We start from the raw sequence: 288,358 nt of genomic DNA on the forward strand, positions 1-288,358 counted from the left end.
CACAGAAGTTCCAACAGTACAGGCACAAGAGCAAAACTTTTGTTATGCAGGCTCAGCCTGGATTTCCCAGCTGGCAAGTTTGACTTACTATCTTGTAACCAAGAAGGAAATGTCTTAGAAACAAGAGGGGAAAAAAGGAAACAAGAATTTGTTTTCCTCTTCTACCCTGCCCTTCTAACTCCTAAATCATACAGTTCTGGAGTGCTTAAAATGAAATGCACGAGTTCATAATTTGAACTGCAGAGCATAGCTGTAACAGAATCTGCCTTCACGCTCTCCTTATTAGAGTTCTCTACTTCTAAATGAATACACTAGCAAATCCAAAATAAGTGTCTCCCATTTGCCTTCAGGGAGCTTAGGCTGTGTTTTAATTTGTATTAAGCTAGCTAGCTGCACAGACCCTTTCATGCTCCCCCTGTGTATGCACACAAAAAAACCCACAAGCAACAGGTAAACAAACCAGCAGCAAGAGGTCTTGACTCTCTTCTCTCTCCCTCTCAAAGACATCTAAAATCATTGAAACATTTCTCAGTTTCAAGTTCATTATATAGAGCAAGCAAAGAAAGCAAAACAGAGTTTTGGGTGATTTTGACCAGACAGCTCTTAAAACAAAAACAACAAACAAAACAAACAAACCACACCCCCTCCCACAAAACAACAAAAAGCTCCACACAAATCAAACAAACACACCCTTAAGTTTTTAAGATGCTGTTTTCCTCAACATGCCACCTTCTCCTTCTCCTCCAAATGCAGGCATGCAACCACCAATGCTCTCCTGAGTCACTCATGTGGATCAAGAGGACTCCAGGACAACGTAGAACATCCTCAGTTCTAGGGGTTAACATTCTAAAGTGCCTCTTCATACCCTAACGCATTTTTCAAGTTAATGATTGCATAGGTCATAAAATACAGAACCTACTCAACTCAGAGGTCAATAGATGCTTTTGTAGCCACATTTTTGCCAAATCACATGGTACATATCTGTTTTGCTCAGCCTGCCATGAAATGACAGCCACCCCTCTGAATCTGTCATGACAAGAAAATGTGAAGATTGAAACGAACCATGCTGCTGTAAAATGACCTTCCATTTGCTATTACAGGCAGAGAATGAGTGTGCACAGGCAGATGTGTTGTTCGGAGAGAAGAAAGGTTGTTTTATCCCGTGTCAAATTTATATTAAGCAATCCTGCATTAACTGGATGACCAAAAAACCTAACATTTTCAGACACGGTATCATGAAATCATGCTGTTTTATTGATGAACCTCCACTAGGTTAAATACCTGACTTCTTAAAAATCGCCTTCTTTACCTGAATGCCAGTTGCTCTCTTACCCAAACTGACAAGGATTCTAAAGAACGCTTTACCCTCCCTTCGAGAGGAATTTTACTGGCAGCATCCATTTAACTCTTAAAAAAATAAGCCATTTGCTGCATGTCTCCGTCTTTGCTTTATGAGAGATTTTTACCCAGCTGCACATGCTCAGGAGGAAGGGCTTGATTTTCCACAAATTACCACTATTAAAAGGTTACTAGTGACACAGAACAGGTTGGTACACATAAAAAAGATTTTTGTATCAGATTATTAGCTCACTGCTGAGACCGTGTGAGGCCACTTATCTAGGAAGCTTGTCCCTTTGCTTGCATTTTCTCTTTGAAGTAGCACAAAGAGGCAGCCCTGTGAGCAACATCCAGGCTAGTGCCTGTAGTAATTTTCCAGCGCCTGTCAGACTAAAGACAAAGCTCATGGAAGTGTTTTCTTTTACGGAGCACCAGAGGAAATTCAGTGGGATTAGGAGAGAGACAGCAAACCTGTGGAAAGGTTAATTGCCATTGTATTTCTTGAACAAGGCTGCCATCTTCTGGCAAGCTACAGTTTGAGCTCTTTGATGTTGCTGATTAGGTTTTGGGCTAAAACAAAGCTACTCCTGAGCAGTGTGCTGGTGTTTCAGCAGAGACACTGATTTCTACAGATGCTTACCAATGACCCAAAAGCAACAGCTGCTGGAACAGTAGGATCAATGAATTTACAACAGTCGCAAATTAACGTGATCAACAGTATTAAGTAAAGTCAATCCCCTTCTGAACATCTGGTTGTCTCTTTCCAATAGTCACTTAGGTTTATAAGACCCCTTGAAATATGGGGTCTACAAAAGTATTTCCTAAAGCAAGACTGGGAACCAGCTGACTGGCAAGAAGACTGGCACAAAAAACCAGCTTTATCCCTACACAGTCTTCCCAAATATTCAAGTTTTACCTTACAAATTCATACTGCAGGACTGGGATCTCTGAGAAATGCATTCATTTGCTTATTAAACTATGAACAAGACACCCACAGAGAAGGATGAGCAGACAATTTCTGTACTTGGCAGGCACAGAATCACAGAACCATTGAGGTGGGAGGGAAGCTCTGGAGACTGTCTAGAGCAAAACCCTGCTCAGACTTGAACACTAAAATATAGACAACAGTTACATGCTTGAGATTTGCCCACTTCCCTATAAACTCATGTAAAATCCTAATCCCACCAAGATTAGTGAATATTTACTACTTGGTATTTGCAAATCTTTTTTTCCAGATAATTACATCTTTCTATGCAATTTAGACCTTGGAAGTTTCAACTGATCTACCTCAAGTTACACATGTATTAAAGTATTTTTAACCCTCTTCACAAAGGTTACTGTCAGTGTTTAATTCAAATAGTTCATTAGATATTTGCAGTTTTCTTGAAAAATACCTTTTTGCCAGAAAAATCTAAGAAAAGTCCTCCAAAATATTTTTTTTAAGAAGCTCTAGCATGTATATATGTAGACCACAATAAAACTACAATTTTAATTCTATTTGCACTGAAATATTCTTACAGTTATCTCAAATTTGCCCTGGAAAACAGAGAACATCAGCTATAAGAAGGAAAAGATTAGGGTAATAGGACATTCCTGTGTTTTGCCGAAGTTGGATAGAGTAGCATTTTCTTCAGAGCAAGCTTTCCAATACTGAGGACAAGTGTTAAATTACATTTATGTAATTATTCTGATTGTGGTAGCAGTTGAATTTTATTAAACTGCATTAAGTAACAACAATTTAAAGGCATATACTAATGAAATTCAAAGGCGGGAGGAAGGTTCACAACTTGGGGAGAAAGCATTCTTGAATGTGCTTAGTTCGCTTAGAAAGATTTCCATTTCTGTTGGTAATGACAAAATGCTGGTCTTGAGTAAACTACGGCACAGAAAAGCAAATCCTGCTTTACATGATTAATTATGCCATTTGCGTCTGGAAAAATTTTCTCCAAAAAGAAGTAGTGCTAGTTCATTGATGTAAATAATAAAATGCTGGCAAAATGCAGGGCAAACAATGCGAGTGAAATCTTTCTGATCTGTATTTACTATTTCAGACTTTCATCTTTTCAGAGTTCAGCTGCCAAAAGTGTCGATGCAAAAAGGTGCAAAAGTTTCATTCTTGTTTCTGACATAGAGCAATGAAGTGATTTGACAAAAAAGTCATTTACAATGAACAAAGGTCTCAGAATGAAATGTTACAGAACAGTAATCTTACTCAAAAGGCTGTTCATGCACCTTACACAGTTGTGTTTGAAAAGCCAATCTGAACGAAGAGTTGCACATGCAATAGCAGTTCTTCCATGGAGTCACATATGTAAAACGACTGCTGCCACTATGGTTTAAAACATGTGGAAACATACACAGGACAGTCATATGTAGTGTCTGGTTTTACACAGCTTTGTCACTGCAATACATATAATTCCTTCTCAATAACAACCTGGCCTAAAGACCAGGTAAAATAGGGGAAAAATCTTCCCACTGGATCAAGGAATAAGCTGCCTATGTGAAGTAACACAGCAGTATTCCCTCAATATTTGCTTTTGTGATAGGATATTCTATCTTCTTTTTTATAAGAATATCAAGATGGACAGTAAAGTATCTCAGAAAATGAAGAAGAAAATTTAAAGTTCCTCCCTTCAAAAGTCACCTTTCTGACAGAGGTATCATCATGGCTTTTAAGGTAGCTAAGTATTATGAAAAACTATTCCAAATTGTTAGGTTAGTGTCTAATTAGACACTAGAACTTTCTGAAAACTATACTGTTTAAACTACAGCTTTAATCAATGGTAGTTGTCAACGCACTATCTTTCTCCATGGTAAAACTCAATTTCCATTCAAGCAATAAAATCTTACGTGTTTTCAAGACACTGTTGTCCCATTTCAGAGCTAGAAATATGGCAGAATGAATATCTTTTATCAGCTACAAGGCTTGTAATTTAGTCAAATAAAACACTTAGCACTTATAAATAATGTGTTCTTTCAAGAACATAGCAATGTGATAAGGGCCATGTGGCAGTTGCACTTTCCTCCCCCCCATGCCCTGAGAACTGGTGTGGCAGTTGCACATGCCCCTCGCAGAGCTGGGGTCTTCAATGGGGCAGCTGACGGCTCTTTGTGGACACCCAGAGTCGCTGGGCAGGGTCGTCAGCAGAGGAGAGGCCAAGAGCACCCACAGCCCAGAGAAGCCGAGAAGCTTCTCGAATGCCCACAGTCAGGGGAGGGGCGTAGAGAAGGAGAGAAGCTTCTCGAATGCCCACAGCCAGATCTGATCAGACTATAAATGGGGTTCCCGCCAGAGACCCCCTTTGTGTGGTCTCCTCGGAGCTGCGGGTCTGCCATGCTGCCAGAGTCCCTCCCCTGAGACGGAGAAGCCGTCTAAGGTAACCTCCCGGGACTGGGAGCGCCTCACCTCCGCATGTGGGTGAGTGATAAATTACTGAATATATGCTTTAATAAGTCCTCACCTGGCAGGCGAGTATAACTTCCTCGTCTGGGACAGACGAGTGTAACTTCCTTGCCTGGGACAGGCAAGTGTTTATCTCTTATGGGCAAAACAGGGCAGAGAAGGCTCTGGTTCGTTTTCTTGTGAGTGCATACATGCACACTGTGGATCCTCATTATCCTTATTTCGCTGCACCCCAAATAATCTCCTAACCTAACATCCGAACCTGTATCTTATGTTATCGGAGTGCTAACTAATTGTATAAACCCCGTTTCTAATTGGTTTATTGGCGGTACTTTACCAGCCAGAATAAAGTTTGTTTTGGACCTTGTTGTCCGCCTAAACTTATTTTAGGGTGCCTCCGTGACAGGCCAGGTAAAAGCCCTTGCTTTTTACTTTGATTTTTAACCAATAGTCTTGCCAGGAGCATATTTAAACCAGCAATATTAGGGGAAAAGACTCTAACAGAGGCTAAGCATTAGGCACAAGTAGACATCTTTGGAAAACAGAAAAAACTCTCCAAAATCCAGGAAGGGAATTTATTACACCCTCTAGTTTGGTTTCTGCTAGTGCAGACTGATCACTTGCTCCCAGTTCCCCACTGGAAAGTAATAGGGTTTTCACGAGGTATTCCCACTCACTGCTGTTTCAAAAGTGAATTGCCACTCTCCTGAAGAACTTGCTTTACTTTGAATACCTTCTGGATTAGCTCCTATAACCAGGAACACGAGGGAGTGTTTCCTCATGACCACTCTAAGCCATTCCTTTCCTTAATTTCTGAATTTTGCTTTAACATCTCTTTGCATTCTAAATTATCACTGTCCAATCCCTTAGAGATCTCTAGCTACAGAACAATGAAGTGAAGATTAACTTTTGATTCATAAAACAAACAAACAAAACACAAACAAACAAAAAATAAGACACACCACTATATAGGCGTTGTCTTTGGTTTAGAGTGGGGTTTTTCCCTCCACTAAGGAACCCTTAAAGCATTTATTATTGCATACCAATCAACTTGTAACTTCCCACCCAGAGTTCATGTAGGAGAGGTCTCAAGAGATGCAGTCAGTTGTTTTAGAGACATAAAAAATTCAAAGCGATTGCTAATTAGGCAAAAGCCATCTCTTCCTGGTCTCAAAATAGGACTACAAGAATCATGCTACAGAGAATAAAAATTAAGCTTTTTATAATGGCACTTTTTGCAAGCAGCATCAGCATTTAATAGCAGCATTACCACAACTACAGTTATTCAAAACTACATGGAAAAGACTTTCCAGGAGAACAGTAATTGAATATAGAGCATTCCACCTCAGTATTAACCTTTAGTTGTTACTAGTAGAAAGTTGAAAACAAGCTGATGATTTCATTGTAGTGTTTAGCAAGAAGGTATCAATTCCACAAGACCACAGACATGTTTACAATTAATTGTCACTCTTGTTGTGAGTCACCACAAGGAGTTCATGGATCATGCTTCAGTCTACTCAAAGACATTGCCAAGACAATCACAAGCTAATCACAAGCACAGTTAGTTATGTGAAGCACTCCTACTCTCAGCAATAAAGAAATTTAAAATGTGAGCTCAGTAAGACTTAAAGAAATCAAGATCTTGTCATAGCACACTGCTTCTCACATTTTTAATTAATCACAGTCTCACTGTTTTCTCAAGGAGGCTAAGCTTGGGGAACCTGGAAGTATTTGTTCTAAGCAGCATGTTGTTGGCCAACTGATCAATAGTTTTCTGCTCCAGCGCAAGGTAGAACACACACTGATCCCGTTACCTTTACAAGTCACTGGAAACCAGTAGCTTGCAGTTGATTCCTCTGAGAGATATTTCTCCTTGGCTCCCAGCTCTCCTGACTCTTCAAGATATTACCAAATCCAATCTCATGCACCCTGTGATCCACATACACGACCAAATGGACCAAATGGCATTGCTCAAAACCTGCTGCATTTGCTTCACTACAATAGGATTTCTCCAAGGAACCTCCCTTCATGTCAGCTCTGCTCTCCTTCATTCCTGCTGTTCCACCACAGGTTTCTCTTCAAGGTTTACCAGTATAAACAGGAAAAGATTAAGCACCCTTTCTTGACACAAGTATTCTCACATGATGCCAGGAGCCTCCTGAAAACTGTTGGATACCATCAAGTTCCACAAAATACATTGCTGATAGATCTTACAGATCAGATAAGACAGAATTTTACACCAATCTCAGTCTTCCATCTTCTTCTATATTGTCTTTGTTATGACAGGTAATTACACAGAACAGGACAGAGAGATGAATTTCAGATCGCTTAATTAAAAATAATCAGAACAACTCAACATTTTCTGAACTTCCACTCAACAGAGAAGACTAAGTTTCCCTCACAAAAACAGTAGCCTGAGGGTATTTAGAGGATTTCTTGGACTTGGACAACAGGGCTGGGCGAGATTGCTTGTTTGTTTTTAAGTTTTGTGGAGCTCATCATCTGGATCAGCATCCACTGACAGAAGTGGAAGTTGTCTCATCTGAACAGCTCTCATCTTTTACATTTATGGAAAAACATCTGTTATCAGTGTGAGGAGCCATGGTCTCAACAAACAGATGATGAAAATCTCAACATTACTGAAAACAGTGAACTGGAAAGCAAGCTGTCACATTATCCTTTTCTGCTCACAGGATACACACTATAATACCAATATCTTCCTTGTTTGCATACTTGGAGTAGCAGAGACAGGACTAGAAACACATCTGCTGGGGCTAATAAGGTGTCCTGTACAGCTTTATGACAGACATGTCACTATGTTTTAGTCTTGTTCTGAATTCCTCACACCCCTGGGGCTCAGCAAGCGCTGGGCAGCCTTACAGACTTCCCCAGGGTCATTCCCAGTGGGTGAGGTGGGACCAGCAGATCCCACACACTGGGTCAGGCTGCAAGCAAAGGCGTGTGCAGTGGAGCTGCAGATGTCCTGCTGATGGGACACGTCTGCCACAAACATTCTTTTCACACAGGACACCTTCCAGCTGTGGTTCACCCACAGTCCTGCAATGCAGAATATCACTGGTGGGCAATACCCAACATTACAAATATGCTGCGATGGCTCACAGAGCGGCAGCTGCAGGAAGCTTCGCTGTGTTTCCACCATTTCTACACATTTTCTCTTCATCCAAGTATTATTTGTGGGTACAAAGACTCATCTCATTGGACCTATTCTTTTTATTGCAGCGAAGAGGAAAATGGGAGAAGAATAGGTTGAAACTATACTAATTCCGAACTCTTATTAACTATCAGGCATGAACTGACAGCAAGAGAGATTAGATTAGATTTTTAAAAGTATCCAGATGCAGATTTCTGTCCTCAAACCAAGTATTTTATGAGATTAAGTTTAATACACCCCTACCATGCACCGGAAGCGTTGCCAAGTGAGAAGTACTAATATTTTCAAACAAATCGGATGACATTATAGAACATGATTATTTTTGTTAGTTATGAAAAGAATATGCTCTTGGTGCAACTGATTTCCCACATAAAAGGCAATGGTTCGAAAAAACAATGCTGCTATTTTTGGCCAGTCAGTAGAAATGGATTTCTAAAGCTGATAGTAGCTCTGACAATTAGTTACAAGCTAAAGATCAAACATGTCAAATCCTTGTGAAATCCCCAGACATGAATCAGAATGAGTCCCGAGTGCCTCAGTACAGCTCAGAAGAACTATTCCCTCTTTTTTTTGGCTATTCTTTCAGTGCCTTTGAGCTGCAAAGATTATAAGCATGAATATTTTATGAACTAAGATAAAGGCAAACAGAACCAGATTTACCTTCTCCTGAGTTTATGTACAGACTTACCACTGGTAAGTAACTGTTTAGTCAGGTATTCAATATGTATTACAGACAGGTGAATAGTTGGGAAAGATACTCACAAACAAGACTGTAAAATATATTGCAATGCAAAATGCAAATATATCCACCCACATCTGTGATCTTCATTTTCCACAACTGTGCTAGGTATTTAACAAAGGCATCTTATGCGTTCGTGTAACAGCAGTATTGGTAGACAAATATATTAGTGATAGAAAAATCAGAACTACTATGCCATACCTGACTTCAGGCTGAAAAAAGGGTAAGAGCTGAAATAGGTTTTTCTACGAGCCAAGAGCCACAAAGACATAAGCCAGACATGACTGTCCCAAAGGAAGATGACTACATTAAATGTACAGCCTCCACAGGCCAAGCTCATCAACACATCTGACCATCTGCTGCAGAATTTGCATAAGGACCCCACTGAAATTGTTTGGTGTGATGGACTCATTTTGCCAAAGTATTAACTGGAATAGGTTGGCACAGTAATCACTTGAAGTTTTCCACAATACCATGAAGTACTGATTCTTCTGGAAAAACAAAGTGCATTCTGATACAGCATTAGGGCTTTCTGGAAACAGACTGTGGAATCAACACTTGGTCATTTTGAATTGGCCATCTCCAGGCTTCCTTAGACTGGAGGGAAGGCTTGAAGAAGTATGTTTGGATTCTGACTAAATTCAGAGACCAGTGCAATGAAAGAGACACTAGAAGAGCTTTCAAAGTAGACAAACTATGACAGTATTTACTTAGTTTCTTCCCTCCCTCCAAGTACACCTGCTATTTTTGTTCCTACAGTTTTTTTCGTGGATGTCACTATTTATGATAAATTTTGTCTGACCCAGGGAGATAATTTAAGGGTAAGGAGGGGTGTAGGTGCTTAAAGGTAGCAATAATTGCAGATACACAGATCCATTTTGTTCTATTGAAAGTGTTTTGAGGCAGAACTATTCTGACTTGAGTCTGTCTAACTGTAAGGATGGAATATAGCACAGATCACAACAGATGCTCATAGTTGTGAATCTTTATTCCAAAAAAAAAAAAAAGTCAACCTACTATAAACCAGAATTTGCAGACAATTTTTCATATAATCAGAGGCTAGTGGGACTACTGTTAGTCCACACCTTGGTATAATGACAAAGCTCATTGTGAAAGGGAGGACTTAGTATAAATAGTGAGAAGCTCTGTTCCAGAGAGCCTACGAAAGGAATTCTCTACACTTCCTCATGCAACTGTTCAGCTTTATATTAGTACTCGGATAAAAATAGCAATGTTTGTACTGTATAAAGAAGAGAAACTTGTAGAGTCAGGCTTGACAATTCACTTCTCTTGGATGGTTTTTGACTGGCAGTGTGAGCTTTCAGAATGTTGGGCAAATGGAGCAGCATGGAGCAGCGCTGGTGGTGGTGGTGGTGGATACTGATGCTCAGAGACAAAGTTCTCCACAAGACGCTGCCGAGTTGCAGCAACTTCTTCTTCAAAAGCATTTATTATGCTTCTGCCAGTTTTGCACTGAAAGCAAAGCAAAAGATCCAGACTTTCAATTGCACAATTTAACTGTCTAGTTCAGCTACATTCAAAGCTTTGATATCCTCAAAAAAACACTGATGTGCCGTTGATTCTAGCTGAGAAGTCTACTTGTGGCTCTGGTCAGCCATACTGCCAGCTGAACACTGCAGGGCAGTTTGGCAGATATTTCACATGTCTGCCCCCATTTGATTCCCAAACTCCTCCAGCAGCCTTGCCCGTATGGCTCAGTTCAGTGACCACTCTGGGTGTCTGGTATACTTTTCTGTTAAAGGAAATTGTGAATCTACTGTTTAACTGTAGTTTAAATCACATCAGGGAGGGAGACCACAGTTTGATTTTCTTCTGTGTGAAGAGACATGATCTTGCTGCTTAGGATGCATTAGTTCATTGGTGCTCCAAGATGGTAGCATGCTCTGGATCAGCCCTAGCACATAGCCCTCCAAGCTATTGGTGACAGTATTCTTGGGGGCAAAACATCCCTGCTTGCAGCTGCTGCTTCAAGTTTTCTGTATGCTGTACTTAGAAATAAAGTGATATTTTGGCCGAGACCCCTTTTGTGCCTTGGAACACTGCTCTAAAGCATTTGCTGGTCAGGTGAGGTAACATCTTCTCACTCTTAGTCCACCTTTTAAGATATCAGACCGCTCCCACTGCAGCATGTGATCCTATTTTCTATGGATTTGAGACTACTGTACAGGGAGCTTAAATACTTAACCTTGACAGTCACAGAACATTATCAGCAAAGCAAAGATCTCATTTGTGCAAACCCCCAGGAAGTAAGATGCAGAACCTTTCCTGTGCCTCATCAGGGAACTTGGTTCCCTTGATTCTCACTGTCTAAAAGAGTCACAGATAAAAGACGAGCCAGTCTTGATCAACTAGTTGAAGCAGCTGGGTTTTATGTGCTTCTGTATGTGTTTACACTATGGTATGCATGAAATTCCAGAACTGAGGAGGGGTAAAACTGAGTAACTGTAAAAGATTTGAAACGGGCTTTAAGGTTTGAAAGCTTAATTAGACTGATTGACATGTAAAACTGGGCATGTGGTGTTCATCCCTCCTGAGAAAGACAGAGCTGTTCATTGTAGAGCTTCCTGGACTGATTGATTAACTTTTGCCCCCAAGATATTTTTTCTGCTGTAATGAGTTGTTGGAAAAAAGATTTCTAAAGGAAACAGGTATTCTTTCAAAAGCCAGACAATAGACAACACTGAGAAGCATTTAGGTGCAGATTTCTTAGACGATAACGCACATAAATCGTTACTTCAGGATAAGTCATGTTCTAGCTTGACACAACCACTCCTTCCTGATGGTGGAAATCTCAGATATGGAAGCTCTTGTTTACATTCTAGCTTTGAATCTTAATATAAGATTATTGGATTAAGACTTACAAGGAAGGTTCTCAGCCGTGTCATCTCCAGCATGTAGTACTCCTCCATTGTCAGGTCATCCAAGTGCTTAGTAAGGGACAAAAAGCCACAGCTATGACGTTTGGCGTGTTCCTCCCTGCAATATAAACCCAGAATAAGAACAGATATTAAACCTGTGACAGTGACATTTCAAGAGGTGAAGAAGTTTGAACAGACAGGTCTCTTCAGTACTTGTACTGTCTCTCAGTAGAAAAAGTACTATATAGAAAACAGATGAACTCAATCTCAGTGTATCTCAGATAAAAGCTCGTTGTGAGCCAAGAAGGTACAAAGGAAGGTTTGGATGGAGTTTACGAAGTGGAGAGAAACTATCTTCTACTTTGTGGAATCAAAAGTATGCTCATTAGAGGCAAAAGAAAAGAACCATGAAGAATTGTGAGGAGCATAATTAACAAATTACGAATTATTTCAAGGTTACTGGGTAAGAAAATTTGAGTAGGCTTCAGTTTTGTGAAATGTTAGAAGAGAAATTAGTAATTTTGTAATGAGTAAGGGAATGTTGTCCAAGGAGTCTGGAGAAATACTTCAAGAACATAGCTACCTCTGTGCTTACCATGGGTCATCGTTTGGTTCCCAGCTCTCCAGTTCTATCAAGCAAAAGAAACATTTTGCCACATCTGGTCTGTTTGCATTTGGACAGTGGACAAAACCCGCCTTTGCCATCTGCAGGTGACAGGGCAGAAGTTTAGAGCCTCATCCAACACGCAGCTCATGTTCCCATCAGCCCGCTGCTGCTGAGAGCTTGCAAATAATGCCTTCCCCCACAATGGCTGTCAGCATACAGCAGGCTGGAAAATAAATTTTGAGTGTGAGGACTGCAAGCAAGTAGATAAGCAACTGGTAAAGGCAGAAGGAACAGGCTGCAAGTAGTAAAGGGATTTCTGCATTGCTGTGGTGACTGGAGCAGCTTTGTTCTCCCAGGTCACATCTAGCAGCTGCCATGTAACACAGGCATTGCAGTAGCTGTGAGATCTGCCAGAGTCAGGGCTGTAGAGAATATTTTCAGAAAAACAACACATAGCATCAGGCCGTGGACATAGAGAACCTTTAAACATAAATCATGTGAGTAAAATGCTAGGTCTTCAATCCTGTTTTTCTGTCACTTTAGTGTCACATCTGGTCAGAACACTAAAAGTTAAGTCAGTTTGTTTCAGTTGTCAAACATGACCCTATCTCAGATAACTCCTGCTGCGCAACTCATCTGAGATCCAACCTGGAAGTTTCCTATATGTGTGCCACATTAGGCACAAGTTCACCAAGTCAGGTGAATTGTTTTAGTGCTCATGTCAAAGCCTGCAGGGACATAAACATTAAGTTTTCTAAAGTTTAACTAATTTCAGCTTCTGAATTTTAAGGAGTGATCATTCTGCTTTTTCATCCTTCCTGTTGGATATGTACTTGTTTCTTCTAAATTAGCCTTCTTTGTTACAAATGAAAATTTGCTAACAGAAAGGCTACATAATACAAGAAATTAAGTTCTAACTGGCAAGAGGAAAAAAAAAAAGAAAATAAGAAAAATAACTCTCTTCAGTTCTGTAGCTAGACTAGTGAACTGAACATGCAGAAGCCAGTCATCCTACTGCAGTGTTTTTGAGCAAGGAACAGAGAAAAGTTGGAGCATTCAACTTTTCATCTTCTTCAGGCTTAGTAGAAGCTCACAGCTCTTCTTGAACATGAACATACTTCACAATTACTTCACATTGTGAAGCAGTATCTGAAAAATAAGGCATGGTCAAAATATCAGTTTTCAGACTTACATTCTCTGGAGTGCATTTGCAGTTCTCTGTAAAAGGCCAGTTTGTGAAGGTTTTTAAACGGTTCTCATATTCATACATATCCTGAAAATCACTCAAGATCTTAGAAGCCAACCCAAGCTCTTTCAAGAACATCTCCATCTCTAAAGCCTGCAATTAGTAGAGCCTGGAACCTCCCTCCTGCTCTCCATTTTAAGGCATTATACTAATTGGTAACACATTGCACCTGTACAGCAGGTTAAGTTTGAAAGTAAGTAAAAACACAGGCGAGTTGATGAGCAGGACAATCAAGAGAAATTAAGTATTGGAACTTTTTTCACCTGTGCCACATTCTTTTGTTGGAAGCTTCCTCCTCTGGAATTAACCTGAGATGACTCCCATGTATCTCATGTAGTCTTTTGACCTCTGCTTTAGGGACCTCAGACTCCCAGTAGCAGCCTCAGACTCCTCCAAGGAAGCTGCCTGGGATGATTTTTCTTTTTTTGTAGAAGCTTTCACCTCCGAGACCCAGCCAAGGCTTTTCCCGTGTGTCTCCCAGAGCTATTTTGACCTCTGCTTTAGGGATCTGAGTTGCTTGGGTAGAAGCCCCAGACTCCCCCAACGAAGCTGCCTGAGATGGTTTTTTTGTTATTTGTAGGAATATCTTTCCTCCAGGATCCACCCAAGACTCCACCTAGGCATCTCCCAGATTCTCATGTCCTCTGACGGTGACCCAAGATCCTGGGTAGCAGCCCCAGACTCCTCCACAGAAGCTACCCAAGAAGACTTTTCTTTTTGCAGGAAGCTTTGATCTCTAGATTGCATCCAAGATTCTTCCCAGACATCTGCTGCAGTCTTTTGACCTCTGCTTTTGCTACCCAAGATTCTGGGTAGCTGCCCCAGACTCCTCCAAGGAAGCTACCCTGAGATGATTCTTCTCTTTTGCTAGAAGCTCCCTCCTCTGGGAAGAACCCAAAACTCCTTCCAGGCATCTCCTGGAGTATTTTGACTTCTTCTTTAGGGACAGAAGATCCTGGGTAGCAGCCCGAGACTCCTCCAATGAATCTACCTGAGATGATTTTTCTTTCAGAGTGGAAACTCTGTCCTGGAGGATCCACCCAAGACTCCTCCTAGGGATCTCCTGGAGTCTTTTCGCCTCTGCTTTAGCGGTACAAGATCCTGGGTAGCTACCTCAGACTCTGCCAAGGAAGATAGATGAGATTCTCTTTTAGAAGATCCACCCAGGCCTCCTCCCAGGTACTTGCAGAGTTATCTGACTTCATACAGGAACCTGAGACTCTGGGCAGAAACCCCAGACTACTCCGATGAAGCTACCTGACATGATTTTTCTGTTCTGGAGAAAACTGCCTCATCTGGCATCTACCAGCGACGACTCCTGGTCTGGTCCTGTCTGGTCCCTGCCCCATGGCATGTCCCCAGCACATGTCCCTGAGCCACAGCTCCCAGCGAGGCGCTGTGCCCTGCAGTGAGGTCAAAAAGTCTGGGTTCTATCTCCTCCTGCTGTGGCTGGTGCAGCCTCCGTTTCTCATGGTGTTTGCAGGAGGAGGACCTGGAGAGAGCAGAGTGTCAATCCTGGAGATCCTGCATCCATGAGAAGGATGAGAGCGCTCAGAGGTGAGGGGCTGGTGGGAGGCTGAGGCAGTGTCTTTGTCCCAGCAGGGTGGTGGGGGCTGCGTCCCTGTCACCTCACATCCTGCTGACAGGCACTTTGCAGAGGGCTCTGGCTCCGTACTGTTCCTGCCCTCCATGGAGCAGTCTGGGACCTCTGAGACAGTCTGGCCCAGATGGCTCCTGTGGTCACTGACCAGCCCCAGCCCTCCTGGCCCCTCCTGGCAGAGCCCCGTGTCCATTCCCTGCCCAGATCAGGCCCCTGCGCTGGGTTCCCTCCAGCACGTCGCTGCCATCCTGGTACTGGGGAGCCCCGAATGGGCCCAGTTCCCAGTGCTGCAGGGAGGGGCAGACTCCCTCCTCTCATCCCACCAGCTGCCCTCTTGCCAGTACAGCCCAGCACGGGCTGGTGGTGCTGGGGGAGGCTGGGGAGATCCTCACCCGTCTCTGCTGTGAAGCTCTGCAGCCAGCAATACCGGTTCTTTCTCTTCTTCCAGCTTTCCGTCCATGTGTGTGTTCCCCACCCAGACCTGCCAGTCCTGAGGATGGAGGCTGGGTGATGGGGACTGTCCCTGAGGCTATCGACACCTTTGCAGCCATCGGGACTTCTCTGCTAAAGCAGCTGCAAGACCACAAGGTGAGGCAGGGGGATGAGGGCTCCCCTCCATGCTCCTGGCTTTCCCAGGGGCCATGGCAGACGGGGATCTTTTCTGACGGCACTTCTGCCCTCCTGCAAGCTTCATCCCCAAGCGCTGATCCTGCCGCTCAGGCTGGACTAACGCCATTGCTCCCTCCCTCTTGTCCCCAGAAGGTCTCAACTCTCTCCTGGGCAGGGCAAAGCCTCTGCCATCAACCCCAGCATCTCCCCAGGAGCATTCCTCAAGTGCCCAAGGCCCCTCCTGAGCTTTGGTTTGGCAATTGTCCCAGCACCTTGGGGCTCCTGCCTGTGTGAGGAGTGACACTGGGTGCAGGATGCTCATGGCTTCTCCTCCTCAGGGCATGGGCTGATCCCCACACCTTCCACTTGCCCACCTGGCACTTTCCCTCTGACCTCCACCTTCCTCGTCCTCAGGAGGAACCACCTCCCATGGCCTTCTCCCCTGCTGGGGTCCATCTCCCTGTCTGGCTCTCTGCTCGTCTCAGAGCTGCTGCAGAAGAACTTGCCATTTCCCGTGGCTGTCCCGACCTGATGCCTGCAGCTTGTACCTCATGCCCATGTCACACAGATGGTTTGGAGGACAGCAGGTCTCTCTGGTGGCTCCCTGGGAACAAGGGCAAAGCGAGTCCCATCACTCCCCTTTTGTGGTCTGTCCCCAGAGTAACCGGGTGGAGATGTACCAGGAGCTGGAGCATGTCTTGCAGGGAGAGGATGGCTGCTTGCCCAGCGGTGTCATGAACCGCCTGATAGCAGAGGCCTCTGGTGACATGCAAGCAGCCCAGGTGAGCTTGTTCTCTGTCAAGGTCACCAAAGCAGCCTGCCTCCACCCCTGGTTTTTGGGGAAATACAGAGATGTTCCTCGGTTATCCAAACCCAGTGGAGGTCCTCAGGGAGAAGATCGGGGACTCCTCATGACAAAGAATTTGAAGAGGGGACACCGAGAGCTGTGCAGAGAAGGGGACTCAGGGTTGTTTGTAACTGAGCAAGAGCTGGGGTTAGGCTCAAGGTTATTTCTTGAATACTGTGTTATACCTAGAATTCTGGGATCAGTTTTGGGCCCCTCACTACAGAAAAGACCTTGAGGTGCTGGAGCAAGTTCAGAGAAGGTCAGTGAAGCTGCTGAAGGGGCTGGTGCACAAGTCTGATGGGGAGTGACTGAGGGACCTGGGAGAGTTCGGCCTGGAGAAAAGGAGGCTGAGGGGAGACCTTCTCACTCTCTGCAACTGCCTGAAAGGAGATTTAGCATAGAGGGTGTTGGTCTCTTCTCTCAAGTAACAGGTAATGAGAAAAAATGGCCTCAAGTTGTGCCAGGGGAGGTTTAGATTTGATATGAGGAAAAATTTCTTCCCGGAAAGGGTTATCAGGCATTGGAACAGGCTGCCCAGAGCAGTGGTGGAGTCACCATTCCTGGAGGGGTTTAACAGATGTGTAGATGAGATTCTTAGGGACATGGTTTAGTGCTAGTGTTAGGTTAACGGTTGGACTCAATGATCTTGAGGGTCTCTTCCAAACAAAATGATTCCATGATTCTATGAATTTGAGTTGTCAGCAGTGGGCTCTGTGCAGAGGGAAGAGACCCTCCAGTGCTGCTCTGAGTGGGGGCAAACAAGGAGGGGATGTCCCTGGGACCTGGCATCAGGGACTCCCCTTATCCCAGCTGTGCTGCAGTTCTCCTTTCCCCAGGGGCTTGTGGTAGCTTTAGCCTCCTCTTCCTCCCGCACTCTTTTGTGGAACTTTGTTTACGTCCTGCAGATGCTGGGGGGAGCTCAGACCCCAACCCCCCAGGGCATGGCTCTCACCACCAGCACTGCTGGGCACTGCCAGGTAAGGAGACCCTGCAGGGTGGGGCAGGGAAGGGCAGGGTGTCCCTCCGCTGGGACCTTCCTGCAGGCCAGAAATATGCCAGGTTTGTGAGCCAGGTGCCATGCAGGTGCCTTAAGGCTGCAGGAGGAGCAATGCCAGGACCTGAGGGAATGGCGGGAAGATGTGCCAGGGGAGGCTGAGGTTGGACATTAGGAAAAGGTTCTTCACCCAGAGGGTGCTGGAGCACTGGAACAGGCTCCCCAGAGAGGTGTCATGGCCCCAGGCCTGACAGTGTTCAAGAAGCATTTGGACAATGCCCTCAGATGCACGTTGTGAAATTTGAAGTTGAACTCAAGTTGAACACAAGATCCTTGTGGGTCCCTTCCAACTCAGGGCATTCTGTGATCCTATGTTTGGAAGGGGCTCAAGAGGCAGCCCAGTTCCCACAGCAATTTCCCTCTTGGCCAAGCTGCAGGAGGAGCCAGGGAGAGGAGGGAGGCAGAGAGCACCATTTCTTTTCAGTCCCTCTCATTCAACACTGATGAAAACTTCTCTCAAACAGCCCTTGTTCCCACAGCTCCCTGATGTGACCGAGGAGCGTGGCCTGGCCCATAAGGCAAAGCTGTCCTGCCGTGTGACACCGCAGGGTAAGGAAAGGGGACGGGGCGATGTCCCACCATGCCGTGGCAGCTCTGTCCCTGTCCTTGGCGGTCAGGGGCAGCCGCCTGCTAATTCAGAATGCAATTTCTTCCCTGCAGCACAAACCTGCCCCAAGGAGGTTCTGCGCTCCCAGCTAAGGCACAGGAGCAAGGCCTGGCGTGTGGCAACCCTGGACCTTCTGAGAGAGCTGGTCCGCTCTGAGGGTCAGTGTCATTGCATTCAAACATTATCTTTAAAGCAGTACTCAAATCTGAGACTTTTACTTTTGGTACACACAGAAGTTACTACATTTCTTGTACTTTCAAACATTATTTGTTTGCTCTCATCAAAACCTAAAAAGCATGGCAATGGGTACTTTGGTTAAAGGACCACTTTTTTTACATTAAAACCAAAACATCTGGTTGGTAAAACACTGTACATAGTATTTTGGCTTAAGTTTTGTTAATTCCATAGAGTAAACCACATGTTTAATACTTCTGCCTCTGTTTGAAGGGAGGAAGGAATGTACCAGTATTTTATTGGGATTGGGCAAAGCATCAGATTCATAATGCAGGAACACACCTGTTGACTATCAATGAACCTGAAAGAGATTTTTATTTATATTTTCTTCTATTTGTATTTTCTTGTATTCTTAAATGTACTGTCTTTTGGGGGAGGGGGAGAGAGGTGGCAGGTTGTTTAAATATCATGTCTGTTGTGCACAAGATGGGCTGTTGTATGACGCAGCACCTGAAAAGTCTTCGGTTGCTCTTGTGGTTCAGACCCCCCAGTGCAGCCCCTAGAGATCATTCCTGGAGAGCGGTTCGGCAGCACAGCTGAGCTTTGCTGCAGGGTGAGCTGGAGCACACGGGGCTTTGCCTGAGACAAGCAGCGGCATTCACTGATCGGTAACTCTGGCTTCATTCAAAGGTGAGGAGGAACGCCTGCCTACACGGCAATGCATGGTGTGCGCTACTCCAAGCAACTTTAACTCTCCTTATTTTCCTGAAATCGGCGGGTCTCGAGAGGGAATGGAGCGTTTTCTCCGGGCTGACAATCTCGGGGAAATATTCGCGCTGCCGTTCAGCCGCCGCAGTTGCAGAGCCCCCGTAGCAGCTGATGGACACCCTGGCCGGTGTCCTGTGCTCTCTGCGGTTTGCCAGCCGGTGCGTGGCTTGTGTGCAGCCAGCAGCCCCGGGGTCCGTGCCGCGCTGCAGCGGTGCCTTTGGCAGCCCCGAACCGGCGGTGTCACCGCGGAGCCCAGCAGCGACCGCGGCGCGCGGCCCCTCCCGCGCCCGGCCGTTGGGACTCGCTGTGCGCGCGGGCGGGGCGGCAGCTCGGCAACGGCGTCGTCCCCACACGGGCGCAGCCATGGGCAGCCAGCAGGTACCGGGGCCTGAGGGGGTGCGGCGGGAGCCGGGCAGCCCCGGGGCCGAGCGATTCCCGCCCGCGCCGCCGCCTTCAGCGCGGCTCTGGCAGGCGGGGGCTGGGAGCCTAGGTGCGGCCCCGCCTTGGTGGGGGGCTGTGGGGCAGGCGTGGGGGCCGGGTAGCGGCGGGCTGGCTGAGGAGAAAGGCCCGGGCCCCTGGCTGCTTATCGGAAGGGCTGCTGGGCTGGGGAGCCTTGTGTTTCCTTTAGACAGCAAGCTGGAATTAAGCTTCCAAAATGAGGTTTGTTATCCCTGGTGCTTAATGAAGTGCTTGACCTCTGTGAGTGAAGATCTGGCGGGGCAGCTGTGTTTGCAGAAAAGGCTGCAGGCCACTGGCCCAGGAGTCGCAGGCTGGTTGTGACTGATCCCCTCCGGGAAATTTAAACCGTGATGTCTGTCCGGTGAACACCTCGAGTCAGGTTTTGAGAAGCAACATAGTCCTTGTAGCTGCCCAGGTGTCCTTTAGTTACTTAAGCAGTGCAAATTGAAACTGACCTGTTTTGTTTGGGCTGCTGTTCCTGCAGTGTTTCCATGGAGAGTAACTCTCTACTCAAGGCATCCCATTACAATGCACAGAAATTAATTTTAGTCTTTAGCCTGGTACAAAATACTATGTTGTAAGTCCTCTCCCTATTTCATTTTTATTTTTTTAAACAGGAAGCATGAAGAGATTTTAGTTAATACAGTTTATTTCTGGAATTGCAGGAAGCTTAAATGCTGAAGACAAATGCCAGTAGAAGCTTGTAGCTATGAATGTGGCTTTAAGTTACTGGGCACTTTTCACTGGCTGCCAAAATGCTAGATTAAAACTATCACAATTGGCCTGCTTGGTGTTCAAAGTACTTGAATTCACCAGGCATTTTGGTCTCTATTCAAGGGGAAGCCAGGTGTGTTCAATGTTGTTTGGGGAGAGGAAGGGGAAGGATGGATCTTTTGTTCATTAAAAGAGTAGTGCTGTTGATTTTTGGTTTTTGTGCGAGTCCCTCTTGCAGCTAGTGGTATTCAAGGAGTTTCTCCCCATCACCTTCAGGGGAAGAACTCCCTAGACCAGGGGTGTCAAACTCATTTTCACTGGGGGCCATATCAGCCGCACGGTTGCCTTCAAAGGGCTGAATGTAATTCTAGGATTTGCCCTGCTGGTCTTGTGTTTGCCACTCGGTTATGTGCATTGTACTCCTTTATCACCAACACTGCCTCACAACACAAAAGACATACTGGTTTTTTTCCTTGAAACACAAACATGTACGTGTTTTCCTATCTATCATTAAATTGCCTTCCTTCAGCATCATTCTTTCTCTTAGTGGACATTTTGGAATTCGAGTTATTCCACCAAAGGTGGCATGGTGTGCCACCTAAGTAAAGGACCAAGATGTCCTTTTGGACCAGGTTAAATAATACCTAGGCCCTTTCACACAGACTCGCTGTTCCTTCAAACGCCCTTCCCCATATGGCAGAGCTGGCGGTATCCATGGAAAACAATGTAGAATTCATGAGTGGGACCCTGCCTGCTGGTTACAAAATATCTTTTTACAGGTATGGTGTAATTGCTAAAGTTCATATATCTGGCTAATTTATTAAAAAATTAAATGAAATGTTTGCCCAGTTGAGAGTACCCCTTTAAGTGCCCCCAGCCCCCACATAATTCTTGTCTGTCTTGTATTTTAGTGCCCCAAGGCAGTTATTAGTGTCCCCCATCAGTCTCACCTATTGCTCTTCTTACACAGGCTCACCACTCTCTTGTGGCTATGGCCGCAGCTCCTGCCATTCTGCTCCTGCAGCGCAGTGTGTGTCACGCGCACTGCAGGTGTGACCAGCATGCTGGCAGGAGCCTGGGGACAAGGAGCTTGGCACTGCTGCAGGGTGGAAATAAAGTGCTTGGCTGGATCCATCCTGCAGGCCAGGTGTTTGACACCTGTGCCCTAGGGCTTCTCTCTTGCAAGCTGAACCACATATTAGTTTATGAAGAGGTTGCTAACAACTGATAATATGTGCCTGTACATATTTTATCACTGTCAAATTCTTGTGTTTTGGAGGAGGTTTTCTTTGGAGCCCGATTTGATTTTTGGCTCACTTGGGAATTACCAGAGTTTAGACTTGACCATGAAATTCATGTAAATAGTTGAACGCCTAAAACTTGTGTGAGTTCTACAGCACAGCAACCGTATTGTAAATGATCGCTGAGCCGACTGGTTTAAGGGTGGTTTGGGGATGTCCACACAAACTTTCTGTGCTTTGTGTCTTTCCTCCGTTCCACCCTTTGGATAAGACAGCAGAAAGAGGACGGCTGTAGCACAGCCATGCAGTATTAATGCAAGTGCAGCTGACTGGAAAGAGGCAGTGCCAGAGGAATTGGTGGTGGTGTGAAACAGAGGAGAAATAGAAGAAGAGCCAAAGGCAGTTGTGTGACAGCCAATTGTAAAGAATTTTCCAACTAGATTGTCTTGTTTGTTTGTAGGAAGGTGCAGTCCTTGCTGAAATGTGCCAGCCAGATTCCTGGGCGTGGTCAGAGGCTGCTATTGGACAGACAGCTTTGATGTCTGATGCTGAGGGATCAGCCTTGTGGAAAAAGCAAGAATACTGGACACTCTTAAATGAAAGTTTATGTATGAGGAAAAAAAGTACCATTTGTTTTTTAAAAACTGTTAAGAACAGGAATTAAGGATGTTTGTTTGTATTATTCCATGGTATCTTGTGATGCTGTAATACCTATCTTGGCAAAAAGGTAACATAAATGCTTCCCAGCCTAAAATGAATTTTTCAGAGCTGTGATTTTTCAAAGGCATTTGAGAAAGTAGAATTCTACATGGAAACACTCTAGGAAGAACAGGGGAAGTGATGTGAAATAGTATGTGCAAGAATTATTTTTATGAGAAAAAAGGAATTATAGCTAGATTACAAGATGAAATATTCCCAAAAGACTAATATGAGTAGTAATTTAAATGTCTACTTGTGATTTTCCTTTTCTTTTTTTTTTTTGTCTCAAGCCCAGTCTGCGTGGCAAAGGGAAGTTGGCAAAGAGAACAGAGAACTTACTACCACAGTTGTCTCAGGTAGTTTTATTGGGTATTTTGCTAAGCTTTCATTTTCAAATATGTGTCGCAGCATGACTATGTGAAGACCATGGTTCTTTTTCAGTTAGATGCTGAGGTGTATATTCTCTCTCTCTGCACTATGTATGTATATCATGTATGCATGTATGTGGAGCATTGTTTATATTTCAATATTTGGAAAACATTGAGAGTGGAGTATTTGAACAAGCTTGAAAGTATTCAAGTAGGGTATAAAACTAGGGAGTTTACAAATATTAGATGTAAGTTTAACATGCTTCTCTCTAATGGTCTGTGTGTTTAGAATTTGAGGGCAACATGTAAGTAGTAGTTTATTGTATTATTTTTATGCTGCCTTATTCCTGCTGTATATTATAGGCTACAGTTTCTTTGATTTACTGTATTTAAGAAGTCTTGAAGTGTGTGTTAGTAGCACCACCAACAAGTGTAAAACTAAGATATGCAATATTTATTCCAGGCAAGGTCTAAACCACTGTGGCAGCAGACTTGTCCTTCTTTTCATCTGAGCAAAAAAGACCAGCAAGATGACAAGTCAGAGGAGCTGACTGTAAAAACTGAGTATTCACCTGGTAAGGTTGACATTTTTAGTACTACTAAAGAAAACCTCTCAGAAACGAAAACGTACGTGCAATACATTTGAACTTTTTTGAAAACTTGATTTCAAAATGTATCTTTTGCAAATAGGCTATTTGATGGGGAGATCCAAGAGACACAAGATGCAGGATTCTAGACGCAATGAAGCAGGTGCTGGGCCATCAACTTCTACAATGCAGAGCAGCAGTCACTTGAAAAAAAGACATGAACGTTTCAGAAGAGCTCTCGTTGACACTATATTGTGAGTTTCCTTATCTTTGAATGATGTGTTTTTCCATTTTGATAGATAAAGCACATTTTAAAAATTATTTTTAAAAATTGGTGATTGCAAATTGAAAGCGTGTCTATGAGCATGAACTATATCACCAATTTTAAAAGCTGAACCTTAGCAGGTAAAATACAAACTTGGTCACATGCTTCAGTGTTCTTTTGGAATCGGAGTGTCTTGTCCTCATTGTAAAGTTTTGACAGTTCCCTTTTATTTGCTTTGTTCACAACTGGCATGTAGGATGACTGTGTATTACTTATGCCAGTAAAATGTATCTGATGAATGTGATGCATACTTTTTGTTTTTTTTTTTGTTTTTTTTGGTCTCAGGGAGGAAGACCTTACTGAAGACCAGCCTCCCAGCGCAGATTCTTCCAGACCAATACAGAAAGATATTTTGGTAGCTAAAGACTGTTTTCTAGAGTAGTAAATGAAACACAGTGCCAATTATTTATTGTAAACAGTGACCAGATGATTGACACAATGAGAGATGACTGATAGTGACATATTGTTCCACTGTTAGTTTCACACAATATAGGATTTATAGTGTTAGAGCTGAGAATGGAGCATTAGGAATGTATGGCTGATTCAAAGAATTGCAGAATGGAATAGTAACTGGAGAATAACCAATATCAGGAAGTAATAAATGCATCTTTTATATGCTTGCTGAAGGTGAGACTAACTTACAAGAGAGGGTGCACTGCTTTGTCTGAGCAGGTAGAATCTGTAAGACAATTCTCTTTGGGTTACCCTCATCCCAGGGATAGGATGTTCATTCTGGTTTAAGAGACCTTGTATGACACAACTCTATAAACAATTTTGTGATTGAAGTATATTTGAAATAGTTGAGGTACATTTGGGGATAAATTGATTGGAATAGATTCATGCGTTACTTCCTGACATGGGTCAGTTGATATTCCATTCCATTTGATATTCCATTCTGCATTTCTTTGAATTTGGGCAGATATGTTTCTTCGTCTGTGTTTCCTTTAATGCTCTGAGATTTCGTTAATGGGATTTCACATGCCTGTTTAAATGCTGGCATACAAGCAGATGTACATATTTGTGGTTATACATTCGTATTCTGAGCAACCCATTAGTCGTACTTCGCATATCCACGCAAAACTCTGCAGAATGCATGGCTTTCTTTTTGAATACATGGCCCAGTCCCAGAGCTAGTGGATAATGATAGCGGCACTGAAGGGGTGAGATACATAAATATATATTGAAAATGTATTTAAGGAAAAAGTTGGTATGGAGATAGTACAAAGGTGAGGCATCTCACCAGAATTGTAGAATTGTAAAAGCAAAACCAAAACAAAAGCCAGATTTTTAGGAATTTGCCCATTCTTCAATGAAAATTTTGTTTTATAGCTCTTATCAGAGAAATGAAATGAGGTTTATGCCACTGTACTCTGTTTTTCTGTTTCAACAGCTTTTTATTGTTACTCTAGCGACTGGTGTTTGTCAGGCTGATGAAGTTATTTACATCAGATTCAGCGATGTATACGTAATTTACAACATAAATAAGTACTTAGTACCAACTACATTTATATTTACTAAAGAAACCCATATATCTAGCTAAACCTGTAGTAACAATAACTAGTACTGGCCTTAACCAATGCATCTTATTCTTTTTTTTCCTGCAGAAATATCACTATTACATTCACCATGGAATTGACACAGCAAATGTGGCCCCAATAGATGAATCATGGCTGGGCCACATCTTAGCTTTAGTTCCACAACATCTCAAAGTGCTTGATGAAAGTATACAGTCCCTGACTGATGAAATAAAAGATGATTATCTTCTGAGTGTGAAAAAGGCTACAGGTAGATGTCTTGGACTTTACTTGCATTTTCTCCTCAGTTGCTAATATTCAGAAGCGTTCCTTGTTGAGTGTCGTTCCCTGCTGAGAGCTGCCAGTATGGAAGAGTTCTATAAAAGTGCTCTCTTGGATGTTAGAGGCTCATTTTAATGGAAAGAACACTCAGGTTTTCTTATCCTTGTAATGACGAAGGATAATATTATTCGTTGTTTTTGATCTTTCAGCACTTTTAAAAAACATTACTTATTTTTAAAATCCCTGTTTAGCAATATAGCTTTCTCCTAAATCCCTTTTCATGTATATCTAGATATCGCAATGAGTTGTGGATTTGGACATTTTGGTTGAGACCTTGAGGTGCTGGGGGGTGTCCAAAGAAGAGTAATGAAGCTGGTGAAGAGTCTGGAGTACAAATCTGATGGGGAGCAGCTGAGGGATCTGAGGGGTGGGTTAGCCTGGAAAAAAGGAGGCTGAGGGGAGACCTTTTTGCTCTCTACAACTACCTGAAAGAAGATTGTAGAATGGAGGTGGTTGGTCTCTTCTCCCAAGTAATGACAGGACGAGAAGAAATGCCCTCAAGTTGTGCCAGGGGAGGTTTAGATTGGATATGCAGAAAAGTTTCTTCCCAGAAAGGGTTGTCAGGCATTGGAACAGGCTGCCCAGAGCAGTGGTGGAGTCACCATCCCTGGAGGGGCTTAACAGTTTCACCGTTTACTGCAGGGCAACAATAAACCATGGCAGATGCTCTCTGTTAACCCCCACCCTCCCCACTAAGAAAAGGTAATAGGAGGAAAAGGGAGAGAGACTTGCAAGTTGGAAAAGTTAAAAATGCTTTACTAATGCTACTAATAAGTAGAGAAAATAATACAAAATATACAAAACCAATCTTGAATTTCCCAGGGCAGCGCGGGGTTGCGCACTGCGGAGCTGGCATTGCTCCCGTGGCTGCAGGGCAGGCACTTGGAAGTCCTGGGCTGGACTCCACAGTAAACTGGAACTAGATTCAGGGATGCAGGGTCTGGAACCAGACCTTGGATTGCAGGGACAACGGGCAGGGTCCTCTTCAGATGCCGGCCGTGGTTGAAGAGAGTGAGACCCTCGTGATCTCCCACTTTGATAGGGTGTATGACATGTATGGGATGAAATACTCTGTCAACTTTAGTCACCTGTTCTGTCTGCCCCTCCTTGCAAATATGCCCCTCTCACTTATGGGATGTGCAAAATTCATCAGTAACCTTGGCTGCCATAGCAATAAGTCTAAACCTGGGTCTCTCTCTTCTGCATATTATTGCTACCGTTATCAGCTCCAGAGCAAACAGTGTCTGAAAAACATGCAGCTAAATTCAGAAAAGTGCAGTTACTTAGAAGAACTTAGCTGAAAGAAAAATTCACTAAAAGAGAATTGGTCTTGTTTTAAACAAAACCAGGACAAACAGATGTGTAGATGAGGTTCTTAGGGACATGATTTAGTGGTGGAGTTGGTAGTGTGAGGTTTATGGTTGGACTTGATGATCTTGAGAGTCTTTTCCAACCAAAATAATTCTGTGATTCTGTGATTCTATTCCTTCACTAAGTTTATTTTGTTTTTTTTTTTAATACCTTTTTCAGTTGACTTTGTTTTAAGAGACCCCAGGGAAAAAGGTGAAGACAAGAAGAAAGATTTTCTTCTACCTCATCGTGCAGAGTAAGAAAATATGCTTCTTCAAAAACGGCAACTAGAGAGGAGTAGGGTACAATAGCATGTATAAAGAACAGCCTTAATAGTGGCAGTCAGTGTCAGCTGTGAATAAGAGTTGGTTATTAGTTAGGTAAATTCAAATAGTGATTATACAGCATATTTGGGAAAACGCTGGAAAATATGTGTCTGCCTTGAAAGGTTGTTTGGAATTAGTTTTGTTTAGCAGTGCTTAGCTGGTAAGAAGTCTCATAAATCTGTCCTCTGTGAGTCAGCTGACCTAGTATCAGCCTTCCTAGAATATACTTTAATTATTCCTGAGATGGGAACGTGGAGAGAAACTTCATTCATAGATATAGTTCAAAACTGGTAAAATCAATTTGCCTTGCAGTGGAGTGAAATCTTACAAATGCTGCAGAAACAGAACTTTTCTACTGACATCAACCAGGCTTTAGATTTGGGATAGCATTACTGAGTGATTTTAAGAACGCAGAAGGTTTTGTTATATGGAATTTCTGGCCTCTGGTTTGAGATTGATGCATTTAAATATCAAATGGTCAGCATTAGAATCTAATAGAAGGGATGGCTGTGGCAGATGTTACTGAAGCAATTTGCATCTGAAAAAGAGAAGCAATATCTGAATTTATTGTTGTTATTTTATCCCCTGAATAAAAAGCCATCTTACGTCTGATTTTTTTTTTTGGTAGATCTTCCATATCTCCCAGGAACTATGTAGGACATCACAGTAGTTTGTATATAAGCTTATGTCACACGCTTACGTACAAATCCAAAAGTACAGAATTCTCTTTGTTTTACCAATGATTATTCTACTGCTTTATTCCATTACCAGTATTTGAAAAAATACAAGATAGATGTGGAAAAACTTGAAGTTTTTAAAATTTAACCTCCTATAGCTAGTTTTTCTGTCTTCTATAGAATACTGATTCACTGAGAAATGGATACAAGTTTTATATCAGAATATTTTTTTAATAGGAATTCATTAGGAAAATGAGAACAAAAGTATTACGGGTATGACGCATTGATCAGGAGTGGTTTTGTTTTTCTCTTGCAACCTAAAGGTTGCCGTGCTTAAGATTTGAATAGTAAAATCAGACTGCCTGTAGGAAAACACAACAATTTTTAAAGGCAAAAAGCTATGAGTGTATAAAAAGCTCCCACCAAAATAGCTTAAAGCTTTTAGAAATTTGAAAGCAGACCAACTGAGCTTATGAAAAGGCTCTAAATTTATGAGCTTTTACAGATTTAATGTGATGAGTATAAACATAGATACTACTTATTGTAGAAAATTGTGTATTAATTGACTAAAGACGTTATATACGTAAAATGATTTTACTATGTGCTAAATATAAGGGACCATGACTAGGCTGCAGATCTTTTAGGATTTGGCCAATATGTGTCTTATATTATTTCTTTTTTTGATACAGTGGCCAATATTTGAAAACTTTTTTTGATAATCTGAATAATGAACAGAAAGCTACATTTATCTCCTGAATTCTGTGCTTTCTGGGCTGCAAAACAATGAGCTTAAAGGAAATGTTTAAATATTTTGGTTCTTAGCTCAGCTACATTCATCCTCTTGTTTCTTGTTGGGTTTGTGGTGGGTTTTTTTAGACTAGAAGTAGTGCCGAAACCTTGGAACAAGTCTTTCTTATCAGCGTGCCGTTACATGAAAGAAAATTTGCATACACTAAATCCTACAATACGTGCTGTTGGGAACTTATGGGAGACCTCATTTAAGTAAGTATTATCTATCTATCTTAGGTTTCAGCTGCTCAGTGATTTCAGAGTCTATGCAGGGAAATAATGGATGGTGACATCTCCAGATTTTCAAGTTGCCCTTTTGAATTTGGGACTGCACCAATATGTACATCTGTATACAGATAATGGAAACGATGGCTTTGTTCAAAAGCCATGATTCTAAAGATATTTGTCTGTGTTCCCTCTAACTTTGCTTTGAAGAGTTCTTCTGTAGAGGTCAAGGTTCCTTATCTGTACTTCCCCAGAAATCATATAGAACGCTTTGGCATCTTAATTTCTTTTGGTATCTTGGCATTTTCAAGAAAGAAGCTACACGTGGAAGTTGACTAGTTTAGCTGTTTTGTACCTGATTTTCTAGAACTTGGGTGAAATGCCATCTGGACTGGGCAATTTGTGACTTTGGTTTTTGGTCTGTTTTGGTACAGAAAGGCTCCAGAATGGAGCTGCTGTGATCTTACTTTCTCTAAGCTCTTTCCCTCTTTTTTTTTTTTTTTAATTTATTTTTTCTTTGTTATCTTACAGACTGTGGCAAGCTCCCTGTTTCTGGCAGTTTTGGAAATGACTTCAATTTTTTTAAATAGTCTGTTTTGTTTTAGTATAGTCCCTTAGTTTCTGTTTAAATTTGACTGTATTTTTTCAGTCTTTCTCAGGTCAGGAATATTCAAAACCATCTATCTCACAAGAAGAGAAGCATTGCTGTCTTGCCTAGTAGGGCACTTATGGGTTTTTTTCTCCTCTTTTTTGGTTAACAAAGGATTCGATGGGCTATTATTTTCTGCTTGCCAGAGTAGAACAAACTGCTTGCTTATTTCTTGATTGGGTGATACAAAAGAGAATGAACTGACCTGTCTAAGCCAGATGCTGTAACAAGTTTCAGGGAGTGGTTGTCTTTTTAAAAAATAAAATTGTTGTATCTGCTAAGTATAGGAGAAAAAATTCAGCCAACATCTTTTAAAAATATGAAAACTGAAAATTGTTTTGAAGCTAGGTTTAGATGGTTATTATTTATTTTTACATTGTTTTATAATATTTGTAAAAATCCACCCAGTCCTAGAAAGGAATGCTATTTAACAAATTCAGAATTTTAAATGTTTGCTCCTATACCTAATGAGAAGCATGTACGCAAACTCTGATTCTGAAAACAATTATTAATATGCTCAAATGTAGTAATTGCTACTTCAATTTAAGACCATGCTTGCAGACAGCACTGCAGTGCTTGTATTCAGTTGTCCCGAAACAACAGAAGCTAATTTCTCAAAATAACATTATTTAAGTATTTAAAATATGTTTTTAAACCCTTCATTTGAAATGTGAAATATGAAAAGTTTTATGGAAACGAAAATAAAAACCAAGATACAGTTAATATGCTCCTAAACTATTCATGTTCTATTCTGTTTCAGAAATTTACGCCTTCTTGATACAAAAATATTTCACAAGAAACGAGATGCTGAGGACCTCTCATTTTTCCAGTATAAAGTCATGAAGGAAATTACAAAATCCAAAAGGATTCTATCTGAGAAGTATGATCCAGTTTATCCATATTTTTTAAGTTACAGGAAATGTTTAACCTTTTCTTCAGCGGTTTTTGAAACTCTAAACTTTCTGGAGAGAGATAGAATGGCCCATAATAATAATACATATTAAAGAAACAGTGTTGTGAAATTCTTTGAGGCCTGTGAACAAAAACTGCTGTGTAAATATTGAGCATGTTATCGTGATTTGTGCAGTTTTCTTATTCTGAATTTTGGTGTGACATTAACAATAAGTGTGTTTTAGTCTGTTATGACAAAAGCTTTTATTTTGTGGACTCATTTGTGCTGGATAAATGAGAAAATAGAACATTGCTACTATCGAAAATTTGATATTTTAGAGTATAAACTGTGATATAACTTCCTATGTAATAAGACTTGCTGCATCCCTGCTTCACGCAGAGGAAGTGTCTCATTGATCGGAAGATTAACTTGTTATTCCTTCAGTGACAGTATCTCTAAAACATCTATTGATGATTTTGGAATTTCAGTTTCTGTGTTCTCGGTTTTGTAGCCGCTTCTGAGAGCAGAGTCATCTGGAAAAGATTGTATTAATTAAATCAGTTGACTTTAGAGATTATGATTGAGAGTTTTTAAAAAGTGTTTGGATATCATGTTTGTATATTCAGTCTGAGATATATTAAAAGAAGAAAGGCAGTTTTCTTGGTAGTGTACTCGGTATGCTGCAGCTAAGTTTTCAACTGAAGTATCAACATTGCTAGATCTTTTTTAGATATTTGTGGCTGAACTGTGTTGTTTGTACGCATCAGATCTCTCTTTAAACAATAATGCTTGATTGCTGCAGTTATGTATGACTGCGTTTTTACTATTTCAGGTTTTAATTAACCGAAACAACTGTCAAAACCACTATATTCTCAAATATTCTTATAGTTTGTTTGTTTTTCCATGCTGTTAGCCTTGAAGGTTTTTGTTTCTGTCCTTGTCTATGATTCTGTTCTGTATTGCCTTTCCCATTTTCAGAGGCGTTTCTTCCTGACCTTGAAGATACCTTTCTGCTCTCCACTGAAGGCTGCACACTTCTGTGCTGCTTTTTTCCTATTTCCCAGCAGTGCCAGAGCCAATGTTCTTTTGGTGCAGGACAGCTGGGCAGAATTCCTTTGGGGTTGCTTTCACGTCTTCACACCTCCTGAGGTTACAAGGGTGCATAAGGAATGGCACAACCCCTGGAACTTCAGTGTGCTGCCTATGAAGCCTTTGTGGCCCAAGACATAGGAAACCAAAGCAAGATTGCAAATTGTCTGTCATAACAGCTTACACCTTAAATGTAATAAGATGTAATTCATAATCATAGAGAACATTTTCAGAGACACAATTGCTTAGAATTTAGAAGCACTACCATCTACCTACCGAACTAGAGTTTCACAGGTGTACTGCAGCATTTTTGTATGTCATAGAAACGTATATAGCAATTAACTTAAAACCACAGGTTTATTAATGCTAATTGCTTGAAAAACTTTAAAATATTGTATTCTTTTAAGGTGGTTTCCAGAAGTGCAGAAAATCTTTTACCACGGCAATAAACGAAAACAAATACCCAGCAATGCCAGTATGGCTAAATTAGAGTCTTTCTTCGGTTGTGCTGCCACTTTAATGACTCATCAACTGCAACATTTACTTTTGCGTTCAGTTGAAGACTTTACAGACTTAGTTGTTCAACCTGCAGTAAGTAGTTTTTCATATGTGTACTAGCAACGTTGTTTATCCATGTACATACAATTAGTTTCCTGTTCATTTTTCTGCTTTTGAAAAAATGAATAGAAAAGAAACTATGAACTCTGGTGGCAGGTGCCTTCTGGAAAAAAAAATGAATAATATTTCAGGAATGCATTTTTTATTAAGTGGAGGGGGTTTTTTGTCATACAAGAAGGGCAGTATCAACATATTTTAAATCTGATATCCTCAAGAACACCCTGCAGTCAATTAGACATACAGTAGAAATTCATTGACAGAAATGCCATTTGCATCTTGCACTAGTGCTCTTTCTCTGTAGCACCCCTTCTATCTGCTATTAGTAGGTGTCTACTACATGCTTTGGCAGAATAGTTCTTGGGGCACAAAAAAGGTAGTAGAAAGGATTTCTCTTTTGCACTCACATGTCTGTTGTAGAGGTAAATAGTTCTTGTTGAATTTGATGTGCAACTGGATTTTTATTCAGCTTTTTGTTAATACAGCCTTGCCATCAAATATCCACAGAACTCTGACTCCAGATAATATTGATGAAAAAGCACACAGGGAATGTAAAGAAGTAAGGAATCATGTTATGGAAGCAGAGTGTCTATTTTTCATTCCTAATCTTCTGTAATTGTTTTGTATTCTTCTGAGTGAAGTGAGCTTTGTGTGCCGTGCTGTTTTCTGTTATGATTAGTAATAGCTATGCGTTTTCTAATCTTATCCTTCCTGTTGGTGATCCTATGCTACCCAGTAGCGATAAGTTGCTTCCTCATGTTTCCTAATGAAATGTTTATGTAGTTGGAATACGTTAGTAGATGTGGGAAAGTTAAGAGATGTCTGATCCAGATAAGAGATATGATGAAAGACTGAATTATGCCACCAAGGACGGAAGCATATACAAATTTTCCTACTGGAATATATGGGAATCCATTCTACAAATATAGCCCTCATAGTAGCTGATTTTTGTGGATCAGATTCTTGGATGTAGGGGTTTTTTTAGGTTAGTAGATTCATAGTGACTGCTCCAGATGTTGAATACATGTACTGCTGTACACAGAATAGCTTATATGTTACTACATTTGTTAGGGCTACTACTGTAAAGTCAATCTGCCTCAGTCTATGCACACAACTTTATAAAAGCTGTTGGCTGGTGTATAGAGGATGCCTCTTGTGCCTACTAAAAATAACATATATCATCTTAATGAACATCAGTTTATGTGATTTTTATCAGAAACATACTTCCTACTTGCACAAGTATTTTTGTTAGGATTATGGCCTGTCATTGCAATTACAGTGTTGTCAATGTAAAATGCATATACAGGAGTAATTCATAATGATCCTTTGACTTCTCCTGCATGAGTTAGGTTAATTAATATTTTACTTTCCTTTTTTTGTGTGTAAGAAATCAGTGGAAGCCTACGAACACCCAGGTTTAATCTTGAGGCTCATCCTTGACAATGACCGTATTAAATTCGCACCTGATTTCAGTGACTACGAGGATATATTACTGAATGTTTATACTGTTATGATTCATGCTGTCAATGATATACCAAGAGTTGAGACCAAATTATTTTCAAAGTGGGTAAGAAATTACGATACTTCTGGGTTTTGTATTATCATTCTATTGTTGCTACATTTAGTTCCTAGGTATTTTAACAAATAGCCCTATTGTCAGAACTTGAATAGTAATACTATAATATTCTTTCAGGACATTAGGAACACTTTGAAGTCATCTTAATTTTATTAATAAGGCCCAAGCAAATAAGAAGCCAATATTTGACTAGTTTCCTCTCTGAATTGCTTTCTGCAGCACCTACTACAAATCCACTACAAAAAAATTGATGCATTTAAATTTTAAGCACATTTCTGCAGTGTTCTGGAAAATACCTTCTATTTTGATACTGGAAAGGCTACTGTCTTATAAAATATAGAATCTTTTGAGTAGACTATCCTTTTAAAAAAAAAAAACAAACCCTGAATTTTTAAGCAGTTTATATTTTAGTTGTTTTTTGCATTCAACCAGATTAAAATGTTGAGTCAAACAGGAAACAATCCAGGTTAAATTAAAAGCATTTTGTGAAGTAATTTTTAAAAAAGTACCTACATGGTTTAGCATTGTGTGTTACTTTTAGTATAGCAGTGTTAGTTTTTAATATGGAGATAGTGCAAGTAATGCCCTGTGGCCCCTCTTGATCATTTCCCAGTGAGCTGTGGGAAGTGAACATTTGGGTTTTTTCTGATGGAATGTCATGTGGACATTCTGTTGCCCTTTCTGTTTAGCACCAACTGAATTTTTAATGAAGATACAAAACCTCCACATTTTGGTTAATATGCGTGAACATGTGGTCAAGCAGAAACTTGAGTAGTATGCTATGCTTTATAAAAGCACTAATCAATAACCTGTGAAAAGACAAATTAAAAGAAGCATCTCAAGCATGTCTAAATGCACAGGAGAAAGTCTTCTGGAGGACTGCAGGAATGTGTTTTCCATATTATTAATGTTACAGATTCATCGGTTGATAGCAAAATTGAAGTTGTGCCTGTGGTTCAGGAAAAATCATGTAGATTAAAGTTGTTGATATAATTGCTTCGGCTGGATAAGTATGTGGACTTGTGAGTTTCTGAATGAAGTGGCTCTGATTTCTTACTTGTTGGAGACAAGCATCCATAAGTTAGGATTCAAAACCAATTGAGAGTAGAATGTAAACAGCTGTCTGATTACAAACCTCATTTTGTAGAGCTTTTAATTAGAATGATATTAAAGTAACATTTAGTTGATTTTTCTATCCTTGTATCTTCTATGACATAACTGAGCAAGAGACGTAACTGTCATTTGAAAATACGTTTTGGTTTTTTTTGTGTGTGTGTGTGTGGTTTTTTTCCAAGCCAAGAGGTGAGTTCTCATCAACTGTCTTGAAGCCTGTTATCCTCGATGAGATCTTAGATGAACATAAGAAAAGAATCAGAGAAGAAATTATCAAAGAAAGTGCTGGCCCTGTGGAACATCTCAAGCTGTATGATAAGTACAGCTCTCTGATAAACAAACAAGCTGAACAAGATATTGATCGATTCCTGACAGAGGAACATACCTTTGAAGAAAATAAAAGGGGATTTATAAAGTACCAGCAACTTGCTAAGGAAATAAAATATACTTCTAGGAAGGTAAATTATACTAAATTCATAAAGTGAGAGGGATATCAGTTTACTTTTGATTTTTGTACTAAGAATGTTGTCAGTCAAAGGTGATGATAATTAGCTGTAAGATAATTAAAATTAAATCAATTTTTTCAGAAAAAGGTAAGGTTTTCAAGAGTTGGTGTTTCTGGGGTGTACTTGTTATACTTAAGTGAGACTTAGTTATTTTGCTGGAAGTTGTTTTGGAACTTCTGAAGGCATTCAGAGTATGCTCCTTGTAGATGTGAAGGAGTAAGAGAAAGTGTGGGTCCAGCCACCTCCATATTCTTTCCAAGCGTCTAAAGCAGGATGAGGATCCTTAACATGAACCACTTTTGTTGTCCCTGTAAGGATATTATGTGGTAAGAATCCTTTGTCCATTCTGTAAAGAAGTAGGAAGGCTAAAGTGGTTTTCCTGAAGTTTCTCTCTGAGCACTCAGTGCAAACCTCGGTTCTGGAGAACTGGAACTGACAGACCTGTCATGAGCCTTCTGGGTGTGGAAGCCAAGCTCACTTGCCTGCTAGTCAAAGCAAGCATTGGATTTGGAGACTCGCTGGGAGGCAGAGTCCCTTGTATATCCTAAAGCATGTCATGTGTCAAGCAAGATTACTGTATTTTAGATGTCTCTCAAACTCTGTAATTTCACCAGACAACGTCCACTTCTACAGACAGTTGATGCCCTTCTATTTTTGAAGAAGAAGATTATATGTCAAGGTAAAAAGCGATAGACATAAGATTTAGGTGAAGTTCGATGTGCAGATCAGAAGAACAGTTATTTGCTACTGTAGCTTTTTCTTTCTCTTCTGCACTTGGAAGTTTGAAAAGCATTTTATGGTTTGACTAGATTCCTTGGTGAGATCCCTGACATTCTGCTTAAGACAGTGACAGAAAATGAGTAAAAGCTCTTCAGTGTTCTGACAACTGCTATAATTGTCTTGCAGTGTCTCCGTCTAGGAATGTTTGAATTGCGTTGTGATGAATTAATAAGTGCTTTGGCAAAGCGAGCTGATAATATTTCTGAAAAAATTATTTTTAAAATGCTCAAAGATCATCAAGACATGAGTCTGAGGTAACTCTCAAACTGAAAATGTGTATGGAAATGTACTTAGTTTTGTTTCCACTGTTGATTTTTTTCAGTCCTTAAAGGATATGTTGGTTGCATTTTTGCTGTTGTAAATGTATGTGATTTGTCCAAGGATGATTAACACAAAGCACACCCCCAAACTGATTATTTCATGTATTTTTCAGACTATGTGATGAGTTTGAGAGAATATCAGAAAAAGCTCTTTCTACTCCATCTAATACACAGGAACTAATGGAACTTAAGGTACTCTCTTCTTTGTTCTGAGTCCAAGCAAGAAGTAGCTATCAATGCTATTGCTCTGGCCTTAAGCAGTAGCATATGCAAGTTCTTCACTTTACAGGTCTGATTCTGGCCTTGTTCATGTCCCTGGTGCTGATTCCGTATTACAACATAGAAAAGGATGAGTGTTTGGCTGTGAGGCTCAGTGTCGCACCCTGGCTCTTACACATCCAGCTAAACTCTTTTTCCCCACCAAAAGGTCATGGCTGCAAGCAGACTGCCTGTTTAGAACGGTCCTTTGTTTCTGCTGTCGCTTGCCCTGTACAGGACCAAAACCCTGTAGGGCACCTGTCTCCAAACTGGGGGATGTGCAGCCCAGGGGATGCCCAAGATGATCTGTTGGAGTATGTGAAGGAAACAGTATTTATTTTTTATCTAAACAAAAGTGAGGAAGGAATTAAGCTTTGCCAGTATTTACTATAGAGATGGGCACCGGTGCCTTCACTCTGTATGTCAGAGGGCCCCATGTCACGTATGTATGGCAGATGTCATGAGGAAAGAGTGGGCGTTCCACAATGCAGAGATTCACAGTGGCATGCTGACTTGTTCACTTTCTTTCAGCATATTACTATGTATTGCAGTTTGTGTGCCCAGACAAGATTTACAGATTATGTTACCTAGTTTTTCGTAAACTAACCCTCACAGAATGGGCAAGTGGCTTAAAAAGATTGCCCCATAAAATTACTGATTGAAGAGAATACTAAGAATGTGGGCACAAGTGATCAACAAGAAAATGGCAGAGCTGACATTTCTAGTGTGAGCTCTTAATCATCCACATTACGAGGTAAAAATAATGATGGTCTAACCAGATTTGACAAGTTGGCCAAAAAAATTCAGAATTATCAGGGAGACTATTGGAAATACAGATTTACATCACTATAGTTAACAATGAACCTTGCCTGAAATGTCTATTTTGCCTTGAGCTATTAGTTAATGAGAGTATGAAACCATCACACTTGGCAAGACAAGTGAAAACTAAGCATCCAGCTCATGAAGAGAAACCTCAACAGTTTTTTCAGTGAAGTTTCAAGTTACATGATACTCAGGCCAGTGCTCTACAAAATGTGATGATCCATGCTTAGAAGACTCAGAAGGCTGCTCTTATTAGTGGAAGAGAAAAACCCATGTGCCACTTGAGAAACTCTTCTTCCTGCTGTGGTAAAAATGGCTGAAATAATACGTGAAAAAAAAACATGGTGACAAACTAAAATGCATTTCTTTGTCAGCAAGTACTTTTGGAAGGTGCATGGAAAACATTGCTGAAGATGTGTAGAAACAAGTATTAGAACAAATGATGCAGTGTGGGAAATGTGCTATATAGCTGGATGAAAATGCATATGTTTAACGTATCTCAGTTTATGGTATTAGCTTGATTCTGTTTCAATAATGAAATCCATGAAGAACTACTTTTTTCTGAGCCACTAGAGGAAAGATGCGTTGAAGAAAATATATTCTCAAAGTCAATTACTTTTTTAATAAAAACAATACCTTACAGAAAAACTGTTCAAGTGTAACCACAGATGGAGTGGCTTCTTTGGCCAGAATAAAAAAAGTATTCTGGGGCAAGGTTCCAGAGAGAGCACCATGCATGAATTCATTCACCGCATCATTCATAAATGTGCTATGGCAGCGAGGTCATTGGAGCCACAGGTGCATAAAGTTCTACAGGATGTTATCCACGTAGAATCTTCATAATGGCTTGTGTTGAGACTGGGTGTGAGCATGAAAATCTTTTGCGGGTTTTGTGGTTATGTTGTGGCAAATTCCTTGTTGTCAAACTTAAAGTTGAGTTATGCATTTTTCTTTTACAAAAAGGCAAGTGTACCTGATTTTTGCGGACCTTTTATGTGCTAAGTGGCTGTCAGTGGTATGCTACCTAGCAGGTATTTTTGGCAAAATAATGGCACTTAATCTGTTCTTCAAGGTAAAGGTGACATCATTAAGAATGAGTGAGAAATTAACTGCTCTTCAGAAGAAAATCATGTGATGGAGAGAGCATTTTGAAAATGGGCGTTTGGAAATGTTTCCATTGTTCTGTGATTTTGTTGCTGAAAACTATGTGTCCCCTCCTATAGAAACTCTTATCAGTACACTTTAAAATCTTGGAAACAATTTTCTAACCTATGTGAAAGTCTCATAAAATGTTTTAGTGGGTTTTGAACGCACTTGCTAAAAATGCAAAAATGCAAGACCTTCCAATCTGTTTGCAAGAACAACTGGGTGATGTTAGGGATGATGGAAATTTTCTGGATGAATTTCAATAAAATCCTTTGCATCATTGGTGGATGGGATCATGATTTATTAAGTGCAGCCATGATGCAATTCTTCTGTTTGGAGCTATGTATCTTTCAGGTTTTTTGTTATAAACTAGGACAGCCATTAAAATGAGGTTCTGAAATAAACTGAACTTGGAACTAGACCTTTGAATCTCAGATTATTAAGCTAAGATTAATGAAGCATATTCAATCACATTGCTCTTACTAAAAATATTATTAATAATAATATTAGTGAAAGCAAAAATGTTTCTTTAAAATTAATACATAAAACCTATTTTAAATGTTTTGTTACTCTTCATTTAATCCTTTTTCATTTCAATTTTTGTGCATGTTTTATTGTGTATATAATAGGTTCAGTAGTATGCTGGTGTAATTGAGAAATATCCATATATTGGGGGTGTGTGCTCAAAAATTTGTTACTGATAAGAGCGTGTAATCAAGAAAGCTTGGAGACCACTGCTGTCGGGGTCTGTGGCGTATGGCTGACTGGAACGCTGATTGAACCTGTTAGTCATCTAGGTCTTTAGTTAGCAGTATAGGTATTACCTGGAGGTCTTGTCACTGATCTTTATGAAGCAAAGCATTCCTGTATAGTGGCTTGGGATAAGCACATGATTTTCTTCTTCCATTAGGCCAAACCTTTGTGCATGCAGCTTCACATATTCTTTTGAGTTTCATTCAATCAAATAGCTAGTAAGGCAGTTGTATTAACAAATTCTGTGCTATAAAAATGGCCAATACCATGCCATTCCAAAGAAACACCTTTTCAGATCATATGTTTCTAGTTTTATTTTATTTTCCTTATAAAAAGAAGCTTTAGAAGTTATATGTCCTCAAGTCATTATTTTAGCATTAAATTATATTTAAAATATCTTCCCTGTTGATTTCTATTCCCCAGGCCTGTATGCAGAAAATGGAAACATGTGACGTTCTTGAACTGAATCAGAAAGTAGTGGATGCTTTAAGTTGTGTTGCTTTCCTGGTAGAATGTGTTGACCTTTCACCAGCAGACATTCGACTGAACAGTAATATTTTTCACTGGTATGCACGGATGCCAGATATCTTTGAAGAGCACAGAAAGATAATTGAAGAAAAAACAGTTCAATTTCAAGATCATCTTAAGGTTCGTAATGACAATACTTCAAAAATCCTTGAGCTATTAATTTTGTATGGCATATAGAACATGAAATAATGGATAGAATAACCTTTTTTCCTTATACAATTTACAAAGAAGTTTGAAGTAGATGTTTTTATATTATTCTTGATGTTAAATAATTTCTTCCTGCTTTCCACTCGTTCGGTTTTCACAAATCTACAAGTACTGCAAGACAAGCCCTATCTCACATTTTGTAGTCTGAAAACTCTTTGCTTCCAGAACTTTCAGTGCTATTGATGATAGTTGTCTGTATGTGAAACAGTAACATTCAGATAGATCCTTTAAAGACGTGTATGTGGCCTGATGTATGCACATGCGCGGTCCATTTGGAGTCAATAGTGATGTATGACATTTCTGTGATAGCTGAAAAAAAAAATCTGCGTTAATTTGTGTGATTTTGCTGCTAGGATAATGTCAAATAAGGTGGTTGTTTAACATGAGTGTGTCTTGATTCAGGTATGTTTTATTTGTTTTTAATTTTTAATCTTTTATACCTTACATGTATTTTATCTCTGTTAGAATTTTTCATTCTATTGACTAGGCTTTTCCAGTAGAGTTTGTTCTGTTTTCTAAGTGCTAGGGTGACTCCACAAGGGTTGCTAATAATAAGGTTGCTGACCTGTGACAGTTACTGCCTGTGTAGCTGTCTGCTTTGGTTTTCTTGTGCTCCTTGGTCTCATCACCATGTGGTCTTAGATCATACATATCTTGAGACAGCGAGCTTCTGTGTTTATGCAGTACGTTTAAAGAAGTAGCTGGTAAGTGTTACTGTGGTAGAAATGAATGTGCAGCATAGACTCTGTTATCTCAAATCATGTTATTGCTTTGTATAGGTTGATACTTCGTTTCAGACATCTACCACTACTCATACTGAGTATGAAATATGTGGTATTGAGTTGTATGTGAGGAAAGAGCTATCCTTTACCTGCGTGGCTTTAAGACCACGTCTTGTGTGTCTTGTGAAACTGTTTAGCTTTGTCTATCATTTGATTAATCTTATTCTGCTATATATGTTAATTTGAGATATACTAGGCATTTGAATTTAGCGCTCTGTTATTAGTCTGCTGGCCATGTCCTTCACAGAAAGCTGCAATTGCGATGTCCAATTCTATCATATGACATATAACCCAAACTTGCATCTCTCAGGCCAAAAAGTCACTGCAAGTAACAATAAGATTCAGGGCAAATTCTGTAATTTTGGATGGAACATGTTGGATGTTGGATGTCTTGAGTTTTCTGCAAGGATAAAGTGTCCTACTATAGCAAATTAGCACAGGTATTCCTTTTTTTCTGAAATTGATATTGATTTTTTTAAAGTGATTATATGCTTGCTTGATGACTAATTAGGTACGCTGTGAACAATTTATTGAGGAACTGAAAAGCTACTCTAAGCAGGTCGAAGAATTTAGCACATTTGGAGATATTCAGAAAGTCAACGGGTATTTGAAGAAAGCTCAAGCATTAAATACAAAATTGGAACTTGCTTCTGAGAAGGTACAGATTATAGTCTAAACTAGTCTGGCAGGATAAATTGTAGATCTTAATATTTGTATTATCAGAATCCAGAGTGTGGTTAGTAACGCAGTTACTGATGTGCCAGAATAATTCTTAATTCGGCTATGAAATATTTTTACATGATTTGCAATTTAAACCGCAAATTTACTGAGCACAGTAATTGGTTACTATGTGGTCTTGGGTTAAGGCAGCAGCACTTTGCATAGTGGACAAGTGGATTAAGTTTCTGTAGGTTTGCATAGAAATTATACCTTTATGTTCTTGAGAGTGCCATTCCTGATGCTCCTGCCTATTAAAGCCTTTGTGTTACTGTAAGTGATAGATGAATGCCTAGATACTATTTTACACCTCTAACTATATTCCTCTATCAACTGGCATGAGTGGTGAGCTGTTACTGTTAAAGATTACTTGAACTGCAGTCAATGGCAGCAATGACATAATAGACTGGTTTAGTAACTCAAAACTGAATTTAGAGCTTGTTGAAGACACTGGAAAACCTTAGGGATGCCTGTGGTGAGGACTTGGTATCACAGACAGCTTTGTATTTCAGACCTCGCTTCTGTCTCCACAGATTGATCAGCTGAATGCAGAGGAAGAGTCCTTTGGATGGCCACAGTCTCAGTACCCTCAGCACAGAACCATCTGGAATACTCTTTCTCCATATCTGCGTCTCTATGAAATGGCTGTTGAATTCAACAGGAAACATGAAGACTGGACAGAGGGCTCACTTACAGAAGTGAATCCAGACCAAGTAGAGGTAGATGTAGGGAGCTACTGGCAAGGACTGTATAAACTAGAGAAATCCCTCAACAATTCTCCAAATGCATTAGCAATCTCAAGACAGGTTAAATCAAAAGTCGAGGAATTCAGATACCACATTCCTCTCATCCAGGTGATATGCAATCCTGGTTTGCAAGAAAGGCACTGGGAAGAGATGTCAAATATTGCTGGTTTACCGCTGACTCCTTCTGAAAACACCACTGTCTTGTCATATATTAACTTGAATCTTGAATCCTTCTTAGAAAAGTTTGAGACCATCAGTGAAGCAGCCAGCAAAGAATACTCACTTGAGAAAGCTTTGACGAAAATGATTTCTGAGTGGGATCAAATGGAGTTCACTCTTCTTCCCTATAGAGATACAGGAACCCATATTTTGTCATCTGTAGATGATATTCAGACATTATTGGATGATCACATTGTCAAAACTCAGACTATGAGAGGATCTCCGTTCATTAAGCATTACGAAACGAGAGTAAGGTAATTTTTTCCTAGTAGAAAGTCACCAAGTACTGTTACTTTATCTAAAACATAGGGACTTCAAATGTTTTTGTTTATCCTCCTCAAGCAGTGAATTAATCTTTTTTTTTTCTAATGCAGAAAATTAAATTCCAAAATTTAGTATTGCATGTTAAAAAAAAAAATCTATACTTCCATCTTCAAGCATAGATTTTAATCTGATTTTGTCTCTTTCCTCAATAAATACTTTACTTGTTTCTTAAATCCCTCAAATATAGCCATATTGTGGAAAACCAAAAGTCTTTCTTCGAAAGTTTGACTCTAACTATCTAGCTGTATTAGCTGTATCTAGCCATTAACCTGCAAAAATGCTCTTTCAGACTTCAGCACATGATCAATAATATGAATATGTAAGTACATATACATACAGGTCTGTTCCAATAAGTATTCATTCTCTAATTACTGCTGTGCTCTAGTCTAAGAGTACCTTCCTTGTTAATGTAAAATGGTGGGTTTTGCCTGTTGAAAAAGAGGAAGCACACCATGGTAATTTCATCAGAGTGCTTTGGTGACTGACAGCATTTGTAATAATACAAGGTATTACCATGACTTCTGTCTGTGAGATTACACAATGGTTGCTTTCTCAATAATCCAGCCAAGCATGTAGGATTCTGGACTGCTGCCGGAGATTATTCCAAATTCCTCATCTTAAGTTTTCTGTAGTTTTGGTGTAAGCAAATTAACTGACCCGCCTAACAGGAAGTTTAAGTTGCATTTTCCTCTACCTCTCGGTGGAAGCAAAATCACTAGAGATGAAGTAACAATACCTAGAAGATGAGAAAGGGACTGTGGGTAGAGGAGAAGGAACATGCCAGCAAAGCTGTCTGTTGTTTAGAAGCTGTGGTGGGTAGATGAAGGAAGGAGGAAGTGAAGGATGTTTTCACGTTTGATTTTACAGAACTCAGTGCAGCCCATGTGTGAGTGTTTCTCCTGTGGAGAAAATGATTGCCATGGTTCATTTATACAGTAGATATTTTAACAGCATGCACTTTTAATAATAATTCTATCCGGACTGTCCAGTGGTTTGAGAGTTGTAAAAAATGATACTTACTGTTCTTATACAGGCAAGAAGACTATATGTACTTGTTATAGGATTATAAATAGCATTTTATTTTCTATATTTTTTGCAAATTGCTTACATCAACAAATGAGGAATATCGATGACATTAGAGATGAGAATCCCATCTGTCTGATATGGGAGAGATAGTAAGAAGTATCAAATGTGGTGGTGTGTGTAATTTTAAAATCATGCAGAAAAATTGAGGAGACTTAGAAAAAATTATAGACTGAAGGTTCTTGAATGTTTGGCTATCAAAAGGAAAGACCGGATAGCTCTTGAATTGTGATATTGTGTGCCCATAGTGGTGTGCAGTAGTGTTGAAAAACACTTTGTCAGACCATTGTGTTCAACATCCATATTTGGAATTAGAAGTCAGAAATAAAACATGACTTAGCCACTGGACTATTTACTGCTTGAAATCTTTTAATTAAGACAACACGTCTTTTTAGGAGAATATCAACATATTTTGGGGTTAGTAGTTTAGGTTGTTTTCATGCCTTTCTTTTGCCATCTCAGCCTGTCTATCATAGCACACAGTTAGAAATAATAGTCTGGGCTTTGGTGTATGCTGGAAACCAGATGACATACTCAATTGAAGTGAATTTGTCCACAGGTGCTATTACATGATAAAGTAGCTGCTGTTGCATGCTAAAATATGTTCTATGTTTATCCACTGATACTGTTAGTCTATTGGATAAGCATAGTTAATAAATCCTACAGGGGAGCCTTCCAGATGATCCAGTTGCAGAAATTAATGTAGACTTTGTCATGCAGGAAATTGGGCCAGGTGGATACGATATTCTGCTGAAATCTGAAAACTTTTACCTGTTGCACTTGCTGTTGAAGATGCAAGTTACTAAAAAGACCTTACCAGTCTGCTGGAAACGTTTGACTGGAAGCATCAATGAATGCATTTATCCTAATGCTGTTTTACAGGGAATGGGAAAGAAAGCTGCTGTTGGTACAGGACATCCTGGATGAATGGCTGAAGGTTCAGGCAACTTGGCTTTATTTGGAGCCCATTTTCAGTTCTCCTGACATCATGGCTCAGATGCCTGAGGAAGGGAGACGCTTCAGTACTGTGGTTAAGATATGGAAAGACTTAATGAAATCAGTTTTTCAGGTAAGTACTGCTGTCTTAAGAATATAGAGTGAATTTGTAGTATGTAGAGAGAAAAAACTGCTTCTGGTAACAGAGGAATCTGTTTTCTGTTTCGTCCCAGCGCCTTTTCTTAGATACTTTTAAAAATTACTTTGCAGAATTGTTTCCAATAGAATCCTAGAAGCATTGACTGGGAGGGCCACTGGAGTTCACTTAATCGAACTTCTTTCTAAAAGCAGCACTTTCCCAACACTGCAGCAGGTCAGGCACAGCTTTGTTTAGCCCAATTTCAAAAATCTCCAAAGAAGGAAGTTTCTTGCAGATACCTCCAGAGACTTCAGTGCCATGGTACCTTCCTAATGAATACTTTTTTTCCTAATGTCCAAGCTGAACCTTCCAAGCAAAGATTTGTACTTGTTGCCCAGTTGCCCTTCATGTTGTTCCTGACTACAGTTAAGTTTGTTCTTAATTTCCATTTCACCAAGCTGAACAAGTCCAGCTCGGCCATTCTCTTCTCATAGGCCATGTGCTATTCTGGGGAGTAAAATTAAACATCATCCAACACAAAGTAACATAGCACCGATGATCCTGGCACTGTAGGTCAATTGACATGAATCAGTGGAATTTGACAGGGGTTGTTCCCTTTGAAAAATGATGTTTATTTACCTATTGAAGGGTAGAGGCACCTCTCTAACTTTGAAGTGTTTAGATATTTGTTTCAAAAGTACTATTTTAATCTGCTGTCAATCAGTACATGTGGCAGTTGTCAGCAGCACTGCACATGTCTGGCAGTTCTAAATGTTCCTGTCTTGCCAGTCTGCTGCTTGTGTGACCCTTTCCAGAAGTGAGCACTGTCCTTAGGATCAGTTGATGAAATGATCTGAATGTTCTTGGCTTCAGAAGTGCAAGTGTGATGATTCTTATAATGTTTAAAGAACCAAGGACACTTCTAGTAGGACGTTTCATTTTTAATCCTTTTTTTAACTGGACTTACTAAACTGTTCAACAGACTGGAGGAGATTTCTGAGGTCCACTGTTTTCCAGGGGAGGGACAGAAGGTTGTCATTTGAAGGAAAAAATTAGAAACTTGTTTTTTCATCCATCTCCTGCCTTTGCAGAACTTTCAGAGATCCATTGTGTCATGAGGACAGATGCTAAAATCTTCACTCAGTCTAAAAGCTTTTGGTCTGAGCTTTTTTCAGTTTGTAGATATAGTCTTGATGTAGGAATACACAAAATATGTAGTATACAAAAACATTTGCTTAATTTTCTGGCAATTCAGCTGTATCACTTAAGAATAAAGTTATTTATTATTTTGTATTATATTTTGATTTTCTCATTTCCTTTCTTTCCCCTCCTCCTTTTTTCTCCTTCTGTCTTACACTCCCCCTGCCCACCCTTCTTTCTTTGTTTTTCTTTCTTCTGATGTAGAAGAAAATCAGGAATTTATCCCATAGAGCTGTGAAATCAATAGTATTAATTTTGGGGAAGAAGTTGAATAAAAATAAAAAGAGCAAGGATTTAAGAATTTGGTTGAGTATTTTACTTCTGAACATTGAGTGCTGAATGATCTGTTTTGATAAAATCTTCTAATTCAGATATTCAGTGCTAATCAAATACAAAGTATTTTTTGAATGCGATCTGTGTTATCACTGGCAGAAAAAAGAATCACCTTTGTTTGTACAGAAGAGTGTAAATGCCAGAATCAATGTTTAACAGTCTGAAGTTGACGTTGGCTAAACAAGCAGGCATTATTTTCCAGAAGATGGCACTCTGTTTCCACAAATGCAATGTTTGAGTTTCGTGGCTTAAAGGAATGCATTTCCCCAGTGTATATGAGTGGTCTTTCTTAAAGCGTAAAGCTAACTTGTGTCTGTTTGTGCTTTTTTGCATTTATATGCCATTGTATTAAGAAACTCCTTTAGTTGCTTAGCTTTTCGTGACAAATTTGAATAATCATGTATTATTCCTTCATTGTAAATATCAAATTTAAGCAATGCACATTAATGAGGATTAAATTCCTTAAAAAAAAGCCAAGAAAAGAAAAGGGAAAAAAAATCACAGGCTGCAACCTCTGATATGTTCAAAATTATATTTAGAAACTAGAGTTAGTGATGGTCTTTTAGCAAAGTATTTGAACTATTTTTATACACTTGATTTATACTATTTTCTTGATACAATTTTTTTCCTTTAATCGACAGCCTTGCTGACAAAAGAAGTTACACTGGTATTTTGACTGAGAAATGATGGCATTCACTTTTTTCTTCGTGCCTAAGAAAAACTGTAAATAAAAAATCTCTTAAGCGTATTTTCTTTTTCTTCCCTGACTTTTTCCCATATGGATGTAAAAGCAAGCAGGGAGAATCCCATTTATAAAACTGGCAACACAGCTTTGAATTGCTTTACTAGTTGCATTTATTCTATTTGATGATAAAAATGCTAAGAAAGGGAATAAAAGCTCTTTCTGTTGATAATGTATAGTTATATGGTTATTCGTGCATTAAAAACTGTTTTATAAAACCAATTATGAACTATGTTTGTATGCTGACAGCTTGATTGTCTATGTATAGATTAAAAATATATGTAGTTATTGAGTTTGTTCTGGTTTCGTATGATGCAAGAGGCAGAACAGAACAGAAGATGAATGTATTTTATGTCCAGAGGAGCACTATGATTATTGTGTTAGGCGGGTGCATCCCCATGAAGATCAATTAGATAAACATGCAATTCTGGATTGTTTTCAGTAGATTGGACGTATATGTGTAACATGAGCAGGGAATGGAATGAAAGCTGAATGCACATTGCCGGTACTTTAAAATGTTGTGAACTGTTGCACTGAACCCGAACTTGGAATTTATTATTAAATTCTGCCAAGTGAAGCAGAACAGCAGTCAGGTTCCTGGCTCCGATCTGTATTGCCATCCCTTGAGGGGTTTGTTTCCTACAGATGCCTTTTGCACCTTCTGGGCTTTGCACAGCAGCCTGGCCTGGCTGTCATCTGTCCCTTGCAACATGCATCACCCAGCCTTCTGCTCTGAGACACTGTTCTGAAAACCCTGTCAGAGATTTTTACTGAGTGGGACGTTGTCATGGTCTAACTCAAGCTAGCAATCCAACCATGATAGCTGCTCACTTGCCCTCCTTGCCACCCCCCCCCAAATAGGGGAGAGAATCAAAAGGGAAGGGAGAAACTTGGGTTGAGATAAACACAGTTTAATAAAATAACAAAATACTAATATACTACCAGTAAATATATATATAAAATAGAAATAGAATATAAAATAAAAGATGCAATACCTCTCAAACTCCATCCACGCCAGTCCCAGGAAGCAGCACCCGATCCCAAGTAGCTGATCCTGAAGAGAGGGAAAAAAGGCAGAAAGGCCCAGAGGCTTCTGCAAAACAGCAAAATGCTGAACTATATGTCCTGAACCAAACTCCCCCAGCTCCAACAAAAAGAGCGAAGGAAGCAAAGAAGCGAGAGAGACTGGAAGATCCCAACTCTCTTTAAATATGAAGTATGACATTAATGGGATGGAATACTCTTATTGATCAGTCTGGATGTCAGTCAAGCTCTGCCCAATCTATGTCCTCCTTCCGCAATGCCTCACACTTGCGGGCAGAGCGCTCGCAATGTCCTTGGCTCTCAGACCAGAGCAATTAAAAACATTAACTCTGTCGCAGGGTGTTATCTCTTGTTCTCAAACTAAGTCTAAATAATGACTGTGTTAGCTATGAAAAAGAAAGATTTCTAACTGCATGAAGAAAATTAACTCATTTTCAGTCAAACCAGCACAGATGTTCTGTATTTGTAATGGGCTTTGACAAAGCTCTTCCTAGTGGAAATAGCCTGGAGACATCTTTGGTTTCTGCTGTCCATTGTTGGGGTCTTTGCTGTTACTGTCAGCAGTTCTCACAAGCCCTCAGGAGATTGACTTGTCTGAAGTTCTCCCCATGGGTCTCTTGGGTGTTCCTTATGGTTGGTGATACCTGTGTCTCTTTTTCCTGTAATCCTGGCTCTGTTTTCTATGCTGTGTGCTTCCAGGTGCAGGCTCACTGGGCAGAGCAGAGGGGACCTAAGGGCTGATTAACATTTCTGGTTAGCTCTGTTTCCATCTCCCCTCTGGTCATTCTGGCCCTATTCCATTTCTTGGGAAATGCTGTCTGATGTAGGTGGTAATGGAGAAGCTGTAGCAGAAGCTGTTTTCTGACTTCGGGGAGTGGAGCAGGGGTTGGGATTTATTGCTCTCCATTTCCTTGCAGCAGGAGTGGGTTTGAATCAGTTCACAGTTAACAAGTCATTTAATGTACTGGCACAGGCCTGAACTAGAGCTGAACTAGAATAAATTCAGTCACAGGGGAACCTAAGCCCATACTGGAACCGAGGAGAGGCATTTGCTTGGTTTGACTTCCTCAGTCGTAAATCTGCATAATTTCCTCCTTTTCAATGTGTCTCGTTTTGCTCCCCAAACCCCATACTTGGTGAGCAAGATGAACCAATGTCATGATGATTAGGCTATAGGATGGTCATAAGGCATATTAAATTCTAGAACCTGATGTTCAGACGCCTGTATTTCTTTAATGCTGCTTAGCTGGGCAACCATTAGGTCTTTTGCAAAATCTTTTTTGTATTATATTTGTATTAACTGGGGTAACTTTAATTTTATGTAGCAGTTTTTCTAAGCATTTAATTAAATTGAGAGGTTAGTTTGGAAAGCACTGGAAAGAATTTGGAAACCACTATATGTCTTAATATATCTATTTTGTCATCTACACAGTACATAAATATAAGAAACCCAGTGTTTATCCAGTAGTGTATCTAGACAGGTGGTATTTGGGTGGTATTGTAAAAAGAAATAATAATCTATTTTTTTACATTCTTAAAGCAAGTATGACTTTCCACATTTGACCTAGCAAAAAACATGTGTTTGGCTAGTAAATGTACATGGATCAGAGAATACCATTTGTTAGATCATGTGAGTAGTTACTGTTAGTACTGAGCTGTCGGTGTTGCCTGTATAAAGCTTTGTCATCTCAATACTTGTAATCTCATCTACATATTTATAAATTTTAGATGGAAGGAAAGATCATTTTTTTGCATTGAACTCTGATAGATGGCTACCACTTTAAATGTGTGACTGCATTGTTGACGTAGAAGTACACTTTTAGAAATCCATCAAAATGCTGTAATTGTTCTTGTTGCTTGATTACGTAATCCAATGAAACAGCCAGTGTAAACTGATGTGACTTCAACAGAATATGATGGGAGTTGTGCTGTTTGAATTGATCCTGTTTTGAAAATAATTTTCAAAAATAATAGTTCATGTTTTGAAAACTTAAGTACTAACTGCCTAACTGTTTTTCCAGTGAACCCTGGCAATGAAGAAGGTTATTAAATTGTAAACCTGACAATGGTTTGAGTAAAGTAGGTTTTGGGATAAAGATTCATTTTGCCGAAGACTTCTGCTGCTCTGTGTGGTGATTTACTTGAGAAGGTGTTAAGATTTTTGTCTGGAATAATTTCTTTTCCAGGACAAACAAGTACTGGGAGTAGTAACAATAGACAAGATGTTGGAGAAACTGAGGAAGTGCAATGGATTTCTGGAGCTGATTCTCAAGGGACTTAATGAATACCTGGAGAAGAAGCGCCTATTTTTCCCCAGATTCTTTTTTTTATCTAATGATGAACTCCTTGAGATTCTTTCAGAGACCAAAGATCCCACTCGGTATGGTCATATTGAACAGATGTATTTGTGAGTCACAGTGCATGCAGACAGTCTTGTCATGTGGTTTCTCTGAGCCCAGAACTCTCTTTTTTACCTCGCTGACAGTTATGGTATTAAGTATCTACTTGGTTAGGTTTTATTATAGGTGAACAGAGTCATTTTTAATGTGGGCAATTAAATTCAGTTCTGTTTTCTTAACTAGCAACCCTTCCATACACTGATTTTCAGAATAATCACAAGTCCGTGAAGTAATTGGTGGTGGAATGAACATACCGGATTTTTCCCAGTAGAAAATAGAATATCAAATGAAACCTGTATACCAGGGATGTCAAACTTGTTTTCACTGGAGGCCACATCAGCCTCGCAATTGCCTTCAAAGGGCCAAATGTAATTTTAGGACTGTATAAATGTAGGAGTAGTTATATTTACACAGTCCTAAAATTACATTCGGCCCTTTGAAGGCAGCCACGAGGCTGATGTGGCCCCCAGTGAAAATGTGTTTGACACCTCTGCTGTATACTACTGACTTGAGTTTTACCTCTTTGGGGCAGTCCTAATTAAAGTATTTCAAAAGATTTTTGCTGTGTTTTAACTCTCTCTGGGATTTCTATTTCCCAACCACATTCAGGATTAAACTGCAAAAACCATAACTTAGTATGAGACCTTCTTAAACTGTTAACTCTATGAAGATTCCTGCAGAAGTGATCTTCTTGACCAATTTAACCTTCACTCTAAGCAGAGAAACTGGGGTTTGATTCTCAGTATGCAGACTTGACAGCATGCAGTGAATACAGTGCAAGGTCATGCAAAAATGAGAACAAAAATGAAAAATAAAATGTCAGCTCAGTCCTGGAGAAATGTGCAATGAACAGGGAAAGAGATCTTGTGAGGAAAAAAGATCTTAAAGATTTTTAAAAATTATTTATTACAAGCTGTTGTTTAAGGTTGTACTTGGTTGCTTTACTCAAATTCCTTACCGTTCAATGTATTTTGCTGGGAAGGTATAAATAATGGAATTTTATGTAGTGTAGGTGGATTAGCACTTGTTTATCCTTACTCGTTTATATGTTACAGAAGCTATAAGTAATATTTTACACCTTTAAACTGGTCTTCTAAAAATATAGTGGTGAGCATCTTGCAGGGTGTAGTATAAAAGAGAAAATGTGGGGTTTTTTAACAAACCTAAGAGGAACTTTTAAGTAAATTGTTCAGAAAAATATTTTTTTTAAAATTAGATCTTCTTTGGTACTATTGGCAAGACAAAATTGTTAGAAGCTGTTTAATACTAGTTTTGTTTTCTAGGGTACAACCTCACTTGAAAAAGTGTTTCGAAGGAATTGCACGAGTGGAATTTACAGAGGTATTAGATATTACACACATGAAAAGTAGTGAAGGCGAGACTGTGGAACTCATAGAGACAATCTCAACATCAGCAGCTAAAGGTCAAGTTGAAAAGTGGCTGGTTGAACTGGAGGCAGCTATGCTGAAGTCTGTCCACAAGGTAACAAGTCCTAACCTCTTATTTTCTAGGCTCATGTCATTCAGCATTGATTTCTTCAGTAAACATGTACACCTACTGGAATCACTTGTAATTCTTTGCACCTAGCATGAACATTAAAACAAGGAATTCAGTCCTTAAAGGTTGTATTTTTTTATAATTCAGTTCTGGTATCAGTTTCTGGTTGTAAAAATCTCTAAAATTCTTTTAAAATTAAGTAGTAGAGTAAAAAGTGTTTGCTCCAAGGATTTCTTTGCCAGACATGGTTCTACACTTGATGTGGTATTAAGGGACAAGATTAAATGGAAAGATTACCCATGGTTTTTTTCTAATGTTGCTCTTAATTATGACTACCTTAAAACTACTAACTCTTCATTTCAAATGGTATCGTTCTGGTCTTTACATTGTCTCCTCGTTGTGTTTTATATTTAACCATCTCTGTCATAATCTTTTTTTGGTCCTTTTCAATGTCAAGTGGGGTAATTAAATGTGCAAACACTTTCCCTGATGCTGTCTTACAGTACAACAGTGTAATTACAGTAGTGGCATAACAGTACAGAAAAAAAGTGAATAACTTGATCTATTTGAGACATATCAGATGTGGACAAACTGAGCTGCGTGAATAAGAAATGCTTAAGTACTGTTTGTCTGCATTTAGCGTGGACCACAGAACTTTTATAATGATCTAAAGAGATAACATTTATATAGTTTTTATGTCAACAGAGACACATTTTTCCCTCATAGCTGTATCTTTTCATTGATGCTATTGCATGTCTACATTGGTAAAAGCAAAAAGGCTTGGAACTGCAGAACAAATGGCAGATTTTAACTCTGGTAGATTACACTGCTTGTCTGAGGAGCCCTCTAAATGTATTGAGGAGTTTGTTGATACCAAGACTTGATTCTTGCTTGCGTTTTGTTAATGTCGGGAAAGTAGCCTGTCAATATACACTGGAAGATTTTTCCAGTGCAACTTTAGATTTCATTGGCATTGTCCATGGCTGGTGCTAGAACCAGGTTAATCATTCTGTTATTAGAAAATAGACTAGAAGTTAGGCATAAGTTTAACTAATATGATGTGCAAAATCAAAGCTCTGGCTTTTTATTTGAATGAATAGATGAAAAATCTTCTTGTTTGGGGATATTACTTCTAAATTGTGTTTGTACTTGTTTCCTAGTTTCATTGCAGATGGAGCTAGAAAACATTAAGTATCTGATGGCAAGAATAATTTAGGAATGTGTTGTGAAATCAGTTCTTAAAAATTTTGTGTGATCGCTTTGTTCATGTTACGACATTTTGGGGTTTTTTTGAGCTTTGAGAGATTTGTCTGCAAGATATCACTGTTGAGTAGGTCAGACTTGAATTTGAGGCTGAATCTAGACCCTTATTTATTTTTTATTCTTGGGAATACAGTCTAACCTAAATTAATTATAAAGCTGAACATTACGTGTTTTCACATGTAGTTAGTTAGAGGGTGCTTTTTCCTATCTAGGTCATTGGGGAGGCAATTGAAGCTTATCCAAAAACTGCACGTGTTGATTGGGTAAGAGAGTGGCCAGGACAAACAGTTCTTTGTGTATCGCAGACTTTCTGGACAATGGATGTACAGATGTCTATCAGAAATGGCCAAACGGTAAGCATATTTTAAATTTAAATTTATGTCAAATAATGCAGGAGTAAATCAGGCCTTTGGTAGTAATGTTTTTTGGATGAAGAAGTGTTCAATGTAGTAGTTAATCTTTGAAAAATCTACTTTAAAGATCTACCTGAAATGTGATCCTTGAAGACCTTGAAGTTAATATTTCCTTTGGGATGTAGGCGCCAATGCTTCTGTGCTGTGTTAGAGCGCATTCTTTTGAGCTCAACATGTAGATCCCATGTTTCTCGGAAAGCAGCCCAGTGCTGTATTCAGGTGGTACAGACTAGCACAGCTTGTCTGCGTGAGAAGTCTCACTTACCTTCATTAATGTTTAGTGCTTATTGTGAAGATGGGCTAGGACTAGCTTTAGAAGATATATACCATCCTCACCCTTGTCAAATAATGAATCTATACGCCTGATTGGTACAGAACTTCATCACGTCTAAGTACTGAGGTGGTACAAGTGCTTTCCTTAATTAGGCCTTTCCTGTTTACCAGCAACTTATTAGTGTGAAAAAAACATCGATTACTGTGTAAAAGAAATGGTTACTCTAACAACTATAATCAAAAGTCAATAAACTGAAAAGTTGCAGAAAAATACATTTTCTTGTTAATTTTTTTGAATTATAGATGTTACTAACTGTTGTTAAGACATAAAAGTGTTTTTCTAGTATGATAGTGTCCCGTAACGATAGAAAGTGTATTGTAGATGTACTCAGTAGATCTTTAAAACACGTGTGGCATTTTCACATTTTTCTTTTCTTAATGTGAAATATGTAAAAAAAAAAAAAAAAAAAAAAAAGACTATTTCCTGTGTTCCAGGAAGAAAATAGTGTATGCTGTTTTGTTTCGAAGTACATATCATTGGTGTTTCACATACACTTCCGTAGAAGTTAAACCAACAACAAAACAACCCCACAAAACCAAATAAACCACTACCACCACCACAACAACAAAAAAACCAAACAAACCACAAGCAAACAAACCCCCCCCCACCAATACCAAAGAAACAAACAAACCAAAACTGTGTTGAAATACTGGTGAATGGAGGACATTGTACTACTATTTCAGTGAGAAGAAACTTTTTAGTACAGAGAAATAAAAGTAATATAAGAAAAAGGGATCGTGCCTTAGACTAGACACGCAACTAATTAACTTCTAAAAATTTTTTGCAGGCACTAGAGAATTTTCTGGAGCAGAATAACAGACAGATTGAGGACATTGTCAGCTTGGTGCGAGGAAAGCTGTCGAAGCAGAATCGTGTTACTCTGGGAGCACTTGTTGTTCTTGATGTTCATGCCAGGGATGTTCTTATATCTCTAGTAAGCAAGAAGGTCAAAGATGAGAGTGACTTTGAATGGTTAAGTCAGCTGAGGTACTACTGGGAGGTAAGTGATAACTCTCAATCCTATTAGAAGGTAATTTCTGTTAACAGCTTTCAATTTCTGCTTGCTTGCTGACACAGAGAAAGGTTACACTACTGTAAGAATTTCTGCTGCTGAGAGAATACCTATAACTGATCATTTTATGGATTGCTAACTGGAATGGCCAGTAGCCAGGCGCAAACAGTTTTAATTAAAATTCCTTTTTTCATCACTACTGGGTCTCAGTACATTTGCTGAATGTGCGGGGGGAGGTTACAGACAGAACTTGTTCACTCAAAGGATGCATTTTCGTTTTCTGATTCTGTAGGATAGGCAGTGCTATACAGATGACAATTTTCGCTTAGAGGTTTTAATCTGACTTATTGTCAATAGTATTTTATTTGTACATTATAATGTTTATGGTGGGTAGTGGTAGGATACAACATTTTAAATTAATCGGGACAAGATTTCCTGTAATGTAGAAGCATGTGAAATTTTTAAAAAGTGTATCTGTAAGGATCATACATTGCTGTATCACAGGCATCAGATTGACCATAACTACAGCTATTGTTTGTGATTATTTCTGTTTACCTTTTAGAAAGTCTAACTCTCTAAATAGCTACACAAGACAGTTTTATTCTGCAATATGGTTAGTAGAAACTTTTTTTAGATAACAGTTAATGTAAAAAATGGTCTTTTTGTGTTGCTCCTTTAGTATCTATTAATTGGCTTTTTTTGTTGTTCGAGTCACACCGAAACTGGTGTCTCAGAGCAGTCTATAGTCTGCCCTGTATTTGTTCCTAACAGAGTTGGGCCTGTTTAGGAAATGAAGAAACAGTGTTGAGTTGTGGGTGTGGGTTTTTTAAAAATTCTGTGTTTAATCTGTAAAATGAATGCCTTGTTTCTTAGGAAGGGCATCTAGAAACAAAAATGATCAATGCTGGACTGAGGTATGGATATGAATATCTTGGCAATAGCCCTAGGCTGGTTATTACTCCACTTACGGACAGATGCTACAGGTAAAACTGCAAGTTACTCAATGTACTGTATTAGCAAGGAATGTTTAGTTGAGATATTTTAATTAGTCCTGAGAATAGATGACTCCAAAATTGTATTTTTATGTTCTATTAGGTATAATTAGAATAGGATATATTTCTTTTGATGGACTGGAATCGATCTTGTATGAATGTTTTAATTTAACTTTCTGTTAAAATTAATCTTTTGTGACACTACAGTGATAAATTACAAGAGGATTTAGATTTAGAAAGTGGAAAGTAAGCTGTTCTCCATTGTGAACTTCTAGTAAACTTCATCCATTACTACACATTTGTAAATTACAGCTGGCGAGAAGCTGGTAAACTCTATCACTATAAGAAAATGTTGACAGGAAATAAATTTTTGGAAGTTTCTGGTAGAAGTTAGAGCAGCTGGAAAAACAGTATGACAATTTCTACAATTTTTTTTTTTTTAAATTTTGTTTTCAGAACCCTGTTTGGTGCACTACACCTACATCTTGGAGGTGCCCCAGAAGGTCCCGCTGGAACTGGAAAAACAGAAACTACAAAAGATTTAGCAAAGGCTGTAGCTAAACAATGTGTGGTTTTCAATTGTTCTGATGGCTTGGATTACCTTGCGTTAGGAAAATTTTTTAAGGTTTGGATAAATCTTGAGGGTCATTTTCCATTCTATTAAAGCGCTTTAATTATTTGGCACTTAAAGTGGTCTTAAGGTATTGTGAAGGTATCTTCCTCCACTTCCAGGCCACTATATAATGCAAGTATTGTGCAGACAGGTCTTACTGTCAGTAAGAATCCAACCAAGATTCTGTGCTTTGAAAATGCAATATACCATCATGATTTTGTTTGCTTTAAATAGGCAACATAGATGTCATTTCAATGAGTACATTTTTAATAGCTGATTGCAAATTTTGTGGGACTTGAGGTTTAATCTAAACTGTAAATAAGGTGGTAAGAGTCATTATATTATCCAGGAGGAGAAAGCTCTGTCTTACGAAAATCTATCCTGAATGGACACCTGTGTCTTGTAGCCCTGTGTCCTGGTTTGGACTGGAATGATACTAAACAAGAGCAAGTGTGCTTTCCTCCCTGGCATTATTCTCACCCTGTGAGTTACAAGTGGCATTAGAACGATGTGATTTGTCTTAAACATTCAACATGCTGGAAGTTCATCCAAATAAGCTAAATGAAGGAGTTTTATTTAGAATGATGAAAGCAAAATTCTGTGTCTTAAATGGGAATTTTAGAATTACTGCTAACAAAGCATGAGATGCAATTGAGAGACTACCAGTGCTGCAGAGATGGTACAGTAGCGTTTAGGGAGCATATTTCAGAAAATACCTATGAATTAACTAGAGCTGCAGGAAAAGAGCATTATTCTTTAGTTACACTGTAGGTAATGGGGTATGCCATAAGATGCCGTAACCACCTGGTTCATTTTAGCTATGCAGAAGTCCTAAGCTGCCTTTTTTCACTGTGAAACCTGTTAGCATAGATGCTAAACAAGAGTAGGTTTTTTGGAGGCTTGTTTTGTGCTGAAATCTTCCCCCTTGTTCAGTTGTCAGATACTGACTGTGAAGGTAAAACATGCAAAGTGTATGTATTCGATAGGCAGTTTGCATGCAACGGAAGAATTAGGGGTTTGGATTAGTTTGCACAGGGGGTTTTTGGTTTGTTTTGTTTTACAGGCAAACTTAGTCTTTAAACTCACATAATTCTTCTTGAAACAACTTCTGGCATGATTTTGTTTAGAAGTTAGTGCTCTGGATCATGGATACACGTCCTTTTTTTTGCACATAAAAACTTTTCCTTGTTGCAGAATTAGTTTGATCAGCATGTCCAAAAGAAGCAGTTACCTATTAATTGGCCATCTGCTTGTTTCTTGTAGGGTTTGTTGTGTTGTGGGGCATGGGCTTGCTTTGATGAATTCAACAGGATTGATTTGGAAGTGCTCTCTGTGGTTGCTCAGCAGATTTTTACTATACAAAGAGGTAACTTGTGATTTCGATCATCTCTTTTACTTAGGTATGACAAATAATAAAGATGCAACAAAAGCTGCCCAGAAATGACATGAGTTTTGATTTCTCCATAGGCATTAATTCAGGATCTGAATTAATAGTATTTGAAGGAACTGAATTGAAACTGAACCCGACCTGTGCTGTCTTCATTACCATGAATCCTGGTTATGCTGGGCGTTCAGAGCTTCCTGATAATCTTAAGGTATTATAACACTTGTCATTTTGTTATTTTTAATAGCTAATAGAGAAAGTGCAAAAATAAATAACTTTTTGTCAAATATAGAAATTATTAAGAACATCTAATATTGGTTACCTTCCGGTTTTTATTAGTGTAGTATAAAAATCATCTCAGAAGAAAAAAGAAATGAAAAAGGCTAAGTAGACTGAAAAAATAGGAATAAACTGCATTTTAAAATGTCAAGAAGTCATTGCTTGATTCAAGGTCTGACTGTCATGGAAAAAAAAGAAAGTTAAAAAAAAAAATCCAAACACTTTTAATTTCTGAACTCTCATCTGCTTAGCCAAGAAACACAAAGGAGCATTTATAGTGTACAAGCAGTGAATAATATCTTGATATTGAATGAAAATGTGTTGGGTTTTGTGTGGTGTTTTTTCTTTTTTCTGACAAATGATCTGAGCATGCTTGTGTTGTTTTAATGTAAGAGATTTCCATTCTGTTTAAGTGTATTGTTGAGTGGTTGTTGCAAGTGCTACATCCTTTCTTACCTTTAAATATATTTGCCCAGTGTCTATGGAAAGAAAAGGAAATCTGAGCCGATATATTGATAAATTAATAAAAACTTAGAAAAGTACAGTGTTTGTAAATATCTCCTGGGAATCTTACTCACTAACACTTAGTGTGAAGACAAGACTCAAAAATATGACTTGTATAGATGAAAGAGGATAATTTAAAAACTCTCTGGTAGAGTATGAAAAGTAGAGGAAGTTTTCTCTGAGTGAAAGTATTTTGATGCTTGTTTGGTAGAGCACTGGTGAAATTGAAGCAGAGGCTGCAGCTGAACAATGCTGGGAGCATCAACTTCTTTGTGGGAGTTGTTTACACTCCCGTGTTCTTTCTAGAGCTTCTATTGTTTGATGTGGTTTTGTTGCTGATCTTGAAGGAAGAAGAACCACAACCATGAATTGTCACATGGAAAAGAAATTATTTTTAAGCATTTATGGAGAGCCATTAAATATATTGTAGTCATAATTGTGATAGGTAATTGACTGTCACTTTATTAATGAAATAATGAAAAAAAGAGTATTTTGTGTAATTGTAGGAAAAAATTGTATATAGTGATGTGGTCTGATTTTTTTCTGATGTCATTTTTCATGTGTATGTTTGATAGGCTCTCTTTAGAACAGTAGCTATGATGGTTCCCGATTATGCCATGATTGCAGAGATCGTGCTGTATTCTTGTGGTTTTGTTACTGCTCGACCTCTGTCTGTCAAAATTGTAGCTACGTATCGTCTGTGTTCAGAGCAGTTGTCTTCTCAGCACCATTATGATTATGGGATGAGAGCTGTGAAGTCAGTGCTCACTGCAGCTGGCAACCTGAAGGTAAATGATGTTTTGAATTTTCTTTGTCTTCCAGGAACTTAGTAATGTGTCTCTTTTGTAGCAGAAGGTACACAATTCTACCTCCCAGCAAGCCGCTGTTTAAAATTTCATCCTGTAACACCGATTAAAATGGAAAGGGTCTGTATTAGGGCATAAGCTGAGGAAAGTCAAGAGGAGAGACAGCTCCCGGGGCCATTCAGTGGCACACGTGTCGCTGAATGGCATGCCTATTAATTGTGCTGATTAGCTTTCAAGAAGTACGGAGTTGTTCAGCCATTTGGCCACTGCTTTGCTCTGTTTTTCTTCTCAGGTTCAGTTGCCTTTGCCATAGCCTGTGAACACTTTCCAGTAACACGTGGGCTAATATCTGCCACATGTGACTTTGATCACTCTTTGATCTTTAAGCAAAATGGTGGAGGATGTAGTATTTTGTTTTGTCTTGCATTGTGGGTTAATGAATACATCTTACTAAGCAACTAAGCTGTAGTTTCATTAATTCGGCTATTTTAAAGTTGACTAGTATAATTTTACAATTCCCTTCCATTTTTTTTCCAACCTATAATTCTACTATTACCAAAAAATCCTGCAAACCCCTGAGTCAGTAACTAAGCTATGTATTGTGGCAAAAGAGGCACTTTGGTTACTTTTTTTTTTTAATAACCTGGGAGAGAAATCTGTATGCAAGCTTTTAGAATTTTCACTTTGCTGAAGGCAGAAGTTTTACATCAAAGTAGGGGAAATTATCCTTCTTAGGAAGAAAAAGAATACATCTTAGAAAGCAAAAAATCAATGGTTTAGGAAAACAAGTAATCGCTTTTCTAGTAACACTCCTCACTGGGCATAAACTACAGTGAAATTGGCCTGACTGTAGATACCTACTGCAAACACCTTGATAGGAATGTGTAAACATCCACCTGGAACATACGTTGTTAGCAGTGGACCTGAATGTGCCAAAATAATTACAGAGAAGGACAACAGGAACCGTTCAGTAAAACAGGCAAGTTTAACATCTGGTTTTTGAAACTATAAAAATTAACTCACACTATTTTTTGTATCTTTTAGCTGAAATATCCATCAGAAGATGAAGACATTTTGCTCCTTAGATCCATTACAGATGTCAACCTGCCTAAATTCTTGTCTCATGATTTACCACTTTTTGAGGTAGAAAACATACAGATTTTTAGTAACATAAAGAGCTTGCTAAAAATACTAATCATTAAAAATATTATAGAGCAGGTTTATCAGAGAGATGGACCACAGACTTCTTTAATCTAGCCTGGAATTATTTTAAAACTTAGTCTTAACTGTTCCTTCCTAGCAAATGTAGTGAGCATTTGGGTTTTGATAGCTAAGATCAGTGAAAGTTTCTGCCAAGCCTACTGCTGGAAATGGTAACATGCTATTTTTATATATTGTGTATTCAAGCTTTCAGAGTAGCTTATAAGTATTCTTCTGAAATAAGTAGGTACTAATAGTCTCCTTTTTATAAGAGAAAAATTGGATTTTCATTTAAAACAGATGCAAAATAGTAAAGAGAATAAGAGGCCCACATCCGTTCTTGTCCTGAGCTCATCTTAGTATGGGACTGAGCTGGAGAAAATTATCTATCCTGTGCTCCCCAGCCTGTGGCCTCATCTGCGCTATTAGTATTGGACTTGTGATCTGTTAGCACAGGCCAGGCATCTTCAATACACCTCTGATGGAACCAACCGTGCCCAATGCAAACGGGAGCTGTCAGCTTCCTTAGCAAAAGTTTTGTGATCTTTGGTATCTGCTAGCTTTCTGTGTCCTGTTAGAAAAAGGTGGAAGGATCTGGGCTTGTGTATATAGATCTTTGGAAACTGGGAAAACATTGTCCTTTATGTGTACATTTTTAAACATGAGTGGAAAAACTTTATGTGAAAAAAAAATTCTTCATATAGAGCCCTGGGAATTTGTGTGCAATTATACATTCACAATGAAATTTTGTGTAGTTTTCTTATGGAATAAAATGAGGCAATTTCTATAAGAAAACATGCGTGAGGGCATGCAAGTAACAGGAAAGCTCTTTCTTTTGGACATTTTAAGAAAAAGCCTTAGAAATCTGAAGCACAGAAAAGGTAATTGCCTTGCCCAAAGTTATATGAAAATGTAATGAATTAGGAACTGAACATATATCTCTGGACGCTGTTCCTCTGATCTAATTAAAATTCTGCCAAAATTACATACTTGTTCCTGAAAACAAGTCATGAGCATTTAAGGGAGATGTCGTATTTTCGTAAGTTTTGAAACAATGAAGATAAATTTAGAGAAGTTGTCTTGGAAAGTGGAAAATTCTTCACTAGTTGTTTCTCTAAGTTTTGGCCTTTAAGAATAGCAATGTTAAGAATTTAGCGTACAGAAATTGCTATATTTATTTATGAAGTAATACTATATGGTTTTCACTTTTGTAGAACAACAAATGTGTGTTGCTGTAGAGATGAAATAGCCTTGCACATACTAATACATTAGTTGTTGGTGCATCCCTGAAATAGGAAAAGATTTGTCACTTGAAACTAGGAAGTAGTGTATTATTGACATGTAAATGGCAAAAGAAGGCTAAGGAATGTAAGGCTAATAAATAGAAGTAGATGGTTATGTCAGTACAGAACAGATGCATGTTATAAGGGAAAACACTGGCAAATGAGAATGATGCTACAATGTCACTGGAATTAGTTCTCCATTGTGGGACACATTTAAGGGTCAACAATAAAATAGGAGCATGTGGGAATTGTAATAGCTTAATTCTGTTAGTTCTGGAAGAGAATAGCTTTGTTTGAAGTTCTTATCAGATACAGGAAGAATTATAAAAATATTTAAGTTCACCAATAGTAATGTAATTTAAAATTGTAAGTATTGTTTTTAAGAATAATTTCAGTTTTTATTGTGAGAAATATTAATTTCTTCCCTTAATTTATATATCACACTTGAGAGAAATGGGGAAAAACCCATGTCCTCCCTCAGAGTCAGAGTTTTGGCTCAGACAAGGGTGACATGTGAAATTCATGATTGTTTTATTTATCAAAATAGATATTAGTCTGCCTAGTGTCAACAAAGCATTGATTGCATGAGATTTGGACCAAATTACTGTGAAAATAAGTGTACTTTCCAATTAATTGTTTGGACAGGGTATTACTTCCGATTTGTTTCCTGGTGTGAAGCTACCCAAACCAGACTACAAAGACCTGTTGGAAGCCATCAAAAAAACCTGTGATGCTATGAATTTGCAAATGACCGATGCATTTACGATGAAGATCCTGCAGATTTACGAGATGATGATTGTGCGTCATGGCTTTATGATAGTTGGAGAGCCTTTTGGGGGAAAAACATGTGCCTATCGAATTCTGGCAGGAGCATTGGGAGACATATGTGAGAAGGTATCTAAACATGTTTATACATATTTCTAGTGAAAAACTATTTTCAAACAGATTTTATAAACATATTTTAGTATTTATATTGAATACAGAATTTACTTCAAGGAACAGCTAAAAAATATAATTGAGAAGCTGTACTTCCAAACTTACCCAAGATAGGATGACCCAATTTTAAATCTATGCATTTCATACATTTCATGCATTTCTACACATCGGGTTTTCTCTAAATTCTTTCATTCGACTGGACAAGGGCTGAATTAGCGACTTGAAGTTTTATGATGAGCTTTTCCTTGTGAATGCTTTTACAGATTTCCAGCTTAATCATGTGAGAGCTACTGAACTCTCTTTTAACAGAGGTTATTCTGTTTAGAACTACAGTAAACAATTTATTTTCTGACAAGGGTATAATAAACACATATAAACCCAGAGTCTAAATAGTCTCAAATACTGATTATTTTGGAGACCAGAGTATTTAAATTTTTCAAACAGATTTTGTATCTGAAACAAATCCAAGATCTGTTCTGCTAAATAACTGGTCAGCTGACATAGGAGAAGTGGGTAATAACTGTTGGCTGTGGAACATATAGGTGGTGCAGTGGTGTAGCTACACCAAATTTTGCTCAAATTCAAGCCATCAAAATGTTTGTTTCATATGGGATCTCTGGAATCCTGCCACTTGGGCTGTGGAGGCTTTTGCAGAACAATTTCACCATAGTTCTTGTCTTCAGTATTCTGGGTTCTAAGCACCTCCAGGTTCAGTCTAGTCTGATCTGCTGTGAGGGAATGTAAACCCAGTCCAAGGTTCTTTGTAGCTGTTTGTGAAATGAAGTGCTTAGGACTTGAGACTTGAGGGGTGACTGGCCCACTCATGGAACTCCAGGCTGTTCAGAGGAAAATAGTAATAACCATGAAGCAGAAGTGATCTTCAGGAGACTGGATTTCTTCAGGCTGGCTGACTGGAAACGTACCCAGCCACTTGACCAAAATGGTTTCATTTCCATCCTGGTGATCTTCAGGCAGCACCTTGTAGATTTGTGCAGATCTCAGCAAGACCAGACTGGCTGGACTTTCACGTTGGCATTGCTATCAAATGAAACTCCGTTCTTAGGGTAATTTATTGGAAGCCGTGGCTTGCTTCCTGTATTAGAGATTAAATTGTGATGCTTTTGCTTTAGGTATGTACGAGAAATTATGTTCCTGCCTGCCGTTCCAGTAAAACAGTATTTAACTTTCTGCTTTTCCTTTTAATGCAGTGAATCATTGTCCACTTCTTCTCATTTTTTGTTTGCTAAGTAAAAAATTTTGTGATAGAGGAATTTTTATCTTCCTGCTAGCTCAGCTTCTCAATGAACACTAATGATTGTTTTAATGATCAGTACATCTACAGCAGCTTTTTTCTTTTTCTTCTCCCCACCCAGAAGAACTGGCCTCTAACTAATCAACACAATTTTGTTTTCATTTTGATGATGATAATTGTTTTTTTGGAGGCTTTTTACCATCTTGAATAAAATCTTCTCATTGATCTGAATTGATTAGTGTTTAGTTTTGGGAACTCTAGCAGACTATACCTGAATTTTATAATGGGGGGAATTGTGATGAGTAAGATGGGGAGGAGAGATTTGTGAGGAAAGAGATAAGAAGCTGCTAACAGAAATAGTGGAAAAGCAAACTGTAATGTACTTGTAAATCTTGAAGAGTATAGATCTAATTTTTTAGCATTGCAACCATGTTTTAGGGTTTTTTTAGTTTGGCAACTATGGCAAAGTTGCTGTACTTAGTGTTTTTTTCATAATTTTACCACTCTTTCCAAGGAGATGCTAATCATTTTCCCCTTTCTTTAAATATTACATTTCTCTCTGAATATTTACTTTGGTGAAATGAAGAAGTATGTTAGAATTAATTATAATTCAATACGAACTGTCAGAACAAGGACTTGTAATCATACTTTTTTATAAACAGACTTGTTTCTCCTTTGAAATTATATAATAAAATTTCTTGCAATTTATATTTCATGAAGGGAAACAAAGAAAGATTATGTGTATCTGTGGGAAGAAGGTAGTCAGAACTGGCATGAAATGATGCTGAACTCCCGATTTCTCAGTTCAAGTTCCTAAACTTTAGGGATGCTTTTGGAAGGAAAGAGTATTTTTTTCTTCAATCAAGGATACATGTTTCTCATGTTCCAAGGTTATAGTAAGTAGGTGTTCAAAGGAGTGTTTGCAGGTTGTTGCTTTTGCTTGTAATTCATTCCTGTAGAACAGTGTTTTTCAGCCAGCTGATCTCTCATGTGTGCAGTATTAAATGTCATATTTAGTCACGAGAAGAAAAGAATATGTTTAAGTTTAATCAAAAAGAAAAATTAGGTATCTTTACAAGATTTAAGTAAAAAACACAGAAAACCAAACAAACAAAAAAAAAAAGCACCGAGACAACTTTATAAGATTATTTTGACACCAAACTCAGAAATATACTAAGGCAGTCATATTTATTCATTGATCATGGGAAAAATGGGGTAGAGAGAAAAGGGCTTGGCCTGTTGTAATCCCTGGAAGTCTAAGAATAGAACTTGGGTCTCTTGGTGGACTGCATAACGTCCAGTTCAATGATACTTAAAAAAAAAAAATAATCCATTTTCATTTATCAAGCCATACTGTTCAATATTAAAATGAGACTTCCAACTTTATATGTTAAAGTTGGGATAATTGTCTTTTCCTGCCGTAAACTGATAAAATGTTTATGCATGTTTGGTGTTAAATGATTTTATTCCTTTTGTGTCTTCAGGGGCTGATGGAAGAAAACAAAGTTCAGATCACTGTTTTAAATCCCAAATCGATAACAATGGGTCAGCTCTATGGACAGTTTGATCCTGTGTCACATGAATGGTCAGATGGTATCCTAGCGGTGAGCTTCCGAGCATTTGCTTCTTCCACAGTAAGTGCTTCAGACCCTTAGAACATTTAGGGAAGCGACTTTTCCGTTTATACATTTTACATTTTAATTCTGTGTTGTGTGCACAGCCATTCTGTAGGATTCATGTACTTAATCGAGAATGCAGAGGCGGCCGTTTGCCTTGATTGTAGGATGCTCCCTGCGAAGTGCTTTTTGGATGCTGGTGAATTCAGCTTTGTGTTTCAGAAGTCCTTACATGAAGCTAAAGGGTTTTTTGTTTATTTGCCTATGCTATAAATAAATGAATATTTAATCTTTCTACCTTCTTTTCATTCCTTGTTTTGTCTGATTATGGCCCAAATTTTTGGTTTCTGTGTATATGGGCATTTTGATGTTTCTTTTGGAAGAAACTGCTGCCTGATTGTGGCTTCTGGCTGACCTTCCCTTAAAGTCCATTGAAATATTTTCACTGTGTGTAAGAAAAGATGCATGTACCTGACAGAGACTTTCCGTTTTGCTAGTGATTCTGGTGTCACACTCTTTGCCCCTATAAACTTAAATAAATTGATAATATATTGAAGTTGATCAGTGCAAAGTTCACTGTCTCTAATAACATTTGCAGAACTGCACAACTGCTTTGTATTTTCCTATAAGAAATATGATTAACATCTGCGACTATTTGCTTTTACTGTAAAAAACCAGACCTGTTACCTTTAGGTGTTACCATATTCCTGAAATGAATTCTGTTGACTTCCATGGTAAGTGTGCAGTAGGTATTACTGAGGAGTAGGAACTTGTTATATTAAGAGTCTCACTGTGTCGTAAGTCAAAATATTTGAATATGTTGCAGTCTGACAGAAGCAATGTACTGCATTGCAAGTACAACTGAAAGAAACCAGTCAAAGATGTTAACCTTATACAGTTAATTACTGTATATGCTTTAAGTTCTAAACCTAAATTGTGAATATAGCTTGTGATTTCAGAAACTGCTTGTGATTACAACTCTGTACTCCGAGTATTTTCAATTATATTTTGTGGAAAATAACTTTAGGTCTATAACATTAACTTTACAGTAAAGGTTATAAAATACATTCCAAATGTTTGATTAAAACTGTTTTCTGCAAACCAGACTCCAGATAGGAAATGGCTGGTTTTTGATGGGCCAGTGGATGCAGTATGGATTGAGAATATGAACACTGTTCTTGACGATAATAAGAAGTTGTGCCTTATGAGTGGAGAGATCATAACAATGTCCCAGCAAATGAGCCTTATTTTTGAACCAATGGATTTAGAAGTTGCTTCTCCTGCTACTGTAAGTACCAGTCTTTGAAAGACTGGTTACAAATGTCTCCGATTATTGCGATATATATTCTAATTTTTTAAAAAGACACTTAACTGAGAAGAGTAATTACAAGTTTGAGTTTCTTTCACTTATGTTTTAAATAAAGAACATTGTAGCTTGATTTTCTTGTTTAAATGTTTCATAATCTTACAATATGATGTGGAAAATGACATATTTCTATATGCAATGTAAATTCCATATACAGAAGACCCTGTAACTGTTCAGAGTCCCGCACTTGCAAATACCTGTCAAGAAAAAGAAAATCATTCATGTGCAAACCTTTAATTTGCCATATAAATTCCCATAAAACAAACAATCACTGCATTTCTGGCACCTATATTTTCTGGTGGCACTTTATGGGATGTAAATATTTTCTCTTGAATATGAATAGAGTTTCAGGTGGTGATGTAAATGTAATAAAATATCTGCATAGTCGTGCTGGGAAGGAATTTTTACATAGAAGTTATATGAAACAGTTAAAAACTGTTAGGCACTTGAGTAGTCAGTTTATTATCTTTTGTGATGTTGGAAACTAATTCTATTTAAGAGGAAAATCTGTCTTTGGCATTAGGTCTCCTACTGGCTGAAGAAATAAAATGAGGTTTGAAACCCATCTGTCTCAGGGCTCACAGAACCCCACTGTATGCTTTCTACCAGCTTCTGATCATCCCACAAGCTGTATGCTCTACCACTGAATGTTCTTTTAGCTTCTTGTAGATAAGAAAAAACTTTGGAACTCCTGTAAGATGACATGAACCTGTTTGTTTCTTTATTTTTAGGTGTCAAGGTGTGGTATGGTCTATATGGAGCCTCATAGGTTGGGCTGGAGACCATTAATGATGTCTTGGCTAAATACAGTGCATTCAGGAATCAGCTCTGTGCATAAGGAATTTATAACAGGCCTTTTTGACAGAGTGGTTCCACTCTGTCTCGAGTTTATCCGGAAATACACAAAGGTAGGATAAAGAATTTTTCTGAGAAACTGAGAATGTATGAATTATTTGCATTTCCAAGTGCTAAAGGAACAAATGGTTTTATTGGCACCATGTTAATTTATATTTATTAATATTTTAAAACAGCTTTTAAGGAGAAGGCTGTGAGCAAGGTTTCTGTGTATATTGTTGAACTTGCTTCTGAATATATTTTAGACACATTTATCCTACAGCTTTTTTTTTTCTCTTTATGGTGAGGAAAAATGACACTGTTTAGTAGTCTCTTCTCAGTGCATAAAACACATCTGCAGCTGAGAGTATTTCTTCTTTCTTTTCAGGAACTGTCTCCTACTTCAGATACAAATTTAGTTCGATCACTAATGAACCTGATGGACTGCATGATGGATGAATTTGCTGATGAAGCCAAAATTAAAGCTATGGATGACCAGGACATTTTCTCATGGCTTGAGGTAGGCAGTTTAACATGCAGAATAAGGAATTCCAAATCAGGCTTTAGTGAAATTGACTTCACAAGCAATAAAACCTGTATTTCGTCATTAGAATACATATTTTGTAATGTCCATTGAGGAAAATACTATTATCTTCTTTATAATTGATATGTAATTGAGTCTGACATGTTTGATGTCTTGACATAGATTTAATGAATTTTATACAAACCAGCCAAAATTGGATATTATTCCCCAGTTTCTAGTGTCTCAGTTTATTCCTAGATCAATGCTACCTAAGATTACAATACAAGGAAAGCCCTGTTAAGAGACATAGCCATCACTTTATGAGATAGGCCTTTGCATAACAGAAAGCTAGCCTAAATTGTTCTGAAATAAAAAGCAGCCTGTGTTTTCTCAACCTAAGGGCTCTGCACTGAGCAGGTCAGGCATTTTGCTGCACAACAAAGGTGATCAGATGCTGATAGTTAACATCCAATGCTGTTCTGTTTTACAAGTAGCATGATTCTATACTAGAGACATAAAATCAGGTTGGTCCAGTGTAATTCTACTGTGATTTGTGGCCAAGTTTTCTTTGACTTCAATGAGCAAGAACTTTGTAAACGCATGTACTGAAGTTACCTTTTGTTTTTTCCCGCCTCTAGGGTATTTTTTTGTTTTCGCTGATATGGTCTGTAGGAGCGAGCTGTAAGGACGACGATCGACTGAAATTTGACAAAGTTGTGCGGGAAATCCTCGCTGGATCCATTAGTGAGGAGACAAGAGCACGATACCAGTTGTTGAGTGGTTTTGATCAACAGCCTTCAAAAATTTTCACAACCCCATTTCCAACAGAAGGAACAATTTATGATTATCGGTTTGTCAAAGAGGTGAGGACTGCAAGATGTGGACTTCCATTTTGAAGTAATCTTTTATGAAGGCTACAAGGTGTGCATTGTTATTGTAAATTTGTTTCTGCTGCCTGCTGCTTTTCTCACTGACTAAGCCAGACATCTCTCCTTGCAAGCCAGCACTGGTCTAGCATTCTGGCTGGGACTTGGAGTACCAAAGCCTGGCTTTTTGGCTACCAGAATAATTGCCTGTTGTGGCCGAACGAGTTTACAGAAAATGTCAGCCAGTTATTTTTTTGCAGTTAATTTTTTATTCTTGATTTCTTACAAGAGTATTTTATTTTGGGTTTCAGCCATTTTCTTTGGTTGAGGAAGCCCTTGATATGCCTTAGGCCATAACTCTTTCATTACTGTAGGAAGCTACTGCTCTGCCTCTTTCTGTGTCCCTCTTGTCCTGCGATTAAGATGTGAAACTATGATGCAGCTCTCCCAGTGGAGAACAAAACTTCTCACTCTGGATCTAGTAGGTTCCAGAGACTCTCAGATAAAATAAATGTGTTTTCCCCATGCTTTTTTTCTCTTTTTTTTGAGCTTGTCATTCTGGGGAAGTCCTGTTGCAGTACAATGACAATGACTTCAGTCTGGATTTCAGCTCGTGCAGGATTCCTGCATCTTGTCAAGGAATGTGGCTGAGATGTCAATCAGCAGTAAAGGCTTATGTCTTCTGATCACAATCCATAAAAACATGTTCTTCCAGTAAAGGGGCCTTTGTGCTCAGAGGTGGGAATATGTTCCCTCTAAGAAAGACTTAAGGAGAGAACAATCTCTAGGAATTCCGTATGATTTTTATCTCAAGATAGCTGTGAGGTTTTTTTGTTGGTTTGGTTTGGTTTGTTTTTTAATAGGATAGAGCATGCAGTTGTTTCAGGGCTACTTTCAATTTTTTAAAATATTCTAATATTAGTTTACTACTGGAGACTTTTAAGACTCCCCTGGTAGCCTGATCAAAAAGAGAAAGCTTTGCTGTGGAGCTTCAGCACTAAATTTAATCTGCCCTCAAATTCCGTCATTTGGAAGTATTTATTATGAATAAGTCTGTCAAAAGCCTGACTGTACTTTTTTAGTTTCAGTGATTAAATTTATACACTAATTTTCTATTTGATTACATATTTATCTACCATATATAATTTGTATATAAATATGCATATTTTTCCATTTTATCTATATATACATACGATGTGTACAAATATAAAAGGCAAGATAAAGTCCTTGTCTTTCAGTAGCTGCATGCTTCAGGCACAGACTTTATGTTTTTTTTCTAAGTACTCTCAACTGAAAGCACTGCATTCTGACACAAACCTATGAAATTCTTCTTTAATGCTTGTGAAAACTGGTTGCTAACCACATCTGTTAAGTCACAGAACTTTGATTTTTCTTTTTCCATTGGTTCTATGCTGCTTTTCCCTGTTGATTCTAAATATATGGCTTTCCTCTAAATTAAAATAGGGAGCAGGAATTTGGGAACCCTGGGTAGAAACACTCAAATCTGCTCCTCCTATACAAGAAGAGATGATGTTTAATGAAATAATTGTACCAACTCTGGATACTGTTCGATACATGGCATTGATGGACTTGTTGACAGTACATCAAAAACCTTCTATATTTGTGGGGCCAACAGGAACTGGAAAAAGTACCTATATTACTGTAAGTACTTTTAATACTGACATAAGATATAGTTATATAAGGGCCAGATGAGGAATAATTTAATAACTTCTTTTTAAAAAGGAAAATGAGACCTGAATTTTTCGGAATTATGAAATGTAATTATGAGCAACTAAAAATGCACAGCAAAAAGTGGTGGTTTTGGGGTTTTGGTTTTGTGGTTGTTTTTTTTAAAATTATTTTTGGTTGTTTGGTTTTGTGGTTTTTTGTTTGTTGTTTGTTTGTTTGTTTTTTCTTGTAGCAGCTCTGCTCTACTTGCAGAGCTTTAAGCCCTGGCAGTAAATGCAGGCAAAGAGCAGCTCTGGAGGATGGATTCTGTCCCCATCTGTGACAGAATCATCTGGAACAGGAGACAAGTGCCCCAAGTCAGACTTTGCCCCGGCAATTGTTGTGTTCGTCATGTTCTGGGGGCTGATCTGAATCCCTGGGTTCTGATGTGCAGAAGTGCTCTTCTTCAAAAGCAAGCTGTTGTACTCCAGAGTTATATATCTAACTGGGTCATATTTTGCCCATTACCTTTCAATATCTTTGTACTGGCATGTACCATAGAAAAATCTTTTAAGAAAATGATGAATTTTGTCTTTGAACATGATTTGAATACTATTGAATAAATCAGATGAGCACTGAGCACTGAAAACAAATCATTGACAGCTGTTTTTGAAGTTACTGGTGTGCATTTTTATATTGAAAGAGGCAAGATGCACTTAATTCTGAGTGTGCCTGATGACACGTGATAGTGAGTAATAAAAGCATTTGATGTAAATAATGACTTAGTACAACCAAATGCAGTATGTTTCTCAGAGCTTGCGAAATTATAATGAAAGGGAGCAACAATCTCACAAAAAGAATAGGAACCTCAAGTACTAGAATAAGAAATCACAACAAACGTTGGTGGGGGGTTTTTTTCATGTCTACAAATATTCGTTTTTCTGTCTAACGAGATAAGTCAGACAGTATAATTTTAAGCAGACTTCATCGTTTTGAAATAATTGAATCATTGTTAGTTTGGGACAGACCATTTCCTTTTCCGTTTTCCTCTTCAGTCACCAAATGATGCTTTGTTCATTTTAATTTTGTCATGTAGTTATTAAAATAACAATATGAGTAATGTAGAAAATTATTCTAATGGTTTAGATTTAAAATTTTAGATTAAAAATTTTAGATAAATTTTAATTCTTCAGACAGATCTGACAGGTATTAGACTATGGGTTAAATCCTGGTATCATCATATTTCTGGGAGACTATTAAAGCCTGACAGGCAATGGAGCTGTGCCAATAGAATGTTCATGCTGCAAGCAGATGAAATAAATTTGTCTTCATGCATCCGTTATCTTTCCTTCCTTTTGTCTGATTAAAAACTAACTGTGAAGTTACCGACCAAGGCTTGTTTAGTGTAGTTTGGGGTTTTTTTATGTATTCTGAAATAATTTTGAAGAAAATAAATATAAGACTCGAAAGAGACCTGTTTATCAAAGACCGTTCCTGGAATACTGATGTCAGAAATATTAGAAATCATAAAGAAAGCATCTGTTTTTAATGAAGAATATGACTAGTTTCTGCTGCCTGGTTCAATTCTGGCATGCTAGTTAAGAATGTGATATTTCTTGGGGCTTGAGAACTGATCAAAACAAGCAAAGAAATGTAGCCATTGAGTACCAATGCTCTATAGTTTCTCTAAGTTGTCATTGTTACACATTTGTGCAACAGCTCAGATTTTTCCTCCAAGACTGGAGATGAACCAACAGCCAATCTGGTCTGGAAGGTCCCAAGGCTATTGCCAGCACTGGGACTGGTCACTGGAGCCATTGCTTGATGTGCACTAATGCTCTGGAGCAAGTGCTGGCAGGATGGAAGGGAGTCTGCTCCTGGGTGTACTCAGCTGGGGATAAGAACGCAGTCACCTTCTTTCTGCCTTGAAATGTGCTGCCTGGGAAATAGATTTCCCCAGAGGTGAACTTGCAGCTCAAGTCAGGGTCTGGGAAAGGTCATGAGCGTTATGAAATACTACCAATCATTCTGGTAAAGCTTGTCTTTAGGTAGTCTTGCTATGCCCTTCAAAGGAAATATTCCTGGACACTCTTCAAAACTAGGTGTAAATATTGGGACCCATGGATACTTTTGTAGCTTTGGGCCTGGATTAGTACAGGCAATATTTATCAACTCTAATTAGTACTATAAAGTAGTGTGTGTACAAAAGATTAACATACTGAATTTATACAATACACTAGGTAGATTTTTTTCAGAAAATGTGAAAATGTCTGTGGTGGAGGTAGAAGATTTTATCTGACAAATTAGGTTGATTATTGTGTTTTAAATTACTCAAGGATGTTGGTTTATCTGATGCAATATGATTATTAGAGTTCTCTTAGAGACTAATTACTATTTTATCATTTTAAATGAAACAAAAATGGTACCAAAATCTCTGTTTGCTGTTTGCTAAAGTGCTGTAAAATCTGTATATCTATGTACTAGTTTAACTTTCTCCTCTTCACAATCCCTCCAGAATTTTCTTTTAAATCATTTGAATAAAGAAGTCTACAAGCCACTGCTCATTAACTTTTCAGCACAAACTACAGCAGCTCAGATTCAGGATATTATAATGTCCAAGCTGGACAAAAGGAGAAGAGGAATTTTTGGACCTCCTCTCGGGAAAAGAATGGTAACTGATAGATTTCTGCATGTAAAGAAGTGCTTAAATGCAAACAAATATGTAAATGCATTATTTTCTCAGCTGATTATGGGTGATATCAGGAAAGGATGCTCAACTGGAAATAAACTGTCAGAGTTCTAATTCTTCTAATTTAGATCCTTACGTTTCTCTTCTTCTTTCTCCCTTTGCCCAGTAATACGCATCCTGTTGTAATCAACAGAAGAAAATGTGATATTAGCTCTGGTATGAATAACTGTGAACAGCATTGTCATATTTCCCCCTCCATACTTTGTGATGTTATTGAGAGTTCTGTATGGGTGAGCTTGTTGCTGGTATGAAATCAGTGTTGAGAAACCAGCTTTGAGCATGAGATTGGACCAGGTGAACTCCGAGGTTCCTTCCACATGGGATAGTTCAATGATTTTGGAAGCACTGAAGGAGATTTGAATTTTTTATGTTGCTGTAACTGCCCAACCCTTCAGGATCAATGGAACTGAGAAGCTTGAGAAGGAGATTAGAGTAGACCTTTTTTTCTTCCCCTGCAGCGAGCAAGTTCTTTTTTCCTCTGTCTAGAACAGTTGCAATGAGACTGAAAATTGAAATCTAAGGAGTTTCCATTATATCTTTTTTTTTCTTTTCAATCCAGATGAAGGAAAAATCTAGCTTTTAGTGAAAATTTGAAAATTGTTATGTTTAAAATGCAGTGATAGATGTGTGTGATTTAATACTGATACTTTTAGGATGCCTGTAGACTTTCTGTATCTGCAACCTTGTTTTTTTCTTATTGTCACTATTTCCTAGCTATTATTTAAGAAATGCTTGTTATCAAGAGCAAAATGTATTAATGTTAGAAGTTCCTTAAAGAAGTCCATTTAAAGGTAAAATAATTTGAAGTCTTCCCCTGCCTACTCCTCCAAGCTATTCTTTTAAAGATGTATTTTAGTCCAGTCTTAAAGATGTAAACGTACTTTGAAGGGATATATTTTGTCTGATGTGTATTAGTCAAGAACACCTCAAGCTATTTCAGTACATTGCCCAAATCGCAGCACTTGATGAGGCCTATGATTTAACCTGTTTTTCTTTGGACCAAATTCTACCCTGTATCAGTTAGAGAATGAGAATAAAGGGGGATAAAAAGCATAAATGTGTTTCTAGAACTTTCATCGGTTGCATGAGTTAGTTGTGTGAAGGTGGTTCATGATCAGCAGTGGCCTATAATTTAGGAACAGCATTGCTGAGAAAGATGTAACATTTGATAGATTAAAAACCAGAACATTAGTCTCACTAAAGTTTTAGATTTTTGTGGGTCTTCCTGAGTATTAGTTTACCATCTTTTACTAAATACACTTAGAAAGAAGAAGAGAAGCACAATGTTTCTCTCCTCTCTAGGTATGCTTTGTAATGGCTTTAGAGTGGCACAGTTACTTCCTAAGTTTGACTTTTATTTAACCCAGCAGCAACTCCATTCAGAGCTTAGAGCCACTTTTCAAAACCATGTATTTATGTGTATTACCTTCATCAGATTTAGTAGGAGTGAACTGATGTGCAGTGTTTCCAGAAACAAGCAAAATGGTGGCATATATTCAGTAAAATAAATGAATGCAAAATCCTCATGTGTGGGTTGTTTTTTTTTTTCCAGATTGTGTTTGTAGATGATGTGAATATGCCAGCACGAGAGGTGTATGGTGCTCAACCGCCTGTTGAGTTACTCCGGCAGTGGTTAGATCACTGGAACTGGTATGACCTGAAAGACTGTTCAATGATTAAACTTGTCGATATTCAGCTTGTATGTGCAATGGGACCACCAGGTAAGGGATGGGTATGATACCCGTTTTCCTTTTTCTTTGGCTTCCAAATGCGAAATGCTTCTTGATGCATAGTGTTACAATGTGGGTCTTTATGGCTGCGGATAGGATGCAAGGAGCCCTTGCCTTGCAGGCAGCATGAAGAGCACTCTCCTAGTTAGAGTGGTTGAGGAGCAGCAGAGAGACTTGTAGCCTGTCAGGAAAAAAGGTGCTTTTCAGGAAGACAGAATGTATTTACAAAGTATTGATGAAATCCCTTTGGACTGATGAGCCCCTCCATTAGTCTTCAATCAATTTCATTCTTCTTTAAAATCTTACTGAATAGCACTAAGTGATGTTCTTAAGCCAATAAACCTTACTTTACTTGGCCAAAAAAAAAAAAATAAAAGGTAAAGCTTATGATGTAAAGCAGTTGTTATATTTCTGATAGCCTGCACACACATTGACTGTATGAGCTGTTGAGTTAAAAAAAATGGAGTCTGGCATATTTGATCAGTTAAAGTGAGGAATTACTGTTTCTTTGATGCTGTTGTATTTGCTTGTAAAGATTCTATACAACCTATTTTCTTCACCACAGCAGGAGTTGTGTAACAATTTATTTTCACAGAATCATTCAGAGCTTCATCTCTGAAATACCCCCTAAAAATTTGTAATAGCTGAACACATTTACAGTGTTTCATCAGGCTATGATTGGTGCTTTGCGTCTTGTTCGTGCTTTTGCAGAGTTGTTTGCACAGACACACACATGCACACACACACGAAGGTGCCAGTGAACCTTCTCCCTTGACCCTACTTTTGTTTGGAATGGCGACACATGCTTGTGGGACAGGACTCTGTTGCTGTTTCACCTGCCTGGTTTCCTAAAGAAGCAAAACTGGTTCTGGCCATCATTGTAAATTGGAGGCAGTGTTCATCCACAGTTCAAAGCACTTGATCAGTCTGTGGAATAGCCGCGCAGAAGGAAACTGTGAAAGAATTTTAAAATTTTACATCTTTGTTTTTCCTAAAGCTTAGGTGAAGTCATGACTTGTACTATGGGGTTTTTTACATCAGAAATGCTTTTTCTCTAAAACGTCCCTTCATACCATGTTCCTGTTCCAGGGTGACAGTGCAGAAGTGACTTTCAACTGCTCTGAAATTGGGTGTTTTGCTTTCCCAGAAGAAGTTTGTAGCTGATTTTGTTCCAGTCTTCTTCTGGTTGAAGAGTGAAAAATGGACTGATCAAATGTACAAGTTATGGTCCTAACTATTTGTGTCGAATATCGCAATTCGGCTTCAGTCTGAAGAACTTATTTTAGTAACTTCGTCCAGGAGGCTACTACCAGGACTCACAAAATTATATTCTCCTTTCCAGCCTGTGTAGATTTTTTTTTCTCCTAGTAACAAATGAAGATCTGAAATCTGTATGTGTGAATAGAGCTATTGAAGCAAATACAAAGCTATTTAAAGAACACTGAAAGCTATTTTGTTCAAGTTAGGTATAAATTTTATGTTAGGAAGTGATTATCTTTTGGGTAAAATTCATGTTTATATCCCAATTGCTTATGTAATTTTGCTGTCAGTGCACATGTAAACTTCAGGAGCATTTGTGAACTGCTGTGTCTGAGAGATGACCTTAATTGGAATAGAAAGAGGCAGGATGAACTGACCTATTTAGCATAAAACACTGAGATTTCTCAGCAGACACTAGTAATGCATATACAGTTAAATACAGACAATCACTAGTTCTGTTGCAGTCTCAGGCGGCTGAATGGTAAACAGCTTCAGTATTTTAGTTTCCTTAGTGTAGGGTCATAAGTGGCCTACGAAGTCACATGTTTTAAAAGAACTTACCATGCTAACTGGGTTGCGCTTTGCTATGCCCCTGGTGTTAGGGATGGTATAATAGATTGCCCACTTTTCAGCTATTTTTTTTTTATTTGCTGCTGTAAGAAGGTTGAATGTGCAGCAGCTTAGCCCTGAATTCCAAACAGCAGGAGCAAGTATCCAATAAATTTCTGGTTTATGTCCCCTTATTTCCACACATAGCTTCATTGTCCCGATCACAATCTAGTCATAAAAACTACTAACTCTAGAAGTGGGAGAAAATTTACATGGAATAAAGTATATGACATAACTTGTAGAGGCTTCTTTGACTGGGATGCTTCGAAAATCAAGAACGTGGGTTTAAAGTTTTCTTTTATAACAGAAGCATAGTTTTAACATAGTGTCAAATCTATATCTGCAACTGGATGATATCAATCTGTATTTTACAGACCATTGGTTACAGGAGAACAGATTCACACTGAGCTGCAGGTTGCTTTCATTAGGTTTATGCCAGGCATGACCCTGCTAGCTGAATCAAAGATCAATTTTAGAAACAAATGGCTAGACTTTTCCTGTTTTCTTTTGAGTTTTTCTCTTATGTGTTGTTGCTTTCTAATATCTAGGTGGTGGTCGAAACCCTGTAACACCACGATTCTTGCGACACTTCAATACAGTTACTATTAATGAGTTTGATGATGACTCCATGTACACAATTTTTTCTAGAATCTTAGACTGGCATCTAACAATATGGTAAGTGACATCAGTGTATTGGCAAAAATCAGTGTTTCAATAATGGTAGTAGGAAGTCTCCAAGATATGTTTGTAGGACACTACTCTTGAAAAGGAATTATAATCTCTTCTATCCTGTGCCTTTTGAGTTATTCATTTCTCCACAGAAGCAGGGCTCAAAGATCTTTTTCCGAAGTCTCTCACAGAGGTTTGGATTAACTGAGGCTAATTCAGTTAGTTGAAATATTTCTGTAATACAGTATTCTTTGTGTAATAAATAAGAATAGAATTTGGTTAGTCATGATTCAAAGAATAGAACTGGAAAGTACTCTTAAATTTCCTGTAGCCTTTGTGAAGGCTTACTATCTATTTGGCATTTCACTACTGCATAATTTTTAACTCCACTCTTAGGAACGGACTTCACCTTTCATTGTCTCTCCATTCTGACAGCTAAGCCCCAGAAGATGCCCATACCCTGTTTCCAGGCCAAGGTTGTGATTTGACAGCTTCTGGCCCTTGGAGGGAGAAAGATCCCAGGACACAGCAAGGGTTGTTGGACCTGACTCCCCTGTTGCTGCTGTTAGTCATAAAAGTGAGGGAGGAGAATAATTAGCTGTCTGACATAGCCAATGTTGTTAGAATGGGCCACAGTTACCATATTTGATTTGCAGAGTTAATCTGTTAATCCAGTGAGAGAACTAAGATCCGTAAAACTGCATGCGAGAAAGTAGAATCATAGAACTTAAAAATTGGCACAAACTTATAAGTAAATCAATGTACATATGCGCTATTATTTATGAATCGACATGCCGGTATGATGGAACTGCAAGAATCATTCTGTTCTTACCACCTTTTATAACCTCTCAGTTATAGCTTTCCATCAGAATATGTAGAACTGACTGCACAAATTGTTAATGCAACCATGCGACTCTATAAAGAAGCTATGAAGAATCTGCTTCCTACCCCAACCAAATCTCACTATTTGTTCAATCTCCGTGACTTTTCACGTGTTATTCAAGGAGTTTGCCTGTCAAGGCCTGAAACAACAGAATCTGCAGGAGCAATAAAACGTCTCTGGGTTCATGAGGTAAATTACCTAATACTAAGAAGTTATTTTTATGATAAATAAGAAAAAGGTGTGGATTTCTTTATTAATCCTTTTATGATGCCATCTCCTATTGGCTAATAGCTGTGAATTGGTAGCACGCTCCTGAGAAAGGATTTTGCGTAGTGTATGGGCAGAAGAAATCAGACTTTTTCACAATATGGATCATATCTTAGTAGAGAAATTGGCTGTTGATACCTTCACTTTAACATGATTATGTTGATTTTGTTTGCTGTTGTTTCAGTTGTTTGGGGGTTTTTTGTTTGGTGTTCTTTGTTGGTTTTGTTTGTTTGTTTTTCTTTTCTGGGCTTCCTTTAGAAGAAATGATTGAGTTTACTGTCTTCAGCAAATGCTGTCTGTCTTCCAGTCATATTAAGATAGACAGGCTGAAAGAGCTCAAGTGAAACATCCCTTTCAAAAACAAAAGGAAAAAGCCCCCTATAGCTGATAGCTGATCTTTGAGGTTTTTTCCTGGATTAAAAGAAAGCGAGGTCATTGACAATTGTCACCTTTTCAATTTTTAGCTCTAGTTCATAGAATCAAATCAGCATAAAGTGACCACAGAAGAGACCTTTGGTGATCATCCAGTCCACCATCCTTCCCCAAAGCAGGATCACTTAAAGAAAGGAACAACAATTACTTTGGAAGTGCTTTTTTCTAAAAATGTCTTACAATTCTCTAAGGATAAAGGATGTTCAGACTTCCAGGCAATCTAGCTGTAGTGGAATGAGCAACATGTTCCTTTCCTCTTTGCAGCAGCCTTTTATGCATTTATGTAATAATGTTTGTAAATATATACATGTGTGCATATGTGTTTCTGTATGAATTTTCATTGTAATTCAGAAGTCATATTACTGGGCTCAACTGTTCAAATTGATTCTAGGTATCCTTTTTGGTCTTTCGGTGTAGTGAAGTTTCAGGTACTTTCTATTTTGAAGGCTTTTTCAGAATTGTATTTGTTTTTGTCTTGTTTAAAAGAAGTGTACATTCCAAAGCAGAAGCAACCATTAAAATAATTACATTTTTCATCTACAGGTTCTTAGAGTGTATTATGATCGCTTGGTGGATAATCCTGACCGGGCTTGGCTTGTTGGATTTATCCAAGAAGTAGTGAAAACTGACTTACATGAAGACTTTGATGAACTTTTCCAGCATCTGGACTTCAACAATGATGGCAGAGTGGAAGAAGATGATTTACGTAGCTTAATGTTTTGTGATTTTCATGACCCTAAGAGAGATGACACTAAATACAGGGAGATAAGTGATGTGGATCAACTGAGATTAGTTGTAGAGAGTCACCTTGAAGAGTTTAATAACATAAGCAAAAAGCCAATGCAGCTTGTCTTGTTCCGGTTTGCTATAGAACATATTTGTAGAATTTCCCGTATTCTGAAGCAGCCTCGCAGCCATGCTCTCCTTGTTGGTGTTGGAGGGAGTGGTCGACAATCTCTTACTCGGTTAGCAGCCCACATGGCTGAATACAACCTTTTTCAGGTGGAAATAACGAAAAGTTATGGTGTCAATGAGTGGCATAGAGACTTAAAAGTCATTCTAAGAAAATCCACTGAAGGGGAAATGCAAGGAGTTTTCTTGTTCACAGATACACAGATTAAAAAGGAGTCATTCTTGGAAGACATTAACAACTTCCTAAATGCAGGTGAAGTGCCCAACCTCTTTGCGGTAGATGAGAAAGAAGAGATTTGTGAACAAATGCGTCAAGTAGATCGCCAGCGGGACAGGAGCAAACAGACAGATGGCAGTGCTATAGCTCTTTTTAACATGTTTGTTGATCGCTGTCGAGATCAGCTTCATATAGTCCTGGCAATGAGTCCCGTTGGAGACGCTTTCCGTAATCGCCTCCGTAAATTCCCAGCTCTTGTCAACTGCTGCACACTGGACTGGTTTCAGGTAAAACCAAAACTTTTCTTGAGCGTGTTCTCTAACAGAAGTGCAACAGAAACATGACTTCAACCCCTTTTGTAGCAAGTAAATCTCTTTGGTCAAGTTAGCACTGAAAGATATCCTGAGTTTTCTTAGTGCCATGTTTTATATTGCTTACACCATTAGAACCTTTCTGATTGTAATAAAGGCCAGTACAGGCTGAATGCAAAATCATCAAGAAAATAACTTTCTGACTGCGGTATACAAGTCTAACTGCATTAACATAGCACTGTAGACGTTACAGATTTAAATATGTAGTGTTTTCTTCTGTTAGCAGGACTACTGGTATCTAGGGTGCCAAAAAAGTTTGAAACTGAAATACCCGTCAAAAATCCAGACATTTTTTGATGCAGAACACCAGATTTTTTCCCCACTGTTCTGCAATAAAACTTTATTCTATCTGTTATGTGCGAAAGACCTTGGAATATTGAAGAGGTAGAATTTAATCATATAGAGAACCTGAGGAACTTTAAGAATCTGAGAAACTTAAATTTCTTCAAGTTTTAAAATGTAGTACTGTATCTTTAAAGGTTATTGTGAAGAGGAAGAGCAGACAGTTACACACACATCTGAACATATTATTTTAGTAGCAGTATTTCTGTTAGATGAAATAAGACAGTGGGCTTGAACTGAATCTCTAAGTAGTTTGATTCTTTTCAGTTTTGTTATTGCCATATTTGATGATCTGAAGTCATTCCTCTGTGCCTCCATAATTTTATCTATGGGGTAAAGATAATTTGTTGAAAAATGTTTTGAGATTGAGTGTGAAGTACTGAGTAAGAGAAGGGCACTTATGCATTTGTTTTAGACGTGGCCTGAAGATGCATTAGAAGCTGTTGCCTCTCGCTTCTTGGAAGATGTGGAAATGTCAGAAGAAACTCGAAGAGGGTGTATTGACATGTGTAAAAGCTTCCATACATCTACCATCGTTTTATCTGACTTATACCATGCAGAGATGCAGAGACACAACTATGTTACACCTACTTCATACTTGGAATTGATCTCCACTTTTAAAAGTCTACTTGAAAAGAAACGCAGGTAAGAATTTAGAATGTGGCCTTTTCTAGAGGAACTCAAGCTTGCCAAAAATAGTATTTTCTGTCTCTTATAGCTAATCTGAACAAAACAAGTGAATTCTTCTTAGTTAATTTAAATTGATGGAATGGTAGATGGATAAAATGTCCTCTTATTGGGCAAAAGGTCTGACTTGGTGCTTGGTGCTCTCAAAAGGTACTTGGATTAGACCACTGCTAACATCCCTGGTGATGTTGGTCTATGTTGATTAATTACCCTGGTAGCATCATATTCATAATGCACCCTCCTTACGATGCGGTTCTCTGGAGGCTGGAGGGAAGACGCCATCTGGGCAACCAGCTTCCAAGTTGGTGAGTGTCATTGGCTTGCTAGCAGGGTTCAGCTGTGCTGTGCCTGTGCAGAAAGGAGCTCTGTGTGCATGTGCACATATGTTCTGCTCTCATGGCTGCTGAGGGAAAGTTCCTTTTTCTTTCCTGTCCTCTTCATAGATACAACACTACCATAACAACTAAGACAAGTGCATAATTTGATCAACAGGCTGTGTGAAACACTGCATGCAGCAAGAAATTCCAGGAAGAAAGGAATACAGTTTTGAATGTAGTGACCCAATGCCTTTGAAATTTCTTGATTCTGACACTGTTGGCTGTCCCCAGAGTCATTCACATTCTGCTGCTGAAATGTTTTTCCCAATTCTATTATTCCTCTTTCAACATCACCTCACCTCATAATCTTCATGAGTGTATCCCCATCTCCTCCCTCTCCTTTTCTTGTTTGTTACTCCTGTGCCGTCTTGATTTTGTAGCTTCTGCCAACAGAGGCAGAAGCTTAACAATCACTTGTTTGCCTCTAAGTGATCACTTATTTCTCTCTATCCAAATCTCTGAGTATACATAATGGCATAGTTCAAGACTACAGCTCAAGTAATATTGCTAGTTTTACTGCTTGTTGAGCAGATCAAACAAGATTGGCAGAGTTTGTGTGTTCAGAGTAGTGAGAAATTTGGGGAATGGATGCCAATGAATGAAGTGACCAAGTACTGATCAAATATCTTTATAGTGAGCTACTGTTTATTTATTTTCAGTAAGGTGAAGAAAATGAAAAGAAGATATGAAGTTGGCTTGGAGAAACTGGACTCTGCTGCATCTCAGGTAGCCCTGATGCAGGCTGAGCTGGAGGCTCTGCAACCTCAGCTCCGGGAAGCTAGCAAGGAGGTTGATGAGATGGTGGCTGTTATTGAAAAAGAATCTTTGGAAGTAGCCAAAACGGAACAAGTTGTGAAAGCTGATGAAGCAGTGGCAAATGAGCAGGCTATGGCTGCAAAAGCCATCAAAGATGAATGCGATGCTGACTTAGCACAAGCCATGCCGTGTTTAGAAAGTGCTCTGGCTGCCCTGGACACTCTGACAATGCAGGTATGGCTAACTGCATGCTGATGCGCTGGAGGGGTGTTCAGAGGCAGGGAATATCTACATTTTCAGATTTTACATTATACTTGCACAGTTTTATAATTTAGAAACCTTTTGACATCTTCCAGTATTAAAAAGCAAAATGCTAGTTCGTCTTTATTTTCTAGTGAAAAAGCAGTAAGGCTAAATTTTTCTGGAGTACAAGATCAGATATTATGCTAGACATTTCAAAATTTATAGCTATAAAAATATTTTGTCTCAAGAAAAAATTGAGAAGTTAGAAAGCACCTGCTTTATACTTTCTTATTCAGAGCCTGTCAACTAATACTTTTATGTCTGGTCTTTCATAGAATCATAGAATCATTTCAGTTGGAAGAGGCCCTCAGGATCATCAAGTCCAACCATAACATAAATCTAGCACTAAACCATGTACCTAAGAACCTCGTCTAAATGCCTTTTAAACACCTCCAGGGATGATGACTCCACCACTGCCCTGGGCAGCCTGTTCCAATGCCTGACAACCCTTTCCATGAAGAATTTTTTCCTCATACCCAATCTAAACCCCCTCTGGTGCAACTTGAGGCCGTGTCCTCTTGTCCTATCACTTGCTACTTGGAAGAAGAGACCAACACCCTCCATGCTAAAACCTCCTTTCAGGTAGTTGTAGGCAGCAATAAGGTCTCCCCTCAGCCTCCTTTTCTCCAGGTTAAACAGCCCCAGCTCCCTCAGCCACTCCTCATCGGACTTGTGCTCCAGGCCCTTCACCAGCTTTGTTGCCTTCCCTGCACTCTCTCCAGTACCTCAATGTCTTTCTTATGATGAGGAGCCCAAAACTGAACACAGTATTCAAGGTGGGACCTCACCAGTGCTGAGTACAGTGGCACAATCACTTCTCTAGTCCTGCTGGCCACACTATTCCTGATACAAGCCAGGATGCTGTTGGCCTTTTTGGCCACCTGGGCACACTGCTGGCTCATATTCAGCCAGCTCTCAGTTAACACCCACAGATCCCCCTCTGCCAGGCAGCTTTCCGGCCACTCTTCCCCGAGCCTGTAGCGCTGCCTGGGGTTGTTGTGACCCAAGTGCAGGACCCAGCACTTGGCCTTGTTAAACCTCATACAGTTGGCCTCAGCCCAACGATCCAGCTGGTCCAGATTCCTCTGTATGGCCATCCTACCCTCCAGCAGATCAACACTCTCACCCAATTTGGTGTCATCTGCAAATTTACTAAGGGTGCACTCAATCCTTTCATCCAGATCATTGATAAAGAGACTAAACAGAACTGGCCCCAATACTGAGCCCTGGGGAGCACCACTCGTGACCAGCCGCCACCTGGCTTTGGCTCTGTTCACCACAACTCTTTGGGCCTGGCCCTCCAGCCAGTTCTTTATCCATCGCTGAGTACACCCACCCAGGCCATGAGCTGCAGCTTCTCCAGGAGGATGCTGTGGGATATGGTGTCAAAGGCTTTACTGAAGTCTAAGTACACAACATCCACAGCCTTTCCCTCATCTACAAGGTGGGTCACCTTGTCATAGAAGGAGATCAGGTTGGTCAAACAGGACCTGCCTTTCATAAACCCATGTTGACTGGGCCTGATCGCATGGTTTTCTTGTATGTGCCGTGTGGTGTCACTCAGGATGATCTGCTCCATGGCCTTCCCCAGCACTGCAGTAAGACTGACAGATCTGTACTCCCCTGGATACTCGTTCTGGCCCTTCTTGTAGATGGATGTCGTGTTTGCCGAATCCAGTCAACTGGGACCTCCCCAGTTAGCCAAGATTGCTGATAGATAGTGGAAAATGGCTTAGTGATCACCTCGGCCAGCTCCTTCAGCACCTTTGGGTGTATCTCATCTGGCCCCATAGATTTGTGGGTGTCCAAGTGGTGTAGCAGGTCACTAAACATTTCCCCTTGGATTATGTGGGCTTCATTCTGCTCCTCATTCCTGTCTTCTGGCTCAGGGGGCTGTGTACCTGGAGCACAACTGTTCTAACTACTAAAGACTGAGGCAAAGAAGGCATTTAGTACCTCACCCTTTGCCTCATCTTCTGTCACTGTTTCTCCCTGCATCCATAAGGGGATGGAGATTCTCCTTAGCCCTCCTTTTGTTGCTGATATATTTATAGAAACATTTCTTGTTGCCTTTAGCAGTGGTAGCCAGGCTCAGGTTTAGTTGGGCTTTGGCCCTTCTGATTTTCTTCCTGCATAACTTCACAGAATTCTTGTATTCCTCTTGAGTAGCCTGCCCCTCCTTCCAAAGGTTATAAATTCTCTTTTTATTCCTAAGTTCTGAGTCTATAAAGGAGGTTGAAATCCTGTGTCTCCCTATGTTAGGGGACCACTCTTGATAAGAGTATGACAGTGGAGGCAGCCACCTTTGGTTTTATGGACATTCAGTTTTTCTTTGCCTGGATAATGTTTTGCTGATGGTGGGATGAAAGGAAGCCTGCCAGATTGTAAGAGTGAGATGTGCTGTGTGCTTCAGCTGTTCATGCTGAAAACAAGATTTTCAAAAACTTTCAAGGAAACCTTAGAAAGCAAGGGGTTTGTTATCTACAGCTGTTGCTTGCTATCAGAAGTTTTAGGTTCTGGCACTGTCAGATCATTGACATGCTTTGTGAAAATAGGAGGTGGCTACTTAGTCACTTCAAGACAATTGCATGGTGATTGTGAATAACGAGAACAAGGCTATGAAGGCTAATGCAATGATCCTTCGGTTGCTGTCAATGCTTAGTGTCTCCAAGAGGGGCTATTATTAATTCAAGAGGGAAGAAAAAAAAAAAGATAGGTAGTTCCAAGGAGAAAAAACAGAGGGGTTTTTCCTCTAAATTGTAGTCAAATAGCATGATGAACACAAAAAATAATAAAATCTGTGTGTAGAAGAGCTTAGAGTACCTATAGAGGACTGTTGGTTTTGATTCACTCTTCACCTTGACCACCACTGATGGAAAGAAGAGCAGGATACATGTTGCAAATTGTTCCATAAATGAAGTGTTTTGTTTGGAGAAAAAGATCTCTACATAATTCAGGACTTCTGAAATGAGTACCTAAAGTGACAAGGAACTGTGAACCTTTTATGGCTTGTTCTTCAGCAAGGATGAGAAAAAAGTGTAACAGTTTTAAGTGTTATTTTGCTGTTGACATCTAAGTTTTGTAGAAATACACATGCAAAGACACTGAAATTTAGAACTAGGCAGGGACCTCTGGCAATCATCTTCTTCCACTTGTAATCTGTTTCACTTTACACATTTATCATTAAGAAGATTTTCCTGGTGTTTACTATTAATCTTACTCATTACAATTTGATCTTGTTTTCTGTCCTGCTCCCTGGGGACATGATTCTTTATCTTTTATGCAGTTAAAGACTTTCCTCCTTGATCTCCCCACCCTCAGTTTTCTGAAAGCAAGTCATCACTATTCATTTAGTCTTTTGTCACAAATCAAGTGAGCTTTTCTGGTTATTCTTTCTGGACCTTCACAGAATCACAGAATGTTAGGGATTGGGAGGGAGCTCAAAAGATCATCTAGTCCAATCTTCCTGCCGGAGCAGGAACACCCAGATGAGGTTACACAGGAATGTGTCCAGGTGGGTTTTGAACGTCTCCGGAGAAGGAGACTCCACAACCTCCCTGGGCAGCCTGTTCCAGTTTAGGTGCATTGCCCAAGGCTGAATACAAGATTTCAGCTGTAGTTTGCTGAATGCTGTGTAGAGTAAAGGAAGATTATTGACATGTGTAGTTTGTCATTCATGCTACAGCTGTATCATTTCCTGAAAATCACCATTATATAATCATTGCTTTCCCTTTTCTTTTTGTGCTAGTTCTGTATCTCTATTTTTCCATTTCTGCAATTTATACAGATTTTTTTTATTCTCTACTCCAACGTATTTGCATTTACTCTCAACTTTCTGTCGGTTGAGAATATAATATATTCTCTTTTCCATCATTCATTTCAGTAATGAAAATATTGCATAGGTCTGGACCTGCGCGAGCTGTGTCAAATCTTTGCTGTGTTTTGACAGGGTTATCAGTTATGGTGGTCACCTACTCACAGTTAATCTTTTAGAGACATTAGATGCAGATCTTTTAGAGACATTGGATGCAAAGAGCATTAACGTTTTGACTATATATGTTATTTACTCATTCTCACCCTTTTCACTGAGTGCGTAGCCAGCATTTTCTTGCTTTTCTTACTAGTACTGTAGTTATAGAATTTTTATATTTCATAGTCGCGTTGCTTGTAATGGCAGCTGAATTTGAGTTTAGCCTTTAAAATATTCTTCTACTCTGCTTACAACCCTTGGTTGTATTAAGTTAATTTGTATTTTTTCCCAGAATGGCTGGCTAAATTTGATTTTTCGTCCTTTCCAAGGACTTCCTTCCCTGGAGATCCTATCAGCTAGTTTTCTGACTGCATCATGGAAATTCCATGGCTTTATTTACTTGCTCTTTTTTCCCCTCTCCTGAACACTTGTGTGGTTGTAGGTGGTGGTTTTTGTTGTTGTTGGTTTGGTTGGTTGGTTTTGCTTGTATTTTTGGTTCGGTTTGGGTTTTGTTGTGGTTTTGTTTGTTTGTGGTTTCGTGATGGTGTTTGTTTTTGTGGTTTGTTATTTTGTTGTTGTTGGGGGGGGGGTTGCTGTTTTTTCCTTGTAGGTCCAGGAAAAACAACAGTTGCAAGGAAATTGTCTTTTTGTCATCCAGACTCAATGTTTCACTTTTGTTTGTGGCACAAATGAATGTTCCCAGAACTCAAGAGATACAGCTTTCTATCCAAATTGCCAATGTTTTAGACCTCAAAGAAACCATGGGCTAGCTCTCAAAAATCTAACACTAATTGGCAAGATAAACACAAGATTCTAGAAATCCTTGAATTTATTGGAGGATGTATTCTGTGAGAAAAGCTCTTAGAAAGACTATTTGAATTTCCATGCAGAGTTATTATTTGGAAAGAGTAAGAGAGATTATTCTCCATAAACCTATAGATTACAAACCTCTTGCTTGATTAGTTGTACAAATATGTGTAGAAGTGTTTCATTCTTATGTATTATTTTTCTATATTTGCAGTTAAAACTTTGCTTATTCATTTCCTGGTGTTTCATAGCATGTCAATACTCCTTACCCAATAATTTTCTTCCTCTTAGCTGCCACTCTCCTCATTAAGCTCACTCAGGGAGTTTAATAACTAACCAGGATAGGAATTGATTTGTTTTCTTCACTAGAGAGCAGAGATCTTTAGTTCTGGGTTGAAGGCAGCTTTTACCTTGTTCTCTTCAATCTCCTAATGCAGTGCTGATGTGATCCTGTCAGCTTGGAAGTGTGTGTTAGAGCCTGAACTGAAAGGTCGAGTGTAATGCTGGAACAGCTGAACTCCAGCACTGTGGTGCAATGCCTACTGCTGAATTAGGAGCAGAAAAAGTACAACTGAAAATGAATTGCAGATAAGAAGTTTTTGTCTCCTCTGAACTGGTTGTTGACCAGATTTCAGATATTTGTCTTTAGATGTCAGTGTTAGTTTAATCTGCATAACACCTTAAAGAAAGAACTAGAAAGAATGGGAAAAAAAAAAAAGAAATAAAATTTTCTAGAAATAAATTTAGATATATATGTATGGACCATGCAGGCTTGTCCTATGAACTTGAAATCACAGTGTATTTAAAAAGATTAACTAAGAATAGCAAATGTATATGGCAAAATATTATCTTGAAATTAAAAGGATTATTATTTCTCTTGTAATAGAAGAATTAATCCACCTATGTTCAGAGCTCTCAAGGTGGTGTTTGTTTGTTTGTTTTTTAATTATTCTTTTAAGGATATTACAGTGGTTAAGTCAATGAAGAGCCCTCCCGCTGGTGTCAAGCTTGTAATGGAAGCTATATGCATCCTTAAAGGCATCAAACCAGATAGGATTCCAGATCCAGGAGGTTCTGGAAAAAAAATTGAGGATTTCTGGGGTCCTGCTAAGAGACTTCTGGGTGACATCAGATTTCTTCAGTCTCTTTATGAATATGACAAGGATAACATTCCCCCAGCTTACATGGCCATCATAAGAAAACGGTATCTTACAAATCCTGAGTTTGTACCAGAAAAGATTCGAAATGCTTCCACGGCAGCAGAGGGTCTGTGCAAGTGGGTCATAGCCATGGACTTTTATGATGTGTAAGTATGCATAAAAATTCTTTAAAAAAGGTTAAAATAAATTTGATTAAAGAGATCAGTTTAATACCAAAAGAGATGTGAGATTATGCCTCACTAGTGGGAAACTTGTGCAAACCAACCATCATAAGATACCTGATGTTAAGGTGTAGAGCCTGATTTTTCACTTCTGATTTTTCTCGGAAGGCATGGGAGCAAGGATCTCTTCAGTTGGCAAATAAAGTTAACTTCTTTTTAGAGTGTTGCAATTTGAAAGTTCAGTTGTGGTAGGGAATGCATGCATTCATTTCAGAGAAGATTTTGTTACTGGACTGAAAGCTTAGTGAATGCATTCTTGGTAGAGTCCTCAATTTGAGAACATCTATTAACATTGTAAGTACCAGTTGTTAGAAAACTAACTAAAAAGGTGGTCTTTAAAGGAGAGCTGCAACTTAGAGCAGTACAAGAGGGGATTAATTAATTATGAGGCTAATACTTGTGAAATACTGTTTCAGTTGAGCATAGAGACATTTTAGCATATTTTCTTGTTGCTTGTTTTTGGAAAGATAAACAATATGTTTTCAGTTATATGTTACTTTCAATATTTTCCTCACAAAAATGTCTCTCTAAAGGATTACAATCCTCAAAACTGGAAAAAAGATCCCCAGATGTGAAAAGCTGTTAATTTTTTATTTTGTGTACACAGTTGCCTGTATGTGTGTGTACAGTGTCTGTGAATGTTACTTAATATATTGATTATTGGTGTGTTTCTAGTGTCACAAATCCATAATGGATTCTCAGTTGTGGTGAAAGGGGACACAGCTTGGATGCATAATCTTTTTTGCCTTTAGTCATTACCTGTTATTACAGAAAAAAATGCACAAACTGCATAAATCAGTCAGTATCAGTACAGAAACAAATTATTAAGTAAAATCCAATTGTCTTCAGGTATCATGAAAGTATGGAACAGAATCCTGCATGAGCTACTGAGTTGCTGAGGTTTCCCTTCGTCTCTCCTATGTTCATTTTTTTAATAGTAACTCTGAAGTTAGGGAGGATCTTTCAGATGTTTAATATGTTCTCTGACTTTATTTAGAGTGACAAAAAATGTTGCACCCAAAAGGCTGAAGCTGAATGAAGCTGAAGGAGAATTGAAGATTGCTATGGATAGTCTAAGAAAGAAACAAGCAGACCTGAAGGAGGTTCAAGATAAACTGGCTTTACTCCAGCAGACACTGGAATCCAAGAATCAGGAGAAGGCTGACTTGGAAAGTCAGGTATATGATGCAAAAGATGAACTGACATCCAGACACGTTATTTAAAATTTGCTTCTTTTTCAAATGGTATTTTTCTTTCCTCTGCCAATACTTTCAACAAGTCATACTTTTAGATAAGTATCTTCTTATTTTGGTATAATGGTCTTTTAGTTATAAATGGGCAAATCATGGAGAATAAATGCTTTAAAGTAGTAGAAAATGTAGATGTTCTGAATTTACCAAGTGATATCTCTCTCCTACATAGTCACTCATATCAGCTTTCTTGTGAGGAGATAAATTTTCAGCGATTGTACTAGGAGTTTGATTCACCTATGAACTTGCAAGTCAGTACATTGGAAGTTTTGAAAGTCTGATGCAGTTCTGAGAATGTTTTTGATAAGCTCTGTTCCTGACTTTCCTGACTGCTACATAGCTGTATGTATGCAGAAAGAAGCAACATTTAGAAGACTTTTTTTTTTTTTTAAGATTTGCAGTACATCATCTTACATCAACTTGAGCTTTTTTTTTTTGTTTTTTTCTTTTTACGAAAATAGTATCGGCATTTGAAATGGAGTCATAATTCTTGTCTGTAGTTAGTCAGTTCTTGGAGTGCTTCTTGTGCATCCTGATGGGGTCTGGAAGCAGAAGGGAGGGAGAGATTCCCCCAGCAATTGTACCTGTGGTGTCAATTGGCTGCATGGTTACCATAAGAGAGGATTGTAACAGCAGCAAGAGTTGGCATCATCATATGACATGATTGATCATTTCCTTGCCTATATTTTCCATATTGCATCAAGAGCTATTTTGAATTGTGTGTTTTATACTGGTCATCTTCCTTTATTTGGGCGAAAATATAACTGAATAGTACTGTACTGGTACTGAGATTGTTTTTGTTCTTTAACCATTTCCATTATAATAAGAAGGTGTTTCCTTTCTATTTGATGAAATTACTGAAGAAAACATCTGGACAGGAAAATAATCCTTGAATGCTTTTAATCTTTGTAAAATGTGTGTAAAGTGATCATGTAATATAATCAGCAATTTTTCTTGTTCTGAGGTTGACTTGTGCAGCAAGAAACTAGAGCGAGCAGAACAATTGATTGGTGGCCTTGGCGGTGAGAAAACTCGCTGGCAAGAGACTGCTTTGCAGCTGGGAAGGCAGTACACCAATTTGACTGGTGATATACTTATTTCCTCCGGAATAGTAGCTTACCTAGGAGCCTTTACATCCAGCTACAGACAGGTATTATGTACAGTGGTTTCGTCCCTATGTTTTGTAGCAATCTAAATTTTATTAATTCTAATTTTTTTTTTTCTTTTAATAGAAGGTTTATATTTTTTAATTATGTTTTAACAGAATTCATAAGTGGAGCTGAAACTCTATTGTAGGCTTTTGAGTATTGTTGATAAAGCTCATGGAGGAAATTCTTCCTTCATTCTACTGTAAAGTACTTATTGCAGTGTAAAGCATGGAGTCGTTTGGTTGCTTTTCTTCTCTAAAGCAATTGCCAGTAACTTTATACTTCATGGCTCAGGTTGCTTCTATTCCATCCAATGGCTAAATTCTCCTTGACTTCAAAGAGGTCAGAATGAGCTTCTATTTCAGCAGCAGCACAATTAAGCAAGTTCTGAAAGTGCAGTAATTCTGTACAAAAAGAGACAAAGATACAGTAGCTCAATAATATAGCAGATTTGTGCCTGTAGCTCATAGTGAAGTAATCTGGGATTCTGAATACAAAAAGATTTTTTTGATGTGGCAACCGACTTTAGATACAAAAATGTTTGGATGTCAAAATTACACTGACTTTGACCATGAAAACCTGCCACTGAATTCAGCCATTTATTTTGAAAATCAGGTTGAATGTATCAAATATGGCTAAAAAAAGAGGGAGAAAAAAACCAATGTGTACTTCATTTGAACACAGAATTTGGATATAATCCTTATTTCTGTTTTTCCTTCAATGTACTTCCTTTGATCGTTTTTCTTTAGAAAATTCAGTACTGTTCATTCATAGAACTATTTTCTTCATAATGCCCATGCCATGATGTTACTATTTTAAAACTTGACAGAGTGAGAGTTTATGGGGTGAGTATTTATAGCATAAATAAATAGCAGCTTTTACAGTGCCGAATGACATAAAAGAGAACCCTCCCTCCGAATTCTGCTTATACCCTGCACTGTGTAGAACATTGCACCTGGGTAGGTAGGGGCACTTTTGGTGAAACACCCTCAGGGGTGCTGAACCGAATTCCAGGCAAGTGTAGCTACAGGTGCAGAGGCAGAGACATCTGCGTGATTATTCACTAAAAATTAATATGTAGTGATTTCACTGAAAATTTTAGTGTCATTTCATTCTGTCTGACTGCAGAGTTGCTTTCTCTGTGCAACAGTGGGTCTGGATTCCTGGTTGCTTATTCTTACTCTGATTGTGCAGACACAGATTAGACATGTCTCTCTTTGAGAAATTGTTGCATAGATGCTATCATTGTTGTGCGGTTCCTCATTGCTTCTGCTGCTATGGTTTTTGTTTTCGAAAGAGAAAAAGTGACAGTAGCTTTGGGAATATGAACTTATTTTATGCAAATTGATGGATCCTTCATTCACCACCTCTGGGAATGTCTGTAACCCTTGCACTATTTCCTTGAACACTGAATATCTGAGTTTTGTTGTTTGAGGCTTTGCCATCTAATGTTTTGGTTAGAATACTATAGCATATTTCTTTGAGCTTATACAAAGCTTTCATACAAGACTGTGCCTTTCAGATGAACATGGTATTTCTATATATTTTCCTTCTTTAGAGACATTCTTCCTAGTGGAATACACTTTTTGGTTTACATCTTTCAAAGTGTGTGTCTTGATTATTACTATGCACCATACAAACATGTATAGTTTACACAACTGTAGTGAGTTAGATGATACAGAGAACAGTGAATAGTGAAAAACAACTCTTAATGATGGTTACATTTGGTTAAGTCCTGACAAGTGCTTGTTATGTCTATCCTGACATTAAATAATGAAGATTTTTTTTTTTAGTTAGAATATCTGCATTTGTTCTACACTCATTTTGTAGTACAGAAGACTACTGCTGAAATGGCAAATAAAAACATACCAAGGCACTGACCAAATAAACATATATTTCATACATAAAAATCACATACAAAGGCATTTTTAAGAGACTTTTTAGACATTTTATCCAGAAGGATGAATTTCTTTCCATTTGAAGATAGAGTGATCTTGTATGTAGCAACTGTTATGGGAAATGGGTTGAAAAATATATATTTTTTAATAGTTTGAAAATTTTGTGGATACACGAACTTCAGTTAATACTTGTTTTCTTCTTCTCTAGATGCAAACTAAAGAGTGGACATTGCTATGTAAAACAAAAGACATTCCTTGTTCTGATGATTTTTCCTTAACAAATACCCTGGGAGAACCAGTGGCAATCAGATCTTGGACTATTGCTGGACTGCCTTCTGACATGTTTTCTATTGATAATGGCATCATTATCTCGTAAGTAAAAAAACAAACAAAAAACAAACAAAAAAAATCCAACAAAAACAATTACAATGAAAAATTTTCATTAAACAGCGTCTCACAACATGCTTTTCAGTTTTTATTTTTATAGGCAGTCTTCTGCTATATATCCAATGTAACAACCAGAGTTATAAAATGACTATAATGTTTAAGCTTATAAGAAATACTAATAATCCTTTGTAACTTGATAATGTCGAGGTTTTAAATCTGTGAATTCAGTCCACTCCTTTTCAATTCCTGTGGATTGCTATAATGATACCTTCCCCTTCTCTTCTCCCCTTTCTTTTTTTTCACAAACATACTGCACACTGGATTCAGTTTAAGACATCCTAAAATGCTTCAGGAATAGAATTTTAATGTTATTCTTGTGGTACAATCAGTAGATATGGAACTAATTCTCCTTTCAAAAGCTAAAGTTCCTTGATTTTGAAGAAATATGCTAGCATCAGGAGCTACCAAAAGGTGTTTCTGTAGAGCTACTGCAAATAATTTTGCTAATCTTTCTACGAGGGTCACATACTTTTTCCTTAAGATGGCATTGGAAATTCTGTAGATGATGTCTTGATTACTAGTCTAGACACAGCTTCCTAATTCATGTTGCCAGGTGGTAGCAGATGTTAACACCATGTGTGTAACACGTGTAGTGTGGAAGGTCCTGACATTTTGGCAGTGTTGGTTTGTGCACTAGTGAGCTGAGTCTTGCCTTTCCTGGGTCACAGGAACAAAACAACAACCAAAGGCCCAAGTATCTCTCCTCCTGAGGGCAGTCAGGGAGGTACAGAAAGTCCGAATGGAGAGAACTTCTCGTCTCCTTTCTTACAGGGGATGACTCCAACCACACATTCTTGGCAGTTTCTTCCTCTGTTTCTTGCTTTTTGTTCAATGTCCTTCTTAACTGCTTCAACAAGAAAAGGCGTGAGAGGCCTTTCCTGCCATAGTCTCTGATTTCAGAAAGGTGCTTTCACATCCATTCAGACAGGTAGAGATGGATCTTCCTCATCCCTGAGAGACTTGTGGAGAGTGGATGAAAAGTGAGAAGGTGATTCTGTACTGACAGTTTGCAGTCTGTTTTCTTGAGGGCCTCGTTCCCCCGGCTTCGATACTTCATACAGACTGGTCATTCCTGGGATCCCTCCTGGAGCAGGACGACCTGGCGTATTCCTAGACAAAAGCTATGAGAGCTTTGGGGTTTGGGTTAGTGTAGGGATCTCTTGAGTAGGCATTATGAATGGGGGGGCCACAAAGTCTTCTTTGCACCCAGTCCAGTCTGCAAAGAACTTTAAAAAAAACTATGAAAATGTTAATTCGTAGCAGAGACATGACTACATCTTTGCAGTGCTGGAATTTACTACATACTATTGATAGGTAAAAGCTCAGCAGGTGCAATTTTACCTTCCTGCTGTAATGTGGTTAGTAGGACAATAGTCTTCTCACAAGTCGAAAAACGTCCTGATAAGGAAAGGCAGCTTTATTTTCCCTTTTGAAATCCACATTGGTTTTTTTGTTGGTGGTGGTGTTGTTGTTTTAAATTTTCCCTTTTGTAATTATCTTCAGCTACATCCAATAAATTGACTTTAAATAAGTTGACTTTATCTAATGATATTTTGTTTGATCTAAAACATTTTTGAGAATTCTGCATATTTAAAGCTATTCTCATGCTTATTTGAAAAGTGAAACAAATTCTCAGGATTCCTCCTAGAAAGGAAATATGAATCCCATGAACTCTAAATCTAATATTATTGCCTTTCACTTTTAAGATGATTCTGCATTCTTATGTGGAATTCTAATATGCACCCGTCAGATACGAGAATTACATTTGTCTGGGCAGAGTTCATCTGGTGTCTATCAGTGTCACAATCAGTGCAAACACCTGTAATTTGTATGACAAGGTTTAGCACAGAAACTGCCCATGTTAATATTTTAACATCTAGAAATCCCCACAGCTCAGCTGTGATCAGCTGTAGGTGAATGTGCCTCCTGATGACTGAGATGCACCTGGCACTGGCAGTTTTGTTCAATACAGAACTGGGTGCTGACAGTAGGTGAAGCTTTATGAGCTCACATGAGCCATTAGGATTTTCATTTGGCCTTGGGTTTGTTCTGACCCTAAACAAAGGAGCTCTCGCTCTGTCCAGTGTGCTGCTAATGCATTGCTGCTGCCTTGGAGCTGTGAGGTTTTGTTCTTAGCACGGCTGAAGCTGAATTGACTGTGGAACAATGTTGCTTTATCCAGATTTCTGTTTGTGATTGCTACCCATTTATTTCACATCTCTTGGTTCTCTTTTCTGTATAATGACTAAATAATTCTTATAATGCTTTTCCATAGGTTAATGGGTGTCAAGTCTATGACAACATGTACCTAACGTGTATGCATTTATAACAACAATTTTTTGCAAAGCAGAATTAGAGAGCTATTCAAGGACAATTCGCAAACTTACACAGTGACTCCTTATGCATTCCCATCAATAAAGAAGGATTTTATTGTTGATGAAAGCTATGTGTGTTTGGCTGTTATTAGCGAAACATAACTAAAGTTATTCAGTCTTACGTATTTCCTGTCTGTTACACAGCAAGTCTGAAATGGGATAGGCTGAAAATAATATGTAAATGAAACTTTGACATAATGAGGGAAGGAAATATTGTAGGTTTTGGCTGAGGTTTTCTCAAATCTTAAATTCCTGTTTTAAAATAAACTCAAGTAAAATTATTAGGAGCAAATGACATTAATATTTTCTGCTTTAGAACATGCTTAACATGTAAGTTGACTGTGTTCAGTTTACAGTATGCAGTAGCTGTTTCACCCTGTATCATCTGACTCTTAAAATCACCTGGTTCTGTATCCCTTGAGTCTCCCTTTGGGTTCTCAGAAGCCACTGAAGCCCCTGGCAGTTGTGGAGCTCAGCAATCCTTTGGGTGCATTTTGGATCCACTGGTGAACATTGTTTCTTACAGTGAGATTGTCTTCTCCTGCTGACACTGCTGCCTCATCCAACAGATATTCAGATTTCAAATCCTCTGTTTGCTTCTCTAGACCTACAGCGTTAGCAAATCCATCCTTATCAACACTTATCCAATTACTCAACGTACTTGTAAGTTTACTAAGCCCACACTTTAACTTTCTGAATGTCTGCTTAAATGTCATGCCGTCCTGGTGGATTACAACTGTATGTCCTGAATCTCTCCATTCATTTTCCCTGTGGAAGCTTTCTTCCTTCAAGGGCAGGCTGGACAGGGTCCTTTCCAGATAACCCATTTTCCTTGCTCATTCTCCAAGGGGGAAGACAGGCATCCTTGTTTGGGTGGTGAACGGTCACTCCCGAGTCCAATGCGTGATCCCTAACTGAGAAGGAAGCTCTAGCATCCTGTGTCTAATCTCAGGCTACTGCCACACATGGGACATTTCCAGAACTTTCACTCCTAAACTTCTGCTGTCTTGCTTCCACAGCCTCCATTTTCAGTCCAAAGAACCTCAGGTGCTTGGGCTCCCTACCTCCAGATATATTCTGTTTTCTAAGGGATCCCATTTACTTGGGCACATTTTACTGTGCAGAGATTCTGCAAGCAGGATCAGTCATGATTTCTGAGTACAGAATTATTTTTTCACTAATACACATACATGATAGTTAGGACTAACACTACTAAGCTCAACATCAGTTTGCTCGTAACGGCATCAAGAGCACTTTGTAAGTCTGTGCTCGCCAGAAGCTGGCACTGATGTGGGGAAATGTTGGCCTCCATTGCATCTTGGCAAGGACTGGTTCTTGGTCTTGCTGAGCTGCCAGAGCTGACAGCAGTTGCCAAAAAATTTAAAAACAGTTTCTGCTTTTTTCTTCTTTCCGAAGTTCCATAAGATTTCTTTTTATGCTGAATCTGGGAAAAAAGGTATTGTTGGCTTTTTTCTTTGAGTAGTAGGCTATGTTATATCTGCTAACCAACTGGGATCTGACTGGGGCCCTTGATCCAAACGTTTAGGACTATATTGGAATCCTCACTTCTGCCTACCTGGCTGGGTTCTAATGGTGGTATTTTTTGCTGTGATTGTAATTGGCCATTACAATGTGTCACTAGTGTTAGATATCTTGGGTCATGTAACTACATAAGGTAGAGAATATTGTAAATATTCTGTGAAGTAGTTATTAAATCTGGCAAAAATAAAATCCAGAAGTTCTTTGTGTCCATTGCTGGTTTAGGATTAGGGATTAAAAGGTAGGTACCTTTGAATCTGTTTATGTATTTCACTTTATACTAACTCTAAATTGTCTCTTTGGTGGAAAAGTCCATTTTCATTTGAAAATGCTCACTCATGCACAAGTCTGTATAAAAGCTGTTCAAAACCTAGAGCAATCTTTTTATTTTGAAAGTGTTATAAAATTAAATGCAGTTAAATTTCCTAGGAAGTAACAAGTCTTATTCTAAGTACTTTCTTTGGAAGAGGAAAATTGTTTGTTTCTTTTTTTTAAACAATGACCTTTAAGATTCATTTGTCTGCTGTTAAATTCAGCAAGGATTGTGCCCAAGGATGTGCCTATTCATACTGTTTCATACTGATGTGCTTTTGTTTTAATGCTAGAGGGAATAAATTGCCTTAAGAAGTCCTTTTAGGTAAACATTTGAAGACCTTATGCCTCGGTTTTGAAAGTTTGTGGTTTTCCCTTCAGGAATGCAAGAAGATGGCCTCTGATGATAGATCCTCAGAGTCAAGCAAACAAATGGATAAAGAACATGGAAAAAGCCAATAATTTGCATGTCATCAAACTCAGTGACCCTCAATTTGTTACAACACTGGAAAATTGCATTCAGTTTGGAAGTCCTGGTAGGTTGACTAATGAAAGTGTGAATTACAGAAGAACCTGGAGGGGTCGCAATTAGCTAAAAAATGAAACTCCACTGAGAATCAGATGTTATCATAGTTAAGGAAAACTGAGAAATTTTTTTTCTCATTTTGAATCACATTAGTTCTATAGTAATTGAAGTCCTCAGCCCAGGTTATAAGATACTTCTTAGCACAATACAATACTCCATTTAATTTGTATCTCTTAATTGCTTTATTAGATTTGCCATGTCTTTGTTTTCATATTACGATAGTGTTATTTCTAAAAAGTAGTGTTGTTTTTATTTGGCTTTTCAAGAGCATCTACCAGATTACTAGGCTGTGATCAGTAATGATTTTAATATTCTCTGTAGGATCTTTATTGCAAGTAGTCATTATTAGCCTGAAATAGAACTAAATAAATGAAATACAAAGTTACAACTCCAGCTATTTTTCAATGATTAACCAGACTACAAGTAAATAAAGGGATTATTCATTATCCATTATTTATTTCTTGATTTTTACGATCTCAAATGCTTATAGTGAAAACAGGGGCAGACTTAGTTACCCCAAATTATATCTGTGGTGTGTGGCATTTAATTTGTTGTTACTTCCCTTTTTAAAAATGGTAGCCTTCAACTGCTGTTCTAAGCCATTGGCAGCAGTAATAATGATAGCATTTCAGTGGCTTTTTTTGCAAATTGGTATACTATTTAGAAGAAATGAAAGGTACATTTTGTTGATTCATTTTTCAAGCAGCCAAAAACCCTCAGAAATGTTAACCTTATCTCTAGATGTTGCTCAATTAATATTTCTATTGTTTGCACACAGTAAATACACATTATACATACTTATTGAAAAGAACAGTCAATTATTAATATAAATGCCAGGAAAGTCCTACTAATTCTTATGTTATTTTGAAGTGCTACTGGAGAATGTTGGAGAAGAACTCGATCCTATCCTAGAGCCACTGTTGCTCAAACAGACATTTAAGCAGTCAGGGAGTATATGCATCTGTCTTGGAGACTCCACTATCGAGTACGCTCCCGAATTCCGCTTTTATATTACAACTAAGATGAGAAATCCACATTATCTTCCTGAAACATCTGTTAAGGTGAGAGCTTGCAAAATGGATGTGCAAGTCTATTTTAATTTTAAAATCATTCTGTGGTTAAAACCAAGGAAGAATTTCTGGCATTTGCTTACTCCTCCCCTGCCAATGCTGGGGTTTTTTTTCACGCTGCTAGAAGACTGGTATCGTGCGCTGACATTGCTCAGATCTTATACTTCACCTTGCAATGCTGTCATTCTTTCATACTGTCAGGAATTTAATTAATGAATTGATTTTAACACCTTTCCCAGTCTGTATCTCCTGATGCTATTTGGTCACCTTTTAGTATAAAAATATTTACTTAACGTTATAGTCACCTCACATGCAAAATCCACATTAGGCTTTCACATTCGTGATTTTTATCCATAGTGTAGTTATGAATGGTAGTCTGAGCAATTCCTGGCATTGTGCCTTCTTTATAGCATAAAATATATTTACAGAATTATATATTTGATAACTATAGCTATTCCTATTTTTCTGTTAGGACAGAAAAATAGTTGGTTTCGTGCTTAAAAGAACAAATCTGGTGTTTCAGTCTTTCTGAAGTTGCTCAGGAGATGTATTCCCCCTTTTATTTATTATTCTTTTTGAAGAACTGTTTATAGAAAGGTATTGCATATGTACACCGTGGTTCAACATTGACTATACTGAAACACAAAACCTTGATATCAAAACTTTTAAAACCATTATGAATGTCAGTAAAATGAACAGGAAGTTGTTTCAACAGTGAAAGAGTACTGCTGCAGGGAAAATGGACAAGAGTTAATGAAAGGGAATAACTTCTGTTCATTTCAGTGCAAGAACACAGATATGCTATCTGTCTTCCAAATTTTTTTTCAGATGAGGCTTACTATAACAAAAAAACTATGAGTGATGTATTTTAAGAAAGTTAAAATACTACCCTTCCTAATTTTGCAAGCAAAACTCATGGAAAAAAAAGCCTCAAATATTTGGCCAACTTCTAGTTGTCATTAGTGGCAGAAGCAAATCAAGACCAATTAACTTCACAGGTATTAGATTCCATATTCTAACCAATCAGTATGTTCAAGGCAAACATTCTTTTGAAACACAAGTCAATGGTATCCGTACCCACCAAAAAAGCCTAAAGAGAATCTGTAGTCACTATTCCAATGAATTGAAACCAATATTTTCATCAGTCTTAATGATGGGTAAGTAGATAATTTTCTTGGTTTTGAACTCCATGCATCGAACTATTTTCTAGCCTTCTGCTGGTTAAACTATTGCTTCCCTTTCTCCTGTAAAATATTGTCCATTTCGTCACTTCTTCAGCAAGAACACATGGGCTTTTCCAGATACATTATAAATATGGCATGGGAATTGTTTTAAACAGTAAGTGTTTTTCCAGCCACTTTCCAATGAAAAAGAGAACATGATGCTATCTTTATTCTAGGACAGTAATAAGGATACTAATATCCCTGTACTAATAACACCACAAGTTGCATGTGAACAAGGCCATTAAAGAGAGAAAACTTAGGCAGCAGACATAATGATGTTCATTTGTGTTATATGGACCAGTCACTTGAAGCACTGATATTCAAAGTTTCCACGTACAGGGGAAAGAATGAAATTCTATAAATTCTTTTCACATCCCTTTAATGTTTATTTTTCCACATTAAGCCTGGAGTTTGCTTTCTAACACATCAGCTTAAACCCTCAGCTGCAATTCATTTCCTCTCCAAGTTTGGTTGAGCATATGACATGGTCTTATACAAACTTCATCTTGTAAATGAAGCAGCATTTTAATTGCATCCGTCCAGACCTATGCTATCTTTCCAAACCTGTTTCTTCTACCAGGTGACATTATTGAACTTCATGATAACTTCAGAAGGAATGCAGGATCAGCTGCTGGGAATTGTAGTTGCAAGAGAAAGGCCAGATCTTGAAGAAGAAAAACAAGCCCTCATCCTTCAAGGGGCTGAGAATAAAAGGTATTGAGAGAAGCTCCCTTACTAGGGACAGATGCAGGTTGCAGTTTAAGGAAATACAATCATGGGAAATACATTTCAGAGACCACGTTTTTGTTTGATTTAACAGGAAATTCAAGATTGCCCAAACTTAGACTTCTGTTGTTTTTTAGGCTGATTTGGGTGCACGCTTCTACTCATATTCCTATTGGTTGTGCCTTTCTTTTTCTGATGTGGTTTTGTATTTCTGGTCTTATTAGAAAATGCTGAATTGTGCATTGTGTAATTGCAAAATGTAACTCTCAGTCCTGTCCTCTGTCTGTTTTTACGTGTCCCTTCCATGATGCTGGCATACAATTTGCTGTCCTCACAAATTTGGATTAGATACTAATGGTTGTGTGTTAGATTTGCACTGATTGTACACAGCAAAGGGCATGTTTTCCCATGGGTCAAGGCATGAAATGTGCGGTATTCCAAGTGGTTTGTCACTTCCTCCCTTGACCATCCATTTTTAGCCTGAAAGTGGCTACTTTTTCTTAAATTTAAGAGAAGGTTTAATGAGGAAAAAAGGTGTTGCTATTTAAGTGGCATATCATGAATAGAAGCTATATGTTGTCTTGTTTTATAGAAACTATCAGAAAACAGCTGTAATTTTCATATGTGAAAAATCTTCTATAATATTTTAGGCAGCTAAAAGAAATAGAAGACAAGATTTTAGAAGTTCTTTCAGCCTCAGAAGGAAATATTTTGGAGGATGAAACTGCTATTAAGATATTGTCGTCTTCCAAAGTTCTGGCTAATGAGATTTCTGAAAAGCAAGCTGTAGCTGAAGAGACGGAGAAGAAGATTGATGCTACTCGTATGGGCTATCGGCCTATTGCCATCCATTCATCAGTCTTGTTTTTTACGATTGCTGATCTAGCCAACATTGAGCCCATGTACCAGTATTCACTCATGTGGTTCATTAACCTTTTCATCATGTCTATAGATAATTCAGAGCAATCAGAAGTTTTACAATCAAGGTAAGAGTGATGATCACCAATTCCAAACGGTGAATTTATTCATAGTTAGTCCAGAAATGTTACTGTAACTTCTCCAAAGTCTATAGTCTCAGGCACTATACTTTGAAATGTTTTTGGCACAGCTATGTGTCAGATACTGTTTTCTGGAAAATAATTTATTAATAGAAACTAAATGGTACAATATATTACAAGTGCAACACATTTCACTATTTCTATTGAGTAATTGTTTGTGAAATTACTAAGTATCAGTTAGATAAAAATGCTCCACCTGCTTTGATTTTGCATTTCCTTTCATGTAGTGACTTTGTATGTCTTCAAGAAACAGGCAAGAAACTTTTTCAGACAACTGGTGAGGGAGAATGAAGTCTCGTGACTGGGGCTCTTGGCTGTGGAGTGTGCCAGGCAGCAGTTCTGAACCCAACCACTTTTAAAACTGTTTGATTCTTGTTTTATACTGAAGGTGCCCCCCCTTCTTCCAGCTTGTTCATGAGAACAGGAGAAACTGCAATCTTTAATAACCTGAATTTTTTTCACATGTGATTGACCTCACTATTATGAACCCATTAGGATGATTCAAAATATACCTTTGAAGTGAATTATCTACACAGAGCTGGTTTAAAGAAAGTTTTTCAGTACTCTATCACATCAGTTACTAAATCCTGCTTCAGTGTCTTTATTTGATCTTCAAATCACAGAGCATTGCTTCTGTTACTTAGCTACTTGCATGTTCCTCAAATGAACAAAGGATGGGAGACGGAAACTGCTCTCCCAATTTGTATATAGAAATTTTTTCTAGTTAATATTGCAAGTAGCCATTTGGGGATTAGCCATTACAGTCAATATTTTATTTAAATATGAGTAAGTTGTAGTAGCTGGTAAGGCAGTACTTAGTGTGTAGTTTAATATATAGTGTTCAGTTTAGTAGCATACTGTTAGGTAGGATATTTTTTCATTAGAATTTAGACAAGGTCTGGCCACTCAGTCTAGTATAACTGTATTATCAAACATACTGCTACTAATCATTTCAGTCAGAGCTTAATCTTTTGGTGTCATATTTGAAACTGCATTCAAGGTAGCCTTTTACCAATAAGGCAATCTGTGTTCTGTAAACTTAGCTCTTGAACTTTAAATCTTACTCTTTTGTATCTCAAAACAACCTCCTGTGTGCCTAAATGAAAGTAAGCAATAAATAAAATAATCTCATTTTCATTCAGCACCTTCCTGTCAGCAGGAATATAAAGATACAGGAACTGAATCCCAGCTGACAGTGTGCGTCCCCAGGGAATGATTGGTGTAAGCCCATTTTGATAATTTTGCCCAGTGAAGGCAGAGGAAGACAGACTCAGAAAATTCTCTGTGAATTAATAATTCACATCAGACTGTTTGTCTTGGGCTGTCTTCACTAGTCAGATATTTTTTAATGCAGCCTCTGCTGAGATTTTTTTTTTGATCATTCTTTTCTCATGCAAACCATGCTACTTCTGTAACTTGAGTTTACATTTTGTCTCACAGCTATCTTTGTGTCACTATTTTGTGTATAAATTGTGTCTATATCTGTTTAACTGATAAGCAATCATTAATTTTGAAAGGAATTAAAAAGCTAATAAAAAACAGGAGCGTTTATTACAATAATAATATTAAAAATAGTCTATTTCTTGTCAGTTTAATGGAAGAAAACAAATCTAGATTGAAACGCAAGACTAAAAAGGAGACATGGATCAAACAACATAGGTTGCTTTCAATCTTATCTCTTATCAAAAGCTTTACACTTTTCAATTCTAATGGATCACGCATAGGTTTTAGAATGGTTCCCATGTCTGAACTGCAGGAACACCCTCTGAGTACCTCCCTGCCAAGGGACTGGTGACTCTGGAACTTGGAAAAAAGCCACAGCACCCCTGCACATCTTTGTCACTGCCTTGAAAGAAGGATTTGAAGTAGTTGTGCAAATTCAGACACTGCATTTCTAACCACCCCAAGGGACTTTTCCTTATTTTGACTAGGTATTCAAGGTATTCAAACGTAAACCTTTACAAAACAACAGATGGCCTCCTTGTTTTGTGTTTAAAGAAATGATTGGTAATAAATCAGGGAGTTTTAACTAAATTTGTATTACAGCATATTAAGGATAACCTTGAAAGATGGATTGTTTTGATTTTGGCCCTGGTATTTATATTCATAATGAATTTTAAAATTGCTGCTCTTTTGTGCCCCTCCCAAAAGGAACCTCTCACTTCCTCTGAAAATCATGTGTTACTGAGATGTGTTTCATGTTATTTTGCTCTCACAATGACACATTCATTTAATGATTGCTTTGGGGTAATTGACTGGAGATTTTATTAGAATAAAGGACATGTGAATGGTTTTTAACAGATTTCCAGAGGGCACCACTTTAGAGTGATATTAATGGAAGATTTTTTTTTTCTCAACACCTGTAGGTTGAAGATTCTCAAGGATCATTTTACTTACTCACTATATGTCAATGTCTGTCGCTCCCTCTTTGAAAAGGACAAGCTGCTCTTCTCTTTTTGTCTAACTGTGAATCTCCTGAAATATGAAAGATTGGTCAGTATTTAAAAATAATTTGCAGTTTGATATGAGATACAAACTGTCAGTAATAGGAACATACAGGATAAGAATAGAAAGTAATAATAATGGGACCCTGTTCTCCTATTCACAGGGACTTCAATTTACAAATTCAAGCCATCAAAGAAATTTTGAGATAAAGGAGTATTGTGAAAGGAATGAGACATTGATAGACTGATATTTTGTTTTTCTATTTAGACTTGCGTTATAGGAAAAGGTTGCAAAAGGCATGGTTCCGTCAAATATTTCCAGTATTTTTTTTCCTTCAACATTTTGGGATTTGAAGAACGGGTGTAAAAATGTCATCAGTTAACATTGTTCATTCCCCAAGTTAGGAATGCAGATGAATCTTCAGACTGGCTCATATCTTGGTTTCCTGATTGCTTAAATTCTTGTTTAACTGAAAACCAGATACTGAACACTTTGGAAATAAGCTTTTAGTAGTGATATAGAAGCTTTTTCAACTAATGCAAGAATTCAGATAAAGGTATTCATTTCCTACATAATTTACTAAAACCAATAGATGTTATTTATGTAGTCCTACGAGCAATGTTTTTTTATTGCAGATTGATGAGGATGAGTGGAAATTTCTGTTGACTGGAGGCATAGGTTTGGACAATCCCTTTTCTAATCCATGTACCTGGCTTCCTCCAAAATCGTGGGATGAAATTTGTCGACTAGAAGATTTGTCACACTTCACAAATATTCGTGAGGATTTTACGCGACTGAAGGATGGATGGAAACTGGTGTATGACAGCATGGTATGTTAACATCCATGATTGCTTGCATTCCTAAGCTAATTAACACATGGATAATATTTATTCAGGGAGAAGAAAGTGTATGGTTCTTACATAGTTGAATGTAAATATTTAAGCGAATGGTGTGTAATAGTATATTATTGCCAGTTTGTCAGGTGGATTCTGAATAGCAAGTCAGGATTTGAGTTGAATTTGGAGGGAAAAAATGCAACAAAACCTGGAGTGGTAAGGTGACAGTGACATTTGCTAAACTTAAGGCAAACACTGTCCCTTGTAACTCCCTACATTTGTTTAGCATACTTTGAGGATGCCTTTTCATACTGTTACGCGGCATGCTGCTTTCCTGGATATGTGTAAAGAAAAAAAAAAAAATATTTCCATGTCAAGAAACTAGTGTGGGGTTCAGGAGACCTGTGTTCTGTTCCCAACTCTGGCAGTGACCTGAAGATATGTGCATGAATGACTGACTTTGTGTTTATCCAACTTCATCACTGTTTCCTTAAAATCTAGGCTCTTTAGATGAATTCTACTCCACATTTGGACACTTGATTCATCTTTAATCTTACTATCAACTCCTTTATTTTATCACACTCTCTTTTGTTTCTTGATAGGCAGTATGTTCATCATCAACATACCTCCTGAAGACATGATTTAAAAAGTTATCCTCCTTTCCTGCTTGCACCATATCTGACCATAACCACTTCCATATGCAGCTAATACTGTCTGTTTGTGCTTTTCTCACTGTTAACTTAAATAATGAAAATTTATCACCAATAGTCAGTCAAATGATCCAGGACCTCTTACACCTCTTTCAGAAAAACGAATGATGTGTTGTATTCATGGTAAATGTCAAAGATTTAGAAATCCTTTCTGTTTAACAAATGGCCTGAAAGTATGCAGAGAGGAAAAGAATGGATTTTTGATTGGAAATGCTCATAAATGTACACTGAGACATTAAAGAAGCTAAGCAGCTGCAGCTCCTTCAGTTGTCCAGATTGCAGGAACCAGGCAAGTTATAGAGCTAACGCTTTCCTTGGTCATTTACAAAAAGATAGAGTAAGTTGAGGGCTTTAGTTCTTCTTTGGGAAATAGTTGCTTGGGAAATGAACAGAGAAATGTTGGCATTTGAAAAGCAGATTGAGGGAGGGGCACTATTTTGTGATGCATTTTGAGATGATAGTTTTTTGAAGCAATGCCTGTTATAAAGGAAAGGTGCTGACTTTGAGAAGTAAAGATTCCAGATGTGTGTGATAGCTCTGTGTGCACTCACACGGCCAGACTGAAATAAGTAGAAAATCCTTCATTTAAGTGGAATTCAATAAAATGAGAGCTATAGAATCAGGTCATCAATTAACTGATAAAGAACCCAATAAAGAGTAACACTGAAGCCAGGAACATTCAGTTATGGAAACCTGAGTGCAAGATCAAAAGGAGCAGCACTATCTATTGCTGTCCTCATACAGAAGAGTTGCTATGCCTTTTACTTGTTATGTGAAACCATTTTCATGACCTCTCTAGCTTTCATGCTAGTACTTTCATGTGAATACACTAAAATTTTCAAAAATGCCAGTTCATAATGGGTCTTGGGGAAGATGCCTTTTTTGATGACTGTGGGTTTTTTCTTACTGCTCTAGTTTATCCTCAGTAATATGCAACCGGCTCTTTTTCCTGTCTAGTTAGTGATGCACGAATATAAATAAAGGGCAGTTTCATGCCTGTGTGCATGTGTGTTAAAGAGGGAAGGCACAGGAATCAAGTGTTGCTTGAGCCACTTTGTCATCAGCAGTCATAGACTGAATATACCTGTTTTTCAAAGGAGTTTGAGATGCATTTTTCCTCTCCTCCTCCACCTCCTGCTGTAGATCAGGTTGCTTTGAGAAGTAGGGGAGACCTGACTTCAACTCCCCAGTTCAAGGATTCCATGTGTTTTATCTGAAGTTGTGTTGCATATCTTGGAGTAGGGACTGAAACTCTTGTCCTCTAGCTGGCTGACCTGTTCTCAAAGCTACTGGTGCATCTCTTCTCCTGCAGAAGAGTTTTAGCACTCAATGGAGTCTTCAGTGCAACCTGCACTCCTCAGTGTTTCCTCATTCACACATTTTTCCAGAAACCTTGCAAGTTTTTAGCTAAACTCTTCAACAGCTGTTAGAGATGTCATTCTGCGGTACCTATTTTTCCCATGTATTAATACAAAAATAGTGCGGCATTCTGGATTCCGATCTGAAACTAAGTGCCTGGAAGTTGGGGAAGGAGGGAGCCAGGCTCCAGATCCTTAGCAGAACATGAGTTCCATCATGATTTGATTTTCTAAATCCATGCTGCTCAGAATGCAGCTTGTGCAGGTCTGTCTGCATCGCTCTGTGCCAAGCCTTCCCAGCCCAAGAGGTCACCAGCAGAACTGGAACACCGGTTTCCAGCCAGGCACACCTCACTTGCACTCTGCTCCAGTCTAACAAGACGTTCACATGCCCCACAGCCACGGCTGCTCCCATCTGGTACCTGCAGTGACAACATGATGGCTGGATTATTCTTGGACCATTGACAAGTTAACGGGTCTGGGGCATTGTTTTAACTTGATTTTCTGATTCTTGTTTCCCAGCACTCATTTTCTGCATTCAGATGCAACCTAACTCATGGTTATCATGTGATACTGTAATGTAATTGTCCCTGATTATATGGTTACCATTGTAATACTGAAGACTGACACCGTAATTCAGGTCTAACAGAAGGAGGGGGGTAAAGTGCATTTTCAGGTTTCCTCCAGCTCATTCCTTCTCCGTTTTTTAGAGAAGAACTTTGGGTTATTGTCTTTTACACGCTTAAAAATTACCATAACTTCTCTACTACAAGAGAAGCTTCTTAGATAAACATATATTTAAAGCTTAAAAAAAAAAAATTTTGTTTTTAAAAAAAGCTTTAAAAAGCTTTAAGCATGTCAACCCTATTTCTGTAGATTAAGAAAAAGACACATGATGGATTGATGTGTCAAGTCAAAAGGCAATTTATTCTCACTATTGGTAATTCACAAATGCTTTAAAGAACATTGAAATACATATGTTTTTAGGATCCCCAGCATGAGAATTTTCCTGGAAAGTGGCAAGACAAGTTGGGGGAGTTCCAAAGGATGCTCATCATTCGCTGCCTGCGACCTGACAAAGTATGTACAAAACTTTTGCCTTATCCAGAAAGGCCTGTCCATTTGGAAACCAAAAGTATTTGCGAGTATGCATTTCAGCTGTGTTGTCTACAACCATTCTGCCCCAGTCAGTCATAAAGGGAAGAGGAATTAATGAGATTTCAAAAAAACAGCAAGTATGAAATGGTAATGAAAAAACTTATTGAAACAGAAGGGTAGGTCTTTTAGCTTTTGTTAAGTTGCGGTGCACACACCAAACTCGCCCGAGCTCTTCCTCCTTGAGACTGTCTGACAAACCTTGTGACTTTACTTTCTCAGTACACCTGCTATTTTTGCTCCTACAGCTTTTTTGGTGGACGTCACTATTTATGGTAAATTTTGTCTGACCCAGGGAGATAATTTAAGGGTAAGGAGGAGTGCAGGTAATGTAGGTGTTTAAAGGTACCAATTATTGCAGACACACAGATACATTTTCTTCTATGGAAAGTGTTTTGAGGCAGAACTATTCTGATTTGAGTCTGTCTAGCTGTAAGGATGGAATATAGCACAGATCACAAGAGATGCTTATAGTTGTGAATCTTTATTCCAAAAAAAAAGTCAACCTACTACAAACCAGAATTTGCACAGACAATTTTTCACGCAATCAGAGGCTAGTGGGACTACTGTTAGTCCACACTGGGGTATAATGACAAAGGTTAAGTTTGAAAGTAAGTAAAGACACAGGTGAGTTGATGAGCAGAACAATCAAGATAAATTAAGTATTGGAAATTTTTTCATCTGTGCCACATTCTGTGTACTCAGTCACACTATATACTTATTAACTGAAAGCACCTGTGCTAATGCAGTATCAAATTACAGATTTTATTATCAAAACGTCAAACATGGAAGTTAAAAACTCTAGTTACAAATACAGCAATTTTACAGATAACATTTTAAAAAATATCATACCTGATTGTGACCAAAGTGTTTGAATTAACATTGCTATTTGTAACCTTTCATATTTCTTGAATTCCGTGTTCAGAGATGAAATCTTAGTATCACATTTGCAAATACTAGTTCATTTCTTTAAAGGGGAGGTGGTTATTGTAAAATATTCTAGGCTGTGTCCAGAGATAGAATGAATGGTGATATTTGAAAGAATTATATCTGTAAGGGTTTACAAGATCAAAGCATTAAGCGGTCATTTTATAAGTGTCTCTCATGTTGGTACAGAGCCCAGTTCACTTCAGCAGGAAGATTAAACACCAGTGTTTACAAGACTGCTGTCCACAGCAGTTTTCTTACCCAAGATCTTCACACCTTTGAAAGGTGTTGCATTTGGGACCTGAAACTTGACTTCCTTTCCATAATACAGGTGGCGTAAGTGCAGAAAAAATCCAGCTTCCTATAGCAGCATGTGAGTCTGTCCAGATGTGGTGACAGAAATGAGAGGAAGGATCTTTTGCCGAGCACTTCTGATTTCAGCCCTCTTAGAGCATCTTCAAGCTTAGAGCCTATTCTGTGCCTGGATTTACACTTGCTAAATCATGGATTCCTCTGGGATTGCACTTGTATCTCATTTTATATGCAGGAATACTGTCCTTGAAATATATATTAAAGTGTTTAGAGTGATGTGTGTTAATGCTTGCACAAAATGAGGACACTTTTAATTCTAGTTTTCTTTTTTTTTTTTAGATAATACCAATGGTGCAGGAATTTATCATTCATAACCTGGGACGTCCATTTATTGAGCCACCTCCATTTGATTTGTCCAAAGCATTTTCTGATAGTAGCTCTTGTGCACCACTGATATTTGTACTTTCTCCTAGTGCTGACCCCATGGCAGCCCTTGTTAAGTTTGCTGATGATCAGGTATTTCAATATCTCCAGACTTTTTAAATATAGTTGATGTTCGTGTGTGTGTGTGCACGTGCATATGTGTGTATGAAGCAAGAACTTCATTTCAGTACAAGTTGAAATGCCAAAGTAAGCTCAAAACCCTGTTTTCAACTGCCCAAAACCATGTTAAAATTGATCTCATGGATCTGTTTAACACAAGGCACTAATTAATGCAAGTGGATTGTTTTTAGGAATGAACAATTTGTCTATTGGTCATAAGGAATCATATGTTAAATATTTTGGGCGTATTTTATAATGCAGTGATGTCGTGATCTATTTAAGCAGTTTGCGTAATCTAAAATGGAAAAACGGAAGAAAACCATACTAGTGTAAACATTCAGTTTAAGGAACCTTATTAGAAGATGGTATTTTTTTTCTAATAAGCATGATGTGTAATATATTACTTAATCAAAAAACACTGTAGTAATATAAGATCGTAGGTGGCATCTACACCTCAGAATTCAAATACGGATTTTTGATGGCTTTGATTCTTGCATTTCCTGACTATTATTCTGTCAGAATTCTGTGCTGTTGAGAATGACAGACACACTTCAAGTTTCCAACCAGTGGGCTGTAAATGTAGCCTGCATTCTGTAGTGGGTTGTCTACATCCTAAAGAGTATGCTGTTTTTAGGAGTATTTTGCAACTGTGAGACTTTTGCAGTTCTGGATTAAAGGGATGTGTAGTTGGAGCTTTTCACTGGAAGACAGATAAGAGGTTTTAGTCAACTGGAATGACACAAAGAAAAAGCTTTTAACTGTATTTTAAAATATACTGTACATTAAATATTTCAAGAATGCATATAGATGTGAACTGTCATACTAGAAGTTTTAGTGTATTTATGCCATATTATTCTTACTTATCATAAGCTTTCTCTGTGCAGGGATACGGTGATACAAAGCTGAGTTCTTTGTCACTTGGTCAAGGCCAAGGCCCGATCGCCATGAAGATGATAGAGAAGGCAGTAAAGGACGGAACATGGGTTGTTCTGCAGAATTGTCACCTGGCCAGTTCCTGGATGCCAACACTGGAAAGAGTCTGTGAGGTAAAAATAAGTATTATCTTCTTCTTAGAACTACTTTAGAAGGCATGTCTGATCCAGCCAGCCCAGCTTAGCACCCTTCATGCTGGTTCCCATGAGATAAGGGTCATTGTCACCTGTTGAGTCTTTTTCCTTCTGCCTACTGGAGTAGCAAGTGCTGATGAACGTCGTGGGTCTGGCCCATTCCTTGGGCATCTATTCCACAAACGTACCCAGAGAGGACAAAGTTTAGTTCAAAATACTGAAGTCTGGAATAAAAATAGACCAGCTGTAGAAGGAAAGTTGTCATTCATAACTGTCACTTTCACTATAATCACATATAAGCATTTAAGAAACTAAACTCTGGACTGGTATATTTTCCCACTTAAAAAAATTGCTTTTATAGTAACAACATATGAGGTATACATGAGTCTGTTGTGTGTTCCAATTGCCTGTTTTAATATGTGTTTATTGTAGGAGCTAAATCCTGATACAACCCATCCAGATTTCCGAATTTGGCTCACCAGTTACCCATCTGCCACTTTCCCAGTGTCGGTGCTTCAGAATGGAGTGAAGATGACTAATGAAGCACCGAAAGGTTTACGGGCCAATATAATTCGTTCATACCTGATGGATCCAATATCTGATCCTGAGTTTTTCAACAGCTGCAGAAAACCTGTTAGTAATGTATTGGAACTTTGTAAATCATTTGAAGCAGACCCTGATGACAGTGTCTGTATGCTCCAAGGGAAAAAACCTCCAAAATTAAATAGTTGTCATCCGCTGCAGTGAAACTGGTTTAGATTAGTGGCAATAGTGAAGTAAATTATATTTTTATTTTATTGCTAGTCTCCTTCAATTGAGATTTTGTGTTATGCCTTACAGTTCTCTAGTTTAAAAAAAAAAAAAAAAACACCCTAGGAAAAATCTTAACTGCTCTTTCATAATTAAATGTCTGTTTGCAAACTTATTTTACAGTATTTTATTTTTCTATAATTAATATAGTTCTTCTAAATGAGGTCATATGCTTAACTAAATGGTCTCAATTGAAAAACAACCCCAAAGTTCCTTCCTGAGGTTTTTCTTTGAAAGCTTGAAATCTCTCTTTTTAATGAGAAGAGAAAAAAAAAGCAGAAATATTGTGTGAACAATGTTTTATACAACAATGGTGTAAAAAACAGTCATAGGTCCATGCTCTCTTACACATCATTGTATGTGTCATATATATCACATACATGTGGTTATATAGCTTTAAAAATGAAATTGCTTTGAGGGTTCACACTGGTTTAAGAGAATATTTAGAACTGATGCTTATGACAATTTGAAGCTTTCATATGTCAAGAAAAGCCGCCGCTGACTCATCACCAGTGTGTTACTGGAGAAAGAAATGGTAGCTCTACAGTGACTCAGAGAGAGCACTGCTGCACAGGGGGTGAGAAAAATGAAACACTTTAAACCAGCCGTGAATTCTTAATGGTGATGCATTTGTTTTGAAGGCTGAGTTCAAGACGTTGCTGTACGGCCTCTGCTTCTTCCACGCGCTGGTGCAAGAAAGGCGGAATTTTGGGCCATTGGGTTGGAACATTCCGTACGAGTTCAATGAGACTGACCTCCGCATCAGCGTCCAGCAGCTGCACATCTTCCTCAACCAGTATGAGGTACAGGAACCTCTCTCAGCAGTCACTGGGCCTTGCTGACGCTTTCTGGGACTGTTCATGCATGTCCCAATGCTGGCTGAGGGCTCCACAGCAACAGTGCAGAGCGGGCAGGGAGTGAGAAACCAAGCTCTGATTGCAGTAGGGCTGAGTACATTCTTTGTCAGTGGTCAGTGTCCCTTGAGCAGTATAGAACTGACATGGGAGGCTTTCAAATGACCATTTAGATGTTCTGCCATGCAAAATAGAGCAGTGTTTGTTCTATAGAGTTGCCTTATTCATTGGAATCTTACCCTGTGTCTGGGCAGGAGCTGTGGTTTCAGCTCTTGGTGATGTTACTGCAAACTGTAAAATACCGTACTAAAATACTTAATTGCAAATCGTGATTTACACAATGACAGGGATAATGCCAGGCCCTGGACAGGTGCAGATTAATAACAACCTTTATCTATTTGTGCAAATTTGGCAGATGACATTTTCATCCCTGTTTGCAGAGCTCAGCAGTGTTTCGTAGAAGCCACTCTGGAATTTGCTGGCAATACATGACACTTCTTTATGTTCCAGCTTCCTCAGCAACTCCGTGTAGCCCAAATCTGTTACAGTGATGGCTGGGGGCAGTTGAGGGGGTGTTATTTTCAGCCACTGTCAGCCTGGAGTGGTTTTGGTTCTCAGTGTGGTTAGTAGGTCAATTGTGATTCAGCAGGAGAAAGCAACTTCATGAAGGTGTGTGTTTCTTTTCCTGTGGGAAAGCAAAGGGGGGTCTGGGGAGGATGTCCTCCCCTTGTGTGACCAAAGCTTATGAGCAAATGTAGTGCCTAGCAGGGAGGGAAGCTTCTTTTTCCTGCCAGATATGTAGTAAACAGTGTTCTTGGTACTTTTTTTCAGCTGGTTTGCTTTATCCTAGTTCTCAATGTATTATCCACTCTTGCCCTGACTTCCTGTAAATAATTGTTTGCACAGCTATGGCCCTGTGACAGCACACATTATGTATAGCCATAAGTTTTTCATAAATCTCAGGGAGTTCCAGCTGCATTACTGTGGAAATTTCTGGTGGTGTTATTCTTCAAAAGGAGCAATGCTGGGTGACTTGATAGATGATTATTAAAGTATTTGAAGATCAGGAGATCAATGGTACAAGCATGAACCAGCAGAAGCAAATAACAGCTTTTAAACTTTACAGTGAAAATTCTGGATGGCTTCCAAAGAAAGTACAATGATACCAGTATAGCTGCCCAGAGAAGTGCTGGGCTGCAGGTCAGATCATGGTCTTGCATTTTTTCAGGAGGTGCCATATGATGCTCTTCGCTATATGACTGGAGAATGTAATTATGGTGGCAGAGTCACTGATGACTGGGATCGGCGTACGCTGCGTAGTGTTCTAAACATGTTCTTTTCCTCGGAAATAATTACAAATGTAGATTATAAATTTGATCCAAGTGGCCTCTATTTTGCTCCTCCTGAAGGAGATGTGAGTATCCCGAACAACGGAATTACTAACAGCTTATTTTTTAAAAAAAATACATCTATCTTTACTGACATTGATAGGTGCCTCAGTGCTTACTGCTGTTGCTGCTCACTTTTGTGGCTTCATCTCACATTCTGTTAGACCCTGTTTCAGCAACTTCTAAGGAATGGAAATGATGGGAAAAACCACCCCAAGTATTACCAAATGAACTGACTTTGCTCTGTGTGAGTCAGCACACGTAGGGGACAATAAGGGAGGAACCCAGCCTGCTGAAGTTAAAAGCATTATAAAATAGGCATAAGCGGGTGAGTTGAGCATATCCGCTGGAGGTATAAAGGACACAGGAATCAGCTGAATTGATCACAAGGGAGAACGATGTTCCACATCAGCAAAACACCTTCACGGACACTTGGCAAGCTGCGGACCCAGAAAGGGGCTGCAGCCTCCTGCGCTGGGTATTGTATTTTGTAGGAGTATTTCCAACAGCCATCAGAAGTGATGTCAGAAATTATTTAAGCCAAGCCAATCCTGATTTCAGGGTAAGGGCCAAAGGAATTTGTGAGGGTCAGCCCCTGTATTTCCTTTTATCTCTTAGTTTACACGCTGTATTCATTACACCAGGAAAGTTTGTAGTGGTTTTGACACAGAGCTGGCAGCCTGTCATGGGCTGTTTGGCTCTTTCTCTGTCTCCTTTTAAATTTAGAGTTGGTTTTGGGTTTTTTTCAGTACGAGAGCTATATTGAGTATACAAAGACACTTCCACGGAATCCTTCCCCAGAGGTATTTGGAATGAACGCAAATGCTGATATTACCAAGGATCAGTCAGAAACACAACTGTTGTTCGATAACATTCTTCTTACACAGGTATGTAAAACGTCACACATCATCTTACCATAACTTCCTGTTCCATCTCCACATTAGTATGTTCAGATTTTTTTTTCAGTTTTTACTGTACTGTATTATGTTGTATCTCCATTCTGGTGAAATTACTGTTCCACCTATGAATCTCGTGGCAGTGGAAGCAGGATTTCAGGGAGGGCAGGGGAAAGAAAGAGACACACGCAGATCTGTAGGAAACCAGATTTTGTTAGTTCTAAGGTAATAATTTATTGCAATAATATAGGGAATTGTGAAACAAATTAATTTCAATCATAAGGGAGAGTTGGAACTGTAATGATTGTTTAAAGAATGCCTTTATACCAGTTCTACTTTGCTGCATTTTAAATACTTGCTGTCCTAAGTTCTTTTTCTCAAATCCAAATTTTTTTCTCTCTCTAGTGTAAGGCATCTAGTGGTGGTGCAAAATCCACCGATGAAGTTGTTAATGAAGTCACAGGTGACATCCTGAGCAAACTTCCTCCAAATTTCGACATTGAAACAGCAATGAGAAGATATCCAACCACTTATACTCAAAGCATGAATACTGTGCTTGTCCAAGAGATGGGACGCTTTAACAAATTGTTGCAGACAATACGGGACTCGTGTGTGAACATCCAGAAAGCAATAAAGGTGAGCTGAAGAGAGAACCTGTCAAGGCAGATACCTAGAGCCCAGACTCCATCTCTGAGCGATTAATGCAAATCCTTTATGGAACTGAGCCTGAAGTCTGATTCAGGTCGGTCAGTCAAACACTTGCAAGAATCTGGATCCCACACTGATTTATTGATCTGTATCTTAAAACTGCTAGGAGTGCAATGGAGTATAAAAGTACTGTTGTGCCTGCTGTAGAGAAACCAAACCAGAAAGTTTTTAACTACAGATTTGCTAGCAAATAAGACAAATGGTAACCAGGTTCACATCTGTTTTTCTGCCTCACTGGCATGAGAGATTGAAGCACCTCACACAATTTCTTACAGCTGAAAGCAGATCTCCTCAACACCTCAAATAGCAAATTACTGCCGGTGAGGATTCCAGTTAAGATATCACAGACTAAAGTCAATGGTGGTTCTCAGTAGGAATCAAAAGGTACAGCTAAGCAAAAAAAAAAAAAAAAAGTAAGAAGTCAGTTTGGGTAATTTGGGCTAATTTTTATTTATACTATTATAGCTTAAGGCTGATAAGGCATTAAGAACAAAACAAAAACCAAACAGCTCTTCTCTCCCTGTTAAAGCCAAACAAGCTTTAAAAAGCTTGTAGTTTTTTTTTAAAAAAAAAGCTTGTACTTTTTTTTGTACTTGTACAAGCTGAAAAGTCTGCTGCTTTAGAATAAGGCACTTGGCAGCAATGTTGTTTTGAGGAAACTTTAAATAATAATAAGAAAAAAGAGCATTTATAGTTAAGAAATCTGAGAAGTGCTCTGGGAAGACCATGTTCCTAAGGAAGAATGGCAAGGGAAAATATTCCAGTATGGGCAGTTTTCTCCAAAAGAGGCCATGGACCTTTTCCCTGACCAGTCTAGTGACAAACTACCAGATCAGACCAAAGGCGGCAGTCACTTTTGATGAACTCCAGGATGCCCATTCTTCTTCTTAGTATTGCTCCTGTCTGACTTAGCCAGTAAGTTCATCACATCTGTCAGACAAAGAGCTATGTTGGGTTTTGATCATTAAAGCACGGCTGTTAGGCAAAGCATTTTGACATCTTCCTTTCCAAAATTTCTTGTAGGGGCTAGTAGTGATGTCTGCTGAACTGGAAGAAGTGGTCAACAGCATTCTGAATGGCAAAATTCCAGGACTATGGATGAGTAAGTCTTACCCAAGCCTCAAGCCTCTGGGCAGCTACGTGACTGACTTCCTGAACAGACTGAAGTTCTTGCAGGTGAGCACACTCTCTTTACACAGATTTCTTCAGTGCCGCTTATTATTTTTGTCTGTTGACATCAGGTGACTGCTCCACAAGTGAGCACACACACAAATTACTTCCACTGAGTAATTAACAGATGAAGTTCAGTTCATTTGTGCATCTGTTTTGTAGAGCCGTAGCAGCATCTAATGAAGCACATGTTGCCGCATCCCTTTCACCTCTGAAAGGGAGCTGCAGGACATCAGCAATGTTGTCTGACAGAATTGGCCTCCTGAAGTGAATGTACTAAGGGCCTCTTAAACTGCATCTAGATCTGGTGCTGGTAATGAAGTTAATTAAATCAGAACTTAGGAAAATACTGTTGAGTTTCTTTTCCAGTGAGCCAACTTCGTAAAACATGTTAACACAAAATCTTAAAGTCAAATACCAGGCTTTCAGTAGAGTGCTGGTGAAGAAAGCTGGATGAGTTAGGGAGAATCAGTGGGGTTCCTCCACCTGTAAGACTGCAGATTCCCAAAACTGACTTAAAATATATAGAGCCTCAGCACCATGCTGTTGGTTTAGTAATCTCAATCAACTGAGGAAAACCAATCACATAGCAGGTTGCCTACTCCCTACCTGTTGTAAGAACAAGTTCCAAGATAAAATACCTAGGAACAAAAATCATAAGTAAATTAAAAAAAAAAAAAAATCAAAAGCATCCAGTTTCAGGTCTGGAAGGATATTAACAAAATCTGCATTTCCAGAGAACCTCGATGTTATGGTTTTGGACACACGTCACCCAGTGAACACACCTCAGTGACTTCCACTGTCATCTGTAGTAATCCTGGCAGCAATATGTGTAAAGAACCAAAGTGCCATTTCTTGAACAGAAGCCAGGACAGAAATTAAACTTTGTACAAACAGAAAACTGCTGGTGTCTATGAGGATGTTTATTTATTGGGAAAAAAACTACCTACTAGTAGAGACAGCTAGATTAGTTGTCTTCATTGTAATTCTCTGCAGCGAAAAATTGTAGCAAAGTTTTTTCTGACATGATTCAAAACTGATGTTTGCAACAGTCAAGAAAATGTCGCCTTGCATGCAGTAAATATTCACCATTGCAAGACTTCACATATATTACAACCAAATCCAATGAATTTTGGCATTTTTGAAAATCATTTTTATTACAGAGGCCTCCACAGTGTAAGCTATTAATAAAAACTTCAAACAAACAAACAAAAAAACCCCCTCGCACCCTGCCAAATCAATTGAAGTTTAATTAGGCCATGTTCTCCTTATGAGGGAATCATCCCTCCTCATCTTCAACTTGCTGTACACACAAGATGTGACTTTGTCCCTGGAAGGGAAATGTGACCCTTCCAGAGAGAAAACAACCTGCAAAAAATCTGTTGTTTGCACAGATAAACCAAGGCGAAGGCTGAAAAGCTTCAGTAACCAGGGAGATAAGGAGAACTGAACATTCAGGTGATGAACTTACAGGGATGATGTGTGTTTAACAGACTTATTCAGACCAAGTCATTCACATAAGCTGAGTATTTCCAGGCAACAGCATTGGGTTTTTTCTCTGTGTGGTTTTTTCTTTGAGGGAGTTTTTTTAGTTTGAGTTGGTTTTTTTTTTTTTTAATGCTTTTAAAAAACATTTTTTGTTTTTTTTTTTTTTAAAAAAACAGCTCTAGTGACATTTTAAACAAGTTGTTTAAAAAGATGTGGCCATCACCAAAGTTCAACTGCTTTCAGGAAAGACAAAGACAATCCTGGATTCACACAGGGAGAAATTACTTTTGCTGGTTTTCTAGAAGATATTTGCTTTCCTCAATACTAAAAAAAATATAAAGGCAGTTGTTTTTTTTTTTTTCTTTTCTCCTCCTCTCTTTTGCTGCTGCAGCTGTGGTATGAAAATGGAAATCCACCAGTCTTCTGGATTTCAGGGTTCTTCTTCACTCAAGCCTTCTTAACAGGTGCACAGCAGAACTATGCCAGAAAATACACCATTCCAATAGACCTGCTAGACTTTGACTATGAAGTGCTGGAAGATAAGGAATATGAAGTTCCCCCTGAAGATGGTAAGTAAATGCATGACACAATTATCTGCCTTTGCTGATATATTCAGAAGTTAACATTAATTGGCAGACTCAGAGTTATGCAATTAAGTTAATTAATTCAGCGGGAAAACATACACAACCCCACTGCTCCCCGTGAGATCCACAAGAAGTGAGGAGAAAAAATACCAAGTCCTTAAGAACTGCTGAGATGAGCTCACCTCCTGGCTTAGCGTGCAGATATAAAATAACACCAACAGGGGACATTCCTTACCCCAGATTAAACTTTTACGTCATATCCAGCTTGTCTTTTTAAAATTTTTCTTTTTTCACTCCATTAACATATGTGTCTGAAGATGCACATTTTGCTAAGCTAAGGAAAACCAAATGTTTAGTTAAAATAGCCTACACAACTTCTCTACTGTCCCTACAAAAATATATAATGTGCAATAAGGGACCACTCTAAGAGGGGCAAAAGCTGTATTTTTTTAATAAAACCATTTTATTGGATATTACTTACCTTATGTTCCATTTGCAGATATATTTGTTAGCTTGCCCTTCCCCAGACAAAAAGGACAGCTGAAACTGAACTGAATACTTAAATATTTAAATACTTAAACTTAATACTTTTTTTAGTACTTGTCTGAGGCTCAGGTTGATGGAATTTGTGTGAAAAGGAGGGCATGGCAGGTTGGCTGGGCCAGCCCCATCCAGGCAGTTTCTGTTGCAGCAGGTTTACTTTTTGTTGTAGAAGTTACAGAAAGACTGCTTCTATGATCAAATCCCCAAGTTTGGAAACGTTGAAGCTGGCAATGTGTTGTACATAGAGAAAACTTTATAATAGTGACAACTGTACAAATAGTGTCCTGTACTTTGGAATGATTTCTAACCTCTGTCACTCAAAAAGGCTGGATACAACTATGATATTGCTAGACACTGTAACTATAAATCTTCATAGACTTGCAATCATAATAAATTGTAGCACAGCATAAGAGTGTGCTATACTCCCAAGTGATTTGATCATCACTTGAACACATAAAATTGACAAAAAGTCCCACACAATCAGATGATGGTTAGCGAAGTGCATTACACTAGCTGCTGCTCTCAGCACGCGGACTTTCTCAGTTTTTGTGTCATACGGTGTCATTTCCAACTGATTCAGGGGTCTACGTTCAGGGACTGTTCTTGGATGGAGCACGCTGGGACAGGCAAATGAAGAAGCTGGGAGAATCTCATCCCAAAGTCCTCTATGACACGGTACCTGTGGTCAGTATATTTCGTTTGGTGACATTTTCTAGTATCACATACCAACAAATACTGTAGAATTGATATGCTTAGATTCTAGTCTTGAAGGAAGGAACAGGGTAATTCTTAAAAAAGAAATGAATTAAATTATTTTGCATTGAAATAGAAGCAAAGTGTCTGAGAGGGGCTGAGAATCCTCTGTTAATAATGACAGTGAGAGGAAGTTTGGTGTTGCTTATTTTAAAACAGAGAGAAAGCAATCTGCTAAGCAAGAAGAAAACAGGAAACAGGTTTTCAGAGCTATCTGTTAAAAAGCAAACAAAACAGAAAAGCCAACAATGTGAAAATGCTTTGGCCATGCCAAGCCTATTTCCCTGGGTTTTTTTAAAGGGAGATGAACAGGATTATTTTCTTCTTCCCTGCAGATCTGGCTGAAGCCGTCTAAGAGAGCAGACATTCCCCAGCGCCCAAGTTACCTGGCCCCAGTATACAAAACCAGTGAGAGAAGAGGGGTCCTGTCCACTACAGGCCATTCCACCAACTTTGTCATCGCCATGACTCTCCCGTCAGACAAACCGCAAGAACACTGGATCAGGCGGGGCGTGGCGTTATTATGTCAGCTGAGCTCATAAACCTCTCACCAGTCATAGAGATATAGGGGCATTTTCCCTGTGGCTTAGAAGGGATTGGTGTTGATCCTGAAATACCACTAAAAAGAGGAATCAAAATGAGTGTGTTTACAATGTTCCATTGGTGCCTTTCATGAGATTTGCAACCAAATACTAAACCATAAAGGCGCACAATAAAACCTTACAAAGGCCAACACAAATGTCCATTCCTTGAATAATTTTATTTTCTGAAGGTTCCTTATTTATAAGGAACATACATAAAATGAACACAACACTGTTGACAATGAACAAAACAGCATTTGATAATTTCCAGCTTTATAAAATTTTAAAAAATGATTTAGTTATAACAAAAAGACTGATAGCTCAGCAAGTTATCTCATAGGACCATAGTCACATTTTTAAACCGTAGATGCAATTGTTAATGGGGGGGGAAAGAAAAAGAAAAATTAAAAAAAAAAATCACACTGCATCTAGCAACTACAATATTTTCTAAGCATACTCACAGTGGATTGAGTGCAATGTGATCTACATCAAAATTCATATGGGATGTCACACAGTGACAGCATTGTAATATACAAGTAACATTTATGCCCTCCAACAAATACAAGTTAAATGAGACTCTGGATTCAAGCAGAATGGAATGTTGAAGCCAAGTAGAAATGTAGTGGAATTCAGATTGTCTGTAACATGACTCAAAAGTGTACAGGAGAATCATTTGGAATTCGGTACTGGTGGAAACATAGAGAAGAAGTCACAGCTGTTACACTGCTCTTCATAACTTGTAATAAATACTAGAAAATAAAAAGAAACAACCCATATGTAACAAAAGAATACAGTACCTACCTTCAAGGACCATGTTTTTCCCTTGTCTGAAGATGGTCTTGGAAGGAAGTGAACTGTTTTCCTCCAGAGGCAGTGTATTAAGCTATAACTATATTCCAACTAATACAAAAGTAAATATACTACCTGAAATATAGAAATCTTCATTTGAAAAGTATTTAAAGAAATAACCTTTAAAAATTATTTGACAAAATAACAGTTTGCCCACATACTGACTTCCTTATATTCAACAGAATTAACAGAAAAGGAAAATGAAGGGTCAGTTTAATACATAGGAAACATGGGTTGTTAAACTTAGATCCTCAAAAGGTATCCAGTGAGTTAAGTCTCTTTGAAAATGGTACTCAGTGACCTCACATGGGCACTATGACAAACTGTCACCCAGGATCTTTACACTGCCGCCATTCAGTAATCTGAAGGTACCAACAGTGTGTTTGCTCATTAGGGTCCAACAGTAAATTTGTTTCAAGAATGAAAAAGCAAACCTGAGTTCAGAGCATGCAATGGCTGCGTGCCCGAACTCCCGGCTTTTGGCTTCTTCACTGAAGAAACTGCAGCCTTCTTGGAGATGGACCCTTCGTACTGTTCCTTGATATGGCATGAGGGAGGAATACTGGCAAGAACCAACAGATATCTTGAAAATACATGAGCTGCTCTCAGTAAAAACTACATTGACCAACAAAGCTTCACAAAGGAAAGGGCCACAGCAGACACACATGAACTTGAAATGGAATGAAGATACCAACTGGCTCGCATTAAAGGCGTCAGGATCAGTGTTCTTAGCAGCTTACACTGGCACCAAGCAGACTGAAACAAAACTTAGGGCACATCGTCAAAATACAGCCTTTACCTGGCATACACAGAAAAGAAGATGAACTCTATGTTTTAAAAAAGGCTCCTACCATGCTTAGGACCGGTACTGCAGAATCAACTTGCACTCCTCACCGACTCCCCTTTTTTTAAGGAGATGAGTACAAGAAGAACTTGTGTCTGGCAATATCAGCACAATCTGATCTAGGACAGCTGATCCCAGCAAGTTAAGGCCCAAATTGTCATTCTTCCAAATTACACATACCAGAGATCTATCACACCTGCTTTTTAACAATCTAATTTAAATACCAAAATTATAAAAAAATAGCTTAGAAATTAACTCCTTTATGCTGAAAGTAGAAATCTTCTTACATACGCTCTACTGCCAGAAAGGGCTGGTGCTACAATGTCTGGTATCAAGGCATTGTAGAAACAGATTTTGATCTGATCTTAACAGTATTGTAAATAACCTACCAAGTACTACATACACAGAGCATAATTTAACCTTTGTGCCCCGGTTCAATAACTAGCATCTTGCACTTTGGATTGTTTGAACACAAAAAGGAGAAAACAGTTCAAAATAATTGTTTAAAAAAATGACAAAGTTCCCATATGGATTCTCTGTTAAAAGAGTTTGCACAAATTCACAGCCACAATTCTTCAGTAGTTTATGCTGCAAGTGGCACACAATACATGTTTAGCATCTGTAAAAAAGAACCAGAAATAGCTCAAGAACTCCAACATCAGGGATTTCCCCAGGCTAACACTAATTCTACTGCATTTTGCATTTTCCTACTAATACCAAGGAAGAAACATCAAATAAATCTTAGTCAGGAAAACATCGTCAAGCTGATCGTCGACAGAACACGGCACGTTGCAGCGTATATTGCAGCAGCTGCCTTCTTACCCACGAAGTTTATAGTGATGGAGTGCAGCTTAATGCATCCTTTAAGAATTTAAACAGTGTTTAGGTTTTGGTTTCTTTTTTAAAATGTAAACCAGCACAGTGGTTTCCAGTCGTGTGCTGTTGTAAGATATAACACTTCCAAGTCACCACTATGCAGCAGAATCAGCACAGAATGAAATAATATATATACACACACATGCACATATATATATATGCATGCATATCTATATATCTCTCTCTCTGTGTATCTATACATATATATAGATATATATGTGCGCTATGTAAGACATGGCACTAAAAGCTCACTGAGGTTCCTTGCAGAGGTATGAATTTCAGCTGTAATGTTTTCTGGATTCTGTTGAAATGTACTAATGAAATGGGATTTTCCGAAATGAGCAGATCATTCCCTGGACTTTTTCTTTCTTAACTGAGCAGGGCTTCCTGTAGAGTACACTGAACTTGGATTTCTTTCTCTTATTTAGTATTTCCTAATTGTCAATCACTTGTGTTTAGAAGATGCATTGGGTATCTCATCTGATTTGAATTAGAAAAAAAGCAGAAGTTAATCTACAGGGAAATGAACATACTCGACTTGTGTAAGTAGTGCAAGCCGCTGCTCTTCCTCTGAGCGATGTGCGTACAGTGAAACAGTGCAGACTCAAAGCCAGACAGTCACGTTACTGTCACCACAGCGGTGACCAGAATTGGGTCAAAACTGGATGTCCAGCACGATTTTATCTTCATAGAGGGCAATCACCAGCATGATGGCAAATCCCAGAAGCAGGCCTAAATTCTGAAGAATGAACTGCCCCACAGGACAATAACCATGTTCTTCATTATCTCCGTCTCCATGAAGCATTTCTGGAAGCTAAAAGGAAAAACAATTTAGAAAGTTATTTCAGCTCTGTACTATTAATACACAGACAAGTTTACAAGATGATATTGTCAGGAATAAACACTCTAGGATTCAGTTATAAAAACAATACATTAAGATATAACTAAAACTCCTCCCAACCACCACATATGATAAAAACATGATGGTATCATGTACTTACAAAACAAACTAAAAATGCCTTTCCTTTGGACATTTTTTTTCCCAGCTTTTAATGGATCACACATTCGCTTAAACTTTAAGTTCCTCACAATAAGAACCAGCCCAGCATTCTTCGAGTTCTGCTTTTTCAAGTTTTTTTAGTGAACTAAAATTAAGCCATGCTCAAATAAAGACAATAAAAGCTTTGACTATTGCTGCAGTAATTACATTGCTACAAACATACCCTTTATAATGACTTTGCTGATTAACTTAGCCCTTCCTTCATCATGTTATATGCTTACACATATTCACATACATTTCCCTGTTAAGTACGGGAATAATAGCAACAAGAAATTCTATGAGAAGCTATAAAAAATTCTGAAAGCTCTGGGTATTCCCTATGTTACTCGCCTATGAAGAAAAGTCAAATAGTGCTGACAAAAGCAACCAATAATAGTAGCCTTGGAAGATGTAAAACTACATCTTATCGAGTGTCTTACAAAGCCACCCATACAGAAGAGAAATAACATTAAATGTTTTACCAAGAAATTAATTCAAGAAAGCATAAAGAAAGTGAAGGAATTCCTGCACGACATCCTTAGAACAGAAAAACATAATATAGAACAAAATGGAAACTTCAGATAGTTCACAGCACAAGTCTCTATTGCTTTTCATTCAAGAGGCTGGAACAGCTGGTTATTCAGAGTACCAGAATTCTGCACAACAGACAATGACAAATTATCAGAGCATCAAATCTGCTAAAGAAAACCAGATATTCCCTATCTGGTCTTGTACTACTGTTTTTAGAAAAGATACAGAAAGCTGACAATTAATTTGATCCACTGAGTATTTAAATATAAAACAATACCAATGTGAAAAATGTTTATCTCTACTGGAACATCGCTCAAAGCCAGAACTCCAGTTCCATATAAGAATTTTTCTCTAAGCAGTATGTAGCCACACCAGGCAATCCAAGCAGGAATCCACTGATAGGGAGATGGCTACTTAGTCTATTTGAGGAGAAAAATAACAGCTGTGAGGAAGCTCGCCTCTGCTCTGGATGTCTGTGCTAGGAAAGAGTCATTTGTGAAGGAAGCGATTGAAATCCAGGGAGCCACTCCACCAAAAGCTGTCTGAACCCAAAGCGTAACTTGCACTAAAAAAAAGTCACAGAGAGGGACCAATTCTTCTCCACGTCAATGCCCAACTGCACATCACACAATCAGTGCTTCCAAAGTTTAATGAACTGGGCTATGAAGTTTTGCTTCATCTGCCATATTCACCTGACCTCTCGCCAACTGACTACCACTTCTCCAAGCATCTCCACAACTTTTTGCAGGGAAAATGCTTCCACAACCAGCAGGATGCAGAAAACGCTTTCCAAGAGTTTGTCAAATCCCAAAGCATGGACTTTTACACTACAGGAATAAGTAAACTTACTTCTCATTAGCGAAAATGTGTTGATTGTAATGGTTCCTATTTTGGTAAGTAAAGATGTGTTTGAGCCTAGTTATACTGATTTAAAATTCATGGTCCAAAACTGCAATTACTTTTGCACCAACCTAAAATTTTAACAGGGTCACTGGCAGACTTCAGTAGCAGAAACCCAACCAGGCGAGCAACTACAAAACTTCACTACATCTCTCCAAGTATCTGCAACATTTTAAAAAGTTGTAGAACAGAATCAGCCATCTCTATCTGCAGATATTTTATGTTAAAACAAAAAAAGTTCTGCCATAGGTGCCATTTTGAGTCCTAGTTTTATGCACGGAATGCAAAAATGACAGAGAACCGTAACAATCTTACCATGTCAACCAGTGCCACGTAGAGGAACATGCCTGCAGTGATGGCAAAAATCCACAGGGTGATGTCATTAGCGTACTGTCCCACGGCTGTGCCTATCAGCATCCCCAGGTAAGCCATCAGGGCAGACAGCAGGTTGTACACAATAGCTTGCTTTACTGTCATACCTGCTTTAAGCAGCACAGCAAAGTCACCTGAAATGGAGACAGAATACGGGGGTTTAGTATCAATGCTTCTCGGGGGAGCAGGTAGATAAATGAGCAGACATTTACCATCTCACCAACCCCAGGCATTGCCAAAGTCAAGATGCTGCTACAGAGGCTCAAAGGACAACTAGACAGCAGGATTTGACAGCTCTTCTAAGAGCTGTATTTATGCACAGCAATCACTCAATTAAAATATAATTTACAGGTGCCTCTTCATCATGCTGATTGTCAGAAAGGTAACAGCAATTAACGCTTCCAGGTAAATGGAGGAGCCTAGATCTGGTCCTCCCGCAGAGAATGTATCTGTGCGTACAGACTTGTCTTTACTTCACAGATGTTCTTCATGGCACATAAGAACAGAACCTTAGTTTTGATCAATACCTGTGAAAGTTCCTCTTAGTTATATAAACCTCATTCTGCAAATTCAAGAAGAGATTAACAAGGCCTTACTCCCCACAGAAGGTGACAGCAAATTTGGGAAACATAGTACTAGGAAAAGGAAAACTTTCAGAAAGAATGACTTCACAGCCAGGCTGAATCAGTTTGCTGGTTTAAGACATGCCAGGCTAACCTGTCTTACTTTGAAAGCAGGACAGCTCTGCTAAAATTGCTGATAGAGGAAGATGTTCTAGAAAGATCTAAATTTTCATCTTGTGATCAGCTCTGATAGTTTTACCCCCTTCAAACTGAACTCTTGTGAGTATGAGTGAAAGATGATAGTTATGCAGTTATGAGGGTGATTAATGTAATATTCTCATATTAGATATGCTAGAAATTAATTGCTCAATCTAGAATCAAAGTAAAAAATATATATAGCCAACTACTCACTTCTTATACAAGGTTAATTTAATCATGTTAACCTAGAAAGTTATAAGCTCACCAATATATATTGCAATATACAGCAGCAGCTTCACTTAACTGATGATTGTATAGTGCTGTTGTCAAATTATGAACATCTGCTCTATTATTTCCCATCTGTGCCTATCACTTCCCTTATACTTAGTATCTACCTATATAAAATGCTTTCACTCATTGCCTCTAAGGGTTGTTGAAGTACTTGTTTTACCTTACTTTTGACCATTCAGAGCTAGCAGCTCCTCAATTAAGCGAGCTGTGAGTACATACACAGTTTAATCTAGCACAATTTCATGTTACCAGCAAAAAAAGATGACTCCTCCTCTCTCTAGCCACTCTTTTGTAAATCTCAGGGTGCACTAAAACTTCCTGCACTGTGCCTTCTGGCTCAGAGGAATACAACAGGTTTTATCACAGCTAGCTAACCCCAAGAAGAAATGCTTCAATTGGTGGGGAAGAATCAATGGCACTGGCTACTCTGCCTACAGGCTTTACACCCTCAATACTTATCCACACCTACTGGACTCATCAGCAATTGGTACGAAGTATCTTCTGAAGATGTCCACAAAGAATTGTACTTAAGTAAACTTATGTTTACTTCTATAACTTAACTTTCTGTAAGACGTCACACAGAGTACTGTGGAGCTCTCTCTATAAAATGCAGAGGTATAACACCAAACTGTAAACCATATGTTCCTAAGAACACTTCTGAAACATGTTTAAAAAGCTTGACAGCACTGCTGTGACTAAATACCTACCAAAATAGTCCTGTATTAGTATTCTCATTGTGTACTCTGAAGGAATATTGCTCCATTACTCTCTGAAGTTCTGGTCACTCTTGCAGCATCTGCATTGCATTATGCTTATCAGGATGAGTATCACAACAGCTTTTAGATACATATTTTGTACAGATGAAGAGACTGAACACATTTAGTTTATATAATTAGTTACCTAATTCATGGGGAAGCTCATGACAAAATACTGCTATAGATGTACTAATTCCTCCTGTCAGTCCAGCACTAAAAGCTGCTCCTAGAAAAAAGAAAAAATATTCAAATGATATTTTACTATTTTCAAGTCAGAAAATTTAATCTGCAGACTTTCCAGCGATGACATCTGACATCCTCTGTTAGAATGCACGCGTTGATATTTTTTTCATTATGTCTGTGTCCTGTCTGTATAGAAACTGAAAATACTGGAAGTATCCTGGATAAGCATTACTGCTGCATACTTTATTATTCAGTTTATCTGAAGGACAAATCTTGGGCGAAGAGAATACAACTGAGCAGAACATAGACATAAAGGCAACAAGCTAATAAATAGCACCACTTTTACACTATGAAGTACATCGGGACAGTTAAAAATGCACATGAGCAACAGTCTGGCTCTCTCCTTTCCAGGCTGGAAATCCAAACTAATATTTAATCCATAACCTCTCTATTTCCTTTATGCTTATTTGTAGAGCACATATCAGCAACATTTAGAAGCCAGACCGGGAAAATAATGAGAAAACCATTGGCGTAAACCTCTTTCAGTAACTTTTGTGTAAGCTAATTTAATTCAATCAACTCTTAAGGTCATACCTTAAATAATTCTGAGATGAAAAAACTGGTACTAAATTTCTGTACTGCAGCAGAGAAAGGCACAAGAGCCTACAGCGAGCAGTAAAAACAGGCAAAACGAAGCAGAATGAGAAGACACAATTTGAAGACAGAGAGGAAATTTAACTTCCCTCTGGATTCCTCACAACTCGATATATTAAAAATATGAACATGCTTTTCTAAAATCTACGTTTTACCAAAGATACCGCTGTTTGGGCTTGACAGAGGACTATTTAGAACTGGAGTTTCAATACAGTGAAGTTCTCACCAGGTGGCGTAGTGATCCTTTCTGGCCTTAGAAGCCAACTGTCTAAATGCCTTACCCATTTAATGTGAAAATGAACCAAAAAATTATTTTATATGGAATTTAGTTTCTTTAGAAATTGTTTGGAGAAAGTGGAGAAACTATACTACATTCCATTATTAACCCCAGACCCTAATAAGTAGCTTATCCCCCATCCTTCAAGATGGATGTGTTCCTTCTGATAGTATAATAGGTCAGAACCCTGTGTACTCCTAGAAGCTACTTTAGTAAAAAATTAAAAGTATGCACTTCAGTACTCTCACCATCATTTTGACTTGTATGACATATATTCAAATTAATGTGTTTTACAGTTCAAATAACATTTAGAGGTTTATGTGAATCAAAGTTGATTTAACAAATCTAACAAAATCTGTTTGGTACTTCAATATCTCCTACATTTGGCTAGAAATAAACAGCCAATACTTTGCTCGAACAAAAATTAACACTATCCTAAGTAGTACTTTTTAAAATATTATTTTGCTAACCTGACTCATAGTACATTTATTATTTACAAGTACTGTATAATTCTATGCATTAGTAATAATATAAATAGTATTATTATTTTAAATAAATCATTACAAATAAAACTGCAAGGAACTTACTTATTATTTGAAGGCAAATACTAAGACCCAAACAACGCACCTGCATTATATGTGCTCCATAATTCATATGGAGATTTGTCTGCACCTATCTTTATTTGGCAGAGATTGCTACTGTTGCTACTATCAATACAGTAATTTTGGTGGAAATAGTCACAGAATATTAACAAACGGAAGACTATTACAATTGATGGCCTTTTAATTTCTGCTCTGAAGGAGATTAAACAATGCCAGTAAGCACAGTAACTAACTGGAAGCCTTACCTATGATCACCGATAAGTAAAATATTACCCAAGTTACTAAAGGTAAGAAGAAACTGTGGAGAAATACTCAGTGCTTTTGCTTACCGATTGCTAAGCCATCACTAAAGTTGTGAATGCCATCTCCCATAATTACCATCCACGCAATATTAGCTATCCCAGTATCTTTCAGGTCTTTTCCAGAATGACAGTGGCCATGGGAATGATGGGAATGTTTGTGATGCCAGTGGTGACTGTGTTTTCTAGCTATGATTTTGTCTTCGCCGTGGCTGTCATACTCTGAATCATGAAGATCATGCTCATGAGCAGCATGTGAGACATCATTGTGAGAATGGTGCATATTGTTCTCCTCTTCCACGGACAAGAAGTTTTTGGGCGGGGATTCCAGCTGGCCATCTAAATCAGTTAGTTCTGTTTCATTGAGTCGGTCTTCAGATAACACCGAGTCATCTGCTCCTACATGGAAGCCAGTTGGGAGAGACACCGCATTAGTTCTTACTTAAAATATCACCAGCAAATACTGCATCATTGAGCTAAGAATTTAACTGCTTCGTGAAAGCAAAGAAGTATTTTAACACACACAAATCTAGTGACTTCGTTGTCAACATTCAGTCCAAAAAAAGGTATTTCTCACTGCCCCATTTTTTCACTAATTTGCACATACAGCATGTAGAAGTCTCCGCTGCAAGGCAACAGAACTGTATCCATATCCATAGCACACAGCATCAGCTGTAGCCCGACCTAGGCTTGGATCTGTAATATTGCTACTGACAAAGCTGATTCAAGGTTGGAAAGGGAAAGTTGCCAGAATGATAATAATGTTTTATGTGCTGTTGATGGAACCTGAATGACTAAGGAAACCTGAACTGGCAACTCTCTATGCGTGCTCACACAGGTCGCAACTCAGCACAGCAGGATCTGCCACTGACACAACAGATCTTTACATAGTTTCTGTGTTGCTGTCAGACACTCGTGTCGTACAGTGAACTCCTTCCCTGTAGCTCATTACTCTGCCAGCAATCACAGCCATTTTTACAAAAAAATACAAAGTGAAAACAATGCAGAAGGTGTATGTGCAAGAATTTTAAGTCTACTAAGATTTTTGAAGTATTAATAAATAAATGAAACTGGCAATCTATGTTCCAGGAAACAAAACCACTTGTAACAAAAAAAAAAAAAAGGCAGTTCTGGACAATGAAGTTACTAGCTCACAAAAATTCCAGAAAAAATATTTCAAGAGTCAAAAATAAGCAGACAGCAAGCAGAATTAAAAAAACAGGCACAGAGTACCTAAGCAGGAGACAAAGAGTTCTAGATAAACAGGCTCTTAAACATCATTTGGAAGCTGTTTAAATAGAAACGGAATGGCCATTCAGGTCAGTGGTAGTGGCACTGCAGTTCAAAATTCAAATTCAGCATGGGCTTCCAGTGCCTGTAGTACAAGTGATTTGCTGATCAGCAGAGTGCATTTTTGGAGGAATGGTATTACAAAACAAGAATGTACTCCGTGTTACTAGGAGCAAAATTCCTCTGATTGCCCGTTAAAAGAAAATGAAGATATCTCAAATATATGTACCACCATCCTCACAGCTGAAAGTCTTTCTATGTTCTGTCAACGTCCTAAATCCCATTTTATGTCATTTGAGTGGAGAAGGCTACAGTCTCCCTTCTACAAACCATTCAAATTAACAAAATTGCATTTGTATAGCCTATGGATTCTTCATCAAGAAATTAATTCAGCAGCCACACAGGCAACGGAAAGGGAAGTTTATGAAGGAAATCCCTTCCCTTTCCCTCACCCCTTCATAGGGGCGATGTGGCATTCCCTCTGGGAACATACTGCGTGAGCACACAGAACAGCGTGGAGGAACGGTATGTGAAGGATGTTTGGGATACTTGAGGAATATTCAGGATACTTGTTTGTTATAGCCAAGCTATAATTGGTCAAAGGCTGGAATCTCCAAAGTGTAACAGATATCCCTTTTCAGGTTGTATGTGTTCATTTTTGATGTATTTTTTGTCAGGGCTGAGCTAGTCAGGCACAGCTTAACCAAAAAACACCCCCAAACAAACAAAAAACAAAACAAAGCAAACGACCAACCAAACACACACACACAAAACCAATAACAACAACAACAAACCCAAAACCAACAAAAAACAAAAGAAAAAAACCCCACAAACAAACAACAGCAACAACAAAAAAAAGACAAACCCAAAAACCACAAAGAAACACAGCCAGCCAAAAGCTGACAGCTTCAGAAGTCTGAGAACATTTGTATGGCATATTAGGAAGTGTCCTGAGTGCTCTCAGATCTACAGAAAACAAAACAAAAAGGACTTAATAGGGAAAGCCTATTAAGTCTTATTAACACTTATTTGCATAATAGCAGCAATACTGTACAAGAGATTACATGCTACAGGTTACATGCCATTACTTTGAATCTTGTAATTGGAGAAAATTCTGAAAATAAATGCCTACCTGCAAGGGGTTTGAGCTGAAGCCAGTCAGCATCTGGTCTGTTATTTAATTTGTGATCAGAAAGTTTCCTTCCAATTGGTGATTCTTCAGTCTGTTTTTTCTTGCACCATTTCTGCTTACTCTGCAAGAGGTAACAGATAACATCTGGTTTGTAAAAGGACATAAATGGAAATAAAAGAAACTGAAATGTTGTCCAAAAAATCTTTTCAAAATAGACTAGTTACTCTCTCTCAATAATCTTTGTAAGGCTCAGCAATGGTATTTACCCCAGTGGAAATTCTTAGCTACCTAACACAGAATCTCACCCACTTGCACAGATGATATTTTACTTCAGTACCAGAGTACATTGTGACAAGGATTGCTCTAACAGCCTAGAAACAAGTGTACATAGAGTTATGTAATTTGCTTATCTTGTTCAAGAAAGCAAGCATGAAGCAAGAACAGCTCCTCTGCTTTGCTCAACTTTAAGTTTTATACTCCTATAACCTCCTTGGATTTCCCTTCAGAGAAAAGCCTGCTACTTTCCTATCAGCAGTCCATACAACAGAGATCTCAGATTTGCCAAAGCAGCCTAGGAGATATAATTATTTAATTAATCTCAAAGAAGATATGCCCAGAGTGACAGCTTTTATCTCTTTATCAGAAGATCTAAGAAGCGCCTCCTCCAACACAGAAAATCTTTCACTGCCTGTCCAGCAAGTCTGATGTGAAACAGAGATCTTTAATTTTTTCCACGCTCATTTTGAGAGAAGCAGCTATAGTTTCACTGAAATAATTTTCTCCTCAAAGTTGAATGATGGAGACAAAAGTTAAAAGTGTATTTATAACTACTGTTGAAAGAATATGGTTCTTTGGTGGTTTGAATTTCTACCCACCGTCACATTCCCCCTGAGGCACTCGCTCTCCTTTTGTACCACCATCACGAACACAGCATGCTCCCAGCCCTAAAAATCCAATCGTTTTCAGGGAAACAAGTAAAAATTTGATTGGCAATTTATAGAAAGTAGGAGATCTTTAAATTTTGGTATTTTTGCATGGAAAAACTGAATACCTCTGTTACACTGGCATCTTGTAAATTGTCTGACAATTGTCTGGCTCTATTACCAGTTCTTTCTTACATACTGCCTTTCGTATTTTTGCAAAAAGATCACAATGCTTTAGAGAAAGAGCCATAATCTCTTTTGCTTAGATCTACCTCCAAATATATCTGGCCAAAAAGCTGCAGTCTTCCCCATCAGATTTCTACTTTGACTTCCCATATTACCTTGTTAAGAAAAGCAACGTCTTCTAGAAAAGGATTTCCTCACATAAAATGAAACAGAATGCAGAGCAGCAGCACTTGTTCATGTAAACAGAAAACCGAATCATCGCACAGACAATTCCTCAATGCTCAGGTAACACGTTTTAAAATAACACGCAATTTTAGTGCATACCTTTTGTTTATTGTAATGCTTGTACATTCTTATACAATGTTCAATGATGAACAAAAGATAAATGCCTCCAAGTGCCACAAGACCTTTCAGCACTGGATCATTTTCTTCTAGAAAGCCTTCAGTCCGTACTCCATGTCCATGGGCATGTCGATGAGAATGCCTGTGTTCATGAACATGGCCGTGGCCATGGTGGTGACTGTGGTTGTGGCCTCCATGTGACTGTAATGAGAGAAAATATTAGCACAGCATGACCTGGTGTAATCAGGAGACTGAAACGGCTCCGAGCTCAGACGACAAAATACGTAACCTTGACAGAAAAGTGGCATAAAAGACTTTAAAAACTGGGTTGGGGGTTGTTTTTGTTTTTTTGTGGTTGTGTGTTTGTTTTGGTTTTGTTTTAATACACACACACATTTTGATCTGAAATATAAACTTTCAAAAAAAAAAAAAGTGACCAAAAATTTGTATTAAAATTTACACAAGGAAACACTAGTCTTTCTGCTAAAAGAATGAAGGTAACAAAATTTTAGAAAACATTTCGCTTTCTAAGAATTACAGTATACCATCACAAATTAAAAACTGGTTACCTTCCCAGGAACCTGGACAATTTCTTGATTCAGTAAATTAGAGGCTACTTTCTCCCCAAAAGCTAGTAACCAGGAAGGCTAATGCCCCTGAAGTACTTTTAGGTGGTACTGATACACTAGTATCAGTAGACAAGAGACAGTAATATTGCTAAATTTAAAATACTCTTGTTGGTCTCATTAGGCATTCTAAAATACTGCAATAGAAGTTAAACTATGACTACACAACTACTCTGTTTTTTTGAAACACACGTTTCCCTTTTGTTAACAGAAAGTCTCAAACACTGTTTCAGGATGTCCCTCATAGACAAGTCAATCTACATCTGCACCAGTGAACATTTATTTGTTGACACTTGTCAAACAATTCGTCAAAAATTCTACATACAGTTACAATTAAGAAGAAAAGGTCAGGAAACAATACTTACATGTGGCAACAGATGGAGTAGTGCATCTCCACTCATTGTTCCTACAGCCAGAGCTACCAAGAAAGTTAGAAGAAATTTGAAGCACCACTGGTTAATGATGGGAATCAAGATCACACCTAGCAAGGAAAGCAGGCTAATGACGGTGATAGAGATGATACCACAAAACCAGGCTGTGGGGAGAAATGAATACAGAAAGGTTGTCAGAACAATACTTGTAAAATTTTTTAACTCTGATTAATGACTTTCAACTATTTCTTAAGAAACTGGTGACTTTCCCTAAACCTAAGTTGTCTAATTATTCATTCAAAAGCTGTTGAGAAATATGAAGGCGGTACTGAAGCCCACAGCAAAAAAATACACAGGCTTATTCACAGTACAGTACAATATAGCGAAAGACATCAGAAGATAATCAGCTAAAAAGAGCCCAGCAATTCTTCCTGATTTTAAGTTCCAGGCTTAGCTTTGTAGCCCTTAATGAAACACAAAAAGCAAAAGATTTCACATTGGAACAAAACCATCTCTGCTACTTAAGTTACTAGGGCTCTATAAACACTAACTCATCTTTAACATTTGGTTTTAAACACAATCCTGATGCAAAATTTAACAGGAACCAATATTTCTCCTCCTTTGTGAGGAGTAACATGTTCAGTTAGGCACTGTTCTCTTCGCCTGGTGCTTTGAAACATACATTTTTATTTAAGGGAAGTAACACTCAACCTTTGGCAGAGGAACTTTAAAAACCAAATGTTTAATAAGAGCTTGAAGAGCTGAAAGCAACTTGCTACCAATAAAAAGCTGTATTTATTTTTTTCTGAGAACCGCTATTATTGTCATTAAAAGAAAAAGTGATAGTGGGGTATGGTACACTCAACGTAATCCTGTTAATTAGGGAAAATGTGCAAATTTCTATATGACATGGAACAGGAGGAATTGCACAAGAAACAAATCCTATAATCAAAGCAGCATGGCTCTTGTAGTCAGCATCTCACCCTACGAAAGTATTTTTTCTTGTACTTTTTCAAGTCATCAGTTATGCTAAGACTTAAAAACTGTTGGGTTCTCTTTCTTCTCTCTCTCTGCTTTTCTATCATGTCTCTTGTTTCTTCCTATCACAGAAATTTCAAAGAACAGTAAGAAAAATGATTTAATTCCAGCAGTACAGTTCAAAAGGTTAACAGTCCCAAAGACAGAACAGTTGGAGCTCCCATTTACAAACATTAACTGTTTGGGCTGAGATGTTTCATGAGCATGATTTCCTCAATCTGAATTTTTTTTTTTTAAGTTTCAGCCTAAATGCTTCAGATTTTTCCATTTTTTTTTCCCCAGCTTCATTCTTAATAAAAAATGTCTACACAGTACACCAAATTTAATGGAAGTTAACGACTCCCGATCTAAAATCATTAGGATCTCCATACTTTGATGCATGGTCTGACTTCACTTACATCTATGAATGTCCCCTCATTTTTGATCAAGTGGGGAAAACATCCTGGGAAATGGGGGAAGAGAAGAAGAGAGAAGGAATGAACATGTTGCAGCTGCTTAATTAATTTTATAATTTTGCAGTCAAATGTTAAAGAATTCTATCTGTAACAAAAATGCTACAGATCAGATTTGATCTTTGCCATTAAAATTGTGGCTGCTGCAGGCCTGGTCTGGTTCAACAGCAAAACTTACAACATCTGCTGTTTTAAATTTTATTTTGGTATATTCATTCTTACAAAATCTGTAGCTGTCATTCCACAACAGTGCAGAAAAGGAAACAATCCAATTCAAATGCAAAGGGTACAAGAGCACATCCACCAGGAGAAGCTGATTAGGAAACGCTTTAGAAAGTATGCAGCATACACCGTAATGTATATTGATACAGAGAGGAAAACAAAGCTGGTGAAAAGGCAAAGACTGCCACCAGATGAGGAACTAGCAGAACTAAAAACTGGAGGCTGGAAAATGGGAATACAAAAGTAAGTCTAGAGTGGAAGCAGGACCCTGCTGAGCAAAATACTGCTGCTACACAGCCTTGACTCATCTCCAGAGAACTTCTGTTACGGGCTCTGGATTAACAGGCTCTGCTGAAAAAAAGAGCTTACACCAACTTGTAATTCAATACAGAACCACGCATGCATGCACAAATAGCCCAAATAAAAATTACACAGACATTTTGGCAGGACATTGGCTCTTCAATCTGGACACAGACGTTATGATGTTAAGTGCCAGGTTAAACGACCAACAGCCTTACATGGAAAAAAATGGAAAGGAGGTTATGCGAACTGGCTTAAGTTTCATATATCATAGCATAGATTTGGCAAACGCATCTCTGAAGAGCTTACATACTCTTCTGAATGATATAGTATCTAAACATGGCACGATGATTAAGATGAGGCACGTAAGAATTAGAATATGGAAAACCGTGCATCCCTCAGATCTTGGTCATTGCCTTCTGTTTCCATTTAAACTGTTAAAAAATTATATGGAACCAAAATTATCAGAAAAAAAATATATTATATACAAAAGCTGTGCACGACTCCACAGTTACATATATGTACACACACTCCTCATACAAAAATGACTACTAAGCAATCCTTATGACAAAATTTTGATACAAAATTTTATTGATGGATTTCATTCAACTGTAGTGGAATGAAATGGAAGTGGAACTGATATGCAATATTTGAACACTGCAAAAGCTCTTAAATTATAAAAGATCTTGGTGTATTAATATTACACTCCTAGGGATACTGTATAAAGCTTGGTCAAGGAGGTGAAGTTATTATGCACTGGCTTATAAAGTATTTCTGTGGAAAACAACCAAGAGGGAGATGACAACAATTTCTTCAGTAAGGAACCTCTGTTCAGACAGTGGGTAGCAACCAAAAGACAGCTCCTCGCACTGGATTTGGACAGCTATCTCTAAATTAAAACAGACTAAGAGTGTAGTAAGGTGACTCCTTGGAAGTCTGAGAAGGGTTAGGTACCTGCAAGCTGTAACAAGAAAACAAGCAAACAGAAAGGCTCCACTGAAGTAAAGCCTTCCAGGGCTTCCTGGTGAGTTCCAGGGAACACTGGCATCTGCACAGGCAGATTTATAAGATATATGGGATCTCAAATACTTTTAATCAACAGCTCTAAGTGTTCTCCATCTTTAAGAAAAAATGCTCACTGTATCACTTTTATTAGCTTGATTCATAGTAGGGTGCACCTTTCCTTTTAAGTTAAATTGTTGAGGAGCCCTCAAGGAGAACAACGCCACCTCTTCCAACAGGTACACTGCAAAAGCTCGGTTCTATGCATAAGCCCTTGAAAATCCTCTATTAGAAGATGTTACAGGACTATCTGCAAATTACAGGAAGAAAACTGAACATGTCTTCATAAGCTTTTGGTCATCAGTTAGTTAAATGACTGTTGTAGAAAATTGCACTATCAGAACTACCGGAAACCTTATGGGTTAGTAGCAATTAATAGAAGCAGCACTTGTCTATTAAGTTTTTTTGAAAGTTTTAATTAAAACTAAAGAAACCCACAGAAAGCTGGTGTTTAAAAATGCCTGCATCCTCCTAACTTTGGCAAATATTTGTATCTAAAATGGTTTACATTTGCTTGGGTAAGCACACGTTTTCATTTTAGCAGAATCCTACAACCTGCAGGTTAAGTTACTCTATGACTGCCATTTGTCCTACATCTTCCACAACCCCTATACTTCTGTTAAGATTTGTTATTTTGTGATTCAATTCCTTACTTAAGAAGGGAAAATTACTATTACATCCACTCAAGTCTCACTGACATCAATACAACAGAATACAGGAAATTTTTATAAAGAATGATTTATTATAATCTAATCAAATTGACCTGCTTTAGAGGTTACTGTTTGTTTTCAGAGCCAAATCAGTAAATTAAACCCCAATTTTTTACAATTAACTGGCAAATGCATTATTTATACTCAAGATATCAGATGCCATAAACATGCTAAAAGTACACAGTAAGCTTCACTAATTCTGCAAATTAAGTCTCTTAAAATGTTAAAGTTCTTCAAGCTGAGTTATTCATCAACTCCCTTACTCATTACAGAGAAAGAAAATGCATTCTTTTAAAAAGAAGCACTCATCTGTAGAAGCTTTCTAATTAAACTGGTTCAAATCATGTGCAACATGACAGTTTTGTACATGGTTTCAACATTTTAATTGGCAGAAAATCCCTAGAGCTGCTCTACAAATCCTCTCGGTAATAAGGCAGGGTCAACTCTTGCTACAGTGAGACTACCCCACCAAACAATTTGCTCCCATATAGAACACACAGTATATTCGCTTTACAGCAATGTTGGAACAGTTAACAAGACAGTAGCTGTGTCACTATAGGAGATTTATGCACAAGTTAATTATTTTAATGACTCCAGCACTGTTAAGAAAGACTACCAGCAATGTGTCCTCTCCAACAGCTACTAACATCTATGAGAATGTAGTTACTTCAAGCTTTATGTCCAACAATGCTAGTAAGCACCTATGGACTAACCAATATTCCCAATATTTTTATTTTCAAAACATGGACATTGTATCCAAGATTTTTTAATTATAATATTTCACTGCAGCTAAACATCTGTTCACAGTTCCATTATAATTTATGAAAGACAGCAGTAGTAAACATATTTTAAAAGCACACTCAGTTATGAAATCATAACAATGGATGCTGCCTTTAAAAGAGTAAAAATATTTCTAGCTTAGAACTACAGTAAGAAGAAAAAAAGGTCTACAGATTTTCACTCAAGGCACACACACTTCAAAAAAATTAAAATTGCCAACAGAGGATTTTGACTGAATACTTCTCATATGCTTAAGAGAGGACTAGTATGGAATAATTGACATTGGAAGTCAGAAAAGGGAACTGTTTTCAGGAACGGCAATTTAAATGCTGTTGCATCTTGCTTAAGTTTTTGTATTTAAGTTCACAAAAAATTCTGGATGTCAGTTCTAGAAATTTGCCTCACATCTAGAATATAAAAATGGTGAAATTATATCTTCCAGCGAATGAACTGTGAGGAAGGTGCTTTTCTCTATTTCTGAATGAACATATTCAGGCCAAATTTATTAAGAAAATTTGTGCCAAAGTAACACTGCAATTTTCCAACTTTGAGATAAACATATGGACCACCTCAGTCACACTAAGAGAAAAAGACATTTTAAGTGATGGAAATAATCCAAACTGTGTGTGGACTTGCTCATCCCTAGAGGTCCTTCTGTCTCCAAAGATTCTGCAACTTGCCTATGTTCCTACTACAAAAGAGTTCAACTTCTAAAGATATGTGAGAAGAATCCAGGCCAAAACGCCCGGGCCATAGGCCCAATGATAGGACATTAGGTCTCAATAATAGAAGACAACAAAATAAATAAAAATAAGCAAACATAAAATAAAAAGTGAAAATTATTAAAAAGGATAAAAAGGTACAAGAAAGGTAAGGATGCCCCCCTGAGCCAAGGTGACTTCAGAGAAGCTCTTATACCACCAAACAAGATGCTGTCTCCTGACTTAAAGGAGCATGTTGTCTCAGATTTCTTCTAATGAATATGTTAAATTCAACTATTTGTTTACTTCACACTTAATGCTAAGTTATATGATATTTCAAACTTTGAAGTTAATATTTACAATGCAAAATACTTTTATAGGCTTTGAATGTTGCACACCTACCTGATGCACCTGTTTTATCATTATGCTCAACTGATGAATTTTTACTTTTCATAAAATCTTCAAGCTCATCATAATGTACAATACAAAGCCTTCTCTCAATCTGGTACAGCAAAGCAGGACACATGTATATGAACAATTCAGGAGATATTGGAGAGCTGGTTTCCAGACCATAGTGCCGTAGCAGCTGGGTAACATTTAGGCACTGCAAGCAAATTGTACAAACAAATTAAATGTGAAAGCTACTAACTTCATTAAAAACTACAGTTATGGAAAATTTAGCATATGGTTCAAGAACACAAACAGAAAGTATAAACTCTGGCCCACAACATTCAACCAGTGCTAAAACATGTCTAAGCTGATGTAAGTGGTTTACGAGGGGAAAGAAACAGTAAAAATATCTGCACTACAAACTCAGAGACTCCAAACGCCTAAGTAATTTTTGATAAATATCAATGAATATGAGTTTCTATATTCTTTACCATTACACAGTACAAGCAATGAAGAGTGAGCAACAGGAAAGGAGTAGGAGAACACAAATCCAAACCAGGTTTTCTAACACTTTACCTACCAACCTTTTCGGTTTGGAGTTTCACTTTTTAATTCAGTTTAAAACCTCAAATGTGGCACTGACTCCCATCTTTTCCTATTCTAGTTTAAAACCACAATATCGAAATGTCCTGCTTCTGTAGTTAACTGTAATGGGCAAGGGAAAGTGTATTTATGGTCCTGGCAGAAATAACGGATGCTGAAGGGAGAAATGGAGGAGCTTACACCGAGCACAGTGCTACAGAAGTTACATCTATGCTGCTTGTCTCAGGACAAAGAAATTAGAAGCATATTGAAAAGATGCAGGTGTTTCTTTTAGGAAAGAGTCTCTGTGCAGTTTCCAAAAATGTTAATGATCTTAGAATCAGAAAGAAGTCCAAAAAGTGGCGGGAGTGGGGGAGAGCGGGGTGAAGTATTCATTAATATTGGGAAGGGAAAAAAACCCCACCTGTAAGCAGGGTATCTCAGCAAGCTTTAAGGATCTCCTTTATACAGATCAATAGGCAAGAACATAGATCTCTGAGGAAAGATCGGCAATGGGCAGGCAGAAATGAAAACTCCTAAACTCAAAACTGTGGCCATGATCTTGAGAGTTTTCACTCAACGACCTGTATCATGCAACGGTCACAGACATGCTGCTGTGTTATTTCTGGGTATGCAGCACCTTCAATTAGTATCTAACAAAAGCGAAAGTCAACTTACCGGTTCTCCATTTCATACTCACCTCTTCACGATCACGTTCATCCTCATTATGATCCTTACGACTACGTGTTGAAAAAATAGCATGTTTTCTTACATGAGGTTCCTCTCGCTTGCTGGTATGGTGGTGTCCATCCTCATTACCTAAACTGGACTCTTGATGTCCATGACTAGTAGAACGATCACTACTGTGTTCATGATGGTGTACATGCAAGTGAGATGCGTCATGTACATGATCATGTTTATGAACACGATTGTGATCACCTGGATTATGATCTGGGGCATAATTCTGTGCAGCAGCTTCTGAAGTGTCGCTGATCTTTTGCTTCTTCTTCTGTTTCCGTTGTTTTCTTTCTGGCTGATCCTGAGTTGTGTTTGTCTCTGTTGAAGGCTCATGGTTCTGTTCTTCATGTTCACTATGACCAACTGAATCATTACGAGAATGATGTGTACCATTACGGTCATGATGATGTAGACGAGGGTGGCGATGATGGTGATGGCGACTCTGGTCACGAATGTGTTTGCCATCATCTTTTACTGATGACACTACTGCGTCTCTCTCAGGTTCACATTTATGGTTTCTCTTTGCAGCCACACCAGTTGTGGTTTGGTTTTCTGGACCTGCATGGCTATGAGGATGGTTATGCGAGTGAGAATGCCTCCCTTCCTGTATTTCTAAAGCGTATAAGTGAGAAACATGATCATGGCCAATATCATCATGATTTATCATCACTACTTTTACCTCTCCTAAACCAAGGCTTATTAACAGTTTTTCCAGGCCAAAAAAAGATAATCTTCCATTTTCACCATAACGATCAAAAATCTTTTCGATGTAATGTTTTTGTTCATTTTCAGCTTCCAACGTTGAAAATTTACTCGGCACAGATTCTGTTCCTCCGTTATGGAAGTAGGATGCATTTGAGATCTGATAGTCATTATGGTAGTGTACACGTTCCTCATGAGGACCATGGTCATGTCCATCTTCATGGCAATGATTGCACTGATGAAAGATAAATGTCAGCAAGCAAATGATGCAAAATTTTGTGTGCATGTGTACCTTCATCTCTGTTTCCTACAAGAAACACAAGGGGAAGCACTTAGGTGTAAAAGCAACCTCAACATTGGTACTACATGAGTATCAGTCTGGTACCAACCGAGTGACTCTCAAATCTTCTTAAATATTGGTGTTAACAGGATAACAACTGCAGTATTTTTACTGCAGAAATTGTACTAATATACCTTTACTATCCAACAGTAAGATGGACTCTGTGTATTTTAGAGATGCAGTCTTACATACCATACTTACAGGAGGTAGTTACAAGAAAAAGATCAGCATTTACAGTCAGTCATAACATCTATGCTTATGATAGCCTATAATATTGAAAATCTCGTTAAAACACAAGCTGCAAAAGAATAAAAATTATTTAAAAATAATACTACTATTTTTTTTATTTATGGGGATGACAGGCAGATAAAACAGTCAAAAACCCACACAACATTTGTTCTTATGTGCTGCTAAAGTACCTCCACACTGCAAATATTCTATTTTGAGTGGTAATTAGGGATTTAAAAATTAGTTGTCATCATTAACCAACTTCATTGTATTGCTTAAATGTTCATATTTTTAGTGTTTTTTTACTTAGACGAGCTTACCAATTTCAAAGATCTACGTGGACATTAATTTTAAAATAAGGTTATATGCAAAATGTCTGTTTATGCAACTTGAAAAATACTGTTAATGCTGACACACTATCAAAGTAGTTAGTGCTGATTTACAGAAATTATATCATCTAGACAACATGGTTTGCTATTTAGCATTAAATGTAAGAAACTTACTATTCAACATCAGGTAATGAAGAGGACATCGCAGAGTACTTTGTGTTCAGAGTTGAAAACAATTCACTGTTTTACAAAATATGTTGGCTTTATTTTGTTTACATCTGCTAGCAAAAAATTATATAAAACTGGAATAATTAGTATAAAAGAACCTTTTAAGAAAAAAAGTCCAAGTTTATGTAAAAATGTTATCAAACTAGAAAGCTAAGGATAAGCCAAGAGCTGTACTTTATGACTCCTATTTTCCAGAGATTTATTTTAGGTATAGAATAACCTCTAACATACATGTTTTTAAAAAAATAATAATAATTTAAACACTGCCAGGGTTTTCTAGCAACACTTAATTTGTTCTGTCTGGTACCAAGCCAAATGAAGTGTGTAACATTTACGATGGTTCTGCTAGATCCATGTAGCCCTCTACTAGATACATCAAGCCTTCTCCATCACCAAAGGAGCAGACAAGAAAACAGCATGGAACTTTAAACAGTTGAATGACTTTTGAACAGTTTAACAGAGTTGATTAAAATAGACGAAGTCAGTAAGCACAGAAGTAGGGCTTTTGCACGTAACTACTTGAATTTACAATATGACTGAGAAGTAACTGAGAGCTCAGAGGCCGATAAGGACAGAACTCCATCCACCTCACTTTTTGTATGCTCAGATGCTCCCAAAACACCGTGGCAACTGCAAGGATGTAAAGCCACAGGAAAACAGGTCACATATACTTTCATCTCTTTTTACACTGCAAGCAGATTTAGGTCCTCACGTGCACCTTGACTAGAGCTGCGACTGGCCCTACATTCACAAAGACAAGTGACCTGGACAACGCATCCTCAATGCTACTGACTTTCAGCCAAGAGACCATAAATGGGGTTGTTCTTCCGAAAGGTGCTTCGTGAAACTGGTCAGGAAAGTGCTTTGCAGAAAAGCACAAACATTTAAAGTCCATCCTAATTTCCCAAAATATTAGATTGATGTTTTGCTCTTAAGCACTTACAACCATATTAGTGCACCCAAAGGTAAAAAAAAGTCTCTTGGACACTCCTATACTTGCAACAGGTTGACATGGAAAAGGAATCAGAGTTAAAACAGAAGACTGGAGAAAAGTTTTTCCTGTCAACCTCTACAAACACCAAACATGGAAATTCACTTTTCACTGGAGCTTCAAACACATGCAAGATTAAAAAAACCCACAGAACTACTGACCCAGTTACAAATGTAAGATCAGAAGAATATCTGTCCAACAGAGGCATCTGTATCAAAATTGACTCCTGCGACATCAGATAGGTCAATGGGTAATCATTGTACACAACGTTTTATTTTTGTACACAACTGTTTCATCATCAGTCTGCAATGACCACAGTTTGTCTCCAGTTCAATCACCTACATTCCAGTTACTGATTTAAGGGCTGCAACAAACCTTTCAGGTAATTTAGTATGATGAGCTAATCCCCCAAATTTACTGAGATGTTATTTTCATATAGACTTTTTTCACTCATGGACTCTATTTATGGCATCCTTAATGTTCTTCACTGGGATTAGTACAGAAACATTAAAAGAATCTCAAAGCACCTTCCAGAAGCTTCTTCCATTCTCCTTTGAGGAAACAGTAAGTACAGAGTTGTTACTGGTGGAGCAGAAGGAAACAGGTTGCAAATCTTTATCTAAGAGTCACTGGACTGAGTCAAACCTCAGATCGTATGATTGTCTGGAAACTCATTCCATAACCTTTAGATAAAGAACATATGCTCCTTCTCACACAGGCTGAGAACCTGGGCTCTGTGACTTACACCATCCCAGGCAGCAGAAACACTCTGGCAGTAAGTAAAGGTACTGGATCAGGAGGGTGGCTGTGGACACAGCAACAGTGCTTCACATTTCTAAAGGAATATGCTGATTTTCATCAACTGAGGATTTACAACGTTGAATGTTGCCTAATGTGAAGAGCAGATTTGGGATCTGGAATAAGCAGTGAAGGTACACGCAAGGCAAATGAAAGCCCTGGGAGAAAGATTAACTTCTCCATGCTGGCACAGCAGACGGCAGCAGCAGGTGAGTACATGCAGTATATACTGTAATGCTCTAGCAAATTGTTCAGTATTTTTTTAACTTCAGTTTCTCTGTACTGAAAACAGCACCTCAAGTTTAAGTAAAATCCAGTTTCTCAAAGGATACTACTGGTTTTTTTTAGGTAAGACACCTTTTCTCTCCCTTTGCTTATAATGGTAACATAACCAGAATAAGCAAAGTCAAATAATCATTATTTAAACAAGCACAATCCAGACTAAAGTCTCTCTACCAGGAAATTCAGGACTAAAGCATGTTCATAATCCTTTTCACAACCTCATGATCTTTTTCATGTGATTGTCTCATACAATGCTACTAATACATTACTTTAAAACTTCAGTCATGCATCCCTAATTGTGGTGTTCGGCTTTGAATGGTACCTTTCCTCCATGCTCTAACAGCTAAAATCATTTGTAACCCTCTGATCATGATTGATTGCTGAAATACAAGAGGTGAACATTATCAGACCGATTTCAAAATCAATTAGATGTTTCACTATTTTCAATTAAAATAGTAATAACCGTAGCACAGTATTTTTAATCTTCTATTATATAATCTGCTGTATCTTCTATTGCAATTCTTGTTACAGAACAAAGATGTTTATAAAACAAATGTACACATGATAAGAAGTCTCAAACAGAACAACTATTAAGAGTTGTTTCTTTTTAAACAAGCTTCATTATTCTCTAGGCAATTATAAATAGCTGTCAGGCAGCATTTGCACACGTAAAATACCAGAAAGCTGAAGTCCAAATTCTATACATTTCAGTGGCACAGAATTGTACATAGTTGATCTCAATACAAGAACATTAAGACTCTTGAATCCCTTCAAAAGAATATGGAAGCACAGCCTGAGGACAAGGGTCCACCAAAGTTGAAAAAGATTCTGCCTACTATTGCTGTTAGCAATTCCCTCCTGCCTCCCCAACTCAGAACACAAAAAAACGGTGCACATTTACAGTGGCGAAGATAAATAGTTCTGCCACACCAGCTGACATCTCAGAAAACGCACACAGGACTGCCAAACGCATCCCTTCCCCTCCTCGCTCCCCAAGGCCAGCAAATCGTTCATACCAAACACAGTGCGATGGCATATCCACACACACAGGTTTTAAATCGGAGGTTTGAGGTCAAAATACCTGAGCAGTACAACGGAGTTCTCTTTTCTGCAGGGAAAACTCACAGTCTTTATGCTAAACCACTGTCTGCCTATGGCCTTTCATCTATTAAACTAAATGCACCTCTGAAGAAAGTTGGCATTTTTTTTACAACCTTTTTCATTCAATTTCCCCTGGATTCCTGAAAATTCTCCACAGTGCCTACTATTTCAACTGTTCTTTTATAGCAGTTTATTTTTGACAAGACTTCATTTAAAGCTTCATATATGAACATGATTTTGGGGGACATTTTTGTTTCTTTATCACCAACTGATTCACTGAAACTAGAAAACTAGTTTGATAGTTAGGCTTTACTTAAAAACAACAAACCTTGATTCAAATAATGTGGTCATACAAAATTCAAACTCAATTGAAAGTCACATCTACCATGTTAGTAGACTATTTTAGGTGCCACACTTTCCTACCCCCACCCTTTTTCCTGTCTTCTCCCAACAATTTTAATAACCTGAAATACTTGTAACATAAATGTACTAGATTTCTCCCCTTCCCAAGTTATTTTAGTTATTGTCCCTTTTTGTTCAACTTTCTTTCCTTGCTTTCTCTGAACAATGTTCTGCCTTATTTTTTCTATCTGCAGAACAGATCTTTGAGAAATATCTTTGACTCCTCTAAGTAGCTACTCAGCTTGAATGCCACGACTAAAATGCCTTAGCAAGACTTCATGTGCAACCCGAAGTTCCATACCAAATACCAAACACATTCTTCAGCTAAGAGAGAACTGAGAAAGACAAAAAGCACCAAAAATAAAGACAAAGCAATATTCTTACCAAAGATATTATCTGTTCAGCACTAAGAAAATAAGCACTTACGTAATTAATTTCTACTAAGAACTGCTCAGAGTAATAACTCTATGAGAATTGCCTAGAGAAGTATTTATTGAAATAAAGCTACTGAGCACACAAAGACAGTGTTTCTTAAAATCCCTGAAAATTAAAATTCTTTCTTATATTGCAGGTATTTACTCCAATGTACATACAGGAGAGATGCCCCCACCACTCTCACTCCAGCAAGTGTGCAATATTTCATGCTTATATTCAGTTCAAAAAAAGGCTGGAATCTGAAAATCCAAATGAACCTACTCTTATTTCCTAAATTTCAAGTTTTTAACAAATGCCAGAATATAAAGTCCTATTAATCAAGCACACATTTTTAAGATAAATTATTTTTAAAACCTCTATTAATATGAAATTAATATATTGCTGTTACTGAAAGACATTTTAAGAAAGCCATAACAATTAAATAATAATCTCATTCTGTTTTATCAGTCTTAAGCTGACATTAGCTTCTGGATATACAAATAGGAAAATATGCTACAGATCTAAAGTTATAATTAATGATTTCTAATTTTAGTTCTCACCCATCTCCTGTATTTTCATCCCTCTTCAATTTCACTAAAACAGGTTTGTGGATTTAAGTAAAACTCATTCATTTGAAAATCTACAGCCCAGTAGGAGGGGCACTTTGTAAGAACAGACCATTAACTAATTGATCCAAGCCATATTTGCTAAGTTAATGCCAGATAAGAAATAGTACAGAAAGCATTTATGCATAACTGAACACACCATGGAAACTTTTTAAAAATCTGAAATGTAAGGTATTTGAAATGCCAAATCCCAAGCATATAGAAAATTATCCCAAACTAATACAGTAGCCATCTACTAGCTCAGTTATCCAAAAAGGGGCACTTATTTTATTTTGAATGGAAAAAAAATGGACAGACTTCTTCAAAAGGACAGTTACTTGTAAGAAATTGCTGAGTACAGCATCCTTCTAAGAGCTTAGAATAATAAAAACAAAAGCTGGAAGTTCTATAAATGTTAGTTCTGCTTACCAAGAATTAATTTTCAGTCTTTCATATATAAACTGTATCTAGTCCGTAAGTCCATATTAGTGCACAAAATTTATAATGGAGCTGGTTTGATTTTGTGACAATATTCTATGGTTCAGCTAGGTCCCGTTAAGATACCAGTGCTTGTAAGACTGAAATACTTGAAAAGATGAATGAGTCACACCTGCATTTTAAGATTTTATTTTTCTACGGAAAGTAAGCAAATGTTTTTGTTAGAACTAAGGCTGAAGTTCAACAAATATTTTAAGATGGTGTTTCATTTAAAGCAGCAGTCCTGCCCTCCCTCACAGCTTCATTCATTCATTCCCATTCCCACAAAACCATTTTTGTACACAAGCACATTTGTTTGCTGATCTGTTCAATGTGCAGCTGTACAACTAGATTCTGCTGAAAAACAGCCTAAAAAAAGAAAAAAAAAATTATTTTCAAGATAGATTACTTTTCCTATCTGGCTCACTGTGCAGCTGCACAAACACCATAGTTCACACAAAAAAGAACAACCTTGCTTTTGATGGCAACACCAGCTTACAGATTTGGTTGATCTGCAGCCTAACAGTACTTTGGCTATAGCACAAATAAAACAACTGGCCACCTCAGAATGTACTCAAATAACACTGAAAAAACAGCAATGGACAAATTTCCTATTGAAAGCCATTTAAGAATAATTTCTCCAACTTTCCCTTCAACACAGAATAATGTTTGCAATAAAGTGTTAAAACCAGTTGCAGTATTTTTATTCTTCCTATTATTTAGACCACTATACCTATTTCATCCTTGCGCTATGTTAAAATACTTGCAGTACATTAAAAAGCATTAAAGGCACATCTTTTGTATGTTTAATTCCTACACTATTACAGTAAAAAACCCTCTATCACAGCTACAATCCAAAAAGGAATTATGCATGTCTACTATTAAGCTGATGACTTTTCTGATTGTAAAAAAAATATATATATATATATACAAAAGCTGTCAAGTATAAAAGTCCATTGAAAAATGTGACTAAGGCATGTTTCTTTTACATGTGCTATGCCAAATTAGTGCCTGGCAGATTATGTTTACTGAAGTTCACTTCTAGAATTTAGAGGTTGCAAATTTTGCAAATTTTTTACTTGACAACATACACCATTGATGCAAATCTGTATTTTTAAACAGATGATTTAATTAATGAACCACTGTCACGGACTTTCTATAAGGCCCTCTGTCAACATGCCATTCAAATTCTTCTTAGCAAATTCATTCTGTTGAGTACAAACCAGGAGAACTACTACTCTTCTTAGGACAGAGCTTTTTCCTTTTCCAGGAAATCTGAGAGACAACAGGTAGGAACCCCTCACACCTGGAGTTAGTGAGTTCCCAAAGCTGTCCTTCATCAGTAATTGTGGGAGACAAAAGAGTTTGTAAAGACATCTTGGCAGATTCAGAAGTAGCACCTTAACCGATCTGACCTGTGACATAAAATAGTCCCATGTATTTCAACAGAAGATCCATTAAGAGAATGCCCAGCTGAACCAAAAAATGTGTAATTTCTATCACATTCCAAGTAAGACCTCAACACAAGTCATAACATTGCCTAGCTCTGATTTATTTTAGCCAAGATTATTCTTAAAGATCTACATGGCTACCCATCTGTGGGATGATTGAGGCAAACATTCAAATGGATACAAATACTGATTGACTTCAAAAATCACACACAATTAACTCCTAATCTTTCTTAACAAGGTATTAAAAAAAACTTTGAAGGGACAGAACTTCGAAGCAAATGAATGAAAAGGTAGTATTCGATATCCAGTATTACTCTTACTGCAAGATTAGAGACAGAAAACGGGAAAGGAAGCAGAATTCTTAATCTAAAATGCAAGCAGAGATGTCTTCTTAGCCAATCTAATTAAAAATATTGATGGGCTAAAACTGAACGAAATCTTAAAAATACCATTATGTATATGTATTTCCCTGTGTCCACCACCTTACAAGTGTGGGTACGTTCTAAAAACACCACAGAGGAGCAAGGACAGATACTACGGAACGTGAGACTGAAACCCACTAATTTGATACATCCTCCCAATTATGTGAAACCTGTCAATTTCCATTAATAAGCAAGTGAACCAGCTTCTTGTGATTTTTCCAGTATTAACATCTACAATGGTTTCTATTGTCATAATATGGTACAAGAAATCTAAAAAGAAAAAGAAAAAAAAAAAGGAAAAAAAGTGCTCCTTGATGCCTCTAACCTTTAACACAAAGTAATCAGTAAGCGTACCTCCAAACAAATCCAGTATTTTGGAGGAACAAGACCATCCTGACTAATCAAGAAGCATACTCCTCGAAGGGTGGCATAAAATATTTGTAGTTTTTATCTTTTTGACAAACAGAAACGGTGTGGCAGCCTACCACTGAAATTATGGGTTATCAAATTCCTCTGTGAAAGACGCTTTATGCTCTTTGCCACTGATAGCTGAAAACAAAGGAAAACTGGACTCTACCTCTAAAATCAAAGGATCAATACTTGTGACCACTATTTCACAGGTTCAACTTCAAAAATATTTAAGATTCACAGAATGTAAACATGGGTTTCTATAACAAATGCTTTATTATTCCATGAGTCAATATTTTGTTAAAAATATCCTCCCTCCTTACCTCTCCTTTTGCTACTGTAATTGACAGTACATCACCTTCTTCCAGAGTCTGCTGAGCACATCAGAGTCACATCACAAAATACTTGACTGTTATCCTATTAAAGCTATCCAAAGTAAATGCCTATGTCATCAGGGTTGCACAATTTTTCTACAAAATCAAGCCAAATTAAAATTACTGTATTTCAAATTCCATGTTTGACTAATTAACAGACTTGTGGTATAAGATGGCTTAAACCACTGGGGTAAACTGACACACATCAGCGTAATTAAAATCTACTGAAGAACCACTTAAGAATCGAGACAGTTACAGTCCATCTACACCTCCAAATGGTTTAACATATAAACCAACACAGTTTAAAATATCATTAAACATAAACAGTATGGGAGTTTAATCCCAAGAACAAACTTTTGATTCCAGTTAACCACGGTTTAAGATACCGAAACATTTATGTGCTGGCAAGAGTCTGAGGCTTTACTTTTCTTATTTCTAGATGCACAACAGTTTCTTGTGAATCTTCTGATCTTCTTCATAGTCATTCAAGTTTTTGTGATATCTAGTCCCTAGAATAACATGCTGTCTCCTAGCAGGTCACCTCATTGCCAGGTTATGAAGTTGAAATACTTCGATACTGAGACCTGTATTTGGCATCCATATGTAGCTAATGCCATCCCACAGTCCCCAGTCAGAGAAGTCTTCAGTGTAGGGGGAAATCTCATAACCTGATGCCTCAATAAAAAAGGTTGAAATACCTTTTTTTTTAGAAATTTGGCAAGGCTTACAATGTATCTTATCTTTGGCCAGCATCCTCAAAGCAAAGCACAACAAATAAGCAAAAATACTAAAAAATATTTTCCTGTTTGATAAGCTAAGTTCACTATTTATAAATTTCTGATTAAACTACATGTACTTTCTAATATTCAGCTTTAACTTTTGTAATGTAAATATTACATTTTAAAAGTACATTACTGGTAACAGGACTGTGAGGTAGAAATGTTAAGGATCACACTTTGTTTATTGTCAAGAAAAGTAAAACCAAAGCAAACCATAACCGTGTGTACAGAATAGACAACAGCAGAGCACACGAGGTATCATTTCAGTATTTCACTATGATTCAATCACTGCTTGGAACTACTACATGACATATTTGATAAGATATAGGCAAAAATTCAGAAATGTATTTTTCCATAGTTAAAATACATTCCTTGTATTTGAAGAATGATGTACCCCTTTCAATGTTTCCCTTAGAGAATATTTTGTTTATAAAATGTAATCAATCCTTCACCTTTCATGTCCACATTCTGAATTGTTAGCAATTAAGCTACAGTAAAAGAGAAAATTCCAGTAAATGAATTTACTTGTAGGAACTCTCAGAACTTTCCCTTAAGTGACAATTTACATTTTTCAATTTTATTACTATTTTAAGAACTCAACAAAAGTACACTGTTTTATTCCGATATACCATTCCAATTTGTCCATAGTCTAAAGAACACACACAAAAAAACCCTCAAAACCAACCAAACAAAAATCCATACATTTTTAAGGGGTTCTTGGCTTAAACTATACCACAATTAAACTATAAGTGGTGTTCTTATGCATCAAAGGCTAAAAAGTACCATAATAATTCACTCTTTCATTAGACAAATGCAGCCACTTAGCACTGACAAAACAGCAGTTTCTGTGGGGAATACTAGGCACAGTAAGGTCTTCAAAGACAGTGAAAGTATTTGTACATCATCTAGCATAACTGTTTACTATAATGAATTTGAACCACAAAGCTTGATACAAAGAAGACAGGAGTAATAATAATTTGCTATATTTGCTGCCTTCTTATTAAAGCATCTCATCCTAATCTATTAAGAGTCAGCATAAAACACTCACTTCTCTCCTTACTATTGCATATATATTGTTAGGTAGCATGAGAATTTTTACCCAAAGCCACTAAAAATTAAGTTCTGCTGGGACTCTGTACGTTACTCTGCAAGATACAGATGCACAAATTTACACTGCATGCTTTACAAAAATCAATCTCTTACCTGTTGTACAAAAAAAATAACTGTGTAAAAAAAAAAGTTTTAGCATCGGAGGAAATGTAGGCTGTTTTTCTTCTAATTAATTTTCTGCCAATTAAATAAAAGTCTAGGATATCTTACAAGCATTAAGAAATTATTTACAATAAAAAACCTAAATGTTGTATATACATCCTGCTGCAGCTACTATATATCTGACCCTGAATATATGGTACAAGTCTTGAGGGCAACTGGACAAATCAATACAATGCCTCTGCTAGACAACTGCCTCAATATGCAGTTCAGAACAGGAATAATGGAAAGTCTATCCTTTTTACGTATCATATCAAACATCAAATAAATGACACTGTTTTATTTTTAGCATAAAAATGTAGCAGTGCAAGGCTACCACCTTATTTGGACGGCAGCCAAGCAGCATATATCTTAAGTTTTAATGTAAGCTAGTACAATTTAGAATTGTACTTCTAGGTTGAGATATTGTCCTCTATAGGCAGACATTCAGGTCAGGAATAACAAGAGGTATAAATATTAACACAAAAAATCCACGTCAAGATTCACATTGAGTAACACCTTTTTGATGAGATTTACTTGGAGATTACGTGTATCTTTCTTTTGTTTTGCTTTGATACTCCAACCGAAGTATGGCTGCACACTACCATCAGCAATTAGCTTGGTTAAAAGAGGAACTATTTATAGATCTCAAATCACCAGCTGTAAACCAATTATCATTTACAGTTACGCTTCAGAATTCAAGGTTATTATTTTTCTGCATTAATAATCATCACACTGCAGTTAATAAAAATGCAGCTGTAATAAAAATGCAGAAAGATCAGTTTATGAATGTAGTACAAGTCAGGGAATCTTGAGATATCTTATCTTTATATATAAACTGTATGACAGCACCTACCTGCAATTCACATTTTATTATAGTGGCATTTGTTAGAAGCTGTGATTGGAAACTATTTCTAAAGTGTTTATAACCTACATGCAGAAACACTGCACAAAGTCTCTGTTGAGGAGTTTATAATTTTATGCAAATCCTGCAATCTTGCATAAAACTTCCTTTGCACATTCTTAATCTGAAGAGCGTTTTATCTCACATATGCATTTTGTCTTACAAAAAGACTAAGCACAGGAATACTTTTACAGGACTTCATTTGATTAATGAGTTTCAGACATGATCATAGTTGTTCATTAACTTCCAGTATTATGTGTGTCTCTTTGTCACTTAAGCACTAACTTGAACGCTTACAGAATACAATTTTCTATACCTCTTAACAGTTCACAAGCTATAGAGCTCTAAGTCCTCTCTAGTTAATATTCCCCATTTTGTATGTATTTGATACTTTAATACTGAGATGACTGTCAACACAGAAGAAGAGGAGGAGGTTTCTATAGCAAACTTCATCATAAGACTAAAGATACATTCCTCACAAGTGAAAACAAGATTTCTCTTAGGACTGCTCTTCAAAGAAAACCAAAACGAACCAACCAGAAACCAAAACCAAACAAAATGCATAAACAAACAAACAAACCTGGTGTTTAATTTCATTAAATTTCACTGCCAAAAATTTCTGATAAACACAAGCAAACTGATCCACAGGTTGCTAGGTTCATTTTTCCAATGATCAAGATCTGCTCAGGAATATTTCTTACTCCGTTCATGTTCACAGAGCAGCAGTAACAGACCAATATACCTACATTCAGGCCCTCCAACAGACAATGCAGTTATAAATTCTGTAATAGGTCCATCTGTTTTAGCAGCAGACTAATTTTGCATTAGCAAAACCAGCAGATTTTCTTCACTCTCAACCTACTGCTTTGGAACACAGCCAAGCTATAGCAAAAGTGATGGCCAGATGAGAATGAAGCTCCTGGGTCATCAAAAGCTGAGAGAGAACAAACAGCTCAGTCATTCCTCCTCTGCAGCAACACACAAAGAAGTCAGAAAATGCAAAGAGAGAAGATGAGGCAGCACAATGTGATACCTAGAAGACCAGAACATTTCCAGTGTAATGAACCATGTCCCCAGCACGGGTACAACACCCTACATGTAATTTCAATATCCCTTCTTCTCATAAGCTTTTGAGACTGACATCAGGAAACCATCATCTTCCCAGTCTTTCATGCTGGCTTCCAGCTTTCTGGGTATTAAAACCTGTACAGGGTTGGATTATCACAAGAGGTAACAAAACAAGTGACTTCAAACAATTATTTTTTAAACTTCTTTACTCCTCAGATTTTTATTGCATCAAAAAACCAAGAGAAATCGCACTGATGCCATAGCACATAGTATTTTATGAATAGGTGGACTGATGTAGTGCATACCTTTCTTTCCTTCAGGAGATTACAGCGTAGGCAGGACATAGTTTCCAGCATTTAAATCGGGTTTTGAAACTTAATAAAAACCATTTGTTTTTATTAGCTTTGCCTAATTGGTACACATTTCCTTACCAGGCTTTATTAGGTATTTTTCAAATAGTATCTCAGTTGCAATTTAAGAATTATCTAAAAACAATCTAAATTCTTTCTGCATCAGGTGTTACTTCAGACCTTTGTCAGCAAGCTAAAATTACTAGTTCTCGTTTAAGATTACTTCAGTAGCCCACCCCCAAAGATGAATACTTTTCATATGATAAAACTGTTTCAAATAATTGCTCCCTAAATTAAGTTGGACTCCCACAGTAAAACAGGAAGTTATATTGATTTTCTTCACCTTAAGAGAACAGAAATTGCTCCCCACAAGGCATAAATTCTAAGTACTCACAGAACTCTCCCTACACCTAAAGCTCAATTCTGTGAAAAGCACAGCTACACAAAGAACAGAAGAACTGTGATTAAGTTTTCCTTCTTTTAAACTTCTATGTGTTAAGAAAAGAGTCAGGATATGTTTGGTTGACAATTCTGAAAACATGCTATAAAATAACATGCTATAATAGCAAACGTTCTGACAGTTGATAGTAAAACTGTAAAGAAAACGTTTTTCTTGGTTTTCTTGTTCTGATCTAATTTTCATTGTTCACACACGCAGTTACACCTGTCCATCCCCAATGCTGTAAAATAGTTTGTGAAGATGCCACAATCTCTCCACTAAGTTTCACCACAGTCAAGGACTGAATCTTAACTTACAGGAAAAGTTTCACGCTTAGCTTTAAGTAGCTTGTGTAATTTTAATTCAGTAATTCCATCTGATGAAAACACATAATGTTTCCAAATCCAGACTGATTTATCTTATCACTGATTTATCAAGTGCCCATCATAGGTTCAAAATAAACTTCCACTTCTGTAAAAACTGTGACAGAGACAGGAATAACAGCCATTACAATAGGTACAATCATGATCAAACAATGTTAAAACTGGACAGCCAAAGCAAAAAAGTCCAAACGTACTTCCTCTACGTCTATATATACCTAAACTTGAAGTCCATATTATCTGGGCACTACTTAAAAGTTTCTTCCTACTTGAATCAGCTGCTGCTTTGCAGAAAATGTAGTATGAATAGAAGTATCTTATTCACAGTTGCTTGACTTATTAATGAAGACCACGAAGGAAATCTGTGCCAGGTTGGATATGTTAATTTTTCCATGTGTATACATTTATCTTCTTTGTGTAAGTCAAACTACACAAAAGATGTATACCTTACTAAGGTTTCCTACTGAATATTCAAAAGGAATGGTTTATTAACATACAAGGCCTAAGTACATATGCATTCAGTACACTCCTGCTGGCATTTCACAATATAACTCTAGAAGATGGATATTGTTACAATGTCACATAAATCTTAGTTTGAGACCGCTAATTAAAAAGTACTTCCATGCACTGTAATAGACGAAAGTCGGCAGCAGGATCTGTGCTTCTTCAGGTAAATTTAACTTTCTGGAACATGCCTGAATTACCCTGATGATCCAATTTCACTAGATTTTTTTTTGTCATGGGAGAAACAAACATTAAGACATCTAAACCTGTGAGCTTATTCGCACCATTTTAAACCACAACTTTTCTATAATTGCACATTTTATGACTGTTTGGATACATACTCCAAATTTTCTAGCTGGCTTTTATTTAAGCCAGTCTGGAAAGCATGAAGACCTACACGAAACCAAGGAACACTAATTAAAACAAACCTCACTGTTTTGAATGTATTTTTTTAATGTAGACAGAATCTTCTTTCATGTTGCCTATTCCAGATGGGCAATTGTGTACGATTCTTCTATATCCACTTTCTGCAGACACTAGGGTACGTTACCGTGTGGAACTTGCACCACTAATCTCATAACACAATTGATTTCCAGTATACATACAGGCCTTTTTTTTTTTTTTTTTAGAAATAGATTACATAGCTGCACTCTTTTCCCCTCTAAAGCATGTAACTGTTGCAAGCTGTTTAAAAAGAAGTTCTGCAATACAATACCACCAATTCTATCTTAAGTTGGTTTAAAACAAAAATCTAGTTAGGCAGGTCTCTAGTCACATTGGTCTCAATGTTCTTGGGAACCACAGAACTTCTTCACAAAGTAACCATGTAGTCATCTAATTCTTGCTTTGGAGCTTAGTACACCTCAGCAGTCCACACAGAGTACCTATACCCCTACACACCAAATAGAAAGCACATTCTTCAGCAAAGGAAAATCCATGTGCATTCTCTGTTAAAACAGAATTTTTAAAACCTAATAGGATACCTGTTATGTATAGTTTTCTCTTTTTATGTATCAGTTTCTACTACCCCAAGGGACACTGTAACATACCAGTTAAACGCCCCCCAGGAACTACTTCAGTTAACTATATGGCAATTGCTTCCGTATTTCTGAACGCTAACCAGGCCTTCCAGTGTGCCTTCCTCAGTGCTGTACCAGGCTTCATGTATCACAGGTTCCCTCAGTGTTATGGTACAAGATCCTATCTTAATTTTAAAAAAAAAAGGTGATTGTTACTTAAAGTCATAAAATGTTTGAAGTGCTAGAAACCAGAATTATTTCTAACTCAGGCAACTCTTGCTCAGAGGCAAGGGTTCAAGAGCTAGTGGGTAAGAAAATTTCTACAGAATGGCGCCCAAAAACCACAAAGATAACTAATTTTAAAGAGCAATTTTATTGCAAAGTTTCAACGTCACGTTTCCAAACGGTGCAGCATAGGCAGCAGAAATAGTTGATAACAGTCAATTAACTCCTTTCACTCACGACTCCCGTGCACGGTATGCTACAGCCTCTGACGGACTCTCCTGACCCCCTCTTACCTTCGCTCAGGGTTATGTGCGGGTTACAGCCCGAGCGCAACTCTCCAGTTCTTAGCGCTAGCTAGGACCATTACGCCAAGCAAGATTTAATCGTGGCCCGCTCATCATCCGCGATCACCATACTGCCCCCGAACAAAAACGACACTGTACCACTCCTTCGGAGACCGTGACCCTCCCTCTGCAGCGCCCAGCGGCAGGGGGCAGAGCACCTTCCAGCCACACCGGGGGCCTCAACGCGGCTCCCCGGGGCCGGGGCACCCCCACCGCGCCCTCAGCACAGGAAGGCTGCGGGAGGGAAGCGCAGCCCAGACGGGAAGGCGCGCTACGTGCGCCGGGGAACCCCGGCGGCCTGCCCGGCCCCAGCCCGCCCTGCAGCGGCCCTGCCGCCCGCCAGCTCAGCGGGAGCCCGCGGCGCCCCTCGCCACCCCCCCGATCCCTTTCCTCTCTCCGCCCCGAACGGCGACGGGCAGCCACAGCCCCGCAGCCACATCCCGGTCCCTTCGCTGCGGGCGGGGGGCGGGCAGCATTTACCTGCCGCATGGTCGGCTCGGAAGGGAAGCGCGGGGTCGGGGGGCCGCGCCGGGGCCGCGCCTCGTGCTCCGCCGCCTCAGCGAGGGGGAGGCTGCGCACGGCCCCCAGCCCCCGCCCCCCCGGGCGCCCTCGCCCACCCGCGCAGCCCCAGGCCCGCCCGGCGGGTCCCGCCGCCGCAACGTGGTGAAGCGGCCGCGCCGCCGTGTCCCGCTCATGCCGCTCCGCATCCCGGGTAGGTGGTGTCCGTTACTGCCGATCGCCACCGACTCCTTCTCCTCCGCCGTAACCCCTGTCCCCCCACCCCGCCCCGCCGCCAGCCCGGGGCCGGCCGCCACCCGCACCGCAGCGCCGGCCGGTTGTGGGGGAGGGAATGTAAACAAATGGGGTTTTATAGCTACCTCACTCGAGTGCCGTGTGCATCTCCCTCTCCGCTCGGTACCAAACCGCCGCGGCGCCTCCTCCTCCTCCTCCTGCAGCTGCCGCCGCCGATACGCTATTCACCAACCACGGCTACGCCAGGCCCCGGCGCGCTCCCCGCGCTCACCCCTACGCACCATGCGGATCGGGCTGCACGGGCGGCCCCGCGGCCCGCTTTGCCCAATGCGGAGCCATTTCCTCCCGTGCACCCCCCGCCGCCTCACTTCCCCCTCCCCTGCTCCACCGCGGACTACGAAAATGGCGTAGCGCCTGTCTGCACCCACCCCCCCTCCCTGCGGTGGCTTGCGCTCGTCACTCAAGCGGTCGCGGCCGCGGGGAACGGGCCGGGGGGAACGGGCCGGGGGGAACGGGCCGGGGGGAACGGGCCGGGGGGAACGGGCCGGGGGGAACGGGCCGGGGGGAACGGGCCGGGGGGAACGGGCCGGGGCCCCGCACAGCGCCGGCCGTGCCGCCTGCGCTTCATCGGCTGCGGCGAGAGCTCGCAGCCAGCGCTGCCTGGGCCGCGACCCCGGCGGAGAACAGCCGGCCGCCCAGCCAGGAGCCGGGCCCGGCCTGCGGGCCTGCCCCTGGCCTGGGGAGAAAGGGCCTTTGGGGAGGAAAAGGCTGTCTCATGGACACAGCTCGGCTTTCGTACCGAGGTGCCTTTCTGAGAGCCGGATGCGTATTTAAACCCATTTATTTAACTCTAGAAAATCCCGTCGGGCTTACTCGTGAGATGAAAGCAAAACCTGTTCATCTAGATGAGGAATGACCCCCCTCTTGGAGGTGGAGCCCCTCATCACCGCACATTTGATTCCTACACAATACCAACAGCAACAAGAAAAAGTAACAGCGCATGTAAATTAAAACTTTCCGGACAACACTGAGGATCAGTAGACATCTTGTAAGACCTACAATGCATAAGAGTCCTTCACATCAAACACTATTTTAAAATAAACCAGCTTATTTTGTAATGGTTATTTACAGAAAGTGCAGTTGTAGGAACACTTTAAGTTTTAGGCCATTTCATTTTTCTTTCTGAGAAATTTGCGTACAATTTTCACCACATTTTCCTCCAGAAATAACTGATGTTTCCATTGCAGGCTTCGATCTACAAGCAAACCAACTCTTCCCCTCTATTTTTTAAGGAGGCGCAGATTTTTCTTTTAGACTACTACTGAATTGAACTAATTCACCTAATCCTTTCTAAACTTGTCCCTTTGGTTAAACCAGATGATTCACACCAGCACTGTCCTAAGTCCGGCCTGGCAGAGCCAGGATCCAGTCCTATCCATAGTCCCTATCTCAATCCAAGCCTTACCCCATGATCATCTGCCTCAATACCTTCCCAAAGTCATTGTGTGAATTTTTGCTTGGTGCCACATCCCGAGAAAACAAAACCACTTCAAAATACCAACATTGTAAAGAATTAATAGTATTTGTTTAGAAACCAAAAGAACGTTGATATCTATAAAACTCCAAAAACTGTGTAAGCATAAAACTGAAGTCACAGTGCAAAAGAAAACCAGAGCAAACTTTTCCAGATAAGATGAATATTCATTATAAAGCAGATAATGTAAAAACCTGATAAAGACAAAGACATATAGAGGTATTAAACAGTTCTGGACCTAAGGCCACATCAGCTTTGTGTGTTATGCTACACTAATCTTTTGGTATGCGATGCTGAATCTTTGCTGAACTTTTCCAATTACTTTTTGCTCCCCCCTTCCCCCAATCATTTTCATGTCCCAGTGACAGACTTTCTAATTTCAACTCTCCTCCAACACTTTTTTCTCTCTTCAGTATTTATTTTGAAGGTAAAAAAAATAACATCTATGTTCCTTCCATTTTTTTTTCCAAAATCAAACACTAGAATACAAACCACACTAGTCCAAAAATTTGACAGCCCCTGCTCAGGTCAGATTTTAGGGACTGTTGAAGTGATTATGAGGTCTTATACCCACCTTGCACCAGATCATTTGTATATTGATTTGAATGATTTCTGCCTCAAAGTGGGTCCTTTATCTCTCAGAATTTTATACTGCAAATAAAATACAGACCTGATTCTGACATGGGTCAATAGATACCTACCACGATACCCTCTGGTCATCACTAGGCTTGACTGATTTATGTTGCTTTTTAGTCTAGAAAGAAATTCACTGAGTGCAAAAAATGTAAAAAAATGTAAAGTTTTGTATCTTCTTCCTTCAGAGTTTATTCTGAGTGAATTGTACATGGAAATAAAATAGAGCATATGGGGTTTCTTAGCTTTTCTGAGTAAAATTCAAATAATGTAAATATCTCATTAAAAAATAAAGAACTCCAGAAAGAACACTACAATTGCTGAATTGAAATGAATAGGTTTAATACAGAAAGGTCCTTTAAAATTTCAGGACTGATTGATTTTGCACTAGTTTTACTGTGTTTAGAAAATTTAGGGAGGTGGGTGAGGAAGCTTTTCTGAAAGCAACTTTGCCCTATTGTGGAGGTACTGATGCTACATAGCTACTTTCCAGAGATTCACCCACACAAGGTATACCAATTAAAAAAATAAATTCAGCGCTTCTCTATGCAGCTGCAACACGCTGTAACATGTATCTGTGTATTTTAAAGCCAGAAGGGCCCATTAGTAGGCCTGCCAGCACTGTGAGATGGAGTACCCTTTCCTGTTAGGAAATGAGACTCTCATTTGTGTTTTGGGTTAAGCTATAACCTTCCAGATTAGTCTGGTGATGGTTTGCTACATCGAAAAGTTTGTCTCTAGAATATTTTCCCTAGAGTTTTACATTGTATCTTGCAGTTCTGTTACTTCTCCATAGTTTTAACTGTATGTTTTAGTACAACTGCTTGCACATCAATACTTAAAAGAAAGTACAAGTTTCTGCACCCCAGCTTCAGAAACCCAGAACAAAAACTATTAAATCCGGCATTGCTATGAAAAACATGCAGCTGAGAGGTCTGCTCCTCTGCAACAACTTCCCTGGAACAACTTTCTGGGCTGCAGGGAAGCTGGTACAACAGAGTGCTGACAGCTTCAGATAACACAAATGCACACAACAAATCCAGATTGACTCTTCAAGCTTCAAACAGAACCATATGTTACTATACTCTTAGAATGGAACTGTCTGGTTTGGTTTTCTGCTTGTTTGGTTTTTTTCCTTCTCCTCTCACAGGGCACTTACTTGCTGAGGAACACGGCACGGGACACCCTTGTACATTGGGCTGCAGGAAGGGAATATATTCTATCAACTAATATAGCACGGCTGGGGGTATAATGCTGCAAAAGCAGATGATAGCTTCTCACAGGTCTTGTCTCAAGATGGGGTCCTGCCTAGAGGCACATATCCTGCTCCAGAACAGAGTTAGGACCCCTTTCCAGCACCCCGTGGACCTGAACCATTTGGTCAGCAGACCCTAGTTTAGGTCAGCAGACCCAGTTTAGGTCAGCTAAGCTGTGTCAGCACAGACAATGATAAAGGAAAGAAACAGGATCTGGTGTTGTGCTTCAGATGTGAGATGCAGCCCTAAAGAGCAGATGTGTGAGACGGGACAGCATTTGGCAGATCTCATATGCCGATTTCGCTTCCCCTCCTCTGTTTTAACAACCCAATTGCATGTGAGGGATAGAAGGCTGACATACATACATATACACAAAAGCAGTTTGTTAAGAAGCAGGTTTTTCGTGGCTGTTCATTTACCCCCTAAAGCACAAGACTCTGGCAAATTCAACTTGTTTGAAGAACCCAGCTTAACTCCCTTATTTTTGAAATACTCATGTCTCAAGAAAAAGCCAAGATAATGGCTTGAAACATCAACTTCTTCCTTCATTTGAAATCACTTTGTCCAAAGATTTAATCAGAATTTAAGGCGGTTTGAATGCCAACATAGCTGGGTTTGTGGTGTATATGTTACATGTATATTTCTGTTCCTGTTCTTTAAAACATTTTCCTAGATTCTGTCCTTGCCTTTTATTCATTCTGAGAGCCTGAATCAAAGTCAGAAATGCCATTTCTTATTTGACAGTGGCCAACAATTATTATTCATCTTGCTAAAGAGATGCATGGAGATAGCGAGTGGCAGAATTAACCTTGAGGAGGCAGAGAATGGCTCACAGGGCACAGCTATTGTCAATGCTGACTTGCCAAGCAGACGGGTTTTGCCAAATTCCTTAGGAGTGAAAGCCCTTTGCTACAGGAGGCTTTGCTCAGAAGTGAACTAACAAGAGCTGCTGAAGTGAAATATCAGGGAATCATACAGAAGACATTTTCTTTCCTAATCTGGATCTCAAAATATGACCTGTTGACACTTGTCTCTTCTGCTTTGAATTTACCAATGTACTTACTATTAATATATGATTCTATGCGTACTTGTACTCTCACTATTGGGTAGTGGGATATGTACTCATTCCCAGGCTGTACAAGAGGGCACTGAGAGTGGGTGCTGAAGCAGCTAAAACTCTGCTTATGGCAAGGACATAAGTGAAGTTGTTTAAGCCTCAGGGTGAGCTTAAGTATCTCTACAAGCTAGTGGTGATCCCATGACTAAAGCCCATGGTAGGCATGATGTCCCCTGGGGGCTTCCACTGCTGCAGGACTACTTGGCTTCTTTCCAGTGAATTGAACACCCAAGTTTATTTAACTCCCAGGCCACATATAAAACCAGTACTTTTAGTAGAGATTTTTTTCACATTCCTGCTAAACTGGGTGATCTTGTTTAAGCCTTTGCTTGGCAGATTTGTTTAGTTAGTTCTAATTGGTTTCGACAGTATAAATTCCAATGGTAATTCAAAGTAGATCTGGCTAGTGCTGTACTGCTAGAAAGTATAATTTGAAAGTTTTATTACTCATAAGATGGGACAAAAAGGGAAATCCATCTGAGCTTGTTTTGGTTTGTTTTTAAAACAATTCTTACCCTTCTTCTCTTACAACAGCATGTACATACTGACATGTTCAGACAACATATAAACAGGTATAGGCATATGTGTAGGTTTTGAAGCAAAACTGTTTATATCAATGACACAGTCTGCGTGATTTTATCAGTGTAAATACTGATAGGAAATTAGTTTAAACAGAGGACCATGTTTGGGTTTTTTTTTTTTTAAACATGACAAAACATTATGCAGGTTTTAAAGATTTTTGGTTTACAAGTTTGAGTTGGTCTCTGTGGGAAAGGGCTAGGTCTTTTGATTTTGTTTTTAAACACAAGCTGACATTTTTATTGAAAAAAATTAAAACCTTTTTCATTGGCTCTAGACTTATGGTTACATAAACATCAAAGATCATAAGCAAAAGGGCGTGGTGCTGCAGCAACAACTGAAGTATTTGTTCTACACAAAGCTTTTTTCTGCAATATGGAAAAAAGCCAATATGATAGACCTTTGGTTAATTTTGCAAAGCTAGCAAATGCTAGCATAGTTTGTCCACAGGAAGACCCTCACCGGGCAAACTTTATTAAATGACTCTCCCTTTGTTTTGTTATTATTTGTTTTAAACACAACTTGGCAGTCCTACTATCCAAAGCAGCCCAAAGCCCTTTCCTTGGATCTGAGACACAGGATTTGCTGGCACCAGGGCTAGGATAAGATTCAAATGGAAGATATTAGAAAGTGAGGACAGTGTGTCACAGCCTTCTTCCTCTTGCAGACTCAGGTTGATTTCTTTTTCTCTTGTCTTTCCTCCCTGTTGAAAACACCTGTTTTCTGGCATTTTTTATTTGCACAATGGTTGCAGAAAGATCTCCTCTTCATACCAAAGGATATGATAGGAGAGTAAAGCCCCGTCAGCTGCTTCCTCCAGCACATGACTGAGGTGAGATTGCTGAGCACAAAGAACTTACGGTCATGCCCATAGAAAATCTCTATCTCGATAAATATGGGATATTCTTTGCTGGAGCCCGGCAGGGCTCAAAACATTAAACAAAGCTGTGCTAGCTGGCTGGGTGGAGTAAACTGGAAATTCCTCTTCTGAAAGCAAACTGGATCGATTCCAAAACTGACCCACCTCACTGAAGAGGAAATATTGACTTTAATGTAATCTCTTTACACACTAAGGAATTTGTTTTACGCCCTCTTTTCAAACAGAATGGAAAAAAATGATACTGTCGCTGACATTATCTGAAAGAATCAATGAGCAGAATAAAGCAAGAAAAGGAAGGTCAGTAGCTTTTATGTCCCTGCCAATTTTTAACCACTAGTTTGGTGATTGGTGATCTTTATATATGACCTAAACTTAGCTGAGTAATACAAGCGTAGCTCTTCTAAAGCTGTGTTTTTGTAGGCAGCTGGGCTGAAGTTTCCCATTTCTTTCACCTCCATGGCACATGGAAGTGGAAATGACAAATTTTCAACTCCTGCAATTCCTCCCTTATCAGCAGGCAGTACTGGGAAGCCAAGACATCCTGCAGTTACTGGCTACCTGTGTTCAATACCTCAGGAGGGACTGATCAGCAATGAAATGTCAGCAGTGGAAAGGGGAGCCGATACGAGCTACTGTGGACATGTTTCAGTGACTTAAGCATGAATGAATGGCCAAGGATGTTGTACGTCCACATCACTTCTTTATCACAGATCCAAACCTCAAGGGAACATCTACAGAGAAGACAGGAGACAAGAACACGTGCTGGTGGGGAAAACAAGCAAAGATATTGTTTGCAGAAATAAAGCAAATTATGAAACGTGTGTTTCGTTTGATTTTCTTTAAATCGGCTCTACCAGTACCAAACTCTAAAATCAACAGAGAGGCTCTCAAAATCAAAATTATTGATAACTAGCTCACAGTTTAGGCAAAGAGTTAGCTTAAGATTAGCTGTGTTTATCGTTTCTTGCCTGATAATTACATAAGTGGGAATTGGAGGGAGCAGTAGGATGCTGGCCTTCAGGGTGCCATCGATGTTAAAAGCACATGACCTTGGCTTTGAAATGTTGGCATGCACTGAAGTCGCTGGGTTCTTTCCCAATAATTTGTATTTTTGTGTTTGTCCCACCTGTATTCTATGATGTAAAAGCACGTTAAAACTCCCCATTCCTACAGAAAACAAATGAGGCACCAGGAGTATGAACGACATTAGGAAACACCCCGACTTCCAAATCTTTAACTACAACCATTTGACAGTACTACTAGGTGCTGCAGCTTTATTTTCCATGTTGCTGCCCCAAAATGCATTACACAGTTGGATGGTAATTGCAGTTTTAATGACACAAGTAGGAGTGTGAATTTAAGCATAAACAGCTACGAAGAAGAGAGTAAACTTTAGCTGATATACAAAAAGAAAAAGCATAGGGACACGTAGAATACGGTCTAAATGACAAGAAATGTGAAAATCAGAGAATACCAGTGAAATTATGTGGAGAGACACGTCATGTGGATGTTGCACAGCTAGAAGCTGGGAAGAGAGGCAAATTGCTATTTCATTGCTATTTTTCAGCTGCATGACTTGGCAACCTCAGTTAATGCCTGTTACTGTAAACCAGCAGTAACTCTGCTGAGAGCAAGTGAAAGCAGCAGAAGGATAGAGTAATACAGGGATGAATAAATCTCATTATCCTTTAGAAAAGGAAGAGAGTTTTGAGGCATTTCCTCAAGCAAGCACGGGACTAGTGGGACTCCTTGTGAAAGAGGGGATGTGGTCATGCGTCTTTGCTGCCATGTCAGGTGATGTATTTAGCACATATCAGAGCATTGAGAGAGCTCTGAGAAGCCTCAAGGATGGGAATGCCAGGAAACAAGCTGAGAGAAAATAAAACCATTTCTGCAAGGGCTGGGTTGGACTAATATTGACCGTTCATTAGTTATATCAGCAAATTTGGGGGGAAAGCAAACCAGAGACAAACTTAGTGCCAGTTTTGTCAACACTGAAATTGGGAAGGAAAAAAAAAAAGTTATGTTTTTATTTCACTCACACTATGTCTTTCCATCCCTCTCAGATAACCATCCCCTCTTTTATCTCTTACCTCTCACTTTATAAATGTAACTAAAATTTCATTCCCATAGACACAAAAGGTGAACTCAGATGAGCCTCTATGGTAGCTCTAATGAAATTATTGTGGGCTTCTCCAAGAAGAAACATACGAGTTTTAGTTCATGCCTTTTGTTGGTAAAACAGTGTGTTCCAAGAATATTTAGAATAAATAGCTGTACAGCAAAAGCGGTTCTTTATAACTGGTTTACATTATTGAATGTATACCAAGATGTTCCACAAACATGCAGTGATGAAAATTAATTGAAAAAAGAAAACAAACACGACTGTCTTTTGGACAGATATGGGCAAAATTCAAGGTATGGGAGTGAACTGATACTTATTTTTTCATGTAATCACAGTGCCATCTCTCAGTAAATAATGTCTGCTTGGGGAACTGCTTCCAACAGGCAGCTTTCCCTAAACATGTGAAGAGCATATATGTATAACTTCTGAATAGTTTTTTAGTATAAGTTACTGCTGAGGTAGAATAAAAAAAAAACCAACTCATGAAGGTGCTTCACCCCGTTCATATATTAAAGTGAGTGGCTAGTGGTTCTCACTAAAAGCAGTCTCAGAATAGCATTTGGCTGTCTGACCACTTACGTGATTACCTAAACCTAGTACCTTAACACAGCTGTTTGAATCACAGCCATACTTGGAACAGTATTTAGTTCAGAGGATCAGCTCTCTCTGTTTTTTGCAAGTAGCTTAGTATAAGTCTTTGTAACTGAGTAAACAATGTAATTTCATTCACATTTTCAGAGTTACTTTTCTATTAATTAAATGTTAAATATATGAGAGACAAATCCACTGGATTAATTGCAAGTGAGATCTGAAGTTTGGAAGCCTACGATCTATCACATTTCCAGTGCACTAAAATTCTGAGAATAAGTTTCTGAACCACAACATAATATCCTTTGGCAAACCAATATATATATATAATGAAAAGCAGGAAATTGTACTCCAGAGCTTTGAGACATTGTTTCTTAAAACTAAATAGAAGCTAAAACTGAAGCAAATACTCACTAATAATTTGCAAGGAAGCTTGGAATGAGAATATTTAGGCAAGACAGTTACTTGACAAGAGACAGCTTGGGGCTCTCTGGCTCACGGGTACCTGGGCTGGGCTGGCTCATCCACCAATTCCCACGTGAAGCACAGACCTGGTGCTGGGAAATTCTTATCTCCAGACCAGTTCACAGAATTCTACTGAAGTTTATATCAAATGACCAAAAAGTACTTAGTTTGGACAGTGTGATTCTGGGATAACATTATTTATATGACAAGGTGTGTCAGATTCATAGCATAAGGATGACAAGGATTCATTGCTGTTTTTCCAAGGGGGCTGCAGTTTTAATGTAGTCTAGACTCCTTATCCTGAAACAAAGGTATACAAATTTTGGCCCCATTATCTCAGAAGATACTAACACCACCACCGCTCTCACTAATTAGACTTGATTACGCAGCTTCTAAACAGCAGTGAATCGGCAAACAAACTGCCAGCCACAACACACCTGGAACTACAGCAGGCACCCACGTTCCTGAGAGCAGCACAGACACGTTCCAGAACGGATCCCTCCACTTCACGCTGCCGAGTGCCAGCTCCATCACTCAGGACAGCAGAGTCTCACCCTTGCCTTTTCTCCCTGTCTCCTCTTCCTCATTTACAGGAGGGAGCAACTGCACTGCCTACAGTCACTTCCCTAAACAGGAATAGTTGCTATCTATGCAGTTTCTTTTTTGAACTAAAGAGTATTTTTAAGGAACTGTTTGAACAGGGTAGGAGTTTGTTTATTATTACATTGAAATTGAACCTTGAGCTAGTAAAAACAATATTATGGTAGCACTCTATTTCCAAAGCCAGAGCTGCTGTTTTCAGAGGAGGACACTTCCAATTGCTGCACTTTTAACTGTTGAGCACCGAGATGCGTGCAGTATATGAGTCCCAGTTACTGCCAAGCAGCGGTAGGCTATTTTTCCTTTTTTTTTTTTAGTGCCACTTGTGTTTCACTGCAAAACAGCACAGGAACAGCATTCATCTCAAAAGTCAGTAATCTCCGGAGGGCAAAAGACAGAGAGTTGGTCTTCATGCTAATATAATCTGATCAGCAATCATTCAGAAAGCTGAGTGAGGAGGAACATAAGATTTTGAGAATTTGGCAAAGGCAAATGCAATTGCCCCAAAACATCTGTCTGTTCATTGCACTCAGAGCAGTTCTGTCTTCCTCAGGTGTCCCACAGATTTCTGTCATGCTATGGCTCATGTTCAGCCCTTTAGCTGGAACCACCAGCAAGGTCACCCTGCCATTTCTGTTATAATGCCATCTAAATAAGACCACCACACACCTCTGCTCTCTCGTCCTGAGAAATTCTGCTTTCCTAAAGCCTGACAGATACAGTGAAAATAACTCGGCTTCAGAAACCTTTTCAGAGATTATCCAGTCTTCAAAAAGCAATAAGGTTTTTAATTTTTTTTTTCCCCACGAATCTCAGCAAACGGACCCCACCTTCTTTTTCCCGATGTGACTTAAATTCATGGTCTCGTCTGTGCAGAGGCCCCAAAGAGACATCCTAGTTTGCAGCTGTAGGAAACCAGACCAGAAATTATGTTCCTTCTGGGGACAGCATTGCCATGTCCTTTCATGACAGTGTAAACTTCAACACAGCCTAATCTGTTGAATTTCCAGCTGTTGAGGAAACTGGAAAACATTTGCCAATTTAAATAATAATTTTTCCACTCTTTAGGTAGATCAGTGAAGAGCTGCATACTGCTTCTGTGTTCAATAACCTGTGCTGGGGTGGGACTTTTTATCTTTTTGCACAGTCTATGACACCAAAACATCTTGGTGTAATAGAAGAGCAGGAAAAATGATTGACAGCAGGCTCCTGGTTGTGTACATGCATTTTTTTTCCCCCCAAAATAAGTCTCTCTCTTTAACAATGCCAGGAAAAAACAAAACAAAACAAAAACAAACAGGCCTTGGCCATCTGTGCTGGTGGTAAGGTGTGTGCAAGATAGGGACAGTCACATTCACAACAGACCACTGCCTTGAAATGCTACAAATCCTAACATACTCCATCTGGGAGATGCTCTAAAATAGATTTCCCCCTCTGGAGTGGTCTTCCCTCTTTCATTCTTTTTGTCTCCTCTAGTTTCTCCTACTGCTCTTACCAATGCAGCTCCAGAAAAAGTCATGCCAGTATTAGGACATTACCAAATTGTCATTTGAAGTTAATGCTCTACTAAAACCAGCTTCTCCTCAATGGACTTTGTTTGTTTTAGCCTGACTTTATTTTTAGGGGTTTAAAATTTAGCAATAATGTTTGTATGGTCTTGAAACTGTCTTCTGTTTTTGGAAAAAAGCACGTTGTTAACATGAGCTCAGAGAGGAGGCAAAAAAATGTTTTCCTTTAGTTTCACTTTGTCACATTCTAGGAGGAGCAAAACAGACAGGAGAAACTTCCCACAAAAAAAGCTGACCACTAAAGCTTTTTTAGAGAACTTACTTCAAAACTGATCTTTAAAAAAATATGTTTAAAATGTTGCACATCATTTTGAGATACCTATAGCAATACAGCTTTGTTGACATGTTCCAAGCTAGAATTTAATACAATTTAGTCTTAAGTACTGCAAGGCATCCACAAACTACAAGGTAGGAATAATTACTGAAGTGCTCAAAAACCAAGCAAGTCATATGTGAGTGACACAATTTTCTTCTTTAGCCATACATTCAAAACACATACAGCCCCTTTGACAGGGAGATGCTCTCCATCTGACTAATAGGTAAATCCTTGGAAAAACTAACACAGCTATTCACCAGGGAACAGCGAGTCCTGCACATACGAAGGGATGTGAGACTTTCCTCCCTCTGCCCCACATTGTGCTGGTGGCTGGGGGAGTTCCAAGAGAATGTGGAAAAAAAATTTGGTTTCTGTTACCCTGAAGCAATCATTTCCAGTAGTCACCTAGTGAACCTAACGGAAGCCTGCTTGTTTGTTTGTTTGTTTCCCCTGAAAATGACGATAAAACAAGTTTATGAAGGAACACAGAACTTACCCTTTATCAGGCTCCAGTTCGAGGTTTTAAAACTTATTGCTGGCTTTACACAGACAGGAATTTACCTCGATTCAGCTGCTTAGTAGCTCCTTTCAAATCAATGGGAATGTAAATGTGCTATGAGTGAGGACATGCTTTAGGGTCTTGCTGAATCACATCCTTTGCGTGTCACAATCATTACTGAAAAATGTGGTCATGACCATACACCAAATTAGGACGGGAGCATTTGTGACGGGAGGTGGAGCATGGCAGGACACGAAGCTGGTGTGCGTGCAATTGTGGAGGGAGCGTTTCCTGCCGTCAGACTAGCAAGCAGTTAGATCTTTTCCATATTCTACCATTTCTGGATAAAACCTCGATGCTAGAACCCAGGCATTTTGAAAGCTGCATTATTTCTTTAAGCACATTGCATACACGTAAAAAAAAAAAAATCTTGATTTCTGCCAGGTATGTGACACCATAACAACAACCATGACAACATAACAAATCTGCTTTTTTTATGCAATGCTTCATACACACTGAATTCAGTATGAATCAAGATGACACTGTTTCTTTCTCTGTTTTATAGTAACATTTAGGCCTCTCTGGTATGCAGAGAAGTATATGTATACTGCTCCCAAATATTATGTGGCTCTATGAGAAGGGCAGTGTACCAAATGACTGATGCGAAAATCTACTAAAATTAATATACTCCCCTCAATAAACTCTGGATTACACTTCAAAGGCAGTTTTGTTTCTCAGGTTTCAGTTTCAATAGATTTTCTCAATGACAATGGAAAAGAAAAATATTAAACTCAACATCTACAATTAAGCAGTAATGCACAGCTATCATTAAATAGCATGGCTCAGTTTCTTTCCCATAGAGATCTTTACACATGAGAAAAGACTCCCTTCCCTCCCACTCCTTCAAGAAAATTGCTTTAGCTTTTAGTTTCTCCGAGCCAACATAGAAAATTTCCAAGTATATTTCATTGTAAGCAGCAAGGTATTAAATTGCTTCCAACTGCCAGAAGTTGTTGCAGAAAAGTATGCAGCATAGATATTCCAGAAATTACATACTGTCTGCCTTAATACATTGCCTCTTTGCTTTGCCTTCATTTGCTTGTGTTCATATTATTAGTCTGTAATTATTAAATCCAGTTTACTTATAATGACAATTCTGTGTCAGGGAAAACATTTCTGTTTCTATGCTGAGGAGATTTATTAAAGTATTAAATTTAAGAGTGAGTTGTTCTTGTTTTGCCACTTGGTAGAAATTTTTCCTTCGCTGTTTTGGAGCCCACTCCTGTGGATCAGCTGTAGGAAAATTCTAACTAGAAGCAGCAGGGGCAGCAGGGGAATGAAGTGCTATCACACATGTTGTCAAGAAGGCAGGAGCTGAGGCTCCAGATATATTGAGACACATGTACCAGCCTATTCTCTGGAAATAAATTAAGCACAGGCCCCTTCCCCCAGAACTTCAACGTAAAATAAACAAACAAGATACCACTGTAAGTAAAAGGAAATATAAAAGAGAATAAATAATATGAACTAAATACAGAAGGAGATTTTGATTAGTCCAAAAGCATAGGTATTTGTATTTTTGCAGAAGTTTAGATAATTTCCTTATCATTAATTTGTGCTTCTGTTAACAATGCACTAAGTTTCAACTTCACCAAAATTTTTTGGTTCTAGATTTATAGGAAGCAAAACCTGCATTTAGATCTGCTGACTGGTACCATATAAATTTATGACAAATTGTATTTGTAACATATGTAATTTCAGCTCCAGCGCTGTAGTCCTGGAATTGGAGTATTGCCTATTACCAGAAAAGGCACTTTCTTTTACAAAAACCCCCACTATTTAGGTTTCAGCTACTCAGTTTTCTGGTTTCATAGAATTCCTGAGCCCTGACAGCAGACTTAAAGTTAGGCTGCATAGTATCTGAAGCTGGCTCACATTTGACTGACTACACCATTTTAGTCTGATCTTTGCAAGTTTTATGGGAATCTTTAAAATGTATTTTAAAGCAAGTTGTGTGGCATAGAAAGTGAAGTCACGACCACTTACAGAAGACCAAAACACTTAGAGAATGATATCCGAAGACTGCTGACCCCAAGAATCAAAGCCCAGTGCTACTTTTGCAGCTACAACACATGATGTTAGCTAAAAAATTGGGGAAAAAAAAAGAACTGGGTCTAACTACTGTAATTCTATGCTTAATGTCTTCAAGGCAATTGGTAGTAATTCTGATAGGAAAAATTATTAATCTAGACAAACCCCTTTTCCACATCTAAGTCACCATTACTCCAGCAATGTCTGAAGTGTTACAACAATGTCTTCTTAGCTTTAGCTCAAACCAGCACAGCTCCCTTCCCAGGGAACAGATCTCTCTACTCACAGGCAAAATGGATTCTGATTCTGTTTCACTAATGCTAAGATATGCCCAAATCTAAAAACATTTAATGCAGGCATGGAATCAGGGTAAATGGTCTTCCAGAAGAACGGAGCAAGCATCTTGTAATTAAGGAAATAAAATATTTAAATGAGTTCAGAGGTGGACGTTTACTAGATTAAGGCAGGAGCAGAAAACCAGCTGTGCCCTGAGGATGGCTTTCTAGCTGGAGCACAGGAAGACACGTTCAGAAAGCAGTTGGCTCAGCCAAACCTAATTAGGTACACGGCATACAGCTTGTTAATAGACTCCATCTCCATTGATTGACACTTCTCATATGATCAGTTTTGTTGGGGTTTTTTTGTGTTTGGTGGTGTGGTTTTTGTTTGTTTTAATTAATTAGAAGGCTGGGGTTTTACCAGCTAGATTAAAGATCAATAACCTGAAAATGAATGATAGCCTCTCAGTTTATCTGGTATAAATCTGAAAAAAATAACTTCTCATTGTCAGGCATAAATTACCACACTCTTTCCAGAGTGGATATCTATTGTGGGAGTAATTGGTTTGTTTAGGATTCCTCTCAATGGCTGCACATTAACTAAAATTAAAAATGGTATTTTCCTCTATTTCCTTACTTATTTATTCATACATTCAGCTCTAAGCTACACACCCGAGAGACTTTGGAAACTTAAAATTCCACATTAAATGGTATTTTGGAGGGGTTTTTTAAAGTATTTATAGTTACTTTAAGAAACACAAGAACACTGCCAACAGCATTGCTCAAAACATACAAATGTACACTATAGCAATAAACACTGGGGTTTTGGTTTGTTTTCTCCTGTTTCAGTGTCCTGTGAATTCTTTGGGATGGTTTCCATTTACTTATGGGGGACAATGATTTAATGTTTTCAAATGTAGTGATTTGGGTTAATAATAGCTTGCCTAACACTTCAAGAAGAAATAGCAATTTTATTTATTTAGCACTGAAAAATCAGCACACAATTTGCTTATATTGTGGTCATCACAACAGGCTGTGAAAGGTCTGAGTTTTTCAGGTTGAATTTTTGGACACAGAATGAAATACAGGAAAAAGAAAAACCGTTTGGGACAGTACAGCTGGGGTTTTAATTCCAGCAGTGATCTCTGTTAAAGAGAAGGTGCTGCACGTCGCATTTTCAGACTAGCTTAATCCTACCATCTGCATGAGGTTCCTTCTTGCAGTACCAGGAGTGCTCCACCGTAGAGGACTGATGCCCCATCTATGCAAAGCCAAGATGCTTTCTTCTTTTGTATGGGAGAGGAAGGTCAAAGGTTAAGATGATAATTACACCAAAGAGATATGGTTTAAGTAGTATTAGGGCTGACATCCCCCTGCAGTAAGAGAGGAAAAGGATTTAGAGCATCAGTGCAGGGATACCTGCAGTATCCTTCATCTGAGGAGTCACTCACAGACTCCTCCTGAGTTAACATTTTTACCTTCTGTTCTTCCTTCTGGCTACTGAAGACTTTAATTCAGGTGCAGATTTACTGAAGGTGCTGTGTGGAAGTGGGCTAATTTAACTGTCCTGTTAGTCCTGCCTCTTGCCATTTTCCTCCAGAGCTAGCAACCAGCCATAAGAAATTGGAGAAGGGTATGGGAATGCATACTGATAACAGTGAACAAATTGTTGAGGAGGTGGTAAGCATCCTTTATCCAGTATCCAGATGGAATTACAATAATGATTCTTCTTGGCGAAGACAAGACAGATGCAGTCATAAAAAGCCCCGAGTTTTGAAATTCTGCTAATCTAATTGCTCTTGAGAGCCCAATTTGGTTATACCGATGGGTACACATTTGAAAATCATAACAGAAGAAAGGCACAAAGTGAACAACTACTGCTCTGATCAGATGTCTTGCCCTCACTCCTGTCTTGAGAGAATTGAAGGGCTAACAGTCTACTAGCTACTCTACATCACTGGTTTCTTATTAACTGGAGATACTGCTCTATAGAAAGCCTTTTGGGGGGCTTAGGAGGTGCGTGTTAACTATGAAGATCTGTTTCAGGATCCAGTTCAAATGTATCTGAAGACCGGATGTCAGGAATCCTCAATTTGAAAAAAATAGAGTTAAGATGTACAGCATGGGCTTGCTTCACAGAAGGTTTTTAAATGTAGTCCAAGATTGACTAAGAGTAATTAAAACCAAAGGGTCAGAACCAGTTTCAGACAAAATTAAAGAGGTGGAAAATGCACATCATTATGTGATCACTGCTTTGTTAGAATAAAAGTTTTGACCTGAAGAGAGACAAAATGGAAACTAATCTGAACAGACGAGTGTCACAAGTCAGGTGCCTGAAGGAACTAGCAGTGTCAAAAAGCTTTCTGCTCCCACCTGCCCCTTTGCAAAGGTGGATGGCAGATACATTGAAGCATTATTTTAGGGAAAATTCAGAAGGTATTAATGCAGCTGGAACAATGCCTAAAAGGAAGTATCCAAGAACATTAAAGTAGCTCATGTGACACATTTAACCAATTTTTGAAGTGACATAGATTATGAGAGAGCCTTTTTGTCTTCAGATTGGGCAGTTTTTACACTGTTCAGTAATGTCCCTGAAGCTCTTGGAAAGTAGCTCTAGCTATTTGTCATTCATACATCCCTCTTCCCAATATTCAGGCTGTGACTGGATTAAGAGTCTTTCTCCTAGATCTCTCTCACTGTCGTATCTCTGGGAAAAAAATTAAGAGGCTGCTTTAGTGATAGAGAATTACCTCAATGGCAAACTTTCTAACGCTCTTAATATCCACGCATTTCATACATGGAGATCTCCTGGAAGATCTTCTGGGCTGAGATGATCAGACCAATGATACTTTTATGCTTTCCAAGAGAGTTTTCTGCTCCTAGTATCAAAATGATCTTGTTTTGGACAATGAACATTAACTTGATATTCCAATTTAATTGTAACTGTATTATAAATAATGACATAAAAAACCCCAGCACATTGTCATTTCTGATGGTGCTGCAGCCCTGTGCAGAGGCAGTAAAGTAACTTAAAACCAGGGATGAGAAAGGAGAGGCAAAACCTAGAAGCCATTTAATTCATCTACTATTTAAAAAATTTACTATCTTTGACTTTTAGTAGATTTCCTGGATGAACCTAGAAGCACACTTAGTGCTTCAAAGTTAGACATACTGAATTAGCATTATCATTTCCACTGGTCTGAGGAACAAAACTGGTAAATGAATGCAAATAAAGTATGCCAGCAAGAAGTAAGACAAACGTTGTAATACCTAGGCTTGGAGGTTGAAATTAGAGATGCAAGAAAATCCCAGAAAGTTATGTAGCAGGACAGATGCACAATGGGAAACACAACATAGAATTTCTGACAGTCAGTTCCACTCTGTCTCCTTGCCAATAAAGTCTAATTTTCTTTAGAAGAAAAGAGTATAACTCATGCCTATCACTGTAAAATAATATAATGGCCAGTACTTCTTTACCACAGGTGTACCTGGAATGACATATTAGTGTCTAAATGGAAGCTTAATAGAATGAGTTAGAGAGAATAATGACAAGAATAGATGAGACTGGGGGGGAGGGAAATGACAACCAGAAATACTAAAAAAAATTTTAAAATAATAATAAAAAAAGATGTCTGTTGGACCAAGTAAGAAATCATAAAGGCAACAGATATTCTGGAATAAAGATCAAGGTGTAAATGGAATGAATAGGAATAGATTTTTTTAAAATGCAAAAATGAGGTGAAAAGAAAAAGGAAACTGAGAAAGGGACAGCAAAAATTATTAGAAAAAAAGTCATGGAGAAGTTTTGTTGACTGAAGAAGTGCAATGGCCTGAAAAGAACAAGTTTGACAGAGTGAAAGACTACATAGCACTTGAAATCTTAAGGAGACATTTTAACAGGTGAGACACTTTAAAATTTATCAAGATCAATTTTGATTCAGATTTGAGTTTGTACAATTCCAGTTCAGAAAAAGAAAAAACCCCAAACTGTCTCTGGTTATGACTTTGCCCCGAATCCCCTGAAAGTTGACAATCTAACTGTCAGAGTATGGTTGATTAATCCATATCTTTGGTATTACAGGTAAAATTGCTACAATATCAGTTACCAGTTATGGTTGGGAGCCTGTATATTCATCATGTAGAAATAAATGTGTGAAAAGATTTATGCAGGCACAATCTGAACAAGATGATAACACTTTTGAAAGCCTCTATGTCACTTAGGATTAGACTCTCAAAAAGAATATACATGGTGAATGTTTCAATGCCTGAGTCAACATAACCTCTCCCTAAAATAGAAGCCAAGTTCCTTTACGTTGTGGAATACCATTCATAGCAGCTGAGACACTGAGCAGAAAGCTGCCAAAATTCAGCAATAGGAAACATTAAGTATTACTAGTTGTACAGGCCCCACTATCTTAATGTATACCATGGAGCTTCTTGGCTAATGCTGCTAATGCTACTGCAAGATCGGAAATTTCTTCTACTTGCCTTCTATCCAGCCAATATACTGTTAGATTCTTAACACAGGTGTTCAGAGATTCAGTCCTTTTGCATAGCTTATATCCCAAGGGATACAGGGAACTCAGCTTTGGGAATTCTTCCTTTTCTGCACTACCAACATCCTTCTCGGGGAGTTATTAAGATTCAAGCCTGCCTCCTCACTCCACCTTGCTGAGGAGGATTTCTTAATATTAATTCAATCCCAGGTAACTTCATCATATCTCCCTGCTTGCCACTTAGTGCCCATTTATGCTTTCAAAATGTTCATTTCCCTAGGCCTGTCTGGGAGCAACCATTGCCTGCCTAGACAGAAAACAGAATATGCTAATGGTGCTCCAGAACCTTTAAGTTTTAACCTGGTGTGATGCAAAATACCCATTCTTGTCAAGCAATTTAAGACCCAGGCTGATGACTTTTTTCACACAGCTTATCATACAGCCTGATATTTTACATGCGTATGTAAACTGCCAGTCTTATTTGATATAATTGCATAACTTCGTTTACTTGCAGTTTATGCAAGATCAGATCTTATCTGAAATCAAACACTGCAGCACTTTGTAAAAGTGGGTTTGGGAAGACTATCCCTTCTGCACCCCAAACCATTCACCTCTAAAAACTGTTGATTGACCATGATCTTGCCACCCCTAGATTTGATATTTAACTAACCCCTAACCCTTGCTTGGCTTTAGTTACTGATGACCCATCGCTGGTGAATTAAATTCTTGATTATATAACACATTTCTTAATCTAAAAAAAACCCACTTTTAAGCACACTATATAACACTCATTGCCTGATAAGAGTGTAATAAATTTAACATAACCCTTTTTAAATGCAGGTGTTTGGTGAATCCATTTGGACAGCTAAGTTATCTTCTGCTCTACCACGTTCACATTACTATTAATCTGTTTAATGCCTAAAACAACTCTAAAGAAGAGTTCAAGAGGAAATTATGTAATTTGTTTCTTTTTGAGCTTCTCCTGAGTAAATGCCATTAACACTCTATACATGAACGGTGGGAAAATAGTTACGATGTGCCAATTAAAGACTGGTGATGATCACAACAGCAGCACGTTTCTCTCATTCATTGCTGCTTAATACAGCTGATTCGACTATATTCTTCACTTATTCTGTACTTATCTACTCTTTTTTTTTTTTCCTGATCATCCAGCAGGTCTTTACTTTGTAAAATCAACAGTTTGAACAGAAAACAATACACACTGCTAGCCCAGCTGGAAGTTATCTGTCAAGTTCCTGAGCACATTTAGTATGCAGCAGGCTTTCATACTGCCTTCACCACATCTAGAGCTTTAACATCCAACTCCCCTATATGAAGAAGTTTCAAAACTTGCAGTGCTTCTGAATTAATACAAGAGATGGGTGTTGGTTGATGAGAAGCTCAACATGACCTGGCAACGTGGCCCAGAAACCAACCGTATTCTGAGCTGCATCACCAGGAGCGTGGCCAGCAGGTCATGGAAAGTGATTCTGCCCCTCTGTTCCCCTACGGTGAGACCCCACCTGCAGTGCTGCGTCCAGCTCTGGGGCCCCCAACATAAGAAGGACATGGAACTGTTGGAGCAAGTCCAGAGGCGGCCACGAAGATGATCAGAGGGCTGAAGCACCTCTGCTATGAAGACAGGCTGAGAGAGTTGGGGTTGTTCAGCCTGGAGAAGAGAAGGCTCCAGGGACACCTTCTAGCAGCCTTCCAGGACCTAAAGGGCACCTACAAGAAAGCTGGAGACGGATTTACAACAGCAGGCAGTGACAGGACAAGTGATAAATGGCTTTAAACTGACAGAGGGGAGATTTAGATAAGCTATAAGGAAGAAATTCTTCCCCATGAGGGTGGTGAGGCGCTGGATCAGGCTGCCCAGAGGAGCTGTGGATGCCCCAACCCTGGATGTGTTCAAGGGCAGGTTGGATGGGGCTTTGAGCAATCTGGTGTAGTGGAGGTGTCCCAGGTGGCAGAAGGGTATGAACTACATGATCTTTAAGGTCCCTTCCAACCCAAACTATTCTATGGTTCTGTGAATATATTACTACATCCGATATCATGGTTCCCACTTGTGAACCAACTTCCTGGGAGTGTATTTGAAGCCCACAATATATTTTTAGATGAAAATATAATACTAAAGTTTCAGTTTTATTGCTTCTGTTCACAAGCTGAAGAAATACTGTTCTCTCTTTGCTCCCCCTGATGTTTCATTAACAGTCTGTGGGACAGGCAAAGTCAATTGACTTCTTGTGACTCCTGGTTTAATAAAGTAACCAAATTCTGCCCTCAGGCTTACACCTCCAGACTTAGGAGTTAGGGAGATGAGAGAACACTCAAATTCTTGCTCTGCAACTTTCTTAACAATTCTCTAGAAGTTTATTATATTTCCCCGTTTCATTGTCTGGTAACATATTCTCTGCTCAGCAAGGATAACAGAAAGAAATGAAATATCCTATTATACTTACTGGCTATCCTGGAGATGACTGGACTCTGTCTTCACAGAGGCAGAAAAGAGACCAGAGACTTTAGTCATATGTAAAGTGTTCCCTAAGTCTCTCATCCACAGCAGTGTCACAAAGACTACTGGGGCAACATTTTATGGACAAGGAGGTCCAAAACACATGGAGGATGTTTATCACGAGACTGCTACCAGGAACTGACCATGAAATGGGGTACTTTTGGGAAAATCCCTGTCATGAAAACAATGTAAAATTCCTGCCTCTCTGACTTCTGGTAGCAGCTTTGTGGATTCCCCTGAGACAATATACAAACAAAAGGCACCAAAGCGTCCAGAGAACATGGTCGAGTAATTGCAAAGTAATTTCTGCGCTACAGAAATAAGGTCATTATAATAGTATTTTTTTTTCTTGCATCAGACAATAGAACATCAAATATCAAAGAATTAATAGAGTTAACTTGTTTCCCTTTGCTTTTACATTAGTTTTGATAGGAAGTAGTTACAGGTGGTTTGTTCAGACATGATACTAATATTCTTTGTGTTTCTGCTGGAAAAAATGCACATTTAACTAAATAGAATTACTATGATAAACTTCAGTTATTAGCTGTACATATTTAAGATACCAAATATATGTAAAATATCTATCTTTATAAGTTGCTTCAACATTGCAAGCTAAGTTTAGACACATGCATTTTGCTGTGTTAAACACGCACATTATTCAAACCAGGGCAACTAATCTGTAGATTAGAATCATTTGTGCAGGTAACTGAAACAAATTAAGCTCTCCCCATTATAAAACCATATATGAGTGCTAAATATTTAAAGGTTCATCTAGAGTAGTGTTGTACACTTACTCGAAAAATGACATGGTTGGGAACTAAAGTTAGGCTATTCTGTGCCACATTTTAAAGGCTGTTTTCAGATGCTCCTAATCTAGTTTTAACTTGTTTTCACCATCAAATTTGCATTATCCCCAGAAGCTGTTACCAGTCAAGGCACGTTCTTCACACCAGGGATAACCAATCCCCCCACCTCTGCATGGGTCAGAGCAGCTGCAGCCATGCAGGGTGATGCACCCCCTGGGCAGCGGGTCAGTCCAGGGGAAGAGCAGCTGCGGTTGGCAACTGGGACAGATCTTGTTAGTCTGAAGAGAGACATACAGTAAAGGATCTTCCTCCAGCCAGGAAGGTGTTGGTACTATGTGTGAGAGACTTGCCCATCCACATCCTTCTAGGAGCATCAGTGGGCTTTAGTTTTGTATAATTATATGACTACAGAGTCAAATAATAGAATTTGGTTCCTCTCATCGGATAAAATGCTAGAAATCTGACCACCTGCTTTGGGAAGCCTTATTACATATCTGTTAGGCAAAGAGTACAGATCAGCATTAATTATCAATACCTAATTTAGATGACCCAATTTACCTTTCATTTTTGCACTGATGCGTTCTCTGTATACTTGCATGTTTTGCTGTGAACATCTTACATTATTACAAGAAATTATAGTACATATGGCAAGAAATTTTTTACAATAGGGATGGTGAAACACCAGCCCAGGTTACCCAGAAGTGGATGCCCCATCCCTGGAGACATCCCAGGCCAGGCTGGATGGGGCTCTGAGCAACCCGATCTGGCTGAAGATGTCCCTGCTCATGGCAGGGCTTGGACTGGATGAGCTTGGAAGGTCCCTTCCAACCCAAACTATTCTATCATTCTATGATTTTTAAATTATGCAAATAATTAATGTGAACCTACCTGCATACAGAATATTTTAGTACTCTGAAAAGTAAAATACTAGTTATGAGTACAGAGCAGTTAGCAGGATTGCTCAAAGATTATCTCTCAAGTAGACTCTTAGAGCAGAAAACAATAACAAGTAGCTCACTAGAAATTTACATTTAAACATAAACTGCCTTCTAGGTGCTGGACTGTTATTACAGGGTAAGGATGACACAGCTCAGGTTTTTAAACATGTGAGTTTTCTAACTCTCAAAGCTCATTTTAGAAAAGAGCCAGAAACTTTTTCTTTCTTGGACACACACACACGGAATAAAAAGAAGTGTTTTTTCCAATTTCTAGGTCCCTCAAATTTAGAAGGAGAAGAACATTCTGATTGCAATTATTCTGTCAGACTCACGGGACTTCAATGCAATCTCCTTGCAAAAATTGGCTAAACTAAGAAAGAGTTAAGGGACAGAAATCCAAGTATCTGCTATAAACAAAAATAATTTTATTTCTAGGTGATGCAAGAAAGGGTCTCTTTAGCTTGGAGAAGAGGAGACTGAGGGGTGACCTCATCAATGTTTATAAATATATAAAGGGTGGGTGTCACGAGGATGGAGCCAGGCTCTTCTCGGTGACAACCAACAGTAAGACAAGGGGTAATGGGTTCAAGCTGGAACACAAGAGGTTCCACTTAAATGTGAGAAGAAACTTCTTCACAGTCAGGGTGACAGAGCCTGGAACAGGCTGCCCAGGGAGGTTGTGGATTCTCCTTCTCTGGAGACATTCAAAACCCGCCTGGACGCCTTCCTGTGTAACCTCACCTAGGTGTTCCTGCTCTGGCAGGGGGATTGGACTAGATGATCTTTTGAGGTCCCTTCCAATCCCTAACATTCTGTGATTCTGTGAAATGCAAGAGACTTTGCAACGCCTGCAACACTCGTTTTAATGCAGGTAAATGTAAAACAATGAGACAGGACCAATTAATAGATATTTGCTGATAAAAAGAAAAAGAAGAGATGTGAGTGCAGGGGAAATAAAAATAGACATCTTCTGTTCCCAATACACCTAAAGCAGTCGAAGGGATAAGAGAGATCACTATGTAACGAAGGTGTATTATAGTAAAGAAAAGCCTGAGTTGCCTGTTATATATACATGAAACAGCAGCAGTGACCTCATTTTATACCTTTTTAGATCTCTCTTCAATACAACCCTTTTTCTGAAATGCACCACAAAACACACTTAAAATGTAAATATATTTACAAAATGCTTAGCAAGAAAAACAACAGCTGAACGAGGAACCCTCTACATCAAAAACAAAACTGTTGCTTAAGGCCTGAATTGTAGAAGACAGATACTTGACTTTTACTGTAATTCCAGTCATTTCAATGTCTCAATTTGCTTCTGTTGAATCTTCCCCTTCCTTGTTCTCATTCAGTTGTCTTGATAATTCACCTTGCATTCGCCAGCTGACAGGAGTTCTACTAAAGTTGTTTAACAAAAAACCACATACCCTAGAACTACAGCTCTGGAAGCCATTTTTTAGCTATCTGAAGGATGGCCAGAGAATCTCCAGTTTCACCATTTTTTTCCCCAATATGAAATAACAAGAGAATTATTTTGTTTTCATGAAGGTCAGATTTAGAGCATTTAGAATTCGACATGCAATATGTAACCAAAAGAATAAATACCTCAAAGCCCTGAACAGAGTTATCCATTAAGTTCCTTATTTGAAAGCAACTTTGCATAATGATTTCAGATTTGCTGAGGAAGCAAGAGGAGCGATGGCTGAAGAAGACCTGCAATAATCACTCAAGATGCATCGCATAGGTAAGGAGTGGAAGGACACATGCTACATTTTTTTCCCCAAAGGGAACGAATCAGCAGGAACACAGCACATACCTTGTAAAATTGAGTGGGACATGCCCTATGACCAGAACAAAGGCTAAAGAAAATTAACACATGAGAGCACTGGCAATTTGCCTTAGATTCAAAATGGTGAAAACTACTGGAGATAGGAACCACTGGAGCTTGATCTTACCTTTTTGTTGTTGTTGTTTTAGGAGAGAATTAAAAAAAAACCACCACACACACAAAAAAAAAAACCACGCACAACACACACACAAAAAAACCCCACACAACCTAAAACCCAAAATACAAATACAAAAACTCCCCCACTCCAAAAACAAACAAAAAACCAAACAAACAAAAACACACCACACCAAAACTAAACAAACTCCCAAAAAAAACCAAAACCCCACAGCATATTTGACTGTAGAAAATGGAATGTAGTATCATAGAATGTCCTGAGTTGGAAGGGACCCACAAGGATCATTGAGTCCAGCTCCAGTCCCTGCCATGTGACAACCCCACAGCTCACACCATGTGTCTGAGGGTGTTGTCCAGTCTCTTCCTGAACACTGCCAGGCTTGGGGCCGTGACACCTCCCTGGGGAGCCTGTCCCAGTGCTCCAGCACCCTCTGGGTGAAGAACCTTTTCGTAACGTCCAACCTCAACCTCCCCAGCACATCTTCCTGCCATTCCCTCAGGTTCTGTCATTGGTCACTAAAGAGAAGAGTTCTGCACCTGCCCCTCGTCCTCCCCTTGTGAGGAAGCTGTAACCACAATGAGGTCCCCCCTCAGTCTCCTCTTCTCCAGGCTGAACAAACCAAGTGACTTTAGCTGCTCCTCATATGACTTCCCCCTCTAAACCCTTCATCAGCTTTGTAGCCCTCTTCTGGACAATCTCCCATAGCTTAATATCTTTTTTATCCTGTGGCACCCAGAGCTGCACACAGTGCTCCCCGTGAGGCCGCACCAGTGCCGAGCAGAGCGGGACAATCCCCTCCCTGCCCGGCTGGCGATGCTGTGCTGGATGCACCCAGGACACGGTTGGTCCTCTTGGCTGCCAGTGACACTGTTGGCTCATGTTCAATTTGCTGTTGACCAGAATCCCCAGATCCCTCTCCGCAGAGCTGCATCTGGTATGCATGGAATTTAAAAAAAAAAAAAAAAAAAAAAAAAAAGGCTAAATGGCTTTTCTATGCAAGTTACTGGTTTGGATTGTCAGAATCACGTCATTATATGATCTGGGATAAGATGTTCAGTATAGCTATGATGGCATTTAAACTTTCACTCTTCAGATGCAGTTTAAGCCATTCAGCTGTCATTAACTTGAACAGGATGACGATCTTTGCATGTGGTAATTCCTGCCTTTTTTCCCCCCCACTAATTCCCATGAGGTCTATGCTTGCTACAGGGATGGCTTAGCTGGCAACAGCTGTTCGTATTTATAAAACCAAAGTGTTCCTTCTATTCCCACCATTAGTCCTTCTTCTCTTCTGAGCTTTCTTTGAAAAGAAGCAGGTGTCACTTTACATTCATTCCCTTTCTAACCTTCAGCAACACTTCTGGGTACAGGTACTTGTACTGGGTTATGGACTTGAGTCAGCCTGGCCAAATTGTCCCCCTCAGGACTGAGGCTCTCATGGATGCACGGGGCACATCCAAGCCATCAGAATTCTCCTCCTCAGTGAAATCCTACCTTGTGCATAAGCTGTATGTTCATACTAGTAAGTAGTTAGATTTATTTGGTTTCATATCCTGCTGTTGCTTACATATGATCTCAATTTTTAGTTATGACTTCTGCAAGGTACCTACAAGTACTTCCAAGCTTATTCGTAGAATGTGAAATACTCACTAAAAACAATGGCTTACTGTTTAGCATCTGCTGATTTTATACTCACAAAAGGAATTCTGGGACCAAAGTTTGACAGGCATTACTTAATAAAGATAGCATCAAACTGGGCTGATAACAAGTATTCACTCTAATTAACCATATTGCCTCTTAATACTATGGAACATCCTTTCTTGAAGAACAGAGGGTTATCACCTGTTTGTAGAATGCATTTAAAAATCATAAAGGTGTTTGGTTATCAATAAAAACCAAACAGCCTCCTAGATTTTGTAGATTAAGCAGGTAGGCATAGGTTAAGCAAAATGTGAGAACCAGTAGCAGACAGCATTATTAAGTTTAGCCTGTGCCATTATTAAACCAATGCTTGTACGTGCTTTTGAGATATCAACTAATGGCTTGAGGTGCCTTTTCTTGGAATCAAGATCGAATTTCTGATTATACATGGCAATTAACAATTTAATGTCTTTTTCTGACTTTTTTTTTTTTTCCATTTTGCAAGAGGCGACGTGTTACTGTTTGTGATGCTCTTCCTGCCAAAATCCGGTTTGGGCTGCTGAACGCTCCCTATCCAGCACAATCTGGTTTTGCTACTGCCTGTTTTATTGGAAAGAACATAATGCTGCAGGGTATGCATTTGATAGTTAATATACTTATTATCAAGTGCACCTTTTGCAATACCTCAGCCTTTCAAAACCAGGAAGCCCAATATGGAAGGATCCCAAAATTATAAGTGTTCCCCATTTTTTCCACCAGGTCACCCACCAGCATAAGTACTGAGGTTCAGTAAGATCCCTGGCTGTCAGAACTGTCTCCCATCAAGGTGACTAACAGTGGCTCATACTAATCACCTAAATTAGGAACACAGTGGCCTTACCTCATCTACACAATGCAATTAAAATCTGGACTATTTTCTGAGGACAAAAAAAAAATCTCCACAGAGCCTGTATCTGGAGCTGCTTCACTCAAGAGCAGTGCATCCAAGTTTGGCTAATTAGCATTGAGGAAACAGAGTAATTAATTGCATATAGTGGAGTCAAAGCAGAGTTGCGATGCCCAGCAGCAACACCACACTGAAACCTGGGGCTTCAGCAGGTTTCCAAGGAGAGTAGGACACCATATCCACCTCTTTTCATCCAGCAGCTCTCTCGTTTGAGCTGATTGATGGTCAGTAGCTGTCCCTGTAGAAGTCAATTTTTTGACAGAGAAAGCTGCTAGCATGCAAGATTATTGATTGTCTGGAGGAAATGGGGTTTCCGAGTTGTGTAGGTGTTACTGCTGATATCTTTTGCCTCTTTTTCCAGACCAGACATGTATTTCCCCACAGTAATGCAAAGCCTAGTTCACTCCTATGTGGAAAGCATCAGCATCGGAAGATCATGGTAACAGCGCGTTCGGAACTTCAGCTTCTGTGAGCAAGGAAACAGCTCACGAAAACGTGGAAAAGTTTGTTTTCTTGTTCAGCATTCCCCCCAAGCATTACAGCCATTTCCCTGGTTTACCAAGGAGCAGCTGAAGGGTAATGGTATATAGGAAATGTTTGGTAACCAAGGATATACCTTTCTGCTTTACTCGGAACTCAGAGGACATTCAGCATCGTTCACTTCCTGGTGAGCCTGGAAGTCAACAGGAACCCAGGAGCTGAGCTTTGCCTCCCTTTTGGCAAGAAAACTACCACCTGCTGAACCGCTTTGAAAGGCTGCAAGAAGTAATCTGGTTTGCAACCAGGTTGCGAAGCCCTTTGTTCTCACAAAGAATAAGCTAGAGAGGCTTCTCTGCAGAGACGCCAATCAGGGAGGGCCTAGGGACTGTGTGAGGTGCAAAATAATAGGAAACGACAGTGCGCGTGGTACAGGGCCCAGCTCCAAACGCTTCCGATACAGTTCCCAGCCAGGTGCTTAGGTACTGAAAAATGATTTGTTTGAAGGTCATCCATTCTTCTGTGCTTAAACAAAGTTTCTGGTGAAGTGTTAGTCATTCACAGAAGAATTAAGCCATTGGGGACACAGTTTCATGCCAATGGATCATCCTATGGTTACACGGGGCCTGAGGCCAAAGTAGTTAAGAATTTTCTAGGCTCTCTTCCAACCTTAAAATCAACACACACACACATATATATATATATACACACACACACAGAGTTTAAGCATTACATATCTGTTTGCAGGCTCTTTAATCAGCTGAATTAAAAAAAAGCAGTCACTGCAAACTGCTTATATTCATAAGAAGTTTACAAGGGCCACTAGATTTAGTAGCATTGTATGTAACCTTCTCTTGTCCTTCCCTGCAGGACAACATTTCCAGCCTTTGAGTTAGGAAAAGGAACCAGTCTATGGAAGAGATTCAAGACAAAGCAATCAATGATCCTAAATTAGGAAAAGCCTCCTGTTTAAGATGAGGACTTGTCTACATTACATATTGGAATGTAGTGCAAAGATCCTGCGGCCAGAATCAGAACTGAAAGCAAAATAGCTAGGCAAACATGGCTCTGTAGGACTGGAATTAGTAGCTGATACTCATTGCTCTTGGCTATGACTGGATGTAGGGGACAGAGAGCATGGTGCAGGCAATGGATTTAAGGTGTGGATACTCTGGTTAATGATTAGGAAGTGAGAGGTGATTCCTGGTAAAAATGAAAATATCACCCAGGGGAGAAAACATTTTCTTCACTTAGAAACTTATTCTTTCCCCTGTCAAGTTTATAACTGCCATCTTTATTTTATGGAATATGTCCTTTCTTATATTAAGTCTGAATGCCTATCAATAGCAAGGTCATGCCTGTCATGCTACTAAGAGACATCTAGAGCTAAAACAGTGTCATGCTCACAGAGAGGCATTTTCAGAGGTAATGGAAGAGTCCTGTCAGAGTGCAAGAATTTTTGCAGACAATTCTACCGAGATGCCACTTCTGTAGGCTCTCCTTCTACCATGTCCAAAAGAGATAGAAACAGCTCTGCTGCAGACTGGATGGAGCTCTAGCAAGTTCGAAGGGAGCACGTCTGCAGTTTTCGAAGTTATCCTGTGCTTTTGGGAAAAAGGCAGTTTTGGAAAAAGCTTAAAAAAAAAAAAAGAGTCCATCAAGCTTTTACATCTATTGATCAATGTTTTAGACTTTCTCCACTACAAATACACTAGAAGCATCTTGATAAAAGCAGCCGGGTCCAGCAGCTGGGCTTCTGATTTGCCTTTGCTGTTCTCTTTATCTCCTAAGTTGAAAACATACACAGTTTTTGCTGCACAGGCCTCCAAAGCCTCATGTACCTTTGGTGCTCAGTGGATCCAAAAGCACAGGTTTGGGATTATAAGCAAGAAACAAAATGAAGGAAAGCCAGGAAGTCAATCTAAGAAAAAAGTAAAAGTTTTAACTTTGGCTCCTCCCGACAACTGATTAAAGGCTAACACAGGAGTTTGGCTGGAAAGATTGCTTCCCTCCCAAGCCCCAAGGTAAGCAAGTATTGTAAATGGTTTGGGGGAGTGGCAGCAGCAGAAGGGCAGAAAATTGCTGTTAGCATTTGAGACTTATTTGACATGTGCCCAAACAGAATCTAAGCAACTCTTCAGCTATGAGGTGTGTTAATCTTAGCTCTGCAGCTCATGACCATCGTTAACTGAGGATTTTATGTAATATGTTTAAACATAAAAACTGATGTAATATAGCATACATGTGTTTGCAAGACAGCAAACAAGCAAGTGACAGCCATACACAAACATACATTTCATTTATTTCAATACAGAAAGCTTTACCTTTCAAAACAGTTGCCCCAAATGATGGGTTGAAGACAAGTGCCCTACATAGAACTGGGCACCATTTGCCATGTGGGAAGTCACCTATGAGGTGGATCAAGCTACAGATCTGAAGATACAGAGGTAGTATGTTCACTGTCTACATCAATGATTATTCAGCTTTATTACAAATGGTCATATCAACGGAGAACAGACGTGAGAGAGGACCAAGGTTACAGCACAGTAAGGCAGTACTGATGAAGGACATGTGGTGACAAAGACAATTCTCATCCTCTCCCCTCTCCTCATCATTTTGAGGATGAGGTCACTGTGTGCAGGAAAGGCATGAAACGCAAGCTTATCTCAGGCAGTCAAAAAGGTAAGAAAACTATTGCTCCCATCACTCCTTGCTACATTTTCTGAGACACTGAAGGATCTGTTGTACAAGAGAAGCCAAATGTCTAGGGCCACATCCTAATGTTGGTTCCTGCGGTCTAGCTGTAGTTGCTACTATTCACAAATAGCTGTGTGAAAAAAAATGATTGCCCTATCACCTTATTTCCACCACGAATGTCCTATTCTAAGGGATCTCTTGCTGTATTATTTTTATGAAGAAAAACCTGTGGCATTACCAATATTTCTACAGAGAGCTGGAGTTTAAGCACTATTTCTCCAGAATGAAGAAAGTAAAATCTTCATGATGAGTGTTTTAACAGCTGCATGTAAGGAGGGTGTACAAGCAACTAAAATAGGGCTGTATGCTAGTGTGGATGGGGAAGAATAGGAACTTAGAGTCTTTTTAATTATTATTTGACAACAAATCATGTTTCAGATTCATGTTGGCCTTTACTGGCATATGAAACGTAAACTGTGTGTGTGAGAGAGGGTTGACGTGGTGCAGAATACCACCCTTTCATAAAAAAACCTACTATTATGATGGAAGAATATAATATTTCAGACCTGAGCAGGACCTATAGCATGAAAGAGTTTAAAAGTTTTCACATTCTTTTGATCGTAAGTCGGAAAACTGCAGGCTTTTAGTGATGTTGGACTGAAAGGAAGTATAATGAAATAAGAACACAGAAATAGCTTCACTAACATTCAAACAGCTAGCAGCTGTCACATGTGCTAGAATGATCTGGATTTAACAACAACAGATTAGGAGTATCATAAAAAATAAACAAACAAACAAACCCATTCCCAAAACACACAAACAAACCTCCCCAAAAACTCAACCTCCAAACCACAACCCCAAAACTGCAAAGAATAAATCTATTTTCAGTGAAGAATCTAGAAGAAACCATGAGTGGCTATATTGCCAGCTTTACACAGTATGTAATTATTAAATGAAATATATATATATATATGAACTTATTTGGGAGAAACTAGTAGGAGAGCAAAGGATGGAACACTTTGAATTATGATGCTAAAAGAACCCAAGCTAATTGTAGGTTCATATAAAGCTACTGAAAATAGACAGTTAATAACAGGCCATAAATGAAAATGAGAGCAACCCAGCAGCACTAACGAAAGAAAAAAAAAAAAAAAAGGCAGCCAAACAAAAAAAACCCCAGCCAACAACAAACCAAACCCCAGGCAGGAAGATGCAACACTGAGAATAACTAGATTTTTGACATCTATTTTAAACAGCAGAGCTTTCTGTTGTGGCCAGTTACAGCCACAGTAAAGTCAAATGTGTCTTTACATGAAACAGCTGGAAAACAACACTTTAGACTGAGCCTCTTGCGAAAGTCTATTTTGTTTCTGCTAGAATTCAGTGGGCACTGCGCACCTGGGCTTCACTGGACTCTGACAAATCTCAGCCTTAAATTTTTGCTTTAGAAGTATCAGGGAGAATTTTTCCAGGTTACTGAATATGAAATTAAGTGGATTTGAGAGAAAAAAACTCTTGAGCAATCAACATCAATTATGTTGCTTTGGTAGTAAGAGATCAAAAAAGTAATTACCAGATTAAACATACTTTTCATTCTTTGAAACCTTTGCTACATCACATGGCTCAGGTAGTTAATTTTAAAAACTATCCCCTTTGAGTTTCCCACTTTGTTGTACAGATACAAGCAATTCTAAACACAGTTGGGCATTATACTTTCGTAAGCTATTGGATTTATTTTAAGTTTTCTCAGTAAAACATTATCTGTAAAATAGAAAGTCAGGCCAAACATTATGGAGCATTTTAATACTTACAACAACAAGCTGCACAAACCCCAAAGGACCCCTCCAATCCAGCACCATTTAAGTTCGCAAATTTGGTTCTTTTAATTATATTTTTCTGCCTGACATTCAAAATGACTTCTACTTTTCAACCCATATCCATATAGTTTCCGTACTCAAAAGCCAAACCAAAACTATTTATATATAACAGATAAAAACAGCGAAACGGAAAAGCAAAGTCTGGTTACCAATGCCATCTCCAGCAGAGAGACTGGTTTCAAGAATGAAGGTACAATTAAATATCTCTATTAAGAGTTGAATTATTCCTAAAGAGGTTGTAAATAAAACCAGCATGTTTGGCTTAATTAATGATTAGCACAGCTAGGAACATGGACAGAAATGCTGGAGAAATGGTAAAGGCTATTGGCAGTAGACATGGCTAAATGACAAAACAGGACATAATATCTTTTGTTGTTGTTTCCTTGCTTGAAGTCCTTTGAAACCAAAAACCTAGAAGGTACTTTCAAATTTATCTCTTTCCAAGTTCATGCTTTGTTCATCTCAAAGTGATAAACTAACATCCCACTTGCTAAAATTCTTTAGCATCTAGAGGATGACAAATGCTCTATAAGTTTGATATAATAATTACCCTTACTTTTAGAATTGCATGGCAACACCAGGGAGATGGGCTCAGAATACAGTTTAAAAACTATGTTAGATACCTGCCAACACAACCAAGAACCCATCTTCTAGGTCTGTTCCAACTGAGGTTGATTGTTTGCATGCTAGTCACATATGATTAGCAATTAACACTTTTTAACCTGCTGACAGTGGAATTCCGGGGAATTCATTTTTCTTCAGATGGCATTTGTTAACCTCAGTTAATGCTCTAAAGAAGTAACACAATTCAGTTTCATTTTTTATATATAATCTTCTCCAGCAATCTGTTAAATTGTATGTTTATACTTCAAGTAAAGGCCTGATTAGTAAAATTTATTCACTTTTTAAGTGCGACTCTAGCAAGAATTGCTGCTGATAATAGCTCATGATGCTGGTAAAGCACGCTAGAGTTAGGCTTCACACCGGAGTAAGATCAATCTGCTGTTACTGAAGACCCACAATATTTATTGCAACTTAACCGTGGAAAATTGCTATTTATCAAATCTTTTAACCTGCAGCTCAGCAGCTCATTTCTTCACATTTCTGGGTGCTTGGCAGTAGGTCAGCAATGAAGCCGCCTCAGAAATGGGTTAATGCTTTGGAATGCTCACAAGGACACAACTCTCTCACATCACGCACAAACACACGGAGGATTAAACACTTGCAAGGAGTTCTGCTGCACAAGAGACAGGCCCCACAGGATCAGCAGAAGGCATTGTACTCGCACGCACAGACTTACTTAGCTTTACATATGAGGTACCCCACTGAAGTAAAAAGGATGATTTATGTACATAAGCATACACTGAAGTTTTCAGAGGCTATGGAGTCAAGGTTTTACCCATTTGTTCCCCAACTAAGCATGCTGGATTTTTACTACCCAGTCCCTTGCACTCTGTTCCTTTGAAGGCCCCAAATTTGTCACATGGACTGTGGAACAGTATGTTCCTTGTTCAGTAGAAAGAGAAGCAGGGAAATGAACTTCACCTAGTTGAGAGTTTTCAGATTAAAAGGTGACTTTCAGTTTTCACTGTACACATCTTCTGACCTTAAAATTAATACCATATCCCTGGAAGCTTCAGAACTCACTCTTGGGGGTGCTGCCACAATATTTGTCTTGTGTTTTAGTCAAAAGACCACCAGAATTTATTTCCCTGGTGCTCTAAGGATCTACTCTCTTTTGAGTTTTATATTGAAAAGGCAATAAAATGATTTGTTTTCTGTTCAGCTCCCATGATCCACGTTTCTATATCAAAGTGGATTGCTTCCAAAGACGCAATATTTTTTTTTTCATGCAATCTCTGCTTAAACTGCATTACCTCAGTATGAAGACAGATAAAAGAGTGTCCATCTAGACTGTTACTGTGATTAATTTGGCAGGCAGCTATTTGTAAAATATTGTAATTTTATTGTATGCTGAAAACACAATTCATCCAGTCTGTGAACAAAGATTTGCTTTCACTTATTTCGGATTTTCAACTAGCAGCCTACTCCCCAGCAGACTGTTATTTAAGGATTGATTGTCCTTAATCTTAGTACTGCAAAGGATTTACAGTCTTCCTTTATGAAGGGCATAGTATTCAGAAAAACAGGGTCCTGATCTCAGCTAGCTTGTCTAGATGCTAATGATATAAAAACGCCATCAATGGAGAGGAGCTGGTTTTACTGTCAGTTACATTGAGACTGAATCAATAGTGAATTGAATGCACCAGTGTTCAGATCAGGCCACTATCTAGCACTGAATATTTTGGTTTGGACCAAACAGAACTAACGTGAGATAGGATAGCCTGCATATGCCTTTTTAAAAAACAAACAAACAAACAACACAACAAAACAAAAAAATAAAACAAACAAGCAAAAAACCAAAACCCAAAAACCAAATACTTTTGAGATCACACCATGTCAATGTTTCTCAGCTGTGAGATTAAAAGAATCAGACAACCGATACTAAAGAAACCTGACTAATCATTTGTGACCACAGAAGAATTTCACTGGAAAGAGAGAGAGGGCAAGCAAAAGCAGAAGAAAAGCAATCTGATTGTATACACCTTCCAACGCCAGCCCTCCTCCTAGCTCTGCAGGCTAACAAAGAGAGAACAGCACAATGGTTTGTACAGATTTTTACTTTCTAAATCTTATGCTAGCCCCAGCAATATCCAAATGAGTGTCTACATTTAAAATTAAACACACATTACCTAATTCCATCTATCACATCCCAAGCCAGTATTTTAACTGTGAACTTCATAGCATCTTGCAGTTTATTGTCCTTACCCAGCATCTGCATTACAGGCTGTTTTCTGATGATTTGCCTTCCACAGCTTCTCCACTACAGCTCACTGAAGTCATTGTAGGGCTGTCACTTCAGCTATGATTTCCATATTGCTTTAAAATGGCAGCTGTAGAATTAAAGCTGGCTCTTCATTTACTGTCCTGCTCTTGCCCTCTGGCAAACCCCATCAAATGAGGTGAACTGGTGGACTTTACTTCATCACAGGATCCCAGTTTTAAATCAAGAATTCAGGTGGAGGAGAGTGGTAAGATTTCCAAGCATATGCACATCAGGGACACAATTGGTGGTGAATTTGATGTGGCATGTTATTCATTCTAGCTCTTACTTCCTAGCGATCCACAGTGTACACATACAAGTTCATTCTTTGCTTTCCATGTGGAAAATCATGAGGTTTTTCCCGCCACCTTGAAAAACCTATTCTCAGTAGTGGCAGATAATACAACAAAGGGCAATGGTCACAAATTGCAGACTGGAAGATTAAAACTGGAGGTTAGGAAAAACTTCACAAGGAGGCTAGTTGTGCACCACTAGAACAAGTTATCCAAAGAGACTGCAGAATCTCCATGCCTGGGGAGACTTCAGGGACCTGCACAGACAAAGCCATGGCTGATTGGATCCATTATGCACGATGTGATGATCTCCAGAGGTCACTGCCAATTGATGTACTTTTTAACTCTACAGCCAGATTCCTCACATGGAAGCTGCCATTTATTGACTACCTCAATCCCTCCTTCCAGCCCGTGACCCTGTGGTGTCACATCATGAGGGTACACAGAGAGTCAGAGTTAAGAGAAAGGACCAGCCTTGTCTTTTGGGAAGTGTCTGAGTTTCTGCCCAGTCCCGAAGCAGCTATCCTTCCTGCCCCACCTGTAGCAGATAACCTACAGTGATGGTGGGTTTGTAGGACAGCATCCATGCTGCCGGCCTTCTTCCTTGAGGGACCCCCCACCATGATCATGCCTTTTGGGCAGCAGGCAAAAGCCCAGGCTACATCTCAGTTACCTGGGTAGGAGGCAAGACAAGGCTGCCTGAACAGCACTACTTAGTTAAAGCAGTTTGCTGCATTGTTGTTTTTCCTGGCTATATTGGACCTTGTTTTGTTACCCAGCTGGTTTAGCCATTGTTTGAATACTATTAATTGCTCTTGGCTGTACAGGACTTATGTTCTACATTTCTATTTTTTCCTGTAATTTGATGGCCTTATCAGTAAAGGTGCTTCCCTGTGGAACAGCTATATTTAGTTAAATTTGGATTCAGTCTTCAGTCTTATAGTGGCAGCTAAGCCCTCAAAAGTAGCTCGTAAACAGGTACGTGGAAAGGCATAAAGGACTCCAAGGGCTCAGAAGGATAGGAAATGGGTCTACAGGTGTATGATAGATAGGATCCCTAAGGGGATAAACAGAAGAGGTAACTATAGAGACCAACTATTTAAAATGAATGGGGAGATGACAGTAGGTAACATGAAGACAGGTGAAGGGGCTTTGGGGATCAGCATAGCTGAACTTTGTTATGCGTATTAAGTAGGAAAGTGGTGGTGCAGACAGGCTGTAAAAAAGCAGGGTCTATTGCTTCACACAGGAGGAGGAAAGCAAGCTTTCTGCTTTGTTAAATAGTAGCAGAACAGTTTGGGGGATAGAACAGCTTTTTCCCCAGCAGAGCAAGTATGTTCCTCACTTTTTGGAGAGAAGGCTTATCTCCAGCTCAGAATTTCCCTTAGTGACAGCCTCGAATCTTCCAAAATATTAATTGGGGCATTGAGAACATTGGCGTGGTACATTAGTGAGCTGTTACAAAAAGCTGGTTTAAAATTACTTCATTAGCAGCACAGAACAATTCTGTCAGAAGAACACAAGCCACACTCTTAACGCTCAGACCCACACCCTTAGCTTCTCCTACTCTACTTTCCCATGTTTCTTGTGCCACACCATGGTTAACAGGAGAAGACCCCTGCAGCTTGTCTCAAATCTTACCAGGATCAGCATGGGCAACATGTAACTTATCCATGGGCAACTTCTCTAGCACTAGCTACAGGAATTCTCATCCCTGCTCATACAACAGCTCTCATAAGACTTTGGTGGCCTTCACTGTCTTTAGAAACTCTTCTGTCAAATTTGGTTGAAAGTTGCCAACATCTCCAAAGCTGTCAGGGGGAAATGAGACAATATAATCCTACAAACCTTCATCATTTTAAGTCATTAATTTTGCATTCTAATGCAGCTTGCAAAAGCTGTAGCAGAGATTATGTTCCTTAGGCACACCTGTTAGGAATACTGGAAGTATTTGGCAAACAGTTAAGCAGCCTCTTAGTCTCTTTGATTTCCCCATACAAGAAATTGAAAGCATGTTTCATGAAGGGAAATCCAAAAACATTTGCCACCTTCTCTGCAAAAGCCATTTTTATGTGGCTTACTTTTACGCTTCTGCTAACACTATCCTAAACTTCCTTTGAACTTTCATTATTAAGAAACTTTCCAGTAACAACAGTGTATTGTTCAAACATTTTTCCTTAACTCCCACATATTTCTCAGAAGAAAAACCCAACCCAAATGCAAGCAACCCTTCCAGTCCCTCATGAAATCAGAATATATTCCTAGACAGATGGGAAGGAGAAGCGCACAGCTATATTTTTTTAAGCAACCTGTATCATCAAAATCTTTGTTTTCTTCAAGTAATTTGGTGGTTTAAATATCCCTTGCTTTATACCTTTTCACCTAGACATACACAGTTCATCCTGGGTCTCAGCTAAGAATGACATCGAGCAGAGAGAAGTGCTTTTCCAGAGCTGTTGCCTTGTTGTTTTGCATTTGTCATTGGCTAGGCTATCTGGGGGCTTCTACGTGTGCTTGGTCATCTTGTCCCACTAGAAAAACCCACTTGAAGCTGATGCAATTTGGCTTATGACGATTTGCAGCATTCACACTTTTATTCTTCAGCATGGTCTTAGCAGGGTTCTGGGGATTTCATACCAAAAGAAGAGGAGGAAGCCTAAGTGCACCCCAAATGACGGCAAAGTCACTTTGATTAAGTGTGGATAGCCATATGCTGGATACCCACTGTTCACTCAACATTTGCTGTGGGCAATTTAATTCATCTGTACAATACCTGGCACCAATTTCAAAGACAACATTTCACCTGAGGCACGTCAATCAAACCTTCTTAAATGGAGAAAAATATCTTAAAGGAAAAAATTCATGTGGCTTTCAGGAAGATGTTATAAAAACATACGCATAAGAACTGTAGATGACTCATACAAGATCTTCAGTTTGACCTCTCAGACAGTTACCTGTGCTTCAGAATACTTGGAAAACAGGTAAAAATCTTGCAAATGCTAAGTTTAGTCTATGCTTACAGAAGCATTTTGTCATATAGTTATTGTTTATAAATATTCTGTTCTTCTTTCTTTCAAATTCCTCATTGCCAATGAAGGTTTTTCTCAAACTGACAGCCACATCTGAGAGGTTGTTTTGTTTTGCCATGCCTAAGACCTTGAGATTAATTGCTTAATGCTTGGTATGGGCAAAAGTAAACCACAGAAACCTGGCAACAACATTCAAGTCACTAATGCTCTTTTTCAAGCTGTATATTACTGCCAAGTAGCCCCAAAATTAGCACAGATTTTTTTTTTTTTAATAAAAAACATAATTCAAAGCTAACATTTAGGGAAGTACACTGACATTTCTATTTGCATAATGGATGAAAACTAGAGCAGCTGCAGCTGAACTGTGCTGAAGCTTACTGTGAATAAGTAATGCTTATGGAATGGAAACATACAAGAGAGACAGACCAAGGAAGTACCGAAGAATTTGTGAGATTAAAGTTACTAGCATAGGGTGTCTCTGATCCTGTAAAACACACAAACTACTTCATGCAAATGGAATTTTATGGTTTAGCTGAAAGGAAAAAGAAAGCAACTCTCTAGCAAGTTTGCAGGATTAGACTTAAACTGCTAAAGAGAAAGGGTTGTAGCAGCTTTATACAAAATGTGCCTAAGTAAAGGAGGGAAGGAATCCATAGATATCAATCAAAATTTAAATATTTGTCTTGAGTATGTACAGAAGTCTTACAAAGAATGGAATTAGTTATTCTCAGTTTTCCTAGTCCTTTCATTACGATCAACAAAGCTGCACTTGAAGTCAATTATAAGAGCACAGTAATCCCTAACCCCTAAATGAGGTTGCCAACCTAAGATGTATCTTATTTCTGTCTATCTGTGAGTTTAGTGTGCACAGGCAGAATCTACACTTTGGATTTGCTTCTTTTTAGCCCTTGTTTCACCATTTTCCTCTCGTCTTAACAGTCACCCACGAGACAGCTGCCTATTGTTTTCTTTTGGAGAAACCCCCAAACTATACAGTGCTGGATGAAATTATGACTCCTCATGGTGCATAGTCCATGCCTGACAATATCTGGTTTAGGCTTGCTCTTCAAATGCGCTGTTTCCATGCAAAACAAGTTTGCCTCCCTCCATATCGCCAAATATTTCCTGCCCTCTTTCTTCAGGTTTTGATGCTGGGAACACATATAATCCCAGCTACCCACTGATTTCTTACAGATTTCTCTTTGCCTTACAGAGGCAGCTGCCCAGCCAGCAGCAGCATCCCCACCAGGTATTACTTCTGTTCTGGCAGCCTGTCCAGATTTTACACACCTTCCTGGTGATGCCTCACTACTGTGAGACCCATGTTAGCAGCAGGATTTTTTCCTTTAGAAATTCTCTTAGTTAAAAAAAACCCTGCTATATTTCATCACATTTTCTTAAGGATTAAACAGGGTACAGAAGTTCAAAAGAAGAAACACTGTGCCTGTCTTGTAACTGCCCTGCCCCTTGATCTTCAAGACTCCTACTAGTGACTATAGCCACCTGCCCAACTAGCCAAGAACAACCTCATCACAGGAAGCATCCAGATCATCTTCCACCATCACAGAAAGTTATTCCCTCCGCTGAAGGCCTTATAACACAAGGAACACAAAAGCACACAATGCTCACATTTCCCAAGCCTGCTGCCCTTCCTGCCTCAAAGTGCAGACTGATTCAAGTTGATAATTTCCAGATTTGTATTTTTTTCAGCATGACTTTTTGGCCTTTTAGGTCACGGCACTACTTTTACTTGGGTGAAGATACATTCCTGATGTCTGCTATCAGCAAGAAATCTTTCAGCAGCTACCCCACCAGACCCTACCTTGTTCCAGGGTGGGCTTCCCTCTGTGCTCACCAGCACACTGCACTTATCTCAGACAGATATTACCTTCTCCTTTAAGTGCTGGCCATTCACATTATAGAATGCATACTCCCTATTGTATATATCCTGGTGTGAGGTCTCCTATGGTGTTTCGGAGCTTGCTTGCTACTTATATCTGTCTGATCTGGACAAGAGTCACAGCAATACAATGACCAACAAAATACACATGGTGCTCCCATCACCAAGTCAAGACAGAGGATCTACAACAGAAGCTTTTGAAGTAGGGAAGGATTTTGGCAGATTTCCACTGTCTAGTCCTATGACAAGAACTCTTACACACAGTAACCCGACTTTAAGCACAAATAGCCTTTTAAAGTGGCTTTGTTGAAGTGTAAAATCCTCAGAACATTTTGGTGGAGATCAGTAGAGAGTGATCTTAGTTATGATCAACGCCAACTCAATTATCTGTTAGCAGCCTGAGTCTTAAATGCAAATATTACAGAAAATAAGCTAAGAAGCAAGATCTATGTGCTACTTGGTCTGGTGCTAGGACCACTACAATTGTAAAGTGAGCAGTGATGTGAATAAAAAAAGATAATAATCCTGAAACAGAAAATGTCTAGACACACATTAGACAACCTGGCGAGTATGAAATATTCCTGGCCCAAATGTACGCTGCAGATTTGTCTGGTTAATGAAGACCTAGATGAAGCAACAGAAAAGCTATACACAAACTGCTTTTATTTGTCAAGCGGCAAAACAGGGACACGGTCAGAAGAGAATAGAAGAGTCATATTCCACATTCTTCTATTTCTGGGAGACATTCTGTGAGGTATTACAGAAAAATCCACCACAGCTAGCAACATACCTTCAAATATCTAAGGAGGATGCTGCCTGGTTCATCTGGCCAGTGTTCTGTGCTTGTTCATAGTGATAAACAAGGTGACCACCTCAACTGCTATAACTTACACACCTTATTTTAGGGACAAAGCATGTCTGATATAGTGTTAAATTGCTCTGAGGCACAACATTCTATTGCCCCTTTTAAAGAAAGGAGACTATCCATCTCTTGGGGAACATGAGAGAGGGTAGTTTCCAAACTGCCTATGATAATATTTTTTCTCTTCTGTTTGTTATTTAAAATTCTCAAGTTTGCTTTCTGGATCAAAGCTATACAGACTCACAATAAGCAGAAAGGTACAACCAAAATGAAGTGTGAGCCATAGTGGATGTTACAACCTGCATAATCACCTGGTGAAACAAGGCCCATATGTTTTCTATAGACTTACATAATATATATTTTGAGGATGTAATTTGTATAAAGTTATGCTATTATTCAATCACACTGTGAACAATCCTACCAGCATTAGATAGTGATACCAATAGGTTACTTCACATATTTAAAGTTTTTAATCAAAAGGTACTTTAACTTTTCTCCATGCTCAGATCCTATGAGAGAAATCTGACCTTGATCTTCTGTTTACAGAACAAAACCATTACATCAAATATACAACAAAGAGCAGTACAGATCCCATAGAAGTCATCGGCCTGAACTAGTCCAGCATTTAGTCCTCTACTGGACTTCTGAAAGGAGAATCATAGTACTTGCACACACCTCTTAAAAGGATAATGGTGCTGAAGAAATTAAACAACCTACACATGATGCCTCTAGCTGTTGTATAGTTTTCTTGCAGTACACTTTAAAAGGCCATTGACTGCAACCGCTTTTTCCAGATGCAAGGAAATACCTTCCTTTGAGACCGTGCCAATCTATGTTGCAGAGTTAGTCAGAGACCATAATGGCTTAAAATTCTGAAGAACTCCAAGATGAGAGCACCAAGCTCATGTTCGGGCTGGAACTGTGGCCTTTGTTGTCTCAAGTCCAAGGACAACCTACAGCCTCACTCAGTTCTTACCTAATGTCATAAAACATTTCTAAAAGACTACCTCTTAATCATTTAGCAGAAGTGCTTCTTATCCCAGCCTTATGGGGCACAACTGGGCAGCACAAGAGAGTTATGCCAAATGACAGTGCTTAATGAGGGCAGGGCTTTAAATAACAAGTCCCCTTCTTGCTGCAAGAGGCAAGCTGAGCTTGAAATGTATCTCCTTACCTCTCCCTCTACAGCATTCAGCACGTAACATTACAGAGAAAATGAAAAAATAGAGCAACTACAAGGTGGTTTCTTCCTTTTTTTTTTTTTAATTTAAGACATCAACTATTGCAACTGTTTTAACAGTACCCATCAGGAACCAAAACCAAGAAAGGCTTTTAAGGTAATTTAACATTTTATTCTTGCTGGAGATATACAATAGGGAATCTCTGTGGCAGCCCGAGTGGTCAGAGATTTAGATGACCATTTCCCTTATCTAATGAAGTCACGCAGACCTACAGACTTTCTAAGGTTTCAAACTGACAAACACCAAAAGAGTCAACATGAAATCTAAAGACACCTTGGAATGCAGAGACTCTGTAAATCGGTTCAGGAAACCAGCTTTTAAATTAAATTACAGCTTTTAAATTATTGAAGTATAGAAGAGCATCTTTAAGACGGAGGTATTTCAAACCTCTGTCTTTGGTGGGGACTACAGCAGCGGGACTCAGTGGGTCTTTACTGAAGCAGATGCTGCTTTGGACCTTGGAGGAATTGCCAGGCAAAATAGCTTGCCTAAATCATCTCCTTTTCAACTGTCTTTCTCAGTGAAGTTACTGCTAACAACCTGCAAAGAGGACAGAACGGGGTTCCTTACAGAACAATGGGGACAAATTTTTAAAAATAGGAAATTAAATCAGAGAGAGAGAGAACTCTTTCTCTCTTTTTTAATTTTTTTTTAAATGTGAGTGTGGTCTAACAGTGGAACAAACAGATTGTCGTGAGAGGTTGTGGAGTTTCTATCTGTGGAGTGACTCAAAAGACATCCAGACATGGTCCTAGGCAACCTGCTGTAGCTGACCTTGCTTGTGCACCACAGAAGCTAGAATGTGGATCCCCAGCGCTAGGCTGCAATTAGTGGAATTGTGCTTATTTACACTGCTTGAAAACTGGTTCCTTACACTGAAATAACACGTTGTTTGGGGTTTTTTTTTGTGGAACTTTCAGAAGTTTCAGTAGGTTTTTACATCTATACACATTAGCAATGTTGATGTCCTAAAGTTTTGCTTTAAATAATATTTCATCTAGACCCCAATTAAGCAGACCTCCCATAGAGTGTTATCCAAAACTTGCTAGGAGATCTTCAAGGCTGTTTCAAGGTCTAGTAATTTGCCTGAATTCTATTCCTTACAAAGATGGCATAGTCAGACTTTTCTGGGGCAATGTTGACATGACTGGAAAGCTCTGACTGCTGCTATGGGTTGACTACCACAGTACAGAGCAGCAGCATGTGGCAAAGTGGCCTTTTATAAAATCACCTAAACCAAGCTCTGTCAAAATTAACATGCAGCCTTTATGTATTGTAGCAAGAATAAGGAGCCACTTCCTACTTCAATAAAGTGGGTTTCCTCCAACTTTTCTGGGGGTCCAGTTTATCTGTGAGCGTTGCTCTTGCAAACAACACAGAACAGATCATTCTGACATTTGCTAGATCAAGGTGTTATGGACTATGAGCACACCTTTAGGAAACCTTGAGTTCAACATACATTTTAGAATTCCCACCTGGTATGGGGTCTCAAGTAAAGCATGTAATCCCACTTTCAGGTCTAGACCTGTCTGTCAGCCGTACTGTTCTTATCTGTCTGCAAAGAAACAGCAAAGTCAGTTCTTGACTTTCTAGCATCAAGAGGGAAGGAGTGGAGCGATAGGGGAAACAGAGATAAAAACAGAGAGACACTCATTTCAAAGAGAGGAATAATATATTAAGTCGGCCTCTTTTCAAGAAATGCAGCCTGTAAGTGCGGCTATACATCTATGCATCTCAGCAGCCCATTGATATACCATGACGCTGTGCTTACACTGTCTGAGAACTGGTTCTATTGTTTTGCTTCATCAGATACACAACCAATTGGAAATCCTCAAACAAGGAAAGCACTGAGTAAAGCCCAGGATCTATTATTTCAGAATAGATTTTCCCATCTCCTCCTAAAGCAATCATTGGGGAAAAAAGTTGAACTTATACCTCATAGTGGTGGATGTGCCACACATTTTATGTGACTACAGGAAGAAGCTAGGCCAGAAGTAAATTTTCAGAACAGGGTGCTCAAGGAAAATCAATATCCCAGTAATAACTGTTATCAAGAAAGATTTCTCAAGATTACCCTGTTGTTCCAATAAAAGTACATGCTTTTTAAATACATCTACTTAAAGATGCACTTTTGAATAACACAGGACTTCAAAGTTTTCACTGTACCGTACACTTCAGTTACAGATACAAAGGAAGGAACAAAAGCTACTAGAAATAAATACAATAACAACAAGCACTGAGATTTTCAAGGTGTCCCTTTTCCTATAACGATCGGAGTCAAAATGACAGTTTAAAACAAACAAACAAAACCAACAAAACAAAACCAAAACCAGGCAAAAAACCTCCCCAAAACCTCTGCATCACAAAACCCCCAACCTTCTGAGACAGAAACAGAAGCCTGATGCTCCTGGAGCCTGTTGTTTCTAGACGTGGGTCAACTGGACATTGACTTAGTTCTGTTTACAGTTAGCTGATATTTTTAGGCTATTCTCACCTCTTGTCTAGTATCTGCTGAAAAGAACAGGCAGCTGCAGTAATAGCTTATTATTTAAGTCTCCCAAAGCCCTTCAAATCCTGACAGGAAAAAATTTAATATGTTGAGTTCTGCTCTATAAAGTCGTTTTGAGTTCTATTACGAACTATCTTTTCTGGTTTGTATATTGATTATATTAATAATATATAACAAAAAATAAAATAATTCTTTATATGTTCTACTTATATCTAATAATTTTCTACTCGACTTAAAGACTAGTCCTTAAATAACACCTGCTTGTGCACAGGAATAAGACTTCTTCAAAACACAGAAACAGCAAGGGCCCAAACCCAGCGTTACAGCCAAGCATGGTTTGTATTACTGTGGGTAGTCCTATTACACTGCTGGTGAGGTTTGGCACAACTGAGCCTTCCAAAATGAAGGCAGATGATGAATCAAAATAAGTAGAAAAGATCCTCTTCAACAGGTTTAAAACTTTAATAGCAAAAAACAAACTGTTGTTTTCAAACTACACCTCATATATATATATGTATGTATATATACAGGCCATGCTCAGTCTCTAGCACACTGCAGCAAAGCTCAGCAGAACATCTTCGTCAGCCATTGCTCAAAAAATGAAAAGGAATGCAAACACACTTACCTGAATAAGTCTGGACAACGTGAATACCAGCACGGGCTAGATCCCCTTTATACGGCAGGCCTTCCAGTGCTCCCCGTTCCCAATGTGCAAGTGAAGAAAAATTGTTTATGCTACTGCACTGATAAAAATCACCTCAAAGGGGCCCAGAGCTGCCCTCCTAGCTCATAAATTATATAGCTTTACCCTGCTTGGCACAGGCTTGAACCTTGTTATAATTTAGCTTGAAAGACAAAGCAAAGTTTCTGCTTTTTCAGAGCCCTTCGGCATTTTTGCTGCCGAATCACAGGGTCTGGTCAGGCCTCTACAGGTGTTCTTAATTAGGAGCAAATCCATGTAAGGTACTAGCCTTAAAGATATATGTCTCTTAAGCACAAGCCTTCAAAACTCAGCCATATCATATCATCATCTTCACTGAGTTATGCTTACAAAGAGCACAGATATATTGTTTAATCAGAACTGCCGTTTCCCTTTGCAAGCAAAAGATCATGAAATAGCTATCCTGCGGTACAAAAGCATTGAGTTATCCTAATGTAAGTGCCTAGTTGATTCACCTTCTTGCCTTTGATTTGCTTCAACACTTAGATTTTAAAAGTACTTCTGGCCTTAGAGGCAAGAGCAGGGTATAAAAACCAGCACAGGCACTTCTTGCAGAATTTGATTATCTTTGGGAACAAATCATCTGGCCTCTTATTCACATTTTCAAGAGAAGACTGAATGACTTAAAAAGTAAAGACTTTAGAGAAACAGTGTGAAATCATGCACAGAAAGAGATATACAACTGTGGCCTGGAAGATCATGAATGGTGTATAGCCTGTGAGGATATATGGAAATAAAATTCTTCATTTTGAAAGAGTCAGAGGAAAAAGACAGAAGCAATTAAGCCACACAGTGCCATGAAATATATTACACCCTTTCTTAATGCTGGATAAAATGAGACAGGCTTCCAAAAGCATTGTCACTGACACATTCCAAAGGGTTCTTCAGGTCAAACGCCCTGTCTTTCCAAGCGCCCAACTCCCAGTGCAGTCCTACAAGGAGTCTACCATGTGAGACAACTAGCAGGACTGAGACTGGAGAGATTTGTTTTGTCAAAGGTTATAAAACGCTGTCAGCGGGGCATTTTCCTTTTCTCTGAATTATGAACAGCAGAGCTGTTCTGTGGCTGAGCTGGTAGGACCATCCTTCATTTTTGTTTGCCAAAGGAGCAAGGATTATTTATAGCCTGTGGAAATTCCCTGCCAGGTGAAAGGGTGCTCCTGGAGTTCCTGCCTTCAACCACTCTGAAGCTGTTGTCTGCTTCAGGACTTCAGATCACTACCTCCAGAACATAAACTTCAGAAAGATTTCAGGACTGAAGGCGCCAGGGCCCCTTTACTTTTTACAAGAAATCTAGTTTTTTAAAGAGTCATCATATGGATATAAAAAAAATAGTAACTGAGAATGGACCCTAATGAACAGCATCGAGGTGTCTCACCAGAGAGAAGGAATGTCTAAGTTACGCACTGAGGACAATAGTCAACAGAGCCTTTCTGTCTCCACCGAATTCTGAGGTGCTGGCTTAGTGTTGGTCAGCATCACCACGTAAATTAGGAGCCTACATCTAGTAGTGGGACTATGGGAACCTACATTTGGCACTGGGACTACTTCCCACTCTCTCTTCTGGAAGAGTATTTTTAGTTCTGAATGTCTAGAAAGTCCTCAGCATCACCTCAACAACAAGTGCCAAATTGTCATTAATTTCCAAAGTGTTCTAATATGAGAAGCAATTATGGAAAATAAGAATCTTGGCTTAGAGAAACCGATGTTATCATTAAAAAAAAGATCTGGCCAAGCAACAGTCGGAATGATATGAAAAGTAAATAAGCACAGGAGATAATATAAAGATGCTGAGTTGGGCAGGAAATGATTTCTAATATGAACTAAGTCACTTTTATAATACTCATTCCACCAAAATTGATGCATTTAAATTGCTGCTTAGGTGCCCTTATTCATTCCTGTTTACAGCATATTAGTTTAAATGCAAAGTTCGTTTAATTCTGGCTAGGTCAGTAATTGTGCTAATAAACAAGGTGTACCCTCAACTATTTTCTTTAAGATGGTTAAATGCTCATTTTTAAAATAAACTAGCTTTCTTTTTATAGTTTCATAGAGGCATACAAGAAAAAAAGTGCTGATCCTGTGCAGGCTCAAGTGAAAAGTAAGATACCATGGAAGTCTAATTTAAAGACAGGACAGTTTCTCATGCACTATATAATCTGTTACTGCCACAAAACAAGACCCTGCTTAATATCCGTGTACTTAAATTCTCAGCAAGAAAAGTTACAGAACCAGCAAATTTATTACTATTTGATTAACTAGTTCATTATGTTGTTATAAATAATTTTCTTTTAAAAATAGTTTCCTTTTTCCACACTGGTAAATTCGTGATACAGAAAAATTAGTTAAGTCCCAGTTATTTATAAATAGTTTTGATTATAGCCTTCATATTTTCAGTGAGCGCTTCTACTTTGAATTGTCATACAGCTAATAATTTCAAATTTAATCCTTTAATGAGAACGTCGCATATACAAAAAACTATTTAATTCACTACAGAATAGATGAGGAAGCTGGCTAGGAGGGTAATAGTGGATCTATAGTTCATTTGTAAGACAAGCAATTGGAGAAAACGATATGAAGGAAGAGAAATACGACGTAAAAAGGAACAAGAAACAGATGGGAAACAACCTGGTATAGAAAGTAATTTGATATAGATACTAGTTTACAGTAAAAGTACAAAGTCTCATTAAACACACAACTATAATGCAAAGGAAAACTCTCACAAAACTTGTTTTGGCCAGATGCCTGTGTTCCTGAGTCCCATAAATCCCAGTTAAGTTATATCTCAATTTTAAGGTCAGAAAGGCTCACCTAGTCTGAATTCTAGTCCATATGCAGTGCATTTCACCCAGCTTTCTCTGCACTGAGCACAGTAACTGTACAGAAGGAAATACCCGTCATTTAAAAAAAAATCTATTTTAAAAATCTACATTTTTCCCATATTCTCCACACCATCTTGGAATATTTAAACCTTCAGTTTATTGAAGGCACTGAGTGTAGGCTCTTCTTTTATGTGGGCAGAGATCAGTCAATGTCTTGTTAGAAGAGCTGCCAAGAACTAAACTGTCTTTGGGAATGACTTGCTACAGTTTTCATTTTAAGTGCAAAACCTTTGTAGATGTTACTTCCTCATTTAACACAATCGTTCAGTGATAACCTGCTAATCCAATTACAATGTATTACTCACAGGTTTTCAGTTTTATTGATTTCTTTATAACCAACAAAAATGTGCCCTTAAGAATGTGAAATACCTTTTAATTTATGAATTCATTTGAAGAGATGCCATCATTCCACTTACTACCCATGTGTTAAATTAGTACTTTTCAGTTCATAGACTTCACCAATGAGCCTCAAGGTCTTTTTTCCTTCCCTCCACATAATAGGACTTCCTCCCTTCCTTTCTGTCCTATACAGAAATTGAAGTCATTGCCAGTGTTTAGGCTCTAGGCAGTCTTTTTTTTCTCACAGTTCTTTCCTCCCTCCACCGAAGACGCAGTGATTATACCTGGGATCTGCTGACATGTCGGTGCCTGCGCAGGTAGGAACGTCTGCCTGGGCGCTAAATACAGGAGTGCTGATTACAGAGTGAGTTGAGGATGAACTCAGTACCGTAAGGCTGTGTTTCTTCTCCTGCATAACTGTCTGAAACAAAGGCTGTCCCATCAGCCACAGATTTTTATCATTATTTAGTCCCCAGACTTCTTAAAGTCCAAATAAGACAACCCACCAGCAGCTGACAGTACCGTGTTCTCAGTTTACTTTGGCACATAGAGCCAAGTATTGAGGTTTGAAAATGAACCTTCTTCCCTCCAGTTTGCTTTCTGTTTGGTAAATATTGCTTTTACTCCTTTTAGCTACATCAGCAATAGAAGCCAGGGTAGGTTTTTTTCTTACAGTCTGCTTGGAAAAATCTTATGAAATTACCATCCCCACCCCCCCCCCAAATCATTCTGAACTAGAAAGATTAAATAGGAGGCTACAAATCATGCAAACTGACTAGACTTTTTATTAATAAAAATCTTACAAGGTAAGAGTGGATCCAAGTGCTCCACTGACTTTAAAGGAACATACATTAAGCGTTTAACAGATATTCCTTTCAGAGTGTTTTCCTCTGTAAAAACGACTCTTTTGTTTCTGAAATTTTTCAGTTGTTAGGTGAATCTTTCTAATCTGCACTCTCTAGTGCCTGTGTTGGGACTTGCATTCATTCTTGTATTCCAAATGATGTAATGAGAAAACAGCTAATGTGCTCAGTCCATTAAGGAACTAAAATGGGAAGTCTTGGACCACATATTTTTGTCATTAGCACATTTGCTGACAAAAGGTATTTGCACATTGATGGTAAGCTGCATCCTTATTATATTTGATACACTGATGAGACTGTATAAGAACTTTTAGAGCTAAAATATGTCTGATACCAAGCAACTTTCTTATTCTTTGGAAATGCCTAAAGGGCGCGATTGAGAAGAATTTGCCTGGGTATGGATACCAGCCTTCAAAGTTAAATCTTGGCTACAAAGATAATTTATGCCATCTTTTATGAGACTGTGTTGTGTGCCATTGCTTCTCTTGCACAGTAATGTGATGGAGCACAATGCTGCTGCTGAAGTCAAGATATCCCTCAAGTGCCTACTGTATCCATTAGGCTCTGAAAACTGCAAATTACTGACTATATGAATTACTCTGGAACAGTTTAGCATGTGTGTGGAGTTTTTGCTATCAAAAAGCTCTGGCGATTCCACCTTAGAAAGTAATTTTCCATCTGGCTTACTGGGAATTTAGGCACATAAACAGATACTCAGCAGTGATATTTAATGCAGTTTATTGAACAGGTTTATAGATCAGGGACATAATTTTCAGATCTTTGTCAGCTTTTGTCTGAACGCACTGATTACATGCCTGGGAATTTGACTTTTCCCCTTGTATTTTATTTTCCTTTGTTCTCCATTTTGGTGATAAAAGGTAAATGCAAAGTGAGGATTGTGCTGATGCAATGGAAACATACTTCAGCGTAGTTTATAGACAGCACCTCTGTGAGAAATAATGTTTATGTGATCATCTTGTCTTGCTGCAGATGTTTTAGATTAAGCTTCTTGCTACACAGTCTGCACAAAATGCACAAGCAGATAGTATAATATGTTGTATAGAAAATTGATACGGAGTAGAAGGTGATGTGAAATTACAATGAGCAATTTAGGCGCAGACATGGCAGTATCTAGTTGTTTGCACTTAAGTGTTTATGAGCAGAACGGTAACTGAACACAGCAAGGACCTGCTCCATAGCCAGGTCTGCTAGGTGCCCTAGGAGTATATAAATCTAAATAGCAAAATATGGGCTGTGGATTCACTTGTATTCTCAACAGTTTTGAAACACCTTTCTTTTGTTAGAAGGAAAACAAGCAAACACAGCGAGTATACGATAGTGTGCAAATCTGTCAAAACTGAGGAATAAACAGCCATGGTCTCATCAGTTCTGTGCCTCCTCCAAAAGCGGGGCGGTAGGAACAGGAAAGTGGGGGACAGGGACCCTGTTTTGGATTTGCAGACATGTACATAGTTCTAGAATTATAGAATAGTTTGGGTTGGAAGGGACCTTCAAAAGTTATCTAGTCCAAGCCCTACCATGAGCAGGGCCATCTTCACCCAGATTGGGTTGCTCAGAGCCCCGTCCAGCCTGGCCTGGGATGTCTCCAGGGATGAGGCATCCACCACCTCCCTGGGCAACCTGAACCAGTGTTTCACCACCCTCAGCATAAAATATTTCTTGTCCAAAGCGCTCAAGGAAGCATAGGCTGTCAGCACAGAGCATGATCAGGAGTGGATTTGGTCCTGCAGTAAGAGGGAGACCTTATAACTCCTATAACCAGTGTTCTCACCACATTTACTAATTTACTGATTACCAAGTAAGACCTTTCTCCAGGAGAAACGTTCTTCTTTACTGTAAAGACTTTTTGGACTACAGCTATGCTTAATGCCACATCATATCAATATACCTATCCATAATATAAAAGAACAGCTCGAGCTGCCCATGGGTTCTCCAGTTTATTGATGTGCTTCTCCAAAAAGTTCCTGACTTGTTGCTGTCTCACTCGCCCTTCTCCCACAGCCTTGGCATAAAAGAGCAGCACTGTGTTATCCGTGAGATCCGAGTCTGTGCTCCGCAGGGCGCTGGAGCAGCCTGGCAGGATTGAATGCTTCTGACCCCCTTGACGCCTCCTGACTTCAGTGCTCAGTGAGGAAGGGTGTCCAGCAGCACCACTGGCAACATGAGCCCTTGGGGAACTGCCTGTCATCTCACATCTGGGGTTTTTTTGTCTTGGTTTTGGCATCCAGAATTTGGTCTTCAGTAATTACTCAACTCTGGTTTGGATTTTTTTTTAGTGCTTTTAAGTAAAATTTGGTGTGACAACCTTGAAGCACTCCCGCCATCCCAACTAGAACAAAGAATAGTGTTATGCCTTAAACATCTAGTTTTTATGGCTGTGGAGGCAGACACCTTGTCTTTTCTTTCCCAAAGTTTTGTGATTGGTACTTTGGGTGGAAAATATCGACGGCTGTGGAGGAAGACACTTAAAAAGATAAAGGCAATTAACAATGTTGCTGTGAAGGCCTCATGGCCTAATTGAGATGATAGAGATAAACCATCTGTCAGACAACCAATTACCAGAAGAAACCACGAACGAACAGCTACCCCTGACAGGCAAAACAACTCACTTCTGGTCAGTACTGTGAACTTTCCCCAAGTTTGAGGACCCCAGACCCATTTCCAGAATAGTCTCCCTAATTAGCATGAAGACAGCACAGAGGAAGGAGATGAACCACCTGCATGTAAGTGAACTGGGTTGTAAAATGACCCCGCGTGTGGCATGAAGTGTGGCGTGTATATGCTGCACAGCGTGACCGAAGCCTTCAATGTGCCCACCCCTCTCCAAAGGACACCTGTGGAGCATTGATATCTTACTCTCTCTTTCTCTCTCTCTGATATCTTAGTCTATCGTATCTACTTCGTTCTTTCTTCTCTCTTTTTTCCTTCTTCTTGAACATTTAAAGATAATATAATTTTAAGTTCTGCTGCTAAAGTCTTGTTAAGTTTCGCATTATAGTTACTAATTGTTGCCAATCCACTGTTTTTAGAAGGGTTTTTCCTGTCAATGTATTGTTAAGTTTTGTGATATTATAACATACTTTTGCCAAGTCACTAATCGCTGTAATTTGTATTCCACCAAGTGCTTTTAGTAAATTTATAACTGAATTGGACCTCTGGAGTGATTGTCTGTCATTCACTTCACATTACCACACAGAAATACCCAGAGTTAACCCACACCTGATCTCACCTGGTGAGACAGGGCATGTGTCGCGTTCAGAGTTAACTCATCTCCAATCCCACCTGTTTGGGATGGGACATTTGGCACTTGAAGTTCTTCTTTTTTAATAACTGGCAATATTTCTCTGGTTAATTAAGGTCATGGCTAAGGTTCCAGGATTAGGTATCGTGCCTGCTGTACCAAGTTCCTCGTAAATCATTCCCATAAATTACTCAGCAGATTTGTCTTCTAGTGTTTGTCATGCCAACGTGATTTCAATTCAGAAAGACAGACAAATATTATTAGGGCTCAATGAAGCAAATATAGGAAGGATCATTTAAGATAACACTGGTAAAACTGGTGGTAGGTTACACAGAATTTCTTGTCTGAGTTATAAAAATGTCTTACATTTCTGTATTTCACACTTTCTTTTGAACCATAAAGTGTGATGTGTTAATTTGATGGGTAAACAGATTGTTTGTTTGTTTGTTTTCCAACTTACTGTAAGCTTCCTCAAAAGAGAAATAATTTTTTAATGTATAAAATTTGCAGCTTGATTATGAACAGTGTTTTTACATATAGCTCTTAATAACACAGAATTTTTAAGAGATCTGGATCATCAAAGACAAAATATACCACAGTAACTGAATAATACTGTAGTAATTTGTAAAGCTTGATGTAAGCACAAACTAATAATGGGGTCTTCACCTAAGATTCATAATATGGGCAGGGAGTCTGGTATTAATAACACAGCATCTTCGTTTCAGTGACTAATATCATCCAATCTCATCAGTGACCAGTCTCATCCAAAAAAGGTCTGTTCTTTGATGTCAGTGGATACTGGATCGGACTTCAAATTGAATGCATACATAATTCCTTTTTAATTTTTATGTGAATACCTCAATGACCAACATGATTAATTCCTTTTATTGTTTGGGGTGTGAGGAGGAAGAGTAACAGATTAAAGTGTAATTAGCAGGGGAGAAGGATTTCCATCATATGAAACACTTAAAGGTTTCTACATCCCTTTTGGATATGAACTAGTGTGAAAAGTTAAGATTTGGATTTTCTGTGTCTGAAATGACATTGTGAAAATGCTCTCAAGCTTGAAATGGCTCATTTAAGAAACTGCAATGCCTTTTTTTACTTTGACTCAGTTTCAATAGAAAGTATATTTCAACTTTTTATTTTACTCTACTAAATCCTAGGAATTGGTCTGTATCAATAGCTTTTCACATGACAGATCTGGCTTTATCAGTAACAACTAGCGCTATCACATTCTAATTAAGCTGACACAGAGAAACATAAAGACACTCCTCAAAACAGCAAAAGGAGTGTTTTTTGGTGTTTGTGAAATATCTCACCCCGGATAAAATTTTTAGAGGGGCCATATTGCTCATCAGACACGACACCTAATCTCCCATGTAGCAGCCTGGAAAAGGGTGTGCATATTATGGGGCAGGATGCAGATGCTGCTCTTTCAGGGCAAGATTTATGCTGAGGGAGCTCACTTAGCTACCTTTGAAGAAAAGCAGCTGGAAAAACAAGGCCTGTGGATGAATTCTTGAATTTCTTCCAAAGACAAAGTGACCCAGACTGATAATCTCTACATTCCGACAGTGGCAGGAAAACACATCTATACGTCCCAACAGTACTTCCTTCTCCCAGCTTTACGTATTTTTTCCTTATATTCAGACTCATAGGTAGTACTGTTAAACATGCACAAACCTCTGGTCTGTCCCAGAGTCTAAAGATTTCCAGCTGTAAACCCTAAGAACGCTACAAAAGTTATTATATTAAATACTGTACTGAAGGTGCTCTGTAAATCAAAGGATTTTGAGGCTTTAATGAATCTTCAAGCTGTTTTCATCCCTTCTTATTTGCACATTATCCTTCCTAATCATCCTTCTGATTGCTTGCAAAAATTCAAATTCAGAACAGGTATTTTCAGTCTCATCCAGCCTTAGTTGTTTCCCCATGAATATCTATGCAAAGTATTAATTGCTAAACCAAACTTGTAAACATTTAAAAAAATGGTTTCCTTCTCTCTTTGAAAGCATTTTATTCACAGTACAATCGCATTGAAGCACCTCAGGATAGCTGCACTTTTTTTTGTTTGTTTTCCCTCTCTTCCCTCAGCTGACACACTAAATCTTTTCCTCTCTTCTCTTACCTTTTCCTGCTCTTTGTAGCAGTCAGGATGAGGATCCTCTGTAGCCCTCTGGGATTAAGGATGGTGGCATGAGGAAGACGCTGCAGAAGCAACATGTGCAACTAGCAGGGGGGAAGATTGTTTTGGGAACAGAAGAATTAATTGCTGGGTGTGTGGAAAATTAGGTCACCCTCATTTTTCAGACTATTTTAAGATCAGGTAACTACTTACAAGCCAGTAGTGCAATAAGGCCAGAGAGTTTTGATGAGGCTTTTAGAAAAGTCATAGACATCTGGACAAGTGGAAGAACTCACAGGATGTGTGAGTTCAGCAAGGAGGGCCTCATCACAGGAGCAGCTCAACAAGGTTTTTGCTGGATATTCTACCATTAAAGCACTTTGTGCATTTTCTTTTTAATCAAAACATGTAATTCATCTGACTTACAAAGCCAACACAGCAGACAGCATCCTTTGTTCTATAAACCACAAGCAGAGCCTCTCCCTGTCCCTCTCCAATGGAAACTCATCTCCAGGAAATGTTGTCTGACGTAAATCATAGCAAGGTGCCACCAGGTTGACATGCTTGCTAGACTTCCAGTATTTCTTTGGATTTGACTTGTTCCTTATAATGGCAATTATTTTGCTTATGCAAAACCTCTGTCCTGCTTTTTCTCACTGAAATACAGAAACACGATCGCTACTGTATATCACTGGATTGTTTTCTCCTTTTCCTTTTTTTCTTGACAGTCAGTCAATTTTCTTTGCCTCCCTCCTAAGCAGCCACTCAAAACGGCAGGAGTACAAGGGATAACTCCAGGGACAGTAAAGAAGAGGTATTTTTAGTGTAAGGCAGACACAAAAAAAGAATTTGTTTATTTCATTTGAGATCCATGAACACCCTTAGCTTTGAGGCAGGCTGATGGCATGCATGTCTGCTATATCCAGGACAGACCCTTCGAAGTGCAGAGATATGCTACAGCACTTCAAGGAATTTCCTCATCTGCGATTGCTGCAGAAGAAACACTCCCAACACAAGCAGTGCGGCACTGCGGAAAATCCAGGTGGGATGTTTAACAAACTTTCCAGATTTATGGAGTATGGGAATTATATTAGGCCTGTGGACTATTTCCTTTAATACAAGCATTCATTGGGATAAAAGAAATAGAACTTGCTCTGTAAGTTTGTAATTGTTGAAATTAATAAATTCAGTTCATCACTCTCAGCAGTACTTTACCAATTTACTGTGCTCTTTTATCTCAATTACTTTCTCTGTGTGTCTTATATTTCTCTATTAAACTCTTGTAATTGCAACGCTATGGTAATAACATTGACATATTGAGTATTATACGATGGGCTATTTTACATTATTCTGACTGCCTTATTTATATTATAATTATTAGTATCTATATAAATGTGATTCATTGAACTAATAAGGTTTTCAGACAACTGCCATGGCTCACTGATTTTCTTCTCTTATGCAGGAATTTACCTTGCACTGGTAGTTGGATTTCCTATCACTTTTAATGCTGGCATTTGTAGATAAAGGCCTCCCACTTTAGCCCCATAGTAATGATACTTATTACCTCATTCTATCTTGATTCCATAAAGCTGACAAAGCAAATGGGAAATACAGAAGTTATATTTTCTCAACTGATCTGTTTGTTTGTTCAAAAGTACTTCCAAAAGCATCTGTCTCACTCTTCCCTGCAGAAGCAATGACCAAAACATGATTTTTTTGGAGTTTAAACAGTTAGCACTCTGAAATCTCCTGTACATTTTGTGTGGTACATTAGCCAGGCAGTTCTCTCTGAGAGGAATTTGGGTAATTCCTTCTGAATGGCACAGCTGCATAAGCCTGTCTATATCTGCAGAGCTGAATGAGTTCATGTCTCATGCATTCTTTACCTTACTTGTCCTGCGGGGACCGGAGCCTGCCATCAATTCTACCACAATAGGAAAGGTAGTTAAGAATGTGGTAAATGAAGATGAGATGTAATCCAGAAAAAGGCACTACTGGTGAACCTTGTCTTGTCTGAGTCTTCTCCATGTAGGGGCATTTTAACAGAACCTTCCAACTACATCTAGCACACCACTAGCTTATCATATAAGAAAATAAACTCATAGTAGATTCCATGGTAGTAAGAAGATTGAGATAAGTAACACAAAACATTTGTTACAAAGAAATAAATAACTACCGAATGTAAAAACCAGCTTACTCTATTTATGGTTCCCCTCCTGTGTCCTGGTCTAAGATAACTCAGTTGTCAGCCATTTCATGGGAGGAGATCAAGACCTCTCCCTGGTGGAACACATTTGTTTCCAACTATGACAAGAGGGACTTCAGTCCATCTGTCTTGCTATTTCTGAGCAGTTGTTGACAGTAAGCTGCGCACAGCACTGTGTGTTGGGATAATAGTATGTTATATTTTTGTGCTGGCCCTTTGTCCTTAGTGTACATTGATTTCCGTTCCCCTACAGTGACCTTTGTACTGTGTTGAACACTAAGAGTATTTATTTCAAGTTCCTTCCTTGCACGCTTAGCTAAATCCTGCTGATGCTACAAGAAGATACAGAAGAACCGTGATGCCAGAAGACCCCAAATTGCAAAGGCACGTGGGTCAGAGATTCCAGTGCTGCGATTCCAAGCTAATGTAAAACATACTTTCAAAATTTTTAGTTTTTTAGTGTCTGACTTACATTTCAGATACTGATTCCAGCTGCTGGAAACAACCATAAACAGTGACACAAACACTGGTGGGCAACACTTCTGTAAAATGCTTATCTTTCTGGAGTCACAAGTATTTATATGGGATAAAGGACTGTGTAACGTGAGTGAGGAACAGAATCTAGAACCATCAAAGGTCTGTGTTACATTTTTGCCCTTTTGTGGGTGCGATATTTTGTCATTAGTGGTAGAAATTCCCTGCTCTGTTTATTGATGCAATATGGATGCAAGTACACTCCTTATTGCTTCTTCTAACTAACCATGTGGGTAGAACCCCTAGAGAAGATGATCTTTGCACAGACAATGACTGTTAAACTTTGCTTTTGCAGAGATTATGCCCCACTACAGTAATATCTAGATGCAAAGCCTCATTAATAACGCAGACAGTTCTGAAAGTAGGAGCAAACAGTAAGAAAAATGGCTATCAAGGCAATTAATTTTGCAGACCAGGGAATAATTGCGGTATACCTAGCTGATTTATCTCTGTTTCTTTTCTGTCCACAGAACATTAATGCATTGCTTTGAGTATCCTCTCAGTGGAAAGAAAACAGACAAAATAAGAACTTAGCCAAAGAGCAGCCATGTGGAACTGGAATCTAGGTCTGGAACACTAATTATACTCCAGGCTTAAATAATTTGCATTTTTACTGCAAAGCAGATGAGGTATATGGTGGATAAAAGGTTAAAGTCTAGACTAAATTCAAAGTAATGCAGACCCTCTTTTTCAGGCTTCAATTCAAGAATTTGTATTGGTGGCTACACAAGGATTGTGCAGCCATTCACAGATTACATTGAAAAGGAATGGGAAATAATATAGCTCCCCAAATGTTAGTTTCTAGGTAGGACACTGTCACAGAACTTCAGTTATATCAAAGAACCAAACCAAGATTTGACTCCTTTTTGTAGGGGCCCAAAGGGATCCCAAAGGGATCCCAAAGGGATACTAGCAGAAGAATCTCAAAAGGTTTGGAGAAGTCTTTGAAAGGTCAGTAGCCTTGGAGTTGGTATAAAACACCACAGGATATTAATCACATTTCCAATGCTTCTTGCTACCATCTGGCCAGCAAACAGGTAAGATCCTGATGGAAATACTGTCTATTTCTGGGTCTACTGGTCCTTGAAAAAGAAGCTGTAAATTACTCAGTAGTTCAACTCAAAGGTTCTTATAATTTTCCCAGCTGATTCGAACACAATGGAATAAATGTATCCCTCTTGCAACTGAAGAGATTTGTTGTACTATATAAACTGTCATGAAGCTCTTCAGCAGAGAATAAATAAACCACACCTGTAAAAAAGCTAATGCTTCCCCAGGAACTCATTTCCCAAAATTTAAATATCCATTTATGAGTGAAGAGACTTTCTGTCATGGCAGAAGTAAAACTACTCTCCTGTTTTCAAAGTGCTATCTACTTACTGTGCAATATGCAGTTCACTCATGAGTAAATATCAGAATTTTGCACCTAAAACTGCCATTTCTGCTGTTGCTTTCATGGCTTCTCCATTACTGCCTATCTTGAGCTATGAATCAAGAAAGGTGCACATTCCAGTTCTTCGCAAGTTCAGATAAGGAAATCAATTTTACTTCATGAAAGATAAAACTATTGAACTGGAAGATTAGTGAACAATTCCAGTTGCTTTATAGCAGCAGAGTCTCAGTGATTGATCCCAAACCAGACAGAAGCCTTGTATTGCATCACAAAGCCAGGATTCTGTACAAAGAGAAAGGGAGACCGATACGCAACTTGTGCATGTCATAAAATTGCTACACAGTTCAATATAACTAGAAGTTTACGCAGGAAAGGCCCAGAAATAGAAACAGTCTCTAGTGAGCTGGAGGACAAAAGTAGGAATGCTTGTCCAGTGCAAGGATGGTACCCGCTTCTCTTCCTTAGTCTTCCACAAGCACAAAACCAAGCCCTAAAACAACATTTGCTGCATTTGAGCAAGAGAATTAAGTAGATTCTGTGATTACATCTGACAATTATTTTTGTCAAGACTATTTTTCTTTAAAGATAAACTGTAATTATCTACATAATTTAAAATACATTGACAACGTAATTACATTACAGACATTTTTGCAGTATTGATATTGTCCTTCAGAACAAAGTGATCTTTCAGGACTGTTCATCTGAATGGCTACTTTAAATTAAAATTAAAAAAAAAAAAAAGAAAAAAGAAAAAAAGAAAAAAGAAATGGATGTAAGCCAATAATTTTAATAACAAATTTAAATGAATGCTATTGGGTTGTCAGCTTCGTGTTTAAAAATGCACATTAAAGCCAGACCATCAGAGCAATGCAATTAAGATATGGCTTGCAGATGTAGCATCTATAAATCAGAAAAAAAACACCTTAAAGAATACCCTTTAATTTGCACTAGAAGCAAGCCCTAGCTCTTGTTTGCCAGTGTTAATTTGGTTTGCTAGTGTTTACTTGAGTCTGAAGTATTCAAATCCAAATATGAACTTCCCCACAATCAAGAGTATTGCTTTGTTCTTACGCGCTTTGTGTATTTGCTACATCAGCCAGTTTTTCTTTGAAGGTTTCTCCTGCTAGGCAGGATTCACGATCTTTCACCTTCTTGTGAATCTCACAGGCAAAATTTGTGGCATTGTCTTGAGATACCAGCAAATGTTTAGTACATCTAGTAGACAATGCACTGAAAACTTAATTTGTGTAAGAGAATGTGTCTGAAAACCCCATTCTCATGTAAAAAGGATGCTATAGTTTATTATGGGTATATCACACCTTTAAGTTGTAACTGGGAATGAACTTCCTTTTGGGTTCCTATGAAAAACAGGTTGATTCTGTTATTTCTGTGTACTAGCGTATCATGGGTCAGTTTTCTTTTTAGAGCTAAAAAGGCTGCATACTATTGCTAATCTTTCCTGCTAACATATTAGTGCTATGATATAACCTCACTTCCCATGTTTTTGCTTTTACAGAGGAGAAGCATACTGTGAATTCTGCAACAGGCGCAAGAGAGCATACATCAAAATCCTTTCGCTTAGAACGTGAGTGACCACATGGATCGGATTTAACTGATTTAAAGGCCATTCATCACATTGAGCCATTGCTCAAGTGCTGCTGTAGCTTGAAGAAGTAAGAGGATGACCAGGGAAGAGAGAAAGAGAAAGACGGTGTTGTTGGTTTGACTCAAGTACGCTTTAGACTAAACCAGAAGATGGCTGGTACCTGGAAGGACACATGAAAGCACATTTTGCCTGGAACATGCCTGATTTCTGCCTGACAGTTGAGGGATCAGATATAATCTAGAAAGCCACGCCTGGCTTCCTAGAGGTAGGCTTGAGGTTCCATTCAGCACAAAGCGTTTCTTAACTTTAATGGCTCCAAGTAGCAACGCGTTTGAAATATCAGTGGGCTATATGGTTTCAAAACCAAAGTGCTGGAGGAAAAAGAGAACCTGGGAGGGTTGTCATTCTAGTCTTGTGTTTGTTGCTGGGTCTGAGTAATTTTAGGGCACAGCTCTATAACCTCACTGATGCTTTGTGAAGTTAAAAGGGTTGCTATTTTAAGGATTGCTTACTTGTTGAAGGGTTGCTTGTTAAACATAATCACTGATACGTATCAAGAAAACTGGTCATTTATTACATGGGAAAGCACCATTACCCATTTAAAGTTAAATATTATAGAAACTGGACTTTCTATATGTGTGAGCAGTGAATTGATAATAGGCTATTAGTCTGCAGTCTCACACGAAATATCTGAGGCTGGCTTTCCTGCTGTTGGCACATAGTTACTATCCCTAGCAACTATTTCTGTTAGGACACCATATGGTAATGAATGCCATGAAAGTTGACTTAACAGTTATATTACATATACTATATATAGCAGTTCCATACAATAGTGACAGAGACTCTAAAACAGAAAAGTTAAAAATGACAGGAAACAGAAAAAAAAGGATTCTTTTAGAATGGCTTACAAAGATCAATTTAATACTCTTTCAGATAACTTCACTGCCTTCACTATAAAACTTAGATTTTACAGAAAGATATGATTTGACCTCATTTTAGAAAGAAGAGGAACATATTTTAGCAGATGTTAACTCGACCTTCAGCTAATAACCGTATGGTGCTGAACAGCAGGAGGTATATCCAATGTCAACAGAGCTCATTGAAGGTGTAATCCTAGTTGTATACAGCACACTATGTAGAATGTAAAGTACCTAAGCATTTTTCTGTATTGGTTTCAATACCATAGTAATTAAGAACAGGTGCATATAAATTAGAAGAGATGCCCTCCAATTGTTACTAATGAACTCCTTTACAATAAGAAATGCATAATTAAACATTAATGACCAAGATCATTACTGGTAATTTTATGCCACTTACATACAATTTTGGCCTTAGGTGAAGCCTAATGTTTTAGTAAAACTGTCATTCATGCTGCTGCTTCTTTGTTTGCTTTACAACCACATCACATTCTAGCCTTGAAAACTCTTCTGGATATTGATTTCTAATATGGATTTAAAGGAACACTGCTTCCAGTTTCAGTCCTACTTCTAGTACTAACAGCATAGGTGGCAACCTAATAAATTACACCAGATATTATGATGAACCAGCAAAACCTATGGTCCAGTATCTCTGTAAAGCATTCAGCAAGATGCTGAGGAGGTTGGTGTCACAGTAACATTTCTACTCAGTCACTGCAAAATCTTTGCTCCCAGAAATTCCAGTTACACAGTGAAAAGCAAGCAATATTCCTAGACCTGTGTTTGTCCAAGCTTTGTGATAGAGAGTTGGCATTAATGGTGGCATTTCCAAGGAGTCATCTGCAGTGTACTACCTGCTAAAATTAAATAATACCTTTAAAAAAGATTCCATTGTTTGTCTTTTACTTGTTTTCTACAGTAGTTTAGGATATTAAAAGGTTGAGTTTAGAATACTAAAGCCTATTTCCTCTATAACCAGTATGAAAATTAGTAATAGGAGAATCTCCAAAGGCTTGGACATAAACTGTGTACAACTCAATGGCTGTGGAGTGGGTAAAATGGGACAGGGCATTCACCAAATTTCCAGTACTACTTCCTATAATGTGATCAGAGTATGGTCTTTCTTACCAGATTCTTACTTAACTATTTGTGCTACCACTTAAAAAGAAGCTGATCCAAACATAGTGGATCACATCTACTCCTCTTGTAACGGTGCATAAGCTGTCTTCTCTGTTTTAGAATAAATTAGTCGAAATCTGTTGAATTTGATATGCTCTACATGATCTTCATTTATTTCCCAAAATACAAATATACTTATTTTTCATTTTATCGCATTTCCACTATGGCTTTTTTTTTTTCTTTTTCAGTGTCCATGCAATACTTTCTGTCTATTCTGAGATTCATAATTCACAAAAACACAGCTAAAATTGCAAAAGAACTCTCAAAAAAGAGAACTCGTGAATTGGAAAACATTTGCCAAAACTATGCTCATCTCAAAATGCCCCAGGACTGCAAATAATTGCAGGCCGGGAAATACCAGTTGTACACATGCATACACTCTACCTATTCCTACATTCTTCCCATAGCATCACAGACAGAAGTCACCTTTGGTGTGACCTGGTACGGCCATGCTACATTCCTATTTTCAGCTATACATAGACAGACAATATTTGTATATAGGGATTGTAAAGATTAGTGATAGAACTATCACTGAAATTCTTCCTTAATTGCCAACACAATGAGGTTTGCTGCGTCTGTAAGCAATGCTTACCTTGGTCTTGCTCTGGCTGCAGCATGGCTGACCTGTGTGTAACCAGGATCAATGTACTTGCTGCTCTTCCTTCCTAGGAGACAATTTGAAAATTGTCAGACAGCTTACATTCCTCAAGATAGCTAACATATATAGACTACAGAATGAAGAAAACAAGTTGAAGTTTTGGTCACTGTTTGGCTTACTGTGGACCAGATGACCCTTCAATTTTGTTTGTTTGTTTTTACGATACTAATGAAGTTTCATGCTTAACATCTATTCTTGTCATGTCTTTGACAAAGAGAATGACTATTTGTGCATAGCCATTTTCTATGTAATATATACAATTATATATGTATCGAAAGTCTAATAAACACAAAAACATGGATGACTTCCTGCAGGAAGTTTCTAAGAAAAAGACTGTAGGAAACTGGGAAGGAATACCAAGTAAGTTGTCCGTTTATGTTTACCCAATTTCACTGCTATGTTTAGACGCCTGCCATTAGCTGTTGTCAGAGACTTTTGGTCCATTTTGTGTGTGTTCAGTCTGAGTCTCTGATCACAGAATCTATGTTTGTATGATAACAGTGGCAAGCAACACTTACACAGTCTTTTACAAACTCAAATAACACAAGATTTTCAAATAAAAACATTGACATATAATAATAATTTAGAGAATAACTATAAATGCCTCAGTTCTATTTCAGCATCTTAAGATAACTAAGTATTCTTCTTCAGAAGAAAGAGATTGGACTCCTACTCATTATGAGTGCATGCAAAACATCCCTATTTCAGTGGGCAGTTTGAGGAGCAAAGAATGCAGGAGGAGGCTTAGAAAATAGGTGGAGAGAGTCCATCTGTAAGGGAGCAGTCAGCAAAATCTCCAGGTGCATCCTGTGCTCTAGAGCTGGTGCCAACACAGGCATCAGTCAGCGCCAGCTCCGGTGCTGGTTTGTAATTAGGTGGCCCACATCCATTGGGAAAGATCAGACCCTGGAAAAGGATTGTGGATTCTGCAGGGAGCCAGGGCAGAGAATAGGACAGAAAGTTGACAGCAGGGAGCTGGCAGCTCTGGTTGCCAAGTGAGGGGGTTGGTATAATTGGAGTTATTGCAAGGCAAATGGCTTCATTCCTGGCTATAATGAATTGCAATAATCCAGCCTAGAAGTCGTGTGCATATGTTGCTGTTGCCAAATTAAAGTCTGATAACAAAGAACAATGTTCTGGTGCTCTGTAGAAAGAAGGCGACATTTTAGCAGCCACTACTGTGGATATATAGATGCAGCAAAAAAGATCTCCAGACAGCACATTTCTTATGTGAACAGAGCCCACATACCTCTGCTGTAGTGACTTAACTCTGTTTGTGTTAATTTTCTACTACCAGCCCTCTTATTGTGTTCAAATGTCATATTCTTTAATGGGGCTCTAATAAAATTCAGTTTGCAAACAGTATTTTGTTGTTGTCCCTGCATCGCTGCTCTTTACAGACTCTCATTTCCGACATGAGCTTCATAGAGGTGAATTAGAGAAAGGAAAAGAACTGAACCTCTCTGGATTTCTTTTGTGAAGGGCTGAGGGGAACAGCTGGCTTTCCCAGCATTTTCTGCTCAAGGAGGAAAGATTTGAGCTATCTGTATTTTTGTATAACTGACAAAAGTCTGAGGTTCATCTGCTGGTGAATAGTGTTAGATACTGCAATTATGAAAAAAAAAATGATGCAGTGCTTGTTATCGACGAAAAACTGAGCTAAAAATGGTGTTGACTTTTGGTGTGTCTTGAAAGTCTATATACATAGAAAACAAAGTTAAAGGAGTGTTACTTTGATATGCTTGTATAAAGCAACAAGAGGAAGAAGTGCTGCAGTAGGGTGCCTCTTGTCTTACATAAAATCCCCAAACTCTAATTTTATTTTGGAAAAAAATAATTCCAAAACATTTTTCCACCAGTGATCCCGCTTTAGAGCTTCTTATGCCTCTAGCAGATATAAATTAAATTTTTATCCAAAAGGAAATTAAAATATAAAGCAGCCGTCTAGAAATTTTGCCTCAGAGAAGAAAAGCAGCTACATGTTTTCAAGGAAAATATATATACCACAAGGTATCTACCAGGGAAAAACACACTTTAAACTTGAGGAGGAAGAAGCACCTTCAACAATGTCATACGTATCAGAGTGTATGTATATCTTCCAAGTCAAATCTACCTAATGTCCTAATAAAAAAAGGTTTTAGTATTACCAGCAAATGGAAAGATGGCATTAATACAGACAATAAAGATAGCATATTCTGATCATGTCTTATCCACCACAAAACTATTAGCTCTGATAATGGAATTTTTAATGTTGATCATTATAGCATAAAAACTTATCTAGATTTGCAGTTTGCTGGGGTTCTGCAACAAAAAATCTTGTGCAAACTATTGGTCTATGCAAATTTTCTGTCTCTCTGAAGATCATATTTCTTTCTGATTCTCCCAAATACCTGATGTTCATTACTACTTATGTGCTTAATGATCGCACTATGCAGGCTAGCAGATGCCTTCATAGTTCAGTGGCATTAAATAAAAACAAGTAATACCATAGGTAACAAACTTTTACTTTTTCATGTATTTGTGTGTAAATAAATTCTGATTTTAGTCGAGGTAATCTTACTTAGCTGTCTAAAAGAAATGCATGCTAATTCTGAGCTGGGGAATTGTTCAAGCAAAACGAACTGTAATAGTTTGTTAGTTATTCTCTGACTCATTAGAAGCACTACTTTCATGTACTGAATCTAAAGAAACATTTTAGATACACTGAGTTTTATTTAGAAGTAATGTACTTCAATGACAAGGGCACCATATCTATTAATATTATTATTAATTACAGTGATAGCAATAAGCAGATTTGGAAAAGCTCAGTGTCTGGAGCAATTATGCTTCATAATTTCTGTGATTTTTTCTATTTGTGAATTTATCTTGCCCAGGAAAGCCACTTGGAATTAAAAAGGGAAAGCAGGTAATATTACAATGAAAATATTGTTGTGATTAATTACCATTCATGGTTAGTCAGATAAGCTGCCATGGGCACTCAGAAAAAAACACACACAATATAAAAATACCAGCCCTTTTTGCTGGGTTGTTTCTAAAAGTTCTTAGGAAAAAAAAAAGTTTGTAAAACTCTTCAGAAGCTAAGATTTCTCATTTTAGACACTAAAAATGTCCCGAGAAACAAAGGTTATTATTATTCTGGCAAGTGTTAGGAGTGCCAGTCATACTTGCAAATGATCAGGAGATTAGACGAACAGAAGATTTTGTGTTATACCATAGCTCTGTAGAAATGCTTTTTAATTCAATTATGCAATATTGTGAAACTAATCTCAGAGAAGCTAAAGCACTGGTGAAAACAGCTTTAATTAATGGCATTATGGCACCATTCAGGCAAGCAATGAAGTAAGTATCGAAATTCACATTCTTTTTACAGTTTTGCAATACAAGCAAAAAATATAAACACCTGCTGGAAGTTAATGCAGACCAAAATCATTATATTTGCTGAACAGAGCAAAACTTGGGCTTGTACCGCAATAAGTAAGTTTTCACCCAGAGGAAGCCTTCCTCTTTTGTGAGCATGAGGGTCAAACACTCGATTTAGTCTCAAGGGCTAAAATGTGCCAGTACTAAAACCTGAGCTGCTCCCCCATTCAGATACAAAGTCGTCATCTCAGCATCAGTGATCTACAGCCACCTACAGCTGTTCTCATCCTCCCCCTCTCAGCTTTTCTGGAATATCAGGTACCAACAGCAAGTGCTCAAGAGTTTGAAAACATCAGAGAGGGGCTTGCTGTTTATTATACATCTGTTTTCTAGGAAATGTATGCCTGCTCCTGCATGCACTGGGCATTATTTATAGACTTTCAGCTGAGACACGTAAGTGCTTTAACCTGGCAGTACAAATCTGAAAGGATAATACGGGTGAATTACAAGATCTTTCCACCCTGAAGAATAACAATGCCTTTCATAGTGACAATTAAATATACCTGTAGTAGTGCAGTCTTGTTCAGAGAGGTTTAAAGAGGGTCACCTCTTCTTCCTCTCATTCCGTATATCACATTATGCCTCACTCTCAGTTCTGTCACCTATAGAATCATTACCTAAAGGTTTTCTTCCCCGTGGGACCTTCATCAGTTCTGAGCTGCGCTGTGGATGATGCAATGAGTTATCTGAAAGATTACTTATGTAATGTCTTTCACTTTTTTTAACATCCCCTCCCCCAAAGCTCATTTAATGGCCACTTTTGGACACTCTTGCAGTGGGCTGAAGCTCTGTGTCCATCCTGAGGCAGACTAAACATGGTAATCACTGCAGCTGTGTTGGACTGTGGATTGAGTTACCTCAGTTCTCCTCTTTGCAAGGCAAGAAAAGGGCAAGACTCTCTACCCATTAGCATTACTGTGAAGATATCACCATCCTCTGTATCATCTACACAAATTAAGCAAGCTCTTCCTTCAGTTCAGAGCCACGTCTAAACCATACTAGTTCTTTCTATATTGCTTATCTAAGATATTCTCCCTCCACTGCACCTATCTGCTCCCTCTTGTTATTTCATTTGAAAGCTCCTTATGACCAGGAACCACCTTTTGGATCTGCATTACTTCAATCCGAGTCAATGACAAAATCATATTTTCTTTGTCCCTTTCCAGGTTCAACATTGGCTCCAAAGGGAGGAGTAATTTGTTCTGATTTGCTTACACCATTTCTCTAAAAGGAACTGAGATAGAATAGCAGCTCCAAGTCCTGTGAGATTCTGGGTTGACCGGTTTAGGTAAATAGGGTTACTTTTTAAAAGTCTGCAGATTAATACAACAACTAGGTCAGTTTGTGTTGTTGAACTCCACATTGACAGCATCTTTACAGACTCTTCAACCTTTCAGGAAGCCAAAGAAACATGTAAATTATTTTAGAGGTGGCAGGTATTTTAGATAGGCAACGAAGAAAAAGAGTTGAGCTGACAGACAAATAGAACGATTCTGCCAGCTATGATGGCTGTTTGCACAGCTAGATGTCTGAGAAGCAGAAAAATGAGTCTGTCAGTTTTGTCACTGACAACTGCATAATTCACGTCCTAAGTAAACTCAATTAGAGGCATAGTTATTGATGGAGAAAGGCGTAAATCTAGATTATGGTCTATAAAAGGATTGGAACCTGATAATTGTATAATGGAGAGTAAGCAGCTACTTCTGTTATCTTAGGAGTAGCAAGAGGTACTTGATAAAGCAGTTATTCAATGTTAATCATGGACTACCTTTGTGACAGAGCATTGCTTTCCATGATTTATTCAAGCAGAGCACAAATGTTGTTAAATAATTTTCCATTAAGAAATATATGCATCTTGTCACTGCTTATTTTAAATGTAAGCTCTGCTGTATAGCTGGAATAATATTCTGTATCTTCTTTTCATGGCCTGCCTCATAAAAGAAACCTAGTACTTGTTTTCATAGCTCCCCAACAGAATTCTCCAGTGCCTTATATCAACAGAATATCAAGGAGCTGCACCTCCTTTAAGGCCAACTCTTTTGTGTCATGGTGAAATTCAAAACTGGCCTAAGATGTTTCCAGGATACCTATTCATTTAACCTTTATCAAAGGAAAAATGTAAACTTGCCTCTGTCTTGCATAGTTGCCCCAGTGTTGTTGAGCAGGAAGCGGCACTGCCATGTATTCTCTAAATAATTGGTGATTTTACTTCAGTGTCAATGTGCAACGTCCAGGTGTATGAGAAGGCAAGAGACAAAAAGAGAAAAATTTAGAGGGGAGCAGAAGCAAGCAGATCTCAAGGTCCTGCAGGAGCACAGAGAAGCTGGTCAAGAACTTGGGTGTTAAACAAGAGAAGATTTGAACAAGGACCAGGAACAGACAACAGCAGCCAGACTGGCAGGGAAGGCAGGATTGAAATGGAGATGGAGCGGATGAGTTTATGGCTACTATGACATTTCAGTTCCCGCTGCCTTGAACTCAAACTGGGCTCTAGATTTCAGTTATGGGGAAATGGAGAGAAAATGACATTTCTATTGCCACTTTTTCCCACAAGTTGCTTTGTTACTTATGAAGAGATCACCACTCTTTTTGAGGTGTAGCTCTAAAAAACACACCAAGATCAAGCCACCCACTAAGCTAACATAAGCAAGATTAGGGGAAATTCCATACTTAGGTGAAATGGAAACATTTTTTACAGAGCTTTAATTGTTGACTGCTTGAGATTGCTTAAGGGCTTAAGACATAAGATTAAACCCCCCCCAAAATATAGCTGTGGGAAGAGAACAGTAAAGATGTTATATGCAAATGTATCACACCTCTCCTCTGTTTCACCAGCAATTAGTTCCATATGTGTGTGCATGTAGCAACTATAAGACCTATATATTATAGTAAAAACAATTCTAAAAATGTCTTTTCATTCATGTTGTGGTAACCTGAACTGAGCATTGCACCTCTTCTTGTTTACGTGATCAGGGAGAGGTTACATGTTGGAAGAAGGTTCCCTCTTAGAGGACACAAAAGCCAAATCAATCTGGCACACTAGAAAATAGAAATATTTCTCATTTCAGCTGAAGAAAGAGAAGTTAGATTTATTTGAAAAATAAATCTAACATTCCCAGTTGACTTGGATTTACTGTACAGGGACTTACATAATTTTTGCTGAAAAATTACTTTTAAGAGCCATGAATTGTAACTCCAAGAACTGAATACAACAGATTGATTGCTCAAACACAACTCAGTCAGAGAAGCAATTTGATCACAAGACAGAAATTTTTTTTTTTTCAAATTTAAAGAAAAGCTCTCAAAATCAATGGCACTGGGTACTATTATGGACATGTGATTAATATTTACTTAAAAATATAATGTATTTTTCTTGCAGATTTGACATTGATCCACTAAGGATAGGATACACTAAGAATATGACAGATCAGTCTCCACTGTGAAGTTTAGATCTGGGTCTAAACTAAGATTAGATGTGTTTAGCACTGACTTTTAATGTAGCTCGTTACAGAAATAACATTCAATTGAGAAGCTGTGATTTGGATGCAGCAGGTTTTGATGACATTTATATTCAGGCAAGTTTCTGCATGACATGAATATTTCAGGACTACAGGACCTGAGTAAACTCATACATATGTCTATACGCAACATGCAAAATACTCCCCAAAATACTTGAAAGCTGCATCAGTTCATTCGCTTAAAAAGAATCTTGTAGTCTTGAGTTCTGTCCACAGAATGTCATCATTGGTTTACTCAAGGAAAGTTAAGGATCCACTTAGAGAACACAGCACCACATGTCAAAATGTTAGTGAGTCAGAAGTACAAAACATCGCGCTTTTTTTAATATGTTCTTAATATTTATTTCTGCAATACCTTCAGAAACTCAGTTACTCTTTTACTTGCTGTTCAACAAATAATGCACTAGATGTTAAAATGTCCATGTCACACAATACATTTAAATGACTGTATCCAAATTTTGTCCTGAATTGCAATGAAAGGCAGTCTCGCTAAAATATACAGTACTAAAAATAGCCACCTCAGCATTTTTCAGAATGCTATAATATGAACAATATTGAAATTCTGTTTATCTTCAATTGGAATTAAAAAAACCAAACAAACCAATCACCAAAAACAAACAAAGAAAACCAAACCAAAACAAAAAACCCCACCAAAACCAAACCACCAAGCCTGAAATACAGTTCCTTCTCTCTAATGCCAAAACTGCCATGTGAAATCCAAGTAATCTGTCCAACCCTATATCCAGACAGTATAAGGATGGGAAACACATCCCAGGTTCTGAATGATGACAGAACCTACAGACAAAAGGATTTGCTCTCCCTTTATCACCTCCACTTATGCTGTACTCCCAGTTACCTCCCACTCTGGAGTCCAACTGCTTCGCCAGCTCTTCGTCAGATTTCCTTAAGGCCACTTGGCAACTCGTCTGTTATTATCATGTCTATATAAACAAGTTTTGTTGTTCCTTCCAAACAACTCTACTAAAGTCAGGGCTCCATATTCTGTTTGACTTCCAAAATGTGGCAGGGATGTTTGTTCTTCTTCTAGTCTCACCAAGCTGCCTTTCCTTGGTATCCCTGCTGTAAATTAGTAACTTGAAATGAAAGCCTGAGGTTTTTACTGCCAGTCACAGTGTAAAGAAATGCATTGAGCTGGCAGTGGGAGCACACTAACGCTATTTTCTCTAGACACTGAAAGAGACCAACAAAACCTTCTGTTTGTGTCCCAGACTTAACTCCTTACATGAAGATTTAAAAAAAAAAAAAACCAAACACAACAAAAAGCTGTTTTAAAATGCTAGTGCTAATGCTTTAACTATATTTCAACATTATGGACTGAAATAAGTTATAAGAAAACATTAACAAAATGTTACTTTTAATAACTAAAAATTGTGGGCTAAGTAGTTATTTCTGAATTATAAGGAATGAATACGTATCATCCAAAACAATAGGGAGGAGATTAATCAAAACCCAAAAGAACTAATAACAAGTCCAGAATTACTGACAAGTTGAGATCTATTGACAGATGTTTTCCTTAAAAGCACATTGAATACATAAATTCCTTTACTACTGGCCTGAAGGCCCCCTCTATCTTTCACCCTATTTAAAATAAAGATATTAGTGCTGCTGTTTCTAGGTAGATTCAGCAGAAGCACGTAAGCTCCTTTTCTCCCTATACATTAAATGAAATCAAGTGCTTTCACATCTAACAACAGGTTTAAATATACAAAAAGTGCACACAATAAAAGGAATTTTGATGAGACTAACAGTAATAAAACAACCGCCTTTGTAGGTCAGACAATGAACATATAACGCACTGTGTAGTAATTCAGTTAAAATGGTGGCTTCAGTGATTTTTCATTGATTTTAATTTTCAAAGAAATTTTGTTCAAATAAATTTTGTTCTTCTATTAAAAATGATTACAACATGATGTAATTTATTGCCTTTGAATCTCCAGGATTCATTTGGAAAAAAAATGAGATTGATAGTATCAGCTTCAATTCCATATAATTTTTCCTTTTCATCTTGTTGGAAATCATTATGCATACTGCTGTGCCTTGTTTTGTATATTATACAACTCCCTCTTAGAGAAAATATATTTCCAGGATGGCTGAAGAGATTCCTGGGAGAATATATATAACTCTCTCTCTTGGGTTCTATATAGTGTAACTAACCTCTAAGATCCTCCAATGAAAGACAGTCTAAGAAGACATATTACAGACTTCTGCTGTCAATGAGAACTGACTGTAAAGTTGACTGAGACAGAATTCTATTAAAAAAGAAAAAATAGCACACAACACCTTTGCTTCAATGTAATATATATATGGGCAGCGGCACAATATAAATGTCTAAATTACATTTTCCTGTGTATTCTCATGCATTGATATTTACCAGGGAGTAGCTAACTCACAAATTCACACCACAGTTTGCCCCATGCTATTCTGCTCTTACGTCTCAGCACAAAACACATCTAAAATATAGGTGATATAGAAGATGCTGAGAAAAATCTACATGTGTGCGCAGGACGTATCTTTGTTCCCTTACTTGCTGCATCTTGATTCACAGGATACTTGTGCATGCATTCAAAGCTTATGTCTCTTCAAGTGCTTATCTGAATTATAGTGTGTGATTGTTCTGAGTGAGACATTTGCCAAATGAGTAGCACATAAATTGAGAGCTGATCTTATGGGAAATAATATGTAAGAGGAGTACTGGTGGTAGGAAACAGTTTAAAATATTCATAAGGCTTTACAAGGATGAAGAGAAGTGTTCATTGGAGAAAGAACCTGTTACTGTTAAACCAGCAGCTAGAGTGAATAACATACCAGCTGCTCCCACTGAAGACCACACTTCATATATCTTGTTTCAAAGATGTCTGTATGTTTTTGATATTCCCTAAAGAATTTGTGTGTGGGTATGCCTGAGCAAAATCCGCAAGCGATTTGGTGGATTCTCATTCTGTGTGCAAGACAAGTGTAAGGCTGGAAGAACAGATTAATGCAGGACATGGAAAAAGCCTCCAACACAGACTTGCCCAGGTCACTCTCAAGTCTCCACATGCACAATACCCACTTGAGGAATAGGGAAATAAAAAGCAATGGTGCCCTTGTACTGGGCACTGGTGAGGACAGACTTTGGAATCCTGGGGTCAATTTTGGGCCCCTCACGACGAGAAAGTCCTTGAGGCACTGGAGCAAGTTCAGACAAGGGCAAGGGAGCTGGTGAAGGGTCTGGAGCACAAGTGTGATGGGGAGCGGCTGAGGGACCTGGGGGTTCAGCCTGGAGAAAAGGAGGCTGAGGGGAGACCTGATCGCTGTCTACAACTGCCTGAAAGGAGGTTGCAACGTGGACGGCGTTGGTCTCTTCTCCCAAGTAGTAAGTGACAGGACGAGACAAAATGGCCTCAAGTTGTGCCAGGGGATGTTTAGAGTGGATATTTGGAACAATTTCTTCCCAGAAAGGGTTGTCAGACATTAGAACAGGCTGCCCAGGGCAGTGGTGGAGTCACCATCCCTGGAGGGGTTTAAAAGACACGTAGATGAGGTTCTTAGCAACATGGTTTTGTGACAGTGTTAGTTTAATGGTTGGACTTGATCCTGAGGGTCTCTTCCAAACAAAATGATTCTATGCTTCTATGAATAACCAAGCTAGAGTTTGCTGACAAGCGCAGATTCAGATTGTGCGTGTCTCTATTTTCAACCATAGTGATAGTGATGAGTATCTTTTTGAAGGCATCAAGGGGGAAGAGGACTTTTGAAGAATGGAAGTAGCAGGTGGAAGAAGCGGATTAAGATAGCAATGACGGGGTAGTTCTGGGTAGCAAAGAGCAATGAATCTCCCAGGTCTGGGGAGAGCGTGAAGCCAGTGACAGCAGCAACTGCGGGGAGAATAGTGGGTAGCAACTGCCTTGGAGCTTGAGAGGTCTTTGGAAAAAGCAGCAGCAGCAGCAACAGGCGTGTAGACAAGTGCATCAGAAAGGACTAGTCGCTGTTAAAAAACCTCACATACATCTGGTCAGCTGCTACAATGATATGCACTGTTACGGCCATCAAAAAAGATAAACCATAGTGGTGCAGTGGCTGGAACGATACAGAGCTGCACACATAAATCAGCACAAGAACAAAGAGCAGCACTGCTGAATCAGTGGGGATGTTTCCTCCCCTGTGGCTTTCGTGTCTGTTCTGAGCCGTAGAGAATGTCTTTGCATGCTGACACCCAGCGCAAGCAGCTCTTTCCAGCTTTTCAGGCTCTCAGCATCCCCTAGCCTGAAAGATGCTGGCTATTAAAAAGCTTTTAAATTCTGATTTCAGAGGTGCTCAAGAGCTTGAAACTCCAATCAGACTCAAAGGGAATTGCAAATAAATCCTCCTAAAATTGTATTTATCTGAAAAGAATGCAATTATCTTTCAATTGCAAAGTTGAGATTGCTTATTTTTCATTGCAGACTGACAGATTTTCTTTCATTTCTTGACAGTAAGAATTTCTCACATTACTGTTACCATTTTACCTTCAAATTAGAAAAAAGGCATGAAATATTAGACAAAAGACCCACTTCCTTCTGTCCTCTTATGTGTTTCTTGAAAGTAATTTGTTTAATTTTTTTGTTTGTTTGTTTTCTTTTCATCCTTGTGAATTCAAAGTTTCAAGTATACAATAAGAAATCCTACCTAGTCCTGCAGTTTCCTTGCAGGCAAGTTAATTTAATTTGACATGTACACTATCAGAAGGTTAAATCTTTGTCCAAGCTGTGAATTCCACGTGAGCAAGCTCCTGTTTCCATAGGAGTTAACATTGCTTGGTGCAGATATAGGACCTACATCTTAGGAGCAATTTGAAGATGAAATATTGCTAATTTAGAGAAAACCTAGAGACTGAAAAAATAGTTTTAAAAAGATTAATCAGGACCCTTAAATAGAAAAAGGCATTTTAATTTAGACATTCAATCAAGTCTAATTTCATTTGCGTGTGCTGGAAATTATGAGTAGCTACTAGAAGCTTTTGCATTTTAGAGCATATTATCTCCAGAGACTGACCAGAAGATCTGGATGCAGGACGGCGATTCTGTTTCCCATACTGACACAGACTGTTCTAGCTTTTCAGGTCAAAAATGTTGTGCAGGAGGAAAGCACTATTTGTAACAATCACAAGAATTAGAAATAAGCTATATCAATACTTTCCCATCTGTTGAGAGGGAGTAGCCAGAAGTATGGTTAACTGACATGCTTTCACTCTCTTTCTACTAAATAAAGTTAAAATTTAAAGGATGTATTCCTGAATAAACTCTCAGTTAAATGTCAAAACATATTTCTGTTTCAAAGCAGAGTTTCCAATGCATGCAAAGGGTCCTTCCTAGTCTCCTCTGCATGCCTTCTCTTTCATATGAAAAAACAAACACAAGCAATACAGCTTTAAAATCACTATGTGAAGTCACCCATGCATCCCAGAAGTCCTTCAAAGGAATGGTTTGTCAAAATCTTCCCAAAGGTGGGGATTAAAACCACTGAATTTAAGGTGTTAGAGACTATACACATATTTGTCAGGTCACTGTGTCTGTAACACTTGGATGTGCCAAACAGCCTCTGTGCCTGCCAAGCATATTGCTCTGCTTGCTGCACTGAGATATTCCTTTGGCACAACGGGCTACAAACATTGCGGTGGCAGAAGGCTCAGAGTTATCACACATATAGAGGTGATATGTTTTACTCAGCTATTTTACTCTACCGAGAACGGATAGAAATGGAAGGGGGCAAAGGAAGAAAATTTGGTTAATAATAAAATAATAAAAATAATAAACCAGGGCTTCTCTTGCAACATCATGTTTCTTCTCTAATTAGCATTAGAGGAAATGACTATGAAGTGCCAATTCTGAAAGAAAAAGAGAATGGGTACTGGCTTCATTTTTCCTTTGAAAATACATTTATTATTAATTTATTGTAGCCATTTTTAGACTATTGAATTAAAAAAGGTCAATAACCTTTGGTTTGAGGTAAACCAGAGAACTGTCACTTTTTCCCTCCTCTCTTATGTCACCTCCCAACATTGCCTTTAATATCTAACTTATTATTTACCCCCTACAAATTTATAAAATTATGTGGCTTATCATACATTAAGATATGGCCAATTAGAATTGGTTGGCATTGGTCCTTAATAGAAAGGTCCAGCTGCTCTGCCAGGCCAGTAAAGAGTCCGCACACCCAACAGCACTGCAATGACAGTCTCCTTGGTAGAGATTTGAAGCCCAATGGAAATGGATGATGGATGTACAGCTGATGGTGCACTAGGGAGTGGAAAAAAATTGAACAAAGTACAGAAAATTGTTAAAGAATCCCACTCTACAATACACTTCTAATCACTGCCCTGACTTGTGGTCTGACATGCAACATACCTCTGCAGGGTTTTCATATCAACTTGTTCCAGGGAAGAGTCACTGAGCTCGAGGGAAGGCAGATGGACAAATACCAAGTGAATTCCAGGTTGACATCAATCCATTCAGTGTTCATAGTTGAGCTGCAGGTCAATGGGAATTTTCTTTCTTTTTAGAATTGGAAGTAGTAAAAACCATGATTCTTCTGGAAAGAGGAAAGACCAAAGATTGAGTCAGCTAATGAGAACATAAACTGCAGAGATCAAAATGTCAGTACAAGCACTTGGACTGAAATATGGGGTCTTAATCACTGGAACTGACGGAAAAGAACCATTTCACATCTGACAAAACAAAGCGTAATTACTGTAAAAGTGGTCATAGGGCAGGTAAATGACTTAGCCCCAAACTTAAAAAGTCAAACCTAGTTAATTATATCTCAGCTGATAAAACAGCAGTGATAAGGCTTACAGATTGATGAAAAATTAATTAAGACTTTAATGAACTTTATGGCAAATTACATAAATCAGAGCTAACTTAATAAAAGCCCAGAAGATTTTTAGGTGTGATTAGAGATTTCAATTGCTGAAAGATAAAGAAAATAAATCTACTAAAATCCTCTCTTCTCTACCGGAAGATTCTGAAAGACATTGAAGTTGTGGAAACAGTGCCAATGACTGACACGTTCAACAGTGAGCTCACTAAATAAGCTTAGAGTTTTATTTTCAAATGGTCATTTACAGAGCTGACCAAAGAGTATTTTCATCCTACATATCAAACAACAAAGTCAATGTTTCTTTTTTTATTAATATGAGGAAAGATCTGCACATGCTGTGTAGACACACATATAAAACAACGTGTTTCACACAGTGAAAGTTTTTGTTGGACTTGAAGTAAGTGATAAGCTGAATTTGTTTGTAGAATTGTTTCAGTAATTATTAAAAACAAACAAACAAACACAACCCAAAACTCAGAGGAACAGAACACAATCTTTGTTTTCAAGAGAGACAAGTCAGCCTCCAAGCACTTTAGTAAGATCTGGGTTCCTCGCAGCACTACTGTGAGATAACATTGCTTTAAATGTCCAAGTGCTCGGGTGTAGACGTATTTGTAAATAGGCAAAAATTTCAACAGGCAGATTTAGGAATGGGTACCATGTCAGCACTTAGGGCCTGATTTCCCTTATCTGTCAATATGTTTAGAAACTTAGCTTTCATTCTTCCCTCTGAGACTGTACTTTCAATTAAACCATCAAGAATCATACAATGAAAATGTCTTTCAGATTCAGAGAAGAGCCTAGGCCTCCTGCAGGTTTTTCTAATTTATGTTACTTACCAGGGACTAGTAAGGGAGAGGGGAAGAAGGAGGAAAAGGATTGCGCCCTGTCTCCTAAACCATGCTAAAAAGCCTTGAGCCAAATTAGTCACATGAGAATCACAGGCAAAGTCATTAAAAAGGCTGGTTTATTTCTGAATTTATCAAACTGGTGAAAAGAAATAGTCCTCCCTCATTTTCAGAGTTGCAGAGTTGTATCAGAACCAATATTCTAAACAACTATGCCTGAGCCTATACAAATGGAGAAATCCATTACGGGAATTCAGGATATCATGAAATGGTGAATGAAGAACAGGTTTTGTGTCTTTCTTCCAGCAAGACAGCTCTGGAAAGCTGTAAGACCACCATATAATTTGTAAATGCAACGACCTTCTCTTACTGTTTTATAAAAACGCTCCCACTCCTCCAATAAATGTTGCCACTCTGTACCTTCCACAGCACCTGTACTCACATCACAGTGTCAGAGATCCCCCCTTAAGCCTTCTGTATTTCTGACAGCAACACAGCAAACCCGTGCTCTGGCTACCTGGAGAGCCAGTGCACCGCAAACAGGTATCATGACAACTCGCTGAGTGACTTCATTCCTTGTGGTCTGCTGGCAGTTGAATTCACCAAGCGAAAGTCAAAATATTTACTCAGAGTACTGCAATCAGTTAACTAAAGCATTGCGTAAGAGTTGCCATCTTAATACTTCCTAACCCATGATATCCTGCCTTTTCCCTTTTTATTTAGCTTTGTTTCAATTTCTTCTTTGAATCATAAAGCAAGATTTTTGGAAATTTCCTATTTCAGCCCCAAATTATAGCATGAAGCTTTCACCCGAACTGATTCTCAGTACTTTAACATGACCTTATAAAAAAAGTGTTGTCCAGACACTGACAGCTATGAAGACTATTTAATAACAATAAAGAGAAAGGTGTTTAGATGTTGAATTTTATTTTAAACATTGACAAATCATCCCGTACCCACACTGACAAGCAAGAAGATCTCTTGAACACGAGACGTTTTGTGACATAAGACTAGACAGGAGTTACCATTCTCCTCAGTAAATGTGGCTTACTCTGAAGCAGCCAGAGCAATAAAATGCAGCAGAATAATACAGTAAAAAATTGTTTTAATACCAGCTCTTCAGCAGGATAACTGGTCACTCAGAGGACTTTAGAGTCTTTAGACAAGAAGGTATTTGAAATGATCTTTGAGCACCACTACAGGAACGGAGATGGGAACAAGGGTTCTGCTGTTTGTACTGTGTGCAAGACAGCAGAAAGTGGAAAGGGAGAGAGTTATGGCAGGCTTGGAGTACAATGCTGACCGACTGTAAGTCAGTAAGATCTTTCTCCTAAGACAGATTGTACAAAAAGTGCTTTTTGCCTCAGCCACAGGAAAAAAAGAGGAAGAATTTTCAAAGCAGCAGTATCATCTCTCACACACGAGGCTGTTGCCCAAGGAAGTTGTGCTGTCTCCAACCTTCGAGACTGTCAAAACCCAACTGGATAAAGCCCAAAGTAACCTGGTCTCACATGACAGCTGACTCTGCTTTGAACGGGAGGTCTGATTAGAGACCTACTAAGGTCATAGAATGATACAATAGTTTGGGTTGGAAGGGACCTTCCAAGCTCACCCAGTGCCACCCCCGCCATGAGCAGGGCCATCTTCACCCAGATCAGGTTGCTCAGAGCCCCGTCCAGCCTGGCCTGGGATGTCTCCAGGGATGGGGCATCCACCACCTCTCTGGGCAACCTGGACCAGGGTCTCACCACCCTCAGTGTAAAACATTTCTTCCTCATGTCCAACCTGAATCTCCCCTCCTTTAGTTTAAAACCATCACCCCTTGTCCTATTGCAACAGTCCCTGCTAAAACATCTGTCCCCATCTTTCTTACAGGTCCCTTTTAAGTACGGAAAGGTCCACACCAACCTGAATTACCGGATGCCTCTGACTGCAGCTTGGACCATCATTGTGCCCAGGCACACATACAGAATTTTCTTTGAAGACTATCAGTGTAGCTCTCATTTTAAAAGAAGTTGAAAAAATGTGTTCAAACTATTTGTATATAAATGTGTAACAATTTGTGATGGAAGTGTGCTCCATGCAGAATTGTGCTGTAACCATGGCAACTTCCATCGAGAGAGACATCCACTGTAAATCTATACGGATCTCATTTAGAAGATATTTAGTTGTGCATCCTAGTCACCGATTTCTGAATATTCCAATCAGGTAAAAAACACCCCAGTTTCTTACAGAATTGTTTTTAAACCATGCAGCTGTATGGATGAGAATGCTATCAGAAGCATTTGCTTTGAATATTTTCTAAATTTTATTTTATAATTCTTCTGCAACTTTGATATTTTGGAGGCTAAATTGGAATCCTTTGCTATAAAATCATTGCAGGTTATTTAGTTGGCTTCTAATGTTGCACTTCTTTACCCTATTATATTTTTCATATATAGAGACAAGTGGTAAACGTGTCTTTCTTTAAATATCCAGCTTCTTGTGGGAGGGTAAATTCAGAAGTAAAGGAAGGTTCCTCTTCCTCAGTACTTTGGCTGTGGACTCTTATTAAAATCATTAGCTATGTGTTGCCTCTTACCTAAGACAAAATGCTGACCCAGAGTTCCCTCCTGGTTTCTGTCCGTCTTGTAACCTTTCTCAGTGAAATATTTGCCTTCATTTCTCGCTAACTTTTTATAAATTCTCAGATGGTGGACTTGTTTCTAATGTATCAAACTTAATGTTGAAATTTGGGATGGTTGTTTTGTGCTTTGCTGACAGGCTGATTTACCTACTTACAACCACAATTTTGGATACACAGAAATATGTCCTTAGAGAGATTAAAAATTTGCAGTGGACATTGAGGTTACAGTTTGTGTGTATATATATATATATATATATATATATATACACACATATATACATTTTAGTGTTGGATTACTAGTACAGTCAAATGCAGAAAGAATGAATCATGAATCACCTGAGCTCTGTCTGCTTCTCTTAATACTAGAGCAGAACAAATCTCATTCAAGTTATATTCCTTTGCATGGGAAGGCATCAGCCAGACATCAATAAAATCTATTCCAAAATGCATTTTAGAAATTCAGAGTAGTCTCCTCAAAAGAGCACAGCTCTGGGGACAAAATAACACTGGTGATGTTGGATAACAGAGCATATTCATGAAGCAAGTATGCATGTAAAATGTCTAAATATATTGGTAATAATTCGGATTTTTTTTTGGTCTTTTTTTATATACTGTTCTGATCCCATTTACTTGGGTATTAAAAACAGCATCTAGAGAAGCACAATGCCTGATGATACAAGAGGCTCTGGGGAGCCTCAGGCTACGTGTACCCAACCTCATACAGACCACCTTGTTTTTATACTGACAGCAGAATGCATGCAGATCTTAGAGGCCACCAAAATCTTTTCCTGAGAAAAAGTGCCATACTTCCTGAAATGGTTTGGGAAAAAGTCTGTAATCCATTACTAACACCCATCTGAAATGCCTAAAGCAGGCCTGGCCTTCCACATATTAATAGTTGTGTTTTAATACAAGAAGTTTAATGTGTTGTTGAGCAGAAAGGGGGGGGAGGGGGGGGAAAGGTAAAATACCTCCACTACTTTCCTGTCAAATTTGTCTAATGGAAGAATACTTAACTCAGAGATGCCTGATTTTACAGGATCTTTTATAAACAATACCAAGCACATTAATGTAATGACTGATCTCTACACTTCCCTTCTCAAAGAGAAAAAAGACATGCTGTTTGTATAGCTAGAGCACTTAACTCCATCTCCCTTTTCCATTACTCCACCCCTGATTCACCCAAGTATTTATTCATGTCTTGACCCCTTTTTTTATCTCTTTACAAATCAGATCGGTCTTGGAGAAGTTTCACTTTATCAGCAACAATGCATCCAGCTGCGCGGATAACACAGCTCGTATGTTAACATTGCCCGTAGGTTACAATTCTGTTAGATAACTTCAAGGAAAAGGAAGAGAAGTCATAAATTTTGGAGGCTGCTATTTTCTCCAGCTTGCCAGAGAGTTAAAAGCAATTAGTTGCATCTCATAAAAATGGCAGTCCTTTACAGAGCATATACTCATCCTGTTTTCTCATTTATCTTCTGTTTAGTACAGTGGTGCAGGACTATGGCTTAGAATTTGAGATTTGACCTACACCTCATTTTTAAACTAAAACCAGTCCTTTCCCACTCTCATCTCATTTTTCTAAACAGGTCACTTTTTTATTTTTTGGAAGGCAGCAGTATGGGACTTGGGGTATATGTTGTTCCCCCCCAAGTGTACACAGAAATGGAAGATGGAGATTTTAAAAGTGTAACAGACACACTGTATAGTGTACACTGTACAGTGTATACTCAGCCCAAAGAACAAGTGCATCCAAACGTACTTGTGGCTCTGGCTTAAGTCAAGCTCTCATTAAAATCTGTGGCCACAAACTTGCAAAACTGTTCTTTGAGTTTTAGCTCTCCTCATTTTGGAAACCACAACTTGCCGCCTTGGAGGATTATTGTCCACAAATTCAGAGCATTTTGCACAGCATCTCCTCCTCACCTGGAGAACTGCCACCGAAGTGCAGGCTGGAGTTGTTCTCTCCCACACATGCAGCCAACAAAGCAGAAAGACTGATGCGCACAGGAGCACGGTTGGATGGATGAATCTTGTTTAAGGCATATATTAAATCCCCATGTGTTTTTAGCTAGTACCTTTGGAACTTTGAGCCTGGTCATTAGTTCATGTTTTCAAGTGTTCCTGCCATTAAGGAAGGTCCTTTTCATCAAGTCAGTCCTTTCCCCTTTATTGGAAACAGCAAAGTGAAAGGCGCACCCAGATCATGGCATGGATGGGTTGAACAAGCTTTCATTTAAATCTGAATACTGAGGCAGGCGGTAGCTACAAGCTGGGATTTCTTTGTATTGCATAAACTTGAATCTGAAGTTTGTAAGTGCAGCTGTTCTTCAACCGAAACAAGAGCCACTTCGTTCTGACTGCGGTTCACAGCATTCACACATGCAAAGTTCCTCATGGGAACTTCAACTTTTGTTTCTTTCCCAGTGCTAATAAAAGCCAGATCAAAAATACGCGCTTGCCCTTTGTTATGGAAAACACAACAGCAATGCTGCAGCTGGTTAAATAAGCAGTAAAACCTGGGGACAGGAATAATTCCCTGTGCTCTCCTTCTGTCACCTGCTAAACCAAGGGAGTACAAAACTATCTTAAAAAACAAAACAAAACGAAACAAAACCAAACAAACAAAAATCAAACCAAAACAAAACAAACAGTTCTGACCTGTACTTTTAAAAACCTTCCTCTGACCAGGGTCCATCCATTCAATTTGATTTCCACTTCCAGTCTCTCTGCATGAATGTATTCAGACATGAATATCGACTTTGCTAGACAGCACCAAACCACCATTTAGCTGCCATAGCTCATAAGGCCGGCCAGCACTCAGAGCTGATCTGAGCACGCATAAATTTCATGTGGCTGCTCATTTGTAGAATGGCAGTAACCATACCAGACAGTTGCACAAATATTTAATTGGATAACTTACCTTGGCTATTGTTGAAGCCAGATTAGGGGATAAGCAGAAGCATTCAAAGCCAGCACCTACAGTAACACGATTACATCAGAATCTCAAGTTTGTTAATAGGAAAACAAGACAATATTTCTAGTCCTGAATTATGAAAAAAAAAAAAAAAGCCGGAAAGCCTGAAGGCATCTCTGTCATGGTACTGAAATATGCTAAAAACCCCAGGTTGCCTTAATTCAGGCCTTTGAATCATGCCCATCTTTACCACCTAATTAATTGTAAAGATGAGCTTGCAGGAAGTGCAATTATCTGTCTTTTCTGCTGAGGTTCAAGGTATTTGGCAAAGAAATAGATAAAATTCTGTATTTGCTGAGCAGGAAATTTGTTGCTCATTTTCATTTCAGGAAGCTAAAAGTATTTGCAAATTTTGCAAATAATTTCAGTCAAAGAAAGTAGGGAGTTTTACAAGAAATGTTTCTATTTTGAATATAGCCTTGTTCAAACCAGCATTTTAAAGTAGACTTTCTTAAAAAAAAAAAAAAAATAGAAAAAAAATGTTGAATATAACAGTTCATTTGGGCCACAATATCCTGTTTTGTGTTCTGCCAAAAGATCCTGAAATAGTTTGACTCTTTGCAATCAGAAGTAATTTTCTCCATCAACACTTTTCACCTAGGCCACAAAATTCATGTCCCATTACCCCACCAGTGCCCCGGAGTCCAGTGTGGCTCATTCCTGACACAATAACCACTTGTCTGTTAAAATGCAAAGCCTAATGTGAACACCCCCAAACTCAAAGATGTTCAAGTACAATCTTGTTCAGAAAACCTTCCATGACGAGTATTCTTCAATTGGACATGAGAGGGACATTTTTCACAATGAGAGTGATCAGCCATTGGAATAATCTCCCCAGGGAAGTGGTGGATTCCCCAACTTTGGACACTTTTAAGGTTCAGCTGGACAGGGTGCTGGGCCAGCTCACCTAGACTGTGCTTTTGCCAAGAAAGGTTGGACCAGATTATCCTTATGCTCCCTTCCAACCTGGTATTCCATGATTCTAGGAATTTCTAACTACAGAGTTTTAAACTAGTACAACCCTACCATTTTAAATGGCACTGATGCTTGTTTTGAGCTCATGTGGCAGGTGGTGGAGCGGTCGCTTCAGAGGAATATTACCTTTAGTAGAAGGTTCCTGGTCACACTAGCACAGTCACGCACAACCCCGCTGCTCAGGGTAGAGGCTTTTAGAAACCAGTTGCTGCTGCCCAGGTGTCAAAACTCTCTGAGATAGTGCTGACATCAGTCAGAAAGCAGCTTCAGTGTACAGAGATGGATTTACTTCTCTGGAAGGAATGAATGTAATACAGTAGCCATTGCAGAAAATAATGAATGAGGTAAAAAGAAAATGCATGGTTAGTAATTTAGGCCCAAGATTTTAGGAAGTTTTGGAAAGGGTTTATTTTAAACACAAGACTTGCACAGCAAAAAATGTCAGTAAATGTTTACATGCTCACTGGCAATGTGTTTGGAACTGAAAAGCAGTAGCAGTACATTGACACTGAAGAGCTAATCAGGCAAGGAATCTAAGGAGCTCATCCACATGAAGAAACCACTCCTAAGTAGATAATCCTTGCTAACTCTTCCTCTAGAGCTTCAAATGCATTATTCTGAACTCACAGACTCTGAACTGGATTAAAAAGCACTATTATTCTACCATAAGAATTGTCAAAAATAATTAATCAGAAATAGCTATTCCGCCTTAAATGTAAAAGGTGCTTTTATGCAAAATAATGACTGTGTAGAAAAATGCTAACTGAATAGCCTACACTCTTCCTATGCACCCAAGTTACAAGATGACAGGGGATTGTCCACTACTATCGGAAACTGGGAAAAAGCAGTTAAGTCTCTGCACCAAGACCCTATGTCCAGACTTAACGGAGGTTGTGCTAATAATTAAGTGGGACAATGCCAAGAGAATGCTCACTATACAGACTTAGTGTTTCTGTTGCATGAAAATTTGCAATAAAACACATAATGTGTATAGACTTCAAGAAGAATTTCATAAACCAAAGTGAAACTGGTATAAACCTCAAGAAGAATTTAACAACTCAAAGTGAAAGTGGGAAAAAATAGAAGTGCAAGAGTACTATCTTAATCCTGAAGGCATTTACACCATTACATAAAACTAACTTCCTAAAATTAAGTCCAAGGTATTACTATTAAGATCCTGAAAATACTTTACTTTGCTTAATACAAAATACTGAGTAAATAGAAGTAAAAAAAATAAAGGTTTTTTTACTTTAGTGTGATTGCAATAATAGATACACTACCAACAAGCAAAACCATCTCTGAATTTTTAAGGTTTGTTTTTCTTAACACCAGCAAAATGGAAGAGGAACAAAACCAGAAGGAAGCACTAGTATTTTGAAGAAAAAAAAGCACAGCTCTTTTTTAAGACTTGAAATAATGCTCCTTAGAAGCCATCCCCATTCTTCACTGCTGTTCCTGTCCATGCCTCCAGAAACTATTAATCTGCAACTTGTTATTATTTTTCTTATAGTATCACATCTTTGATTTGCTTTTCTACTCCTGCCAGAGCAGCTCACTGATTCTGTCCAGTCCTCAGTGCCTGAAAGTCTGTGATGGTCTAACACCCCTGTGCTCCCCCTCCTTTGCAAGTACCTGCAAAGTCTCAGTGTTAGCAGGTCTGGTGATCTCTGCAGCTGCCGAGGAAAACTTATTTTTCAGCTACAGCTGCCCTGGAACATACTCTGTGCCTGTTTTCCCAAAGGGAACCTGCAGCAGTGAGTCCGCAGGCAAAAGTGATTTGATTGTTCAGATCTCATCACTGATTTAGTGTAATAATTGAGGACATAGAGGAAAAAATATAGGATTGAAATTTTCTTGAATAGCATGCCTTAAAATTCCCAAATTTGGTGTACTTTTGTCACTCCTACTTGCTGAAGGTCCTGCTGACCTTTTTGTTCTTGTGCAATGGACATTCACATTTTCCATACTTGGAAATATTTTTGCTGTTTAGTTGGTGGTGACTAGAGATAGTCAGTTCAAGGTAAAAGAATATCATATCACCATAATCAATATTATGCCATGAAAACGTTTTTTTCCTCCCCCTCCTTGTCTGTAAGCTCTCAAAGTGAAAGATCTTTAAGACTAGACCTTTGCTCCAGAGTTTTGAAGAGGCTGTTGTAGCACATCATGCAGCTATTTCATTTGCCCTGTGGCCATCACAGCAAAGTGATGGAGCCTTGAGAAGAATTCTTCATAGGCTTGACAGCAGTCAACACTGACTGCAGGATGGAAGAACCTCCTGGGCTACATAGGCAACCAAATATTTCTCAATTGTGGGCAATGAGACAAAATTCAAGCATTTTTTCTTAATTCTGACATCTGAAACCAGCATTGATCTGATAATGTTTGCCCCTCATCTCTCCTCAAAGCAGTTTCCTTGAATTGGCCATGTCTTCTGGTCTTTAACTAAATGTGTAAGAAGCTTAAAGCTTTCAGATGACTGTGTTGCAATGTTTATTCGTGCACTCAGTTTCAAGAATGCCTGCCAATGCTGAAGGAAACAAAACCCTAATGAAGCATTTACAGAGTGTCACAGAAAAACTAAATTAATCTCTCAGGTTTTTGAAGTATTCATTAGAATGTATCAGAATGCAGAATGTTTTTCAACCACAAAGACAACCCTGTTACTGTGAATTTCATTACAAATTTTTAGTGGAGATAGTAATATGTAATTTAATATAAAGTGATAAGCCTATCTAAAGGTATTTCGAGCTGATCTACACCATTTAAAAGTGTAACAGACTTATTTTCTAAAACATCAAAAATCAAACAGAAAGAATGATGACCTGTATTTGAACAATTTCTATATAATTACATTTCATTCTTTTAAGAATGTATAGGACTGTTTCAAAATCGAGGAAAATACTATTCACTAGTTCAAGACTTTCCAAGGTATTTCCACCCACATTTCCACTAAAATTAACTCATTAGCTCTGAGTACATCAAACAATGCTTTTCTCTGATGTAGCATAACCATGAAAAAGTCTGAGGTTGTTGAAAGCACATTAAGACTTATTCTTTTATTCTGGGGTGCAGGAATTTATTCAAATGCCTATTCTTTTAATTTTCTATTTATGCCAGTTGTGAAACTGGTCTCTCTTTTTATGAAAAATGCAAAGGACACCTTTGTTGGGTGTCTTGGGCAAATAAAACCAGAAGTAAACAGGAGTCAGATAACTTATTTGGTATATGTGAAAAATGAGGAAATAAAACTTGGTGAAGTCCTTCTCTTTAAAAATTACAGTCTGCAGAAACAAGTTAAATTTTCCCCTAAGAAATTCGAGTAAAAGTGACCCATGCACAGAGGTACCACTGATTTGCAAACATTGACATGTATAAGAATCTAAGAAGCATGAGAAAACATACAGCATCCACTTGTAAAGGTGGCAAGACTGTGTCGACTAGTAGTAGTACTTAGTGTGGTGAAGAAGTAAAAAACCTAGAAAAAAATTTACTTGGATTCTCCTATTTTATACAAAGCAGTTTAATTCTGGTAGAAAAGGGAGTTAATATTTTTTGTTTTCAGTCCTTCATCAGTGATTCTTTTTCTTTTCCTCTCTTCCCCTTGTGAGTAGGCTACTGCCCTAATGTTAACATGCATAGCATGATGATTTCATTAAATGATTTGCTAAGACCTCATGCATAATTGCCTCATTGAAAAATAATGAATGGTCATTTATGTCTTGTCAATTAGTAATGTGCAATAATAAGTGCTCATACTGCTTTAACCCTTAAACCATACCTAAGGTGCTTAATGCAACTTGGTGAGAGCTGGAGAAGCAGCTAGACTACCAATGGCACACTTAGAGAATGCACATCAAGTATTGCACATTAACTAGATAAGAATGTCTGAGAATTTAGTCTCGTGCCATACATCAATTATGTATCATTAAGACATACAAATTTAGGTTTTATTTTATTTATTGATGATATGCAATTGCCAGCAGGCTTCTATCTGCTCAGTTGCTTTTAGGTTCCTTAAGACATTTCCCTTAAAGGCCTTCTAAACTGGTAGATACAGCATATCAATGGAAAACCGTAAGGGTTCACTTATCCTGGGAGAGAGATGATAGTGTTTTATTGGTACACAGAATCATAGACTTTAATCATTTCAGTTGGAAGAGACCCTCAAGATCATTGAGTCGAACCACGACCTAACCTAACCCTAGTACTAAGCCATGTCCCTAAGAACCTCGTCTAAATGCCTTTTCAACTCCTCCAGGGATGGTGACTCCACCACTTCCCTGGGCAGCCTGTTCCAATGCCTGACAACCCTTCCCGTGAAGAATTTTTTCCTAACATCCAATCTAAACCTCCCCTGGTGCAACTTGAGGCCATTTCCTCTTGTCGTATCACTTGCTACTTGGGAGAAGAGGAAAGGATATATTGGTTTTCCTTTGCATTGTATAATTCTCTGTTCAGATTATGGTAATGAGTCTTTAACAGATAAGTCTACAAGAATCTTTGAAAACCTCAGCAAATAAAGTATAGAGAAAGAAGAACAAAGGCAAAAGGGGGCTTCCTGTAGCTGAGGTTTAGTATCTCTGATGATGCCTGCATCAAAACAGAATAAATAAGTACAGAAAATATAAGACTATATCTTCACTAAGCAAAAACATATTTTCTTGACAATAAAACAGCATAACCATCTCACAAAATTCCAAAACAAGTGGTAACCTAGCTTGATCCAACAACGTAACCCAGAGATGAGCTCCTAACTCACAGCTACAGAACGAGAGCCCACTTGCTATTGCTAATTGCCTACCTTAGGGTTTAAGGACAGGACAACTTTTTCCCAGTTTAGTAAGAGCAGACCCAAGGGACCTACAGAGACTCCCTGAAAATATAAAAGCCAACAATTCACGTAACTTATCCTCAGCTAACACTGACCATATTGACTTTTGATTCTTGCAGGAAAAATTGGTCCTGCTCATGGCTTTTGAAAGAGCAAACTGTATAAAAAATATTTTCTGAGATTTCCTTGAACGTCTGGTGCTCCACCACTCTAGTACAAGGCACAAAAACTACTAGAATTGTCATGCATCATATCCATTTTGCTGGGGTCAATGGAGAGCTTACCGAAACCATAGATTTGAATGGACTGGTTTTTAACACATAAGGCATTTAAAAAAGTGACAGTTTTAAGGTGTTCTGGATAATACTGTAAAATTTCATGGTCACTTTGTTACAACTGATTTGATTGGCACCTCAAATGAAGCCAGTCAACATTAAGCAGCTCTCAGCCTTTTTTTTCCTGACAGTAGAGGAGAGATTCAAAATGGTTTTGATGGATTCAGGGACTGTTTCATATGATATTTTATTAACTTCTGCAAACTGTATGAAAACAATTCAAAATATCTCTTAGATAAAACAGCTTTAGCAAGAGCTAATTTGAGTCCCACGATTCAGCAATATCCCATATGGTACCTCATATGTCACAAAACCTGCTTGGATCTTGAAAGCAAATGTGACTTAAATCTGCATTACAACAAACCAAACACAACTATGCTCTCCTTCCTGGCTCTCTGTCTTGGAAATATGCTATTTTTATGTTGCTCTATGCTTACAACACCATGAAATTTAGTACTTATCTTCCAATGAGCACTGCTTAGGGTCTTGGAACTCTTGATATTTACAAGTATCAGCCACTGAAGAATTTGACTTATGAATAATTAAATACACAAAAATCTACTTGCTTTTGCAAATGGAGATAAACAGCATAATCTCAAAATACCTCCTGATACAATCTCCCATGCTGGCTTCATGTCTACGAGACAGAGATTTCAAATGAAATATTTGGGACAGTCCTATTTTGCCACTGACTGACAATAATCATTTTTTCTTGCATTTAGTTTATTCTCTGTGCTATCTCTGATGCCCTTTTGCAAAGGAAGATGGCAACGCAGCTCTCAATTTGCTAAAGCACAAGTGAGGAATAGCAAAATGATTTTTAATGTGGGAAATGTGAAGCCATATGGAACTCCTTTTATAGCATAAGCAGCTCTTTTTACAGTCTGTCTTTGGAGATTTCTTAATAAGTAACTTTCAATATTCACAATGAGAGAACACCAAATCTCTGCAGAAATCAGTCAACTCTGGCACTAAAACAACTGATGGTCCTCTAAATGGTGAGCACTGAGTGGCACGGCCAGAAGTGGCTGTGTATTTGCCATTACTTGCACCTGATACTCAAAACAGTCACCTGATGCTCCAAAACACAAGGTTACACTATGGTATACTATGCAAAGTCACAACTGAAAAATACGCATTTATGCAGTGGTCTGTTGCAGGTGTAGAGGTAGCTAACATGACAACCCATGCCTCATGCCCAGAATTTTTACTTTTCATCTAAAACTCAAAGTGCATGGAAGAAAACCCCACGTACAAACCCTGTTCTGGTTATAACTGAAAAAAAAAAATGAAAGCATCTATTACCAACAAACTTTATTTTGTGTCTTATAAAATTGGACTGATACTGATATCAAAGATATCAGATACAGACACAAAGATAATGGTTGCTGAGTCATTAAGCAGATAAATAGAATAGATGAAGAAGAGGTTGTCAAAACAACACCAGGTAATAGGGACACAAGGAACGTTGATAAAGAGCTTCACAATTTTTGTATAACACACAAACATGGACTGAGGATATATTCATTTTTTACCTGCAAAATTGAAGAACTCACTAATAGCAGCTGCTGATTTGCAAGAAACAAAAATGTAACGGCAATGCCCAAACACAGTATTTACTGAAACTCAAAAAAAAAAAAAAAATCTCTGTGTTAAAACTTTGAAATCAACTAGAGCACCAACTGGAGACATTCGTATAAAATGGCTGTAAGTCCCTTTATGATGATCCTGCTCTTACTTTTGCACACAGTGCGATCCCTTGCAGTTTTTTCTCACTCCATCCTGACACATCAGCTGCTTCTGCAGTAGTAGTTGAATTATTTGAATTCTCACAACTCTACTGGCAAACTGTATTTTGCTCTACTAGTCTGTTACCCTGGCAAGGGAAGTGATAATTACCGAGATCACAAGGGCACCATCTAAAAACATTGTCGCCTTCCAAATCAGTGGCACAAATACACTTGTCCTACATGAACAGCAGAGAGCTTACTATGTCAAAATTCACTTATGGAAACAATTTCACGTCTGCAATTAAAACGGTTGCCATTTTTTGGAAATACTAGTTATTTAAATATGATATTTTTAGAAAGCATAGCGGACTGACCTACATAATTACTTCATTATTCACAGATCTTTAACTGATCTGTCTTTGGCACAATTTTTAATGAAAGCAATTACACAACTACAGTTTTCCCTGTGGGGAGCAGGACTGGCGATTAACTGTCCAATGACTCCTATTCAAACTAACATTCATTCTTCAATCTCCACTGTTATTCTCTTTAGTGCTCCCTTTGTTAGGCTTATCTTCCACGACGGCACATGCTTTTTTGTCTGGCAGTTGAGTGTTCTTTAACACTGATTCCCTTTCCTTTGTGTTTTTGACCACAAAACTGGAAGTACTGGACCTCTGTAGACTATAGTTTTTTGCTGGGATAATCAGGATACTCGGTAAGAAAGTCTGTTTCGACTTAGTCGTCCTACTTGTCACAGAAAGCAACACCTCAGGCTAGCAGATCTTTTCTTTCTGGTAGAACGACTATTACCTAATTTGAGAAAAACGGCTGTTCATGAGGCTACCAAAAATCATTTACTGATTGATGAGAGCGCGAACAACTATCATCGGAGCTGTTATTTTGCTGATTATATGAATGAAAGCATCATTTAAAGAGCTTTCAGGCAGTAGACTCTAATTCAAGAGCTCTATCAATTTTGGTTTTCTCAGCAGGGTTTTAAGTGGGCTACTTCATACCTGTCCTTCACAGAGCTCTGGTGAGGAAGCAAACAGGAGAACAGCTTGCTGCTACATACCTACCATTTAAAAAGAAGCGTAGGACAAAGAAGTGTGCTTTATTCTAGCACGACTAGATTTTCTCTGCCTTGAAGATTCCTTACCCAAAAGCACATTTTGCTGCTGACTCTTTTTACTGTTCTCAAAGAATTGCAGCACAGTTGTTGCTTTCCTATTTCTCTTTGAGAACAGTGCCACACCTTTCTCAACACATGTCTCATTACAATCCAGAAGTTGCCGTATTTTGGAGAAAATAGATTTTGCACAAATAATATTAAACTGACAGAAAGAATCAGAGCATAAATCTGAGGATGACGTTTGCATATAAAACAAATGAGAGCTTGTGTGTGTGCACTTAAATGGAAAAATACTCAGTGACATAATCAGCACTGTTTAGAAGAAGACCAAGAGCAATGCTTCAGAATCAAAGATATAGCAGAAAAATATTTTGAAAAAATCGCATAGTAATACGTTGCTTAACCACTTGGTGTCACTCTTAACTCGTACTTGAGGTAGCTCAGCATTGCAGCAGGAAACATAGCCGTAGTAAGAAAACCGACAGACTGGGGAGGATTTTGGTAGCTGTATTTTGAGAACAAAATTCAGATGTTCAGAGATTCAGATAGACTGACTGACCTAACTATTCTCTAAAGGTTGCATGATGGAGGTTTTGTAAGGGCTTACTACCTCCGAGATAGACAATGATCATTCATACTCCCCATGATCTGCAAAACTTGACCTATTAAACCGAACTATTTGTTTTGTTACCATCTCCTCTCTAGTTCTTAAGACATATCACAAATGGAAGAACCCTACAGTAACGATCTTTATTCATTGTTTTCAATAGAAATTAACTTGCTTGAAAAAATGTCACAAAACTCTTAGTTGCTCTGGTTAGAGACTAACTGCACCTTAGTTGCAGGATTGGACTTCTTGCATGAGCAACCTGCAAACCACCAATGTAAAACTTTTTAAAACAGTGGCCTTAAAAGCTAAAACAGTAGTTGGCTTCTACACTTTTGCAGGCCACATTGCTAAAATAATTTTGACAAGAGCTAACAGTACTCTATTCCATGCCAAGAAGCATCAGGCTAAACAGTCACAGTTGCTCCACTCATCTGGTACAGCTTTCGCACAGGATATCACCTTAACGTGCAGTGGGGACATCACTGGTTCCCACCATGAATACATTTTTCCCAGCTTTCTGTTAGCAACAACAGTTGGTTTTCATTAGCATCACTGGGAGTGAGATAACTTTATTTCTCAGCAGAAATGTCACTGACAACACACCCTTCTGTTGGCTTTGCCAATGGGATGGAGAGAATAAAGGGTGAAAAGGAAAAAGCAACACTGACCTGGTCATGAAATGCTTAAAAAAAAAAAAAAAAAGGGGAGCTAAGGAGACAGACACCTCTATTACATTATGGATTCTTAACTCTGCTCGTTTTCAGGAAATGGACTTTTGTATTTATTGCCCACAAAGAATTTAAAAAAGCAGTATTTATAAAACAACACACTCATATTTATAGAGTGGCTTATTAATGAGAATTTCAGATACAACATGCTCTGAGATTTGCAACACTTGAGTGCAAACAAGGAAAAAAATAAACAGTAATGAAATAGTGCTACAGGTGCCCTCTGCTGGCTTCTTGTTTACTGGCAATGCTCCTGGTGTTGGATATTTGGAAAGCATATCAGAATATCCTCAGGTAGATGGAGAAAAAAATCCCAGAGACTGGCAGCAACTGCGTAACACTTGTCTCTGTCTTTTTTCTCAGAAGCTTTCAACATAACCCTGTTTTCAAAAAAAGAATCAATCCCAAACTCCTCAAATTACTCTTTGAAGCTGATACTACTGCTTTTGTAATTTCTTGGCACAGAAAAACACCAGTGACCACTAGACAGGTTTTGCTGTCCACAAGGCAGCAGGGTTGAGTCTAGAACCTACTTAACTTAAGCCCTTCCTTTTTAGCTCATCTCTCTCTGACCACAATCTGCAGATTTTTAATTTTATTTCTTTCTACTTATTCTTCATCTTTTCTACCACAAGAGGTATCAGGAGAAAAGCAGATTATCTCTCTTCTTTCCCTGTCCCACCATCTTTTTAATGCTCAATTCCATCTTCCACAGGGTGATTCTGGGCACTTTTAGTCATTTTTCCTGGTACTAACAACATAAAGGCAAATAAGAAGCCAGTGAATCAGAATAGTATTACTGGTAATTCACTGAATGAGATGCAGAGCAGCAAAGAACCTGAATCCCCTGCTTCACTGGACACTTGGCTCCTCAGTAGCAGCTCTGCTCTCAGTTATCTGCAATAGTTTGTAAACTCTCCTCTCTTGCTATCAGTCTTTCTCAGTAATGCTTATGTTAACCTACTTTATCTTCAGATTTTCTCCTGTGAGCTTAAAGTTTCATTCTATTTTAGCAAAGGGGGATTGAAGACAAAATAGATTGATTTATTCAATGTTATACAAGAGTTCTATGGGTTAGCAAAGAAATGAACTGATGCCTGCTGAATGAGAGGCTACACTACCCCATCCTTGCTGTTGTCATTGGCTACCTTAGACTCCTGAGTGGGTTTTCATATTTCAGGCTCAGTTCTGATTCTGACTGTGGACCTGGAACAAATCTCATTGAGAGCTGCAGTCAACAACTCACATTTCTGGAGTCAGCAAGGATGAAAGCTGCAGTTTAGCTTTGGTTTTGTTTCTTCATTCTGTTTCGTGAAGTTTACTTTCCAACACAGAGCCTGCCTTCTGGAGTTTTCCAGTCTTTTAGTCATAAATATGCCCCTAGCAAGACAACTCCTTAGTTCTTCCAACTAAGCTGTTCGGATCAACAGCTCCTTGACACCTGAAAAGCACATATCTGCTGGACTGTACTAAGCTTAAGATGGTAACAATACCTGGTTGCATGTTCACACCTTACATCTGGCTGTACCACAACATAAAGTCACAGAAAGCTGGTCTGCAGCATAATGACACTACTTCTGTGACAAAAGGAAAGGACGCTGACACTGCACTGTTATCCATCGCTGTGGTAAGCAGTTGGGGACAAGTGACTCAGGGCTCTACCAGAAAACTTATGTTGTATGATCAGAAGTGGTGTTTCGCAGCAAGGGCATCACCTAACTGAACTTGATAACACAATAATCTTTTCAGCTCCTTGACAAGCCAGTCATCAAATTGATACATAAAGCCAATTCTTCTTTCACTCAGAGAATACCCAAATTAAAAGAACACCTGGAAACATATATAAACTGGTTAAATCAGGCACAGAAAGACAGCAGATCTTCAAGGCTGCTAAGGGTCCATTCATGGAGTCATTATTTGATTGTTCGTTTCTGACCTCTCTGTCACAAAACCAGCATTTTCTCTTTTATTCGCAAGACTTGTGGGACAGCTTATAACCCATTGGCTGAGACTGACAAAATACTACTATCTTCCAGATCTTGGTCTTCCCATCACAGAGGCTTTCAGATCACTGTCAGTTCCACACCACCTAAAAGTCTGCCAGTTTAGGGCTCAAGTTCATGAGTGAGGCTGCCTTCTCTCAGGAAACCCTGCAGTGCTTCCTGTTACTTTGGCCTCACTGCAAAAATAGATGTACTGGAAAATAAAGATCAGTGCTGGTTCATCCTAACGTGTCAAGCTCTAGCTCCAGATGGCTACGATTGCTTCCCATCCAATACATGGTCTCTGACAAGAGCCAGCAATGGGCAGTTTTCACTGGCATCAAGGTTGTGGGAATAGCGGGCCGCATGCACAGAAGTGGGCAAACTTCAGATGATCTGCTCTGTTCTTCTCCATTTCTTTTATCTCAGATAACTTCAGTTTTCAATCTCTTGATCATTGCCACAAACCCTGCTTTCATCTACAAACATCTCTGATCTCTCATCCCTAGTTTTCTGTCACTCTCCCCTCACTTTTTTCAGCGGGTTGTCTTGCCTGTTCTCTCTGAGAAAAATGAACAAATCAACTTTGGTTGATTCAGCTGCATTTTAGCAAATCAAGATTAAAAGATACAAAATCCTATCTAAAAGCAGATATGTCATACTACAACCATCAAGGAGAGCTCTAATAGACAAATTCATTACTTAAAAGCCTAGCATACTGTGGTCCATTGCCACAGGTCACTGTCCTCTAAGCTGAAGATTTTCAGCTGCTCCATTCACGGTACATTTTTTTTTAGTATGAACTGAAATATTATTTAAGCCGATCTATCAAGATGCAGAATAAGTGCCACTTATTTTGTCGTCTCATGTCCAGAAGCAGCTTGAAGTTTCCAAGTGGGCTAAGGGATGGTAGAAAGGGAAGCGGAATAAGCATTCAGTTTTGTAGTCTCATTAAGTCAGTCCTAAGCACCTAATAGTAATGTCAGTATTTAGGGTTTGGCTTCAATCTTGAAGCATGAAGGTTTTCTTTTACAGTATTTTTTGAGACTCGGTTATTTTTAAAAAGTAAAAATATTATGTCATTTTTTGGAATCCAAGCAAGTACTTGGCAGGTGGCAGTAAGTTTCACTGTCACATTAAATGTTCAGTTAAAAACATAGATATTTTTCAATATTTTTAATGATAAAACTATAGCAAGAATAAAAGTATTTGCTACACTTTAAGTGTATTCAGAGATATGAGAAAAAGTAGCATCTTACAACTCTTCTGTCTAGATGTTGTCATGAAAGTCCTAGACAGAAAGTATGGCTGAAACTACATTGCTCCAGATAAAAATCCATGAAACCCACAGAAACTAATATGAGCCTTCCCTGCATTTTTTTTCTTCCCCCCAGGAAGATGGTAGCTATTAGCTGCTGATCCCTACAAAGACCCATGTAGTTCAAAGAAGAGAAATTTGTATTTCTTCTTCTCTGTGGTTCTTGTCATACCCTCACTTTTACGTATTTTATATCCATTATTAAGCATGACTGCAATTATGATACTTTTATGTGTTCAAGCAACATCCCATTATTACTTTTTAATATTATTTTGAGATAGAATACTTGAAATAATGTAATTTCTTTTATTAAATTGTTTTCCCATATAACTGGGTTTGTTTTCTGTATAATTTGAATTGTTTCCTATATAATATAGAAAGTTCATTAAGAAAGCAGTAAGCTGAGGGATATTACTGAAAGTATGTACTTAAAGGAAAAGTACATAGTCAATAGACACATATTAATTGGTGTACATCACACAACAATGATTCTTTCGCCAATATATTAAAGTTTTATGAACCATTTTCTTCTTCCTTATGTGGAAAGGCATTAATATTCAGTCAGTTGAACGTAAGTTGAACTATATACCTTGCACATAACTCCCTGGTCCTGAAGATATTAGCAGACCAGGAGCAGTTTATTGCTTTGCATGCTCCAGACAACCAAACATTGCTTAAGTAACCCTAAACCAAAGTAATATCGTAAGATGTATCATGAGGTTGAAAGCATGAAGAGAAAAAGGGACCATACATACTAGATATTATCTCCTTTACAAAGATGGATTGATAAAAGCTATTAAAAACTTGAATTAATGCATATTTTATAGACTCCACAGCATTAAGGGGAAGATTAAACTTAAAGGTGGCCATTTCAGGCTTTATGCAGCACTTTATAATTTTATTTTAATCCCTTGAAGTAATGTGGGTGTAATGCCAGCAGACCAATTATGTTACCAGAATGAAGTAACCATCTATAGCAGCTTTACTTAAGATGCAAAACTGCAGAGGTATTCTCACTAGAATTCACTGTTTCAACACCATACACAGAAAATGCCATCTTTTTATAGGAGATACATCTCTTTTCTTTACAAGTTTACTATTTTGGTAGATTTCAAAAGGCATTAAAAATTCTCTAACAAAATAACATCAAGAACGAGAGAATAACAGGATTAGTTATTATAATTTGAGTCAATATGAAAGACTGGAGCTAAAGAAAAGAGACCAACTGGTTTTTAAAAAATAAAGCTTTAAGTAAAAATCACTAATTCACAGAACTAAAAGCTTGTTCTTTCTGAGTGTTGGGATCCTGCATGTTCTACGTTTTAAAGTAGAATCTGTATTGGCAAGTCATTCAGAAACTAGAAGCAGTGTGGGGAATCCAAGGGGCATGGGAGGGCAGAAAGCCCAAGCCAGCCCTAGATACCTCTTGGAGCTGCAAAATCAAGGACAGAAGGAAGGGAACAAAATTGAAGAAGAAAATGGAGGAGGTAGGTTGCCAAGAAAATCTCATTGAAGCAATATGCGAACAATAGAACCATTCTTACAAAAGCCACAATATATTTGCATTCAATATCCTTGTTGAATCACACCAAAAAAAGTCAAGAGATCTGATCTATCAGTTTTCAGTTTCCAAAGGGGAGCTACATAAAAATGGGTAAATTTATTACAGAACGAATCCTTCCTTTTATTATGGAAACTTAATTGAAAGGTGCATTCAAAAGGCTAAAGCATCTTAAGGTATACAAAGATTGTTTACAATGGTTACAGTATTATAGACTTGGAGAAAATGCACATTAGTCACTAAAAGGTTTCCAAAAGAAAACTAAGTTGGTGTAACTAAAAAGCAAAGTAAATTACGTTATTTGAAAGGTGCTGTTTAGATGTGGAGTTGTGTGTTTTGTTTTGGTTGGTTGGTTTTAATTGTTGTTGGTTTGGTTTGGCTTTTTTTGTTTTGATTGGTTTTTGTTTGTTTGGGGGTTTTTTGTTTCTTTATGTTTTTTGTTACACAAATATAGGCAAGATAAGTGTAAAAAATAAAAGGAAGACTAAAAACATTGATGAACTTGTTAACGGCGTAAAACCTAAAACTAGCTGCTTTCAAACATGCTAGAAGCAGGGATGCTACCTGAGATTCTGTAGGGCCAACACACATTTACAGTAAGAAAGAAGTCCATAGAGGAGTCAAGAGAATGAATTCTTTTTCCTACACTTGTTGAAAATGAATTCAGTTAAATTATACTACAAACTTCCTTTATGATGGACGTGTCAGACAGACCATCTCAAATCTAACTGTCAGTGGAATAGAATAGAATTAGGAACAAATAGGTAAAATGAATAAGCAACAAATCCCCAGGACCAAGTGATATTCAGTAAGATGTTCTAAAGGCAGTCAGGTATGAAATTACTGTAATGTTGTAATATGTCACCTTTTGCTTATAACTACCTTGGTGCCAGAAAAGCAGAGCTGGCTAATGTGATACCAAGATTTCAAGACAGTTCTTAGGGGATATGGAGAACTACAGACCAGTAAGACAACTACAAGGAGTTTCAGTAGTATCTCTTGACACTGAAGGTTAAAGCTATTAAAGGGCACATAAAATTTAACGTACAAAAATCTGAAGTGTCACACATGGGAAAACAATTATAACTTTAGACATATATTTAGGACTTAGAATTCACATAATATTTGTCATACATATTTTTTGTGATCATTTTGAAAAGCTCTCGTTTTATTTCTGATACAGGCCATGTTTTTTGAAGCCTCTTTTTTTTTGAGGAATGGAACCCTAGTTTTCCAGCCGTCTCTGATCAGTGCTGCATAAGAACCCAAATTTGGAACCAAAACTAAACTTTAAGAGATAAGCTGTCCCAAATGGAAATGTAAAAAATGAGAGTATTTCCATTTATATCCTGACTTACTTTCCAATACACTTTAGCCAACTGAAAAAACTAATCACTGCATCTTTATGCATTTGACTAAGTTGTATCCCTTGTAATTCAGAATCCACTTGTATTTTATTTCCTTTATTAAGCATAAAGCACATTTCCCTTGTTTGCAGTCTTTAATCTGTCTCTTTATACTGTATTCTGAACAAGCCAAATATGCAAAATTTGTCCCTACCTGGGTGCAATTTAGGGGCCAGTTTTGATTTAATTCTTCGGATTATTCATCAGTGAGCTAATTTTTCTTTTTGTTAGTGTAATAAGAGGGTGCAGCTCTCGCTGGTAAGTATGCCTCTGCGCCAGCCCTCTCAGCCAGCAACTGAGTGCAAACTTTCCTGATAAGTTATAAGTTCTATGAATGATGGGTGGGAACCACTTAGGTTGGTGAGAACACTCAATACTCAGAAAATTTTGTTACTCTAAGCACTACATAGATAAGTAAGAAATACTTTCTTTGTGTAAGGTGGGGAGAAGATTTAGTTGCCTAAAACATAGATCCTCAGGTATTTCAAAGATGCTTTGTGAAAAATATTTGTGAAATCCATGTAGCAAAAAGACTGACAGCAAAGAGTAGAGGAAGAATTTTGTGAATACAAGCTTGTACGCTGTCTCCTGCATTTTTTTTTTTTTTTTTCCCAGAGGAATTACACTGTGATATACTTTAATACACATTGAAGATACTAAAAAAGGCAGCTTGGTCCAGTGAGTTACACGGAGTACACTGGGGTACCCTCTTAACTCACCACTGATGAGGAAACCACTACACTTTCCCATGTCTCTCCCGTGTGCACCTGGCTGCAGCTCAGTGCAAGTTTACACTGGAACCCAGGCCAGCGGGGATCTCAACCTCAATGGGTGCATCCACACAGCCATAAAAACCTTCTTAAAACCACCGTTATATTAAAAAAAATGGCATTGCTATAGTAATGGCCATAGTAATAGCACTTGCATAACCACAATAAATAATGAGAAAATAAAGCAGTTAGAAGAACAAGGAAACAAAGAAGACTGCCTTAATAGGAAAATGTGCCTTCACATATATGTTTTGTTTTGTTTCATTTTAAAAACATAGTATCTTCCCCTACGTGACATGGAAAGAGTGTTTTTTAGGAAGTATTTGAAGACAGAAGGAACTCTTTACAACCAAAATGCCTTGCTTTCCAAAGCAGAGCGTAGTAGGTGATTAACCAGCACTAGCAACACAACACAGCTCTTTAAGGTGGGAACTGAAGAACATAATCAGCAAATAATGCAAATTACTGCTAATCAAATAAATTAATTCATCTCCCATGATTAGTAAAGAATTCAGTTCCATCTGCAAAGTGCTGTCTGTAGCAAATTTAGCCCAAGAATATGCAGCTTGATCAGTAAAGTTTGTAAATAACTTTGCAGCTAAAGTACGTTGTTCAGTTAGTGAAGATGTAGCTGCCTTGCCAAAGTACTTCAAAAAATCCACAGCTGAGATATGGAGGAGCTCAGCTAGAGAAACAGGTGCCCGGATCTGTGACAAATTAAACTAAATCAGGAGCGTATTCATCTTCACTAACAGTACATACAAAGAAGAATCATAAATAATATCTCAATTACTGAACTCTGCAACTCGGTTAGCAAAATCTACAACTATATGACTGTGAAAGTGTACAGTTAAATTAATGAAACGTCTCGGTCAAGGCATGGAAAGAGCCTGATCATTACCTTGTCACTCTAGTGGCCATGATATTTGGAAAGTTACTGGAGAAGGCTGCAGCTGGAGGACAGCACACTTGCCAGGGAATAGTACTGAACTGGGAAAACGTGCAAGCGCAAGGTGTTCTCCCTTCCATAGTTTCCTGCCTTCCTAAGACCAAGCAGGGTCCTCAGCAGGATTGAGATATCTTCTCCAGAGATCCTTCATGAGATTGTGGCTTATAATTTTTTATAATAGGATAGCTCTTTTCTCTTTGGAGACAAGAGCTGGGATTGAAGTGTTATATGTTGAGGTGTCTTCCAATTGCACTATCCTGTGATGTGATACTTGTCTTTGGATGTTACTTACACCAACTGCAGTTACAGCAGGGATAGTTTCTGTTCTTTTCTTGTCCTGAGTTAGAGGTGACTCCACAGTGTTAGTCTGGTCTTTCATATTCAACGGTAGTGCTGCTCAAACTGGCCTGAGTACTTAACCCCTGCATTTTGCTGTCAGGAAAGGAATGAGTCAAACTGGAAATTAATGTGGCTGAAAATATGTGGCACTTCCCCTTCCAACCTTCTTTCAACAGAACTAGACTCCTGCTCTGACTTACTGCTCAGCACCATGAGCAGCTTTGGGAAGGGGCTGGAGGGTGTGCGAGGGTTTGCTGGCTTTTCTTCTGCAAGAGATGCATGAGGCACTATGACCTCACCAAATCTGGAAGCCTCAAGAAGTTGAAGCTTGCAATCTGGGTTCTGTATAGACCTGCTCACAACAGCTACAATCTCAGTGGTGTTCAAAGCCAAACAAGAAGATGGAACTAGGGCTATGCCTGCAGATTAATCAAATTACAAGTATTTCCACAGTAACATTTGTTTCAAGACTCTTCTATGGACAAAGCCTTTATTACTGTCTATTAAAATTTGAAGATCGAGAACCAGACAGCATGTTAAAATAGGTTCTATATAGTTTTCATATTGATTTCCCACATTTCAGCTTTGAATTCTACCGAAAAATGAAAAGCAAGAGGATTGTAGATAACTTTTTCTAAGCTGCAAGTTTGCTCACTGTGTTACTATTTGTACTTTTTGTTTGATGTCACACTTTCAGGAAGCTGTATCAAAAATGTTTTCAGTAATCCCTAAGTATAGATGTTTAAGCACACCGAAAAATGCATTGTGCTAGAAGTCATCTGAAAGCTATAATACATATGCACATTACATCATGTATAAATATTAATACTACTTGCTTTGATATAAGTTAACACTCAACTTCCTACAAGCTGAACAATGACATAAGAACTCAGTTATTATAAAATTATTTTTCTATTTGTTTCTTTACACCATCCAATCAGAGTCTGGAATTCAAGTGAAATTTTGCTCTCTAAGGTGCTTAGCATGGCAAATGTATCCTGAAATACAGAAAGCAACTGCTTCTTGCACAGCCTCTAGTAATAAAGATTTTTAACACATCAGCTGATGATTCAAAGCCCTTCCTTTGTTGGCTCTTGTTTGCTAAGAACACAAAGAACAGCAACTGGAAATCCTTGCTCTATCACAGAAGGCACTTATGAGGCAAAGCCCTTAATATTAAAATGGTCACCTGCATTAATCCACCCCCACACTTCAATACCTCAATGAGCCAAGACACGGATGGTAAGATGGTACAAAATTTAATTTCATAGGTTTAGCAATGACAAGGGACTAACAACATGCTATATCCCAAGTCCAGACTAAAAATACACATTTTATAAAGTTCTAACTCAAAACTAGTGGAATTTATTCATCCCATAACTTTGCAGGAAAACATGTATTTCATACCTGACCAAATACATGTATTTCACAGCCCACTGGAGAGTGACAGTTATAAGAAATTTAATATTTAGATATCGCCCTTAATCCTACACCGAATGACCAAATGACCACCGCCTTCATTGGGTTACAGAGCAACACAGGAGAGGAAGATGCACACAGCTGTTTTTATAAAGTCGGGGTAAGATCACGGACTGAATGGCCAATATTCCTTGAGGAAGGAGTGGCCTTAAAACGTACTGGCCAGGCATAGGACTGCCGGAAATACTTTGTTTTGAATAATTTATCTGCGACTTCTCAATTCTGGAGTGCAGTCCTGGGATCTGCTTGGGAGAAGGTGCAGCGATAGCAGAACCCATATTCAAGGTGCATTGTAAAGTTACACCTCATGCATTTTATCAGCATACTTTCTAGCTGAGCATACATTTATGTTTTGCCTCTGTTCTAAACAGAAAAAATGCTGAACTTAATTAACCTTCCCCATGTGCATTCAGTCCCAAACTCCATGCCATTTCTATGGGCATAACTTTGTTTTCTGTTCCATTTCTTGGCACTTTGTAAAGCATGGAAGCCATAGCAAAGGCTTCCTTCTTCATGTTCTTCCTTTTGAACTCTTAGTTGCCAAGTTATTTCTCTGCCAAAACAAACATGCCTCAGGACTTTTCTAAAAATAGGTGTGATTGATATATTTAGAGGTTTTAAAAAAAGTTTTAACTCTAAAATGACGGAAGGGACTTTCCTCTCCAGTTTGAAAAGCCAAAACCAAATGTAACAAATAAAAAGAGCCTCAAACAATCCTTTCCCCACCAGAAAACAAAACCAAAACCAAACTCAACCAACCAACTAAAAAACAAACAAAATCAAACCAAACCAAACAAAAAAACCAAAAAAAAAAACCAACCCCTGTCCCCCACCAAAATAACTCCCAATTCATTCAAATTTTCTTTAGGAAATCAAATCAAATCTACTTCGGCTATTGTGAAAAATCTACTTGGTGAAAATTGTGACATTATCATTAATCATGTTTATTTTACAAGTTTGGTAGAACAAGACCTCTGGTACTCAAACAGTAAAACAGCAATAACAGCAAAGACCTGTACACAAAGACATTACAATTCACCCAGAAAAAAACCACAAATAAATAGCTGTGGATTGATGGAAAGACTGTTTTGTAGCCCAGATTCTGCAGTGTTCACTAATCAAAACTATTCTGTTAGCTGAACTATGGTATTTCCTACTACTAAAGGTATAATAAAAAGTTCAGTTTAATGAACTATTTTAACAAGCTTTGACAGAGGATGTTATATTGCAAAAAGCTTCTATCAGCATATGCAATATTACATAGAACACCTATACATTTATAAAGTAAACATATCAAACTGTTTATGTAGTATTCACTATGTGATACAGACACTTCAAAAATAAAACACAAGAGGACTAAGGCATGGAAAGGAATCCATGTTATGATTTCTATTTACAAGTGTGTAGAATGGTTTGACTTGAAACAGCTGAGATTGTCTACCTAATTGATTCAAATGTGTATTCAACTTCTTTAGATCATTGAGTTGATTATGTAAATGAGCTTTCTATGGAAGATGATGAGGATTTTTTTTTTCCCCTTGGGTTCTAGTATGGTGTAATAATAATAATTAAAAAAATGTCACCAGGAAACTAGCAGCCATGTTTAAGACAACCATTTGCCTCTGATGGCAAAACAGCAGCTATGTGAAAGCCTGTGCTGTTTCCCAAATGAGCTATTAGATAGTCTGAGTTACATAGAACATGAGGAATATTGAACATTTGTAGGTCTATCCATCCAGCATTGTCATTAAAAAAAAAAAGTCTTTGATACAGATAAAATTCTGTAGACCCTCAACTACAAATTAATTATTCATTACATAGATTTCTTATACCACTGTGAAAGGCATGGGAATCTACCACGTTTTTGGGTGAGGGTACATCATGAGATCCTGATGGAGTATGAACTGGTTTGCACCTTCACTGATTGCAAGAGGAATTTATGGCCACAAATTTGGTTTAGAAATTCGGAAAAGTTAGGGCTCAGTAACCTTTTAAGTACTACAAAGAAGCTTTAGAAACATTTCCGATATCACCCAGAGATGTCAGCTTTCCTAGAAAAACAATTTCACAATTAATTTACTAGTCTTCCAGAACGGAATCTCCTAAATTGGCTATCACCAGGGGAAAAAAAAAAAAAAAAAAAAAAAAAAGAAAAAAAAGCGATGACCTGCTTCCAAATGAATAGATTAGGAATTCTGGACAAAACTGTTTTACAGATATTACATCACTAAGCATATTTGGTGCTATTAGCCTTTGGACTGTGAACTTTTGCATTTATAGTCCTGTTAGACTAATAACAAATAGATTCTAGACCGATTAACATGTGAAACCAGCACCATTCATTTATAGATCAAAAGAGGAAGGAAAATTAATATTGAAATGGGATTATTTTGATAGTCTCTATCTTTTTGATTTACAGGAGTTATAACATAAAAGCATACCTGGTACATAATTTCATACTTGATATTTTTATAAGTCTTTACACTTCAATAATTGGAAGCCAAAATTTTTGCTGGAAAGCTAAGTAGTTCTCAATTTTTTTTAATCTAAAACTGTTTCAAGTTGCTGGTTTCCTATTTTAATTTCACAACTTAATTTTTTAAAAAATTACTTCAATACTCAAATAAAGTAACTTAGGACAATTACTTTTCATGTAAGGGAAAGACATTGGTAACTAACATAAAGACATTTTTCAAGACTAGAAACTGACACCATATCAATTACGAATTTTTGCATTTATGTATTTTATAAATCAGAATATTAAACTTATTTAAATACTGTATTATTGGTGCTACTAGCAGATTGTACTTCTAGAAGTGTGTGTTATAGTTAGCACAACGAGCTGTATGTACAGCAGTGACAGTGACATTAACTAATGAACACAATAGTCTGGAGTTGTCTGGCTGAGTTGATTGCCACTGACTTATTTGGGTTTTTGCCTTTAGACCAGAAAATAATTTAACACTCTACTTTCAAATGATTCAACATTTTCATAACATTACTGCCACTGTTGAGTCTAAGTCACCTGATTTCTTCTAGACATAATATCTGTGGGTAGATCATGTAAAATACTGTGGCTTAAGAATCAGGTCTATAGTTTCTTCTATTAAGGCAAAAAGCAGCTTTGCTAAGCAAAACTTTAGCAATTTCTGAGGTAGACAACTTATTAACCAAAATTTCTTTTCTTTCAAATCACAAGAGCTTTCCTCCTCTTTGAACTTGTGTCTCCTCCTTTTGTAGTATAAAAGGGTTTAGTTTCCAAGCCGCCCATGAAAAGTCTCTGGTTTCAGGACAGTGAAACAATGTGTCTATTATTAATAAAACTTATCATTGGACATAAAGAGCTAAGATATTTGATTGAGGTTTATTTTATAATTTGTTAATATATGAAAATAATCACTGTAATAGAGACAGAAAAATACGTTCACAAACATGGACACATACAGAATCTGTGATTTCCAGCCAGAGGTACCTGTGGTCCCACAAACACAGAGCGATTGAACATTTTTCTGCCAAATACCCTCATGGTCTGGTTACCTAGAATCATAGAATGTCCTGAGTTGTAAGGGACCCACAAGGATCAGAGTCCAACTCCTGTCCCTGCATGTGACAACCCCACAGTTCACACCGTGTGTCTGAGGACGTTGTCCAGTCTCTTCTTGAACACTGTCAGGCTTGGGGCCGTGACACCTCCCTGGGGAGCCTGTTCCAGTGTCCAGCACCCTCTGGGTAAAGAACCTTTTCCTGATGTCCAGCCTAAACCTCCCCGGCACATCTTCCTGCCATTCCCTTGGGTTCTGTCATTGGTCACTAAAGAGAAGAGTCTGCTGCCTGCCCTCCACTCTGCCAGCTTGCAAGCTCCAGTTTCAATTGTTGCTGCCATAACTCCATTTTACTAGGGCACAATAACATTGAAGTTGTTAGGAGTTATAATCTCGTAAGGACTGGCCTGTGCAAACAAGATCCTCTGGGATGGATTCAAACTTGATTCCATATTCTCACCCTCTAACAGAAAAGCTGTATTTATGTTACTGTGCTGCATGTTTGCTGCCTGATCCCAGGGCCCGAATAACAGCAAGGTTTTATTCACAACAGTCATGTGGATTCAGTAGGCACGTTAGCTTTTGAAAGATACACACCACTGCCTATTTCTAGAGGCGTTTTGTTATCCTCCCTGCCACTCGCCTGCTTTTGGATCATGTAAAAGTTACTTCCCCAATCTACACTTCATTTTCCCCATTTCCAAAAATGGAATAGCATCACTAATCAGTAAAGCACTTTGGGATCCTGCACTTCATTGGCCATGGGTGAAACAGTATTGTTATTATTACTATAAAGTAACATATACATATATTACTCTGTGCCTGGTACTTTACTGGGTTGTCCAAATAGTCTATGTCTTGTGATTTCAAGCACTGTAACTTCCTGAAATACAACAGAGAAATAAACTTGAGCCCAGTCTTAAACCCTTAATGTCCTACTAATTAAAAAGGCAGTACTTGTATTAAGAACTGTTCCTTAGGAAGAAAGGTTTATAGGACTAGACTTTTGTTGTAAGAAATAAAATGCTGAAAATGTGGTTTTGGTTCTTCACACAGGGCATGACTACTTGTAACAAACACATATACATGTATACAGATTAAAAAAATAACATTTCTGAGAACCGACTGCACAGTTGCCTATAGGTTGTTTCAACCCTGCATGTTTAATCCCAGGTAGACATTCATCTCACCTAGAAATTACAACAAATATACACAGCTGGGTTGCTAACAATCTGAATATTACTGTATTTCAAAGTATTCCTTAAGAAATATTTTAGGAGTGTTACTGTACATGCTCTTGCTTTAATGCTGTCCCGTATTTAACAGAACATTGTTTCATTTTCAGATATATGAAGTCTAATCTTTTTGCATTTAGAGAACACAACTCATTACAATTTCATTGAAAAATTTTCTTATTTTCTGAGAATTTCCCTCACATTTTTTGTTTTCAAAACTCTGGGTTACAGTGCCATATTCATATTTTTTGTCTCTCAACATCGTTCCTGAAGAAATTTGATTCCATTTTACTTCAGACCATAAAATTTGCTACTGCTGATATTTCAGTCTGAAGACAAAGGTACCACCAATTCTCAGAAGAAGATACATTTCAGATAGCACTCAGGATTACAGATCTGTCAGGACTGAAATCAAAGGCATCATAAGTGATACAATCTGGAATCTTACTCAGATCCTACAGAACACAATGGAAGATCACCAAAGGGAGTCAACTGGATTTTTTTTTTCCTCTATTGAATCTCAGTGCATAAACGGAGTTCTACTTCTGATATTTTTTCTGCTAAAACTATGGAATAGCTAATTAGGGAGTTTCCAGGAGTATTATTTTCTAGTTTTAACACTTAGAGAATCTCTTGTGTTAATATACTCCCTACATTACCCATTTTGTAACTAAGAGAACAGTATACTGTTTCTAAAAATCCACCAAATAAGCTGCTTTACAGTTTTGTTTCAAGAAACCTTATCTAAAGTCTATAGAGATCACATAAAATAATCAGAAAGCTCTTCTAGGGCTCTGCTGGCCCGTGGTGTAAAATATCACAACAAAAACTGGAGCAAAGAAAAAATATAGACTATTGTATAAGTTACTTTAAGAATTATACTAAAAAGCAAAAAGACAGACAAAACCAAATAAAAATATGAGGAAATTGCATTGGACTTTTAAAGTAGATGCAGGACATTGTAAGGAGTCTGTTCATTAGAAGAAAAGATGTCACTAGTGACAATATCCAGGACCTAGATGCTGAGATATCCTTCAGAACTAGTCACTTCTAATTACCAGGAAATCATGTTAAAGGAAAATTAAATATTAGGTCATCACCCTAACTTCTGAGGGACTTAACTCTCCTCCTTATAATGAAGAAGCAGCTCAGAAAAAGAGCACTAGAGAAATCCCAAAGACCAGATGACAATTCTTCATTCCAGCACTATACCGGAAATTACACATAACAAAGGTTCATCAGTAAGGAGCAGTCTCCAGCCTGGAGAGAAAATGAGCCTGTGAAGTTGTGAATATTATAAAGATTCTCTCTGGGGTTTAGCAGGTGTTGATATCCACTGTCATAAATGTACTTGAAGTAATGAGAGTATTAACACAGGTTATACACAAGCAGTAAAGTACAGTAGTCAAAAACATAGGGAATTGATTAACCTTTAAGCAAAAGAAAACAGAAGCTAAAAGGAAAAAACTACTTTCAATCAGTTCTCTCCTACTGGAATGAAATCATACGAATGAGAGCTGATTGTAATCATTATAAATCAGAGCTAGAAATTTTAGAAAAGCAGTAAAGAGAGCAAAAAGGCATGAAAAGAAGTCTACAGCTAGCAGAATCAGTGAGTATAAGACACGGTTTTTACATATATCAGTAACAAAGCAGTTCTAGCAATAACCCTGATCTACAACTAAAAGCAAATAATAGAAATAATAAAAATGAAGACATGTACCTATCTGTATCACTGGACAAAAATGACATATTTTCCATTCAGTAAAAATTATAGAGCATGTTTAAAATTTGTACTAAAATTTGTCATTCTAACAGCAGATTCATTTCTAATTTAAAGGAAAAAAAAGTCCAAACTACAAATAATTTAAAATTAGTTTGCCAAGCACAGCTCTGAAGTAACAATACTGGCTGAAACAGCTCTTTGAATAATAAGATTTGCCCTATACAGCGAACTGTCTCTGCCACTGAAAATCTGAACACCGAAATGTGAGGCCTTCCTCCAAATCCAGGCTGCAGCTGCTGAAATAATTCAATTATTGGAGTTCTATTTATATTATACAGAAACTGAGAATAAATGATTGATTTGTCTCTTCTTTCTTTATGAAATGAATTAGTCTAAGAAGAACATTTGTAGCATTTTGTAGCAGAACCTGAAGCCCAAACTATGAATCAAACCTCTGTGTGAAAGATATCATAGGCTATCGTGTTTAAATACCCGATAATAGGTGGGCAGCACATGAGCCAACCACCACTTACAGGCAATCCAAGAGCAAACTCTTCGTTGGCCCGAACTTTATTTTTAGGACTATCTTGATTATGAAGAATTCTGAATGGCAAAAATGCAACAGCTGTTCCTGGTGAAAATTCAAACACACCTTCTCTCCTTCTCTGAGATTTGCTCTTAGAAGCCATGAGGAGTCGTGAGTCTCCCTTAGGAACTGATCCACCCTTATGTGATTAAAATGACTTGGAGGAAATAACACAGTGATACAATAGCAAAACAAAACCAATAATGAATGATAACAGCCCCAGGAGAACACTGCTAGTATGAAGAAGAGAGGCAAGTGATTTACAGTATTTTAATGGCTCATTTACTTTGATTGGAATATCAATTTATCAGTGTAGCAAAAGCAAATTTGCTTCTCAAAAAGAGCTGAGAGTAAACATCCCTTCTTTCTTTTTAAAGATGTGTAGAAATCCAAGGCAATACTACTGTGAAATAAACATACTTTCCAGGATCAGAACAACAAAGATACCACTCCTTATCACGTTCTTAGCCCTCTCCTGCAATTGATATGTCAAAACTCTAAATAGGATATCAGTGCATAGATCCCAGAAGCTGTCCAATTAGACAGCAGCTGTTTGTTCACCCAATGATCTATGAATGAAAAAACCTGTATGTTCATGGTTAAGTAGAGACTAAACCCAAAAGGGCCCCATCAAGGATATGAAATCTCAGTACTCCCCTAAAATAGCTCCCAGACTGCAGAGATGAAAAGGAAGGATTAGGTGATCGGTAAAACTTGTAAATTCTTTGTTTTGAATTGAACTGACATTCCCACCATGCAGTAGGGAAAATTCACTCCAGTTTTATCAGAGCAATTCCTACTGGATTCATGAGGTAAATGTTTCTGTCTTGCCTCCAAGCTGAATTTGGCTTTCTTCCTCCTCTTTCTCACCAGGCTACAATCAGCTATGCTCTATACATAACTATACACACATGTTCTACTGTTACATGCATGTTCAATTTGATTTTTTTATCTTATCACATTAAATATTTTTCTTTTTTTTTTCTTTTCAAAGGAGCTACGAGTGTTTGCAGCATACAAGAAACAACAAATAGCCATTTGTAACTGCACAAGTGTCACACTCCTGACATCTCTTACTTTTTCCACTTATTTATTAGAACCAGTATTCCTGTATTTACAAGTATAAAAGAAAAAGGTATGTGACAACGTTGATGTGAAGTTCTTACATTGATGGGAAGTCTTTACAGATACGAGATATTAATCAGATGAAAAATATTAAGGTGATTCTTAAAAATTTGCTCTCCCTTTAATTAATTAATTATTGTTGCAAGGTCTGCAGCCTGAGGAGGACTACTGATTTCCAGTTTTAAAATGTGGATGACCATATTTTACATATCTACTGAAATTAATTTATTAAGTTCCCTGCTTTCACAGTCCTGTGAAGGATTTTAATTTCCAAATTATTATTAATAAAAAGTCATTCTACACTAAAATAAAAAGATTTATGGTATAGGCAAAATCACTAATCTTCTCCTTTTCTATAATACATAAGTATTATAAGTAAGTATTATATAAAGAATAATTTATCATTATTCTTAGCGTACAGACCTGGTAAACTAACTGAACAATTGCCAGCAGGAGTCTGAAGTCAGATGGAGATGAAAGCTTAAAATGTGTGTGTGTAAGAATACAGAACTAAAAAAAAAAAAGCTTCAAGCACTAAACGATCGAACCAATCACTTTAGGACTTTAGGTAGAAATAATGTGGCTACTTTTACTTTCTTTTTTTTTTTTTCCTTATATCTCGGATGACACATTTGCAGCATCAGGGGAGTTTTACTGAACTCTTTGTAGTAGGCATATGGACACTGTGCTTCCTAAGGTTACCTCTGCTTTGCAAAGTGCTGCAAGTTTTCACAGCTGCTAAAATATTCTTCCTGTCGGATAGCTGGATAGATGTTCTCCTGCTATAAACACTACTTGGAGGCTCCATTTGCAAATCAGCTCATTATCAAAGATCTGTAAGAGGTCAGAAAAGACCCTGTAACTCTGTATGGGCTCAAGGAACATATTTTTCAAACTTTCAGAAGCTTCTACTAACTCCTGTCTCAGAAATCTGTTTTTCTTGGAAGCTCATAGTATATAATATGTGAGGGGCACATGGAGATTGGCTTAGGATGGCAAAAAATGAGGGTGAATGAGACACACTCGTGTCTTGGAAAGCATGAAGTGGCAGTCTGCTAGCTACTGATAGCAGTTCAGATCAGAAAGAGGAGCATGATCAAAGTTACTGATAGTAATGTTATTATGTCAGATCCTAGGTGAGACTGAGCATCTGCTGGTCATCCCGAAGGACCAAAGACACCATTTCTCTGTTTATCATCAAAGGTGTAACAACCTTCATACGCTCTGCCAAAGCATCATGAATTTCTTACTTAAATATTTGTAAAATTCTTGAAAATCTTAGAAGATGCTGTAACAGCAAAAACTACTACAGTACTGGCTCACACTCTTGCTTGAAAACAACGTTCTACATCAATCATGTTCCAGCTATTTATGTATCTCAGCACTTTCTCTGTGCTGTTATTTACACTTTATCTGCCAAACTATGCAGATTTCTTCACCTGTAAGAGGTGTTATGGGATTGTTGTTTTTTGATTTTGGCAACAGATTGCAGGAGTTCTGAGAATACTCAAGATCTCATTATTTTTGTATTAACTTCTTTGTGTGTCCAGAAGAAAAAAATTCTTGGTTATCTTTTGCTTTAGTTCAAAGCTACAACCATTCCTACATTACAGTGACTCTTAAAAAAAAAAAATCTCAGTTGTGAGTCAGAGCTTAACTACCACTGTATTTTAGTTACTCTTATTTTATCCATCTTTTCAAAAGATTGCCCAAATCTTAACTAAGCAATAAGTGATAATACCACAACATGTCACTAGGATCCAGTGCAAGTCCCTTCAACCTCAAAATAAATTGCTCGTTATGAGGAAGGCACATGGCATAAGTTAAAATAATGAAGTGTAAAATACTACTTTAAGATGTGCTGTTTTGCACATGGCGGCTTAAGAAATTCCATAGAAGAGGTTACATGCGCTACTTACAATAGGAGTCACAGCCCCAGTACTGAGGTGGTATATGAATTTTAAGAGACCAGATGCAGTTTGTAATCCATGCAGCACCTGGTTATTTTTTAGCCCAACATTAGAGAAAAAACAAATAAACATTGTTTGGGGGGGGAGGAATGTGACAACGGTGTTGTCACGGAGGCACCCCGAAGTCAGTTTTAGGCAGACAACAAGTTCCAAACCAGACTTTATTCTAGCTGGAAAAGTGCAGCCAATAAACCGACTAGAAACAGGGTTTATACAATTAGTTAGCACTCCGACAACATAAAATACAGGTTGGATATCAGTTGTGGAGATTATTGGGGTACAGCAAAATAAGAATAATGAGAATCCACAGCGTGCATGCACACACTCACAAGAAACAAAACCAGAGGCCTACGACTCCAGGGTACCAACAAGAAATAATCACTCACCTGGCTTAGGTGAGGGCTGGCACTTGCCTGGTTAGGCAAGGACTCATTCAAGGATATATTCAGTAAATAACCACTCACCCAAACGAGGAGGTGAGGCGCTCTGAATCCCGGGAAGTCTCCTTAGACAGCGTCCCAGTCTAAGGGGTGGGCTCCAGTTCACAGACCCGCTGCTCCGAGAAGACCAGTCCAAGGGGGTCTTCGGCGAGAAACCTGTTTCACAGCCTGGTCAGATCTGGCTGTGGGCATTACAACGTAGTCCAGAAGCTTTGCAGCTACCCTGGGCACCTCTTCTGCTAACGACCCTGTCAATTGACTCAGGGTCCTGTTAAGGATCCTGTCGACTGACTGAAGGTCCCAGCCCTCCTGCCCCACCAGCTGGTGGAGGTGAAGTCACCCTGCCCCAGGGCAGGGGGGGATGTGACTGTCAGCGCCTTGGTACCTCCCTGGGTGCGTACGTGGGGACAGGTGCAGAGGGGCACAAAAGGTGCTAAAAGAGCCATCAACTGCCCCATTGAAGGCTCCACATCTCAGGGGAATGTGCAACTGCCACAAGTGTATACATGTAAATGTCTGCTTAGCTACAGAGAGCGTTTAATTGTGAGCTTGTAATTTTGAACACTTTGCATGTTACAACAGGTTATTGCTTCCAGTATGCAGGAGTTTTTTATGTTCTCATCAAAGTAAGGGAAAATTTATCTTTTCACTGCATATCATTGAGATACGAATTCTATTCAGCATCACACATTTTTTAAGCGACTGTGATGCTATAATAAGATGCTAACATAGCAGCATGCTCTGCATCCCAATGGCTGCATTTCTTATGCAGGCTCACTTCTGCCCAGTGGAACTGGGCGTCTTTAGGAAAAGCAATGTAAATTATCACATTTGCTGTTGGATTATGTAACAGAACTTCACAGAAATTAATAAGAAAAACAAAGCTCTTTTCCTCAGCCTTTACAAAGCTATCAGCTTACTACCTTAATTTTATTTCAGGCACTGCAGACAAGCAGGTCACTGATGCTTGCCAGAAGAGGATACAGGATGGAGGATATAGGACCTGTTTTCTGACAGATTCCTTTGCTGAATGTGCCCTTCTCATCTTGTATTTAAATAGAGGAGAATATTCTTAGGTCAATAAAAGAATAACCCCTTGTTTTCACTCAGTTCAATGCTGGCAGAATTGGAATAACTGACTTGCTGCTTTGGTTCACCCTAATAACCTGTCTGTACAACAGCATAACTTTCTACTTACTTTAGACAAATTTAAAAACTAACACAAGGTGATGATGTCTGCAGGAAAAACTTGGTTTGTCTAGCCGGAACTCAAGCTCAGTTCCCCAAGGTCACATCCTATAATCAGTTAAACTCAGTTGTGAAGTAATGCCATTGAGTCAATGTAACTAGTGAGGCACCTGAAACAGAGCTCTTACTTCGGTGCTTTGCTGGATGCCTCACGCATACCAGCATAGGACTTAACATGGATGTCTCCTCTTTGGAGACATCTGGCTACTGGAAAACAAATCTAGCCTTTTCCCATTTAAAGACAAATGCTTACTGTCAAAGGAACAAGGAAATTACTGGGACCAGAGGGTTCTTATGTGCAGAAGCAGGGCGAGGTGGAGGGTGTCAGCTCTACTAGCTTCAAATTCAAGGTCTGGATGATGGACAATGCAGAATACAGCATGACCTGTACACTTTAAAATAGAACTTGGTTTCATACCTGAAAAATGAAATATTAATATGCAAGATACTTCTTGCAATGGCATCCCTTTATGACCAATGCCTGGTGCTCCTAAACATGTCTATGAGAGAAAATAATAAGGAGCCTTGAGACCTTCGTAAGATATTTTCCCGGTAAGGTAGCCATTTATATCTGAAAATGCCTTTGCATTAAATGTGGCAAGATGATCTTTTAGGTTCAACCAAACCCACATTTTCTCAATGGCAGTCTCATTTATAGCAATAGCAGCCCCGTGCTACATTTGGAGCCTTGGAGGTTAAATGTAACAGACTCAGTGCAGCTCAGATACAAGAACATTGTTTACAAGCAGAATCAACAAAGCCATCCTAATAAGACTCTAGGGTGTAAATTAGAGATAAGAAGAAAAATCTGCCAATTAAAATTTTGCTAAAGGTTGAGGGCTTAAAGCCATTATACTTTGTGGTCAGATCTGGATGCAAAAAAAAAGCAAAACAAAACCCCCAAACCCTCTTACGTGTGATGAGGCTAAGACAGAACAGAGGGAGTCCATTCAGAGCCAGACAGACTATAGGCAATCTGTTCTAATAATAGGTATGTGTCTAGACTTAAGGTCAAATTCTAAGGAACTACTATTGTTGAAATCAGTGAGAACTCTGCCGAGGAAAAAGGAAAAAAGTGAGCAAGGTGCTTCGGCATTTGGTCATAATATATTAAACACTGCACACAGTAAAAATGCACAAAAAGACACAAAATGAATCCCCTTTCAAGGAAAAAAGTTCTGATTTACTTTTTTTTAATATATGCCAAGTGATGCAGACTTGTGTCTTGCTTGTTCATGTACTAATTTTTGTTTGAAAACATGTAAGATTCATGCAATACAGGAAAAAAAAGGTCAGTCCATCTAAATGGAAAATTCTGACAGTCATCTACAGAATCTGGGCTGGATTTAAGAGTTCTGGATTTCTTACTTGACTCATTGACAGGACTACAAGTACAGAACCCGCTGCTATGAGGACTGGATGCCCATGAAAATCACCTTTAGCTGTGGTAATACTGGACCCACTTCTCATATAGAATAACTGTTTGTCTAGTAGTACATAACGAAAAAAAAATAGAATTAGTTTCTGTATTTTATATATTTCCTATTCTGAACATGCAAAAGATAAACTGCCTAAGGGGGAGCTAAACTCTCAATTCAGAACTTCACAATTTCTAGACCTCCCTAATTTTCAGGCTTTTTGTAACTCCATCTGCAGGGGACTAAACTGAAGCTGTTGCAGGGACATTAATATTGGCCCACCTATTCTTTTGCTCACCTAAAAGATATTAGGCTCTTCACTTTAAAGTTCCCCTCAGTTTATGTCTCTGTCTCATTACTTTCGTCTAGCACCTAAGTCAAGAAGAAGTAGCAAGACTTTCAGGTTCTTTGGAGTATATGTGCTAGTGCAGTTCAATTTCTACAAAAGCCTTCTAAGAAGTTCATGAATTATCAGATTTCTTCATTAAATTGATTACTGTGGAAGAATGATGCCTCCATTTTTAAATTGCTGTGGCTATGTCTATGCAGACAGCTTAACTTGCTGTCAAACTCTGAAATGTATTTTAACGTACCTAAATTCCTGTAGCTCACTGAGAACTGAGCAGCCAGCCTTGGGCTCTGTCCTTTCAGAAATACAAGAGCAGCGCTCTAGACCAAAATGCTGGCATTTCCCCGCATGGCAACTGGACATAAAAGTAATAAGGAGTCAATTCCTAACAGAAGCATCTTCTATTCTTGTTGTACTCACATTAATTTCAGTAGCATATGACAAAGTTGTATTAATAACCATCCTACTATCATCCCGCCCTTACCAAGCACTTCCTAAATAGTGAGCCAAGTTTCCAGCTTCTTCAAACTTCCCAGTTTTCCTGATCTTTGCCACTTCCCTTCTGCCTGTCCTCCACTTTACATTCATGCAAGCAACAGTTTTTCCACATGCACTTCTTTAAAGCAAAACCTAAAAATTCTGAGGTTATCTCCTCATAAAATTCTGTTTTCCCAGTTGACAAGTAGCTCATTGTTCATTCTTGTTAAACCAGCATGTAAATCTATAAAAGGTGACCAGGGAAACTGGATGCTTGCTGCCATCAAAAATCTGCTCAAGTGCCTGCTAGAGGCATGGCATGCTCTCTTGACATTGTTATGCTCCTAATGACCATCATGAGTGCAATTTTTAAAAAGTATTAAGAAATAGGAAAGAAGAATACACATTTTATGTTAATTTTGTGAAAGAAATCCTCAGAACTGCTCAAAGAGAAAGCTGAAAGAGAGAAATAGCCTGGAAATCTCTTTTACACTTATTAATGAAGATGCTGCTACTTGGTTTGTCTCCTGTAAGTTACAGGCAAAATTCTTATTACCTTGGTGGTTTTTATTCCACTCCCCCTTCTTCCCCTTCTGTCAGTCAACATATTTGTTTACTTTTAGTTGTACCAAAACAAAGATCTTCAGTGTCTACCAAAAGATTTCAACTGATTTCAGTGTGCCATGGAGGCAGTTGTAAACTTTGCCAAGCTTGCCTACTGCCTGCCTTCATGACTTGATGCTTTCCAGGCCTGACTGAGGTTGGACTGCAGTGAAGGGACCCATTTCATTCCACTTTCTCTCCTTCAGTAGTTTTGGAGAAGACTAAGTGATTAACAAAGTCCTGGCAAACTCTGAGCTCCACAGACCCTTGGCACCATGATGTGCCAGTCAAAACACAGCACTGTATGTCACAAGAGCAGTCACTTCCAAATAGTGTTTTTTCCTGAAAACTAGGATTTTCTCTATGCAGTAAGACATGCACAGGTGTGGAATATTTTGGAGGTCTAACTGCAGAACACAGAGAGGTAACCAAAGTTACCTGTGCATACAGACTGGGAGACGAGATGCTGGAAAGCAGTTCTGCAGAGAAGGATCTGGGGGTTCTGGTCAATGGCAAGTTGAACATGAGCCAACAGTGTCACTGGCAGCCAAGAGGACCAACCGTGTCCTGGTGCATCCAGCACAGCATCGCCAGCCGGGCAGGGAGGGGATTGTCCCGCTCTGCTCTGCACTGGTGCGGCCTCACCTGGAGCACTGGGTGCAGCTTTGGGCGCCACAGGATAAAAAGGATATAAAGCTACTGGAGAGCATCCAGAGGAGGGCCACAAAGTTGTTGAGGGGTTTGGAGGGGAAGCCGTATGAGGAGCAGCTAAAGTCACTCGGTTTGTTCAGCCTGGAGGAGACTGAGACCCCATGGCAGCTACAGCTTCCTCAGCAGGTGCTGAGCTCTTCTCTCCGGCGACCAACGATAGAACCCAAGGGAATGGCAGGAAGGTGTGCCAGGGGAGGTTGAGGTTGGACATTAGGAAAAGGTTCTTCACCCAGAGGGTGCTGGACACTGGAACAGGCTCCCCAGGGAGGTGTCACGGCCCCAGGCTTGACAGGGTTCAGGAAGAGACTGGACAACACCCTCAGACACATGGTGTGAGCTGTGGGGTTGTCATATGCAGGGACAGGAGTTGGACTCAGTGATCCTTGTGGGTCCCTTCTAGCTTAGGACATGCTATGATTCTATGATTCATTCTATGATTATACAGGCTGGCCAGGACAGTGGAAGTCTCCAGTGGCTCTGCAAGCCTTCCCAGGATAAACACAGCATCACTGAGGGCTGCAGTGATTCTGGTATTTATCTTTTTTTATTGGTTATTGAGTTAGGTAGGCTAAAGGCATCTTGGGTATCTCGGCAACTACATCATTTCTCTGTTGGCTCCCCTTGTATACTTCAAGGCCCAGTTATTGCTGCTGACTAAAAATCATTCATTTTCTCTGAATAGCTTTGCTTAAACTGTTATGAAGAGAAGAAAATACAGGGGTTTTGTGGTTTTTTTTTCCTTCAGAAGACACCAAAGACTAGCAGCTTTTGTAAAAAAACCTAAAAAAACAAAAAAACCCCACGTTGTAAAAGGAAATGTAGCAATTATAATTGATAAAAACAAGAATAACCCTTCACATGAGAAACCCTTTATTACATATTCAGAAGCGATATTAGGCAAAGCTTGTTTGCATTGTGTCAGGGTCTTCGATGTCAGCAAATTTGAATAATTTATTATAGTAAAGCAGTAATGTTATATAAAATTGATTCACATTGTGACTTAGCTGGTCTGTAAATATGCATGCAAACATTAGAAGTATGGGATCCTAGTCACATTCCACTAATATAAAGCTGTAGATATTAAAACAAATCTGACATAAACCATATTATACAGAACATATTTTAAAGTTTTCTTATTTTGCTGTTCTTCTAAATCTGAACCATATTTTAAATTATAATTTAAAGCCTTCAACAAATGGTCCAAATTCCATTATGTTTGGCAATGAATATGAAAGCAGAAAGGTTGTGTTTCCAAATTTGCATTCTACACAGCACTAGACTTCAGATTGAAGATGGCCATTTGAATAACTAATTTTTAAATAATGTACTAGTAGTTTAGCATATTTTTTTAAAAAGTTAATGTTTAAGTACACATAACTTGATTGTAATAGTTTGGTTTGTATTCTATTATTCTATTGTATTCTATTGTGGCTGCTATTAAAGTTTCAAATATTAGGAAAAGCGCCCCATAGGAAAAGAAATGACTAAGATAAAAGACCATGAGCTTCTCCCCCATCTGCCTTGCTATCTTTAATTGTAATTTATATTTTTATCTGCAAAGCATTGGCATACCTACGTGTTTGAAAGATCCAGATTAATTTTTTTGATGAATCTATCCAGAATATTTTCATTCTACAAACATACATGTTACTCTGTTGTAATATACACATGAATACATGCGCATAAAAAGCTGTTGACACCCACAAAAAATATGAAGGTGGAGCAAAAGTGTACATCAGTGCTAAAAATGACAAGTTAATGCTGACTGGTGTTATTTTGATAAGCGGTAAATTATAAAGGCGGTAAAATGCTGAGATAAGTGAAAAAGGAAAAGCAAGTATGAAAATAAATTCTCATCTCTTACGTGCTAGTACAGATTTAGCATCTTTAAGAGATCACTTGAAGGCAAATTTAGGCCCTAGTAGGGCAGTTACAAACTCAACAGCAAGATATAGCAGAAGAGCCACATTAAACACTGAAGAAACCTTTAATACTGGAAGAAAACAGATGAAGAAAAATAATGAGGGGAATGATTCCCTCCAGCATCTTTAGCATACAGAGACTTACTTTCATGTTTAGCTTATGGCCTCCACACAAATCCAAGGGATTTTAAGATCAAGCTCTGGGGACTGAGAGTCAACCCCAACCCTATTCAGATGAAAGGTAAATGGTTCTGCTGAATGAATTGGAAAAATAATGGTCTGTATCAAACAGGTGGAAATCACCTGCAAAAGGATAGGCTGCACTTGATATTGTCAATTTGTTTATACCACAGCTTCCAAATACAAAACATCTAAAGCTTGCACTCAGCTGACAGAAAGGTGTGCTTCACAGACCTGGCATCAGAATACAAATAAATTGGATACCACTTAGAGACTTGAAAGCCACTGAAAAGCAGTGAGATTAAAGGCAAACACCACCAAAAGTGACAGCAATATTTTCTTCCAGAGCACAGAAAATGTAAAAGGAGAGAGAACTCTCTAGCAGCATAAAGAGAAAAGATGGCCTGTTTCAGTAATTGAGTAGCATACCTCTTCATGGAATTCAAGTAAATACTTCAAAAATGGGGCACATTAAACAGCACTGCAGTTGAAAATCCCTCTCTATTGTTTTCTTGATATAATGTGCAATATACAAACATAAGAGGAACCAGTTACGAATTGTGGTGTGAGCAGCTTTGTCTTCACCTATGATTACGATTTTGCCATAAAGTACTGAGAGATTAATATTTGAGTTGAAACTGCATTGTAAAATATTTCATTTTGCATAACTGTACTTTGTCTAATGTTTCCAAACGTCTCTTCTAATGAAACATTGTTCTGTGATACATTGCTACATTAAAATGTCTCATGACATTAGCTTTAAATCAAAGTTTAGAATGCTAGCATTTCCCACATAATACTTAGCCTGCTGAGCATTTTTACATAAATGCACACTGTTTAACCAACCAGGCATGTCTTGTTCATTTTTCAAAATATTATGGCATATTACATCTCAAAATAAAAGCTTAGACACTTGCTTTTCAGACAAATGAGTTTCCAATTGCTAGCAGAAATAATATGGCTGCTACAACAGAAAGAAACAAATGTAGATGATTTTGGAGAGATTATTGAACTGCTTTTTACAAAACACATGAAAACAGGTGACAGTCTCATGTGCCTTTTGAAATAATTTGAAATGTAGGGTGTTTTGTTTGTTTCCAAAACACTCTTATGTGCTTCGCCTGGTACATCAGGACTGCTAATAACAGACTGTCCTTCCTCACAGCAGTGCAATGAGATGAGCATAGGGGAGAATTATGTTCGTGACTATGTAAGTCAAATAATGTAGTGGCTGGAAGCAGAGGGAAATCAAACTATGCGGATCAAATCATCAGGGATTTTGTTGCAGGTTAACCCAGCCTGCTGATTGGTTTATGTATGTAGATCTGTACTCATGGAAAAAGACTGAAACTGAGGGCATAATAATATGATAAGAAAGTGCCTGGTTACACAGAAAGTGTATTTAGAATGGCGACAGATAATTGTTGTAATGTACATGTAGTAAAAAGCAGAAAAATAAAAAAATTACTGTTTCATTATCTGCTTACATCTTACTCCTCTAATTGCAACTGTAACTTTATACAAATACAGAGAACACAAATTTCAAGCAGTACATGAATTTAAAAAAGTTCAGAAAACGAAAGTTCTCTCTCTTATTATGTAAAACATAAGCCACCTCCCGTCAGACTACTGTAATAAAATTTTTGACACAAAGCACAAATACTACAAGACTATGATGCACTAGAGGAAAAAGGAAGGAAGTATCAACCAACCTGCTGTCACCTTCAGTTCAGCAGCAAAAGGAAAGTAACAGAATTTGTCAAATGAGCATTTCCAAAGCACTGTGCCTCCCTCAGCTGCTTCAGAGAAAGGCATCTTCCCTTCTCCAAATGTGGCAATAGTTTAATGCTGAGCAGGTGAGTACCTGTCAGGTGGGCACAAGCAGAGAAACCTCAATACCACAAGATGACTCGCAAATGCCACCCAACATCTTGGTTCCAGCTGTGGCCAATCTCCAAAACTGGCTGTGTTCAGATACCTATAAATTATTTCAGTAAAGTACCACACTTAATTAAACTCTGACCAAATGATGCCATAAGTGTGTGGATGCATGTGTATATATAATATATACACAAAAAGACATCCATTCCCCTTTTCCCCTCTCTTTGACGTAAAACAGCCACATATTCTACTGACCTCTGACTCCAGTCTGTCACTGCTTTGATCAGCCTATATCTGAAAGTTATTCTGGAGAACCTATGGACCAAGTACAAAGTTTATGAAGAGTTTAATTAAAACAAACAAACAAGACAAAACAAACAAACAAACAACACCAAACAAAACCCACCACAACCCAGAATTAGTTATTAGTTGAAATTCTGTGGAGACAAAGGGGTCTGCTGTTACTTTTTTCTTTTTCTTTCTGTTTTATATTATTGGTAGATATAAAGTCAGTCTTTAAAGTATTTATTAGGTAACTGAAGTGAAAGGCTGTCTCTGGAGATGTTTTATATGCCTACAAAGCTGCATGATGGGAGGCTCAGTTCTTTGTAGCTGGTGGCAGCTGAACACTAGAACTATACAGAGCTTTCAGTGACACACGTGTGCAGATAAAGCCTGAGCTGGGTTAGGGCTGACTGCATTTACAAATTGGCTCTGCTTTTTTGCAAGAACAGATTTTTATAACTACAGAAATGCAGATGAAAGTGATGGTGTTGGGGGGAACTGTTTCTTATATTGCAGGTCATCATAAATATTATGAGCCTGAGGTACTGCCAGTAGAGACAGATGAGTCATCCAATATGTTTCCAATAAACACATTTGAACTTTTGAGTTATTTTACTCCAGTCATGCTTTCACCTCTTTTGAATTTACTTCTGTGAACATTTGGAGCAATGAAATTTTGCTGGCACAAGTTTAAAAGCATATGCATGATATTCATGATAACTACTCCTGCTGGACCACAGAATATTTAGGATTGAAAGGGCCCACACCGATAACTACATCTTCGAATATAAGAGTTGCTGTTCCATTATGTTGGTCAGAATGAAAAGAGCCCATCTCAAATAATAGTTTTCTCATTGCTGACAGGTGCGACTCTGCTGTTTCTGCTTCTTCCTTTGCCTTTATCTTCAACTACAAATGACAGCAGCCAAGGCTTCAGGGCTTGCTCCTGCATGCTTGTTGCCTAAAACTCAATTAAAATGAGAACTGGAAATCAATTATACACTTCTTTTGGCATTGATGCTGCATGGGTCCAATCCTGTCAGCATGTCCTTAGATGTTTAGCTCTTTTGACATATTCTTGTTCATGAAAGGAAGAAGAGCTAAAGAGCGTATATCTGTAGACTCAGTATTAATGTCTATTTTACTGGCTTCCCTTGTGAATGGGAGCAGAGAGATCATTACTATTGAGAGATAATCCTGAGCTAAAGGCATTTTCATATTCTCACTAGAGTGTATCATATGAAACAAGAAAGTATTAAATATCTGTATAATATAGGTATAGATCGATACCAGCTAAACATGCTATTAGGCAGTAAACATAAGGATACTATAGCAATTTTCTCCTTTGGACTTGCTTTACTTCCAAACCATTAACAGGAAATGCTTAATCTATTCTTGAACAAGAAAAAAACCGAACACAAACAATTCAAAGTATGACTGCCTTAAGGACCTGTGAAAGTCCAATTAGGCCAGAATGGCATTTTAGACTTGACAACTAAGCATACAGAAACATAATGCAAAAGAAAACATTTTTAAACATATCCTTGTCTTAAGGTACTGGTAGAACATAGAGAATGGCTCAATTAAGTACCTGTGCTACAGAATGCATATTACCTGCTTCTAAAATTACACTGAGTCCCTCTTTGTGAAATTAATCTCTCCAACCATAAAATGAGACCTTTACTTCTTTCTGCACTCTTATTAATTGCATGGCACTTCACCGACTCTTGTCGAACTGAAGCTGGAGAATTAGGCCACAGAAAGGTCACTCACTTTCCTTTCTGCTAGCATGCTAATTAGCAAGATCTAAACAGCAGCTTGTGTCTAGAAACAGAGTGGATTAGGCTGTATGCAAAAAACTTCCCAAGCTATGGAAATAGAACCAGGGCAAGACTATGTTGGTCTAGGCTGTGTCTATGACACTTTAAGCTTGACATCCTGTTTTATGAACCACCTTCACAAGTGCCAGTAGGTGGTCATTATTTATAACCATCCAAAAATTCTACAGGTTTATTTATGACCATTCAAAAAATTTTGTGTGTTAATTACCACACAGACAAAAGCCATCCCCCTCACCCCCACCCTGCTAATGGCAAAGCTATACAAAAAGGAGCATTTCTCCAGCTCAGCACAGACAGCAGGAAAGCAGACCTACAGTTCACTGTCCCTATACCAAGTAATTTCTAGAGGAAAAAGACTTATGTACCATCACAGTAGGCTACTTTTGTGAGGGACTATCCTCTTCTCTGTAAATGGGGTTTTTACTACCCCAATAAAGAGATTTGATCTTCAATTCTGTCTAGAACATCTAGTGGGTTGTCTAAGTAAAAACAGCACATTACAGTCTTCAGCTGGCCGTTATAGAATATTTCCCTGCTAATTCAGATCCGTGTTATCAATCCTTCGCTTTATCTTGTCCACTGTTTTCCTCATATGAGTACCCCGAGAAGTTGTATCTAGTTCAAGCCTCTATATTTGTGCACAATGCTACCAGTTCAAATTACAGCATGCCATTAAGACAAAATTCTTGCACAGGCAACCAGCGTAGAAGAGAAAGAACTATGCTTGTAAATGTTGTTAGAGTGCCTTGATATGTTGGATACAGGCAAAACTGC

At 38.5% G+C, this 288,358-nt stretch overlaps 3 protein-coding genes and 1 long non-coding RNA gene across 7 annotated transcripts; 2 read left to right on the forward strand and 2 right to left on the reverse strand.

Annotated features, from left to right (window-relative positions):
- Positions 1-9,933: 9,933 nt before the first annotated feature.
- LOC135990493 (baculoviral IAP repeat-containing protein 5.1-like) lies at positions 9,934-13,468 on the reverse strand. Its single transcript, XM_065638206.1, has 4 exons — positions 13,331-13,468; positions 12,127-12,236; positions 11,535-11,649; positions 9,934-10,125 (listed from the first exon to the last, which is right to left on the reverse strand). Exons 1-4 carry the CDS (start codon positions 13,466-13,468, stop codon positions 9,934-9,936), a joined length of 555 nt encoding a protein of 184 aa, XP_065494278.1.
- Positions 13,469-19,406: 5,938 nt separating this feature from the next.
- On the forward strand, positions 19,407-122,661 carry DNAH7 (dynein axonemal heavy chain 7). The gene is made up of 64 exons (XM_065638272.1): positions 19,407-19,421; positions 22,447-22,512; positions 22,988-23,099; positions 23,215-23,365; positions 23,722-23,791; positions 25,041-25,221; positions 26,823-26,898; positions 28,522-28,647; positions 30,069-30,188; positions 31,697-31,880; positions 33,292-33,471; positions 34,776-35,051; positions 36,006-36,133; positions 36,313-36,391; positions 39,602-39,826; positions 41,207-41,353; positions 41,946-42,631; positions 44,667-44,853; positions 50,365-50,558; positions 51,861-52,059; positions 53,550-53,690; positions 54,872-55,084; positions 55,970-56,079; positions 56,545-56,713; positions 57,965-58,067; positions 58,169-58,296; positions 59,444-59,656; positions 60,719-60,817; positions 62,803-63,051; positions 65,830-65,979; positions 67,067-67,249; positions 68,059-68,235; positions 68,550-68,681; positions 69,323-69,547; positions 71,015-71,212; positions 73,734-73,889; positions 75,520-75,688; positions 78,115-78,241; positions 79,088-79,307; positions 80,361-81,233; positions 82,075-82,304; positions 83,383-83,713; positions 89,519-89,865; positions 90,938-91,118; positions 92,155-92,340; positions 94,445-94,608; positions 99,291-99,445; positions 100,366-100,556; positions 102,369-102,502; positions 103,165-103,500; positions 105,939-106,065; positions 106,653-106,847; positions 109,909-110,001; positions 111,655-111,831; positions 112,743-112,904; positions 113,358-113,558; positions 114,377-114,538; positions 115,818-116,003; positions 116,727-116,864; positions 117,279-117,509; positions 118,605-118,757; positions 120,631-120,808; positions 121,947-122,050; positions 122,455-122,661. The coding sequence occupies exons 1-64, from the start codon at positions 19,407-19,409 to the stop codon at positions 122,659-122,661; spliced, it is 12,006 nt and encodes a 4,001-aa protein (XP_065494344.1).
- A 718-nt stretch (positions 122,662-123,379) lies between these two features.
- SLC39A10 (solute carrier family 39 member 10) lies at positions 123,380-182,915 on the reverse strand. 2 transcript variants are annotated; one of them, XM_065638082.1, is made up of 10 exons: positions 182,834-182,915; positions 143,741-144,787; positions 142,471-142,672; positions 136,798-136,967; positions 135,789-136,007; positions 134,356-134,476; positions 131,964-132,332; positions 130,064-130,144; positions 128,055-128,245; positions 123,380-126,083 (listed from the first exon to the last, which is right to left on the reverse strand). In XM_065638082.1, exons 2-10 carry the CDS (start codon positions 144,776-144,778, stop codon positions 125,925-125,927), a joined length of 2,550 nt encoding a protein of 849 aa, XP_065494154.1. In that variant the 5' UTR covers positions 144,779-144,787; positions 182,834-182,915; the 3' UTR covers positions 123,380-125,924. The 2 variants fall into 2 exon arrangements, with proteins under 2 accessions (XP_065494154.1, XP_065494153.1); XM_065638081.1 differs by lacking the exon at positions 182,834-182,915 and adding an exon at positions 161,469-161,529.
- Positions 147,329-168,157, forward strand: LOC135990418 (uncharacterized). Of its 3 annotated transcripts, XR_010606410.1 has the most exons (4): positions 161,184-161,302; positions 167,217-167,294; positions 167,567-167,639; positions 167,857-168,157. It is a non-coding gene; the product is annotated as an uncharacterized LOC135990418 (long non-coding RNA). The 3 variants fall into 3 exon arrangements; XR_010606412.1 differs by lacking the exons at positions 161,184-161,302; positions 167,217-167,294 and adding an exon at positions 147,329-147,603; XR_010606411.1 differs by lacking the exon at positions 167,217-167,294.
- Positions 182,916-288,358: the final 105,443 nt, after the last annotated feature.

This window comes from Caloenas nicobarica, chromosome 6 (assembly GCF_036013445.1).
Source record: "Caloenas nicobarica isolate bCalNic1 chromosome 6, bCalNic1.hap1, whole genome shotgun sequence".
NCBI classification, from domain to species: domain Eukaryota; kingdom Metazoa; phylum Chordata; class Aves; order Columbiformes; family Columbidae; genus Caloenas; species Caloenas nicobarica.

What these genes read in the sequence shown, in the direction of transcription:
- LOC135990493 (XM_065638206.1), bottom strand. Translation starts at nt 13,468, where the DNA reads ATGGAGATGTTCTTGAAAGAGCTTGGGTTGGCTTCTAAGATCTTGAGT. An exon ending in GCAAATGCACTCCAGAGAAT is followed by an intron (nt 12,237 to 13,330) that starts GTAAGTCTGAAA and finishes TGTCACCTGCAG; the next exon opens with ATGGCAAAGGCGGGTTTTGT. An exon ending in GAACCAAACGATGACCCATG is followed by an intron (nt 11,650 to 12,126) that starts GTAAGCACAGAG and finishes TTTATATTGCAG; the next exon opens with GGAGGAACACGCCAAACGTC.
- DNAH7 (XM_065638272.1), top strand. An exon ending in CTTACGGACAGATGCTACAG is followed by an intron (nt 56,080 to 56,544) that starts GTAAAACTGCAA and finishes TTTTGTTTTCAG; the next exon opens with AACCCTGTTTGGTGCACTAC. An exon ending in AACTGGTGTATGACAGCATG is followed by an intron (nt 106,848 to 109,908) that starts GTATGTTAACAT and finishes ATATGTTTTTAG; the next exon opens with GATCCCCAGCATGAGAATTT.
- SLC39A10 (XM_065638082.1), bottom strand. Translation starts at nt 144,778, where the DNA reads ATGAAGGTACACATGCACACAAAATTTTGCATCATTTGCTTGCTGACA. An exon ending in AGCATTACAATAAACAAAAG is followed by an intron (nt 134,477 to 135,788) that starts GTATGCACTAAA and finishes TACCTCTTGCAG; the next exon opens with AGTAAGCAGAAATGGTGCAA. An exon ending in TGAGCTTCCCCATGAATTAG is followed by an intron (nt 128,246 to 130,063) that starts GTAACTAATTAT and finishes TCTCCATTTCAG; the next exon opens with GTGACTTTGCTGTGCTGCTT.